The sequence below is a fragment of the Lampetra planeri genome, chromosome 50 (assembly GCF_965212315.1).
Source record: "Lampetra planeri chromosome 50, kcLamPlan1.2.h2, whole genome shotgun sequence".
Taxonomy (NCBI): Eukaryota; Metazoa; Chordata; class Hyperoartia; order Petromyzontiformes; family Petromyzontidae; genus Lampetra; species Lampetra planeri.
In genome coordinates, this window is record NC_136156.1 from 6,315,141 (window position 1) to 6,582,618 (window position 267,478).

At 47.0% G+C, this 267,478-nt stretch overlaps 6 protein-coding genes and 1 long non-coding RNA gene across 14 annotated transcripts; 3 read left to right on the top strand and 4 right to left on the bottom strand.

Annotated features, from left to right (window-relative positions):
• Positions 1 to 3,056: 3,056 nt before the first annotated feature.
• LOC144734111 (SH3 domain-binding glutamic acid-rich-like protein 3) lies at positions 3,057 to 24,417 on the top strand. Its single transcript, XM_078616173.1, has 3 exons — positions 3,057 to 3,226; positions 21,349 to 21,516; positions 23,673 to 24,417. The coding sequence occupies exons 1-3, from the start codon at positions 3,182 to 3,184 to the stop codon at positions 23,736 to 23,738; spliced, it is 279 nt and encodes a 92-aa protein (XP_078472299.1). The 5' UTR covers positions 3,057 to 3,181; the 3' UTR covers positions 23,739 to 24,417.
• A 657-nt stretch (positions 24,418 to 25,074) lies between these two features.
• Positions 25,075 to 70,863, bottom strand: LOC144734110 (adapter SH3BGRL-like). 2 transcript variants are annotated; one of them, XM_078616172.1, is made up of 7 exons: positions 70,470 to 70,863; positions 58,010 to 58,195; positions 56,515 to 56,595; positions 54,932 to 54,994; positions 38,847 to 38,891; positions 26,741 to 26,776; positions 25,075 to 25,896 (listed from the first exon to the last, which is right to left on the bottom strand). In XM_078616172.1, exons 1-6 carry the CDS (start codon positions 70,512 to 70,514, stop codon positions 26,762 to 26,764), a joined length of 435 nt encoding a protein of 144 aa, XP_078472298.1. In that variant the 5' UTR covers positions 70,515 to 70,863; the 3' UTR covers positions 25,075 to 25,896; positions 26,741 to 26,761. The 2 variants fall into 2 exon arrangements, with proteins under 2 accessions (XP_078472298.1, XP_078472297.1); XM_078616171.1 differs by having other exon boundaries at positions 25,208 to 25,896; positions 38,691 to 38,891.
• Positions 70,864 to 80,113: 9,250 nt separating this feature from the next.
• Positions 80,114 to 97,927, bottom strand: LOC144734112 (opsin-5-like). Its single transcript, XM_078616174.1, has 5 exons — positions 97,376 to 97,927; positions 93,438 to 93,728; positions 87,660 to 87,756; positions 84,167 to 84,401; positions 80,114 to 80,725 (listed from the first exon to the last, which is right to left on the bottom strand). Exons 1-5 carry the CDS (start codon positions 97,461 to 97,463, stop codon positions 80,114 to 80,116), a joined length of 1,323 nt encoding a protein of 440 aa, XP_078472300.1. The 5' UTR covers positions 97,464 to 97,927.
• Positions 97,928 to 103,256: 5,329 nt separating this feature from the next.
• On the bottom strand, positions 103,257 to 125,128 carry SCCPDH (saccharopine dehydrogenase (putative)). Its single transcript, XM_078616450.1, has 12 exons — positions 124,645 to 125,128; positions 121,188 to 121,300; positions 118,277 to 118,357; positions 117,604 to 117,733; positions 115,039 to 115,088; positions 114,315 to 114,445; positions 109,426 to 109,543; positions 108,590 to 108,709; positions 107,549 to 107,605; positions 106,739 to 106,850; positions 105,896 to 105,977; positions 103,257 to 105,082 (listed from the first exon to the last, which is right to left on the bottom strand). The coding sequence occupies exons 1-12, from the start codon at positions 124,832 to 124,834 to the stop codon at positions 104,965 to 104,967; spliced, it is 1,302 nt and encodes a 433-aa protein (XP_078472576.1). The 5' UTR covers positions 124,835 to 125,128; the 3' UTR covers positions 103,257 to 104,964.
• A 6,938-nt stretch (positions 125,129 to 132,066) lies between these two features.
• On the top strand, positions 132,067 to 214,116 carry LOC144734113 (chloride intracellular channel protein 5-like). 3 transcript variants are annotated; one of them, XM_078616175.1, is made up of 6 exons: positions 132,067 to 132,591; positions 191,012 to 191,121; positions 202,444 to 202,569; positions 207,530 to 207,636; positions 209,616 to 209,797; positions 211,103 to 214,116. In XM_078616175.1, the coding sequence occupies exons 1-6, from the start codon at positions 132,082 to 132,084 to the stop codon at positions 211,262 to 211,264; spliced, it is 1,197 nt and encodes a 398-aa protein (XP_078472301.1). In that variant the 5' UTR covers positions 132,067 to 132,081; the 3' UTR covers positions 211,265 to 214,116. The 3 variants fall into 3 exon arrangements, with proteins under 3 accessions (XP_078472301.1, XP_078472302.1, XP_078472303.1); XM_078616176.1 differs by lacking the exon at positions 132,067 to 132,591 and adding an exon at positions 173,520 to 174,124; XM_078616177.1 differs by lacking the exon at positions 132,067 to 132,591 and adding an exon at positions 176,879 to 176,960.
• LOC144734116 (uncharacterized) lies at positions 166,731 to 176,662 on the bottom strand. The gene is made up of 2 exons (XR_013588477.1): positions 175,630 to 176,662; positions 166,731 to 170,441 (listed from the first exon to the last, which is right to left on the bottom strand). It is a non-coding gene; the product is annotated as an uncharacterized LOC144734116 (long non-coding RNA).
• An 11,774-nt stretch (positions 214,117 to 225,890) lies between the features above and the next one.
• On the top strand, positions 225,891 to 263,540 carry LOC144734115 (interferon lambda receptor 1-like). 5 transcript variants are annotated; one of them, XM_078616181.1, is made up of 9 exons: positions 225,891 to 226,385; positions 241,108 to 241,204; positions 245,544 to 245,681; positions 252,853 to 252,973; positions 253,868 to 254,052; positions 254,491 to 254,636; positions 256,355 to 256,529; positions 260,098 to 260,264; positions 261,130 to 263,540. In XM_078616181.1, the coding sequence occupies exons 3-9, from the start codon at positions 245,570 to 245,572 to the stop codon at positions 261,256 to 261,258; spliced, it is 1,035 nt and encodes a 344-aa protein (XP_078472307.1). In that variant the 5' UTR covers positions 225,891 to 226,385; positions 241,108 to 241,204; positions 245,544 to 245,569; the 3' UTR covers positions 261,259 to 263,540. The 5 variants fall into 5 exon arrangements, with proteins under 5 accessions (XP_078472307.1, XP_078472305.1, XP_078472304.1 ...); XM_078616180.1 differs by lacking the exon at positions 225,891 to 226,385 and adding an exon at positions 235,476 to 235,866; XM_078616179.1 differs by lacking the exon at positions 241,108 to 241,204.
• The last annotated feature ends 3,938 nt before the right edge of the window (positions 263,541 to 267,478 follow it).

The following is a 267,478-nucleotide window of genomic DNA, read 5'->3' on the forward strand; positions in this document are numbered from 1 at the left end:
GACCCGAACACGATCTTGGATTATCGTGAACATAATCTAAAGTGCCAACAAACATAAACAAAAATAACAGAAAACCCCGCGTGTTACCGCTCACGGTGGCTGTCAGCTGATCTAAACGTCTCAGTTACAATGAGAAATGAGATGTGTAAGTTTAGAAAATAATATATCGCGACGTTTCGATCGCAACACAAGCGGTCGTCCTCAGGCGGAAAAAATAATCCAGCAGTGAAACTGCTGAACCAGGAAGAACACAGCGAAAGAGCAGTTACAACAAGAGGTTATATATGTGGCGAAGGGCAAGCAAGCGGGGTCTGAGCTGGAAAGGAGTCCCATCCCCGCACGCAAGCACGTCAGTTGTGTTAATGGAGGAGATGAGGGAGAGAGACATTAGGGAGAGAGATTAGCATGAAATGAGTTTCCGTCGCCGCACAAGAGTATCGTCCCCGCATATGCGCACAACAGCAGTGCTAATGGGAGATTAGCACCATGTTGATGGGAGAGATTAGCTTGACAAACACACAGACATATGCTGAAAAATGTCTCACTGAAACTGTTTTTGGATGCTCTCCGGTATATTCTTCATGCCTTGACGAGTACAGTACTTTTTCTTTTTTAAATGTGTCAATTAATTTGAAGTCCTCCACACAAGGCACGTTGTCCAGCTCTTCCCTGGACCGCTGTTCTCCGTCCTCCCGTGATGACATTGTATTTTTGTCATTATTAGCTGTTGTAACGGTCTGACCCGCCCCTTCCTGGACATCTGTGGGGGGGGGGGGGGGGGGGAAGAGCTTCATAGCTCATCGGATTCCTCCAGTATGAATAAATATCGATTTAAAGCTTTCGTAACTGCAGGGATTCATCTTCTTGGTTCTTTCGGTAAAGTCACGTAGAAGGGAAATAATAAAATAATACATATAAAACATAATAAAATAATTCTCACGACGTTTCGGCCACAACGCAAGCAGCCGTCCTCAGGTGAAGAATGAAACACCACCAAGCTTGGAGCGTATATTTAAGCTGGGTTGGAGGGAGAAGAAGAGCGCCTTGACAAAATAATTTGCATATCAAGAGGAATTTAACATATTTATGGTAAATGAGTAGGAGGTGGGCGGGGGGTTTAAAAGTCATATTATGCCCGTGCATTATGCAGGATTAGCAGCATCAAAGGGAGGGGATGGGGGTAGCAATAGCAAAGGAAAGGAATGTTAATAGTATGTATGCATTAATAGTATGTATATATAAATAAATATTTAGATTTTGTCGCATGGCTCCACGAAGCGTGCGGAGGGAGTGTAACCACAACGCTTGTGCCATCCACCAACCCTCGTGTCGTCCACAGCGCAGGATCACATTCCACGTGCACAGGTCACCACCAAGCGACTACTGGATTGTTGTGCATACGTTGCGAGAACATTTACAGCCCTTTTCAAGTTCAAATTTCAAGTTCATTTTTTAGGTGTAGCCCTGTGAGCCATTCGGCTCTTGAATCGGGTGCAACCGCAACAAACAAAAAAACTAAAACATGGACAAGAAAACATCTTTAAGTGAATATGTGACTAAGTGCAAACAGAAAATCCAAGAAAAGACGGCAAAATATTGCAGAAAAAAACACCGCACACCAACGCTGTGTGCAAAAATCCCAGTGGGATGCAAGTCAAAAGCCACTCCACCACAGCAGGAGCATCAACCGTAAATCCACTGCTGGATGATGACCGACTTGCTACTCCGCCCGGGTCGTGGGCGTTAATCGTCCATTCTTTCGCCACGCTGGTTCAGAGCGTGTTGGTGAAGACGGGAAGCATAGGAGTATAGGGGCCGTCCATAAATGACGTCACGCGATTTTTGACGATTTTTTACCCCCCCCCCCTCGTCAATAGGGCGTCACAAAATGTCAGACCCCTCCTCAAATATGACGTCACAAAGCTCTGCCCCCCCCCCCCCCAAAATAAAACATGCTTCAAATCGCTTTAAACTATTGTCATTGTAGTGCGTATTTAATGTGGCTCTGCACTCTGATGTTGCAGGAGAAACATTTATTAAAAAGTATATTTAATTAAGTAAAACGTGTTGTCTATATTTATTTAAAGTTGCGCATTGTGATGTGACGTCACATTTCTCACCCCCCCCCCCTCGTCACACATCGTCACAAATGTCTGACCTCCCCCCCCCTAGGTGCGTGACGTCATTTATGGACGGCCCCTAATGCGTGCGTGCGATGGGGATGAGTTTGTGCACGCCTCTCCAGCTGCCCACAAACGTAACCCTGCTGCAGCCTATAACACCTGTTATGGGGCCGTCCATAAATGACGTCACGCACCTGGTGGGGGGGGGGGGGTCAGACAAGGAAGAGCGTTCCAGACGGACGCACGCTCGGCGCTGTCGACGAATGCGTGGAGTTTATTGTTAAGTGTGCTTGTGCACCACTGCGACGTAGCAATAACCGTATAACCAACGAGAAAAATATATAATACAGTAATTATAAAACGCTGCCTCAAAACTGACGCGTATCGTAGTTTCCCCACGTCATTTAATTCAAGTGCCGGCAGTGTCGATTTACCGCGGTCCCTAAGCCCACCCCGCCCTTTTTCGCCCCACCCCTCTGACCTCGCCCATTCATTGGAAGGTGGGGTGGTTGGTGAGGGAGGGAGGGGGTTGGTGCGGGGGGTTGGTGCGGGTTGGGGGGGTGATGTGCGGGAGGGGGATGCGGGTGGGGGGGAGGGGGAGGTTGGTGCGGGGGGGTTGGTGCGGGGGGGTTGGTGTGGGAGGGGGTTGGTGCGAAGGGGGGGGGGGTTGATGCGGGGGGAGGGGTTGGTGCGGGGGGGGGGTTGGTGCGGGGAGGGGTTGGTGCGGGGGGGGGTTGGTGCGGGGGGGGGTTGGTGCGGGGGGGGTTTGGTGAGGGGGGGGGTTGGTGCGGGGGGAGGGGTTGGTGCGGGGGGAGGGGTTGGTGCGGGGGGGGGGTTTGGTGCGGGTGGGGGTTTGGTGCGGGGGGGGGGTTCGGTGCGGGGGGGGGCGAGGTGGGTGGGGGTGGTGCGGGGTGCGTTGGTGTGTGGGTGCGGGGGGTCCGCGTCAAACTGCAGCTTGACTGCCGAGGAGTGAGAGAGAGGGAGAGACACGAGAGAGAGAGAGATCTCGCCACTTGTGTCGAGACCTCGTCTCCGCCCAGTCTTCCCCCGGGGTCGCCATGGTGGTGAAGATCTACTACACCAGCGTGGCGGGCTCCCGGCAGGTTAGCACGAGGGTTGGGGACGATGTTGGTGAGCATGGCTGCAGTGGGGGATGGGGGGGGTACGCGTTGCTTGCTACAGGTGAGTGAAGTTAGCATGGGTACAGGTGACTGATGTTAGTGTGCATGGGTGCAGAGACTTGTATAAGCATCACGACGTTTGTGCTGTGGGTGGTGGACGATTGCACCCAGCTTCACGTGAGAGGCGTTAGTAAGGACATCCACGTGGGGAGATAAGTAAGAGTGCACCTCCGATCAGAGACATTGGTAAGCCCGGCTACAGGTGGGAGGTTGACACACGTGTTGTTTGCGACGCGTGTTTTTGTAAGCCATACGTGGAGATGGAGGGTTGGTTATTGGTAGGAATGATAGTAACTAAGACATTCCATTTGAGAAGCAATTCTACCTCTTAGAAGGCGTCGCGGTGGTGAGATGTTAACTACCTCGCCTGGTCTACAGGAGGTCGTGTGTTCGATCCCTACCCTGACGATGCCTGCTGTATATATGGCGTTTGCGTGTCTCTCTCATCATCATCATGGTGGCTATGAGATGTTAACTACCTCGCCTGGTATACAGGAGGTCGTGGGTTCGATCCCTACCCTGACGATGCCTGCTGCTGTTTATTTGGAGTTTGCGTGTCTCCCTCTCCCTCATTATCACGGTGGCTATGAGATGTTAACTACCTCTATTGGTCTACAGGAGGTCGTGGGTTCGATCCCTACCCTGACGATGCCTGCTGTATATATGGCGTTTGCGTGTCTCTCTCATCATCATCATGGTGGCTATGAGATGTTAACTACCTCGCCTGGTATACAGGAGGTCGTGGGTTCGATCCCTACCCTGACGATGCCTGCTGCTGTTTATTTGGAGTTTGCGTGTCTCCCTCTCCCTCATTATCACGGTGGCTATGAGATGTTAACTACCTCTATTGGTCTACAGGAGGTCGTGGGTTCGATCCCTACCCTGACGATGCCTGCTGTATATATGGCGTTTGCGTGTCTCTCTCATCATCATCATGGTGGCTATGAGATGTTAACTACCTCGCCTGGTATACAGGAGGTCGTGGGTTCGATCCCTACCCTGACGATGCCTGCTGCTGTTTATTTGGAGTTTGCGTGTCTCCCTCTCCCTCATTATCACGGTGGCTATGAGATGTTAACTACCTCTATTGGTCTACAGGAGGTCGTGGGTTCGATCCCTACCCTGACGATGCCTGCTGCTGTATATTTTGGAGTTTGCGTGTCGCTCTCTTTCTGTTCGTGGTCGCGTGGATTTTTCTCCACGTTTAGTATCAACATCACGTGTTTTGGAGTATTTGCCTGCTATAACTGACCTGTGTGACCAGATCGCTTGGGAAAAAAATAGTTATATATAACTTAGTGGGGCCGTACCTGGTTAAATTAAACAAATACTGTAGTTTTAAGATATTGGAATCGGTGCAAGTTTGGTAAACTCGCAAAAAGCAACGCTATTTTATACCTACGTGACTTTACCGAAAGAACCAGAGTATGGATCCCTGCAGTCACGAAAACTTCAAATCTAGATTATTAACGCGATTACAGTTCAACTTACAGGCACTTTTCAAAGTGCCGTGGCAACTCTGCCGTGTCTAGAATCCACCGCAGATTTTTCAGGGTTAGGCCCACGCAATTATCTAGCCAAAATTCCTCTCCACTTTCGATCCACCCACCACCACCACCAACCCCCACCAATCCCCACCACCACCACTACCACCACCATCACCCACACCACCACCATCACCCACCCCACACCACCACCACCCACCCCACACCACCACCCCACACCACCACCACCACCCACCCCACACCACCACCAACCCCCACCACCACTCATAGCCAAACAATTTAAAGGCGCGTGTGTGTGTGTCCGCACGCGCGGTTTAACACCGGGGAGCGGTGGTGCAGCGGTCAGCGCCACGCTGCGCAACGAACCCGGTGAAGCCGAGTTCGACTCCCGCTCACGGCCCCAACACCGGTGACGATTAAACTGAACCGGTCCCGGGCCTCCCCTAGGTCGGCTCAGCCTCAAATGCGCACCCGGTGCGGTGTGTAAACGTTGCCACTCGGGGAGACAAAGGCGGCCGGGCGTGGTGTTGGCCCGCCCCCCTCGTTGTGTCGTGCCGATCTTCAAAGGTGCTCGCTAACAGCACTTGCCCCTACAGTCTGTTAAGGCTACACGGGGGACCTTTGTCTTGTTAACACCACTACGGTTATTTATTGTTTCAGTTCACAAGTTGAAGAAGTATTTCTGGTATAGATTTACTACATTCTGTTGTGTGCATGAGAATTAAATTTTGTTTGACTTTGCCTGGCGGGTGGCCAGATCATTACCAGGCCTGAACCCATTAAATCGGTTATGAATAATATTGGCTGTGCAGACCTAATACGTGAAATTATCCCGCGTTAAGCTATGCAACTTGGTCGCTTCCGTTCTTAGCAGCACACAACTTTAACTAGAGGAAAAATGCTCTGGTTTATTGCAACTGATTTGGCTGCACCATGCGAAATTAATTCACGCCGATTTTCAGCATGTTGCAAACTACTATTACAACCTTTCGCAAGGAGGTCGTTAACGTTTTTTTGTTGGGAATGTATTGGTCACAATGCCTTCACAATACGCCGATTTAATCGCTCATGTAAACAAGGAAGAACAAATCATCCATAGGCGTGAACTCTTTAAATGTTTTCCCCAATCTGCATTTGCCCTCGATTTTTGTCTGGGCAATAATAGCGATGCGTTCCAAGTCGTATGTCACACGTCATGTTGTAGATGATGACACACAGTACACATGAGAACGTAATCGGCAGGCGAGATTCACCCCATGACATGTGACATAGGAGACGTCACACAACGTAATGACACACACTTGCCCATGCCACCTAAGGTTAATTCTCTTTTAGCAGTGTTTCTTATTAATCCTCAAGTTTTTGACGCAACCGCTTGATCCGTTTTTGGCCAGTTATCACTCACGGCAATTTTTTGCTAAACTTCCATTCATATGGGGCGCTGCAGTGGCGAGATGTTTAGTACATCGCCTGATATACAGGAGGTCGTTGGTTCGATCCCGTTCCTGACGCCTGCTGTATATTTGGAGTGTACGTGTATCTTTCCCCGTTGTCAGGTGCATTTTCTCTGGGTCGTCCGTGTTTTCCCTCCACGGTTAGAAGCATGCGTTTAGAGCAGGGGTGGGGAACGTCCGGCCCGCGGGCCGTATAAGGCCCGCGAAATCATTTGGTGTGGCCCTGCCAAGGCAACCGCAGGCGGGACTCGAAATTCAATAAATCTAGGAGGAAACCTGGAAAAGCAGTTGCGAGTAGCAACATCATCAACACCAGCTAACATCACACGCCTCACCAAAGAGAAGCAGTTCCAGCCATCACATTAGGGGTGAGTTAATTAAATGTTAATTTTTAAGTTGATAATTTTGTATGGCCCGCGAATGATGTTATAAATATCCAAATGGCCCTTGGCAGAACAACGGTTCTGCACCCCTGGTTTAGAGTATTTGTCTGCTGTAAGTTTCCACGTGATAAGCCATTTGATTGGGCTGTCATTTGGGGCCAGATCGCTTCAGAAAAATAGCTGTATAGCTCAGCGGGCCTTACCCGGTAAAATAAAAACAATAGTTTTCGTATGTTGGATCATTTTTTCGGGTGTTATTATGCCCCGCCTCCCCCACTGCGGACAGAGCTAATGAATGCGTTAACGCTTTGGACCTGAATCGGAACGCATTAAAAAGGGCTACGGTTGCACATTGCTGACACCGTTTCAATAAGTCAGGGCCTCGTGTGTCTTTAATGATTAACATCGAAGGTGCTAGAGACTTTTGAGGACTAACCCGCTCTTGCGCTCCAATCTTTCCCACACGGTGCAGCCCAAGGAGAGCCCAGGAAAGGGAAACTACATTGGCAGTGGTGCTTAAGGGCAGTTAACAACAAATCTCGACACATTTGTCAATAACACCGTAGCTTTAAAAAATAAACTAAACATGTTACTTCTTCTTTTTTACCAGGTAAAGCCCACTAAGCTATATAGTTCTTATTCAGAAGAGACATGGCCACAAACGATAGCCCAATGAAGTGGCTTATCGTGTGGAAATGTATAGCAGCCAGATACTCTAAAGGCGTGATGTTGATTATAAATGTGGAGGGGAAAACCGAAGGACCCGGAGAAAAATCCGCGCAACCACGGAGAGAGACACGCAAACTCCAAATATACAGGTGTCAGGGTCGGGATCGAACCCACGACTTCCTGTATACCAAGCGAGGTTGTTAACATCTCGCCACTTGCAGCGAGATATTTATTTATTGTAACTATTTAGATGAGGAAACCTAAGGAATCTAGATATGGAGTAGCACCTGCTTAATGTGTGATTTTAAATCAAAATATTCAATATTCTACAGGGCGGTCCAGATGTCTTGCGACCCCGATTACATTTTCTAAAACTTAATATATATTTTTAAAGTAAGGTTTATTTAAAACATACATTAATATGTAAAGGTCAATTTAATTGGGAGTCATCAAGACATCTGAACCACCCTTCAGAGGAAACCAAAAGCATTTAGAGAACAAACAAAACATATAAGCGATACGCACGTGAAAATAAGTTCGTCTTAATTCTTGACTTGAACGAGGGCAGACTTGAGGCATGTTAGAGAAATATAAATATGGTGGAAGTAAGAAAATATCGATAAAGTGAGGTGAATGCAACACGCTATATACATGTTATAAATTAGGACTCATCCAAGTTTTCTTTATTGAACATCTCGCCTTGCCTTGGCAAGCGTTGAAACATTCAGCCAGGTTGGAACATGACTTCACAGTGCCATGGCGACCACGTGACCCAGCAGAATGGGAGCACTGTCGCATGAGCAGCAACAAATGGTATCATTTTTAATAAATTCGTATGTTGCATAGCCACATCCTGTTTTGTAACGACAGTAAAGTATTGGGGAGATGGGCCATTGGCCAAAACGTCGCATTTTATGGTATTTTTAGGGTCACAGTGTTATTGTTGAATGTGTTGACTTGATTTTAAGGATTATTTGTGCTTGTTCATCGCTACCAATGCATCAGCAGTATCACCGAATAGTTTGTTTCATCATCAACATTGTTTTAGTAACAACACTGCAGGCAAATGTCACCTTGGTTTAACGCGCACTATTAAGATAAGAGGATGGAGGTTTTTGTAAGCCTGCTAATAAAGGCAGTGAGTGCCCACTCGGGTGCTGGTTGCACGAGAGGTGAGTGGTGGTGAAAAACTATAAAACTAAACGTTTATTTATTTTTATAGGTAACGACCACTAAGGTATATAGCTCTTTTTTCAGAAGCGACCTGGCCATAAATAATAGCCCAACGAAGTGGCTTATCATGTGGAAATATATAGCAGCCAAATACTGAAAACGCACGTTTCTAAATTTGGAGGGGAAAACTGGAGGACCCGCAAAAAAAATCTACGTGACCATGGGGGGAGAGAGACACGCAAACTCCAAATATACAGCGAGCATCGTCAGGGTCTGGCTCAAACCCACGATCTCTTGTATACCAGGCAAGGTAGTTAACATCTCAGCACCGAGGCACCACAAGCTCAAATTTGGTCCATGTTAGAGCTTGGTGAAGCTCTAACCTGGTGCAGTTGACATAGGCAATCGAAGCGAGCTCACTGGAGATGACCTTTTGGCCTGGCTCCAGGCGAGACGAAGTAATCACAGCCGGTGCAGGTGAGAGGTGTGACAACACGCGACTGAGAAGCACGTGCTCACGGGAAACTGAGCACCGCGATGGTAAGAAGAAACGCGATCACTACCCCTCGGGTCTCGCTGTTGAATGGCTCGGCAGGGACATTGAGTTGACGCACGCTACCGTGTGACGCGATGGAATAACGGACGTTATCAACGATAGCTGGGACGAAGAGTCGACAAATTGACTCAGGTTTGTAATCGACTACTTCTCTTGCGGTCGGTTACACAGGCCCCTTCAATTAAAGCGTCACCCAGAGAATCCTGCATCCCGAAGGCTGGAAACCCTTTATGGGCCGTGCCTGACGTGACGAGGACGACGATGCTGTTGACTTTATCAAGGCCCGTCCATCACTTCCAATCCGGTGGCACATGTGGCAACAGAGGAAATACGTTTTTCTGTTACTGTTTTTCCACGTTATCAGATTCGTCGAATTAATGGAATCAATAATCAGTGCGATATAATACTTAATTAGTTGGATAGCCTCACTCAACCATGGCTGATTTCTATCGCCACTGAGAAATTGTGAGACTGGTGGTGGGATTGTGCTGGGATTGTGCTGGGTGTCAAGGGTAGATCGATTGCAGAGGCCGTGAGATTTTACGTGTAAAAAATTTGAAAGGCTACTAAATAATGTTTTTTTCCCAACGAAGCCAAACTTTTACTTGGTTTGTAAAGCAAACCAGAAATAATTTTTCGCAGTGCAGTGAGAGACTGGACAGGTGAGAGCCTGGACAGGATAAATCCTGGACATGTGAAGGCTTGGCCAGGTGATGGCCTGAACGGGTGAGGACCTGGACGGGTGAGGGCCTGAACGGGTGAGGACCTGAACGGGTGAGGCCTGCATAAGTGAGAACTTTGAGCTGCTGCTTGAAGGTAGATAATGGTGCTTTAACGGGACTTGCATGCTGCGAATGTGCAGCATTGGGAGAGAGTTTCAGACAGCTGCCGCTGCAGCTACGGTGACACCGCTCAGCCGCGCACGGTCCCGCTTCTGGGTACGATGAGCGAATTATCGGACGTGCCTCCGTAGGACGCGGCGGTTTTGCCGTGGTCATTGGAGTGAGGAGGGTGGAGGTGTCTGGGGCCCGGGAGACCTTGAAAGAGAGAGAGAGCTCGGTGGCACGACGTAGTGGTTTTGTACCGTGTCCTTGGTTTTATGGTGGAGCGAGTTCCAGCTTTTTCTGCGTAGCCATGGAAGCCATGTGGCCACGCCTGGTGCCCATGCTGTTTTTGCGGCTGCTGTGGTTTTGCGAGGGGTGCGTGGTTTCTTTTTTTTTTGCAATGTCCACAGAACGCGAACACGTGTATTGTTGCCGAGATGGGCCACGTTTTTGCTTGGTATTCATTCCACGGTGCGGTAATTGAGCCACCAAACAAGTCTTCTCATGCACATTTTTGTTGTGTTCACTTTGCAGTGGGGCATTTATTTGGGTGCAAGTGAGCACTTTTTTTTTCTCATTGTGACCCAATGCTTTGGTACCATGGAATTTATATTGACTCGCACCATATAGTATATTATAAATACAAATAACGTAGTTATCACCTGCTATACTTTTTAGTTAATTGAACACAAAATGGTCTTGGTCATCTTTAATACGATAATGATGATCATTCTTTGTTATAGAGACTTGTATGCTTCAGTTGTCTCTAAGCGCAAAATATCTATTTGGTAAACAAATATATCCTCTTAACTTTGTTTTAGCATCTTCATAAAATAACGACAGCTGATGGACACAGGTTTAATGTAAGTCCACACGGAGGGTCGTTGTGATCCCGTCTGTTTATTGGAGTACAACACAGAGCTGTTACGTGACTTTACACACAGTGAACAACTTTTATTGGCATTCCAGTAAATCAGACAAACACCATCATAATCACCACGACTCTCCCACAAAGCGGTCCTCATTTTTAAATACTTTATATTAAGTTCACTTGCTTGCTTGCGTGCTTACGACCGTGCAAATCTTTCTGTCGTTTTTTAACCCACGTCCCGTGACCCAATCGAGCTGACATTTTGCACACAGACTCGTTGTGCGTGACAATTTATTTTCGCGAAAAAAAATTTCCAAAATGTTTCACTTTTTAGGAAAAAAAAAAATTCATATTTAATTTAAAATACCAACGTGATAAAAATGAAACTCTTACTCAAGAAAAACAGAAATGAATAATAAAATAAAACCAATGCCACGTATATAAAGGATTTATAGTGAAAAACTTAGTTTTTACGGGTTAATTTTTTGTCGACTGTGACGGGAGAATGGGCTGAGATGACCTCCAACCAATGTTTGACCTCTAGCCGCCTGGCCGGTTAACATCACTGGCGAGTGATATTTAGATTGATAATTGCTCACCCCTTTCCACAACCCTTACTCACTAGTATAGTAAAGTATGGGGCGCCACGGTGGAGAGATGTTAACTACCTCGCCTGGTATGCAGGAGGTCGTGGTATCGATCCCGACCTTGACGCCTGCTGTATATTTGGAGTTTGCATGTTCTCCCTGTGGTTGCATGGATTTTTATCCGCGTCGTCCAGGTTTTCCCTCCACATGGCTGCTATAAATTTCCACATTATGATAAGCCACTTCGTTGAGCTGTCATTTGTGGCCAGTTCGCTTCTCAAAAAGAGCTACGTAGCTCAGTGGGCCTTACCTGGTAAAATAAAAAATATTTGTAAATAATTGTTTGATGGTAAAACAACTCCCATGAACTAATGGCATGGGGGCGCCCTTATAGTATCATTATTAATGTACGAGGCATTGGCTTATTCAGAGCGGTGGTAGCAACAAACACTTGCCAAGTTGGCGTGATAAACACGTACAACTTGCGCAACATTGTGAGTCCAGCTAAAACCGCTTTTCAACGAAAAAAAATGCAGTGTTCAGACTAGATACCATACATAGGCGACTTGTATGTACGTACGTATGTTGAACTTCTTTTGCACCATACGTAGCCAACCGTGCTAATCTTTGGTGCGGGGCGGGGGTGAATTACAACAAACAAAAAAACAAAAGCAGTTGTAAAGACTTGTAACATTTACAAGCTGGCTAATTACTAAGAACAAATAAATTTTAGGGTTTTACTGCAGCAGTGTTCAGGGTGCGCTGGTGGCTGCACGGATCGATGAGATGATGCTGCAGGTCTGGTCGAGTGAGTTGTGTTCTGGCTTGCAGCAACCATGAACAGCAGCAGCGTGTCTCGACCTGCGGGAGTGAACGTTGAGGTTTCGAGGACAAACACGGGGGAACTGCTGCTGCTGCTGCTCCACCTCCCTCTGTAAAAGAGCTGCTAAAAAAAACATGCGCCTCCTAGCAAACTGCAGCCACCAAAAGGACAGTGTTAGCCCGAGGCATTGCGCTGCCGCCGCTGCTGCTCCTCTGCGCAGCGTCTTTGTGACTGCCGTACTGACCCAGCCATGATGACCCGGCGCACTTCGCAGGTTTAGAAAGAAAACTTTCTGGGCTTGTTAACTTACAACATTTGCAGGCACGCTGTGCGCTGCGAGCAGTCGTTTTTTTTGTTACAAATGCGCATCCCCGCTGAGTGCACCTCCGGCGGTAGAGTGCAGTGACCTTGTCATCGCGCCATGGACGTGAAATGCGTTTCATGTCATGCCTCCGTTCTATTCCTGCGCATCATGGCAGCAATATGTTCACGAGCCGAATGCCATCGGTGTACGTACATGTGTACGTTGAAGTTCTTTCGCACCGTACGTAGCCAACCGTGCTAATCGGAGGTGCGGGGAAGGACCGCAAACTAAACACAAAAATTTGTTGTAATGAAATGAGTTTTCAATCTAGATGATTTAAAAGTGCATAGCTCCAGTGGCTTCCTAATATCGGAAGGAAAAGCGCTCCAGACAGCTGCAAAAGAGCATCTGAAAGTGAGCGACACAGTGACCGTCTTTGTTCGATGGCTAGCCAAAAGCCGCTGCAAGGATGACCGGAGTTTGCGTGAGGATGTCACGACAAGAGACACGGCTTCAGGAGAGCGTTCATGCAGTTTTGCCATTCCTCCTGCATTGAAGACGGCAGTTACCATATTCTCCGAATTGTAAGATGCCCCGGAAAGTAAAACCTCACCCCAAACTTGTGGCCATTGTCAATGAAGTTATGCACATCTAATCACAAACGCACACTCACACCTACTGGATTATCGTACTGTACTGTATTCCTATGCTCCCACATCTATGCAACCTGTCGCCTTCACCATCAGGCACTGACCAGCGTGGTGAAGAATGGTCATCCCACAGCGGATTGACGAAAGGGCTGTGACGTGTCTAGCACACGGTGCATAACACAGACATGTCCATGCAGAACGCGTACAGATGACGACGACGACGTTATCCCTGTCATCATGCCACGCCAATCACAGAGGGTGGTTCCACGGTCTAACAAGCAGGAGCTGCAATTTCCTGAAAGCAGAGGCTACTCCCTCTATGCCCGCACATTTTGGCAACACGTGCTTTGTCAAGTCTGAACGACGAGATGGAAATCAGCCACAACAGAATAATAGCACAGGCCTGAAAACCGTATCGGTGCAGATCGTGTGAAAAGCACTCCTCCGCCTTTGTGCATGACACACAAAACAAAACCCATCGGCGGTTCCTGAAGAACTGCATTGTGGTCTTCTTGTCTTTGGTCACCATCAAAATAAATTTGAGCAACAATGACCGACTGACAGGCAGCAGTGAGACAGATATAAACCGCAGACCGGTTTTCGTTAATATTGGGACTCATCATTGCAGTAGTTGCCAACAGATGGTGAGCAGTCTTTACCTGTGTGGGGCAAACTAAACCCAATAATCAGTCCATTCACTGAGCACAGCCCCAAGGGCCGAAAACGTCTGGGAGCCAGCAACATACGACACGATAATACGTAGCCAACCTTGCGTTGAGCAAGGTTATACGAGCGTGGGAAAGGCGATAATGGTAGGGAATTTAAAAGTGGAGCAGTGTGTGGGAAGTAGCATAAAGAGAGATGTTGTGACCTTGCATATGTGGTGAGTGGGTGGGTGAGTGGGTGAATGGGCGGGTGAGCGATTGCGTTTGTATTGGAGGGCAGAGGAGCGACGCTCACAACAACGAGCAGAGCGCCGGGCGGCTAAAACACAGCAAGTTGGCACAGTAGGGGGCACAGGTCGTGCATCGGCCAGTCATCTCAGTCAACCCATGGCACCTGGGTCTGTCCCGCGACACTTCACGTGGCATTAAAGTGCACATAGCCTGGCACAAGTGCTGTAGTGACGTCACCGCCACTTAATGGCAGTTGTTGTTGTGTTGTATTGACCTGCAGTGTGGTGGTTGAACACAATATGAATGAGACAAAACGGTGGTTCTGTCAGCACCAAGTACTAAACATGGGTAGAGAAGTCAACGAGCAGTGCACGAAAACACTAACCAAGCGATAGAAGAGTGATAAGGATGTGACTAAGCGCCAGTGAGAAAGTTGCCGGAATGAATGAGTAAATGCTGGCTCATCAATCAGCTGCTTAAACAACAAAACAACTTCATCTGACCGCCTACAAAATCCACGATTCCATTATCTTGTGAGTTTTCTGAGGCCGTGCACTCCTTCAATTCCCCGCAGCTTGCTGAATCCATTGTGGGCTTTTTAAAAATCTCCATGAATCTTGCTGTGTAGCCTTTGCCAGGTCTCCACGGGGCCTTGTTCACCACTGCAAGGCATCTGAAGAGCTTTTCTGTGGCTGTTCTGAATTTTTAAGATCACGCTATTAACCTGTATGGCTTTGAAAGGGCTCACCACACACTACTTGCAGGAACTAACACGTTTATATATTCCATCAAGGTCCTTAGGATCTTCTCAAACTTCTCAGCACTCCCAGGTCTACAGGTTGCGCTCTTTTGGTGATCGGGCTTTTGTGTGTGTGGCACCCAAACTATGGAATGCCTCGCCACTTGAAATCAGGGCAATCGGAGTCGGTAGATAGATTTAAGTCTGCTTTGAAAACCCATCTCTTTAAAGTGGCCTTCCCTCTTTAGTTTGGTCGGTTGTCCTGGTTCTGTTTTTGTTTCCTGATTTTCATGCATTGTGCATTGGGATCCTAGGATGGAAAGCGCATTATACATTTTAATTATTATTGTTACAGGCACTCCTTCGCACTAGAGCTACAACTACCAGACTCTTGAAATGATTCATTTATTCATTATTGCATCTATGAATCTAATTCAAAATAAACATGCAATTTACATACCATTTGCACACACAACTAGGAGACGCTTGGACCCAAGGTCACAGTTTTCAGGGTTGACCACGTCATCATCAGACGTGGGATGGAAGCGTATTTTGCACGCTCGTTGTTGCCTTGAGCATTGAGCGTAGCTGAATGAAGAGTAACGCACCCATGTTGTGACACGATGTGCACTCTGCTGTTGTGCTCGCCTTCCGGCTCGAAGTGGAACGATTTTTCACCCTGGCAATTTTGACGAATTGTCACGATTTAGATTACAAAAATGTATTCCTCAATCTATTTTTTTTACTAAGACTCGTAGATTACTTGTGGCTCTGCAATGGAAAATTCTAGCTGTCATTTTCATACTCTTTTCATAATGTGGGAGCATGAAGAATAATCAGTTGTTTTACATAATAATATGCCAAGAATATACATATTGTGAAGGTTTTCATTCTCTATGATTTAAATAATATTCTGGCAAAATAAGTGCATTATTAGAAGCACGAAGTACAAAAGTTAGAGCAATTTAAAACTAACATCTCACTCTGCATTAATTACTCCCACCTTGTTGGTATCGCTATCTCTTATGTCTTCTGAACTTCCGTTTGAATAATGCATTGCCTGCCACATAGAACATCCCTTTTAGCCAGTTACCCAGCTAGTTTAATTAGCAACAGCAGACAGCAGCCACTGACAACAGAGTTCCTGTTGGGGTTTGACAGGAGCCCAGCCAAGATACTCGAGGCATAGATATTTTTTTCATATTACTGTAGTATGATTGCGGTGAATAGTAGCACGGCTAGTGCCTGCGGGGTGTGGTTACACGGTTCAAAACATGGATTCTTGGATATGTGCATGCATGTATATATAGTCAGCTTAGAGAAGTGAACTTCATTAATAATTCATGATGTAAAATTGTTTGTACTGAACTGGGAACGACATTTAGCTGCTTTTTGTGTTTAGTTTGTTGTCCTTCCGCCCCCCCCCCCCCGCACGTACGGTGCGCGGAAGAAGTTCAGCATGCGCACGTAACTCCCGCTTTGTCGTTTCTATTCGTCGCTCGTGTGATATTTCACATTTATGTCTCGGGGGGGAAATTTGTAAGAATGTTGACGATCGGTCACGGATGCGCAGGCTTCCTCACGAACCCAACAGAAGAGCAGTGCAATCCTGGGGGTGGAGTGGCCCCGCAGAGGGTTCACGCTGCGCACGACGAGTCGGGTCCGCCCCCTACGGCTCGCATCAGCGGCGAGTAATATCTCATCCAGTTCCGTGCCACCGCCTCCATCCCCGCCACCACCACCATCATCATTTCACCTGCCTGTTCAGGAAGCTAAATGGCAGTGTCGAGGTCTGCTCGCCATGTATGTATGTACTCTTAGTTTTTTCGGTAAAGTCACGTAGGTAAAAAAATGAAATTAAAATTAATAAAAATAAAATAATAAAAATCACGACGTTTCGGAGGCAACACAAGTCTCCGTCATGAGGTGGTGATTTTTATTATTTTATTTTTTATTAATTTTAATTTCATTTTTTTTACCTACGTGACTTTACCGAAAAAACTAAGAGTATGAATCCTTGCAGTCACGAAAGCTTCAAATCTAGAATGTATGTATGTGTGTACGTTGAACTTCTTTCGCACCGTACCTAGCCAACCATGCCATGACGAGAGGGCTTCGGGAGAGAGTTCTTGTAATACTTTCAGTAAAGTCACGTAGGTATAAAATAAAACAAATCACGACGTTTCGGGCGCAGCACAAGCGTCCGTCATCAGGTGGGAAAGCTTGTGTTGCGCCCGAGACGTCGTGATTCATTTTATTTTCTACCTACGTGACTTTACCGAAAGAAGCAGAGAGTATGGATTCCTGCAGTCACGAAAACTTCAAATCAAGTTCTTGTAATGTTGCTTTCCCTCCGTCGAAGGAGCGCGCAGACTACGGTGATTTACTTCACGGTTCATAGTTTGGGTCGTTCCTGCACATTTCTTAAGCTGGGTGATGCGTGAGTTGGTGTTTTCACAGGTCCGTTTCATGCGGGCCCTGAAGGTCAGGCTTGTGTATTTGGGAGTGGGCTCACAAAGAAGGACACATCGAGAGTGGCATCTGTTGCACGATTATTAAGGTGGAAAGTGCTCGCGGTGGTTTTTGAGGGATTTGGTCAGAGTCTCCAGCAAGATAAATACGCCTCCAATAAAGTTAGATCAGCTGTTAAGAGTATTGGCATTGTCCTCGAGGTGAGTGCCCTGTGCGGCCAGGGCTACGTCGCCCGCATATGCGAACCTGCGAGGTGATGTACATGGCAGGTCACGCACGCGTGCGTATGTTAAACAGTGGCGGCGTTAGTAGGGAGCCTTGAGGGAGGCCATCGTTCATCAATTCTCTTGCAGCTGCGTTCTCCTGCGAGGCGTTCACCGTCAAAGTTACGGTTCCTGCGCATCGCGTCCAATCGGTGAGCAGTAGAACGGCGGCATCATCATCATCAGCAGCATCAGCAGGGGCCATGATGCCACACGGCGTAGTCGTAGGCGGTAGAGAGGTCAATAATTGCCGTGCCGCTTTTCACCTGTCGGCGCTGGAGCCGGCTTCTTACGCAGGTTTTGAAGGCACCGACCGCTTTTTCCGCAGCAGCAGCAGCTATGGCCGGTTCGACATCCAGCTTCTTCAGGGGGTAGTTGGTGATGGATATAATGGGGGGGGGAAAGTCTGGCAAGCGAGTAACCTGCATTGACCAGCGTGATGGAGTATGAACACACAACCAGCAGGCGTGGTGAGGCCTTCTTAGAGCAGTGCTTTGGCTTGGGGTTCGAAATTAGTTATTGTTATTTGATTATTTGAGGTGTGTGGGCTGTGGTTTTAAGATTTGGCTACGTGCTATCAGCGAACATGTTGACAGGTTGATCTTATCAGGTCATGTGTTTGCACGAGTCCTTTGTGGCCAAAGGCTCACAGAGTCGATACTGGTATTTGTTTCTGCATTCTTTGAAGATTACAGATGACAACCTGTCGACACACGCGTGGCTGCAACGGCATGTAACCATAGCACTGCAGTACAGTGCTTTCTGTCGTCAAGAAAACTCAAGGGTGGCACAGTCGGGTTTTCTACAATCGGGTTTAATTGTCTTTTTATATTAAACCCGATCATCTGAGATTGGGAGAAATCCGGTTTAATTGGTTCCAATTGCAGAACCGCACTTCGCCAACTTCTCAACGATGGGCTTCATCCATTCCAAGCGAAGGAACTCACTGGCGCCCACGATTGTGGAAAAGCTCGTGTTCATCAACACCAACCTGCCCGCCGCATTCTACGACTACCCCGTGCCCGACGGCCGCCCCGAGTACGATAGCAGCACCGACGAGGAAGCAGCCTAAGCCTATCAGTTTCATATTCATTAAACCAGGTTTTAATTCCCCGAAATCGGGTTTAATTGTATTAAAGAAAAAACCCGATGCCGGCCGCTGGAAAAATCGGGTTTTTTCCACCCATGACAAAACTGAACACATTCGTCAATGACACTGTGACCCTAAAATAAAAAATATATAATTAGCGACGTTTTGGATAATGGCCCTTCTTCATAGCACACAAATGAAGGGGCATTGCCCATAACGTCACCTATTATATGTATGTTTTGTTTTTAGGCAGTGTTATTAACGGACATATGTTGAGTTTTCTTCATGTTTATTGTGCTTGTGCACCACTGCCAATGCAGCAGCAGCATCGCCAAATAACTCGTGGCCAAGAAGACTTGTTAGTTTCAAAGTTTTCACGACGGATCATAGTTCAGGGAAGCGGGAGAGATGCCGGAGTTAAGAGGGTTTATATAAGTCAGAGAGGGGGAGCGTTGCATGTGTGATTGAGACTGAGCAGGGGGGGGAAGTGGGCGGGGCTGTAAGTTTTTTAAAAATATATATTTTTTAAAAATTCACCTACGTAACTTTACCGAAATCATCAAAGAGTATGGATCCTTGCAGTCACAAAAACTTCAAATCTAGAATGAAAAAAATATCATCATCATTATTATTACTGGGGTTTGTGAAGCTAGCATTGCATGCCACTTGGTATTTGGGATCCATTGTTGAGTGATATATTTGTGGTCATTCGTGCACTTATCTCCATGGTAAATATCTTGATTGAATTCACTGTTGGGGAATTTTACTTCCTCCCTAACGCATGAGAATGCTGCAATGGTGTAGTAGCTCACTGGGTATGCAATCCAGAGGTCTGCGGCAGTTGAACCAATGATGCAAATTTCTAAAATCATCCACTGCACCTGTCCACCCAACAGTATAAATTATAAACAACATTAAACTACAGTGTTTTTTTATTTTACCAGGTAAGGCCCACTGAGCTAAATAGCTCTTTTTTTCAGAAGCGACCTGGCCACAAATGATAGCCCAACGAGGTGTAAATGTACAGCAGCCAAATACTCTAATGCACGTTTCTAATTGTGGAGGGAAAAACCGGAGGACCGAGAAAATAAATCCACGCGACCACAGGGAGAACATGCAAACTGCAAATATAACGGCGTGAGGGTCGGGATCGAACCCACGCCCTCCCATATACCAGGCATGGGGTAGTTAACATCTCGCCATCGTGAGGAAAATGGTTGCAGCAGTCGATCGGCACGTCGCGTGTGGTGGGGTAAAGTGTGGGTACTCCTCCCTCTTCCACGCCATCTCGCCCGCATAGCGCAGTAGGCCAAACACCCTCGAGGCTTTCATCTCGTGCAGGCCCTTCTGCCGAGAGTGGCGTGAGCGACATTGCCAAGGCTCTACCTTCACGTGTGGTTGGGATCGATGCTTGACAAAATACCGGTGGCGTTTGTGTGGAAGTAAACCGGCAGAAACCCATGCAGAGCAGGGGGACAACGCACGAACTCCGCGCAGAAAGGCGCCCGAGCCGGGGAATCGAACCCAGGGCGTGTTGCCACTGTGCCACCTCCGATTGGGCAGCAGGCTGAGGCAATCGGCTTGCTACGCTTGGGAACCCAGTTTAGTTTTGGGTGGCTGCAAACCCATGTTTGACTACGAGTGCACGGTTGTAAAGAGATGCTCGTCCTCAGGTATGTGCGCTGGTTTTCACGTCACTCTTTTTAGAAGTCACGGGTGGCCGGTCGTGTTTCCATGAAAACTTGCAGAGCGAGTGCACGAGGGGACCAGACGCGCGCGTGTTTACAGATCTGTCTTTCAGCGCATATCGGTTGGCAAGATCACGTTAAGATGTTGCAATAACTGGTGACAGTTTTGGAGTGGTGGTGCAACGGTTAGTGCACTGTGCCGTGAACTCAACGACCTTCAGGACTTCGATTTCCAACTACGGCTATCATCGGTGGCATCGCACGAGATATCTCCTGGCCACTTCGCCAACTCTACACTGACCAACGTGGTGAAGCACGGTCAAACAACCCCCTCCATCTACCACTGGATTGGGCGCCATGGTAAAATAAAAAATAGTTTAGTTGAGTTTATAGTTTAACTTCGGGTTATAAAATATGAAAGAAAATTGCACGTATGCAATGGTGCACCTCGGCTGCCCACCTGCACGCGGTTAGCGCTGCTGCGCTACGAACACAACGACGCCAGTTCCTCTCCCGCTCACGATCAAAAACAGTGGCGAATATTCGAACCGGTCCTGGGCCTCCCCTAGGTCGACTTGGTCTTAAATGAGTACCTGGTGTGGAGTGTGAATATTGCCACTGGGGAGACAATGGCCGGGCGTGGTGTTGGCCACCCATACCCTCCTGTGCCATGCCGGCCTTCATAGGTGCTACTTGCAAACAGCATTTTCCCCAACAGTCTGTTAAGTCTACACGGGGGACCTTTGTCTTTTTGTCTGTGCGTGTGCCCAGGCATGGTGTGCGTGTGCACAACACGTGGGGAGCGTTAGTGTCGTGTTTAGCGCGTTGCACTACGAACCTGGCTACCTGAGATTGATTCCCACTTATGGCCGACACCAGTGACAATTATCGGAATCAGTCCTGGGCATCGCCTATATTGGTTTGGCCTCAAATGAGTACCTGGTGCGATGTGTAAACATTGCCACTGTAGAGAAAAAGGCGGCTGGGCGTGGTGTTGGCCACCCACCCCCTCGTGTGCCATGCCGGCCTTCATAGGTGCTCGCTAACCCGGGACCACCTTTGTCTTTTTTGCGCGTGCGCCTGTGTCGATCGTCCAGATCAAGTCGAATCAGAGCGATGTGTGGCGCGTGCTGGAGGGGAAAGCCGTGAGGTTCGAGCTGGTGGACATCGCCTCCAACGATGAGCTCCGCCAGAACATGAGGCACCTGAGTGGAAACCCCACAGCCGTGCCGCCACAGATCTTCAACGACAACACCTACTGCGGGGTGAGCCCTCCCTCCGCGTCTCCCCCCCGCCCCCCTCCCGTTCGGATTTTAATCTGTAATAAAACAATAAAACGACGAGCAGACACGTGGCAAACAGAAAACCTGACGCAGGCTGGGAGCAGATTTTAACCCTTTCCCCGTTCCGAGACGTCTGTAAGTTGCAAGGGGTTTGGGTGTTCCTATTCTTAGGTTTTTTCGGTAAAGTCACGTAGGTAAAAAATTTCGTCACAGCACGATAGCTGTATCATACAGCTATCGTGCTGTGACGGTCCCACCAGAAGACGGAAGCTTGTGTTGCCTCCGAAACGTCGTGATTTAAATTTTTTATTTTATTTTTATTTTACTTTTATTCATTTAAATTTTTTACCTACGGGACTTTACCGAAATAACCTAAGAATATGAATCCTTGCAGTCACGAAAGCTTCAAATCTAGAATTTGGGTGTTCCGTTCGCCGGCGAATCTCAAAACGCGCTAGCTGGCTCGGCGTTAATTTCATTTAGAGAGGCGTGTAGCACCGCTATTTATAAAGACGTTACTCACCGCAAAGAACTGTAGCGACACGACCGCGTTCTACGATAGCTGGTGCCAATCTGTGGCACACGCCCTCTTGCACTGCCTTTTGCTTCCGATTTCGTTCCGATTAGGTACACGTACGTCATCGGAACGGAATCGGAAGAAAAACTGATGAAGTACACGTACGTCATGGGGATGGGAAAGAGTTAACAGCATGCAAAGATCCCCCGTGTAGCCTTAACAGACTGTCGGGGCAAGTGCTGTTAGCGAGCACCTATGAAGGCCAGAACGGTACACGAGGGAGTGGGTGGCCAGCACCACGCCCGACCGCCTTTGTCTCCCCAGTGGTGGTGTTTACACACCGCACCAGGTACTCATTTCAGGCTGAGTCGACCTAGGGGAGGCCCAGGACCGGTACAGATAATCGTTACTGGTGTTGGCCGTGAGCGGGAATCGAACCCGGGTCGCCAGGTTCATAGCACAGCGCACTAACTGCTACACTACCGCTCCCCAGCATGCACGCACACACACACAGATGTACAGCTCTCATTTGGCCCCACCCTTACGTTGTGATTCGTTTTCTCGTAATTTACAGATGTGGACTAGTAGTGTCCCCATAGTACACAGCCACAAGTCCTCTTCATAGATTAGGCTGCCACGGAAAGATGGCAACAGCAAACATGGCTGTACTGTACAGATGAGTCCTAATCTGAACGAAACCGGTCCACGGTTGTCTTTGGTTCACCTGTTCTCTCAAATTCTCTGAGTTGGTGGTCCAAATGACAACATTGCCACACATTCAGTCGTTGGGAGAATTTACAGTTCTCACACAGTAGCCGGTGGTGCTGCAGTGTACCGTAGTCCAGCACCGTGAAGGCAAGGGTTGGTGAATCACACACACATATTCGTCAGACTCCCGAAACCGCTACGCGAAAATCAGGTTTGTCTCGACTAAAGCCCACCGTGGAATTTCACGCGCATTTCCTATCTTATCAACGGACACCTTATTGCATCACATTTACAGCCATAACGGTTTGAAGTATTCGTGCCAGGTAAAAACAAAGCAACCTTCACGATGATACTCCTTTCGTATGGCATGTAAGCAACAGTTTGTGTAGATGTCATAGTTTAATGTTTAAGGTCCTTTGACCAATCAAAGGCGGCAGTAGATGTGGTACGGATTATATGGACGATGTCAGAGTTGAATGTTAAGGTCCTTTAACCCCAATCCAAGGCGGCAGTAGATGCTGCATGGATCTCAGAGATGCTGCCAGGGTGTGCATGGATGGCGCGCTCGCCGGTGATGTGTCTGATGGTTTGATCTTTACCACAGTCGCAGATTGGTGAATCTTTGATTTTCCATTTATGGATCAACGTGGTAGTTCACACATCTCCCGTGCTGCGTCCGAGCGCGGCTCAGTGTGGTCCACAGCCGTCGTGAGAGAGAGAGAATCCCGGCACTTTCACGGTCGGGTCCTCAATAATGTACTTGTTTACCACGTTCGTAACCGCCGATTTTACGAATGGTCACCCGCATCTGTGACATGCGTGAAGTGTACTTGGCGTTATCGTGAAGTTGCCCTGTTGCTATCACACCCTTCCGTGAACCCCCCCCCCCCCCCCGTCTCTCTCGACCCTGCAGGACTACGAGCAGTTTGCAGAAGCCGTGGAGCTGGACAGCCTGGAATCTTTCCTGAAGCTCAAATGAAACGTTGCCATTCCACGCGGCGGTCCACGCACACCGCTCCGTGCGCGCCCCCTACCAATCGTTTTTTTCGCTCGCGATAGTCCGCCGCCAGAACGCACTGCTTCTTGTTACGTTCTTATTTGTAACAAGCCGATTCTATGGACACCACTGCACGGTTTGGCAAACTTTCCACGGACCGACTTTCGTCGCCCGAGCGTTTCATGCCCGGGACCCAATTCCCCCCCCCTTGTCCATTCCGCACAAGAGCACGGTCACGCAACGCATTCCTCCGGGCCAGTTCTGTGGACATGCCTTGAATTCTTGCCATTTAGCGTTAGTTGTTTTTCTTGCTGCGCCCTGGCTTGTGGATTAAATGCAATCGTCGTCCCTTTGCTCACCCGCGCTGTCGAACCATCCACACCGAGCTTAAAGCCACGAAAACCACAGTTGCCATAAGGTCACCGCGGGTGCCTGGTGGCACTTCTTCAGCCAATCTGCGAGCGGGATGCCACTTTCCGCGATGAGTGTTTCTGAACGTTTTGCCTCTCCCCCCCCCCCCCCCGTGCCACGAACTTCGTGTTGTCTGGATTTAGCGGGGTTGTGGAAAATAACGGAAAATCAAGACGGGTCTGTTGTGGTTTTTTAAATAAAAAAATCCGTTCAATGAAGAAAGCAATAAATTGTGGCTCTTGAGAAAAAAGTTTTATTTGCGTGCACGTTTCCTATCTGGTTTGATTCAAAACTAATTTCTCGTGGATTTTCTACTTTCGAATTTTTTTTTTACTTCAGCCGTCGCCATTACTATCGCATCACTTCCGGTTTGTTTTGTCCATGCTGCGTTGTCTGTTTACTGCAGTTGCCATGACGGTTGCATAGTCCTGATGAGTCTTAACACGGATGAAACCAATGTACACTTGTCAAATTAACCTGCTCCTCTCTAAAATCACAAGGCCAAGATTTTGACTTTTACATTTTTTTAGTTCCTGCGTTGTTTGTGCAATCATTGGTGTTCAGGCTGAGACCATCAACTAGCTACACTTCAGGGGCCAGAAAATCGGAGGCAGCTGCCTGGATTCTAACCCAGAATCTCAGCAGTGTCAGCTGAGAGTGCTCTAACTTGAGCAACCTTGAATCTCGTGACGAGGTGAAATCCAGTCGATTGTGAACAGGTTCAGTTAATGTTTTTTGTTGTTTGTAACAATCGTGGCTCTGGACAGGACCAGGTGTGATCTTGTATCTGTAAGTCGATTCATTAGCATGTAGCAGTCGCTGTCCAAACTTGATCTATTTCAGGCGATTTGTTTAAAACTGGCCCAGGAGATTGTGAACATCAAATCAACACTACTGAGAGTGATGATTGCTAGGAAGTGTAACAGTCGCATCTTTAATTTTAAAACAATGTTCGATACATCGACATGGCAATGCGCGAGAGTCAAAGTCATGACAACTCCCAGCCGGAACTTCCATAAACCACACGACGACATCGTATATTTAGAACGCTTAAGTCATTGTGAATGTGTTTATTTTTACAAGTAGCTAATTTTTTTTGCTCACAGTTTCGACAACGCGGCTCGATTGCACCCTCAACCCTCTCCCATTCCGATGACGTGCATGTACGTCATCAGTTTTTCTTCCGATTCCGTTCCGAAACTGGAAGAAAAACTAAAATAACTTTATCGGTACCGAGGCTCCCACAAGGCCATGCGGGAGGGTGTGTAGCACAGTTTGGTGCCAGCTATGATAGAGTGCAGTCGTGTCGCTACGGTTCTCTGCGGCGAGGACAATATCTTTAAAAACAATGGCGCTACGCCTCTCGAAATAAAATTAACGCTGAACCGCTTGCGCGGCATTCCATGATTCGGCGGTGAACGGAAACGGGGAAAGGATTCAGTGGCACGAGCGAATTTGCAAAAGCGTCGTCCGCTTCCGCGTGCCAGTGGGCAGGCAAACATCGACGCGCCGGTGGCAGGTTGCGCGAGGGTTCCGGTAACACACGGACATGCATTTTAAACACGAACGCGGTGGAGCGGCCTGTGGGACGCGGGGAGACGGCGCTGCGCTTCGTGATGCGGCCTCCCTCCGGCGGCGAGCGACGGTGACTGCCCACCGGCGGTGGCAGCAGCTGCCACCACGGCCGTGAAGCCTCCCGCCGTGTTCCAAGGCCTAAACGCGGAAACTCCTGCGGGAGCACACACGGCGGACGGGAACGTGACATTCGAGGCGAACGGGACTCGTCCGTTTTGCGTAAAATGTGGGTGTCTGCGTTTTCTCAGACTTTGGGTGGAAAAGCGGCTGAGCCGCTGGTATTTTTTCCTATTTGGCTGTTTTCCACAAAGTGTTGGTGCACAAGTGGTGTCTGCCAACGTGATGATTAAAGCTGGTGGGCGTTCGGCAAATACAGCGAGTTGATCGTCACGTCAGCCACCTTGTTTTACTTTTCCCAATTGTTTCTCCGATTGCGTGACGTCACTAGTAGAAGTATCCATTCGGATCTCTGGCAGAGCAGTGCCACCTTTCTTGTTAAGAGAACGGCCCACAGAAGCGGATACCATGGAGCTACCCTCTGAGACCGTTTCATGCGCCCTCTGGGCCACAGTGGAGGGTAGCACCTTCCTACCCGCCTCTGCATATGAGAGTAGCATTCATCGCACGAGAGTGAAGCCAATTATCACAATTGATATTTTAGCCAAATTTAATATTTTTTAATTAATATTTTATTTTCAAATTTTATTTTATAATTTTTCTTTTATATTTTATTTTAGATACTTTATTTTAGAACTGATAGTTTATTTTTTATTGATATTTTATTTTAGAATTGATATTTTATATTCGAATTTAACTTTATATTTTAGTTTAGATATTTTATTTTAGAATTCATATTTTCTTTCAGAATTCATATTTTCGCCAAATTTGGTGCAGAAACAACGTGAATGCAGTCATTGGTGACCAGGGCTAAGACCATCAACTAGCCCCACTCTCTACTTTAATAAAGTAACACGAACATAATAGCTGCCAATAATTACCATGTTGGCCTTCGTGCCGCTTTACTCCGCCGCATCCTGCTCGGCCAGGGGAGGGAAACGAGAGAAGTGAATCGTTATCATCGTGGTGGCAGAGAGCGGGTGGCGCAGTTGGCAACGCACGTGCCTCGCAGCGAGAATCTTCTGGGTACGACTCCCCGACTCGAGACGCCTTTCTGTTTGGAGTTTGTTCACCCGCTGTGCCGCGTGGGTTGCCGCCGGGCGCTCCGGGTTTGTTCCCGCAGCTAAACGAAACCCCACAATGTAACTTTGTATCGGCCAACACATCGCAATTTTCACGCGCTTTCAGATGCGCTTCTGTGGCCGGCTGGAACGCTCTTCCTTCCGATATTAGGAAGCCAATGGAGCCATGCACTTATCAATCGTAATAGATTGACGAACTAATTTCTTTACAACTGATTTGTGTTTAGTTGGCTGTCCTTCCCCCGCACCTCCCATTGCCATGGTCGGATACGTACGGCGCAAAAGAAGTCCAGCATACACACGTGCAATGCTGAAAGATTACACCACTTCTGCGAAAACGTGACAGGACCCTCCTGAAAAAGAGCCTTGAGACTCGGCGAGGCCTTCCTGCGTTAAGTAAAGCGTCGTAATGAAAATACAAACGTAATTTCACGCCTCACTTCTGAGAGACGAGGACAACATTGTAGCAGCGATATAGCTCAGTGGGCCTTACCTGTTCAAATAAAAGATAGTTTTTAGTTTGAATGATTGCTATGTTCAATCCCAACTGAGTAATTTGCCAATTAAATTTAGAAAATCTGGGCCTTCGGGTCTGTCCTGGTCAGTGACCTGGAAAATAATTGCATCGCCAGGCCAGGCCGGGTCACATCGAATGGGCAACATCAAACCGACGTATTTTAAATATGTAATATCATTTCATTTGTAATCTAATTGGCAACTAAATTACACACCGCAAAGTAATTGGTCATTTGTATCTGCGTTACACAAGACGTGGCTAATACATAAATTGTATCAACACACTGCATTACCATACTCCATTAATATTTCAACTCTATTACTCCATCGCTGCCTGACACAACCCACCACATCCAGTATGGCTCTCACAACGCACGCATGTTTAACTTCTTTCGCACCGTACGTAGGCCACCGCGCCAATCGGAGGTGTGAGAATGACTGCGGCTACTGGTCACGCGCTTGCCAGCGACGTGGAGAACATTGGCTGAGATATGATCCCCACGAGAACGTGAATTTCCATAGATGGGCTGTCGGTGGCAGCTTTCCCCAAGCCTGTACACGGACTAGCACTGAGACGTCACGACATCACTGTCATTGCCACTGCCCCGTCAGTTGTCGTACGGCAGCGTCAATGAATTTCCACAACACTGCCGCGTCGGCCTGTGCCCTACCACGGCCGCTGTGATGGCACGACCGTCAGCGGGCCCGCTTGTGTGAGATCGCAAACGCGTGGAGTAGCAAACCACTCTGGGTTGTTGACGGGACGCGGTGCAGAGGAACACTCCACGCACACGCGAGCGCGGTTGGGGATCGGGGTTTTTTGGGGGGTGCAATCGAGCCGCGTCGTCAATAAACTGAGCGAAAAAAAGAAATATTAGCTAGAATTGGAATTAGCTAAACAAAATACACCACACACATTCGCAATGACTTGAAGGGTGCTAAATATTAATTGTCGTCGTTTGGTTTCATGGAATCGCCGGCTGGGAGTTTGTGGTGACTTTGACTCGAGCGCATTGTCATATCGATGCATCGAGACAAAATTTTAATTAAAATCAAAGATACGACTGTCACACTGCCTCGCGGTCCTCGTTGAGCAGTGTTGATTCGCGATTTACAATCGCCTGTGCCTGTTTCAACAAATCGCCGAATGTACGGTGCGAAAGAAGTTCAACGTAAAGGCGGAGCCCTGCAAAAGTGCACTCATTCTCGCCACTGCCGACGCCAGTGACCTTCTCCAACACAGGCAGCTCCCAGAGAGCCCCCCCCCCCACCTGCATTGGTCGACACCTGCCGCAACGGGACAGAACGTCTCGGAAGAGTTGGAGAGGTACCCACACTTTATCCCACCGGACGCGACCCGCCGATTGACTTAATTGTGGCGAATGCACTTCGACTGCCGGTGAGAGGCGGCGGTGGCGAGGGGGGAGGGGGAGGGGGGTGATGAACGAATCTAAACTCGAACCTGCGAGCGCCGGATCGCGAGTCGCGCTGCTGCGAACCATCGCTCCACGGCTTCTTCCGAAAATACGCCCGTCAAGCACAGGCAAAGAACAACATTCATACACACAGACAAAGATCCCCCGTATAGCCTGAACAGACTGTTGGGGCAAGTGCTGTTAGCGGGCACCTATGAAGGCCGGAACGGCACACGAGGGGGTGGGTAGCCAGAACCACGCCCGGCCGCCTTTTTCTCCCCAGTGGCGATGATTTTACACGCCGAAACATGAACCTAGTTGAGGCTGAGTCGACCTAGGGGAGGACCGGTTCAGATAATCGTCACCGGTGTTGGCTTGTGATCGGGAATCGAACTCTGGTCGCCGGGTTCGTAGCGCAGCGCCTTCACCACTACACCACCGCTCCCCACACACGCACGCACACGTACACACACACACAAGCACAGGGTAAAATAAGCAAGGGGTGACGTTGACTAAGCCGGCCACGCAACACTGCACATTGTGCCATTTGCCAACAGCTGTTATGTGCAAGAGCTGACTTTGCTATATGACAGCACGTTTTGCAGCATTGGCCGTAATCACAAAGAAAATTTTAACCCGTAAAAACAAAGTTTTTCACTATAAATCCTTTATATGCGTGGCGGCTAGAGTCCTCTCGTCCTCTGGCTTGAGATGGCTGCCACCTATGGGTCAGATGATTGCCTGCCACCATTAAGCAATTGGTAATTAAATATAATTTATTTTTTCCTAAAAAGTGTAAAATTTTGGTAAAATTTTTTGATGAAAATAAATTGTCACGCACAACGAGTCTGTGTGCAAAATGTCAGCTCGATTGGATCACGGGAAGTGGGTTAAAAAACGACCGAAAGATTTGCACGGTCGTAAGCGCGCAAGCAAGCAAGTGAACTTAATATAAAGGATTTAAAAATGCATCTACACGCAGACCAACAGTCACCCACAGCCCTTTTGTCGACCCACTGCTGGATCAAGGCTTTCAGATCACGGCGGTCAACGCAGGTTGGTGAACAGAGGCACCAGAACCAACCAGTTCAGCCACTAATGTTAGCCGTGGCAGGGAATCTAACTCATTGTCACCGAGTTCAAAACACTGGGGCACGCTCAATTCCCAACACAATTTCAATTCCCATTGAAAACCAACGTGGGCATATCTCTGAAAAGAGTGCAGCTAAACTTTGGGGAAATGTAGAGAAGATCTGTCCCTCTCAATACGAAACGTGCACTCATGAACACGGCACGGGCACGGACGTGAAGTTGCAACAATGAATCAGGATACGTGACCAGGACACACGCTCAAAATACTAGTTTACTTTAACACGGTAGTAGTCGCTGCGTTCCTGAAGAACACCGCATGATGGAAACATCGCGTTATAATAAATAATGTATTGGTAAAGCACAGTCCGTGATAACACGTGAGCTGCGTACGCAGACTGAACAAAGACTTGAGGTGTGTGGGTAGCTTCAAGAAGCATCCAGCAGCATCCAGCCATGCGTGATGCTACGCCGAGGCAAGCGTACAACCGCGTATTCCTGACACGTGCGATGTAGTTCCATTCACTCAATCGCGTTATATCTAATTCGCATCCGCGGTATATATATAAAAAAAAGTCTTCCCTAATACATAAAAATTCGCGTTATATCCAATGCGCCCCATGAAAACGAGACCATACTAACTTCCTCCGCAGTCACCTTTGAACAAACACCGCGAATTAACGCGCGCTGCTTAATGTCCCACAGAGGCGTTGTTTCTCTGTGTGCGTATGTGTGTGTCTCTCTGTGTGTCTCTGTGTTATCTCTCTCTCTGCTTGTATGTCTGTGTGTGTGTCTCTCTCCGTGTCTATGTTGTGTGTCTCTCTCTGTGTCTCCGTGTTATCTCTCTCTGCTTGTATGTCTGTCTGTGTGTGTCTCTCTCCGTGTGTCTATGTTGTATGTCTCTCTCTCTGTGTCTCCGTGTTATCTCTCTCTCTGCTTGTATGTCTGTGTGTCTATCTCCGTGTGTCTATGTTGTGTGTCTCTGTGTTGTCTCTCTCTGCTTATGTGTCTGTCTGTGTGTCTCAGTGTGTCTATGTTGTGTCTCTCTCTGTGTCTCTGTGTTGTCTCTCTCTGCTTGTGTGTCTGTCTGTGTGTCTCTGTGTGTCTATGTTGTGTGTCTCTCTCTGTGTCTCTGAGTTATCTCTCTCTGCTTATGTGTCTGTCTGTGTGTCTCCGTGTCTGTGTTTTGTGTCTCTCTCTCAAATGTAGCAATCTTTGGAAGAACGTAATCAACCAGGTAGGGTGATGACTGTTGTTATCCGACTCTCTGTGTTGTATTGCATTATATTTCTAAATTTACTAGGTTTGTTTTCTCTTTCATTTGTACCTGATGATTGCTTGTGTTGCAATCGAAACGTCGTATGCTAGTATTTCTTTCTACGTGACTTTGCCGAAAGAACCAACGAGTATGTCCCATGGTTCTGTTCTGGGGGACCGCATCATCACCATCATCAGCATCTGCTGCCATGGTTTGTGCGCTGGATGTGGATTAGTGTTGTCTCGTCAGCTTCCCGGCTGACGATCGGAGCCAGCGATCATTTGCGTCGGGTCTTTCACGAGGCGTTTGTTCGTGACTTCTCCCCCCCCCCTCCCCCCGAACAAGTGTCGTTTGTAGAGCAATCTGGGATGCAGTCAGGTGGCTACGATAGCTAATAGCGGGTCAGAGCAGGGCCGCCCACAGAGGTGGAGAAACGGGGAAACTTTTTTCTCCAGGCCTCAAAAAAAAGATGGCCTCATAACGGAGCCGTGGTTTTTTCTGTCACCAAATCACTCTCGTCCCTATCGCGTACGAAATTAGAAACAACTACAACTTCATGTCTAGGTTGTAAATCCAAGTTCACGATGCGCTCCACCGTTTGTTTGACTTCGTGGACCACGGTTCAGAGCAAGTATGGAGTTGGCCAAAGATCCCAATATAGGGCGACAGAACTTGGGCAATTGTCAGCATCAGTTTTGGCTTCCTTCCCACTTCTTGCTGTGGTATCTCGCTCCTCTGAATCTTTCTCTCTCTCTCTCTCACCGAGAGTGAACGAAAATAACGTGGCGCGTTACAAGCTGTAACCTTAATTACGGGACCGGCCGTCGAATTACCGGACAGGCACGGCCAAGATCCTAGATTAGAAATTACATTTGAGCCACTTGTGACCACCTACCGCTTTGTTATCAAGCGTCGCGGGCTGTCGGTCAAGAACCCCGGGGGGTCATCGATAACCGCACAAAAAATGTCGTTTGTGACCTAGCGTAGCATATCTCGTCGCTAAACCAGTTTCTTTCCGTCCAAGTGCAAAGGGGAGCTCGCGACTATTCTGCAGAACCTGTGCCGTGAGCTCTCGCACCACCGCATTCCTTGCAGGAGATGCAAATCTCTTGTCGGGCGTGCGCACTCAGGCAGGCAGGCAGGCACACACACACAGGCACATACAGGCACATAGACACACACACAGACACACACAGACACGCACACACAGACACACACACAGACACATTTCGCACGACGTGCAGGCCGGTCTTGTAGGCCCGCCGAGTAAAATGACCCCAGGGTCACGGCTGCGTGGGGTCACGCTCTGCGACAACAATACAACAACAACAATGGTCCCCCGGCTCTCGGCTGGGTGGCCGCTTTGATGTCGCCAAAGTAATCTCTTCTTCTTGGTTCTTTCGGTAAAGTCACGTAGAAGGTAAATAATAAAATAATAAAAATAAAACATAAAATAATTCTGTTTTATTTTTATTATTGTATTATTTCCCTTCTACGTGACTTTACCGAAAGAACCAAGAAGATGAATCCCTGCAGTCACGAAAGCTTTAAATCGAAATTTTAAGTAATCTCTGTTGCTAAAAGCCGGCGTCAGAGCAGAGTCTCTCTACCGCTTCGTGCGACACTCTCTGTCGCTCTCTCTCTCTCTCTGACACCAAAACAGGGGTCGGCAGCCAAAATAACAATACGAGCCATTTTCCTCGAATTGGGTAAAAAAACCCTCAATATTTCAGAAGCCGCAATACGTTTGGGTCCTTGATAAATAATGCCGCGAAGCAGCAATGTTGTGGGTTTACTCTCCAACACACAACCGGCGTGTGCTGTATTAGTAACAAATTGCCATGTTTTGTTAACACGACAAACCGTACTAATTGGCTGCGTCGGGTGGTGGCGGGTTTAACGACACATTTATATTTACACCCTCTATTATGTATAGATGTACACGCACGCAAACACACACCGTGGCCGAATTAGAATATTAGAAGCCTCGGGATGAAAACCCATTCGTCCTGCAGCCCACGTTCACTGCCGTTGTACCCAAACAAATACAAAGTTCTTACTTCAGGTTTAACCGTTTCGAAACCCGCCGACGACATACTCCTTGCTGTTTTAAGAAGTGCCGATGGGACATTTCCCATCGTGCACCGGCACATTTCTACCACTGCATAGACAACGAAGACAAATACAAAGCTTCTCCCGTGTAGCCTGCAAAAGTTCATGTTTTTTGTTTGTTGCGGTTGCACCCGATTCAAGAGCCGAATGGCTCACAGGGCTATACCTAATAAATGAAACTGAAAACAGACTTTGTTGGGGGCAATTGCTGTAAGCGAGTAGCATCTACGAAGGCCAGTTCGGCACACGAGGGGATGGGGTGGCCAGCACCACGCCCGACCGCCTTTGTCTCCCCTGTGGCAATGCTTACACACCCCACCAGGTACTCATTTGAGGCTGAGTCGACCTAGGGGGAGACCCATGACTGCTTCAGATCGTCACTGGTGTTGGTGGCCATGAGCGGGAATCGAACTCGTGTCGCAGGCTTCGTAACGCAGGGCGCTAAACACTACACACACACAAATTAGCACGTGTATATTTACATTACACATCATCACGTACACACGTGTTCCGCGCGCGCGCACACACACACAGAGACACATCGTCATGTGTGCGCTCGGTGAACATGCAACCGACGTTGTTGGCACCGTGACACCAACGTGTCCCCGTGTTTACTGCGGGGCGCGTGCATCATGGGAGATCTCGAGCCAGTGTTGCATTTCCGAGTTCACGCGCGCGCGCGAGGCGCCCCCACACCTGTCAACCCCTTGTCAGTGCCCGACCTTATTACAGACCAATGCAGACCTTGTTGGTCACCCCGTGCCCCCCTTATAAAAAGTGCCATCACAAGGGAGCAACACAAGTTAAAGAAACAGACATTTTAGTTTGCCCGTATTCAATGGGCTGTACGCCGTATGGACCTGTGAACTCAATTTGCCTGCAGATGAAGAGCACGTGGTAAACCCGATGGGTTGACAGGTGGCCGCTCCGGGTTTCCGGACGACGCCACGCGCGTCACAAAGAGCGATCGAGGCCAATGGCGGAGCCGGGATTTTCAGGGAGGGGGGGGCAACCCCTCCAGCAATGAATTTTTTTCGGTGTTGTTAGTAAGGAGTTGTTAGTAAGTAACAGAGGTGTGGACTCGAGTCATGTGACTTGGACTCGAGTCAGACTCGAGTCATGAATTTGATGACTTGCGACTCGACTTGGACTTGCATAACAATGACTTTGTCCCACCTATGAGATGTGGACTCGAGTCATGTGACTTGGACTCGAGTCAGACTCGAGTCATGAATTTGATGACTTGCGACTCGACTTGGACTTGCATAACAATGACTTTGTCCCACCTCTGGACTAAGTAAGGATTTGTCCCTTGCTTTTTATTCGAAGCGTGTGCGGCGATGGTGCAGCCATCGACCGAGGGTCGAATTCGAACCGCGTTGTGTGATCGGCATCGCGCTCGCTGAAGGTGAATGCCTTCAGGGAAGTCGTGTACTGTGTACGCAACTGCGCACAATTCTGAGTCACTTAGAACTGCTTTGCCGTTACTTATTGCCAATTATGGACTCAGACTATTGTCCTATCATCTCACACAGTCCCTGGCGCATAATTATATGCTATACAGTGGCAGTCGCAAAATGCCGATTTATTACTAATAAACCCCAATGATCCGATCGAAATGAGGGATTTCGATCGGATCATTGGGAAGGCACGTGCCACCCAGCCCCCCCCCCCCCCTCCCCAATGGCTCCGCCAGTGATCGAGGCGCTTGTGCGATCAACTGCTTAATGCTATCGACCGGCGACGGACTCGCAACTGAAGAGGGCCGCGAGCCAGGGCTTCGATTCCAGGGGTGGTGGCACGTGACCAGCCACAGCCCCCGCCGCAGCCAGAGCAAGAGAGTTATACTGGATGTGGTGTGCCGGGGGTGCTGAATTATGTTCCGGATCGTCGAACACCCCGCCCCTCCCCCCACCCCTCGGATAGATTGGACTGAAAGTAGGTCCTGGCTGCGACTAAAATATATAGATTAATATAATGCATTAATTCAAACAATAGCTTGTAATCTGCGTGTCGTTAGCATAAACACAACAACTATTGAATCATAGTCGCCTCAACACGTGAGTGTTTAAGCGCAGGGGTTAAAGGCAACTTGTACTGAGAGCAATGTTATCCGTCAGCATTTTTGTTAGTCGACTATCCTGAAATATTCATTTGAAGGTGGAAATTTGACACGAAAAATCAAGATGTGACGTGGTGCCAGTCTGGAGGTCAAGATGACGAGGGACTAATGGCATCATCGTCATCAGTCATCATCATCATCGTCATAATCTTCATCATCATCGTCATCATCATCGTCGTCATCGTCGTTGTCATCATCGCCATCATTATCATCGTCATCATCGCCATCGTCATAATCTTCATCATCGTCATCGTCATCATCATCGTCCTTGTCATCATTGTCCTTGTCATCATCGTCATCATCGTCGTAGAGGCCACACGCCTGGCATGTGGCGTTTCAAAAGCGGCTGCCAATCAACTCACTGATTAAATTACATCTTGGTCTTTCTTTTGTTATTTAAAAATGCGTTTTCATTAATGTTTTCAACGAATGATCTTCGCTCATCGATTTCTCCGCCCATGTTGAGCCACTGTCTACCGGCTTCTACCGGATCGATCACACTAAACAGTTTTAGGATTAATCAAGCATGTGACGGATCCTCCGTCAGTTTACTGTAATAATCAGGAACTCCAGTGCATAGTAATGGTGTAGATCACAGCACACGGTGCCAGTGGTGGCCTTTAAAGATAAATAATACCATATCTCAAAATGTTTAACACCTCAACTCATGATGGATACGGATTCTCAAGATCAGTGGAGGAATTTTATAGAGATCGCAATGTCAAACGGATGATAATAGCCTCGTAATATGACCGACTCCCGCAGAGGAAAAATTTCTGTAAGTCACGTGTGAATAAATGAAATCTGCCCATCGCAGCATGAAAAGAGGGGACATTGACTGGATCAGATGGGTGACTGTGGAAATTGTGTCAAAGAATCGGACGCTTGTGTTGCATCCGAAACGTCGTGATTTAATTTATTTTAATTTTGTTGCATTTTATTTTATACCTACGTGACTTTACCGAAAGAGCCAGAGAGTATGGTTCATTGCAGTCACGAAAGCTTCGGATCTAGATTCATGTACAACAAGTTCGCTAAACTTTCAAAAAAAAATCGGGAGATGATTCTGCCGGAGGGACGTCGCGAATTGCAACACGTGGCAGGGTTTTGTGTACCGAGGGCAGTAGTTGAAGGCAGTTCGGGATCAAGACGATCAAATGAAGAGGGGGATGAGAGCAGAATGGAGGACTTTTGAACTTGATGGTCAAGAGCAACATGCCGACGTGCCTCAATGTGAAACGTTTCAAGCGGTGCGCGCACTTAACCGCGACGAAATATGGTTCATCAGCATGGCCGTGAACAACAACAACAAGAAACATTTGAACGAAGACTGGAAAGTTCACAAGCAACGAGAGAGGTGCACGCTTGGAATTAAAGTCAGGGACAGAAAGTGGAACACACGAATTGTCACACACGTGCAGGTTAGTTTTTGCGCGTTTAGTTTGTTGCACTCCCCCTGCACCTCCGATTAGCACGGTTGGCTACGTACGGTGCGAACGAAGTTCAACATACACACAGGTTAATTAAATCGTTAAAACTGTTAGGAGACGTGAGTGGGCTAGCGGTAGGCACATTGCTGGAATGAAGGCCCGTGGTCAAGAATGGCGATGGAGTGGCAGCCACGGAATGGAACGTGTCCAAGAAGAGCCGTCAAATCAGCCGATTGTAGCAGGTGGCTCGCAGGAATCTACATCGCAGGTTCGTAAGGGGTGGTGTTGACGGCTTGGGTTAGTATTCTTTGGTTCTTTCGGTAAAGTCACGTAGATAGAAAAATAATAATACAAATTAAGTGAATAAAAATAATAAACAAAAAAACACTAATGTAGACTGTAGCCTGGTTCTAAATCGGAGTGTACTGATGTCTACAATGTAGACTGTCGCCTGGTTATTAAGTTTGGTGAGTGTACGGGCAATCTATAATGTAGACTGTAGCAATGGTTATTAAGTTGGGTGAGTGTACTGGCAGTCTATAATGTAGACTGTAGTCTGGTTCTTAACCTGAATTAAATAAAAACAAAAACCACGACGTTTCGATCACAACACAAGCGATCACCATCAGGAAAAGGGGGGTTAGCCTCTAAAGGCAAACTGTTTATAAAGGTTTAGAGATGGGCGTAGCCCAAGTGTGTCAGCAGCATGGGCGGGGCAGCTGATGTTAATGTAGGAGGAAGCAACGACAACGCAGCGGGTCTACACCAATCAAAGGGCCGCCAGGCAATCATTGCACCGAGCTCCACACACCCACACTGCTGACTGTTGAAGTTGACAAGAAAACACAAATCAAGTCATAACCCAAAGTGGTTGATGACATCTTTCCAATGACTGCTGAGTTTATAAGCATCCTCTCGGTTGAAATTGTGTCTGTATATATGGATGGCTTCATGAACGAATCTTTGTTGATAGCCAGTAGGCTTGCAAAGTACCATCATCTTAGAGAAATCAATTTCGTGTGAGCCAGCCACATTAAAATAATGATCAGCCACGACAGAAGTATTGGTCCTACTGTGTTTCAAATCTGCCTTGTGTTCACGAACACGGTCCGAGACATGTCGCTTAGTTTCCCCAATGTAACTGCTGCCGCAGACACAGCTTAGTTTGTCGACGCCAGGATATTGCATGTCAGTAATATTGTCCTTCACAGATGGGATCAGATCAGGAATGTTATGTACTGTGTTAAATCGGACCTGGATATTGTGTTTGTTCATGACTTTGGAAGTGTTTTTGGTCACCCCTGCTATGTATAGCAAGGTGATGGCTTTGATCGGTTTAGGCCTTCATCCAGCAGCGGAGTGCCGACAGTATCCGCCGCTGACGACGATAACTCAACTCGTGCACGGAGTTAGTCATTTATGAAAAGCAAGTGATACCGCGGGCGGGACAAAAACCCAGAGGTCATCGTGTTCGGATGACCCCCTGCGGTGCAGTGCCCGTCATCGCCAGGGGCGCTGCAAGACGCCACGCACGCGCACGCGCGCACTCTACAAAGAGGAAATGCAACACGGGCTGCTTGCATCATGGCACAGGCAGGCAACGCCACACACGCCGCGCTGCGTGCAGCCCCCCGTCCGTATGGCCCGTGCGTTGCCGTCGGACGAGGGTCGCACGGCGTGCGCGCGAGTGGAGGTCGGGAAATGAGAAATGGGATGGAGGGGGCGGTGGCGGCGGCGCGGATTGCGTGCTTGCGGCGGAATGCATGGAGGTGCATGCGGGCTGTACGTGTGCATGCGGCGTATGTACATGCAGGGGGGCGGCAGGCTGGGACTGGGTCACTTGAGGCAGGGCCTTCAACAAAGCACTCCACATGGCCTTGGAGTCACCCTTGCGTGCACTTCTAGAGGCGCGAGCGGGGGCAGGGTCCACCCTCAACACAGGGCGCGGGGCCTCCGGGGTTACCTCGCCTTGGGAGTCACCCTCTGCCGGCTCCTCCTCGGCCTCCTCCTGCCGGGGGGTGGGGTGGGGGTGGTGCGTGCGTTTTAAGGGAAGACACAAAAGCAAATTCGTTAAATATCGCCGGACAGGTGATGGTGTCTGCAGCCACCATGCGGAAGGAGAACGTACGTACGTCCGTTGAACTTCTTTCGCGCCGTACGTACCCAGCCGTGAGGTGCGGGTGGGGAGGGTAACGACCTAAACGCAACAAAAAAATCGGTTCTAAAGAAATTAGTTTTCATTCGAGAGTGGACGGGCAACTTGTGTGCTGTTAATGGAGAAGATGTTGAAGAGTTAACCCTGCCTATGCAGTACGCCTGACGATGTATTCAGAGATTGCGATCACGTGTTTATTTGCCCATTGAGTCTTGAGAGTTCAACGTTCAAATGCCTGCAACAACAAAACTCCCCATCAGGGAGGTCATCAGGGCCCAATGCGGTTGATGCCACCACAGCGCTCCCATCGATTCCTTCCCTCGTAAAGTTAACATCCCTCCTCCAAGGTCAGGGTAATTAATGGTGACCACCACCTGGCTTTCAGCTCTCTTCGTCTCCTATAATTATCGATGAGTGCAGTGCCACTCAAATGTCACCACCTGCCCCGGTTCCCGTCCTGAAACATGCGTCCCGCTCACATCTACAGCATTTTCCTGCCACTTCCTATTTTTTGGGGAAAATTGTATTTTACCAGGTGAGGCCCACAGAGCTATGGAGTTCTTTTTCAGAAGTGACCTGGCCACAAGCGATAGCTCAACGAAGTGGCTCATTATCGTGTGGGAATTTATAGCGGCCAAATACGCGAAACGTTCGTAAATGTGGAGGGGAAACCGGAGGACCCGGAGAAAAATCCACGCGACAACGGGGAGAGAGAGACACGCAAACTTCAAATATACAGGTGTTAGGATTGGGATCGAACCCGTGATCTCCTGTATACCAGGCGAGGTAGTTAACATCTCGCCATCCATGGAAATCCTAGCATCGTCCCCAATCTCGCAAGGGAACGTGAACCAACCGCTGTCGCTGTGTTCATTTCAGCCAGGCGACGTTTCGAGAAGAGGCCCTTCTTAGTAGCTCACCGTGTGCCGTAACACACCGCCTTATTTTACGCTCAATGAGGCATTGTGTCATCGACAAATGTGCTCAGTTGTTTGTGATTGTGCGCACCGCTGCCAAAGCAATATTACCAAATCCTGCAATTCACTCCAAGTGTGCCCTCTGCTGCCTGAATCTACAAATTCACGCCCCGCTCACGGTCCAAATCGGCTGAACACGTCCACAACAAGGGAGCCCTGTGTGCCCTAGTAACCCGTTGACTGGAACGACGTACGGCCACGGCTTTAATTTGAATATCTCTGCACCCACCCCGCAACACACCACGCACAGCGTGCATCTCCCTATCGCTGCGGCCACGGCGCCTAAACTCCCAAGTCTCCGGGCGAACCTGGAAAATGTTCAGCGAGAAATGAGACCCTGAATACAACTCACTGTGATGTTCGTTATCCCGGCAGCTGGCATTCCTAAACACTCCCGGTTTTGGTGAACGTGAAACATGTCGCTTTTTATTTCACGACTGATATTATTATTGTTGTTGTTGTTCATGATTGTTTCCTTTCTTGGGTTGGATCGTCCTGTGGGTATAACGTCAATTGGAGAAGCAATGCACCGCCCAGCAACGCGAAACACAGCCGAATAAAATAGTAGTCGTCACGTATGCCAAGTGATATTGTTTTTCAGCAAACAAGTTACGTTGAAAAGCGAGCGCAGCTTTTCGGCGGTTTTATACAATTGTCAAAATTGTATGTTTTATATATATATATATAATATACAAAATATATATAAATAATATTATATATGTAAAAATATATAATAGGCGACATCGCGGGAAATGGCTACTCTTTAGAGCACAGGATGCGTTCGCTGTCCACGTGCTATAAAATAGGGCCATTGCCCGGAACGTCACCTATTACGTATTTTTTTTTAAGACCACACGGGTGTTATTGACGAATGTGTTTAGTTTATATATTTTTTTTCGAATGTATTTGTTTAAAAAAATGATATGTACAAGACATTTGAACAAAAAAACACTCAAAACCAAATGAACCATCAACGCCGTCGTAGCGCGGACAACGGACGTTCGTCTGCGTACGTCCGACACCGTGGAATTTCGTGAGCGGTTTCACAACTGCTCAAGAAAGGTAGAAAGAATTGTGCCTGTCACAATCGCTGGGCTCCTAGTTCTTTTGACTCACGCTGCGCCCAAGTAACAAAAACAAGTCTACCGTCTTCTTGGTTCTTTCGGTAAAGTCACGTAGAATGACGCTGTCTTTCCGACAGACCTGTTCTTCACATGAGGATGGCTGCTTGCGTTGTGGCCGAAACGTCGTGAGAATTATTTTATTATGTTTGATTTTTATTATTTTATTATTTCCCTTCTACGTGACTTTACCGAAAGAACCAAGAAGATGAATCCCTGCAGTCACGAAAGCTTTAAATCGAAATTTAAGTCTACCGTCATGATTGCATTGATGATTTCACCCAACAATGAAACTGTCCATGACGCAATTCTGACGAGCAATGAATATTAATCTTGATTTGAGTCTTTTGTGACTGCAGGAATTTATACTCTTTGATTCTTTCGGTAAAGTCACGTAGATAAAAAATAAAAAATTATAAAATAAAAATAATAGATCATGACGTTTCGATCGCAACAACAAGCGGTCGTCTTCAGGTGAAATAAAAAAAAGAAAACCGCACGACCGCTTGTTGTTGCGATCGAAACGTCGTGATCTATTCTTTTTATTTTATACTTTTTTATTTTCTACCTACGTGACTTTACCGAAAGAACCAAAGAAAACAAAAATTAAGTTATGATGCGTATTTTTTTTTCTCGTTATATACGTATTAATTATTTTTATTCGCTAAGTAGTGGGGTTTTGTTTTTGTATTATCTGTACATGACTGACGCTGTCTAAAATTAAATTATTATTATTTCACAATAATAACCTCAAATTTTAACGCGTTGCCGCCACCGCCACAGCGCATTGGCTCTCTCGTAGAGAGCGAATCTTGTGAATGCGGCTCAGAGGCGCGAGGAGGATCCGCAGACGAGCGGGGAGGCAGCAGTCAGACGGGTTAGCCTGAGCTACCAACAATTGCCCGAGCTCTGCGTTCCTCTACAAATCAAGGTGTCGTCGGCCAATAAATTGAGTGTTTCCAATATGTGCATAAAAAATTTTTTATTTGGCTTCTGTAAATTTCCACACGATGATCCACTTTTGTTGAGCTATCATTTGTGGCCAGGTCGCTTCCGAGAAAACATTTATATAGCTCAGTGGGCCCTAGCCTGGTAGCATTTTTTTAAAATAGCGAAGTTCCAAAAAATATATATTAAGTTTACAAACTGGATGCCAACCAAGGAATGGAATCACGGCACCCAATGACGAGTGAACTCCATGCAAACGGACGCAACGGGGGGAACGCCACCACCCAACTGCTGTTACAAAAAACGCACTCGGAGGAGAAGAGCTGGAATGAGAGATTATAAGACGTTAGTACCGTACTTCGGAGAGAGAGAGAGAGGATGGCAGAGCAATGGGGGATGGATTTATCTCTGGAGACATACTACCTCTGACACCGCCTCCGCCTCGTCTTCGTCCTAGAAACGTGCAACAAGACGCGCGTGTCAATGAGCGTTCGTCAACATCAACATCAACGGCACCTTAGACGGCGCAAGAGAAGTTCAACACATGTGCACACACACGCACGTACGTACGTACACGTCACAGAGAACATTAACATAACGCAACATCTTTACAAAAATAACAACAAGGTTCAAGCCCTCCACCGCTGGAAGAGGGCCTTCCCACACCGTGCGGGTCGTCGGGGTTACGTGACCATACTTCAGCGCACTGGTCAGTGCCGGGTTGCTGAACACAGGGAGCGTAGACGTATGTATTGTGTAGAACTTCTTTCGCACCGTACGTAGCCAACCAGGCGCGGGGGAAGGACAACAAACTAAGCACAAAAAGCAGTTCTAAAGAAGTAGGTTTTCGCTTTAGAAAGCGTGGGGGCTTAGAAGTTGTGCACGACAATGGGCGCTTTGCTGCGATGCCCTCTGCTGCCTACAGCTCAGCCCAGCAGCAGCAGCGGGAGCTGCCTATAGCACCTGTTAATACTTTCTACACGGCGGGTCGCCCACGCACGGACGCTCCAGGCTCAGCCTGCTTAGCTTCCCAGGTCTGACGAGATGTGGCCCAATGCGGTTGATTTGCCCCATAGGATCAGCACTTTGTGTGTTCTGGTTGGGGGTGCCATGTAAGCTTCATTTGTTTAGTTTTTTTCAAACTGAAAACGTTTCGAGACCTGCGTATCCAGAATCAGATGATGTATTTATACTGGAGAAATCCGATGAGCTATGAAGCTCTTTTTCACAGATGTTCAGTAGTGGCACGGGGTAAGAACGTTACAACAACAAACACTTACACAAACACGATAGGAGTGCAAAGCACAAGAAAGGTAAACAAATCACCCAAACACACACACACAAATAAAACTAAACCATCCCCATCCTATTACTATATTTTGCCACTGGTAAAGGAGGTCTCATAGTGTAAATGCTTACCCCGAGCTCTCAATACTCTGATAGTGCATTGTCTTTGAGTTGTACGCCTTTTGGCGTCATCTGGTCCAACACCAATGGAGACTAGGCTCTAAGAAAAGCTGTCTCGGGTGTGGACCAATCATCTTCAAGGACAGTGCATATCATTATCATCATCAGAGTTGTTTCTTTTTGTTTGCATTTTGACTGCTTGTGCTGTGGTTATTGCAAACATGATGCCTTGTATAAAGGTGTCAGTTTTTGTACCAGTTGAAAGGGTAAAAACCTATTACTACATCCCCATCCTACCAGGCAAAACCCACTGAGGTATTAACTTATTTTTCAGAAGCGACCTGGCCACAAATGATAGCTCAACAAAGTGGCACCATCATTTGGACATTTGTAGCATCAAAATAATCTAAATAATCTTAAGGCATGGAACGTTTAGGCCAACAGTGCCTTCTTTATTGTTTCTACCTCGGAGCTTTCCCGTGTATTCAAGGTGTGCTCATCGCATTGTATCTGCCGGTTCTTCCTTAAGAGCCGAGAATATTTTATTTGCATCATTCGTAAATGATTAACGACGCATGTCCAATGCACGCTTTAAAATGTAACGGTGCGACGATCAATGTCATAGCTCTACACTGGAATGCGATGGCTACTGTTGACGTGGGACATGACCAGCAAGTTACTCCATGTGCCCAGGAGAGGGCATCCAACAGTCACTTGGAAAGCATCATCAGCTGGGGTCGAGGTTGTCAGTGAATCTGTGGGGAGCGGTGGTGTAGTGGTTAGCGCTACGCTGCGCTACGAACCCGGAGGCCCGAGTTCGTCTCCCGCTCACGGTCAACACCAGTGACGATTATCTTAACCGGTCTTGGGCCTCCCCTAGGTCGTCTCAGCCTCAGATGAGTGTCTCGTGCGATGTGTAAACTTTGTCACTAGGGAGACAAAGGCGGCCGTGCGTGGTGCTGGCCAACCAGCCCCTCGTGCGCCATGTCGGCCTTCATAGGTGCGCGCTAACAGCACTTGTGCTGACCGTAGGTGAAGGCTATACGGGGGATCTTTGTCTTTGTTAGTTAATCTGAGCATTGGGCGGGTTATGGACAATTTACGGGGTTCCTGATGAAAGCTCCTTCAAATGGCCAGGAGTACAATCATTAATATATATAAATTGCGCAGGCCAGGGAAAACCATGAGTTTCACACAGACAGTTCCAAAGTCAGAAAAATTGGAATAGGTGTTACCCTTCTGGCACGAAACAGGAGGTGTTATAAGATGTTCAAACACCAAATAGAAACCTTTTGCAAGGAAACGTGTCTGCATTAACCACACGTACTAAAGAAGGCTATCCACCAATCAGTTTCAAAGACAATGCATACAATCAGAACATGTTTTGCTTGCATATCGACCGCAAAGTATGGTGTGTGGTTAATGCAGACATGATTTCTTACAAAAGGTTTCTATTTAGTGTTTGAACGTCTTAACACATTGCCAGAAAGGGTAAAACCTATTCTTATTTTGTCATACACAGCCACGTGTTCAACGCACACAGCCTCGTTGCATTGTACAGCAAAACAACAACAACAACAACCCATCAGCATTGTCCCGTAAAGGTGCATTGTGGTCCTCTCGTCTGTGGTCACAATCAAAGTCAAATTCGGCATCCCGAATCGTAATCCACGCATCGATGGATGGTTACGCGCCTCGTGTCATCGTGATGACTTACGGCTGTAAGAGAGAACGCAACAAAGCACAGCGAGAGAGAAATGGAAATATACTAATCGCCAGTGTCGGGTTCTATTTTTCGTGTGTGTGTGTTTTTAGCATGTTGTCCTTTCACCCCCACGCACCTCCGATTAGCACGGTTGGCTACGCATGGCGCGCAAGTAGTTCAACATGGATACATACAACGAAGGGCACGGCGAGAGAGAAGGGAAATCCAAGAGACACAAAACAATCCTCTGCACGGTCACTCTACCTCTGTGACTGGCTCATCTTCTGGGTCTTCCTCCGTCTACGTGGAGGGGGTGGGGGGGGGGAGATACACACAGGCCCGTCGCGTCGTTCGTTATCTTTCGAGGCGGCAGTCGAGGCTGAAGAAGACAAACGCGTCTCGGATTGACGGGCGCGCCGCTATCTTATGAATGCTGGCTCGCTCGTGGTGGTGATGGCCGTGGTGGCGGTGGTGGTTGCGGCGGTGGTGGTGGTAGCGGTGGTGGCGGTGGTAGTGGTGGTGGTAGTGGCGGCGGTGGTGGTGGTGGCAGCGGTGGTGGTGGTAGCGGTGGTGGTGGTAGCGGTGGTGGTGGCGGTCGCGGTGGTGGTAGCGGTGGTGGCGGTGGTAGTGGTGGTGGTGTTAGCGGTGGTGGCGGCAGCGGTGGTGCCGGTGGTGGTGGTGGTGGCCTAATGCTCTGTGCAACGTCAGTGTTGACACTCACTGGGCCTGATGCGCAGGCTGGCAAATAAACGTTTTGGTTTTCATTTTTGGCACGCATTTTACTCTGCGATCTGAGCCAAAAAAAAAGTTCGTATGTTGAACTTCTTTCGCACCGCACGTATAGCCAACTGTGCCAATGGGAGGTGAGATTTTGAACTTGAGTTGAGTGGAAGATACGAAAACTCGACACCTCGTGGTCGAACCCGAGTCCCGTGAGGCCCCTAAATTTGGTATTCCATTGATAATCTACTTACTGTGCCAGTGAATAAACAACGAATGGGTTTTATTATTATTATTAACTGTTATTAAAGTCGGTCCCCGTTTAATAAAAAACTTTCCAATTTCGGCACTTCCCCACCCTTGTTGGGAATGTTCTCGCTCTGCCGCTGCTGCTGTGGTGGCTCACGGCAGCAGAGGTCGCAACCGGGTACCCGATACCCTTACCCTACCCGATACCCGGCTACCCGTACCCGGCCGGGTACGGGTACCCGTTTGCGATCCTGGTGCGGCCGGGTACGGGTAGGCCGAGTCACTGGTGAGTAACCGTTTGTCACTCATTTCGGGTAGGGTACGGGTAGGGAACGGTTACCCGTACCCGGCCGGGTACGGGTACGGGTACCCATTTGCGACCCTGGTGCGGCCGGGTATGGGTACGGGTAAGGAATCAAAACCCGTTTGCGACCTCTGCGCGGCAGTGCGCGGTGTGGGCCCACGACAGAGCTGCAAACCGAACGCGCAGCAGAGTTAATCCACCAGACAGGGGCGCCCTGCTTGCCTCTGTCACATGCTCCTCCTCCTCCTCCTTCACATCAGCCTCTTCCTCCTCCTCCTCCTCCACCGCCTCCACCACCTCCTCCTCCTCAGCCTCCTCCTCCTCTTCCTATTGGTGGACATGAAGAGCTGTCTGGTCATGTCTCTCACACACGCGCGCAGTGGCTCCGCACGTTGTGAAATCGCTGACGAGTGAAGGAGTGGAAAGGGGCCGTTCATAAATGACGTCACGGGATTTTGGACGATTTTTGATCCCCCCCCACCTCGTCACACGGCGTCACAGAAAGTCAGACCCCCCCCCCCCTCAAATATGACGTCACAAAGCTCTGCCCCCCCCTAAAAAATAAAACATGCTTCAAATCGCTTTAAACTATTGTCATTGTAGTGCGTATTTAATGGCACTGCACTCTGATGTTGTAGGAGAAAACATTTATTAAAAAGTCTATTTAATTAAATAGAACGTGTTGTCTATATTTATTTAAAGTTGTGCATTTTGATGTGACGTCACAATTCTCAACCCCTCCCCCTTCGTCACACATCGTCACAAATGTCTGACCCCCCCCCCCCCCTAGGTGCGTGACGTCATTTATGGACGGCCCCAAAGCAGCGGTCGCTCTGCTCTGAGACAGTGGCCCAATGTCTGGGCGTGACTTAAGAGAATGAGTGGCTGTATTCTCGACTGGGGGGTGGGGGGGGGTGCATTAATATTGCAGTATCCCTCTGTCTCTCTTACAAGCACATCCCTTCAAAGCCAGTGTCGTGTTTTGAATGGAAAGAGCAGCTGGACGAGTGGCTCCACAGGGTTCTCATCCTGTTACCATGACAGGACTGTGACATTCATCGGTCTTTTATGAGAGCCTCACCTCTAAATATCACCTATAAGAATCTCACCTCTAAGAATCTCACCTCTAAGAATCTCACCTCTAAGAATCTCACCTCTGAATATCACCTCTCAATCTCACCTCTGAATCTCACCTCTCAATCTCACCTCTGAGAACCTCACCTCTGAATATCACCTCTGAATATTACCTCTCAATCTCACCTCTGAATCTCACCTCTGAAACCCACCTCTAGGAATCTCACCTTTGAATCTTACCTCTGAGAATCTCACCTCTGAATCTCACCTCTCAATCTCACCTCTGAATCCCACCTCCGAATCTCACCTCTGAGAAACTCACCTCTCAATCTCACCTCTGAATCCCACCGCTGATTCTCACCTCTCAATCTCACCTCTGAATCTCACCTCTCAATCTCACCTCTGAATCCCACCTCTGAATCTCACCTCTCAATCTCACCTCTAAATATCACCTCTGAATCTCACCTCTGAAACTCACCTCTAAGAAGCTCACCTCTGAATCTCACCTCTGAAACTCACCTCTAAGAAGCTCACCTCTGAGAATCTCATCTCCGAACCTCACCTCTGAGATTCTTATTGACTCTTATGTAAACAACCGTGCTGAATGATGCTCTAGTTTGAGATCTACGGAGAGACCTCAGTGGAGCCAGTGCCGGATTATCCCCCTAGTAGCAAAAGTAGCTGCATATGCTACGGGCCCCACACTTTCGAGGGCCCCGCGCTAAATGCTTTCGGCTATCAATTCCGGTTCAGTGATTCTGCACTTGCTCTATTACTATAGTACTATACTGCCTTCAACTTTTATGAACGACTGGGTGTTTAAGGTTAGCAATTTGTCGTATTATCTGTCTGTATAGCAAATAAAAAAATACGATTACTTTATTATGCAAGTAAAAAATTTGCGTGTTAATATTTTAGTTGTTTTTATTTAGGGCCCAATTATAACATACGCTACAAGCCCCGCACTGAACAGCAGCTACATGACTTACCACTGGTTTAAATAACTCAAAACTGAGTCTGCTCGAACTGAGCGTTGAAGTCCTGATGTATGTGGTGTTTTAAAGTTGTCATTTGTAGTTCCGTCGTCAAGTTTTGTACTTTTCTTACGAACATTTTCCTCCACTTAGTGGAGATGGCCAATGTCGGCGCTTGACACGAGCCCCAATCGACGATGACACCCAACTATGTCCCCTTTCGTGGCGCGCCGAATAATCCCACGGCTTTTTAAATCAACTATTTAGAGGTGCACAGTTATACACACACGAACGGCTGAAGCTATGAGGAAAATGTTCGTAAGAAAAGTACAAAGCTTGACCACGGAACTACAAATGACAACTTTAAAACACCACATACATCAGGACTTCAACGCTCAGTTCGAGCAGACTCAGTTTTGAGTTATTTAAACCAGTGGTAAGTCATGTAGCTACAGTTATGGTTAAAGCTTAGACTACATATACACTAAAACAATTTACAGCCCTTTGTCAATACATTGCCGTATGGAGGCTTCCCCCAAATTGTCAGTCATTACGTTTGTTTAACCATACTTCACCATGCTGGTCAGAGCAGGTTGGTGAAGGGCGGGGTAGAGAAGTGGGACTCAGGACCGGTTCAGATGTCCCTCGCCACTGATGTACGCCATGGCTGGGAATCAAACTCGGGTTGGCAGCTTCGCAGTGCAGTGCGCTAACCGCTGCGCCACCGCTCACCTCACCCCCCACTGTGCCGTACGAAATAAGGTCAATTTAAAACGTACAGGCGTGAAAATGGAAGTTGTCTGCGGACGAAATTATTTAAATGCGCGTTAGTGTTTCAAAACCAAATCACCACTGCAATGTGAGCTGAAAGAGAAGCCGTAAACAAAGAGGTTATGGAAGAAAAACCTTGAAACTCTAAATAAATTAATGTATAAAATTCAACAACAACAAACTGTAAATAAAAACTCAGCGACGCATTAAGAGCCGAGCGAACATCGGAACAGGCCGCAGGTCTGGCTTGCCTCAAGCCCAGGATCCACCTCCTCCTCCTCGACCTCCTCCTGGGACCATGTGGAGCCACACACAGTCACGTGACAGGAAATGACGTCACTGAGGAGGCTACATCTTCACGACGGTTGTGCCACAGGTGTGGTAACAATGACCCGGTTCATCCAGGAAAATCCTCGCCAAGTCTGAAGCCATGGGCTATTTGGTATTTTTCCATCAATGGGTGATTTGGCTTCACGTGGGAGAAAACAGGAGCACCCGGAGAAAAAAACCCTAAAATATAAACTATTTTCAATATATTTTTATTTTAACATACAAGGCCCACTGCGCTATATAGCTCTTTTTCAGAAGCAACCTGGTCATAAATGATAGCTGAACGAAGTGGCTTATCATCATGTGGCAATGTATAGCAGCCAAATACTCTATAAACACATGTTGATTATAAACGTGGAGGGAAAAACGGGAGGACCTGGAGAAAACTTCACGCTACCACGGGGAGAACATACAAACTCCAGATAAAATAATAAATTAAATTAAATAATAGAATACGACGTTTCGATTGCAACACAAGCAATCATCATCAGGTATAATGAAATAGCGACATAAAATCTAACCAGAAAACTATAGACAGACATATTAGCAGACAGATATCACCAAGATACATAGCGAGAGCAACACAGGTAACAGAGAGGGGTGATCGTCTCTGTGGGGTGGCCTTAAATAGACAGAGGGGGGGGGCGGAGGCAGAGAGAGGGAGGGGGGTTAGAGAAAATTCTCGTATTCTATTATTTAATTTAATTTATTATTTTATCTTTAGACGTGACTTAACCGAAAGAACCAAATAATAATTCCTGCAGTCACGAAAGTTCTAAAATCAAGATTGAACCACTTCTACGGGGAAGTTTTAAGCTTATCTTTTTTCTCTCTCTCTGGCGACTTGTTTTCTCTGCCTGTGTCCTCTTTAGAATGTTCACACTTAAATTCTAACTTAGCAATCTTTGAAATACGTAATCAACCAGGCTATGCGTTAATTGTGTGTTGACCGACCCTCTGTGTTGTATTACATTACATTTCGATATTTTACTAGGTTATTTAATTTTAGTGTGTCCTGATTTTCAGGCTTGCTTGCCGTGCCATCGTACTTGCAGCACCAAGTGATTTTAACTGACTTCGCTGCGAAAATTCACCACGATCATCATCAGTCACTGACACTCCACTGCTGATGAAGGCTTCCCCACACTTGTGTTGGTTATGGGTATGTTTGACCATACTTCACCACGCTGGTAAGTGTGGGTTGGTGGAACGACGCTGCTCAGGACCGGTATCAGTTATTGCTCTTCACTGATGGAGCCATGACTGGGAATATAACTCGGGTGGCCAGCTTCGTAGTGCAGTGCGCTAACCGCCGTGCCACCGCTCACCTCAACCCCCACTGTGCCGTACGAAATAAGGTTAAATAAAAACTTAGAGAAATGAAAATGGAAATGATCTGTGGACGAAATTATTTAAATCCGCATTAGTGTTTCAAAACCAAATTGACACTGCAATGTGAGCTGAAAGAGAAGCCGTAAACAAAGAGGTTATGGAACAAAAACCTTGAAACTGTAAATAAATAAATTAAAATATCAAACAACCAAAACTGTCAATAAGTAGTCAGCGAAGCATTAAGAGCCGAGCGAACATCGGAACAGGCCGCAGGGCTGGCTTGCCTCAACCCCAGCAACCTCCTCCACTTCCTCAGCCTCCTCCTCCTCCTTGACCTCCTCCTGGGTCAGTGTGGAGCCACACACGGTCATGTGACAGGAAATGACGTCACTGAGGAGGTTACATTTTCACGATGGTTGCCACGTGTGTCAATGGGCGTCTGTGAACATCAACATTCGCGGCATCTACGCAACGTTACACGACGCGATATGTCACCGAGCAAAGAACGGGCCTCATTAACGCGACATAGCATAAGAAGAAGAAACACGACAAGGAGATTAAAGCCCTCTTTGTCAATCCACCAGGAAAAGCCTCATCGAGTCTCAAGGCTCTTTTTCATGAGGGTCCTTTGACCTCCTCCTGGGATATTTGGTAAATTTCCCCGATAGCTTAACACACACCCGCACAATGCGCCTCCTTCACGTATCTATCCATCCACATAACACAATAAACGACGTTATATTACCCATCCCATCAGCCACACTGCCTTCTGGGAGTGTGTCATTTCAGCAGCACTGTTCAACACAAACTCTGGGGGCCTCTTTTGAAATTCAGTGTCTCATCAGCAAGAGTCATGCTTGCCTGATCCTAAGGGGTGGCCAGTGAGTGGCTCAAATCGATCTTCACTAATCACACACAATGATGATGATCGAATGATGATGATGGCACTAATACTAATGACTGGACTAATTCGATCGTGATATTGATTGCAATGGACGCATTGCTAAGGATGAGGCAAATCTCAAAATGTGGTTGACCACACTACAATCCCTTTACAATACCAACAGCAACATCATCATTATCATCGGCCTGGGTTAATCCACTGCTAGATGAAACCGTCCTGCCCAGCCGCCACACCTCGCGGCCCCGTGACCCCGTAACGATCCACCGAGCAGAGCGGCTGAAATCCATCGTGAACTTTGACCTCGGTTTTCTCATCAACGTCATCCGACCTCGGCACTTGACGCGAAGCACCTTGCGGTGGAAGGATTAAGTGGCGTTTACGAGGCGCGGAAATCGTTGCCGAGGCAGGAATGAATGCAGCAGCACTGCCAGCCTGGATATCACGTGAAGTGACTCCCCGCTCATGCGGGCACTGAGTCGGGACCTCATTCCCCATTGAACATTGAATTCACATTTCACAAACTTTGCGGCATTTCATACGAATATTTAAAAAAATGTCCTATCCAGTACCGGTTGTACTGCACTGTGGCTCTATACCGGTACGGATACAATTGTGTTGTGACAATGTTGGTGATGTCCAAATTTCCGTGTCACCATCAGGCCAGGTGGCTCACAGTTGAGCAGTTAAATTTTGATTTGAAGCTTTCGTGACCGCAGGGATTCATATTCTTGGTTCTTTCGGTAAAGTCACGTAGAAGGGAAATAATAAAATAAAAAATATATAAAACAATAAAATTCTCACGACGTTTCGACTGCAACACAAGCAATCATCATCAGGTGGGACAACCACAGCAATTATGACGGCCGATTGTGTTGCGCCCGAAACGTCGTGATTTAATTTATTTTATTTTATACCTACGTGACTTTACCGAAAGAACCAAAAGTTTGAATTGTGTAACCAAACTGAGTTGTGAATAAAGCACAATTTGGTGAAGCGATGTTCGTGTGCGAATGACATTGTACGGAGAAACTCAAACAAACCCACCATGTCTGTGGAGAAAGGAGTCCTGTACCATAAAATAACACACAATGGGGCAAGCAGGGATGAGCAAGATTAGTCATTACCAAGATGATGAATGAGGGCTGCATCCCAGGTAGCGCGCACGCATTGAACCAACGTTGGCCGGTTCTGAGCAACTATGACCCATCGTCGTCACTTGTCATCAGCCACGATCAATCGACTGCTGGATGAAGGCCTCCCCCAAGTCATCGCCATGCCACACGCTGTCTGGATGTAACAATCCGTCCGGCACCTGCCTTTTAACCTGTCCCGAATCCTTACCCGCAGCACCGCTCCTTCTACGTCACGCTGCAAACTCTTTGATCGCCCCTCATACAAGGCGTCTCCCTACCGCCGTGCAGTGCGCTGTCTAACCACCGCCAGTTAATTTGCACACCAACAAAAAAAAACTCGATAAATGTGCAGCGATGCTTCAGCGTCACGGACGTGATCACGAGCCATGCTTTATCCACTGCTGGACGAAGGCCTCGCCCACGCTGTCAACACCTCCGCGCAGTCCGCCACAATCTATCCAACTCCTGCACACGAGCCGATGTCATCGCTCCATCTCCGAAGAGGACGACATTTTTGGGGCCTTCTCTCATTTGGCTGCCGTCATCCTTTCTCGGGACATATCCTGCCCAATTGAGCAACTTCTATACTTTTTATTTTATTTTACCAGGTAAGGCCCCACTGAGCTATGTAGCTCTTTTTTAATAGGCGACCTGGCCACAAATGATAGCTCAACGAAGTGGCTCGTCACGTGGAAATGTATAGCAGCCAAATACTCTAAATGCACGTTGTTTCTAAATGTGGAGGCAAAAACGGAGGACTCTGAGAAAAATCCACGCGACCACAGGGAGAGAAACGCAAACTCCAAATATACAGGTATCAGGGTCGGGATCGAACCTCCGACCTCCTGCACACCAGGCGAGGTAGTTAACATCTCGCCATCTTGGCATCATATTGTAACAGTCCATTGGTTCTCAGTGTAACCCTACGCACCCATTCCTCCATCGCTTCTGGCCCTGAGTGGACTCAATGCGGCGGGCTGCCTGGGATGCGATGGAGCACAGCACGCAAGCGATTGACATTTGACAAAAGCGCGCGCACGGGCCGGCAGTCCTGCTTGCCTCATTCGCAGGCAGCTCCTCCACCTCTTCTTCCACCTGCTCCTCCTCCTCCACCTCCTCCCCCTCCTCCTCCTCCTTTTCATCAGCATGGTACAAAAAACACGGTCACGTGACAGGCGACGGACGCCGCGAGCATCGTCGCTTTCAACAAAACGCGTTGCCAGGTTTCATCGTCCGACGGTGTTCACTTCAGGGGTGTTGCGCCCAGCAGTGAGCGAGCAAGACCGAGCGTCAGTGTAGGGATGGCCCAAGGGGTCCTGGAGTCACGTAAAAAAATCAATTGCGGTGCACCGAATATCAGCTCCTCATTCAGATTCTGCTAAAAGTGAAACCACCCCCACCCCCACCTCCGCTGAAACCTGAGAGCACACGCGCGCTAATTAATATCTATCCGTCGCCTCGATCTTGTTCGCAGCTCTCTTCTCTGACTCGGGAAAAAAAAATTAGCGACAGGGCGAGTTATTTTTCAGGCTGACCACGTGCGTGGACCGTTGACGCCAGCGCACAATGGCCTCCTCTCGCGAACAACGTCCTCAATGAAGCAGCGCGGTGCATTGGTGTTGCCCCCGGTTCACACACAACCGCGGTGTTCTATGTTGTACGTTGAACTTACACGTTGAACTTCTGTCGCACCGTACGTAGCCGACCGTGCCAATCGGAGGTGTGGGGGAAGGACAATAAAAACTGAAGATAAAAAGCGGCTCAATAGGAGTGAGCTATCAAACCCTTTGCGTCAGACTTCCTCCGATGAACTTGAGTCACGATTTATAATTATTAACCGTGGCGGCTGTCAGATTAGAACCGTGAGCTTTTGCTAACAAAGTGCCGAACGCTCTACCGCTACGCCGTGTCACCACCCGAACAAAGTACGCTTAACTCCGGTACCTCGTGGTCTTCTGCCTGCGGTTCCTCCAAAGTCCCCTCCACTGCGGCCTCCTCCACTTCTGCCTGTGGAGGCGACAAGAACATGCATCTTGCTGTTCAACTGAGCCATGACAGAGCCGTGCCAAGGAAACAAATAGGTTTTTTTGCCACAGCAGAACCCGAGCCACGCTGCTGATGAGTCTACCGACTGATGCACGTATGGCAACAATGATTAGCCCCGACCCTGGCCCTGCTTAGCCCCGAGCCTGAATCAGAAGGCCATTGCGTCTCAACTAAATTAAACTATTTTTTATTTTACCAGGTAAGGTCATTTGAGCTATATAGCTCTCTTTGGGAAGCGACCTGGCCACAAATGATAGCTCAAAGAAGTGGCTTATTACGTGGAAATGTTTTGCAGCCAGATACTCAAATAATATAATCAAAACGTGTGTTTATAAATGTGTAAAGGAAACAAACCTGATGACCTGGAGAAAAAGCCACGCGACCACGGGGAAAATGACATGCAAACTCCATATATACAGGCATCAGATCGGGATCGAACCCACGACCGTCCTGTATACCAGGCGAGGTAGTTAACATCTCGCCACCGTGGTGCCACATTCTACTCCTGGCTCGGCTCGACAAATAACCAGAGGAAAGCCACCCGTACTGAGAGAGCCCAGCGCAGGTTCGGCTCGGATGTGTCAGTGGAAATGGGGCCATGTTTAACGGATGTGTCAGTGGAAATGGGGCCATGTTTAACGGATGTGTCAGTGGAAATGTTTTCATGTTTAACGGTCATATATTCCGTGGCGTTAAACGCCGGCTCAAAATTTATAAGAAACGCCACAATCCCACACTGCTCCTGCACACGCGCTCCGATTTCGCCGCTCCATCTCCTCTGTGGTCGTCCGCTCGGGCGCGTTCCCTCCTTTGTTGGCCACCACTGCCTCGTCTGTTTTGGTCATCGGCCACCATCCCCTTTGGGCCGTATGCCCTACCCAAGGCCACTTGCTTGCCTAAACGGTCAATGTGCCGCTCTATAAATAGGGCCGATAGGAAGTATTTACTTTGAATATTTCGTCTCCGCTGGGTCGCGGGAATGGGCAATGCGGTGCCCCAGTAGGGGTTGTGTGTGTGTGCCCCAGCCCCGCTGGAGGCCGGCATAGCCGCATCGAGAATTCGAGTCGCGCGTAGCCCAGATGCCATCTCGGGTTGCCACCTGGTCCTGGAGTTCCCAGAACTTCTGATTGGTAGTTCTCCCACCAAAATTCAAAAGTCCAGTTTTTCTTTTCAATCAGTTGTACAAGTAGGAATTATGCCCACTCAAAACAATAAGTTTACACGTGAAACAATTACCTAGCGGCTGAGCCACGCTCGCGGCCAACACCGGTGATGATGATCTGAACCGGTGCTGGGCCCTCTCCTACGTCGACTCAGCCTTAAATGTGTAAACGGTGCGGTGTGTGTTAACATCAGCAATGGAGAGATAACGGCTTGCCGTGCCGGCACGTTAACCTCCCTTGCCCCAGCAGTCCTTTGAAGGCTATTCGGGGAATCTTTGTCTTTGGTGCGTGTGCTTTTAACACTCGTGGGTGTCAAACCTTTTCTTGGGGCGGTGGGGCTATTCCGAGGAACGTGAGGATGGCTTCATTCTCCTTCGCATTGAAGAAAGCCTCATAATCCTGAATGAGTGAGAGAGGAAGAGAGGACACACGATATCACATCAAGTGGGTAATTGGGATATTTGTTGTTGTTGTATCTCTCCCCTTACCTCCGCCAATCTATTACAAATCCGCTCTAAACATCATCTCACGAGATGAAGAAGCTATTCCAAAACGATAATAATAATAATAATGAATCTCTCCAAGAGCAGAGGAGTGCAGAGATAAGGTTGCCACCTCGATTTAGGTGGCAAAAAAAAGTTACCCGGAACATAACGTCAAGCAGAATATCTCAGTGGATGAACGGGACCGCTGACCCTCCTTCAGTGTAAGTGCAGAGGGCAGAGGAGTGTGGACGAGGACTTTATCATTGCAGCTGGGAAGGCCCCATTGGAGCTGAGCCTAACGTTTCGACGCTGACGACCGCAGCTCAAGAAGATGAGATAAGTTCATGTAAATGCATTGTACTGAGTTATGGTGATTCGTTGTTGTTATGATTATTATGACTGCAGCATACATACATAATTTACATGCATGTACATGCATTATGTATGCTGATTAACTGTGAATAACCCACCAAAAATATACATGTATTGCAATTTATATGAATACACGAGCAGGAAATATCCGGCGTTGCCCGGGTACTTGCGGATATCTGTTGCGAATGTCGAGTGGTGGCTCAATCGCTGTGTTCAGAAGGAGGGGGATCAGTGGCGTTTTAGCGAATGTTATGATTTTGCTATGTTCATGGGGCCTGCGATAAATGTAATATAGCGTGCCCACAACGGGGTATGACATCATACTGGCTCGTTCATCACGAAGCGTGTAAGCTGCAAGTAAGCGGGGTAATTGCAGCAGGCACCGGCGGTCGCTGAAAAAAACATGTCTCATTGACCAAATCGAGGAGGACACATCTTGTTTTGAAGGGCGAATGACGCCGTGCTGTTTGTCTCTCGCACGGGAAGGTGACGGACGTGGTCACGGAGGTTGACCGTCAATTGGAATCCCCAACGACGGCTAATCGGAATGATGCGATCAACGGAAATTGTTAGATTCACTTCATGCGGAGGGGGGTCATCACGTGATGACCCCCCCCTCACCCTCCACCCCCCCTCACCCTCCACCCCCCCTCACCCTCCACCCCCCCCCCCTCACACTCCACCCCCCCTCTAGCCCCCCCCCCCCGTCACCCTCGCTGGCCACACACCTATCCACCCACCCCCTCGTGAACCGTGCCGGCCTTCACAGCTGCTGCTCGCCAACAACAGCACTTGCCCCCAACCGCCTGTTAAGGCTACACAGCGCGGGGAGTTCTTTGTCTTTGTGTGCTCCCTCCTCAGCTAGCGGGCCGTGGTGGCACGGAATCCCCCGTGCCCCCCCACCCCCCCCCTCCCACGGGGTTGATTCCCCCGTGGTGTGGATGGAGGCCTCTGACCCCGCAGTAGGCCTCCTCGTTGAAGATCTGCGGCGGGAGCGGGTTGCCCGCGATGGGCCTCCTCGCGCCCGGCACGTTCTCCCTCATCCATTGGCGGTTGATGTCGTTCATGGCGATGTCGAGCTCCTCGTAGGCGATGCGGTTCGACTCCAGGAAGCCGACCACGTCCTGCTGCTTCTTCTTGATCTGACGGCAACGATAAGGGGTGGGGGGTGGGGGGGGTGTAAGGGGTCGTACATAAATGACGTCACGCGATTTTGGACGATTTTTGACCCCCACCCCCCTCATGACGTCACAAAGCTCTGCCCCCCCCCAAACCATATTTACATTTTTAAAATAAAACATGCTTCAAATCGCTTTAAAATATTGTCATTGTAGTGCGTACTTAATGTGGCGCTGCACTCTGATGTTGTAGGAGAAAACATGTATTAAAAAATCTATTTAATTAAGTAGAACGTGTTGTCTATATTTATTGGAAATTGCGCATTTAGATGTGACGTCACATTTCTCACCCCCCCCCCCCCTCGTCACACATCGTCACAAATGTCTGACCCCCTCCCTAGGTGTTTGACGTCATTTATGGACGGCCCCTAAGACATGGCCGAACGTGCGTGCGGTTAGACACGTTGGGGCACCCCCCCCCCCATCCCGCCTCCTCCAACGTTGTGTCAACGTTTGGGGCCAAACGTTCCATGTTTTTTGTGTGTCACCCAGCCTCGTGAAGGAGAGAGTCGTGGTGGCGAATCGGCGCTGGGCTCTTCCAGGACGGATGGCTTGCCTCCGGTTATTTGTCGAGCCGAGCCAGGAGCAGACTGTGACGACACGGTGGCTAGGAGATGTTAACTACCTCGCCTGATATACAGGAGGTCGTGGGTTCTATCCCAACCCTGACGTCTGCTGTATATTTGGAGTTTGCGTGTCTCTCTCTCATCATCACCACGGTGGCTAGGAGATGTTAACTACCTCGCCTGGTATACAGGAGGTCGTGGGTTCGATTCCAACCCTGACATCTGCTGTATATTTGGAGTTTGCATGTGTCTCTCTCTGTCATCATCACCACGGTGGCTAGGAGATGTTAACTACCTCGCATGGTCTACAGGAGGTCGTTGGTTCTATCCCGACCCGGACGCCTGCTGCAGTATATATTTGGAGCGTGCATTTGTCTCTGCCTGTGGTCGCGTAGATTTGTATCCGGGTCCTCCGGTTTTTCCCTCCACATTTAGAAGAAAACGTCTTTGGCTGCTACTATAAATTTACACTTGATAAGCCACTTCGTTGAGCGATCATTTGTGGCCAGGTCGCTTCTGAACAAGAACTATTACATAGCTCAGTGGGGCCTTACATGGAAAAATATGTTTTCGTGTTCATAAAGAGTGCCCTTCAAGAATGGCTCCTGTTGTCACGTTCTGACCCGCCCAAACTGGACATCGGTGAAAAAGAGCTTTATAGATCATCGGATTCCTCCAGTATTAATACATATTCTGATTCTGAAAACATCGCTGCGAATGCAACCTTAAACTCTTTAGACCAAACCCGGACAGATTAATTTCTCAGTCTATTGCCAACAATGTGCAGTCTACTGTGAAAAAGTTCAACGCAATACTGGCAGCAGACCTCGACACAAATCAATTCCTGCCACCTCTAAACAGAGACGGGGACAGAGAGGCAGGTGCCCGGACTGTAGCTGTCATTGAGACACAATTGCTTGCATAAACACATTTGGCTTCTTAGCAAACACGTGGATAGCTAATGGCTCAAACAAACACTATTTGCTGGCATTCCATTGGCAGTGCACAACACAACACAGAGCTCCACACACTCTTCAGTAGGAAAACTGTGGTCTTAAAAAGAAAAAAAATACATCAGGTAACGTTTTGGGCAATGACCCTTTTTCAGGCCAGGAAGATAGAGTGGATGAGAGTTGGAGTTATTGGTGTGTTCATCTGTACGGGTGTGTGAGCGGTAGTGCAGTCGTGAGCGCACTGCGCTACAAACCCAACTACCCGAGTTCGATTCCCGCTCACGGCCAACACCGGTGACCGGTTATGGGCCTCCCCTAGGTAGACTCAGCCTCAAATAAGTACCTGGCGTGGTGTGTAAACATCGCCACTGGGGAGACAAAGGCGGCCGGACGTGGTCCTAGCCACCCCCTTGTGTGCCATGCCGGCCTTCATAGGCGCTCGCTAAGATCACTTGCCCCGACAGCCTGTGAAAGGCTATACGGGGGATCTTTGTCTTTGTGCCAACTGTCTGCATGCTGTGTGCCCAAGTGTGGTGGTGGTGGTGTGAGCGAGTGTGTGTGTAGCAAGGAGGAGGAGGAGGCTCGTGAATGACACTGCTGGGCAGCTGGGCCCTGAGCTTGACTCCCCAAACACATCAGCAGCCACAGGAATGAGCACAGCACTGGGTCGCACAAAGACAAAGATCACCCGTGTAGCCTTTCACAGGCTGTTGGGGAAAGTGCCTGTTCGCGAACGATCTACGAAGAATCGGACCGACACGGCACACTGGGGGGGGGGGGGTGGCTAGTCCTGTACCACGACCCGGCCGCCTTTGTCTCCCTAGTGGCGTTGGTTGCACAGCACTGGGACACACACACGCACCACACTCGCGCCAATAGGCGGAACGGTGGGAGGCAATTCGATATCGGTGTGACCTTGTTCAAAAAGTATTCACATTTTTTTAGGCGACAGTGGAGCGCAGTGGTAATGCCCGTGACCTTACAGCAAGAAGGGCCTGGGTTTAATTCCCAACTCGTGTGTGGATGTTTATGTTGGCCCCTGCTCTGAATCTTGGTTCCTCCAATTCCCTCCAGGTTCTACAGTTTATCCTCATAGCTACAAAAAAACCCACACACACACACCGCGTAAGGGGCCGTCCATAAATGACGTCACACAACTGGGGGCGATGTGTGACGAGGGGGGGGTTGAGAAATGTGACGTCACATCAAAATGCGCAACTTTCAATAAATATAGACAACACGTTCTACTTAATGAAATTTACTTTTTAATACATCTTTTCTCCTACAACATCAGAGTGCAGCAGCACATTAAATACGCAAATACGCACTACAATGACAATAGTTTAAAGCGATTTGAAGCATATTTTTTTTGGGGGGGGGCAGAGCTTTGCGACGTCATATTTGAGGGGGGGGGTCTGACTTTTTGTGACACCGTGTGACGATGGGAAGGTGGGGGGTCAAAATCGTCCAAAATCGCGTGACGTCATATATGGACGGCCCCTAATGTCACCGGAATTGGCCCAACATCCCAATGCTGACAAACGACATGGAAATCACTCAATTGGGATCAAACAAAGACCCCCCGTGTAGCCTTAACAGACTGTGGGGGCAAGTGCTGTTAGCGAGAACCTACGAAGGCCGACAACGGCACACGAGGGGGTGGGTGGCCAGCACCACGCCCGGCCGCCTTTGTCTCCCCCAGTGATTGATTTGAGGCTGAGTAGACCTATGGGGAGGCCCAGGACTGGTTCAGATTATCGTCGTTGGTGTTGGTGGCCATGAGCGAGAATTGAACTCGCAGCAGCAGCAGCAGCATCGCGGCCTACGGCAAAAAAACTAGGCAGGACCTGAAATAAGTAATATTTAAAAAGAAAATTTAAACACGCTTTAATAAAGTAATGGCACAACTCCACGACTCCAAGAAGTGGCCGCAAAGCTTGCCTTAACGTCAGGGGCCGTGGTGATTTACAGCCAACGTCAGTTGAGCATGGACAATTAGACCCAAGCCGAAACATAACATATAAAAAATCATGTTTAAAAATATTTTTTTTTAATTTAATGATAGAATATGGTATTGTCATCAGTATGACATAAGTATACCAAGTTTGCAGTCGATACCACATTGGGAAGTGGGTTAAAATTGAGTTACAAGATTTGAGGACACAACAACAGACGGAGTGAGTTAATAGAAAGCGTGTAAAATATTCGAGACTCGGTGAGGCTTTCTCGGGTAAGCAAGCGTCTCAATAATAATGATTTGGAAATTCGTTCATCCGATCATGTGAATACTTTTAAGTCTACTCTTAAAACGCCCCTTCTTAAGTCTGTTTAATACGTAGGCTTTCGCGACCAATATTATTTATAATAAAGGTTTTTGGGTTCGTTCGCACAAGTATAAATCTGTGATAAACCCTCCACCACCCGACACAGCCAGTGAGGTTTGTCACGTAAACAAAACGTGGCAACGTACTCATCGGATTCCTCCAGTATTAATAAACATTCGGATTCTGATAACAATTTAAAAAAGGGGGGGGGGGAGTATGAGGGATGCTCATCCCTCCTCCGGCCTTTGTTGGGAGTTTCCTGACAGAAAGTTTCCCGCACCTCCGATTCGCACGGCTGGCTACGTACGGCGCGAAAGAAATTCGACATACACGTACCCACATACAGATGTGGCAGGTGGTGGCCACAGAGCAGTCGATTAGAATTGTCAGTGGATCACCGTGGAGGCAGCAGCGAGAGTTGGTGGATCACCTGCACGGACGTCGTGAAACTCTTGACTCCTGGGATCTTTCGGTAAAGTCACGTAGGTGGAAAAATAAAGTGAAACAAAAAATTGCATTTTGATTTAAAGCTTTCGTGACCGCAGGGATTCATATTCTTGGTTCTTCCGGTAAAGTCACGTCGAAGGGAAACAATTGTTTTATATTTGTATTATTTTATTGTTTCCCTTCTACGTGACTTTACCGAAAAAAACAAGAATAAAATCACGACGTTTCGATCGCTTGTGTTGCGATCTAAACGTCATGATATGTTATTTTTTATTTTATTTTTCTACCTACGTGACTTTACCGAAAGAACCAAAGAGTATGGATTCCTGCAGTCACGAAAGCTTCAAATCAAGTCGTGAAACTCCCTTCCCGTGGACGTCGATGAGGTACCGGCTTCTCCTGGCTCGCTAGGAGAAGCCGGTAGAGCCAGTGGACCAATACCCATCAGTTCCCGTCTACACCGCTATAAAGTGTTCTTCCCTGCCGCAAGGCGTGGATTTTCTCCGGGTGCCCCAGTCTCCTCCCCACTTGTACAACATAAGCACGGCTCGTCATTAATTTGCTGAAAACATCTTAAGATTTTTTTTTAACTCATATGTAGCAGCGGCAGGAACCTCCTGAAAATTATCCCTACAGCTCCGTGTGGCTCTCCTAGATAAATAAGTGAATTATAATAATATAAATAAGCAGACATCACCAATCGCGCCCCCAGCTCTCCTTCTGAGTTTGCTTTGAGGCCTCCAGTCAAGCAATTCTGGTCGTGCCGTGCCCTTTGCCAGAATTATGAATGGACATTTAGTTTTTTATCATGGGACCTTTTTTGCCAGTATCAAGTATTAGAAATAAGAATAACTTTTATCCCTTCTGGCAATAAAACAGGAGATGTTCAGATGTTCAAACACCAAATAGAAACCTTTTGCAAGGAATCAAATCTGCATTAACCGCACGTACTTGTTTTGAACATGCAAACAAACATGCTCTGTTTATTATAATATGCATTGGCTTTGAAACTTAATTAGCCTACAACGCACTTGATTCTTTGCAAAAGGTTTCTATTTGGTGTTTGAACACATTAACACCTGTTTCATTGCCAGAAAGGATACAACCTATTCTTATTTGTCGGACATTTCATTGTCTGTTTATGCGACATCAATAACCGCGGTTGTAACGTAATTTGGAAAGGGGCGAAAATCAAATCCCAGGCGCCAGTGGAAAATGTTGCGACGTGGCGCGCTAGCGAACGACAATTCACAATCTTTGCACACGTATTGCCCACGTGTGCCGGCATGCACTGTGCCTGGCACTTCCTGCCGCGAAGCCGAACAACAGGAAATCTGTGTCGAGTCGTGTTGCTCCCAGCATGTGGCGCGAAACGTCGGACATCAAGCCGAGCAACGTGCGGTTGGACGCGGAGATGCATCGGAGCGCTATAAGGAATTTAATTTTGCACAACTTCGATTTCAGTCACTTTTATTCTTAGGTTTTTTCGATAAAGTCACGTAGGTAAAAAAATTACAATTAAAATGAATAAAAGTAAAATAAAAAATAAAATAAAAATCACGACGTTTCGAAGGAAACACAAGTCACAGGTGGGACCGTCACAGCTAGATTTGCTGTATCTTGATACACCTGATGACGGAGACTTGTGTTGCCTCCGAAACGTTGGGATTTTTATTTTTATTTTATTTTTATTTTACTTTTATTAATTTTAATTTTTTTTTACCTACGTGACTTTACCGAAAAAATCTAAGAATATGAATCCTTGCAGTCACGAAAGCTTCAAATCTAGAATTTCAGTCACTCTTTGGTCACTTGTGCAAGACTGCATTAATTGCTTCGTACTGGATGAGAGGCTTCGAGTGAGATGTGGGCACAAGAAAAACACATCTCTGTGGAGGCAGTTTAACAAATGTAACTTAACTATTTTTATTTTACCAAGTAAGGCCCACTGAGCTATGTAGCTCTTTTTCAGAAGTGACCTGGCCACAAGTGATAGCTCAACGAAACGGGAGAAAAATTCACGGGACCACGGGGAGAGAGACATGCAAATTCCAAATATACAGCAGGCGTTAGGGTCGGGGTTGAACCTATGACCTCCTGTATACCGGGCGAGGTAGTTAACATCTCGCCACCACGGCGTACAGTTAGATTGCAGTTAGATTGCAATCCCAGATTCTATTAACCATCTACATCATTGTGGGCGTGTAAACATCGGTGCAGTTAGATTGCAATCCCAAATTCTATAAACCATCTACATCATTGTGGGCTTTTAAACATCGGTGTAAATAAGCTCAATCTGTTGGAGGCAGCAATGCCATCTTAAAAATGTAAACAAATTATCTGGTGATGCTGCTGCGTTGGCAGTGGTGCACAAGCACAGTTAACAACAACAACTGAACGCATTAGTCAATCACGCTGTGTGCGGCCTTAAAAGTTTTAACAAATATATAAGAGAGGTGACGTTTCGGGAAATGACCCTTACTTTATAGCACACAGCTAGAGAGGCCAGAGAGAAGGAGTGGATAGTAAGAGTTGGAGATTGCACTTTAGAGAATTAGAAACAAAAATTCAGAATAAGAATATTTATTTATGGTGGAGAAATCCGTTGGGGCCTGATGAGAATTTCATTTCAAAAAGAGAGTTTTCTGATGGCATCAAGTTTCTAAATTAGTATACCCAGCTTAAATATACGCTCCAAGCCTGGGGTGTTTCATTCAGACGCTGTCTTCCCGACAGACCTGTTCTTCACCTGAGGACGGCTGCTTGCGTTGTGGCCGAAACGTCGTGAGAATTGTTTGATTATGTTTTATTATTATTTTATTACTTCCCTTCTACGTGACTTTACCGAAAGAACCAAGAAGATAGTATACGACACTCTGGAGTAGCTATTGAGGAACGGACACACCCATCCGACAAATCAAAGAAGCATTGCCAAATAAACCGCGTAGAAAAAAAAAATCACTTGCTACGCAGAAGTGTCACCTCCAAACAAAACAGCACGGAGTTTCATAATTCACGTGGCGCTGTGGTGGGGGGGGGCACGAGCAACAGGGAAGGACGCGTGGCTCCCCGTGGTGCCGTGCCAGCACTAGTGCCCTTCACCGAGCCCGCCCCGGTCTCGCAGATCGCGACCGCCACGCGACGTGGACTCGCCAGCCAGCCAGCCGGCTCGCTCGCCATGCCGCCCGATGGCCGTGTCAGCAGCAGGCGTTCACGCACCTTAACCACCCACCACCACCCCCAACACCCCCCGCCGCCGTGTTAGGCCTCCACATGCGACTTTGGGAGCCAGTGTTGGTTGTAAGCGAGCACCCGTTAAGGTCGACAATGGCGCACGAGGAGGTGGCATAGGCAGAATCATGCCCGGCCACCTTTGCTGACGTTTTTACACTGCCCAGGGGTCGGTTCAGGTATAACTTGATTGTGATGTTAGCCAGTCTCCGATATGGTCTGGAGACAATAGACTGACTGACCAGTCTCTGATGGGGTCTCTAGACAACAGACTGTCAGCCTGGTCTCTGATGGGGTCTCTAAACAATAGACTGACTGAGCAGTCTCTGACGGGGTCTCTAGACAATATACTGACTTGTCTCTGATGGGGTCTCTAGACAATAGACTGGCTGGTCTCTGATGTGGTCTCTAGACAATAGACTGACTGGTCTCTGATGGGGTCTCTAGACAATAGACTAACCGGTCTCTGATGGGGTATCTAGACAATAGACTGACCGGTCTCTGATGGGGTCTCTAGGCAATAGACTGACCGGTCTCTGATGGGGTCTCTAGACAATAGACTGGCTGGTCTCTGATAGGGTCTCTAGACAATAGACTGACCGGTCTGTGATGGGGTCTCTAGACAATAGACTGACTGGTCTGATGGGGTCTCTAGACAATAGACTGACCAGTCTCTGATGAGGTCTCTAGACAATAGACTGACCAGTCTCTGACGGGGTCTCTAGACAATAGACTGACGAGTCTCTGAAAGGGTCTTTAGACAATAGACTGACCAGTCTCTGACGGGGTCTGTAGACAATTGACTGACCGACCAGTCTCTCATGGTGTCTCTAGACAATAGACTGATCAGTCTCTGACGGGGTCTGTAGACAATAGACTGACCGACCAGTCTCTGATAGGGTCTCTAGACAATAGACTGACCAGTCTCTGACGGGGTCTGTAGACAATAGACTGACCGACCAGTCTCTGATGGGGTCTCTAGACAATAGACTGACCAGTCTCTGAAGGGGTCTTTAGACAATAGGCTGTCAGACCGGTCTCTGACGGGGTCTCTAGACAATAGACTGTCAGACCGGTCTCTGACGGGGTCTCTAGACAATAGACTGACTGATCCCTAACGGGGTCTCTAGACAATAGGCAGAGAGACTGGTCACTCCACAGCACTGTTGCACAGAAACATCGCGGGGAGCATGCGATTGTTCCTCTGCAAGCCTGCTTCTTTGGAGGCATCCGACACGACGGCCACGTGCCCAAACGTAGGAACAACACACAGAGGCACGCGTTCGCATCCACACACATTCGGTTCCTTGTAAACATCCTTCCCTCTCCAACCTCTCCACTCCCCCGTGTGTTGACGAATGCTCTCCGTGTGCCTGGGAACTGTTTTTATTTTGTCCATAATGACGAGTAGAAATTGGTACCGAACTGTTAAACGTTCCTGGGATTTGTATATTCATTGGGCTAAGCAATGAAACTTGCCGGATTATGTATGATACGTAATACGGGGTTGGGAGGGTGAGATCGCGTACATATAAATGCGTGGTTAAACCCGCCACCACCCGACACAGCGAATTAGGAAGGTTAGTAATTTTGTGTTGGACAGTGGGTTTACTTTTGTTTACGTGACAAACCTTACTAATTGGCTGTGTCGGGTGGTGGCGGGTTTAACGACACCTTTATATTAACGCGATATAACCCCCAAAAATCGACCTTTATTATGGATAATATTGGTCGCGAAAGCCTACGTGTCAAACTAGATACGCTGACACATGCAATATCAATTATCTCAAAACGCCTGTTTTTGTTGTTATCTTGCGACTCTGCCCGTGCCCCATGAATATCGATCTGCTCCACGTGCGTCTGCCTGGTGTATTGGGATCTTTCGGCCTCACTGGCCAGAATTTTGGCAAGGACATTCCACCACCACCATCACTTTTCACCCAAGCAACTGGTGGGCACAGAATACGATGTTTCTTGAGCTATCACTCAACAACAAACCGTCGCAATACAAATTAACGATTCGCAATTGAACTGACCCAACAATCCGTTCATTTGACACAATGCGCCTGTTTCACGTGTCCGTCCATCCACGTGAACATTTTATTTAACCCATCCCATCGGTCACACTGCCTTCTGGTAGTGCGTCATTGCAGCAGCATCGCTCCAACACAAACTCTGGGGGCCTCTTTACGACATTCAGTGGTATCATCAGCAGAGTCAGGCTTGCTTGAATCTAAGAGATTGCCAGAGTAGTGGCTTTACTCGATCTTCACTAATCACACATGATGATGCTGATGATATAGAGGCAGCGTATAATCTTATTGGGGCCTGAACTCTGGGCCTCACTGCTTGGAGATTGGCAAATCTACCCGGTGCGCTATTACGCAAAGAATACCTTGAACGCTAATGACATCATGAAGACACTGCTGTTGATAACACCTCCTACATACGACATGCGCTAAGGACCAGACACGCTTGAACATTTGCATTGCTGCTACGCGGCGAACTGTGTGACCAGCGGCCGAGATGTGCCCAGAATACGGCGGTATCTTCCATACCGCCAAACAGGTGTGTGTGTGAGAGAGAGAGAGGGTGAGTGATGGATGGTGAGAGGGGTGGTGTGCCAGAGTGTGTATATGTCTGTGTGTCTATGTGGGGAGCGGTCGTGTTAAGCGGTTAGCGCACTGCGCCTAGGAACCCCGAGTTCAATTCGTGGGCTTTTGATGATTATCAAAACCGGTCGAATGAGTGCCTGGTTCGTTGTGTAAACATCGCTACTGGGGAGACAAAGGCGGCCGGGTTTGGCGTTGGCCACCCACCCCCTCGTGTGCCGTGCCGGCCTTCATAGGTGCTCACTAACAGCACTTGCCGCAACGGATGTGTAAAGTGCTACACGGGGGATCTTTGTCTTTGTGTCTGTGCGAGGAGCGGTAGTGTGAGTAGTTAGCGCACTGTGGGGTTGTTGACGATTATCTGAACCGGTCCTGGACCTCCCCATAGGTCGACTCAGCCTCAAATGAGTCCCTGGTGCGGTGTGTAAACATCGCCACTGGGGAGACAAAGGCGGCCGGGCGTAGTGTTGGCCACACCCACCGCCTTGCCGGCCTCAATGTGTGCTCGGGCACTTTCCCCCCAACAGCTTGCCCAAGGCTCTACGGGTGGGGAGTGGGGTCTTTGTCTCTAATGCGTGAGTGGCAGTGGGCACGGGCTGGAAGGGGTGGACAGGTTTCAAACTGCTGAGCCTCTTTGCTTTGACGTCTCCGCCTGCTCGAATATTGACCCCGCCGTGGGAACGGCAATATCCGACGGGGCTTGAAACACCAACGCAATGTCCACCACGACAAGAACTTGCCACCAATCGTCGTTGTTGCGGGTGGGGGGCGGGTGGGATAATAAGTCTCGTACGTGGGGGATGGGGGGGGGTAATTGAAATGCTTCGCGCCCGCAGGGCCACGGTAAAGTTTGTCACGAAAATAAACTCGCTCGAGAAACTTCCCCCCCCACCACCATCACCACCCCCCGGCACCCCCCGGCACGGCGGGGCTGTCGATGCTAAGTTTAGCTTCGGCCACAGCACACCGACACACAAAGGCAAAGATCCCCCGTGTAGCCTCCAACGGGCTGTCGTGGGCAAGTGGTGCTAGCGTAGCAGAACCTTATGAAGGCGCGGAACGGACAGCCCCACGCCCGAACGCCTTTGTCTCCCCAGTGGCGATGTTTACACACCGCACCAGGTACTCATTTGAGGCTGAGTCGACCTAGGGGAGGCCCAAGACCGGTTAAGATAATCGTCACTGGTGTTGGCCGTGAGCTGGAATCGAACTCAGATCGTCAGGTTCGCAGCGCAGCGCGCTAACCACTACACCACCGCTCCCCTCGTGAATGCATTTGCATGATGGATAAAATGCATGACACACACGCACACGCAAATGCCCCCACATCATTCATGATTCACATATGTGCGGTACATGAACACACACAAAGGTATACATTATATGAGCATGGCACACGTATGCATGGCAAACATGCGTGCGTGACATACACGGCATATACACACGTATGACACACGTATGTTCATATCCCACACGTGAAAACAGAAATTATGCACGTGCATGATATGTGACGCACACATGTATTAGAATCAATGCGCACATGCGTGTGACGCACATGACAAATATACGTGAATCACAAGCACATGCAACATACAACCTGCGTGACCTGTTGATATTACACACGTGTAAAACATGTGTTACACACACATACGACGAAACGTATGAATGATATGACACACACGTGTATGTTGCGCACAAACGCGAACTACATGCATGACACACACATGCACACAAACACGCGCATCACGTGCACACGTATGGCGCACGCATGACGCACGCGTGACACACAACATGCGTGACGCACCGACATCGACGCGTGACACAAACGCACGCCATAACACACGCCAAAACACACGCACACGACACGCGCATGGCACTAACACACTCGACACGCACACTCGCGCAACATGACACGAACACACATGACGCACGCGTAATACACACACAGACGCATGGCACGCAAGCACACGACACATCGGCACCCAACACACACGACGCAAGCACACGCGCGTACCCACACAGGTGCAAATCGTCACGCGAGTTAGACGATCGATCGATCGATCGATCCTTGCTTGGCGTTTGGCTTGACCGGTGCGTGAACTCACCACGGCGGAACCCGCCAGGGCAGCTGTGAACACGCGAATCACCATCGTTGTGTTCCTCCTCCTCTCTCTCTCTTCCTTCTCTCCTCGTCCGCACCTCCTGGCCCAGCCACCGTCTCTCTATCTCCCTCTGTCTCTCTGCTGCTGCTGCTGCTGCTGCCTGATTATCTGTCTCGGGGTGGCAGTTGTCCCCAGAGTTGTACGTGTCTCCTCTGGGTTGTCAGTGTCTCTCACTGTGCGTCTGTGTGTCGTGGGTAGATTTGTGGGGGGGGGGGGCTGGCGAGGTTGACGGGCGGGCGGGAGAGAAGGGGTGGGTGGCCGATGGTTTTTGCTGCTCTCTTGGCAAGGACCACTCAGAGGAGGAGGAGAGGTTGGTGGTGCTGGTGGTGCTTGTCCCACGGAAGGCTAAATAAAGGACCTGCACTGAATCGATTCCGGCAGCAACTGGAAGAGGGGTGATTAGATTCCGTCTGCCGCAGCAGTTTATTTTAGAAAGTTCAGCGACAATTGGACATTGGTGGTTCTGTGTTCAGAGATACAGGAGTTTAATACCGTGTGTGTGTGTTATATGTTTACCGGGTGCGATGTGTAAATGTCGCCACTGGGGAGACAAAGGCGGCCGGGCGTGGTGGTGGCCGCCCACCCATTCGTGTGCCGTGTCGGCCTTCGTAGGTGCTGCTCGCTAACAGCACGTGCCCCAACAGTCTGCCAAGAGGCTAAACGGAGGTCACGTGTAAAGAGACCCTCATTAAAGATGCCGTATGGCCCACAGCATCGTTAGTGTACGTCATTCACGCATGAATGCCTGAGTGAATAATTAACTTAAGGACCATACACTTAGAGTATACGGTTATTTGACTTAAATCAGTAAATAATGAGAGAATAATGTGTAAGTAACACCCCCCCACCCCCAGCGTGACATTTTTTTCTTATATGATGGGATTCGTTTCGTCATTTACAGAGTTGAGCGTTGACGGCTTTAATGGGCCCCGTCGTGTAGATGTGGGAACTACAGACAGTTCCCAGAGGCAAAGTTTTCAGCAGCGAGCACTGGTGACTACACCGTGCTGATGAGTCCTAAGTAGAACAACACCATTCCACAGTTGTCTATTGCTGCTGCTGTTGCAGTCAGTCGGTCACATTCTCCACTGTATTTGTGCTGGTGACCTAGATAGAGGGTGTCCATAAAGTCCATATCTATATATACCATTAGTTTACTAAAATAGGGACTTTATGGACACCCTGTACAAGAGGACCACAATGCACTTGTTTAGGAAGTGCTGGGTGCTTGCACAGTTGGCTGTGTGTTTGACACATTTTGGTTGTCTCATTTGAAACCTGAAGTCCATCGGTAACACCGAGACTCATCGTAACCAGGGGGCAGCGGAGGACATGCATTCTTCAGACCAAAGCTTCCAGAGCTGCAGACGTCAGCTCAGACCACAACCAACAACGGAGTTGTTACGGGAGAGCGAAGCGAGGCTGAGTAAGAAAAGCAGAGGGACACGTGGCTGGCAACTTCGCAGAAAGAGCGAAAGATCAGAGGTGGCGCAACAAGTGTCGGTGACAAAAATCCGAGTCGCAATTGCAGCAATCCCGAGATGGGCAGGCATGTACAATTCGGGAAGGCTTGCGGTAATTGCAGTTGAGGCAAAAGCAGAATTTCGAGGTCCCGAATTAAGGAAAAATGGGTATAATTGGATAAGTGCTTAAACTGAAGGGGCCACATGAAGGGTCGCAGAGAGGGTGCCAGGGAAGCGAAGCTGACGCTCCTTGGCGATGGCACGGGGGAAAGAGCTGGGGACAGGATGCAGCGAGACGGAGCTGAAGGTGCTCACAGCAAGGTGATCGCAGTGGAGGAGATGGCAAATGGAAACGGTAAGAGGGACATAGACCACCATACTACATCAGTGTCCATGCCATATTTAACACGCACACAAAAAATGTTTGTGTAAAAAAAAAAATTCGTGTAAACAGTAAGAGGGACGTAGACCACACTACTACATCAGTGCCCGTGCCATAGTTAACACGCACACACACACAAATATGTTCGTGTAATTTCTTCACTTTTATTAGGGTCACTTTTCTTACATAACCGTCAGAAATTATTCATTTCAATCAACTCGGGAAACAAATATTGCCACTCGTTAAAAGTGGCCATACGGGTCACACGCACTTTTGGGAACGAGTGGCAAAATTGCGAGGGTCTGGAGCATTAAACCGGCCACTCGGGGACGAGGACACATGGTGGCTTACAAGCACTTTGTTGCGGAGTAAAATAACTTATTTTAATGTTACAGACGGCACCAGAGGACACGCGTGCCTCGTCGAAGGTTGAATCGTACAATGTGGTGATGGACGTTATAACTAATACCGTACGGGAATAATATGTCATGGTAAACATTTTTTTAATATCCCATATGCTCAGTCAGGCACGGGAACCCAACCCATGTTTCCCATGTTTTGTGTCTATTTTATCTCACCAGGTAAGGCCCACTGAGCTACAGGAGTTCATCGATTAATACTGGTTGGAACCTCCTGGTTACACCAGCCCACAGGGGATTATTGTGTCCGTCCGTCCGTCGTGCAGAGACGGGCTGGGTGGGGAGGGAGGGGCTGGGTGGGGAGGGGAGGGTGGGGAGGGTGGGACTGTGTGGGGAGGGGAGGGTGGGGAGGGGCTGGGTGGGGAGGGTGGGGATGGGCTGGGTGGGGAGGATGGGGAGGGGCTGGGTAGGGAGGGTGGGGCTGGGTGGGGGGTGGGAGGGGTGGGGCTGGGTGGGGTGGGGCTGGGTGGGGAGGCGCTGATCACTCCGTGGTGCCCTTATAAAACGCAACGTTTAATCTACTCACGCCGGTTTGTGCCCGCCCTCACAGTCGGGCATATTTGCGGAAGATACCACGCCGCCGTTGATCCTGGCCATTGACCGAGCAACCCAACGTTCCTACCAGCTCCCTCCGCAGGAATGTGTTTATCTGGCGGCTTTCAGGGGGGAAGGGTAATAATAGTCACTAATGATCATTAGTGATTATTATTAGTGCTCATTTTTGCACATTCTTGCATTACATTACGTTTTTAGGTGTCGTTATGTTTTTGTGTGTGTTTTAAACATGTGTTTACTATGTGAAAATTACGTCAATAAACATACAAATAGACGAAATTTAATATCGTACTTTTAAAAGTTACTGTATTTACTGTGTACCGAAGTTACCACTCCAATCTCGTAGACTCTGTATCACGTGGCGATGTGTACACGTGCAGTATTTTCATTGTTTAAGTTGTATGTAGTGTATAAGGTATTGGATATTAATATGTGACACTGAAATCAAGCGAAGCTACTTGTGTTCATCACGCGACGTGGTGCCGATTGCCGGACTGGTACAGCCTTTGGAGCGATTCTGCCGGTTTCGCCGGATCGGCCCGAGACGCCGGATAATCGATGATAAACCGAAAACTATTATTACACCCTTTTATTTAACTCACTCTGTCTGTTGATGTTGTCGTTGTTGTTGTATACTCAAATCTTGTAACTCAATTTTAACCCACTTCCCAATGTGATATCGACTGCAAACTTGGTATACTTATGTCATACTGATGACAATACTATATTCTATCATAACAAAAAAACATATACAGTATTTTAAAACATTCTTTTTTCTATGTTATGTTTCGGCTTGGGTCTAATTGTCCACGCTCAACTAACGTTAGCTGTAATTGCCCACAGTCCCTTACGTTATGGCAAGCTTCGGGGCCACTTCCTGGAGTCGTGGAGTTTTCCCATTACTAGCACGGTACATTTCATTAGAGCGTGATTTTAAACAAGTTTTTACAAATATTACTTATTCAGAAGCGACCTGGCCACAAATGCTAGCTCAGCAGAGCGGTTCAATATATCCCTCTGGCCCTCCATGAACTTTCCTGCGTTTAGTTCGTTGTCCTTCCCCCGCACCTCCGTTCATTACGGTTGGCTACGTGCGGTTCTAAAGACGTTAAACGTACCTCCGTGCATAAAGCAGGGGTGGGAAACCTTTTTTCTGCCAAGGGCCATTTGGATATTTATAATAACATCATTCGCGGGTCATGCAAAATTATCAACTTAAAAATGAGCCTGTTATATTTGGTCAAACATTTCATTAACTCACCCCCAATGTGATGGCTGGAACTGCTTCTCTTTGTCGAGGCGTGTGATGGTAGCTGGTATTGATGATGTTGCTGCTACTCGCAACTGCTTTTCCAGGTTTGCTCCTAGATTTATTGAATTTCGAGTCCCGCCTGCGGTTGCCTTGGCAGGGCCACACCAAATGATTTCGCGGACCTCATACGGCCCGCGGGCCGGACGTTCCCCACCCCTGATATAAAGGAATGCGGACACCAAAGACCGTGATAAACTAGTTGACAACATCGTTTAATAATTCGCCTGTCTTCTCATTTGAGGACGACGAAAGACGACAGAGTGTTTGCATACAGCAGGTAAAGCGTGACTAGTCCCACAGTACGGAACGTTTGTAACATAAAGGCTCAAACGCAAAACATTGATAGGTGCACAAGAGGTACCGTGCCATACGTCGTTCCATAAACGTGGCCGTGTAAACACAATTTAAAGATTTGCTTGTGATACCACAACCAACTAAATATATATTATTTTACGAGGTAAGGCCCACAAGCTATATCGTAGCTTTTTGTCAGAAGCGACCTGGCCACAATTGATAGCCCAACGCAGATGGCTTATCATCACGTGGGAATGTCCAGCAGCAGCCACCACATACTCGAGACGCGCATTTCTGAATGTGGTTGGGGGGAGGGGAACCAGAGGACCCGGAGAAACATCGACGCGACCACAGGGAGAGAGACACGCAAACTCCAAATAATACAACAGGCGTCAGGGTCGGGATCGAACCCACGACCTCGCGTGTACCGGGCGAGGGAGTTAACATCTCCTAGCCACCATACGACAATGTGTTTTTGCCACACTGCCCCTTTTATGCCTACCACACGCAACCATGAAGCCTGTTTAGCAATCTGCTTGCGCGTGGCAATCACCGATCAAAGTATTATCCAGGCTGAGACCTGCTTAGCTTCTGAGATCTGATGACGTGCCATAGAATATAAAAGATTGGTAATCACGAAATTGGGCCCGGTGTGTGTCATTTGGCACTGCACATTTAACACATTTCTGCGGAGGGAGCTGGTAGTGACGTTGGGTTGCTCGGTCAATGGCCAGGGTCAACGGCGGCGTGGTGTATTCCGCAAATATGCCCGACTGTGAGGGCGGGCACAAGCGGCGTGAGTAGGTTAAACGTTGAGTTTTATAAGGGCACCACGGGGTGACCAGCCCCTCCCCACCCAGCCCCACCCCTCCCCACCCAGCCCCTCCCCACCCTCCCGACCCAGCCCCTCCCCACCCTCCCCTCTCCACCCAGCCCCACCCCTCCCATTTTTGAATGCACGACGGACGGACGGACACAATAATCCCCTGTGGGCTGGTGGAACCAGGAGGTTCCTACCAGTATAATTCCCACAAACAGACTCTGCAGCAGTGAGCATGTGTGACTACCGTGTGCTGATGCATTCGAGGGAGTTAAACATCTCCTCGCCACCGCGGTGCCCACAGACATTTGGCTTCTCCCCTCCTCAATGCATTCGTAACGACAACAAAAACACATTTGTCAATAACACCGAGGCCTTAAAAATAAAAAAGTACGTAATAGGTGACGTTTCAGGCAATGGCACTTATTCAAAGCAAATAGATAGACCAGAGAGGTAGCAGATTCAGTTTCATAACACGGACTGCTCTCTCTGACAGACGTGGGGAGACAACCGAGTCTCTTGTGCCCCCCCCCACCCCCCCGCAGTGTTCTTCTACCCGAAGAACTTCCGTTGGATTTCCAGAGCTTTACCTCGGAGCTGATGAAGGGACAATTGGTTCCCTTCAGTTTTGAGTGCTGAGTTAAAGGTACGGTGAGGAGTTCAGAATCAGACCCAGGTGTTATTGCTATTATTGTTTTTATTATTAGTGTTTTTAGTATTGTTGTTTTTATTGTTATTGTTGTTGTTTTTATTGTTATTTTTATTGTTTTTATTGTTATTGTTGTTATTATTATTATTATTTTAGTTATTGTTGTTATTATTATTTCAGCCGGTAAGGCCCGTTGGGCTCAAGCAGATCCGTTACGAGGACGACCACAGACGCCCAACGCCGTAAACAGTGGCGGTAGTCATGGCGACGGCTGTAGGGTTAGAGGTCAGAGGTGGGGGTCAGAGTTGGGGATTAGAGTTGGGGGTCAGAGTTGGGGGTCAGAGGTGGGGGTCAGAGTTGGGGGTCAGAGGTGGGGGTCAGAGTTGGGGGTCAGAGTTGGGGGTCAGAGTTGGGGGTTAGAGGTGGGGGTCAGAGGTGGGGGTTAGAGTTGGGGGTTAGAGTTGGGGGTCAGAGTTAGGGGTCAGAGTTGGGGGTCAGAGGTGGGGGTCAGAGTTGAGGGTCAGAGTTGGGGGTTAAAGTTGGGGGTTAGAGCTAGGGATTAGAGTTGGGGGTTAGAGTTGGGGGTCAGAGTTGGTGGTTAGAGTTGGGGGTTAAGGTTCGGGTTTCGGGTTAGGGGTTCTGGTCCAACCCATATGAGACTAGGCTCTAAGGAAAGCTGTCTCGGGTGTGGATCAATCAACTTTAAGGACAGTGCACATTATCAGAGTTATGTTCTTTTGTTTGTATTATGACTGCAGGTATTGCGGTCTATGCAAACATGACTCCTTGTAAAAAGGTGTCAGTTTTGTTGCCAGATAGAAGGGTAAAGAACCAATTATCATAGGGGTTAGGAGTTAGGGTTTCAGACGGCAGTTTCTCAATCCGTGGGTCGCATTGCCACGCATGAAAGCCTTTCGGGAGGCACGCAGACTGCAGCATGGATACCGTGCAGGGGGAAATTTCGAATGTGCGTAGGGTGCATCAGTGGACACGTTGTGGTGACAGAACACACCTATGCACAAACCTGAAACACAACACACACTTCAAGCTCCGACTTGGAGCAAATTCCTTACTCACACAAAACATACTCACACACAACGTGAAACTAATGCCTCAGGAACACACTGATACACAACTTTAAAGAAATGCCTTACCAATACACCACGTGAAACGAATGCCTTTCACAAACACAAACACACACCAATACATGATGCCATGAAAAAAAACGTCGCCTTCCTAACACCGCATTGACTGGAGTGGTGGGCACGTGACCTCTCTGTATGATTGCCTGAGTAACCGGCGTTCTCCATTGGGGAGCTACCGTACCAGCGCGCTTGGCAACCACTGGGCGTTTAGCGCCAGCAGTTAGTTAGGAGGGTTGCCATCTTGGAGTTCGGAGTTCGGGGTGAAGGTTTCAGTTTTTAGGTGATGATTGCGATTCGGGGTGAGGGTTCGGGGCTAGTGACAGACAAGATATCAGGGGCTATAGACAGACGACGAGGTGTCTGGGGCTACTCTGTTGCCCTTGCAGCCACGAGTTAGGGAGGCGAAGCTGAACAGACGACATCTACACGTGCAGAATTCAGCATTAGTGTTATTGAGATTATTATCATGAACATTACTTGCGCTCGCATAGCCAAAAAGTCCTCATCGAGTCTCGAGACTTCTTCTCGGTAGGGCCCTGTACGTTGAACTTCTTTCGCACCTTACCTAGTCGCCAACCGTGCTGATAGGAGGTGCCGGGGTGTGTGGTAAGGACAACAAACTAAAAACGGAAAGCACTTCTGAAGTTGTCGCAGCAGGGAGAGAAATCTTGCGAGGCCTAATCCCAAACGAGTAATTCGCAAGATATTTAAATTTGTTGGAGTCGGTGTGTTTTCATTGCCAATGCGGGTTACGTTGGGGGGTTTTTGTTTTACCATGGGAGGAAACCAGAGAACCCGGAGGGAATCCGTGCCCAGCAGGGGGAGAACATACAAACACCTCCACGTGGAAATGCGCACGAGTTGGGAATCGATTTTTGCCATGAGGCAGCGATGATGGCAGAGCCATAGCGACAGCAGCGATGGCGGCGAATGACTACATCACCTATCCGACGTGCATTCGCTTTGCCACGCATGCGGTTCGACGTTTCGCTCCACGCCCTGGCAGCTTCTTCAGGAACTGCGTCGACACTCCCGGCACATGGGGCGAAACGTCGGGCACCGGTGCCGAACAACCGGCAAACAAAAACACACACACATTGTAAAGCTGGATAGCAGAACTGTTAGTTTTTTTCGGTAAAGTCACGTAGGTAAAAAAATAAAACATAATAACTAAGAGTATGAATCCTTGCAGCCACGAAAGCTTTAAATCTCGAATGGATAGCAGAACCTCGGCTACTGCATTTCTTTTCTTTTCAGCCTCCCTGCCGACGCTTTCAGTCATTTCTCAGCCTGGATCATGTTTAACCTTCCCCACAATTCCCACTGCTCTACTTTGACAACTCCATCGGCTCCCCGTCTTCTATCGCTGTGGGCCTCAATGCATCGCTCGTGCCCGCAACTTCCCTCCGTGGTCTTGTCACATTGCAAAATCTCGCTTCTCTCATCTCTCCACTGCTCTGTCCCATTGCCGTCCTTTGGGGTCGTCCATAAATGACGTCACGCGATTTTTGACGATTTTTGACCCCCCCCCCTCGTCACACGGCGTCACAAAAAGTCAGACCCCCCCCCTCAAATATGACGTCACAAAGCTCTGTCCCACCCCCCCCCCCCCAAAAATAAAACATGCTTCAAATCACTTTAAACTATTGTCACTGTAGTGCGTATTTAATGTGGCGTTGCCCTCTGACGTCACATTTCTCCCCCTCCACCTCCGTCACACATTGTCACAAATGTCTGACCCCCCCCCCCCCAGGTGCGTGACGTCATTTATAGACGGCCCCTTTACGCTCCCAGCCTCTGCTGTCCCTCCCTGTGCCTCTCTCGCCCTGCTGCGCCCAGTCTCGCTCTCTCGCTCCTTCTCCCGTCTTGTTTCCCTTTCACTGCAGCCGCCTCTCCCTGCACTTGAACCAACCCCTAGCACTACCACTACCCCTATCACTACCCCCATCACTACCCCAACCCCTATCACTACCCCAACCCCTACCACTACCCCAACCCCTATCACTACCCCCATCACTACCCCAACACCTATCACTACCCCAACCCCTATCACTACCCCCATCACTACCCCAACCCCTATCACTACCCCAACCCCTACCACTACCCCAACCCCTATCACTACCCCTATGACTACCCCTACCCCTATCACTACCCCTACCCCAATCACTACCCCAACCCCTACCACTACCCCAACCCCTATCACTACCCCTATCACTACCCCTATCACTACCCCTACCCCAATCACTACCCCAACCCCTATCACTACCCCAACCCCTATCACTACCCCTACCCCAATCACTACCCCAACCCCTATCACTACCCCTACCCCAATCACTACCCCTATCACTACCCCACCCCTATCACTACCCCTATCACTAACTCCTAACCGCTCCCACCTGTCCTCGCCAAAAGCTACACCACCACTTTTAATAACCCCCCCACCCCCCATCATTATGAACAACTACACATGATCATCTAAACGAACACGTGTTTTAATCGCTACAGAAACCTACGCGAGACGCGGAATCACGCGAGACGCGGCCACGAGCTACGTCCCCCTCTTCTCCGGCTTGCGCCCCGGAGGCGCCGTCTCGAGCAGCACGCGGTGCGTGCCCTCCACGGGAGACGGCGGCGGCAGCAGCAGCAGCCCCTTCGAACTCGCCGCGTAGGAGCTGCCGCCGCCGTCGAAGCTGACGAGCGGGATCATCGCGGCGACGTCTTTCGGCGGGCGCGGGTTGTCATCCGTCGCGCTCTCCGCTTCGTTGGCGGCATCGCGAGCGGCGGCAGCGGCGCGGAGACCCACGCCGCCGCCGCCCGGCGGATGGCACCTGCCCGCGGGCCTGGCCTCGGTGATGCTCCACACGCGCTGGGAGCTCCTCCGCGCGGCGCGCTGGGGCAGAGGGGGCGCGCTCTCGCTGGACGCGCCCGGGCGCCGCGCGTCGAGGCAGGGGCAGGCCATGGAGCGCAGCTCCGCGCGGAAGGAGCGGCTGAACAGGTAGTAGATGAAGGGGTTGTAGACCGTGGAGGATTTGGCGAACAGGCAGGGCAGCAGCGCCACCAGCGGGGAGATGGAGCCCGGGCTGCGGAATAGCGACCAGAGGCTGACGATCGCATACGGAGACCAGCAGCCGATGAAGCCCACAGTCACCAGCACCGCCATCTGGAACACAGCGTGGGCACATTGATACTCAGTGGTGGGGCGTCTGCAATATTCCTGGCCACACAGAGATCAGCTGTCGCAGGTGGCTGCGAGTCACAGGCAGCGGCTGTACCTTCAGGGAGAACACTGGTGCCAAATGGTTGAGACGTACCGTGACAGGCGTCTGATTTATTTTTCATTCAATCATTTCACGGGATAATCTCCTAGAGGTGGGAACGTCTCGCTTTGCTACGGTGTCCCCAGCGTCAAGCGACTCACACGCCCAGCAAACCCACAATCGCACCGATACAAACATGTTTATATCTACAACGTATACATTTTACAGGTATACAATGTAAGATACATAATTGGTGCCTAGCACATCGTACAATGCATAAAGGCTGCCTTGTCTGCATGCATACAATGCATCTGATATTGTGTTTATATAATCCCAGATACATTGTATAAATACTGCCTTGCACATCATACAATCTGTAAGGTCTGCCTTGGCTGCATAAATACAATGCATCTGATATTGTGTTTATATAATCCCAGATGCATTGAATAAATACTGCCTTGCACATCATACAATCTATAAGGTCTGCCTTGGCTGCATGCATACAATGTATGTGATATTGTGTTTATATAATCCCAGATGCATTGTATAAATACTGCCTTGTACATTGCATCAAGGCTTCTCTCTCTCCTTCGACTGCCACTCACAACCACCGCAGCCTCATCAATCGGCCCTCTGCCAGTCTCGCTGTGCCCAGCCCAGGAGCGCCCTTGCTGTCCCAAAGTCGCACAGGGCGACGTCTGATTTTGGGTTTGTTCCCCAGATTCACGCGATCCCCCCCCCCCTCTCTCTCTCGCTGGCTCTCGGTGTAATTCCCAAAACGCCACCGCCGCACGCTGCGACTTCATTGTTCAATTGTCTTTGTCAGTGTTTCCTTATCCGGCACGGTCACCCACGTTTGTCTGGATTAGCCACGGTTGGCTACGTACGGTGCGAAAGAAGTTCAGCTTACACGCGTACATACGTTCGATTTTTTTTAGGCGGAGATCACACGAATCGAAGCACGAACACCTCTCCGCGTGTATTCCTGAGAGGGGGGAAAGGGAATCTGCACTGCCGCGCACTACAAACACCTTCTTCGGGAGGACACGCGTGTTCGTATAAAATTTTGTTCTCAAAGCAAGTCACCGGGCGAGAGAACACTTTGACAGGCGTCACAACGCGAGCATCACGCCGCTTGACGTGGACGTCCGCAGAAACCGACGTCTCTGTTACGTCAGAGAGAGAAAAACCGATCGCGGCCACGCGTCGACGGGCTGGTGACAGTCGCGAGCACGTGGCACGGGAGATGCCCACGGCACCCCCACCCCCTCCTCCACCCCCCCCCCACCGCCTTGCGCCCACCCACCGCCCCCCCCACCACCCCCTTCCCCCTACCCCCCTCCTACACCGCCCCCCCCACCACCCCCTTCCCCCCACCCCCCTCCCCCACCGCCCCCCACCCACCTCCCCCACCGCCCCCCCCCCACCACCATACATACACCCCTTTCCCCAGCCATCATATTCAGCCCTTTTTCAATCCACTGCTGGATGAAAGCCCCCCCCCCCTCCACCCACGCGACGTAAGTCATGGGGGTTGTTTGACCATGCTTCACCACGCCGCTCACCACGCCGCTCACCACGCCGCTCACCACGCCGCTCACGACGCCGCTCACCGTGGGTTGGTGAGGACGCAGAGCCACGCGCGTGGTAGCATTTCCTTAATAAACACATTGTGTTTGTTATTATCTGAAGATAAAATGTATCCTCAGTACTCGCACGCAGATCGATGGCGTCGTTCAAGTAACCGCTTTTTTAAATTGCAATCATTTTCCTCGCGGCGTTGAGTTGGTGGCTCACGGTGATTCAAATTCAACAATAATAGCAGCCTGGTTGGACACTGGAACAAACAGTGTCCCGGATAGAGTTGGAGGACCATTGATGATAATTTTTTAGTTTACATTTAGTTTGATTCTTTTTATAGTATATATATATTATTTGTCTCTTAACTGTGATTTTTAAATATGTTATTATTGTTTTTTTATATTCGTTGAGAAACACTCCGTCCGTGCACTCCAATTGCCTGGGTGAAACGTGGGGATTGGTTTTGCCCAATCCTGTCCAGCAAATTCCACAAACTTCATAATCCGATTTTTTTGTTCTTTCAGAATCAGAATACTTACTTATATTGGAGGAATCCGATGAACTACGAAGCTCCGTATCACAGATGTCTGGTAGTTTTATTTCGATTTAAAGCTTTCGTGACTACAGGGATTCATCTTCTTGGTTCTTTCGGTAAAGTCACGTAGAAGGGAAGTAATAAAATAATAAAAATAAAACATAATAAAATAATTCTCACGACGTTTCGGCCACAACGCAAGCAGCCGTCCTCACTACCCCTGGGATGGATTTCATTCCACTACCCCTGGGATGGATTTCATGAGGACGGATGCTTGCGTTGTGGCCGAAACGTCGTGAGAATTATTTTATTATGTTTTATTTTTATTATTTTATGTCTGGTAGTGTTACAGATTTCCAGTAACTCATTAGACTAAGAGCATAGAAGTGCAGTCCATCACAATGGATTTTGCTGGCCTGGCCCCTTGCTGCTCGTTATGCAGCGCCCGCAAGCGAAGCCCTCTGGCGACCGGTTCCTGCACGGTGGTCGCCCATCCACGCACTACCCAGGCTCAACACCTGCTTCGCTTCCCAGATCTGAAAGGCGTTGCAAAACAAAATGATGCAAATTGTGACGGACGTAACTCCGCACGACTCTTTGTGTCCGGCATAAAAATACGGAAACGTGACAAGAGGGGCCAATGTGGGTCCTCACCATTTCCGTAGGGCCCTACAGTATTTAAATAATTAGACGTTTCGGGATGGTCCCCCTCCAATCCCCCCCCTCCTTTGCTTGTGAACAAATAAGGTAATAATGGCATCAAACAAAACACCGCACACAACAGTGGGGAGGCCAGGAACAGCTCAGATATTCGTCGGTGTTGCTGGCTTGTTCCTTAAAAATTGATTTCATTCCCCTACCCCTGGGATGGATTTCATGCCACTACTCCTGGGATGGATTTCATTTCCCTACCCATGACATGGATTTAATTTCACTACTCCTGACATGGATTTAATTCCACTACCCATGACATGGATTTCATTTCACTACTCCTGACATGGATTTAATTCCACTACCCATGACATGGATTTCATTTCACTACTCCTGACATGGATTTAATTCCACTACCCATGACATGGATTTAATTCCACTACCCATGACATGGATTTCATTCCACTACCCCTGACATGGATTTCATTCCACTACCCATGACATGGATTTCATTCCACTACCCCTGGGATGGATTTAATTCCACGACCCGCGGGGAAGGGGCAGGGGGCGTGCCAACCTTTGTGAGGCGGCTCTCGACGTGCCGAGCGGTGGGCGTGCGCCGCTTGGTGCGCACTTGGTGGTACGCGCGCCGCAGCTTGCACACGATGCCCGCGTAGCACAGGCCGATGGCGATCGCCGGCAACAGCAGGCAGAGCACGAACATGGCGTACAAGAAGGCCGCGCCTCCCGGCGTCAGCTGCAGCTCGGCCCAGGCCAGCGTGCACGACACGCCGAACGGCTCCACGCCGTAGCTGCTCGGCACACGCGCACAGACCACCCCATGCGGGCCCTGAGTGGACGGTTCACGCGTGTACGTGTGTGTGTTGAACTTCTTTCGCACCGTACGTAGCCAACCGTGCTAATCGGAGGCGCGGGGGAATGACGATAGGCTAAACACAAAAATCCAGTTCGAACGAAAAAAGTTAGTTTTTCAATCTAGATGATGATTTAAAAGTGCATAGTTCGAGTGGATTACTACACTGGTCAACACACTTTTTCTGGCACAAGGTATCCCAACGGTATTAAGGTAATTTTGGGGTGCTGATTCCAAATCTGGCATCAGTTTTTGACTATCACATCAGGTTTTTGAGATAGCAAATATTGCATTTTCAATAAAAACTGCAGAAGAAATATATTAAATAAATGTGGATATCTACATAAAATTATATTATAAACACACTATCCAAAAAATACAGCACCATATTTTAACACTAAAGCAGTCACTGACTCGCAACAACTTGCAATCATAAGTGACAGAGTTAATTTCGGGTAAAATCAATGAATATGGGGTATGCCGATAGCATAAAAATGATGTGATAGAGCAAATCTGAGATCAGATTTGGAATCAGCACCCTGAAATTAGTCTAAAACAGCTGCAAAAGTCCAGGCCAGAAAAAAATTGTTTTTTTTTGTTGACCAGTGTGATATTATCGGAAAGGTAGTGCATTGAGGACGGCCGCAGAAGCGCATCTGAAAGTGCGTGCGATGCGGTGACCGCCGCCTTTGTTCAATGGTCAGCCAAAAGCCGCTGCTGCTGCTGCTGCTACGAGGATGACCAGAGTTGCCGTAATGGATCATGCTACTTGACGAGAAAAGTGCTGCTCTCTTCCTGTTCTTCACAGCCACATGTTGGGCTCGGGCTGCTCAGATGCCCCGTCGCTCCTTCTCCTGGCCAAGGCTAAGGGCGGCAGTGAGTGATACTGCACCGTTAAATTTCGATTTAAAGCTTTCGTGACTGCAGGGATTCATCTTCTTGGTTCTTTCGGTAAAGTCACGTAGCAGGGAAGTAATAAAATAATGAAAAATAAAACTTAATAAAATAATTCTCACGACGTTTCGGCCACAACGCAAGCAGCCGTCCTCAGGTGAAGAAACGTCGTGAGAATAATTTTATTATGTTTCATTTTTATTATTTTATTACTTCCCTTCTACGTGACTTTACCGAAAGAACCAAGAAGATACTGCACCGGTTCTGCCCCTCCACCGCTTGGCCAACTTGTCATGGATCAGCGCGGTGAAGTTTGGCTAAACAACCCCCGTGGCTGACGTGACGTGCGGGGAGCCATTGAATCCCGCGGTGAATTGTCAGAGACTGATGATGATGATTGTGATGGTGACGTTTAACAGAGCTCATTTGGTAGTACATGTTGTTTATGCCATTTATTGTGAAAATTCCATCAGTTCCTATGATTGTTTTTTCATTGCTCTCATGGCTTTATTTTGGTGATTTCGAAAAGTGTATTGGTTTAGCCATGTTTGTTTGTTGTAGTACAGAGTTAGACTGATGGCCTTAATCTAAGTTGTCTTGTGGTTGTTGTTGTTGTTGTTTTTGACTTGCATCCCACTGAGATTTTTGCACACAGCGTTGGTGTACGGTGTTTTTTCTGCAATATTTTGCTGTCTTTTCTTGGATTTTCTGTTTGCACTTAGTCACATATTCACTTTAAGATGTTTTTTGTTCATGTTTTAGTTTTTTGTTTGTTGCGGTTGCACCCGATTCAAGAGCCGAATGGCTCACAGGGCTATAGCTAATAAATAAACCTGAACTTGATTTGAATTCAGTTGGAATAAAATGCGTGCGAATTTTTATTTGCAATGCAGTGATGGGAAACCAGGATGTAACTCATGGGGACCTCGATAACCCCCTCTCTCTCTCTCTCTCTCGTTCGTCCATCATAGTTGCTGATGACCATGGCACGTTTGTCATTTTGTCGGGATTTCTCTGTGGCACACTGGACAGGTCAGGGAGGATGTAGAGCTCTGAGGTGCAGCCACACGTCCTTCCTTGGTAGATTTGCGCTGCTGCCTCTTCAAGATAGCACAGGAGCTTCTCCTACTCTCACAGAGGACTAGACCGTCCTGTGCTTTTCTTCTCCAGGCAGATGATGACCATTGCTGATGATGTTGATGATGAAATGCAGATGATGGGAGCAGTTGGCAGTTTCAGTGGTTACTGCACTCCGCTATGAACCCCGTGACCTGAGTAAAGGTTCCTGGCCGTGCCTCACGGCCGTGGATTACGAGCAAAATACCTTCGCCGATCGTGCCACTGCTGCCCCCAAACTTAACCAACTCACTTGGAGAGGTTAAATATGGTTACACGACCCCCAATTGATCGACGCGGCGTGGCGAGGCCTTCACCCATACAGCCGTGGGTTGAAAACGCTCTGGCGCGCATCAATGTCATAAAAAACTAAACTATAAAACTATTTTTTTTATTCTTGGTTCTTTCGGTAAAGTCACGTAGAAGGGAAATAATAAAATAATAAAAATAAAACATAATAGGACGGCTGCTTGCGTTGTGGCCGAAACGTCGTGAGAACTTTATCTTATTATGTTTTATTTTTATTATTTTATTATTTCCCTTCTACGTGACTTTACCGAAAGAACCAAGAATATGAATCCATGCAGTTCACGAAAGCTTTAAATCGACTATTTTTTATTTTACCAGGTAAGGCCCACTGAGCGAAAAGCTCTTTTTCAGAAGCGACCTGGCCACAAATGACAGCTGAACGAAATTTGCTTATTATGTGGAAATCGAGAGCAGATACATTCTCTAAACGCGTGACGTTGATTCTAAATGTGGAGGAAATAACCGGAGGAGCCGGAGAAAAAAAAAATTCACACGACCACGAAGAGAGAGACACGCAAACTCCATATATACAGCAGGCGTCAGGGTCGGGATCGAACCCACGACCCCCTGTATACCGGGCGAGGGAGTTAACATCTCTTCTAGATTTGAAGTTTTCGTGACTGCAAGGATTCATACTCTTAGGTTTTTTCGGTAAAGTCACGTAGGTAAAAAATTTAATTAAAAGTAAATACATTTATTTCCATTATTACTTTTATTAACTTTTAATTGTATTTTCTACCTACGTGGCTTTACCGAAAAAATCTAAGAGTAGTTAACATCTCGCCACCGTGGCACTGTGAATGTGGCCCAAAGGCCTGTTTAGGCTATGGGGGGGGGGGGATCTTTGTCTTTGGAGGAGGTAGGGACGAGAAGGCACCTGCCCCATCCCAGGAGAGGGAGGCAGGACCAGAGCAGCGCGTAGGCCCACACCGCCACGATCACCGCCAGCATCGCTCGCTTGGGGATTTTCTTCACTGCGGACGAGAAACATCGATCGAGGTTAACGACAAACTTCCAGATTTGAAGCTTTCGTGACTGCAAGGATTCATATTCTTAGGGTTTTTTTTTCGGTAAAGTCACGTAGGTAAAAAATTAAAATTAATAAAAATTAAATACAAATCATGATTTGTATTTTTATATTTATTTTATTAAATCCTTTATATTAAGTTCGCTTGCTTGCTTACGACCGTGCAAATCTTTCGGTCGTTTTTTAACCCACTTCCCGTGATCCAATCGAGCTGACATTTTCCACACAGACTCGTTGTGCGTGACAATTAATGTTCGTGAAAATTTTTTTCCAAAATTTTACACTTTTTAGGACAAAAATATTCTATTTAATTACCAATTGCTTAATGGTGCAATGCAATCATCTGACCCATAGGTGGCAGCCATCTCAAGCCAGAGGACGAGAGGACTCTAGCCGCCACGCATATAAAGGATTTATAGTGAAAAACTTTGTTTTTACGGGTTATACTTGTTTTTATTTTACTTTTATTAATTTACATTTTTTTTCCTACGTGACTTTACCGAAAAAACCTAAGAATATTAACGACAAACCTCCGATCGGCACGGTTGGCTACGCACGGTGCGAAATAAGTTCAACGTACACACACACACACAACAATGATTACGTAAACACTTACGGGTGCACACACGCCCCCCCACGCTCCCCGCAACCTTGTCACGAAACAGAGTTGTTAAAAGATAATAATCGGTAAACCTGTAATTGTGTTCAGAAATTACTACCCAAGTTTCGCCTATTCGACGTTTCATTTTAAGACCTCGGTCTTATTGATGAATGCGCTGTGGGGTTATTTTTCCCGGTTCACAGCGCTTTGTGCACCACTGCCAACGCAGCAGTTAGTAGCATTGCCGAATCGTTTCTTTCATTTTAACGTCATCTTAGACGTGTGTATGTCACTGTGTGCGTGTGTCACTGTGTGTGTGTCACTGTGTGTGTGTGTCACTGTGTCACTGTGTGTGTGTCACTGTGTGCGTGTCACTGTGTGTGTGTGTGTGTGTCACTGTGTGTATTGACTTGCGGAGCGGTGGTGTAGCGGTTAGCGCTACGAACCTGGCGACCCGGGTTCGATTCCCGCTCACGCCCAACACCGGTGACGATTATTTGAACCGGTCCTGGGCCTCTCCTAGGTCGACTCAGCCTCGAATGAGTACCTGCTGCGGTGTGTAAACATCGCCATTGTGGAGACAAAGGCGGCCGGGCGTGGTGTTGGCCACCCCCTCGTGTACCGTTCCGGCCTTCATAGGTGCTCGCTAACAGCACTTGCCCCTACAGTCTGTTAAGGCTATACGGGGGATCTTTGCATTGACTTGTGACGGTGTAGCGGTAAGCGCGCTGCACGCTACGATCCCAACAAACCCGAGTTCGATTCCAGCTCACGGCCAACATCAGTGACGAATATCTGAACCGGTCCTGGGGCCTCCCATAGGTCGACTCAGCCTCAAATGAGTACCTGGTTGTCATGTGTAAACATCGCCACTGGGGAGACAAAGGTGGCCGGGGAGGTGCCGGACACCCACCACCTCGTGTGCCGTGCCGGCCTGCGTAGGTGCTCGCGAACAGCACTTGCCCCAACAGTCTGTAAAGGCTACACGGGGGATCTTTGTTTTTGATGTGTGGTTGTCCACCAAAGGTTAATTTGAGCTATTAGAGAGGACAGCACACGGAAATGTGTTGTCATTGTCAGTTTCAAACGTAGGCTTTCGCGACCAATATTATTCATAATTAAGGGTTTTTTGGGTTGTATATATGTATGTTGAACTTCTTTCGCACCGTACATAGCCAATCGTGCTAATCGGAGGTGCGTTATTGTCATGCCACCGCCTCCCTCGCCTGCTAAGGCATTCGACCAACACAGAATGTGTATCCACAATAGAAGTTTCTTTGGGTTAGATCGCGTAGGTATAAACGTGTCGTTAACCCGCCACCACCCGACACATCCAACCATTAAGGTTTGTCACGTAAACAAAACGCGACAATTAGCTACTACTTCAGCCCACCGGTGTGTTGGAGAGTAAACCCACAACATTTTCAATTTGAGCACGACGTTTCGCCGGTAATTACATCCGGCATCATTATGTTATCATTGTCATCGTCTTAAAGCTTTCGTGACTGCAGTGATTCATCTTCTTGGTTCTTTCGGTAAAGTCACGTAGAATGGAAATAATAAAAATAAAACATAATAAAATAATTCTTACGACGTTTCGGCCACAACGCAAGCAGCCGTCCTCGGGTGAAGAACAGGTCTGTCTTCTCGACAGCCGTCCTCAGGTGAAGAACAGGTCTGTCTTCTCGACAGACCTGTTCTTCACCTGAGGACGGCTGCTTGCGTTGTGGCCGAAACGTCGTGAGAATGATTTTATTATGTTTTATTTTTATTATTTTATTATTTCCATTCTACGTGACTTTACCGAAAGAACCAAGAAGATTGTCATCGTCGTTATCATTGTTGCCATCATTTCGATCGCTCTCATCGGGTCCGAGCGAACAGGGGTGAGACGATTGCGTGAGTATGAAATAAAGAGGACGCACGTGGCGAGGATAATTTGAAAGGACACGTGGAGACAACCCTTTCTCAACCGCTTCCATTCCATCCATCGCACGGGTCCGTCAACTCTGGCTGGATTCAATCCGTTCCCCGGCTGCTCTCCAGGCCACGGTTTAACTCCAGCACTCGGCTTAGATCTATAAAGGCTGTTATTGGCCACAATATCCAAATGCTGAAAGAAATGACTCTGCTAATTACTCAATTGGGATCACACACAGTAGTGGCAGCAGCAGCAAGGGCTACATCGTGCCTTACTGCAAAACAACGTATCAGGACCCTCCTGAACGAGAGTCTTGAGACTCGGTGAGACTTTCCTGGGTGAACAGAAGTGACGTAATAAGTAAGAATGTTTTTCCTTCAAATTGCACCAAGTAAACATGTAACGTTTACTGGCTTCAGAGGCAATTGTGTAGTACCACTTGTGAGTATGTGTGCGTGTGCTCTTGCGGAAAATGTTCAAAGGTGAATATCTCTTCGAATCAGTGAACACGTTCTGTCGAATCAGGGGAGCAGCGGTGAAAATCCATAGTGCCGATCCATGTGAAACGACATTCACTTCAAGAAAATTGGTGAACCATTGGACAGCCAATTTTAGTTGGCAGATTGCGGGGCTTTTTATTTGGGACAATTTTTTTTTATTTAATAGATATATAAAATAAATATTCTCGCTTGAGTTTTCGGTCACAACAATAGGTCAGCATATCCTTTCAATATTTTTATTTTCCTAAATATTTTTTCTTCTTCCAATAAACTGTTTGTAAATGTACAGACTGATTGTTCGCATTCATGAATTAAATATTAATACAATCGTATACTAGTGTTTTTAGCAATGTGTTCGATTAGCACGGTTGGCTACGTGCGGTGCAACATACATGCATGCAAAATCAAATTCAACACATTCATAAATACCACTGTGTGACCTTAAACGAACAAAAAAACATCATTGTTAACGTTCTCTCAAGAAGGACTAGTGCCCGAAACGTCACCTCTTGTGTTGTTTTTTTCTTCCGATCAAAGCCAACCAGTGTGCTTTGAGTTGTTTTCGATATTGTCAACCTTACAAACATTCCAAGAATGCCAGTGAACGTCGCTCACATCAAAATCATGGCGCTCGTGATCCGATCTCCGCCCCCCATTTGAGATAAGATCATCCGCAATTAAACTTGTGAGCTTGTAGTCCACCAGCATTATTGTGAAAGTTCATCACTGCCGTCCTGAGACATAGCTGAGCGTTTATTTGTTTTTTCAATCAAATTCAACTTTTGCCGAGCAACCAATCGCCGCATGTGATTGACGTGGGGAGGGGGGGGTGGATGAGATGAATCTTCTAAGGCACAGACACGCGGATTGTGGGGGATGCAGGCTGTGTGGGGTTTCTATTTGTTCACGAGTCAACGAGCGACGGTTATCTCTGGGGGGTCGAGGGGCTACACAGCTCTGAAGTGGAGACGCCGTTTTCGTTGCTCCACTTTCGGCTCCATCAGCTGACTCGTCTACGAGGGGGACAAGCCCGTGCCTGGCTTCCCCAAACACTCTCGACTTTTTGCCCCGCCTCGAAGGGCAGCAAAATCGTCGCCGTCGTTCGCTGCCCTCGATCGAGCTTCGCAAATCTACAGCAGCAGCAGCGGCGGCAGCGGCAGCGGTAGCCCTAATCCCCCGTTGGCCGTCAATTCACCCTTAGAGAGACAGGAGAGAGATTGAGCTCAACGACTGCTCTTTCCTCCCACTCGTCAGCTACCAAATTCTACTCCATCGTGACCCCGAATTTGTGACATCGAGAGGAAGGGAGGGGGGGAGGTGGAAACTAATCACGACAAAATCTTTGTAGCCCCACCCCCTCTCCAACGCGGCGCCCGGACTCTCCGTGCTGTCGCTCACCACGCATTCGGAGAATCGCAGCGTGCGACTTTCCCCGCGTGTTTGCTTCCAAAAAACCCCAAAAAATGTTCATTGGCTCTCCCAAGAACTTACTCGGATGACACCGCGAATTTATTTGTCGCGTTGTCCATTGCAACAGCGACAAGAGGCGGTGGTGCAAGGCGGCGTCACTCCGGGTAGAGGATTTAGAGGGAGATAGTCTACAGCTAAGCCAACGATGGATAATTGACAGCAAAAAAACCCGAAACCACCAGAGATGGGGGGGGGGTTGCAATCCATTTCACTTACCAAGGGCTCAGTCGTAAAGAAAAAGGCACAGCTAAAGAAACTATTGACGTGTAAAAAAACGCATCGAATCTTTCCAATCCATAATTACAAACACCAAAGAGTGAATAAAACAGAAGTGCTCCAAGCTTAATCTAGTGGAGAGCCGTAAGAAAGGGAAAAAAAAACAACGATGGGAATGTATTTATTTATTCATGAAAACCCTGTTCCCGCTGCGTTTCTACGACCGCTGAACAGCGAACCCGGACGGGTTTACGCGCCAGTCGATTAGGGCCAGACGAAAATTCCCATGGCATCCTGACCAGGCACGCACGATCTCCCCAAACACATTCCTGCTGCGGAGGGAGCTGGAACGTTGGGTTGCTCGGTCAATGGCCAGGGTCAAAGGCGGCGTGGTGTATTCCGCAAATATGGCCGACTGTGAGGGCGGGCACAAGCCGGCGTGAGTAGGTTAAACGTTGAGTTTTATAAGGGCACCACGGGGTGACCAGCCCCTCCCTACCTAGCCCCACCCCTCCCACCCCCCACCCAGCCCCACCCTCCCCACCCAGCCCATCCCCACCCTCCCCACCCAGCCCCTCCCCACCCAGCCCCCCCACACCCTCCCTCCCCACCCAGCCCCTCCCCACCCTCCCCTCCGCACCCAGCCCCACTCTCCCCACCCAGCCCCTCCCCACCCCCCCTCCCCACCCAGCCCCTCCCTCCCCACCCAGCCCCTCCCTGCACGACGGACACAATAATCCCCTGTGGGCTGGTGTAACCAGGAGGTTCCTACCAGTACAACCGGTCCTTAGTTTGCTTTGCATGGCCACGGTCACTGTGACCTCGCGTCTTCGATGCTCCATCCACGAAGGAGGCCGTGTTGTTGACAACAACCACAAACAATAACAACAACAACAACAACGAGATGCACCAACTCTCACCGTGGACCTGCGTCGAGGTGCCCTTGTAACGCACCCCGGCCATGGCCGTGAGCGTCCCCATGCTCGCCGTGCCGAAGAAGAATCCCGCGAAGGCGTAGTAGGTGCACACGGACTGCCCCCCGAGCCAGCGGTGGCTCCACGCCGAGGCCACCGCCAGCGGGTAGATGGAGGCGGCGATGCCCAGGTCGGTGAGCGCCAGGTTCACAGACAGCAGCTCGGGGCCATTGAGCCGTGCCCAGCGGCGCGCCGCGACTCCCAGCACGGCGCCGTTGCCCACGAGGGAGAGCACCGCTACGGGGAGGGCGGGAGAGGGGGGAGCGCCACCTCGGCGGAACTCATTCATTCACTCATTCGTTCATTCACTCATTCGTTCACTCATTCGTTCACTCATTCGTTCATTCACTCATTCACTCATTCGTTCGTTCACTCATTTGTTCACTCATTCGTTCACTCATTCATTCACTCATTCGTCCACTCAATCGTTCACTCATTCATTCATTCACTCATTCATTCACTCATTCATTCACTCATTCGTTCATTCACTCATTCACTCATTCGTTCACTCATTCATTCACTCATTCATTCACTCATTCATTCACTCATTCGTCCACTCAAACGTTCACTCATTCATTCACTCATTCATTCACTCATTCATTCACTCATTCGTTCACTCATTATTTCGCTCATTCGTTCACTCATTCATTCACTCATTCGTCCACTCATTCATTCACTCATTAATTCACTCATTCATTCACTCATTCGTTCATTCACTCATTCGTTCGTTCGTCACGCGTGGTCAGCGGTGGAACGCTGCGCCGAACTCGTGACCTCTTGCGACAGCGTTCGCGTAAACTGCCCTTGGCTGCCGTAAAACCGGCGTCTCGAGTGATTTGTTCGATCCACGGATCCTTTGGGGGTCGCAGTCCACCTCGAGCGTCGACCGCCGGCTGAAGTTGCGCAATTTGCTGCTGCAGGGGTTTGCGCATCAGGACGGGGGCGCGACGCGGCGTTCACAAAGTGACACCGCAGCCGTCTCCCTCCAACTGAGCTCTCGATCGCGAGGAGACCCGTCGGTCGCAGATGCTGACGGTGACATTGCTGACCAAGTCCAACCGTCGGATGCCATGAAGGCGCCTTTTGGCATCTCCGCAGGCGGAAACGCGAGAGGTCGCGTATCGACATTCTCCCGCACTGTGAACTCTGCGTTGTGGCCAAGGCCCGGCGAGCCGGCGCGTCTCGGGGCACGTGCCGGCAGTGGAGCTGCTGCAGAGGTCGCAACCGGGTACCCGATACCCGTACCCTACCCGATACCCGGCTACCCATACCCGGCTGGGTACGGGTAGCCGTTTGCGACCCTGGTGCGGCCGGGTACGGGTACGGGTAGGCCGTGAGTCACTGGTGAGTAACCGTTTGTCACTCATTTCGGGTAGGGTACGGGTACGGGTAGGGAACGGGTACCTGTACCCGGCCGGGTACGGGTACCTATTTGCGACCCTGGTGCGGCCGGGTACGGGTAAGGAATCAAAACCCGTTTGCGACCTCTGAGCTGCTGTGTGGAGGGGGCCGCAGGGACAGCAGCTCACCGCGAAGGAGAGTGAGTGGCTTTGCTCTTTGGTTCTTTCGGTAAAGTCACGTAGAAAGAAAATAAATTAAATAATAGAATACGACGTTTCGATTGCAACACAAGCAGTCGTCATCAGGTAGAACTAAATTTGAGAGACAAAACACAGACACGGAGACACACGGACAGACACACACAAGCAGAGAGAGACAACACAGAGACACACAGAGAGAGACACACAACATAGACACACAGAGAGAGACACAGAGAGACACACAGAGAGAGACACACAACACAGACACACAGAGAGAGACACACAGAGAGAGACACACACATAGACACACAGAGAGAGACAACAGAGACACAGAGAGAAACACATAGAGAGAGACACACAGCATAGACACACAGAGAGAACCACACAACATAGACACACAGAGAGAGACACACACATAGACACACACAGACACACAGAGAGACACACAGAGAGAGACACACAGCATAGACACACAGAGAGAGACACACAACATAGACACACAGAGACCCAATGCCTCTGTGTCGTGGCCTTAAATAGAGAGAGGGGGGGGCAGCGAGATAGGTGGGTCTGCTGGAGCAGAGAAATTAGCATGCCAATTAAAGACCTGTGTGGAAATCCACCTCGCGGCGGTCGGGGGAAAGAAAGAGCGAATAGACCTATGAGAGCCTGGTAAATTTTAGAGAGAGAAACAGGCAGTTGTGTGTCTCTCTCTGTGTGTCTCTGTGTTGTCTCTCTCTCTGCTTGTGTGTCTGTCTGTGTGTCTCCGTGTCTGTGTTTTGTCTCTCAAATTTAGTTCTACCTGATGACGACTGCTTGTGTTGCAATCGAAACGTCGTATTCTACAGTACCCTACTCCAGGGTACTGTAAGTCAGGAACGACATCTTTCAGGAACGACATCTGTGAAGGATGTCGTTCCTGACTTACAATACCCTGGAGTCTACAAACTAAGTTGCAGTTGTGGTGATTGCTACATTGGAGAAACGAAACGTCATGTCTCTGATCGAGTCCGCGAGCACAAGTCAGATCTGAAACACGGCAGAACTGATTCTTCGGCCGTTGCCGATCATTGCTACAACTCTGTGGGCTCTCATGAAATTGTCTTTTCCGAGACCAAGGTGCTCTGCAAACCTCCTGGCTACCATCAAAGGTTTGTACACGAAGCCATACAAATATACAAACACAGACATAATTTCAGCCGTGATGATGGGTACAAACTGAGTAATCATTGGAAAGATGGGATTAACTATGCAAAAAAGATTTAACTACATATATTTGGACCATCCTATTTGACAGACAACTCTTCTTGAGTTTCTGTACAGTTTACTGACAGACAACCAGTTTGTTTTACCATGTTTAGCTTCTTTTTCAAACACTAGTTTCCTGCTATAAGTTTTACCCACCAAGCAACATAGCAGGAGGCTGTTTCTTCCTGACCTGCTGTTGTGCTTTTACCATCTACAGGGCAGAGGCTCGGTCTCATTAGCAGCAGTTGCACTTTAACAACTCTGGCACACACCCCCCTCTCAGCCAGTCTACATAACAAAGGCTCAGTCCTTTGTTATGTAGACTAGCCGTAGTCTCAAGCCGCACCAACCTTAGCATAATAATAAAAAGGGGGCTTGTCCTGGCCCATCCCCCCCCCTCAACCAGTATATATACGGGGTAGTAGCTCTTGGAATCTCTCATTTACTTGATACAGCAAGCGTGCTGTGACGGTTCCACCTGAAGACGGAAGCTTGTGTTGCCTCCGAAACGTCGTGATTTTTTATTTTATTTAACTTTTATTAATTTAAATTTTTTACCTACGTGACTTTACCGAAAAAACCGAAGAATACACACAAATTGAGTTTATCGCCAAACCACCAAAGCGCAAAGTTGCTGCATGATGTCCCAACCCCACAGACAACATGCGTGTGTGCGTGTGTGTGTGTGCGTGTGTGTGTGCGTGTGTGTGTGTGTGCGTGTGTGTATGTAGCGGTATGAAGTGGGAGCGGTGGTGCAGCAGTTCGCGTGCTGCGTTACGAACCTGGCGACCCGAGGTCGGTTCCTGCTCACGACCAACACCGGTGACGATTATTTGAGCCGGTGCTGGGCCTCCCCTAGGTCGACTCAGCCTTAAAATGAGTACCTGGCGCGGTGTGTAAACATCGCCACTGGGGAGACAAAGGCGGCCGGGCGTGGTGTTGGTCCACCCACCCCCTCGTGTGCCGTGCCGGCCTTCATAGGTGCTACTCGCTAGCGGCACTTGCCCCTACAGTCTGTTACAGGCTGTACGGAGTGGCTCTGTCTTTTCCTGCGTGAGAGGTGTGCGTGCGAACGTCGCGTGAGCACGAGGGACTTACTTACGGCCAGGAGGAACGTCCCTGCCGCGATGTCCGCCGTCGGAGAGAGCTTGGATCGAAACTGATCGTCCTCACCCTGCTCTGCCATGTCCCAAGAACGCGTTGCAAACCCCAAAAGCCAAAATTTAGCGAGCACGTGTGGTTTTCTTATTTTTATTCAGCCAATAAATTTCTATTTAATACTGCCTCTCAATATATTAGCACGGTTGTCCACGTACCGTGCGAAAGAAATTCAACATACGTACTAATATATATATACACACACACAAATAAACCTCCTGTAATTCCCTATCAACCTAAAATCCCGTCCACGTGACGTGGTTGTGCAAATACAAGCACGTGGATGCGAAGGCCCGTGATGTTGTGCTGTGTGTGTAGGTGTGTGGCTGCCCAGGAGCTCAACTGAGGACGAGTTGTTATACTCCGCGTATGATCTCGAACGGAGAGTGGTGGGCGGGCAGAGAGAGAAGAGAGATCAAAGGGGGTGGGGGAGACAGCTCCACTATTGCCCCCCCTCCTCCTCATCCTCCTGTCATTCCTCCATGCGCACGCCTCTCCCGTCCGGGCCTCTGAGCTCACTGCGGGGCAGAGGGAGACCGCGAGGCGACAAAATTCGAGAGTGGGCGATGTGACGACGCTCAACACCCCCACGGCATTTAGCGGGGTTGACTGTTGTCGTTTCACTTTCGTGCGGTGAGCGGTGACGCGGCCAGCCGAGTTCGACTCCCGCTCACGGCCGCCAACAACGGTGACGGTTATCTGAACCGGTGCTGGGCATCTCCTAGGTCGACTCAGCCTCAAATGAGTACCCGGTGCGGTGAGTAAACATCGCCACTGGGGAGACAAAGGCGGCCGGGCGTGGTGCTGGCCACCCACTCTCTCGTGCATCGTGTGGGTATTCAGAGGTGCTCGCTAACACCACTTGCCCCAAGTCTATTCAGGCTATTGGGGGATCTTTGTCTTATTTTGCCCTGGTGCGCTAATTGCAGCAGCAGCAGTTAAACATTCTGTTAAACATTCTGTTAAACACGTAGGGCTTTCGCGGTTATTTAAGGAACGAAAGAGGATTTCTCCACAAATCTGTCCGCCTGATGATGCTAGTTGTAATTACTGGCGAAACGTCGTGCTCAGATTGTAAATGTTGTGGATTGGCTCTCCAACACACCGGTTAGTGCTGTACTAGTAACGAATTGGCCACGTTCTGTTTACGTGACAAACCTTACTAGTTGGCTGTGTCGGGTGGTGGCGGGTTTAACGACACATTTATATATTTTCGCGATCTAACTAAAAAAAACCTGTTGTGGATACACATTCTCTGTGTTGGTCGACTGCCTTAGCAGGCGAGGGAGGCGGTGGCATAACAACAATAAAGCACCTCCGATTAGCACGATTGGCTACGTACGGTGCGATAGAAGTGCAACATATATACATGGAATAAGTTAGTATTTTATTTAAACACGTACAAGTCATGATGCTCCTGATGTTGAGTTCAAATCTAGGGCTGTCATGCAAAGTTTATTTCGTGTAACCAGAGTGAGAACGCGAGACACCAGCACCGGTTTCATTGTCAGAAAGGGCAAAACATTCTTATTTTTCTTACTTTTGATACTGGCCAAAAAAAGGTCCCACAAATAAAGATTGTTGATTACAAGTTAAAGCCCCTTTTACCAGTCCACCGCGGGACGACTCCCTCCCCATAGCGTGCCGTACGTGGGGGTTATTTCACCATACTTCACCACGCTGGTGAGAGCCGGTTTGTTTTGAAGGTTTATATTGCAACGTTCCTAAAATACCGTGTTAGGATGTGCAATATTCCTTAAGGGACCCTGCACTCGCTCTATTAAACTACCGATGGGGTTTCATTTTAATTGCGATTGTTGTTGATGTGGGTGTGCTCACGCACCACGGCTCTCCCTTGCAGGACAGCCGGGCAAATTGGCTAAACGGGACCATCCGTTGTTGTCGCCTTCCTCTTCTGCGTCTTTCGTACGGTCGATGTGGATGATGAGCAACAGCGACAATATCCCATTCAGGGGGTCAAGGCGGACAACCGAGTCAGGAGCAGCGGAGTGGTGCATCACTGCCATGTCTCCTCCTCCGTGTTTGTGGATCGGGTGCTCTGCGTCGTCGGACGTGTGGATGCGGGCCATCTGCGTAACAAATGAAATGAATTTCGATTTAAAGCTTTCGTGACTGCAGGGATTCATCTTCTTGGTTCTTTCGGTAAAGTCACGTAGAAGGGAATAAAATAATAAAAATAAAACATAAATCATTCTCACGACGTTTCGGCTTGCGTTGTGGCCGAAACGTCGTTAGAATTATTTTATTATGTTTTATTTTAATTATTTTATTACTTCCCTTCTACGTGACTTTACCGAAAGAACCAAGAAAATGAAATGAACTTACCTGGCCCGCAGAATTCGCGCTCCAAACGGGATTTTAGGACATCAACTCTCACTTCTAGAGCGCCCTCCAGTAGAACGTTAGTAACATTTGGGTTTTGAGATTTTCGTCTCTGTGATGTAACAACGATGCTTTGAGGTCAGTGTTAAGACGCAGCGAACGTTCTACACGCCGATGGCAGGGGACAATAGCCGGCAATCGATGCTCATCCGATGCAGGGGCCGGATTAAGGCACGGGGGCTTTAGGGGCCTTCGCCAGCTGAAAGGCCTCCAGAGATTTTCTTTCTGTGGATTTCACACCTGATGATTGCTTGTGTTGCAGTCGAAACGTCGTGAGAATTTAATTGTTTTATATTTTCATTAGTTTATTATTTCCCTTCTACGTGACTTTATCGAAAGAACCAAGAATATGAATGCCTACAGTCACAAAAGCTTTAAATCAAAATTTAAGTTAAAGGTTATTTAATTTGTGAATGCCGAATTTTTTTGTTAGCCTTGTAAAAATACATTTGATTTTTCTTTGAAAATATTACTGGGGGCATCACAGTCCCTGTAGACCAGGGGGCCTACAACATCTTAATCCAGCCCCGATTCGATGGCATTCATCAGTCAATCCCATGGCACGTGTATTGCCATGGCCACTCCAGTGAATTCGGGAGTCTCACCGCTTTAAATAACACCACGCAATCGTTCAGAGCTCCTGCAATCGGATTGGTTGCATCTGCCCCCCCCCCCACTACGTGCGCACTGGAGTCTGCGAGCGAAATTGGAAAGACAGGGGTGGGGAACGTCCGGCCCGCGGGCCGTATGAGGCCCACGAAATCATTTGGTTTGGCCCTGCCAAGGCAACCGCAGGCGGGACTCGAAATTCAATGAATCTAGGAGCAAACCTGGAAAAGCAGTTGCGAGTAGCATCATCATCAATAGCAGCTAACATCACACGCCTCGCCAAAGAGAAGCAGTTCCAGCCATCGCATTAGGGGCGAGTAAATTAAATGTTTGACCAACTATAACAGGCTAATTTTTAAGTTGATCATTTTGTATGGCCCGCGAATGATGTTATAAGTATCTAAATGGCCCTTGGCAGAGAAAAAAAAATATTCCCCACCCCTGGGATAGAGTAATGAAGTAGTCTCAGTCCAGAAATTGTCTGCGTACTCAACCCATGGCAATGGGTTTTACTTCCGCAGTCCACACGTCCTTTGGACGTGACCATCCGTCCTTCCCCTGCAGACGTCAGGTCCTGCCAGCCTGAAATTCTTGTTTCTCTAATCTACTACGTGTACACGATTCGGCCCCAACTCTGCGAGACTAAAATTAATTTTGGGGACCACTTCCTCGCAGACCACGTAGGAGCGCCCTCTATTGTCGAAACAAGTCGGGCGATACTGCAGTTGCGTTGGCAGGCGTGCACAAGCAAACAAGTAAACCCGTAAAAACAACGTTTTTCACTATAAATCCTTTATATGCGTGGCATCGGTTTTATTTTATTAGTCATTTCTGTTTTTCTTGAGTAAGAGTTTCATTTTTATCACATTGGTATTTTAAATTAAATATGAAAAAAACATTTTCCTAAAAAGTGGAAAATTTTGGAATTTTTTTTCACGAAAATAAATTGTTACGCACAACGAGACTGTGTGCAAAATGTCAGCTCGATTGGATCACGGGAAGTGGGTTAAAAACGACCGAAAGATTTGCACGGTGGTAAGCGCGCAAGCAAACAAGTTAACTTAATATAAAGGATTTTAAAAATTAACCCGTAAAAACAAAGTTTTTCACGATAAATCCTTCATATGCGTGGCGGCTAGAGTCCTCTCGTCCTCTGGCTTGAGATGGCTGCCACCTATGGGTCAGATGATTGCCTGGCACCATTAAGCAATTAGTAATTAAATAATATTTTTGTCCTAAAAAGTGTAAAATTTTGGGAAAAAAAATTCACGAATATTAATTGTCACGCACAACGAGTGTGTGTGCAAAATGTCAGCTCGATTGGATCACGGGAAGTGGGTTAAAAAACGACCGAAAGATTTGCACGGTCGTAAGCAAGCAAGCAAACTTAATATAAGGATTTAAAAAGTCTCAAAATGTGCTTTCAAGGGCCCCCCCATTTTCTGAAGTCACCTCTAAACAGTATAATTTAGAAGTGGTTCTTTGCCTTTACTGCAGCCTTGCACCCCTTTGGTTATTAATCGTAAAACGTACGTTAACGTTTGATGAAAGAAAGTAGTTATAATAGGTGTTACCCTTTCTGGCTATTAAACAGGTGTTGCGATGTTAACACTGAATAGAAACATTTTGCAAGGAATCATTTCTGCATTAATCACATATATACACCTTGGTTTGCATGTTCACAAAGGAGTTCCCATAAAGTAGTTGTTACTTCGCCGCTCGTGCATCACGTGTTGAGGATTTACCTTCTAAAAAAAAAATCTGCCCACATCTCACACCCCCAGAAAAGGGCATCGCTCACACCCCCAGGGGGTGCGTGTACCCCAGGTTAAGAACCACCAATGTAGGCAGTGTTACGAGCAAAGAACACCGAGTCGTTCCCATTTAACAAGATTCATGGTTTATTCTAGATTTGAAGCTTTCGTGACTGCAAGGAATCATCTTCTTAGGTTTTTTCGGTAAAGTCACGTAGAAAGTAAAATAAAATAAAAAACAAAAATCACAACGTTTCGGAGGCAACACAAGTCTCCATCATCAGATTAGCTGTATCAATCTTGATACAGCTAATCTGGCTGTGACGGCCCCACCTGATGACGGAGACTTGTGTTGCCTCCGAAACGTCGTGATTTTTGTTTTTTATTTTATCTTACTTTCTACGTGACTTTACCGAAAAAACCTAAGAAGATTCATGGTTTAGTTGATCCTGGAAATGGTGACGTACGTCATCCAGGATCATTGGCCAGCACGCGATGCCTCGTTGAGAAAGTTCCACAAAGATACAGATGGCAGTGAAGCTCGCGGTTATAAAACGCCGTCAAAGAATCCGGGGGCTCATCAACCTTGTCCCTTCATGAAACTGGCAAAGCCATTTCTCACACCATCTAAAAAAAGGGTTGTATTCCTCAACTTTATACTAGTAGGAACCTCCTGGTTACATCAGCCCACAGGAGATTATTGTGTCCGTCCGTCGTGCAGGGAGGGGCTGGTCACCCCGTGGTGCCCTTATAAAACTCAATGTTTAACCTATTCACGCCGGCTTGTGCCCGCCCTTAGGTCAGGCATATTTGCGGAATACACCACGCCGCCGTTGACCCTGGCCATTGACCAAGAAACCCAACGTTCCTACCAGCTCCCTCTGCAGGAATGTGTTTTCATCCGGAGTCGAGTAGCTCCGTTATAAAAGGACGACCACAGCACAAGACCGTCAGTGGCAGAAGGTACAGGGCATCGCAGTGAAGAAATGTGTAAAACAATCATCGTGTCCCATGTATACGTCACATGACAAGTCATACATTTATAGACCGCCAGGTGTGTATTAGGCAGATTTATTAATTTCCAAACCAGTCAGAGCACAACATTTGAGAACAGTAAACGCGTAAGAATGCAGGCTTAGCACTAAAGGCGTAATTATGCTACTCACTCGGCAGATTATGACGCAGCATATAGCCAGATGGACGTGGAACACTTTAAAATGCTTGCAGGGACTCCTTGAGTAAACCTTTAAATGGAAATAGTAAACCAAGTACAAATTCACCCACAACTTGGTTAGGGGGAATGATCCAGGCGATTTGACTATAAAGTGTCTTCTGTCACTGTATTACAGTGCAAGTCATCACGATGCAACATCCCTTGTACTCACGACGCAATCACTTGCGGAAAAACACGCAGAACATCGCAGGCAAAAATCGGGAATTGACCGTGGCAAAACTGGGATATTTAATTTATGGTGGCTTTAAGTGCTTTAGAAAATCTTATACTTTGTTTTTATAGGACAGTGCAAAACACCAGAGACCCCTTAGCTTTCTAGTGCGTCTCATCTTTAAACCTATCAACCTGTACATACATAGCCAAGGTACATCATAAGTAACGTGACAGTATTTCTTGAAGCAGCAGGCGAGATTACTGCATTTCGCGATAGTTAAATATCCCCAGGCAAAAAGGTAGCTTTAGCCTACACAGCATTAGGGGGGAGGCAATTGTAAAGACGGCAACATTACTGCCACAAAACTTCAAGGACAAACTGCAAATGACTGGGAAATTTCAGTTACAAAAATCAGGTAGCTTTGTCCTAGGTCATGCAAACTCTGGGATTGTCTCAGAACATTGTGGGCCCAAACCACGTTCTGCTTGGACGATCAAAAGGTTGAAGGTTCTACCGACTGCACCAAAGCCTTTACAAACCCCGTTTAGAGGCCACACACAAGTTCCTCCGCCATACAAAGTCAACTTGGGTGTAACACAGGCCAAGTTTTTTTTTTTAAGTGCCAAAATGTCACGTGTGCAAAAGCCAAAAAAGAAACGTAACTACATTTATCCTGGGTTCACAACCAGTGCAAGTCCCCTTCAACCGTAGCAATTCCCAAGACAGCGCTAATTATTGGTACGTTTATTGAGTGCAGGAGCGAACCAATCGACCGGAGCATTCATGAACGCGATATAAATCAGGAACTGCAACAATGCGCGGCAAAATTAAAAATCGCAAAACATTTTAAATCGGAGAAATTCAAAAATGGGACGCGCAGAATCAGAAATGTACCGAAAACTCTCACCGATGCGTTTTTCAGGGCTCTACCACTGTGCGTTGTTTTCTCACGTCGTCGCCATGCCTTGCGCCATACATTAGCACGAGCAATGCGCCAGACAAAGGGTAAAAAAACCCAGCCCAAAACCAAAAAACATGGCGAGAGATACACAGCACGACCGCAATAACCTACGGGAGTCTTGGTCAAAATAACAAGGACCTCGAAAACCTGCAGCAATTTTAAGCGAACCGTTTGAAGTGCGAAAAACCACCGCCTGAACAGCAAACAAACAAATCTGTACGCAAATCTCGAAAAGCTAGCGTAGCAACAGAGGGCTTTGCTAGCAGTACATCCTCCATCATCCGGCATGGCGAAGAGGATTAAGCAAACTGGGCCTCCCCCCCCCACCTCCTCCAACGCACCACTGAGTGGGGGGGGGGGGCCCACAAGCCACCCTGGAGAGCCAGGCCAGAGCGAGGACGACCGCCGCTGCCCTCACGCAGACTTCTTGTCGCCCGCTTCCTCGACCACCGAGAAGGCGACGCCGCACTCGCAGAGACGCTCCACCAGGCTGGTGCGGCCAAACGCCGCGGCCGGGGTGTAGACGCCGCCCCTGCACAGCCACACGTTCACCCGCACTTACATTGGACATGAGTCCTTACACGTCGCCATGCTAGTGCTGTTAGCGGAGCACCTATGAAGGCCAGCACAGCACACACGAGTATATGGGTGACCAGCACCAAGTCCGGCCGCGCCTTCATCTCCAAAGCGGCAATGTTGACACAAAATCACACCAGGCATCCGAGAGCACAATTCGAGCTAGGGAAGGCCCGGTTAAGACAATCGTTAATGCTCTTGGCCGCAAGTGGGACACGTTCCTTCAGAGTGGCCAGGTAGGAACTTGGTTGGACAGCGCATTCGTGCGATCCGTGTCACGCGGCACAAGCTTCGTGGGGTGGCACGTCACGTGGCACTGAGCCCTCCCGAAGCACTTTATGAAATACAAATCGAGGGTGTGTCTATGCACGACAGACAGACAAATAATCCCTGGTGGGCAGTGTGGAACTGTTGTTCCTACCTGTATACATTTTGGTTTGCTGGGCTCAGTGGCATGTGTATAACCACTATAAAGATAAACCTCCCCCTGCATAGCCTTAGACTCTTGAAGTGCTGTTCAGGAGCACCTATGAAGACCGGTACAGAAGGCCATGGGTGGCCAGCACCACACCCGGCCGCATTCATCTCCAAAGTATCAATGCTTACACATCGCACCAGGTATTCGAGTCGACCTAGGGAGGCCCAGGACCAGTTTAGAGAATCATTACTGGGCATCTGCCGCGAGCATGAATCGAACTTCAGTTCATAGCAGAGTGTGCCAACCGCTATACTACCATACGCACACACTACTCTGTGCAACGTGTGGCACCTTTTGGGCAGGGCGTTGTGCTCCTTGAGGATGGTGAGCCCAGCCTGGACCAACAGCATCGAGGTGGACACGTAGCCTGGCTCTGCAATAACGAGGAGAGCGCACACGAAAAACAATCTCACCGGGGTCACAACGACCATAGGCACGGCTCGCTCATTAAAGCACCACGTTGACCTGCTTTGCAGGCAGCATGGTACGTCTCTCATCCAAGAGCAGCACTGGAAATCAGAGTTGCGGCCATACAAAGAGACATGACCCCTTACGCAAACATCTGCAATTCTTACAAATTCAGCAAGTAGATCGGATGTTTCATCTGTATCGCGAACATCTTTAGCACCGTACGTATTCAACGTCAGAATAAATAAAAAATCCCACAAGCTATAATATTGTCAACCATGATAGTGGCTGCAAAAAACACGTTAAGGCAATACAATTGCCATGTAGTCTGCATGGATACCCAAAGAAAGCAAAAAAAAAAACTTGACATGCAAGGCTGTGGCTGTCATAGACTTATTCACAACTTCCAGAACATGCTGGGGGGCTTTGAGGCTGCAAAGGTGATGGCAGAACAACCAGGAAAGTGTGTGTACCCATCTGTGCAGACTTGTCTTTAAAAAGTATACAACTTAAAAATTCGCAAACTTTAAAGTTCATTTGAAGTTGGGGAGTGGGAACAGAGCACCAGTTTGCGAGACAGTGCATGGACACCCCCCGCCATGGCTGAAATATCCACCCCTGGGCTCCGTGCCAGCAACGACAAGAGCTCCTCCATTGCTCACGAGAGCGAGAAGACAATTTGACGTCCACTACGTAGCACCACATGCCCCCCGTTGGACAACTCACCCGGGCCACTGACTCGCGTGGTCATGAGGACGTCGGGCTTCTCGCTTTGAGGGTCCCGTCCTTGGCTGTACCCTTGTGCAAACAAGGTCATCTTGAAAGAAGTCCCCTTCATCTGTGAAAGGGACCAGGCACAAAAAAATACTCTGGTGCAGCCGTGGGATACTTTACGCATCTAAAAGCGGCATCCGTCTATGAACTACGAAAATGTTGCGAGACATTTACTCTTCAGGTGTGTGTTGAAGCACATTTATTTTTTCCACAACTCGGCTTCGATTATTTGTCTGCTGTAGAGGTCCACATAAGCCAAAAGGTGAGCTCTCATTTGTGGTCAGGTATCATTTGACAAAGCTAACAGCTGTGAGCTTTACTTGGTAAAATAGAAAGTCTGTATATTGTGATTTGCTTAATTTTACTATATTTCTCACCTCTTATCGTGTTTTTGTATTGATTGTTGTTGTAACATTGTGACCCACCCCTACTGGACATCTATGACGAAGAGCTTTATAGCTAAAACTCATCCAGTGTAAATACACATTCTGATTAGCTGGCTGTGCCTTGTGGAGAAGAGTTTAATATTCACACATCATTTGCGTCAAACCCAAAAAACAAAGCAAAAAACACTAACAAATTGTCAAGCATGACTGTAAGAGTAGGAGGGAGTTGGTGAGTGCACAAGTGGGTGTTCAGGTGGCAAGGGGAGCAGGTTGTCGTAGGTGGTACAAAGATACAATGGAACAAGTTGATAAACATTATTACTCATTTAAAAACCAATTTTTACCTTCGATTTACGAAACAAACGCGCACAAGTACCTGAGCTTCGGTGGGTCCTTCATGAGAAAACACACCGAGGGAAAACAACCTGGGGTACTGCAAATACAAAAGCACAAGAAACTCATTCATAGTGCGTTCACTACCAGAGAAAAAAACAGCCATCAATGTTCAAAAACAACTTTGGGATATATTTTAAGGAGCACCAACAAAAGTTCCTCCCATTATGGCCACAATTACAAAAATCGGAAAGAGGCATCAAGGGCTCTCTTGCCCACTTCACAGAATGAATTAAAAATGGCATTACAAAAAACAGCAGCGTATATGGTACTTTACCACACAAACAACCAGTCTGTAACATTAAGGCCAGAAAAAAACTGAGACCCTGGAAATTCTATGCATCGTATAGGCAAAGGTGCCAGATTTTCTTTTTAGAAAATCAAATTGAGTTCCTTTCCTGAAATTGGCAAATTATATACAAAATGACAATTTATTTTTTCCCAATCCAAGTAAATACAAAAAAAACACATTCCCATTGCATTTGGATGCAAGGACGAATGACCAATATATTACGAGAGTCATCGTTATATCATCCATGGCCTCATTCCCATCTGTGCATGTGGATCAAGGCGATCACAGCCATACGATGTGCCTAGGGATTGTGTGATGTTTTGTTTGTATCTTTTGAAGTGCGTTTCTCCTGTACCCCTTTTAATTTCTCCCTTTTGTTCCAGTCACATACATTTTCTTCACCATTGTAGTCTACTGTATGGATTTGCCTACTCCCTCTCCTTGATTTCATTGGGTCACGAAGTGGATTTTCATCATTGTGTCATTGCAGAATTTAAAAAGGACACCAACTACTGAGCGTCACAAACGTGCAGAAAGGCAGTTGGTATAATTGCGTAATGTTGAACTTCTTTTGCACTGTACATAGCCGAGGTGCGAGAGGGAAACCCATTTTCAACATTTACAAAAGCCGAGAGCAGAAGCATCATTATGGCGATGCATCTGAAAGTCGGACCACACACACACACACACGACCCACGGGGTCAGATCGTCACACCGCCGATAGAGCGGTACCTTTTCCAGCAACGAGCGGCCAAATCGGAACTTTGCCAGGACGCCAAAGAAGAAGCCGGCGACGATCGTGAGCAGGAGGCTGCCGAAGCCGGGCACGGTGGCGTATGCTGCGTACTGAACCTGAACGGAGCACAGGGGCGGCTGCTCAACAGCGGCATAAAAAAGGGCATCGGGTCGTATACATTACCACGGAAAGTGCTTGCCACAAATCAATCTCGCCCATCTTGTCAAGGAACAAAACCGGTCACATGAACTTTGGTCATCCTCGCACTTTTCTCTTTTGCTCGGCATCAAAACAAAAACAGTCGCTGCATCGTTCACTTTCAGATGCGCTTCTGTGGCCGTCTGGAATGCTCTTCCTTCCGATATTAGTAAGCCATGGGAACCACACTTTTAAATCTAAATTGAAATCTCATCTCTAAAACTACTTTGTGTTTAGTTTCTTATCCTTCCCCCACATCTCCGATAAGCATGGTTGGCAACGTACTGTGAAAAAGAAATTCAACATAATACAATTACATGTCTTGGTAATCCATCACTGACAGTTACAATAACACATTATGCAAAAGATGGCAGCAGCTTTGAGAGGCCTTCATACAGTAGCAAATTGACCATGGCTGATGACAATCAGATTTGTACACAATACATTTTTCAAACGGTTGCCACATTTAAAGCTGCATCACCCACACAAACAAGAAATCTTAGCACTAGCAGAGTTTGCCATCACCACACGAAACCAAATATCTGCTTCAGCAGCCGGGGGGCAGGCATGAAAAAACACGAATGTGCGCACGAGCGCTCTGCACGACCGCACTCAACGCATCATCACTGCTCACTGGACTCTCGCCAAGCTCCTCATGCAGGTAGCGCTGGCTGCGTCTGACCACCGACGCGTCGGAGCCCGGAAACGGGAAGGCCCAGCGAGAGGAGTCTTTGCTGTAAAAGACTGCGCCCCTAAAAAGGAGAGGTGTAGGGACAACACGCAAACTGGTGTTAGACAAGCCAGGAGACCCACGTGATTAAAACTAAAAACGCAATTACATTATTTTTATTTTAAAGTAAGGCCAACAAAGCCCTATAGCTCAGTTTCATAAGAGACCTGGCCACAAATGATAGCTCAAAGTGGCTCATCTCGTGAAACTTTATGGAGCAGCTAAATGCATTAAATGCATGTTTTTAAATGTGCAGGGAAAAACTGGAAGACCCGGGAAGAAAATCCACACGACCACGGGGAGAACATGCAAACTCCAAATATACCAGGCATCATGGTCAGGATTGAACCCACAACCTTCTGCATACCAGGCAAGTGAGAGATCGTCACTGATTTGGTTAAGTGGACAAACCACCCATGCTGTAAGGACACTGGACTGGATTTGTTCAAATGTGCCAGTGGAAATGGGGCATTGCGTTTTTGAACTGTAGCTACGACCCTCAGTGTGCAAGTAAAAAAAAAAATCGGCTCCACTTACATTTTTAACAAATGGGCACTTGTTCAGAACGAGCTGCCTGGTGTAGAGGCGGCTTATTAGCCACATCTGGCATGAGCTATTTACAGCTCTTTTTCAGAAGCGGCCTAACCAAAATTGATGCTCAACTAAGTGGCTCACATTCAAATGTATAGCAGCCAAATGCTCTAAACAGAGAAAAATTCACATGGCCACGGCGAGGAAGCTATCATGAACTACAAATAAAAAGCCAGGCGTCTGGGTCGGGATCGAACCCACGACCTCCTGTATACTAGGTGAGGTAGTTAACGTCTCTAGGCAAGACTCGCCAGAAACGAAAACAGGGGAATGTGGTGTTAGCCATCACCACTTCAGCTGACATGACCACAAGTGGGTGGTGTGGCCAACACCATGCCTGACCATATTTGCATCCCAGCAGTGATATTTTGCAAATCATACCAACTATGCATAAAAAGGCAGGGTTGACCTAGAGCAGCCCCAGGACAGTTTCCGGACACGTCGTCATTTATTTTAGCCGTGGCCAGGAATTGAAGTCATAAGAATAATACTAATGAGCACAAATAAATGACCCCAGGAGGCACGAGGAACCAGATAAGCGGGAACGTAGCAACCAGGCAGCGATTCAGCGCCTATAATTACTCAAGCTCTGCGGTACTCTATATATTAAGATGTTTTATGCTATCAAAATGACCGTGTACATGGAAGAGGAAACTGCAGCTCCCGAGAGAAAACCCACGTGCACGAGGGGGCACGCATGTATAGGTCACCTTCAGCCGCGGCTAAGCTTGGGAAATCTGGATCAGTGACATGCACCAACTCACTACACCATTTATGGACTTGAAAATTGGGCACATACCTTCCAGCTGTAAGTATCAGCACTAGCCCGCTCACCAACCCTACCACCTCCAAACCAAAGTCAGCACTAGTTTAACACGTAGACTTTCGCTACCAATATCATCCGTAGAGGGTTTTTTTGGGTTAGATCGCGTAAATATACAAGCGTCGTTAAAACCCGCCACCACACACATGTTCTGTCACGTAAACAGAACGCGTGTATTAAAATAGCTGTACCAACGGTAATCCTATTGAAGCATGCTGCCCTTTATTTAGGCATGCATTCAATTAATGTATTTGATGGATTCGCTTTCATGCAGTAGCTATCAGAACGGTTACAATTATCTTTCTTTCAATTTTGATAGATTATCTAATTAGTCTTGGCCAGTAGTAGATAGTTTTGCACAGAACTTCAACATTATCAAAATCAAATCGAGTGTCCGTGTTGGTACGCATGTTCTGCTACTGCTGATAGTTGTATGTGGGAGAATTTAATATTTCTCCGATGTTCTTTTAGTCTCGTGTTGATCATTCGTTCTGTTTGCCCAACATAACATTTTCCACACGTGCAGTTAATCCTGTACACACCTTCGGTAATATATATTTTGTACCAGATATTAATTTTTGTATTTAATGTACTGTGCCAAATCTGACTGATGTTTTGTTTTTCCAAACATCTGGCTAGTGTACGGTATGTTGATCGTTTTAATTACTTGGGCAGTAATTAAAGGGCAGCATACCTCAATACGGATGACCGTTGGTACAGCTGTTTTAAGACACAAAATAGACAGGAAGGACAAGGTCCAAGGGCTCGCATAATGCACAATGTGCATCGACTCAGTAATCATCCCCCCCCCCCCTGCACTTTGCGCAAGAGTGTAGTCACCACATCTACACCTCTATATAAAGGAACCAAACAGTAAGACTTCTCCACAAATCTGGCTGTCCCTTGATGAAGCTAGGTTGTAATTACTGGCAAAATGTCGTACTCGGATTGTGAATGTTGTGGCTAGACTCTCCAACATACCGGTGTGCTGTACTAGTGACAAATTGGCACAGTTCTATTTACATGACAACCCTTACTAGTTGGCTGTGTCGGGTGGTGGCGGTTTTTAGCGACATATTTATGCGATGGAACCCAAAAAAACCTCTTATGGCAGCCATTTACTAAAATGGCGCTCCACCCAGCCGAAAATTCAACACCAACCCCATCTCCTTCCGGGCTTAGCCTGGGCCCACATTTTCATTTGTGTTCAGCTTCAGTAGGTCAGACTATTTACAGGCAGAGGCGTAGCTAGAATATTTTGCGCCCGGGGACGAACTATAAAATTGGCGCCCTACCCCCCGTTTAATCACATTTTCCTATTACATCGAATAAGGAATAACAATTTTAATGAAACATGGTATTTAAAGGAGCAAATTTATAGAAATTATATTACATGGCTCACTCAGTCACTGTCATAGACTGGTTGACATGGTCTACAAAAGATACATTTTTCTTGATTTCACTGTCGCAAACTGGTCAATCACGTAATCAAAATCTGTTTTTTCCAATGTTTCTCTTTCAACGCTAAGAAGAGCAAGATCACCGAGACGATCTTGTCCCATTGAAGCCGCAAATACGACAAAATAAGTTTCAATTTGCTGAACGACTGCTCACAGCTTGCAATTTAAACTGCTATTGTTAATAAAATTTGCAGTGAAATTTGCAAATTCAGAAATATGTCGTCTCCATAAAACACAATAAAACCAAGAAGATCCAAAGGAGTTTCTGGTAGAACTTCATTCTGGTTACTGAGCAGCATTTTGCAATCTCCAATTTCTGTGAAAAGTTCGTGGCCATTGATGTCGGTGTCATAGAAATTTCCAAAATCTGTGCAATTTCGACGAATTGCATCGACATCTGTGTCGGATAGAAGAGTTTTGACGTCCAGCAGAAATCCAAATTTTGTGTTCAGGTCTTTTAGTCGTAAAAACCGTGTTGACATCTCCTGTTGAAGTCGATAAAATACACTTCATAACGCGCACAATTTCTTCTTCTGCTGAAAGTCCTGCATCTCTTGCCAGTTCTCCTGGCATCTTCAGACGTCGCCTAATTCTTCTGTCCACATCGATCCCCCAGGCTGTGCATCTTGTTTTGGCGTTTTCTACAGCAACTTGGCTCAAATCATCACGAAGCTTGACAAATTCATGCTCCAAAGATGTAAGATCAGTTGCTGCTTCCTTGAAATTCATAGGATCCTGTAAGCGCTTCTGAACACGATCAATTTTTCCAAGAATGACATTCCAGAAATGTAATAAAACTATGAAGTAAAAATTTAATACGGATGCTTGTGTAGTGAGTTACACCTGTAACTGTTCTGCATCACTTCTGGTTTCAGGCGTCATAGTTACGTCCTCCGATAATTTGTCTAGCAGCCCTACTAGTTCATCCAGTCCTTCATAGATAGCTTTACCAGCTTCTGATCGTGCACTCCAGCGTGTTTCACTCCCACTTTACTGTGATGGGCACAGCTTTTTTTTAACTCTTCCCAACGAATTGTTGAACGAGAGAAAAAACATATATATACTTTCAACTGTTCCAAAAAATGTGACGACAAGTGGATCCTGTTAAGCTGAGTGTACTCCTGCTAAGTTTAAGCTGTGGTTGTCACAGTTGACAAACAATGCTCTGTGATTTTTGTCACGTATTCGTTGTTGAAGGCCGGATATATGCCCAGTCATCACAGCAGCATTGTCCTAACATTGTGCCCGACAGTCGGCTAGAGGTATGTTGTCAGATTTCAGTCTCTTGACGATGACTCTTTCTAGGCTTGCTGCATCTTTTGCATGTATCTCGATATAACCTAAAAATTATTCTTTGATAGTTACTTTTTTAGTTTGAAAATCCACATCCACAAATCTTACGACCTGAGAAAGCTGTTCCCGATGGCCTAGATCAGGAGTTGAGTCAAGTAAGATACCGTAGTACTTGTTTTTCCTGATATCACTCAACAATTGGTTCTTTACAGTCGACGCAAGTATGTGGATACATTCATTCTGGATTTCCGGTGACAAATAAGAAACTGATCCCGGATTTTCTCCTGCGTGCTATACGTGTTTTGCTAACAATGGGTCACACTGAGCAACGAGTTTGATCAGCGCGAGAAAGTTTCCAACATTTTTATCCTCATCCATATTCAAATTTTCCGCGTACCAAAATCTAATTACATGTAGGCTGTGTGTGGCGGGATATATAAACTTTTAGGTTGAGGTGTAGATTTGTGCAGTAGTTTCAGGCTGCCGCGCCCGCCGCAATAAGTTATAATGTAAAGTTGCAAGCCTCATTTTGGCGCCCCTTTACCTTGGCGCCCGAGGACATATGTACCCCCCTGCCCCCCCCTAGCTACGCTTCTGTTTACAGGGCAACCCCCCTCCCATTTTACCTCTTTGGCAGTTTCCTGCCGACGACCGGCAGAGGCTTCTGGTTCATCTCCTTGCGGAGCTTGCGGAGCTTGTCTTGGTCGGCAAAGCCGTAGATGGCAGACTGCCACGTGGCATAGTGACCAGCACCACCCTACAAAAACGAAGTGCACACAGTGGAGCAGGTTGTTTCCAAGACCAACCGGGGGGGGGGGGGGGGGCACACATAAGAGCTTCACAATAAATAAAAGTAGGGATTTTTTTTCCATAAATGCATACAAAGGATGCAGACAAACAATTTAAAATAAACAGTGATGGTCAAACGAGCTCATTATTTGGCCGCACCCTGCCCAGCAATTTTAAACTGGTTCTGGGTCCTTGTTAAACAATTTCTGCTGGTAAAAGATGCAAAATGATGGTATATTGAATCTTGATTTGAAGTTTTCGTGACTGTAGGAATCTATACTCTTTGGTTCTTTTCGGTAAAGTCATGTAGGTAAAAAAAAAAGTTTCGATCACAACACAAGCAATTGTCATCAGGGAGAAAGAAATAGGGTGGTGTATTGGTTAATGGGAAGCCTATTTTGTATGGTCTGCTATCAAATATAATTTTTTACTGCAATCATATAGCAAAAGGCTTTGAAATTAATTAAAGCATTGAAAAAGTAATACAAGTTCTCAAATACAACCTTGGATTACTACACAATAAAAAAAAAACTTGGTAATAAAACAAAATGCATTTCTTACCTGCGGACCAGTCTCAATAACAAGGTAACTTTCCACTCCTGACAAAGTGCCTGAAAGCAGACGGTACACGATGTTAGTCTTCCAGGAGAACACCATGCCAAGCACAGCCGCTATAAAAATGGAACTACAAATGAAAGCACGAGTGGCTCTTGCAAGCAGACCGAGCACGATACGATGGCCTAGGGAGCGATAACCTGCCTGCCACCGCAAGGGCGCATGTTTAATGCTAATTTAAACTAAACCAAAACTTCGTTTTATTTTAAAATCAGGTAAGGCCCACGGAGCTATATAGCTCTTTTTCAGAAGCAACCTGGCTATCACAAATGATAGCCCCATGAAGTGGCTTATTGCATGAAAATTGAGCAACCAAATACTCTTAAAATGCATTTTTATTAAGAAATGTGGAGAGAAAAAACTGGAGGACCCGGAGAAAAATCCATACGACCATGGAGAGACACACAACACTCCAAAATCTACCAGGGTCGGGATCAAACCCACAACCTCATGTATGCAAGGTAGTTAACATCTCACCACCGCAGCACCAATGTATATTATGTGCAGCTCTGCAATTTACCTACTCTGTCACTGATGGTGGAAGGGTCTCCACTCGTGGAAGCTCTAGAGCCCTTAAAGGACATTTTAGCAAACTTTTACATGCTGGCTAGGTAGCTTGGAGGCAGCGGGAATATCTACACTTAAGCCCAAACAGAACCTGCCGTTCAAACTCTGGTGTGCCCATCTGTACTGCCCGGTGGAGGAGTGGAGGAGCAGTGTGGGGAGACTGAGAAACGTGCTTCAAACTGGGAGATCCACGGCAGTCGCCCCACTTATCAAAAGCAAACCTCCAAAGTCCCAGGTTCTTTAAATTTAACCATTTTATTTTGCCAGGTAAGGCCCTGAGAGCTACAGCAATTTTTTCTGATGAAGCAACCTGGCCACAAATGATAGCTCAAGTGGCTTGTGGAAATGTATAGCAACCAAACATTATCTAAGAACGCACATTTCTAAAAAGGAGAGAGAAACCAGAGGACCCAGGGGAAAAATCCGCATGACCACGAGGACAACATGCAAACCCTAAATATAAAGCAGGCATCAAGGTCAGAAGCAAACCCACAATATCCTGCATACTAGGAGAGCTAGATAACAGGATTGCCACCGCAGCACCCCAGGTAATTTACGTTATAAAAGTGACAACTTCTAAATAAAGGGGGGGGGGGGGGGGAGGAGGAGGTCGCAATTTGACAGGATCACTACTACACTGCTGTCAAAGCAAAGACCATGATCTTCAGGAAATGCTGATGGTATATTGTACTGTATATGCACAAAGTCGGTGTGCTTTTCATACATTTGGCATCTAGTTTGAAGCTTTATCATTTCAGCCTGCACTATTATTATGGTTTGGATGGGTTGTGCGCATCACTTACAGATTTGATTTATGCTGCACAAAGCAAATTTACAGTGCAATATAATGGCCCTGAATGTATGCGGAAATGAGCCCATCAGTACAAGATGTTCTGCTCTTGCTAACAGGGTTCCTGGGTTTATTTAAATGTTTAAAGCTTGGCATACGTGTTTGCTGGTCAGAATGCCCTTACAAATGAGGGTTGTAAAATGCAAACGTTAGTTTAAAACCATTGAATTTTAAAAATCATGTTCAAAAACATTTGATAATTAGAGTATTAAAAACACGCAGCACGATATCGTGTTCCGAATTATAGATGGGGAATACATGGTTACAGATAGACAAAACTACATTTACGTGACAAAAAACACGTTTTCCAAAATTGATGGCAGCTGTTCGGAGACTCGGCCCAACATTAGAAACCCGTTGTAGAGAATTGCAACAAATCAAAACATGGGGACATTCCCCCCCCCATGCCCCCAAAAGGCCGGGTCCAAACTCAGAGCTGCAGCTAATCCAATACAAAGCACTATTCTTCAGATAAAAAGATACTTTGGAAAGATGCACCCCCATAGCATGTTCCCAGTAACAATAAAGTTAATCAAATCTGGGTCACATGGCATCTCATCTGCTTTGTTTACTACTGCAAAGTTTGCTTTAACAAGAGGGAAAAGAGGTCACATTATAATCCAGAAAATAAAGTTAAGAGCATCATGGAACAGGGAACATTTTTTTTTCAAGACATTGCACCACGATCGGACCATTAATTTTCCAGCAGAAAGCAGTACTTTTCATTATTTAACCATTATACTAGACTTTCAGCAATTTAATACGGGGGTGGAGGAGCAGTGCAGCGGTGAGCTCAATGTGCAATTACCCCCCCCACCCCCGTCTGGCATGGCGTGGCCTTTTTCCAGCCTTATTGTCCATATGGAGCCAAGAAGTAGTAAGTAAGCATTCTCCAGGAGAGCTAGGGTATTGCACCTCCGACACCTGCAGGAGGACGTTTCACGATATTTGTGCGAGCCACAAAGCATTGCCTCCAGTGCTGGATTAAGCACAAGCCACCATCGCCCAGCTAATTATTTAAATGACCATCATTTATAAAGTGGGGTATATACCAAAACGTACAACCCTTGTGTTTGCGTGTGCATCTGCAATACCTGGGAACTGGTGGCGTGTGTATAGCACACCCAGGTCCGCTGGGATGGAGTCGAATCCGCAGCTTCCAACAATGTAAACGGAATTCTCCTCCGCAGCCTTGCTGTACTTAAGCTGCATCTCCTCCAGGAACTGCATGCAAAAAAAACACGAGTGTCAGGCCTTGGCAACACGAGGCCACTTTGCAAGGGCTCAGTGGATTTGAACATCATTCCAAGAGAACAGGAGGCAGGGTTACAGGCCATTTTCACTGGGTCATGAATTTTGATTTTGGGCAACATTGCTAGAGGACGCGTGTACGGTTCAATGACAATTAGTTTCCTTCTCTGGCTGCTGTGGACAATATAAAAAGGGGCAGTGTAGTCCTATTGTAATTTAACATCTTATGTTGCCAGGTACAACTTTAGGAGTAAATTACATCAGGTTACTGGAGTGTAGCGAGTCAAATAACCTCTCGGGACACGGCAACCTTGAAAGAGAACGAAGATCAATATTTGACTGTCACGTTTATTCAATTAACAAGTCAAGAACTCCAGAGACCAGGATTGGTCTCATTTGCGAGTCACCTGGATTAAAAAAGGACAAAGGCAAAAACATCAATTAAGTACAGCCCATGAAGCAAATAGAAAGCAGGGCAAAAACAACTGCACACTCAAGCATTGCATGTGTGCGTACTTGCGGTTCACCACAGAGGTCCACACAACTGCAGCCATTCTCCACGCACGCCTTCACCACTGGCTCGCCATAAAACCTATACTGAAAAGAAAAATCCAAATAGAATTTTATGAAAATTGCAGAACTATTCAGACACTTGGTATACTAGGGTTGTGGAGTTAAGTGGAGACCAGTGCAGCAAAATCTAGTCAACGCTTCCACATCTATGCTCCCTGCTCCAACAACCCAGAATAACTCGCCCGAGGTACGGCCAAATAATTCCCACGATGTGGGATGGCCCTCAAGCATCAGCAGAATTACAAAAAGGACTGCATGTATGTTATACTGAACTACTGGTCCCCACAAAAATGGCAATGTGGAATTTCCTCCACATACGGTGTGGTCAAGTCATGCCCATGACATAACACTGCTTTTTTTAACAACATCATTTCATATTCTCCAAAACAAATTCGAGTAGTTGTCTTCATTTTAAAAATGAAAGTAGTACAAGCATACATGCACAAAAAACAAATACTTATTCTGGATAAACTGCTGCTCTTCAGTGGGTATACAAAGAATCCCTGTCATCAATATTGCTCAAGACAGGCCAGAATGTTCCCACCACAGAATGCAATATAGGGTTCATGCTCTGCCTTCATCAGTGTCCCATTTGCAAAACGAATCCAAAATGTATCTTGGGTCCTGTGCCACCACACGAGAGACGACAGAGCTCTCATTCCCAGCTGTACTTTGCGAATTTTGCAGCATTACATTTTCAGTTGTCAGAACACTGGCCAGTAGTGTCCAAGCATAAAATTGGACAAACCCAGGGCGCAAGCAGTGTAATAAAAGTGCCACCGTTCCCAGCACACAAGATTAGCAAATTACGGCTTCCAAAAATGTTTGTAAACTGTATAGCACTGTGCCTTGGACCAAATCACATGGAATGTGCCAAATAACATCAGATCGAAGGCCAAGCAGGCTTGAGACTGGATAGTGCTTGGAAGGTTGATCACAATGCATAAACAGGCGGCATCACAGGTCGCTGCTTGGACATTGTTAGCAGAGGGCAGTATGGCAAAATCCCTTTTACTGCATTATGCGCGTCTGTTTATGCTGCTTGTTTAACCCACATTTAATAATGTTGTAGTTAATCCTCATGGACACAAAGAATGGACAGATCCATTGAGAAAAGGGCGGTATATGTACATATCGCTTTACATTTAGTATTTGTCCTCTTTGAAATTTAGACTAGCCTCATGAGTGCTACACGCTACATCCAAACCAAGCCTATGCAATACACCCAGGTGCGATTCAGCTTTGCACAAAGGTCACCCACGCTATCGGTGGACACTATATTAGTACCACAATTTATGGCTGCAGATGCTGCACAAATTCTGTGGGAGAGAAATTGAAAACACATACACGACGATTTTGCTCGTTTAACACCGCTCGAAGACTGCACACCGAAGGCAAAACACCATGTGCCAGGTAATTTTCTCCTTTCAAAATGTCCTAACAATGTTTATGCAGGATACTGTACACTGCATGCATGACATTGGTGAGTCTGAATATATACATGGAATGCATAAAATTGTCATTCATGGCGAGAGATTAAACTATATGTTTGGGTCTTTCAGTAAAGTCACGTAGATAGGTTCAAAGGAAATAAAAACTACGACGGTTCGATCGCAACACACAATCGTCATCAGGAGAAAAAAATAGCGGGAAAGCTGCCGAGGCAAGCATGTTTTAAAGGTTTGAAATGGGTGTAGCCCAAGGGTCATAAGCGAAGTGGTGAGAAATTTGCATGTAAATGTAAGATCAGAGCTACCGCTTGTGTTGCGATCGAAACGTCGTAGTTTTTACACGCTTTTATTTAACTCAGTGTTGTTATCGTATCCTCAAATCTTGTAACTAAATTTTAACCCCCTTCCGAATGTGGTATCGACTGAAAACTTCATATACTTATATCTTACTGGTGACAATACTATATTCTATCATTAAAAAAACTAATTTAAACCATCTTTTTTACGTTATGTTTTGCCTTGGGTCTAATTGTCCACACTCAACTCACGGTGGCTGTAAATCACCACGGCCCCTTACGTTATGGCAAGCCTCGGGGCCACTTCTTGGAGTTCTGCCATTATCAGTATGGTACATTTCATTAAAGTGTGTTTTTAAAACAAGCATTTAAAAATCTTACTTATTTGTTATTTTCTTTGAAGCTATGTGACTTTATTGAAAGACCCAAGAATAAGAATTCCTGAATTAAGTCAAGATTTAAGAGATTAAACGGTCCATAATCAGGTTGGAATTATAAAAGGAATATAATTGCACTTTTAAAATTACTATTTATCATTTATTTATATGAGACTATTAAAATATACCACAGATCTTCTTGAAAAAGGGAAAATTGAGTGCTACAACAATAATCATGGGGATGCCATGGTCTTGTAATCCCTGAGGTTGTGATATTGATTCCATCTGATAATGGAATTAAAAATCTATGAGCGTTCGCGACTCGGCATATTATTTCTTGGGTATATTAAAAACGAAGTAAAATGTATTCTATCACTTTCCACCACCTTTCTACATAAACGCCCAAGAATGCACAGTGGCTCTATGGTTCAGTCCTGGCCGACCCAGCTGCACCGTGGCTTGTGTTAGCACTGCCGGTCCTGTTTGATTCGTTCCAGTCCGTACCAGTGTTACCCAACCCCACCCATGTTTTGCCCATCCCGATTACCACCACCCCCCACTGCCCTTCAGCCCCAATCGAGTTTGTCACGTTTGTACAGCACCTTGGAGATTAAGTTGGATCGAGGCGTTAGGCGCATTGAAACATAGCCGTTGCAGGAAGACGGGGTTATCAAATATGCACTTTCACCCATGTTCCTTTGCAGATTAAATGGTTGTGTAAAGTACATACCGGTCCAACGCAGTTAAGGACAACCTTGGCATTCTGGCACATAGTAGCCAGAGACTCTTCATCTCCCACATCGCATATGAGAAGGCCGACACTGTTCTTTGCGTGTGGTTGTCCTGAAAAAGATTAAGTTTACATTAAAATCGTTGACAAACACTGCACAACTAAATTACAAAGTTAAATATCTGATCATGGAAAGGAAAGTTAGTTCATATAAAATACTGCACCTCATCTGAATTTACATAAACTTAATAAGCTAGGTAAGAGTTCAAACGAGACCAACGTGTCTTGTGCAAGAGACTGGAGATAAAAAAGGCTGCATGGTAGAAAGTTAGTGCAACAATGTAAAGAAACAAAATTACAGGAACAATAATTTGGACAAATGCAGTATGCAAACGCGACTTTTGACCAAGTTACCAATTGCATAGCTACAAAAGCTACCACCACATCAAGAACACTACCAACCATACGGCGGCTGTATTCAAATTGCTAAAAAAAAGGTGCAATTTCGTTTTATGCATTTTTTTTAACATTTTAATACCATGGACAAATATTTACAATTAGATGGTATCGGAGACTGCAAAGCCTCCAGGGTTACTGGTATTTCATTAAAAACTAGAATGGTAACTTTACATAATGGAGTCATCAGAATGTTGTAAATTTACTGTTGCAACTTTACCATTTGCCCAAATGAGAGCAGTAAACTCGAAGTTTAACTTCAGGAGTGACACGTCAGTACACCATATTTTATAGCAAAAAAATTACAAACGTATGCAGTTTGTTAAACTTCTTCCGCAATCTACGCAGCCAACCGTGGCTAAAATCGGAGGTGCGGATTATTTGTGCACAGGAGATGCAACCAGGGCCGGATTAAGATGTTGTAGGCCCTTGGGCTACAGGGTACTGTGAGGCCCCCAGTAATATTTTAAAAAGGAAAACAAAGTTAAAAAAAATTTAAATGTATTTTTACAAGGCTAACAAAAAAAAATCAGCATTCACAAGTGAAATAACTTTTCACTGCATCTCTGGAGGCCCTCCAGCTGGCGGAGGCCTGGCCTTCAGCCCCTAAAGCCCCCATGCCTTAATCCAGCCCTGGATGCAACCTTTAATAAATCTCAGTAAAGAGATCACGTTTTAGTAGTACAGAAGCAGCATTGCGAAGTATAATAAAGCAAAAACACGGCCCGCAAAAAAAGCACAGCAAGGCCCCAGGCTAGCAGTGGAGTGACAAAGCCACCGTACATGCATACAAGTCAGAGAACAAACATTGAAAAGGTGCGATCGTTTTGGCATCAGTGTGTAAAGACACAAAAAACCCACAACCTCATCACCACTGCCTCGTAGCGTGCTTTAATTTAGTGCAAAGCTGTTGGCATGCGATTGAGGCTTTTTTACGCTTTTATTTAACTCACCTGTCGTATCCTCAAATATTGTAACTCAATTTTAACCCACTTCCCAATGTGGTATCGACTGCAAACTTGGTATACTTATGCCATACTGACGACAATACTATATTCTATCATTAGAAAATAAAAAAAAATATTTAAAAAAAAATGTTATGTTATGTTTCGGCTTGGGTCTAATTGTCCACGGTCAACCAACGTTGGCTGTAATTGGCCACGCTCCCTTACGTCATGGCAAGCTTCGGGCCACTTCCTGGAGTCGTGGAGTTTTGCCATTACTAGTAAATTTCATAAAAGCGTGCTTTTAAATATTACTTATTTTTGCTATACTAGTGATGAGATCTGGTTGGGACAACTACAAAAATACAGGATGATAGCTGGGGCAAATTATTCACGGTCGACTTGGATGAGAATGATAAATGGGTGGACAAGGAGCAGGTTGCGAGTGGCTTTGAGAAATGAATGGTTGTGCAAACTTAGAAGTCATTTTTACGTCACACGAATTATCAAATGGTTCATGAAGTCAGTGTACTACTGCACGCCATAAAAACGGGGCTTTAAACCCCTACGTGTTAAACGGTAACGAGCGTTTGAGGGAGAGGGGGGGGGAATTCGACTAATCGGATAGCATTAATATTTGGATTAAAAAACCCAAGCTCTGTTCCAACGTGTGACGGGGTGAGGCTTGGAGAAAAATAGCTTTATAGCTCATCGGATTTCCTCCAGTAAAAATAAATATTCGGATTCTGACTTTAGGGGGCATCACGCCCAAGGATGGCTTGCAAGGTGTTGGGGGTGTGGTGGTTCCCGCTTTGGAGGCAACACGTGGTGGCAGTAGCCATTTTTAAAAGGCACACGATAAATTGATTACAATGTAGTCTATCATAATTTGTAGTCTTGCCAACAAATCTAAGCATTATGTGAAAACACAATTAATTAAAAACACATTAAGAAAACGCGCAAGCATAACGGAGCACAAAAACACGCTCGTGTCCCGTTTCATACGTTTAAAGTTGCACCTCCGATTAGCATCGTTGGCTACAAAGTTCAATACACGTCCATAACCATGTGGTCATGTGTGGCATTATAGCAACTCCGGTAACATCACCGCGTCACATGCAATATGTTGATGTCAACTCGGTGGTGTGGATACGTTATACAATTGTCGCCAATGTTGGTGTTATATCTTTTGGGTGGTGGAAAGTTGGCCAGTGTATCATTTGGTAAATAAATTAAGAAATGCATATCGCCGGCAATTCACTGGCGTTGTACATCCCGCGCAAAATGCGTGGGCAGTGTTAGTTCACGACTTCGTTGCAGATGTGTTATGGGATCACAGCACCTTAACTCAAAACAAACAATCTACAAAGACACGAGATATTGCCATTAACCGGGTTGCAGCCTACAAACTTCATCAGCCAGTATTAGCCACTGCTGGATGATGACCTTCATCCCTCACATTAAAAACAAACCATTTTTTTTCTCCCAGGTTAAGCCCACCGAGCGATGCAGCTCTTTCCTTTCAGAAGCGACCTGGCGCACAAATGAATGCTCAATTAAGTAGCGTATCGTATCGTCTTGTGGAAACTTATATAAACCAAAATCATCCAAAAAAAAATGCCGATTACAAATTTGGGATGGGGGGAAAACCGGAGGACCTGGAGAAAAATCCACGCGACCACGAGGAAAGAGCGAGGAGACACGAGAATTTCAGATATGCAGCAGCAGGCGAACCAACGACCTTCTGTATCCCTGGCGAGGTAGTTAACATCTCGACCACCATGATCCATTACCCCGTAAAGAGGCATCTTTCTCAAGCTCATCGTTAACATTCCTCAATTGTGCATTGCACGGTTCCTTCCATACGCTACTATAAAGTGTAAAGAATGCAACAAACAAATAACGTTGGACTGGATACCACTTGCATTACTGCGTGCGACATTGCCGTGCAAGCAAGGCCTCACCCAGCCCTACGGCCTTGCCTGACGACAGCGGCCGGGTTGGGGCAGCACGAACCCCGCACGAGGGAGGCAGCAACAACAACAATGACAACTCACCTATAGAGACGCAGACTCTCTCCAGCAGATCCTGGAGCTTCTCCCCGTTGCGGCCAGCCACGGCCCAAGTGAAATCGCCGTCGCGTTTCGCCGCGACTCGGCCCACCTCCTCCACCACGTACTGCCCCGTGAAGCCCGTGGCACCGAACACCACCAGGTCGTAGCGAGGAGAACGCTGCGTGTCAGCCATGGCTTCTCCAAGAGGAATTCTCGCTTGTCTTTGACTTTGCTTTCAGCTCGCTTTCCCCTTTGTCCTTCTTCCACAGCCCCCTTTGCTTCGAAAGGCCCTGCTCGCTTCTCACCCAGCGACGCACCTTTGGCTCAATTTAACTACCTCCTGCCCCCCACAAGCAGCAGCAACCGCCGGCGTTAATTACTCGGATTGGATGGGCGGGCGCTGGGTGCGTGGGGGGGCACGTGGGGGGAGCGGTGGTGCAGCGGTTAGCGCACTGCGCCACGAACCCCGGCCACCCCGGTTCGATTCCCGCTCACGGGTTTACGAACATCGGTGACGATTATCTGAACCGGGCCTCCCCTAGGTCGACCCAGCCTCAAATTAATATCTGGTGTAGCGGTGTGTAATAAACATCGCCACTGGGGAGACATAGGCGGTCGGGCGTGATGTTGGCCACACACCCCCCTCTCTCGTGTGCCGTGCCGGTCTTCATTAGGTGCTACTCGATAACAGCACTTGCCCCAGCAGTCTGTTAAGGCTACACGGGGGATCTTTGTCTTTGTGGGGGAATGGACATCGTTGTCATCAACAGTGACCGAACGGACGTTTAGAAGTTCGCCAGATGTCGCTAGACCAGTGGTCATAAATGAAGGGGGATTTTGTTGTTGTTTGTGGTTAATTGCGTAAATATAAATGTGTCGTCGTTAAACCCGCCGCCACCCGACACAGCCAATTAGTAAGGTTCGACACGCGAAACAAATCGTGCCAATTAGTTAATCGTTCAGCAACACCGCGTTTCCTCTCCAACACGCCGGTGTGCTGAATTAGTAACTAATTGGCACGTTCTGTTTCCGTGACGAACTTTCCTAATTGGCTGGGTTGTTGGCTGGTGGCGGGTTTAACGACGACACATTTAGATTTACGCGATCTAACACCCCAAAAAAACGTTACCATGGATAATATTGGTCGCGAAAGCCTCCGTGTTAAAGGTCCTTCACTACTTTTCAGAGAATAGCCACACCATTTGAAACAATTGGGTGGGTTTGACAGCAGCACGAGGATGATGATGATGGGGGTGTTTTCACTCTTTGTGTTCCTGTCGGAGGACGCACGTCAAAGGCCAAACTAAAGGCCATCAGGGGCCTTGCAATTAGAAACACTGCGCTAGACAGGCATGAAAGTTTCTCCCCACTACTATGAAACTTTTTTTGTATTAATTTTACCAGGTAAGGCCCACTGAGCGATAATATAGCTCTTTTCAGAAGCGACCTGGCTATCACAAATGATAACTCAACAAAGTGGCTTATCACGTGGAAATGTATAGCAGCCAAATACTTTAAACGCGTGTTGTTTCTAAATGTGGAGGGGAAACCCGGAGGAGCCGGAGGAAAATCCACGCGACCACGGGGAGAACATGCAAGCTCCAAATATACAGCAGCAGGCGTCAGCGTCGGGAACGAACACCACGACCTCCTGTATAACAGGCGAGGTAGTTAACATCACGCCACCGTGGCAAGTTGCAGAGTTGGCCTGATAACTTTAATCTAAATTGTCTTATGGTTGTTATTGTTTGACTTGCATCACACTGGGAATTTTGCACACAGCGTTGTAATACGGTGAGTTTTTTTCTGGAAGATTTGCTGGTTTATCCAGGATGTTTCTGTTGCGCGTCGTCGCTTTAAGATGTTCTCTGCTCATATTTAGTTTGTTGCGGTTGCACCCGACTCAAGAGCCGCATGGCTCACAGGGCTATACCCAATAAATGAAACTTTAAACGTACAGCCACTTGTGTCAACCCACTGCTGCTGGGGGTGAGGGGTGTTCAACCATACTTCATCACGCTAGTCTCTCTAGATTTCTACCATTTCTGACCCCAGCTTTTGGCTGGACACCTGTGAAAACGAAGTCTTCATAGCTCATAGAGTTATTCCATGAGCTATGCGTATTTGTTGTCCATGGTGGGCGATGGTTTGCTGAAGGTGTGGAGCATTAGACGCGTAAGCATAGAAGTACACTACAACAGTTAGTTTTGCTCCACTGTCTTCTACCGCCCACAACGTATCCTCGCAGCGTTTATCGAGTTATATTATAAATGGGCAACTATCATACAGCACACAGTCAACTATTATACACGTACCATGCAGTATGAGATCTAGCTATACTAGTGTATTGCGAAGTTAACAACACGCATCTTCTCGACTTAAAGCTTTCGTGATTGCAGGAATTTATATTCTTTTGGTCTTTCGGTAAAGTCGCGTAGATAGGTTCAAAGACTTTACCGTGACTTTACCGAAAGACCCATAACCATATACCAACTCAACGAATCAACCCCATGGCGTTAATTAATTTAAAAATCAATTCACGCCGTGAGTAGAGGCCACACCTACCTAAAGCAATTTACAATTCGAGGCAAAGCACCTGCTCAACGCCGCTCAAAATCAACTCGTGATGAGCAATAAGACGAAGATTACACCCCCCCCCCCCCCCCACGTGTAGCCCTTAACAGACTGCTGGGGCGAGTGGTGTTAGCGAGCACCTATGAAGTCCGATAGCACCACCGCCCGGCTGCCTTTGTCTCCCCAGTGTTGATGTTTACAAGCCGCCCCAGACACAGTACAGTACTAATTTAAGGCCGAGTCGGAGTCAACGCATTCTAAACAAACGCCACGTTCCCGATGTTTGCATAATTTATTAAGTTGGCAAGTGACATAAATTTAGCAACAGATAATTGGACTACTAATATACATATAAAGTCACGTAGAAGGGAAAATTATTGTTTTATATTTTTATTATTAAAATATAAATATAAAACAATTATTGTTTAATATTTTTATTATTTTATTATTTTCCTTCTATGTGACTTTACCGAAAGAACCAAGAATATGAATCCCTGCAGTCACTAAAACTTTAAATATTTTTTTTACTAATTTACAATTAACCATTTTTATATTCCGATAAGTGTCCTGTTTTATTTGGAAAATGTATGGGATAAATAATACATACGTCGTCCAAAAAAACATTTCCTACATGCGAACACGATTTTTTTTAATAATTGTAGAATTAAAATGTAGCACGCAATGTATTAAGCTACATCTCACGAACTCCATCCAATATACTGTAGTTATGTTCAGGACAATTCTGGGAAACGAACACGTAAATCACAGCACACCACCCCCAACACAAAAGATAATCCATCTCAGTAATAAAAAAAAACATCCCGGTTAAAGATAAAACATAATAATTTGGCACTGAAAAAGATAGTCTACGCATTTGATTACAACAAAGTAGCTATCATTGCAATGAGTTGGGTTTACCACCGGATTTTCAATGAAAAATATATTCTGTTGATTTTCTACCCCTTTCACAAAAAAACTGCTAAATTGACGAATCAGACCCTTGCACTTGAATGCCTTGTGTTTTACAATAATTGCAAGTGTGTCGTTGCAGTGAGATGCACTGGTCAGGTTATTTTGAGCCGCCGGCAATGATGCCCACTCGAAGTGTGCTGATCACAGGAGGGAGTCGAGGGACAAAGACAAACTGAAATGGGTGGCAAATGTTATTCTAAAGGCACTCCAAATCCAAGTTTTACAATTTCTAAAACGGTAGTGTCAAGATTACCACATGCTGAGCCAATCATAGTAAAATAAGTTTACAATTATTGTCTACAATTAGGGCGTTCGCTGAATCAAGTGCCCTAATTTTACTATACTGTCACCTTTTTGATATTGATATCAATGTTCCATACCGTGTAGAGTACAATTGTATGAAGATGTGCGATTTTACGGTGGTGATGACGATGGCGAGATTGGAAATGCGTTAACCCTGACCAGGATTCGAACTTAACGCTCCAACTTCAATGTGCAGCGCTGATTCGCTCGACTGACCCGAGCCCGCTGCCATCACCTCTACATTTGCCACATCGCAGCTTGATATATCAAAAGGACAATGAAACATTGCAGGCTTGTGCGCGCGTGTCTTTTTTTATTGAATGTATGTCAGCCTTTTTTGTTTGTTGTTGGGGTTCGTCTTTGTTTTCGGGAGGAATTCTCCTGGACCTGAGAGTGTAGAGATAAGAGGGCCCCCATTAATTTTTTTTTATTTCCAGCACCCCCACACACACACACACACACCCCCCCAACTCTCGTTCGGTTGCCGCGACAACGTCAAGCACGCGCGTGCGCGTCCGTATCTACGTGTCACGCGCCCCACGGGTCCAGCGTTGGCAGAACAGAGATTTTCACCTCCAGATACAGAGCGATGGGAGTTTGTTGGCACATTGGCTTTTTAAGCCGTGCCACAACTATGAATCTAAGGCAACCTGAGTTCGATTCCCTTGCCACGGCTAACATCGGTAGCAAGTGATGATATGATATGATAGGGTTTTGCCGCCCGTTCGGGGTTGACGAGAATTGGCATCTGCGTGTGTGCGTGTGCAGGAATTGATTTGTACAGAGATCTCGAAACGGTGTTGAGTTAAGTTGTATGACGGTATACTGCACGGTTTTGATAGGCCGAGTTCTGGGTGAGAAATGTCCGGTGTTTGGTCTCACGGTGGGAATAGGTGGCAACCTTGCGTACTGACCAGCGAGGTCAAAAATAATCTTTAATGGACACGGGGCAGGGAGGGCCTTTATCCAGCAGTGGATTGACACATAATTATAAATTATTTTTTATTATTAAACCAGTGTTGTGGGTTTTTTTTAACCTCCAGATCTAGCGTATGGTCAACTCTTGGGAAAATGGGGGAAGGGTGATTGAAATAAAATAAAAACAACACGGATATTACGCAATAAATGCAACCTATGCTATTAAAATGTATAAACACGGCAAAGAAAACTATGTTTGTTTTTGACAATCACAGTTAATCATCAACGCTGGTAAATGCATCTACAGATAACCGAGCGTTGACTCTGCATTACAGGATTGCATTTTTAGCATTACGAAGTTAGCGTGTGTAGATAGCTCACATGTCCATCAGTGAGTGGATTAACAAAATGACCGTGTGTAGTTTTCCGGCGATGAGAGTGAACTTTACTATTCGTTGATATCAGACTTTTCAGGTTTTTGTTTATTTCCATAGAGGCATTCGGCAGTCTATTCCAATGATGCAACGCTGGTGTTGTGTTGGCAGAATGTGGCGTGCTTTGGCATAATGTCTGATCTGTAAAACAACAATAATTTATCATACATTTTCCCGGAATATAAGAGCTTGCTTAGGCTTGTGTATCTTTTCTGACCCCCTGACTTCTTTCATTGCCTTTGCCTTTAGTGGCTTCCATCCGTCGGACATGGCAACAGTTACTGACGCACCCGTTGTGACACTGAGACGTTTTTACTACGAGATGCAAGCCGGTGTGGGCTATGCGAAGTTGACGAATGCTTTCTCAATCTTTCGGTCAGCCGACCTTGTAGAAATACATTTCACAGTCTCCACAGCGTGAGCAGACACGGACGTGTTCTATTTTACCTCGGCGGAATTTGTCCCCATTCTCTTTTTCTCAAAGTGTGACTTGTGGGACAATAGCGTGCAGCTTCCAGCCTGTTCACATCATCTTTTTAGTCGCACCAAAGACAACCCTTACGTCTGTTGTATCGAGTAATTGCCACCTGGAGTTGTGGTGCACAGCAGAGGTCGTATTAAATCGCGGCTCCAAAGGTCTACACACCTTGCCTTCGACCAACCCGCATCAGAATTATTGACAAACAATCTACGCGACCCACACAGGGCTGTACACGCCTACGTACATTTTACATTACATTCAGAACAATGGCCAAGCATCATCTGAGACCCAAGGAACACCTCCCGTCCCATTGCCCACATTGCGCAGCGCGCGAGAGAGAAACATTTGGGACGTTAGCGGATACGAAGAGGTTGCATTGTAGTCAAAGTGAAGGGGGTAGGGAGTGAGACGGTATCTGGGGGGGGCGGAGCTCACCCGAGCCCCCCAACTCTAAGTTCTTATCGTCACGGCGTCGCAGCCTTTCCCCATACACACACGAGGTGTTAGTTAGCAGATCAAGTCGTTACTCGTTCTATTTGGCGTTGAAATTTGCTTCAACATTGACTGTGTCATGACCTCCTCCCCCCCACACCCACTCCCTCCCCCCGGGAGTTTTTTGTGTGATGCCCCCCCCCCCGTCTCTTTAAACAATGGTCACGCTTTAGAGGCCCCCTCCGAGAGGGCTTTGCCACTGGTGGCTTCTGCGGCAGTCGCCGTGGATGGAGAGCGGCCGAGGTGCGGTGTGTGGGGGGAGGGGTGGGGGCAGGGGGGCGGGGGTGGGGGCTGTAGGGGGTGTGGGGGTGGGGGCATCGCTCCGCGTCTTCTTTCGCTCACTCCACCTCGGCGCGCGCGGCGGAGACAGCGCGGCCAAGGGGCTTCCCCTCCATCATCATCCTCATCATCATCATCCTCCTCCATCCTCATCATCTCATTTGCATAGACGACGCCTCATTTTCATAGAACAGGGGTGGGTGGGGGTCTCAATTCCACCTCGCGCCTCATTTACATATAAAAGGAGAGAGGGGGGGGGCTCCGTTATATCTCGCGCTTCGTTTGTGTGTAGACGAGCGGAAGGGATGTGAGGGGTCAGGGGAGGGGTGAGGTGAGTGAGGTGAGGTGAGTGGGGTGAGGGGAGAGGTGAGGTGAGCGGGGTGAGGTGAGGTGAGTGGGGTGAGGTGAGTGAGCTAAGGGGAGGGCGTGCAGTGGCTATAGGGGAGAGTGAGGGAGTGGGGAGGGGTGAGGAGAGACGGTGAGCTGTAAGGAGGGAGCAAGGTGAGGATCGGTGATGGATTAAGGTGTGAGGTGAGGTAGGGGTGAGGTAGGAGTGAGGTGAGGCAGGAGGGAGGGAGAGGTGAGGTAGGAGGGAGGTGAGGAGGGGAGTGAGGTGAGGTAGGAGTTAGGTGAGGGGTGAGGAAGAAGTGAGGTGAGGGAGAGGTGAGGTAGGAGTGAGGTGAGGAGGGGAGTGAGTTTAGTGAAAAGGTGGAGGAGTGAGTTGAGGGAAGGAGTAAGGTAAGGGGGGGAGGTGAGGGAGGGGTGGGGAGAAGGTGAGAGGGGGGGTGAGGGAGAGGGGGTGAGGGAGGGGGGGTGGGGAGAAGGTGAGGGAGGGGGGGTGAGGCGGGGGGGGTGTGGAGAAGGTGAGGGGGTAGAGAGAGGGGGGGGGGGCTAAGAGCGCGAGCCACGGGCTCCTCGCTGGGCTCGCGCTCCCACGCGCCGCACGCTGCTGCTGCTGCTGTCCCACGCGGACACGGGGACGTTCACATGGCCGAGACCGAGTCCGGCGAAGCAGCGGTAGCAGCGACGGCGGCGGCGGGCGAGGCGAGCCAGGAGCCGAGGTGCCCAGGGGACGACCACGAAGACCAGCAGCACGACCAGCAGCAGCAGGAGGTGGTGGCAGAGGGGGAGGTGGAGGACAGTCAGCAACAGCAACAGCAGGAGCAGCAGGAGGAGGAGGACATGCTGCTGCCACCACCACCACCACCGCCTCCTCCGAGTGGAGAGGACGGGCTCTGCGGCGAGGAAGACGGCGAGCAGTTCTGCCTGTCGGACGAGCTGCCTCCCCCGCCGCCCTGTCTGCTGGAGGAGCCGGCCTGCGACGTGGGCAGCCGTGGGGAGCACGGATCAGCGGCCGAGACGGGAGCGGCATCAGGAGCGGGAGGGAGGGGAGCAGCAGTGGGAGCGAGAGGAGCAGGGGGAGAGGTGGAGTCGGGGCTCTCGGCGGTCGCGAATGGCAGCCTGCATCAGGACTTCGAGATCGGCATCTTCGTGAAGGTGAGAGAAGCCAGGGAACGGTGGTCTTCATCGCAAGGCCCGCGGGCCACTGGCGGCCCCTGGTGGCCTTTAGTGCGGCCCCTGACGTGCGGCCCTCCGACAATAACACAAAGAGTGACAACACCGCCTCATCATCATCATCGTGCTGCTGTCAAACCACCACATACGCTGTAGAGAGCCCCTCACACGCTGATGATGTCTTATCGGCGAAAGTGGCTTCCCCACCCTCTCCCTCTCTGGCAATTTAGCGAAGAAACACTGCGCTGGACCCACTGGGTGGTGGTCCCCTAACAAGTGGCACAGAGGTCCGTGGAATTCGTCGGTGCAGTTTTTTGTTTGTTGCGGTTGAACCCGATTCAAGAGCCGAATGGCTCACAGGGCTATACCAATAAATAAAATAGATGAAATGTATTGAAAAGCGTTGTGAGGAGGGTTCACAGTGGTGCGTCCCCCCACGCAGGTCCAGAAATTTCGATTTAAAGCTTTCGTGACTGCAGGGATTCATCTTCTTGGTTATTTCGGTAAAGTCACGTAGAAGGGAAGTAATAAAATAATAAAAATAAAACATAATAAAACAATTCTCACGACGTTTCGGCCACAACGCAAGCAGCCGTCCTCAGGTGAAAACCAGGTCTGTCGAGGCGACAGCGTCTGAATGAAACAGCACACGTGCTTGGAGCATATATAAGCTGGGTTGGAAGGGGGGAAAAGAGCGCCTTATTTTGTCAAGGTCCAAAAATGTTGAGAAAGCAGTGGTCTCGAGAAAGCCATTCGCCAGAGCGGTGTACATCAGTGGTGAGGACGAAGGGCAAGAGATCTCGCCTCTGAATGAGGCCAGCTCCACCGTGTGAGATGTTAGCTCCCTGGCCTGGTATGCAGGAGGTCGTGAGTTAGATCCTGACCCCTGACGCCTGCTGATGTATATTTTAATGTTTGCATCTCTCTCTCCCCGTGCTCATGTGCGTTCACCGGCACCTCCAATACTGAAACTTTATCTTCATGCCGTGATAACCTACCATGCAAGAGGTCGTGGGTCCGATCCTGACCCCTGCTGCTGTATATTTGGAGTTTGCGTGTCTTTCTCCCCGTGGTCGCGTGGAATTTTTCTCCGGGTCTTCTTGGTTTCCCCCCTCCACATTTAGAATCAACATCACGCGTTTACAGTATTTGGCTGCTATAAATCTGCGCGTGATAAGCCACTTCGTTGAGCTATCATTTGTGGCCGGGTCGCTTCTGAAAAATATCTACATAACTCAGTGGGCCTAAAGACGGTCACCCATCGAAGCGGAGTCCAGGCGCAAACCTGCTTAGCTTCGGAGATCTAACGAGATTCTTGCGATGTGATGACCACAGACAGGCCTGAACTTTGGAGGCAGCTTCCCCCACCGCGTCACTCACACCGCTCTCTGTCTCGTCTGTGTATGCCTTGTTCGACCCTGCCATTAGCCCGATGAAGATTGCATAACCAGAGTAGCAAAAGCGATATTATAATATTTAATCGTTGCGTCGATACGTAGCCACGAATGCCTTATGCTGATTGTACTGTATACGAGACATATCACCACCTACGTATTTAATTGTAACCAAATTTTACCCTTGACCAAACCACCACCATGTATGCCGTGTAAATGCGCAACGTTGGAATCTGGTTCGTACCGTTGGATCAACGTTAGCTCAACGTTGCCTTGACGTTTCATGTTTACTGGGTGGTGGGGCGCAGAACTTGTTAGATATCACTCGCCACTAATGTTAGCCGGGGCCGAGCGCAAAACCCAGGTCACGTGGTGCACAGCGCGCAGTGTGCTAATAGCACCAAGGTTCACGCCCCATGTTGTTATCGATCCAGCTCTTCCTTGACGATAGAGGCTTCTTCATCTCGATGGGTTCTCGCCTGGTTCTAACGCAGTCGTGACAAGTCAGGTCCCGTCAGATGCAGACGGTGCATTCTGTCCAAGCCCCATCTCTCACTCCCTTATCTCTGCACCATGTACCAAAGCAGCTGAAACACATCATCATCACCCTGGTGGTTTTTTTTCTCCATTATTTCCCGAGCAAACATCTGCCCCCCCCCTCCTCCTCCCCTCCTGCTGGCAGACCAATGCCCGCTCAGAGGTTAGGTGCAAAGTCACCTTGTGCGCCACCACAAGGGGACAGCTGCTACTGGGGGTGCCCTTTGAAATGTGTTGATATGAGATTCGAGTCGCTCGTCGCATGCAAAGCAGCCACGATGTAATGGGCGTTATTTAAAAACATATTATTGTTATGGATGGTGATTGAGACGTGAACATCTTTAGAAAAACACGTTCTAAAAAGATCTTTCGCCAACAATTAATCCGCCCTTTGTGTATGTGTACAATACTTATTATTATGTATATGTTTAGCTATTCGGTGTATCGGTTTATTTTCTATTCTTGACCAAACACAGCATATAGAGGACTGTATATCGTGATGCTTGGAATACGATTGAGAGGCAAAGGAGAAGGTCTTGTGAGCTGAAGAACATGCTAAAAGAAAAGACATTGGATTTTAAGAAAAGTAATCGGGCCTTTGCAGGACACATCATCATAGTAGGAATGATGGCCAATGGTCAAGACTTATATTGGAGTGACAGCCAAAGTATGGATTGTGCGCAAGAGGGCGTCCACATCATAGATGGAGCGAGGAAATGAGAGTGTGTGCAGGTACTTTATGTATGTATGTTGAACTTCTTTTGCACCGTACATAGCCAACCGTGCTAATCGAAGGTGTGGGGGAAGGACAACAAACTAAACACAAAAGGCAGTTCTAAAGAAAAGCGTTTTTAATCGAGAGTATTTAAAAGCGCATAGCTCCAGTGGATTCCTAATATCGAAAGGAAGAGCGTTCCAGACGGCCGCAGAAGCGCATCTGAAAGTGCGCGATCTAGTGACCATCTTTGTTCCATGGCTAGCCAAAAGCCGCTGGGAGGATAACCGGAGCTCGCTCCTTGACGAGATCAGCGAGGTCTTGTGTTTCATTAGTGGCAAGGACTTTGCGTGTAATAAGTGCGACCTTATAATGTATTCGTTCACCAACCTGAAGCCAGCGAGCACTGGATGGACATGGTCCGATCTGATTGCTGCATCACAGGACTGTGAGAGATGTCGATGCTTTGGGGACACCTTCAACCAGCAGTGAATTGATCGTGACTGATGATGATAGTGTCTGTATACATCTGGTTTTTATTGAATCTTCATTTGTATGCTATATGTGTGCTTCACAAAGCTCCTCAACAAAGCAAACATAATACGGGAGTAGTATCCAAACACATTGCTTATAATAATAGTTTATACACGTACGCCAAATGCACACAACGGGTGCGATATTGATGGAAGAGAGGTTGGATGTTATTGCGTACCGTACTGGGAACACCGCAAGTCAAATGGGGGGGGGGGGTGATTTTGCACTGGAAATCGTCAGAAGAGTAGTTGCCACCAACGCGCACTAGTCTATGATGCCCCTCGTGTTCTGGTGACGCATTCCAAAAAAACCATCAAACCCCGTTTACTTTCCGCAACACCTGTTAACGCGCCATCGTTTCGAAAGGTTAACAGTGTTTCTCAACGAGTCGGTTTTGCTAATGAGCAGATTTAGCGTTGATAATTTCCCGGCAAAAGCGACCGTAATTAACCAGCCAAACGCATGGAAGGTATTGCACGCAGACAGTATTCTCATTGCCTATTCAAGTTGATAATTTGCCTGCTGTACATAAAGGTCTGCAGCTAGATTGAGAAGACAGTACTGCGTCCCCTCTGCTTTATTCATTTGGCCCAATCAACTTTCACTGGCAGTGTGAAAGGTACAGCCCGTTCTCCTATAATGCTGCGTATTTTCATAACGCGAATTGGATATAACGCGATGAATGCATTAGGGAACAATTTTTTTTATAATGCGGATGTGAATTGGATATATCGCAATTGAGTGAACAGAACTACGTCGCGATTGAGTAGGAATAAGCGGTCATATCAATCTTGATTTGAAGCTTTCATGACTGCAGGAATCCATACTCTTTGATTCTTTCGATAAAGTCACGTAGGTAAAAAATTAAATAAATCACGACGTTTCGGGCGCAACACAAGCGTCCGTCACCAGGTGTGAAAGCATGGTCTGCTGCTGAGGCTGACTTTTAAAAGGTTTGAAATGGGTGTAGCCCAAGGGTCATAAAGAAGTGGCCGGGGCTAGTGATGTTAATGTGAGAAATTAGCATGTAACTGTAAGATAGGAGAGCGGCCTCCTCGACGAGGACACGGAAGTGGCTTTGTTAATATGAGAGATTAGCATGATGTTAATGTGAGAGATTAGCACGTTAATGTAAAATCGAAGAGTGGTGCAATCCAAAGGGCATGTGAGTATGAGAGTGCAATCCAAAGGACATGTGAGCATGGTCGTATGGCTGCCTCGGCGTAGCATCACACCAGGCGGGATGCAACTGGATGCTTCAGTCTTTGTTCAGCCTGCATATGCATCTAACGTGTTATCGCGGATTGTGCTTTAACAAAATGTATTTCGTCTCGCTTTGCATACAAATTTGTTGATTTTAATTACAATGAGTGGCAAGGATATGAAGTTAATTAACATTTCATAATTATTTATTTTTGTAAAAAAATTGTTTTTGAAACCTACTACCACCTAACCCCTTAATTCCCATTGAATCAATTGTTATTATAACGCGATTTTTCCATACCGCACCCGGTGTTCTTCAGGAACGCAACTACTGTGTTATAGGAGAACAGACTGCACAAATCCACAATCAGCTTAGCTGTTGGAAGCTCCCACGACTGCATTTGCCACACAAGCTTGGCACAATTGACACATGGTCAGATTTGGAGAACTGCCACCAGCCACTGATGGGTTCTAGGGCCCATATGGGTAGCCGCTAGGGATATTTCTTTCTGCCTACACATTTGCCTGGCCCCGGCACATTTCCACAGCAGAACAGAAAGCTCTCAGGGCTTGACCGATTCTGCCAAGCATATTGCGGCGTGGTGAAACTCTCCGATAAACACACACAATTGAAAGGCTGTTTCAGATCTCACTCAATAGGCTGACACCGATAATGTTCCCAAGACCTCCAGCCTGCTAAGCAAATTGTTCCCCAGAGGACAGCATAGCAAGTGAAACAAAACTTTGGTGATGTTAAATTTCGATTTAAAGCTTTTGTGACTGCAGGGATTCTTCTTGGTTCTTTTGGTAAAGTCACGTAGAAGGGAAATAATAAAATAATAAAAATAAAACATAATAAAATACAATTCTCACGACGTTTCGGCCACAACGCAAGCACCTGAGGACGGCTGCTTGTGTTGTGGCCGAAACGTCGTGAGAATTGTATTTTATTATGTTTTACTTTGGTGATGTTGCTTTGCAGTGGTGCACAAGCACAATCAACAACACAACTCAACATGTTTGTCAATAACACTGGTCTTAAAATGAATAATTTTCCAATAATTTCCGTTTTTGGCAATGTCCCTTTTTCATAGCATTTTGCATACGTATAGTTTTAACTTGAAGGCTGCAATGTTATTGACGAACGTGTTGAGTATAGCAAGCAGAGTCTTGAGCGTTCTCCTCATGTAAGCTTCTCCGGCGACTTTACTATGTAGCCACATGCAAATAATGTTCCAGCATCCCGACTCCCTTGTACGATGGTCTTACGGATTGAGCGAGGGTTTTCTGAGTTAGAATGTAAAAATATCCCCCCCCTCCAACCCAGCTTAAAAAAGACGCTCCAAGCCTGGAGTTGTCATTCAGACTCTGTCTTCTCGACAGACCTGTTCTTCACCTGAGGACGGCTGCTTGCGTTGTGGCCGAAACGTCGTGAGAATTATTTTATTATGTTTATTTTTATTATTTTATTATTTCAATTCTACGTGACTTTACCGAAAGAACCAAGAAGATGAATCCCTGAAGTCACGAAAGCTTTAAATCGAAATTTTATATATTTATAATTGACTTTCATTAATGTTTCAATGCACAACACTGCTGTTCAAACGGCTAACTTGAGACCTGTTAGTTTTCCATCAATAATTTCCTAATTCTGTAATGACCAAATATCGAGTGACATATTATACAACCGAAGTTTATTTATTTAACACAAATTGTCATGCCCATCAATTTGTTCTTGGCATGTTTTATTTCCGAGAGCTTTTAACTGAAAATTCTGGAATACTTTAATGCGCGGCATTTGCAAAACAATAACTTGCATCACTTTTTTTGTATGGAAAAAAAACTGGTGACGATACATAAAACATAACAGGTGTAGTTTTCTTGGTTCTTTCGGTAAAGTCACGTAGAAGGGAAATAATAAAATAATAAAAATCAAACATAATAAAATAAAATTCTCACGACGTTTCGGCCACAACGCAAGCCTCAGGTGAAGAAACAGAGCTGTCGGAAAGACAGCGTCCTAACGAACACTGCTAAGCTTGGCAGCATATTTTAAGCTGGGTGGGAGGAGAGCGCCTTAGAGGTGTCGTTTTTTGTGAGTTGGAAGGGCAGGCATTGCACTCGTTTATAGCTTTCACCCCCAGCTTTACACCGATCGCGGCATGCGCATCTCTCACAGGGAAGTGCAATCTTTAGCGTTAGGGAACAGCCCACAGAAGCGGACATTACGGACCTGCGCCTGAGATCTCTTCCAAGTGACCTCTGGGACACACAGGAGTCGAAGGCAGTAATTCCCCCACTCGTTCTTCCACGAAGAGGAAATATTCATTGCATGACAGTCAAAAAATGTGCAATGTGGGTAATCACCCAGCATGCTCGGAGCATTGTTCACTGTTACGGTAACTATACATAGACTACGATTGTCTTTTCTTAGCATACGCCTTGCGTGGAGCCTCAAAAATCCCACCAAAACCTGCAGACCGTGGAGCTTAATTTAGTGTCCATCGCGAGAGACCAGGCAAGCGTTAAATAGACTTCCCCGCCGTATGATCCAATGATACGTCAAGGACGAATCTTACACATTTACCTTTGGAAAACTTTCAGACTGCAATAAGAATATGCTTGGTCATGAAAAACGAAATCGCTTTTAAAAAAATGTGGGGAGTGGGGAGTTGGGGGCAGAAGAGGTTGGGCATAGGTGATAAACTATTAATCCTGCCTGATCTGTCACGGTTAAGAGGAGTGTATGGACTACTGAGCTGCCCAGCGACACTTATATTTATAATATGAAACATGTTCTGTTAGATAAACGCTGAAACGCTGATTCTTAAGGTTACGTAACTTGAATACGTAACTTGAATCATGGCCTGTTGGTTATTCACACACGGCCCTGGTTAGAGTGTTCTACTTGCACTGTTTAAATTTACTTGCTTTATTTAAAATATAAAAAAACACTGATTTCCAAATATATAACTGTCCCAATATATGGGTACACCCACCTCTTCCAACACGTCTGGTCAACATGGAAGAGTAGACCAAGTATCCTCTAAAGTTCCCTCTAACGGAGGCCCTTCCGCCAGCAGTGGCTTGAACAAGCTATTGCAGGGCGGTACCTTTACTTTGGTGTTCTTTTGCACTATTTCATGTTTTACTATTATTAAACTATGTTTACTTTACCCAGCTAAGGCTCCGCTGAGCGATATAGTTATTTTGCAGAAGCGACCCTGGCTATCACAAATGATAGCTCAACGAAGTGGCTCATCGCGTGGAGATGTATAGCAGTCAAATACTCTAAAAACGTAAGTTTCTAAATGTGAAGGGGAAAACCGGAGCACCCGGAGAAAATCCACGTGACGACGGGGAGATAGACACGCTAACTCCAAATTTACAGGCGTCAGGGTCAGTAACGAACCCACGACCTCCTGCATACCAGACGAGGTAGTTAATATCTCACCACTGTTTAGCGCAAAGCAATAGCCTCAACAACAGCGCTATGGGTGATGAGACGTCGCCGAATATTTCACATTTACCAACGCTGCGTGATCACCAACTTTTCAAAACGTCGGATTACAGGCGTGCGCCGCTACGCTTGGCAGTGGTGAGTGGTGCCGCTCACTGCCAAGGCAGCAGCCAGCTGCTCACCGCTGCATTGTGCCTCAACAGCTGTTGTGAAGAGAACCCTCTCGACAATGTGCCGGTGTGGCCTGAGGACAGGCACACACAAAGCGGCATCCTGCTCTGTACAGTTGGCTCTATGCTGACAGAAAGTTCGTCAAGTGCTCATGATGTTATGGAGAAGAAAGAAAAAATGTCTATAATTGGCTATCTCACGACTTAAAATGTTGATGTTAACCATTATGTTTTTGCCTGTAATTCACTTTTCCCTCTCTCTAGCAAGGCTCAGACTTTAGCACTCAGTCGCTAAGGCCCCATTGAGCTAGGCAGCTCTCTCACAAGGACGTCCACAGACCAAGACCGCCGCCAGTGGTGGCTGTTCCAGGAGTTGACAGATTCATAGAGCTATGTAGAGATCCATGGATTTGCATAGAGACCCATAGACCACAGCCCAAGAGTGGTGACAGTGGTGGAGGTTACAGGAGATCATGGATACATAGAGCTGCATAGAGTTCCATTGAGTTGCATAGAGACACATAGACCACAAACCAAGACCGGTGACATTGGCGTCAGTTGCAGGAGATCACAGGTGCATAGAGCTGCATGGAAATCCATATAAATGCATAGAGACCCATAGACAACAGGCCAAGAATGGTGACAGTTGTGGCAGTTGCAGGAGATCACAGGTGCATAGAGCTGCATGGAAATCCATAGAGTTGCATAGAGACCCATAGACCACAGGCCAAGACTGGTGCCAGTTGTGGCAGTTGCAGGAGATCACAGGTGCATAGAGCTGCATGGAAATCCATAGAGTTGCATAGAGACCCATAGACCACAGGCCAAGACTGGTGACAGTTGTGGCAGTTGCAGGAGATCACAGGTGCATAGAGCTGCATGGAAATCCATAGAGTTGCATAGAGACCCATAGACCACAGGCCAAGACTGGTGCCAGTTGTGGCAGTTGCAGGAGATCACAGGTGCATAGAGCTGCATGGAAATCCATAGAGTTGCATAGAGACCCATAGACCACAGGCCAAGACTGGTGACAGTTGTGGCAGTTGCAGGAGATCACAGGTGCATAGAGCTGCATGGAAATCCATAGAGTTGCATAGAGACCCATAGACCACAGGCCAAGACTGGTGATAGTTGTGGCAGTTGCAGGAGATCACAGGTGCATAGAGCTGCATGGAAATCGATAGAGTTGCATAGAGACCCATAGACCACAGGCCAAGACTGGTGATAGTTGTGGCAGTTGAAGGAGATCACAGGTGCATAGAGCTGCATGGAAATCGATAGAGTTGCATAGAGACCCATAGACAACAGGCCAAGACTGGTGCCAGTTGTGGCAGTTGCAGGAGATCACAGGTGCATAGAGCTGCATGGAAATCCATAGAGTTGCATAGAGACCCATAGACCACAGGCCAAGACTGGTGATAGTTGTGGCAGTTGCAGGAGATCACAGGTGCATAGAGCTGCATGGAAATCCATAGAGTTGCATAGAGACCCATAGACCACAGGCCAAGACTGGTGATAGTTGTGGCAGTTGAAGGAGATCACAGGTGCATAGAGCTGCATGGAAATCCATAGAGTTGCATAGAGACCCATAGACAACAGGCCAAGACTGGTGATAGTTGTGGCAGTTGCAGGAGATCACAGGTGCATAGAGCTGCATGGAAATCCATAGAGTTGCATAAAGACCCATAGGCCACAGCCAAGGACCATCGGCAGTGGCCACAGCTCCAGGACAGTGCAGGGGCGAAGGTAATGTGCAAGCTAACAGGAGCAACCACACGCATTATTTACACTAAACCCACACCAGAACTTCCTTTAAGCAGGATGATAACAATAAAAAGTGCTTATATGCAATTCACAAACAGTGTAAAATAAACTCCTGTCACAGACGTGTAAATAAACGATACGTGTCATTTGCTGTCATTCCTAACCTTTGTGGACTATGACAAAGGCATTTGACTCAATGGAAATTGATGCAGTTATCCACGCTCTAGCAAACGAAGGCCTCTATCATGTTTATTTTTTTATAATTAATAAAATATCTCACGAAAAAGTCTATGCAACATAAAATTCTAAAAGGATTCACATAAGGAGACTAGCCTCTGCCGAAGGTATTCACAGAAAACACATAGAAGTTGTTTTCTGACAATTGGATCGACAATTGAAGGCGTGAAGGTGAATGTACAGAACGTTAACCAACTCAGAATTGCCGATGACGGAGTCGTCAAAACAACCAAACACAGGCTCGAGTTAAAACATGAGCGGAAACAAAATTAACATTCAACAACTAAACCTTATGGCGGTACCCCGGGGTACCAATGTCCGTGATTCAGTCATTTTGAGTGTTGTTGGTCGGCGATGCGGCAATCGACTCATCTCGACGAGCTGTACACGATGCACTATTCAAAGTTGAATTTTTCGATAAAGAATTTTGGAATGCTGAAATGTTTGGCGTCTCGACATCGTGGAGTAGCACCGATTTCGGATTGATTGGTACCCCAGTCACGGAGTGAAGTACACCCCTGGAAAAAATAGTGTCCCAGAAATAAAGTATTTAATTGCCTCGGGGATTTTGTATTATTTGGTACCCCCGGGGTACCGCCATAAGGATCAGCTGTTGCTGAAAAATGCACGACATGAGTGGAGGAGCGGAGGGGCACAACTGGGAAAACGCTTTCAGGGTCTGCGTGACGAGGGCAGTTCTTGAAGGCGGCCTCGGTAATGAAGATATGAGCAAAAACATTGTGGAATACTTTTTGGAAAAATTAACGTCATATAAAAAATATATATATATACTGCCATGCGTAAAAAAAAAAATTCAATCCGTGCATTTTACCCGCTGTAAACTCCGTGACCAAAAAAAAAAATCAATCGTCGCTCGTGAAACATCGAGCAAAAAAAACCTTACGAGTGTGCAAAGAAGCGTGGAGGGAGACACACAAAAATATGGGGTACAAACTGCAATGGAAAGACATCAACACATCAGGCCACCTCTGAGTTCGCTTCAGCAGCGTCGTGCCTGAAATCTCTGCCTGGCATATTGATACGTCTTGCGTGTGGGGAATAGTTCATCCGATCGTGGAAAAAAAAGATTGAAAACTAATATCTTTAGAACTGCTTTTTTGTGGTTATTTTGTTGTCACCCCCCTTATCGCCGATTAGCACGTTTGGCAGCGTACGGCGCGAAAGAAGTTCAACATAAGTACGAGCACGCGCGTGCGTGCAAAAAGAGGGGATCTCGTTTAGTGCTGACGAGAGCTTCCTTGCCCATTGAAGCGTGCTCTCTGTAGAGTGCCACTCGAGGTTGTGTATACACGCCAGGTGCACGCTTGGCTTGTGTAAAACTTTAAAAATGGTCCCATGGTTACAATCGAGGGCCCTAGCGAAGCAAGCACTTGTGGTTGTTCTGTAAATTTATTTTTGAAGACCCTAATTTTTTTCATTTGTACTCGATTCGAAAAGACTAGTTTTTTAAATACTTTTCTTTGAAGTAGTGACAGATTTGTTCACGTTAGTGAGTGCTTATTTGGTTCAACACATAGGCATTCGCGACCAATATCATCCATAATAGAGGTTTTTGGCTTAGATCGCGTAAATATATAAATGTGTCCTTAAACGCACCACCACCCGACACAGCCAACTAGTAAGGGTTGTCACATAAACAGAACGTGGCCAATTCGTCACTAGTACAGCACACCGGTGTGTTGGAGAACCAAGCCACAACATTCACAATTTGAGTACTAAATGTTGTGGCTTGGCTCTCCAACACACCGGTGTAGTGCTGTACTAGTGATGAATTGGCACGTTCTGTTTACGTGACAACCCTTGCTGGTTGGCTGTGTCGGGTGGTGGCGGGTTTTAACGACACATTTATACATTTACGCGATCTAACCCAAAAAAACCCTCTATTATGGACGAGTACTTATTATTTCTTCATATGACACTGGAATGCGTGTACGTGTATGTCCGTGGAATTTCATCGCTTGAGTCCCCACAACAACAAAAAGTGTGAAACGATTCACTCGGGCACCGTTCCCATGGACGGGAGAGAGTGCGTGGAGGAATGCGGACGCCTAAAACAAAACCAGAGACACAGATGCCACGTAATAATCCACCTTATGGCGGGACCCCGGTGGTCCCGAATAAACGGAAGCCAAAATCGTAATTAATCTATTTATTTTTGGCAACTCCGTCCCACCGCGCACATAAATGCCGCGACCCACCTGGCGCGGATCATTCTGTTGTCGTGTCGTTCAGTCGCAGCAGCGAGGACGAATGCGCAGAAGAAACACAACTTTGATTAGCGCATCGTGTTGAGCTCGTCGAGAGGAATAGATTGCCGTGTCGTTCGCTTTCAACAGACATAAAATGACGTCTCAACGCAGTTTGTGCGAGAGCCGGGGGCTTAACGGACCCCGGGCCCTGCCATAAGGTTCATTTCGCCTTTGACAGAATGCTGCGGTAAGTGGTGTTAGCGAGCACCTGTGAAGGTTGACACGACTACACATGAAGACACAGATACTGATACAAACACACACGTAGCCCACAACTTACGTATACCAAGATCCCCCGTGTAGCATTTGACAAGCTGCTGCGGTAAGTGGTGTTAGCGAGCACCTATTAAGGTTAGCATCGTGAAAGAGGGGGTGGGGGGCCTTTGCCTCCCCTATGCTGATGCTTACACCCCCACACCAGGTACTCATTTAAGGCTGAGACGACCTACGGAACCCATTCGGATATTCACCGATGTTGGCTGTGAGCAGGGAATCGAACTTAAGATTTCCTGGTTCACAGTGCATTGTTTTAACCACTCCGCCACCACTCCACATCTGTCGTTGAGGTGATCGATGAAGCATGCATACACACGCAGTTTCATATATATACACAGTCATCGCTGTAGTGTGCAGGCTGTATATATTTTAAATATGCTGCGTTTGCAGGTGTGAATCGGATGGCATTGTAAATTTACTGCACTTGCTGATGCGCGTGTGTGTAGGGAGCGGTGGTGTAGCGGTTAGCGCTACGAAGCCGGCGTCGCGAGTTTGATTCCCGCTCACAGCCAATACCGGTGACGATTATCTGAACCGGTCCTGGGCCTCCCCTAGGTCGACTCAGCCTCAAATGAGTACTTTGTGCGGTGTGTAAACATCGCCTCTGGGGGAGATATAGGCGTGCCGGGCGTAGTGTTGATCACCCACCCCCTCGTGTGCTGTGCCGGCCTTCGTAGGTGCTGCTCGCTCACAGCACTTGCCCCGACAGTCTGCGAAGGCTACGCGGCGGGGGATCTTTGTCTTTTGTGCGCACGCAAAGTGCCGCGGCACATTTTGCGAATCGTTCGGTCGATGCGCAGAGCTTTCAGATATCAACAAACAGGTCCCCTTAATCGAGCAACTTTAATGTCTCGTGTAAAAAAAACAACTCGCAATCGATCCGATGCTGGATGAAGGATCCTGACACCACCGTTCCCACACGAGGAGCCGTCTGACCGTGCGTCACCCCCCGCCTCTTCTACTCTACGTGATGCATGTACGCGTGTTGGACTTCTCTCGCGCCGTACCTAGCCAACCGTGCTAAGCGTGGGTGCGGGGTGAGTAGTGGGGGGTGGGACGGACACTGCTACTTTATTTTAATCACGATAATATAATTCTTGCGGCCGGGTTGCAATTTGTGTTTTTCGCGGTCGGCGTTAGACGCTCAGGTCGTGACGGGTTTCTTTGTTCGCTCCTGTTGTTCCATGCCCGTTCTGTTGTAATGTGCGCGGATTTGGGGCGATATTGCCACGTAAAATATATATTGAGCAATCGATGGGGTTGGTCAGTGCGTTTTGAATAAGTGTTGATGTTTGGACCCGTTTGCTTGGCGCGGTTTTCGAGCCTATGAGTTGTCTAATTCTAGATTTGAAGTTTTCGTGACTGCAATGATTCATACTCTTTGGTGTTTTCGGTAAAGTCACGTAGGCACACCGCTTAAGTGGTGTGCTTTCGCTAAGTTGTCCCCACCTGAAGAAGGACGCTTGTGTTGCGCCCGAAACGTCGTGACTTAATTTATTTTAAAAAAAATTACCTACGTGACTTTACCAAACAAACCAAAGACTTTGAGTTGTCTGTCCTGTAGGTTGGAGTGGTTGGTGGCAACGTGCAGGTCCTCCAGCTGGTCGAACAGTATCGACCGGATGCATGTGGGTTTGGGGCCGTCCATAAATAACGTCACACACCCGGGGGGGGGGGGGTGAGACATTTTTGATGATGTGTGACGAGGGGGGGGGGGGTTGAGAAATGTGACGTCACATCAAAATGCACAACTTTAAATAAATATAGAAAACACGTTCTACTTAATTAAATAGACTTTTTAATAAATGTTTTCTCCTACAACATCAGAGTGCAGCGCCACATTAAATACGCACTACAATGACAATAGTTTAAAGCGATTTGAAGCATGTTTTATTTTGGGGGGGGGGGGCAGAGCTTTGTGACGTCATCTTTGAGGGGGGGTCTGACTTTTTGGGACGCCGTGTGACAAAGGGGGGGGGGGGATAAAAAATCGTCCAAAATCGCGTGACGTCATTTATGGACGGCCCCTTTGTCCGGTATAGCACTCACCTTCGACTGGTTCGGATATCAATCGCCGTTGGTGTTGGCCGTAGCCAAGAATCGAACTCATATTCCTGGGCTCATGGTGCAAATACACTGAGCCGCTACGCTGCTGCTCCACCCCGCAATTGCAACATCCTAGGGTCTGATGCCCCTTCACAAATACACATCGTGTTGTAATTCATTGTGTGTTTGGCTTCATTAATAATGAAAGTTTCATGTTTACGTGTGCGCGTGTTGAAGAGTGGCCATATTCACCAAGGACAGACTTGAAAAAAAAAATGTGTTGGCGTCCATGTCTATCCATCGTTTACGACGAACAATGTCTCCCTGAAAGCAAAAAAAAAATAATCGCTGCAAAGAACAAGCAAATCGATGAACGCACTTCCACATTCACCAGAGCTCCCCCTCTAACCCTCTGGGTGCCATCGCTCCCTCCCTCACATGATCTCAGTCCAGACTTTGCAGGGAACCAGTTGGAGAGTGTTTCCCATGATCACACTGCATTCAAAGTGGGTGTGATCAACACCAGTAACGATTATCTGTACGGGTCCTAGGCCTTCCTAAGTCGACTCAGCCTCAAATGAGTACATGGTTCGGTTTGTAAACATCGCCACTGGGGAGACAAAGACGGCCGGGTGTGGTGCTGGCTACCCACCCCCTGTGTGCGGTGGTGGCCTTCATAGGTGCTCGCTAAGAAGCACTTGCCCCAAAAGTCTGTTTAGGCTATACGGGGGATCTTTGTCTTTGTGGCCTTAAAATGAGAAATATATAACCGGCGACGTTTCGGGCAATGACCCTTCTTCATAGCACATACGCCAATCAAGAAGAGAACGATGGTTGTTCCTGTGATACGTGCTGCGGAAACCTGGAGATTGCCTGCAGAAGATGTTGACTCAAGGCTCAAGTAGAGACAGATGATAATGTATCGTGACCAGGTTGGAATAACTTCATTGGTACCAGGTACAGTCAACAACGTTGCCGTCAAATTTTGATTTAAAGCTTTCTTTAGGTAAAGTCACGTAGAAGGCAAATAATAAAATAAAATAGACATTAAACAATACAAATTCTCACGACGTTTTGACTGCAACACAAGCAATCATCATCAGGTGTGGATTTCACACCTGTGTTGCAGTCGAAACGTCGTGAGAATTTGTATTATTAAATATTTTTATTATTTTATTATTTCCCTTCTACGTGACTTTACCGAAAGAACCAAGAATACAACTTTGCTGTCATCACAGAGCTACTTCTACCATAATTATCACCGTATTTTTCCACGTTAATGTCCACTTCGTTTTCCCACCATCCACTCTATATAGTTCCTTGTCTTTATTTTGGACACCCTTGTTTCCTGCTTTCCCTGAAACGTCGTACTTTCGTGATATTTCGTGATGCTCATTTTGGCAGTGGCAGCCACAGTTGGCGCTCACTGCCGGAGAGCTTTCTCATTTTTACATTTTGTCGGAGAGCTGTACAATTTTTACATTTTGTGCATCCAGTACATTGCATCCGCTCGCTGTTCACGCTTCGTGCAGTGGATGTGGCGTGAGGTGGCTTGTGACCCAAGAAGCTTCACGGAACGAAGATCTAAGCCATAGATATTCCGCATCATCCGGCTCTCTCACGACGAGGGGTTCGTTTTGCGACTTCCTCGTAAACTCCATCCGCAAGCAGGCTCCACACAGAAGTATGCGGGGCACCGTGTATCTGGTAAACGTTATGCCAAGGGTAAATGATGGCATTTCAACCGCCACCAGGGGCCAGTGTTTCATTGCATATCGGTAACTACAATATGCACCGGTCGACGTATTATTATTGGATTACTGATGTACATTGTGTGACTTTTGATTAAAAACAAGTTCTGTCAGCGAGGAGCACCTATGAAGGCCGGCACGACACATGGGAGGGGGTGGGTGGCCAGCACTGCACACCGCGCCAGGTACTCATTTAAGTCTGAGGCGACCTAAGGGAGGCCCAGGACCTGTTCAGATAATCCATCACCGGTGTTGGCCATGAGCAAGAATCGAACTCGGGTCACTAGGTTCGTAGCGCAGCGCCCTAACCACTGTGCAGCCACTCCCCACGTGATTATATATGCAGGAAGCCAGGTACGCGAGGCCAGGTACATCAATTTAGGGTAACTTTGAATACTTGTCAGACTGAAAGGCCTTTCAGGCTTGTGTCTTCCCTTCAGTGGCACATCTGTATAAAGAAAGGCAGCATCTCAGTGGTTTCGGCTTAACGTGCTTTCGAGTATCATCAGCAGGGCTCCAGCCTGTTAAACAAACACCACTAGATAAACGCTGATGGGGACAAGGGCCATCCACAACACTCGGATGCGATGATTACTCACCGTTGACTTCGCATCATGTGGTTCTAATTCATGAAACCACGAGGGACGATGAGAAATGGTCACGTTTACTCATTAGACCTTTCCACAATGCAGACAGGCAGGGGAACACTTCGTGAATGAATGCCACGCTCCATTTGTCACTGCACTTCTTCTTCTTTCCTACGGCTGATGTGGAAGCAGAGCAACAGCTACAATTTCCCATTCAGGTGGTCAAGCCAGACAACCACGTCAGGAGTAGATGAGTAGTTGTATCATCGCTGTGATGTCTCCTTCGTATTTGTGGATCGGGGCATTGCATCGTTACACGTTGTCACGGTCTGTTTTGGATGACCACAGTCACACGCTACTGGAAAGTTTTTTAAAATTTTCCACTTGTGCATCAGCTATCATCCGCATCTACTGCCATGATTTGTGCAGTGGATGCGGTTTAGGGTGGACTGAGCTACGTGGTTATTTTGTCACTGCTCTGAAAGCTAATGACAATAGGGATAATACTGGTAGGAACCTCCTGGTTACACCAGCCCACAGGGGATTATTGTATCCGTCCGTCCGTCGTGCATCCAAAAATGGGAGGGGTGGGGCTGGGTGGAGAGGGGAGGGTGGGGAGGGACTGGGTGGGGAGGGCTTGGGATGGGTGGGTGGGGGGGGGACGGGTGGTGAGAGGCTGGGTGGGGAGGGTGGGGCTGGGTGGGGGTGGGAGGGGTGGGGCTGGGTGGGGAGGGAGGGGCTGGTCACCCCGTGATGCCCTTATAAAACTCAACGTTTAACCTACTCACGCCGGCTTGTGCCCGCCCTCACAGTCGGCATATCTGCGGAATACACCACGCCGCCGTTGACCCAGGCCATTGACCGAGCAACCCAACGTTCCTACCAGCTCCCTCCGCAGGAATGTGTTATTTTGACAATAGGGATCGTCTGAAGGCTTCCTCGCTTGGTTGGGAAGTTAGGATTGTGGCCTCGGATGTACAGTGGACCTCAAGGACTTCTTTCTTCGTCGTCATACCATTTTGTTGCTTGTGCTTTTTTGTTTCAGTGCCATTTACTTAATTTGTTTGCTAATTTTCGATTTTTATTTGATTGGGAGTGGCTGTATATGGGATTTGGTCCTCATATATAATTAATACACAGCGTTATGGGATGCTTTTATCCATAATGTTTTTTTTGGGTTAGATTGTGTAAAAATACTCGCTAACAGCACTTGCCCCAACAGTCTGTTAAGGCTACACGGGGGATCTTTGTCTGTGTGGGGGAATGGACATCGTTGTCATCAACAGTGACCGAACGGACGTTTAGAAGTTCGCCAGATGTCGCTAGACCAGTGGTCATAATGAAGGGGGGATTTGTTGTTGTTTGGGGAAGAATCGCGTAAATATAAATGTGTCGTCGTTAACCCACCACCACCCGACACAGCCAATTTGTAATGTGTGTCACGTCAACAAAACGTGCTAATTAGTTGCTACTTAAGCACACCGGTGTGTTGGAGAGTAAACCCACGACGTTTGAGTACGACGTTTCGCCGATGATTACAACAAGAATCTTCAGGCGATAGCCAGGATTGTGAAAAAGTCCTCCTGTTTCGGTCTTAATGATATCACTGCTCTGAAGGCCAATGGGTAGCTATTAGTATGAATGGCGCCATATAACGTACAATTATTTTTGTTATTATTACTCCAAGGAAGGTAATGAGGGTTAGTCGATGGGGCAGTGTCTCTGCACCCATGGGGCGCTTGGTTCTACGGCAGTGTTACTCCAAACCTCGCCACCCTCCACCCACGGTACGGCTCTGCGTGAATACGGAGCGGTGGGTGCGTGCGGTGTGCAGGTGGCTGGAATTATTCTCAAGCTCACCCTGGCTCACCTTTAATCTCCTCCCTTCATAACCACCGCTACTGTTCCCTCTTCACATTATCATTGCATGGCTGTCACTCATCCCCCCGCCCCCATTCATTCAATCCGTTCATCACCGTTGACTGTCATTAATTTCGCTTTCACAGAATTCACCCCCATTGCTTCCTCTCGTCTATTTTATTCACCGCATCTCTCACCATTACATTCAAATGCAGCGTCCTTAATTCTTTATAAAGCGCCTTGGTCGAGGCGCTTTGTATAAATGACGTTCAGATGAGATGAGATTCATGTAGACGTACAACAGCCCTGTCGCTTGACCATACTTCACCACACTGGTCAGCGAGGCTCAGTAAAGGCGGCGGAGCATGGAACGCAGGAAACTTAAAAAACTATTTTAAAATTTAACAATTTTTTTATTTTACCAGGTAAGGCGCACTAAGCTATATAGCTCTTTTTTAGAAGGAATCTGGACACAAATGATTGCTTAATGAAGTGTCTTATAATAATGTGGAAATGTATAGCAGTAGCCAAATACTCTTGAACGCACGTTTCTAAATGTGGAGGGGAAAACCGGAGAACCCGGAGAAAAATCCACGCGACCACAGGGAGGGAGAGAACATTCAAACTCCAAATATACGGGCGTGAGGGTCGGGATTGAACCCATGACCACCTGCACACCGGGCGATGTACTTAACATCTCGCCACCGCAGCGCATCTTTAATCAGCGAGCGATGCCCGTGACTCGCGTGCTTAGTTCGTTATTTTTTTCACAGACGACACCAGAAAAAAGAATGCCATTTTGACCTCAGCTGCAATGCAAATGAAGCTGAACCATTGCTCGCCGGAGTTATCAAATATGCATTCACCGTTTACACGCGGAACAGATGTGGATCATTACGAGTGCGGCGGCCACTCAATATTTTATGGTGAGCAAAATGACAAGCCGCTGACTGGTTCTCCCCATAGAGAGAGGCTTCGGTCGTTTGTTGTAATGTTATGATTGTTACGTCGTTTGTTGTTGTAGCGCCACGGTGGCGAGATGTTAACTACCTCGTTTGGTATACAGGAGGGCGTGGGTTCGAACCTGACGCCTGAAGTTTGCATGTTCTCCCCGTGGTCGTGTGGATTTTTCTCCGGTTTTTCCCTCCACATTTAGAAACACGCGTTTAGAGTATTTGGTGCTATACATTTCCACACGATAAGCCACTTCGTTGAGCTATCATTTGTGGCCTTGTCGCTTTTGTAAAAGATCTGTGGGCCCTTATCTGGTAAAATAAAAAAAAATAGTTTCATATTGTTTTGTTTACCTACCCTGTACCAATATAAATCTTAGGAGCACAACGAGACTAGAGTAGGCCCCGGCTTTGCCATGTAAAAAAGTTCAAGACACAGACCCCGCAATGCCGTGCTCACACCACTGCTGGATGCAGGGCCAAGATGGCGGGCGTTCCTCTTTAAAAAAAACTATTTATATTGCGCCTTATCTCTAGGTGCTTTACAGCGATTAAAACATAGCAGATTACGAGATAGTGGTGACGTTATTTAAAGCGGTGGTGTAGTTATGGTGACAGGAGAACAAGTGGGAGAGGTTAAGGAAGGATTGGAGTAGGGGTAGTGATAGGGGTTGGGGTAGTGATAGGGGTTGGGGTAGTGATAGGGATTGGGGTAGTGATAGGGGTTGGGGTAGTGATAGGGGTTGGGGTAGTGATTGGGGTTGGGGTAGTGATAGGGGTAGTGATAGGGGTTTGGATAGTGATAGGAGTTGGGGTAGTGATAGGGGTAGTGATAGGGGTTGGGGTAGTAATAGGGGTTGTGGTAGTGATAGGGGTTGGGATCGTGATATGGGTAGGGGTAGTGATTGGGGTTGTGGTAGTGATAGGGGTTGTGGTAGTGATAGGGGTTGTGGTAGTGATAGGGGTTGAGGTAGTGATAGGGGTTGGGGTAGTGATAGGGTTTGGGATAGTGATTGGGGTTGGGGTAGTGATAGGGGTTGGGGTAGTGATCGGGGTTGGGGTAGTGATAGGGGTTGGGGTAGTGATAGGAGTTGGGGTAGTGATCAGGGTTGGGGTAGTGATAAAAGTTGGGGTAGTGATCGGGGTTGGGGTAGTGATAGGGGTAGTGATCGGGGTTGGGGTAGTGATAAGAGTTGGGGTAGTGATCGGGGTTGGGGTAGTGATAGGGGTAGAGATAGGGGTTGGGGTAGTGATAGGGGTTGCGGTAGCGATAGGGGTTTGGGTAGTGATAGGGGTTGTGATAGTGATAGGGGTTGTGGTAGTGATAGTGGTTGTGGTAGTGATAGGGGTTGTGGTAGTGATAGGGGTTGTGGTAGTGATAGGGGTTGTGGTAGTGATAGGGGTTGGGGTAGTGATAGGGGTTGTGGTAGTTATAGGGGTTGGGGTAGTGATAGGGGTTGGGGTAGTTATAGGGGTTGTGGTAGTGATAGGGGTTGGGGTAGTGATAGGGGTTGTGGTAGTGATAGGGGTAGTGATAGGGGTTGTGGTAGTGATAGGGGTTGGGGTAGTGATAGGGGTTTGGGTAGTGATAGGGGTAGTGATAGGGGTTGGGGTAGTTATAGGGGTTGTGGTAGTGATAGGGGCTGTGGTAGTGATAGGGGTTGTGGTAGTGATAGGGGTAGTGATAGGGGTTGTGGTAGTGATAGGGGTTGGGGTAGCGATAGGGGTTTGGGTAGTGATAGGGGTTGGGGTAGTGATAGGGGTTTGGGTAGTGATAGGGGTTGAGGTAGTGATAGGGGTTGGGGTAGTGATAGGGGTTGGGGTAGTGATAGGGGTAGTGATAGGGGTTTGGGTAGTGATAGGGGTTTGGGTAGTGATAGGGGTTGGGGTAGTGATAGGGGTAGTGTTAGTGATAGGGGTTGGGGTAGTGATAGGGGTTGGGGTAGTGATAGGGGTTTGGTTAGTGATAGGGGTAGTGATAGGGGTTGGGGTAGTGATAGGGGTTTGGGTAGTGATAGGGGTTGTGGTAGTGATAGGGGTTGTGGTAGTGATAGGGGTAGTGATAGGGGTAGCGATAGGGGTAGTGTACCTCCGGGTGGTTAAGCCCTACTCCGCGCGCCACGCCATCAATGCTATTGTTGTTGCGCGAACACGCGCGAGCGCTTATGTCTTAATACACGCGTGCGCCTCACACACCCCCTCAAATTACCAACCCCACACCGACGCTGCAGCCCTGCGCTCAGTTTCCCGCGAACACCGTCCCCCCGCGCAGTCGCACCACACACAAATCACAGACACCACACCGATGTTCTACCCACACACACAGAAGTCACACCACACCGATACTCTGTACTAAAGTTTATTAACGGCGGAAATACACACTACCTGGACAGGAAATATCTCGCGAGAAGAGCTTAGCCTGACTCTGCCTACGAACCCAGTCACTCAAGCGTCCTACCACGTACCTCGAAGCTGGACTCACGGCGTCGCACGGACGCTGTGAGAGTCGGAGAGAGAAGGACGAGAGAAAACTTCACCTATCAATGCCTCGTAGCAGCACTCGCTGGCATCACACGGAGGCTGCGAGCGGCTCGAGGAGGCAGGACGGCAGGGAGTGGGTCTGGACGGCCCGGAGGTTGAAGACAACTGACCAAAATGGTCCCCGGGCTACTCTTTATTATTCCCTAACTTCAAAGGCCCAGGGTGCCATTGTATGGCGCGGCAAATCGTGCGCTTACCTGTGGTTACCGCCCGCCCCCCCTGTTACCGGCAGGCGGCGGCCACCCATTGTCCCTTTGTCTGGAAGGGCACTTGCGCCCTTGTTGCTCAATGTTCCGTCCCCCGTTCTCCCCCCCGAGTTGTACCTCATTGCGGTTAGCCCAGGGAACCTTTTCTTTCTGCGCCCATACAATTTGAAACCAATTTTAGGGGCATCGCAATGTAACCTGTCCTGCGAGCATCGGCCAATCTCCTGGCACCAGGAAACCATGGGACTTTCCCTCTAGGGGTCCTTCGGATTAAAACCCGATGTGCCAGGCAATCCCCTCGCCAGGACACTACGTGGGTGCGCTGCGTGCGGGTCACGTGTTTAGTGCAGGGGGCTGGGAGGGAATCGCGGCGCTTGCAGAGTTCCTCCGTGGGCGTGGCACCACAGTTGTGGTAGTGATATGGGTTGGACTAGACCTGGTCATAGTTGAGGTACGGGGGCAGGGAGTACCACTAAGATGGGCTAGGGCAAAGGTCGCCACCCAAAATAACAAGAAGAGACATTTTTTTATCGAATTCGGGGGGGGAAAACCTCTCAATATTTCAAGAGCCGCAATGCACTGTGAATAACCATCACGAGGCAGTCCATAAAGAGCCACCGCACGCGGCTGCGAAGCCGCAGGTTTGCCGACCCCTGGGCTAGAGAGAGGAGATGGGTTTTAAGGGAGGAGCGGAAGCAGTTTGGTGAACCTCTCGAGAGGGTACTTTGTCCTACCCTTCCATGATGGCAGGGCATCTTGGAAATAGCCACACTTTGACCCCCCACCACACGTGACCTGCTGATTGGCTGGCTGCAATGTGGACATGTAGACGGCTGGGTGGACAGAGGAAGTTGGAAGAAGTAAGAAGCCTGCGCCGTTGTTTCAACTGCTGGGCACGGAGATTGAGCCGTGAACCTTGGGATTGTAAGTCCAGTCCACCGCTGACCAGGACACCGACCATAACACCACGCCAGTATCCTTTGTCTGTCGCCTAAACTTTACTAACAAAACGATAAACAGACATGCGCAGGCCGCAAAGCATCCCGCACGGCTACAACCCGCGGATCTCTGCCACCGCGGGTCACGTATGGGGCCATCCACGGCCGGCATCGTGACGTCTGTGCACGCGACACGCTAATCTGCACCGCTCGCCTGCGGCCGCCTCGTCTCCATCCCTACTCGTTCATCTCTACATCTCTCGCTCGCGTGGTTATCTCTCGCTCTCTCCGACTCGGCGAGTCACATCGCTCGGCGGGCCTCCGGTCAGAGTTGCCTCTGCGGAGCGGCCAAATGCCTCGCCTGGCATATACAGAAGCAGGTCGTGGGTTCGATCCCGACCCTGACGCCTGTATATTTGGAGTTTGCGTGTCTCTCTCCCTGTGGTCGTGTGGATTTTTCTCCGGGTCCTCCGGTTTTTGTCCTCCACATTTATAATCAACGTGCGTTTCCAGTATTTTGCTATGAATTTCCACGTGATAAGCCACTTCGTTGAGCTATCATTTTGTGATTGCTCAACGAAGTCGCTTCTAACAAAGAGCTACTATATAACTCGGTGGGACTTACCTGGTTTCGTTCAGAAAAGACCAAGAGGATTGGGAATAAAAGGGCGGTGCTAGAAAATGTTCAACAAGGAAGGAGGTGTGGAGAGATGACGAGCAGTGGAAGGCAGAGGAGGAGCGTGGAGAGAGAGAGCGATTCCTGCTTCGGACCAGTCTGCAGACAGATCTTGGCTCTCCAACACACCGGTGTGCTGTACTAGTGACGAATCGGCCACGTTTTGTTTACGTGACAACCCTTACTTGATGCAGTAATTTTAGCTCTGACGGTCCCACTTGATGACGGAGACTTGTGTTGCCTCCGAAACGTCTTGATTTATTATTTTATTTTATTTCCATTATCACTTTTATTAACTTTTAATTTTATTTTTTACCTACGTGACTTTACCGAAAAAACCTAAGAGTATGAACCCTTACTAGTTGGCTGTGTCGGGTGGTGGCAGGTTTTAACGACACATTCATATATTTACGCATCCTAACCCCAAACAAAAAAACGTTATTATGGAAGACAGAACAACACTCAGTGATGATGATGACACCACTGCGTTTAACAAAATAACACGCGGAGCAGAGACGACGTGGCCGTTCCACGCGAGCGTCTTCGCCGCGTCTCCTCTGGACGTGACCACGTCCCGCAAACCCAAGCCGGGGCCCCGCGTTGGGGGGGGGGGAGCTCTGCTCGGCTGCACGCGGCTGTGTCGCGAGCCCTCATGCCACGCCGCCTGCTTATATAGTCGCTAATTTTAGGCCTGTCCCTTTTAAGGACGCGCGCGCGCTCTATTTGCGCTCGTGCACGTGAGCTCACGACCCACGTGTGTGCGCGTGCGCGCGTCGTCGGTGTGTGTGTAGACATGTAACGCCCACATACTGGCACCGTGTGCCTATGTATGTGTGCTGAATTTCTTTCGCACCGTACGTCGCCAACCGTGCTGCCCGGAGGTGCGGGGGTTGGGAAGGACAACAAATTATGGGTCTCTGTGTGAGTCTATGGGTCTCTGAGTGAGTCTATGGGTCTCTGTGTGAGTCGATGGGTCTCTGTGTGAGTCTATGGGTCTTCGTGTGAGTCTATGGGTCTCTGAGTGAGTCTATGGTTCTCTGTGTGAGTCTATGGGTCTTTGTGTGAGTCTATGGGTCTCTGTGTGAGTCTATGGCTATCTGAGTGAGTCTATGGGTGTCTATGTGAGTCTATGGGTGCCTGTGTGAGTCTATGGGTGTCTGTGTGAGTCTATGGGTGTCTGAGTCTATGGTTTTCTGTGTGAGTCTATGGGTCTCTGTGTGAGTCTATGGGTCTCTGTGTGAGTCGATGTATTTACGTTGAACTTCTTTCCCACCGTACATAGCCAATCGTGTTCATCGGAGGTGTGGGGAAAGGACAACAAACTGAACACTGAAAGTAGTCCTAAAGAAATGCGTTTTCAATCTAGATTTAGGAGCACTGCTGCTATTCTAGGAGCAGCGTTCCCCGTCAGTCCAGCGGTGATCAATCACTTTTGAAGAGCAGACGCTTCACCAAGCTGAGAAGATCAGAATCAGAATCTTTATTTATACTGGAGAAATTCGATGCGCTATAAAGTTATTTTTCACAGATGCTCAGTCGGAGCGGGTCAAACAGTTACACAACAAACAATACAAAAACACGATAGGAGTGGAAAGTATAGGAAATGTAAACAATCACAAAAAAATTTAAACCAACTTTTTTATTTTACCAGGTAAGGCCCATGATGCTACTCGCTTCCTTTTCAGAAGCGACCTGGCCACAAATGATAGCTCAACGAAAGTGGCTTATCACGTGGACATTTATGGCATTCAAAAACTCTAAATAAGATGCCACGTGGCGCAATCTAAAATCCTTCTCCGTACGGCCGCTAATGTTGCTGTCGAGAAAAAACTAGAATCTTACATCACGGCGGTCGAGCCAGAGGACTGTGTCAGGAGTGGCGGGATTGGTGCTCCGTCGCTGATGATGATGATATCTTTAAAGTGGCCTTCCCCCTGTGGTTTGGTCGGTTGCCCTGCTTCTGTTTGTGTTTTATGATATTCGTGCATTACGTATTGGGAATCATAGAATGGAATTCGCATTATACATTAAAAAAATTTTATGAAAAAAAAATATATTTGTGATTATTAATTTTATTCACGTATACAAATGTATCGATTGGTTAGTTCAAATGGGCTCTTCGACTCGCATTGCACGCATCGAATAATGCATTTTTGTAACTGATTCATGCGCAGCGTGTTTATTGTTTAGTTTTACCACTGCTGCCTGTACAGACTCGTACCAACACAATGGGAGAAACACATTCCTGCGGAGGGAGCTGGTAGGAACGTTGGGTTGCTCGGTCAATGGCCAGGGTCAACGGCGGCGTGGTGTATTCCGCAAATATGCCCGACTGTGAGGGCGGGCACAAGCCGGCGTGAGTAGGTTAAACGTTGAGTTTTATAAGGGCACCACGGGGTGAGCAGCCCCTCCCCTCCCCACCCAGCCCCAGCCCCAACTCCTCCCACTCCCCACTTACACCCACCCTCCCCACCTAGCCCCTCCCCACCCAGCCCCTCCCCACCCTCCCTCCCCACCCAGCCCCTCCCCACCCTCCCCTCCCCAACCAGCCCCACACTCCCCACCCAGCCCCTCTCCACCCTCCCCTCCCCACCCAGCCCCTCCCTCCCCACCCAGCCCTCTCCACCCAGCCCCACCCCTCCCATTTTTGGATGCACGACGGACGGGCACAATAATCCCCTGTGGGCTGGTGTAACCAGGAGGTTCCTACCAGTATAACATTGCATTTGAATGTGATCGTGACGCTTGAATCGTAAGGGGGTGAATGATTGCATCGTAATCTATGTTGTCAAGTAATGTTGATCTGAAGTTAATCATACGTTATTGGGTTGTTGCATCGGTCAGTTAATATGTAAAAAAAGCAGGTTAATTATGACCGCAGGTATTGTGGTCTATGTAAACATGACTCCTTGTAAAAAAGGTGTCAGTTTTGTTGCCAGATAGAAGGGTAAAAAAACAATTATCAGGTTAATTAATCTTTTTTTAAATACCCGTACATATAGGAAAATATGATTTAAACATTTTGACTGACAGTAGAATAAATATGACATTTTAAATTAAGGCTATCATTTGTGGCCAGGTCGCTTCTGAAAAAGAGGTATATATATAGCTTAGTGGGCATTACCTGGTAAAAATAAAAATCATTAAATTTTAAATAGTTCAGTTTTGGGCTATTGGCTGTTCCGAGTCAGAGCCAATCAATGTTGACATTTATCACAGCCAAATACTATTAAAACGCAGGTTTCTAAATGTGGAGGGGAAACCCGGTGATAAATCCACGCGACCACGGTGAGAGAGAGAGAGAGACATGCAAACTCCAACTATACAGCAGGCGTCAGGGGTCTTGGATCGAACCCACGACCCCCTGTATACCAGGCGAGGTAGTTAACATCTCGTAGCCACCGCTTTGTCTAATGGGCAGACCACCGGTGCCGTAGGGACCCTGCACTGGCTCCGTTTCGATGAGCCAGTGGGAAAAGGGTATCGTGCCTTTGAACTCGAGCTCTGACCTCTGTGTGCGAGTTAAAAATCGGCTTCACTTACATTTTTAACAAATGGGCGTTTGTTCAAAACGAGCTTGCCTGGTGTAGAGGTGGCTTATTAACCACATCTGGCTTGGGTTTTTTGGTGAATGAGCCGATGGCTGTGACCACCCCCCGGGTTTGGCATGTGCTGCGGCTAATGCTGATGAACGTTGGACCCGAGTCGGCATCGGCGTGGGGCCGACGACTTCAAAGCCGTTTAATCAGCCGGCCGCAAATTCACAGAACAGCGCTCCCTGGGCATGTGGGATAAAACTCAGGTGGGGGGGGGGGGGTCTCACAAAAGGGGGCATTGACTTTGTTGGATTTAGTTTTTCATTTGTGCCCGAGAATTTAAGTAAAACGGCACGGCGCGCAAAAACCTGTGGCTCTTTGCGATACATTTGACGCTCATGGAGACAAATAATCCCCGTTTGATGATAAATTTACAATGTGCACCCCCATGTCTCAAAGGAGTTTGGGTGGTGGCGGGCGGCGGAGGCTGTGGTCACCTCTTGCTGGCGATGCTGACAATTCCTCCTTCCAATGGCAAGGATGGGTCCCTTTCCCGAAGACGTTCAACTGTGCTTGACTTCCCACCGAGGTTTTCTGTGTTTGCAGCCTCGCCATCCCTGGAGGGGGAGTATCGAGGGAGGGCTCTTTGTGAACCGGTGGGCAGGATTTGAACTTTACGAGCTCACAACCGCCGGGGGACCCCCCCCCCCCTGCTCATCTCGCGGCGAGTTATAACCCGACCGTAAATCCGTGATAAATGGAGGTTAATGTGCTTAAGTTATCCTGGAAACCTACAGTTGGAAAAACGTGTTGGAATTGTTCAATAAAAATGAATATGTGTTGACAACACTGCCTAAACTGAAGTTGTTGTTGATCTTTTTGCCTCGGCAAAAACTATCACGCTTTCTATTGTTTGAATTCACGTGCTCGTGTGATGACGTTGCCGCGTCTCACCGGATTTTTGCTGTTGTCGTTGATACGAAGTTTGACTCCGTTGGAACAGCATCGCCGGCTGCATTTGCCAAGTCTTGCCTCGTGGCAGTTTTAATTTGGAAGATGTTCACCGGTTTTTTTGTTGACTTTTTTATTTCATTTTCTTTAGCCTCTGACCAAAGCAGCAGGGGTGTGCCTTACCTCGTCATGTCGAAGAAACAAAAAACTAAGTTGGATTTGAGCCTGAGCATTGCTTGAAAATGGGTGAACACAATTCTTCGTAAGAAGTGTTATGGGCTGTTCTGGTGCTAGGCTTGTCAATGGCAGAAGGCAGTTCAGCAAAATCCATTGTTGTACTGCACCATGCTCTGATGTCTATGCTCTCCACCTTCGCCAACTTGCGCCGACCAGCGTGGTGAAGTATGATCAACAACCCTTACAACTGGCACAGCATGGAGAGGCCCTCATCCAGCAGTGGATTTGACAAAAAGGGCTGCACGTGTTTCTAAATTATTTAACTAGCGTGCACTCACTAGACTTGTTCATTGTATAGACCCGTTCGTTGTACGTCGTTTACGAGGCTCATCAGCTACAGTTCGATTAAAACTCCTTGCTAGGCATTGCTGTGAGGAATAGAGACGCAAACAATGTAAAGACAGAACCCTGCTTAACCTTCTGGACCGTTCGGGCAAGTGCTGTTGGCGAGCACCTATTAAGGCTGGCACAGCGCATAATGGGGTGGTGATGTGGCAAAACGCCACGCCTGCCCACCTTTGTCTCCCCAATGCCACGTGATGTTCATGCGCAGCACTTTGTGTTCAGTATATGTTTAACACATCTCCGATGAGTGTGCCACCCATGCACACCCTGACGTCATCTTTCCAATCTGTACGGCATCTTTCGATTGAAAGCTTTCGTGACTGCAGGGATTCATCTTCTTGGTTCTTTCGGTAAAGTCACGTAGAAGGAAAATAATAAAATAATAATAAATAAAATAAACATAATAAAATAATTTTCACGACGTTTCGGCCACAACGCAAGCAGCCGTCTTCAGGTGGAGAACAGGTCTGTCTTACCGAAAGAACCAAGAAGATGTACGGCATCTATTCTAGATTTGAAGTATGTACGGCATCTACTGCCGCCTCGGATAGGTGGAAGCACCTCAACATTCAACTGTGACATCTATTCAAACCGTTGCTTACATGCCATACGACAGACGTAGAATAGGTTCAAGAGATTCCCAGCTATCCGAGTTCGATTCCTGACGCATGTGGTCACGGTGCAGCTGAGATTGATCTCAGCAATTGCCCAAGATCGCCCTTTTGGGTTGGCTCGACTGATAGGACAAGTGTTGTTAGTGAGCGCCTATTAAGGTCACGATTTCGACTGCCCACACCCATACGCACAGCTGTCGGTGGTGGGGGGAGGGGGGGGGGGTCACCCAAATTGTAAGGATGGCGAAATCGGGTGAAAGGGGGTCACACGGCTCCAAGGTCCGGACAACTGCCGATCTGCAGGATGAGTGCCTCTTGTTGTGTTTTACTGTTGTGTGTGTTTGTGTTGCGGAATGTGGCAGACGCAGTGTCGGTTACAGTGGACCACGATGCTCGTGTGCACACTGTCGTTTAAATGCACTTGAGTGAACCGTATCGTGAATTACTCTTTACGGATGAAATAGCAAAACTACAAGAACTTTCTCTCCCTCTCCCGAAGCCCTCTTGTCATGCCGAGCAGACCTCGACATTGGCATTTAGCCCCGGAACGTATTGCCATCATGCGCGAGAATAGAGTGCACTTGGGTATACCATTATGTAAACTTTAACGACGTTTCAATATATATATAGTTGTTGTTCATCTCATTGCAGCATATTAGTGAAACTGCGTTGATCATTAAGAAGGAAATTGATTGTCAACCGCTTGTCCCCTCCTTGGTATTGCACACAGACTTTTTTTTATCGAAGTCCGATGTTCCAATCTAGCGGCGTATTTGAATAAAAACGCCAAATATATCTGTTTCGCAATCCTATTGTTTTTGTTTTACGATTTCTAACGATGGTTGAAAGGATTAACAAAGCATTGGCGCTGTCCGCCTGTTGTTATGAACATAAGGTGCATGCAAGCATACATACGCACGGATATACCTGCACGTACAACTCATATTACCTCCCTCACCTGCTTTGCAGGTCGTGGTTTCCATCCCAACCCTGACGATGGCTGTATAAACGGAGTTCGCGTGTTCCCTCTCTCTGGTGGTCGTGTGGATTTTCTCCGGGTTCCTCCGGCGTTTGACCTCCACGTTTAGAGTGAACGTGCGTTTAGATTATTTGTGGTGACTCTGTATGATCTCACTTCGTTAACCTATCATGTGTGGCCAGGTCGCCTCTGAGTAAAGAGCTTCTATAGCTCAGTGAGCTTTACCTGGTAAAATAAAACATATTGCAAAGACATACATTGTACAAGCCAGCATGGATTTAGCACACACTGTATGTGTGTTCATGAGTGGTGCTTAAGAGGGGTTGAGAACAGGATATTAGTTGTAGGCATAGACTAAGCAACACTATGCTGTGTTAAGTATGCAAGTTGATAACCATAATATTGTACAGCGATAATAGTTTAAGGCATGCGAGAGCGTGATGAGACTTAACCAAAACAATTCTTGACATTCGTCAACAACACTGCGTGGCCTTAAATGAACAACAAATATTTGTGTATGATAGGTGACACTTTGGACACCCAGAGAGAAAGGCCAGAGAGACGGAGTTCGAGAGTGAGCTCGTTTTGTTTATTGTGCTTTGGCACCACGGCGATCATCACGGTTGGCGACGTGCGGGTGCGAAAGAAGCTCAACGTGCATACGGCAGCATCGCGAAACAATTCGCTTCGCTTCGCAACAACAACAAAAACCGAAGTGACGTCAAAAATACCCCCATCACCCTCCACGGAACCAAAAAGTGGTGCCGCGTGCCCGCCGGGTGACATCGCTACTGTCGGCACGAAGGCACCGCACAGCGCACGGTGCAAATTGTACGCAAGTCCGAAAACTACCCAAAGTTGTCCTTATAATTCGGAAAATCCCAAAGACTCATCCCCATCGCACGCACGCATTAGGGGCCGTCCATAAATGACGTCACGCACCTAGTGGGGGGTCAGAGATTTGTGACAATGGGAGGGGGGGGTTGAGAAATGTGACGTCACATCAAAATGCGCAACTTTAAATAAATATAGACAACACGTTCTACTTAATTCAATATAATTTTTAATAAATGTTTTCTCCTACAACATCAGAGTGCAGCGCCACATTAAATACGCACTACAATGACAGTAGTTTAAAGCGATTTGAAGCATGTTTTATTTTGAAAATGGAAATATGGTTTTGGGAGGGGGGGAGGTCAGAGCTTTGTGACGTCATATTTGAGGGGGGGGGGGGTCTGACTTTTTGTGACGCCGTGTGAAGAGGGGGGGGGGGGTCAAAAATCGTCAAAAATCGCGTGACGTAATTTATGGACGACCCCTTTATAATTCGTAAAATCCCAAAGACTCATCCCCATCGCGTGTACGCATTATGCGCGCGTGCAGTACACGCGGACAAGCGTGTGTGAGGCAAATGCTGGGCTAGCTAGCGGTACACACTTTCTTGACATCCCTAATCAGCACCGCGGTTCCGCGCGGCACGAACCAAAAATAGCATTGCCACGAAGGGAGCTACCGTCAAAGGGCCGTGCACGCAGCGTGACACCGCATGAGTTCTGGACAGTCCCAGCGTATCTCTCTCTCTCATGGAAAACTTAAGCCACCCATGGTAACCTTTAATCGGCGTTTTGTTCAATATAACCGCCGTGAACATAACATTATAGCATTTGTTTTTTCTAGATTTGAAGCTTTCGTGACTGCAATGATCCATACTCTTTGGTTGTTTTTTTCGGTAAAGTCACGTAGGTTAAAAAAGGAAAACGAAAACAAATAAATTAAATCACAGCTGTGACTGTTCCACCTGAAGACGGGGGCTTGTGTTGCCTCCGAAACGTCGTGATTTAATTTATTTGTTTTCGTTTTTCATTTGTTTTTTGTTATTTCTTATGCTGTATATCACATGTGACTCTCAGCCTAATGCCTATTGCAGCATGTCAATTGCACTTTGGTACCCTGTAATTTGGCAGCGAATGTGATGTTATTAATGGTATTAATGCAGGCGGGGGAGCAGTGGTGGAGTAATTGGCACAATTACCCATCGACCTCCGGGAATTATTCACTTCAGTAAAAAGTGATGTCTGCCCCCCCCCCCCCACCACTTCCTACATTAACATGCACTTACCGGCATGGTGAAGTATGGTCAAACAACCCCCGTGACCAACTCGGCCAAGGGGAGATCTTCATTCAGCGGTATATTGACACAAGGCTCCACGTTATTTTGTATTTTGTTGATCAGTGGAACAGCCGAGATGGCTAAAAATATCTGCAGTGGTTGGGGCTTCTGGCTGTCGAGTTTAGCATCAGAATATTTTTTTTGATCCTGGAGGAATTCGATGAGCCATGAAGCTCTTTTTTCACAGACGTCCAGTCGTGCCACAGATTGTCCAGTAGAGTTGTGAGTTCGCATCTCTCGTCGGCTGTGGCTTGTGAGCTCATCATTCCTCCAGAGCCTCCAAATTTAATACCGTACCACCGGGTGGGGAAGCAACGGTAGGTTGGTGTTTTAAGGATTAACAAAAAACTAATTTCGTCCTTGCAATTCAGAATGTCAAATTTCACCACCGACGTAATGCAGTGGTGGAGGGTGAGCTTCACTCAGTAGAACCGTTGTTTCTTCTTCTGGGAATGTGGAGGCTGTGTTGCTTTTTGAGTAGTGAATGTTTGATATGCGGTGTGCGCAGTCCTGAATCTGCCAGTCTTCCCGGAGCACTCCATTAAATGTTTTTTTTACGTAACACGTGAATTATCGCCTGGTGAATATTTCTCGTTAGATAAATAATTTATCAAGTAAGAATCTCCGAAGCTCACACGTGCACCACAGAATACACAAAACTGCTTTCGGGGGAACTCACAAGCCACGCGACCATGCTTTAGCTGACGAGCACAGAGAAAAAAAAATTGGTTCACGAAAAGAAAAACAAAAAGGCGATACTCGCTCAGCGGAAAGTATACGTATAGAGGGTTACGAAGTCGTGTTTTGAATCCTGGCCACTGATAGCTTCAGTGGCGAGTGATATTTGAACGTATTCGCGGTACACCAGTGGTGCACGGTATATTAAAAAAGCAACATTTTCTTCCTTACGATTCGCAACTTCTCTAGGATTTTTGGAACATTCTAGTGAAAGAGTTGCATAAATAGGAGCACAGATTTAAAAGTTAGAGAAATGTTAGATGAACAATGTCAGTCTTCCGTATTTGTTACTCCCATCTCTCCGATATCACTATCCAGTATCTTCTCATTATATGCCAATCGCTCATTTCCCATTCATTCAATCCATTCATCATCATTTACTGTCATCAGTTTCGCGTTCACCAAAGTCACGCATCATGACAGATTTGCCCCCATCGCTTCCTCTCATTTATGTTATCCGCCTCTTCTCCACAGTTACATTCAAATGTAGCGTTTTTAATTCTCTGTTAAGCACCTTAACCAGTGGCTACACATACATTTCGTTAAGGTAAGATGCATCTTGACTTAAAGCTTTCGTGACTGCAAGAATTCATATTCTTTGGTTGTCTCGGTAAAGCCACGTAGCTTTCCCGAAAGACCCAAAGAATATAAGGTAAGATACGTCTGCCAAACTTCTTCCGCATTTCCAGGTCAACGTTACTATGTTACACGGAAATTCCCGTGTAGCCAGTTACCCAGCTAATTTCTGTGACAAGAGCCCACAGCAGCCACTAACAGCAACAACAACAACGGAGTTACTTTTCGATTTAAAGCTTTCGTGACTGCAGGGATTCATCTTCTTGGTTCTTTCGGTAAAGTCACGTGACTTTACCGAAAGAACCAAGAAGATGAACGGAGTTACTCTTGGGGTGGACAAGTACCCAGCCAGCAGCTAGCCAGGAAACGCGAGGCACAGATAATTTTAATTGTCGCATGACATAACATTTTCCGTTCATCACTTTTGAGCTGCTTTCAGAAGTGACCACTGTGGCTTGGAATTGTGTCACGTGGTTACATAGCAAAGCCCTTTACGAATAAACTATTTTAAACTATTTTTAAAATATATTTTTCTTTTTTACCAGGTAAGGCCCACTGAACTTTTTTTCAGAAACGACCTGGCTATCATTAATTGTAGCAGCAGCTAAATACTCTAAATGCAAGTTTTTTCTAAATGTGGATGTAAAAATAACAGAGAAAAATCCACGCGACCACGGTCAGAGAGACACGCAAACTCCAAATATATAGCAGCACGCGTCAGTGTCGGGATCGAAGCCACGATCTCCACCATACCAGGCGACGGAGTTAAGGGTCTCGCCCACCGTGGCGCCAGCGAATGTGATCGTGACTCGACGGGAGGTCATATAGTAGGCTCCTTGTGGCATCGGTCGGCTGCAGCTATGATTTTCACGGCATCATTTCCATGCAGCTGCGCTTAGCCAAGTGCACGGCCACGGGTTTCGCAGCAAAGTTGGCATCGAGCGTTCGCTAATCGGTCTGGGTAACTTTGCCCGCCGGCCCTGGTCTTGGCATCACAGCTGCAAAACAGCTGCCGGTCGTCTCATGTGAAACGAAAGCCGGATCAAAACGGTGGACTGTGATGAATGTCGCGGTTGCAAATATCATTTGCGTACAAATGCGGCATCGTAGTTAAAGATACTTTTAGGGCGCAGCAGGTTACACGTTGCCCGATAAGACCCACGTTTAACCATCGAGATGTGAGCGCGAGAAACGGTGTTTGTTCCCGTGAGACCGTCTTGAAGCTGTTTTACATTGCGTGGGGTTACGGGCGAAATGTCTGGCATGCCGCAGCCAATGCATGAATTGTTTCATTAATTGATGGCATACTTTAAGATATCCTCAATAAATGCGTTAATAATTGCACTTGTACGTACAGTCACTTACGCCGAACACTTACATGCAGCGAACGTTTCCTCGCGAAATAAGAAATAAGTTAATGTTTACGATGTCGCGTTTACGATGTTACGGCATTAGGCGACAACGAAACTTCACCGCTGGACAATTTCATTCGAGTCACTGGCCACCATCACTCTTCTCTTAGACTGACGCACGTGGATTAACAGCAGGGCACCAGAGAGGGCACGGCGAAGCGCGATTAGCGCATGAAGGGTTTTGCCGACGGAGTAATTGAAGCTCTAAAACGTTCCGTCGATTTACTTTCGGCAGGCTTTCCCCGAACTCCGGCGTACTCCTGATCCGGCTTCCAGAGGTGTCACCGTACGTTATTAAATCGCATAATAAAATCGCATTGCGTAATTATATTTCATGATGTTACTATTTTTATCTTCTTGGTTCGTTCGGTAAAGTCACGTAGAAGGGAAATAATAAAATAATAAAAATACAACATAATAAAATAATATAATAAAATAATAAAATAATGATATAATATATGTTTCAACTGAAGGTGATTCTAATATATAACACAACATAATAATTGGGGAGGTTTTAAACTGTGGCGTGCTCCGCAATGGACTCGCTGAGAATGTTCTCCCCGCTGGTGACTGCAACTGTAGAATATTACGCGTCACACTTTAGCGATCGCAGCCTGAGGCCTAGATCAAACATATATATTTATTTTGTAAAAAAATGAAAAATATACGACGATTCATAATTTTTATTTAAAGCTTTCGTGACTGCAGGGATTCATATTCTTGGTTCTTTCGGTAAAGTCACGTAGAAGGGAAATAATAAAATAATATAAATATATTTCGATTTAAAGCTTTCGTGACTGCAGGGATTCATCTTCTTGGTTCTTTCGGTAAAGTCACGTAGAAGGGAAGTAATAAAATAATACGTGACTTTACCGAAAGAACCAAGAAGATGAATATAAATATAAAACAATAAAAATTCTCAGGACGTTTCGACTGCAACACAAGCAATCATCATCAGGTGTGAAATCCACAGCAAGAAAATTTGAAAAAAGTAGCGGTTTTTCCACCACTTTTTATTTTTATTTCCCTTCTATGTGACTTTACCGAAAGAACCAAGAATACGATTCATAATTTGTTTCGTTTTAAATTTAGATCGCGCAGCGTAGCTTTTCAGTTTAACACGTAGGCTTTCGCGACCAATATCATCCATAATATCTGGATGCCGCCTGATGATGCCAGTTGTAATACTGGCAAAACGTCGTACTCAGATTGTAAATGTTGTGGTTTTGCTCTCCAACACACCGGTTAGTGCTGTACTAGTGACGAATTGGCACGTTTTGTTTACGTGACAACAACCCTTACTAGTTGGCTGTGTCGGGTGGTGCTGTGTTTAACAACACATTTATATATTTACGCGATCTAACCCAAATACCTGTATTATGTAGCATATCATGTTTATTTAAAAAAAAAGCTCTACCAGAGATAATCAAAACAAGTTGTATAACGTCACGGGCAAATGTGGCAATTAGTTTGGTTTATCGGCAAAACTGGAGTGTTGAAAAGCAGGCAAAACATGTTGACAATTTTTTTTTAGTGGAGGGTTATCGTTAAAATGTTCCGTTATCATTTGCTACACTTTGATCTGACCCGAGAGACACTGATTGCTGATCATGACGTCGGTCGTGAAAGCCTTTATATAACATTTGGTAAAAAAAAACACAATGCGAGTGGAGTATACGGAAAATATTGACATCTTCACTGAAATTGATTGCAAAAAAAAGTAACCTTCAGCCAAAGTGACTCACAGCGACGTTTTACGTAATTTTTGCAAACAAACTGCATTGAAAGGAAGACGTTAAAGACAAATAGAGGAAACAAAGCTCCGTCTCATTTAGGCTGATGCCATCGTAATTATACCATCAAAGTTATAATCTACTCTTGGTTAATGTCACGTGTTCCAGGAGCTAGATGCCAATGCCGAGGTATGGTAGCCACGACGAGAGGGCTTCAGGAAGTTATAGTTTGTGTACTTTTGCTGTTCGGCCCGCGTTGATGGAGCACAGAGCACAGTTATTTGCTCGATATGTACGGGTCCCTAAGTTTGGGTTGCGCGGCCACAGTCGCACCACCGCGGCTCGCGTCGTTACGTTTCCATCCATGACGGAGATGTGCCCATCGCCCTGTTGGTAAACGTGGAAATTAACTGCAGCAACTGACTGAAAGACATCGTAGAGAAGGCTGAAAAAAGCAGGGCTCAGTAAAAAAAATACGAGCAAAAAAACACATTCACAGTTCACTAAATTAGCACAAGGTACCTGTTGGAGGAAACACACCTGGAAACACACCTGGAAAGCACATCAGAGTTTGTGTATACCTAGGCCCGTTATTGAAGGCGGGCTGGTATCAAATGATGGCATGAGAGTACGGTTGAATGCTTATAAAACGTGATCTTAATAACGAAAAGCAAAATGCCGATGTGTTGCTGGAGAAGAATGTTGTACATTGTCACGCTGTGAAATTTGGATCAGTGACATCGGCATTGACAAGTAACAGAGGCCGATTGGTAGGTGGAAAGAGGCAAACGCGCGGCACCGAAAAACATGTGAAGCTTTGCACAAAAGTTAGAGACATCAACATCGCATTGACGTAAGGGCCCACTCCGATCAGTGGACGTGGGGCAGGACGCGTCGCTCGGAGGGCATCGCAGCCGGTGGTCGAGACGAACAATGGAGTGGCTGCCGAGGGAGGGACACACGCCCAGGAGATTGTCCACCACGGTGATGAAGCAACCGAGTCAGCTCTTGCGCACGACCTGGATAGTGTGTTGCATCGCAAGGCTGCGACAAATGCACGTGTGCACGTTGAACTTCTTTCGCGCCATTCGTAGCCAACCATGCTAATCGGAAGTGCGTAGGAAGGACAACAAACTAAAGACAAAAAGGCTGGGAGAGGTCTTCATCCAGCAGTGGACATATGCTTCAAGTGACAGCTGGAGTCACGACAGTTTTCCTTGCGGACAGTAAAAAAAAACCCAACTCCATCTTCTATAACCCCCACCGATGGTAAAACGTGCAAACAAACCACAAAGCCAGCTCTGCCTTCATCGACCACTTTCTGCGAATGTAGTAGAACCCATCGGTCAGAGATCCATCGCCGGGGCGAAAGCTTTGACGCGAAAACGCGGTGGCAGCGGCATTCCGTTACGCTCCGGTGAGCGCGGTTTCCTACGTAAGACGCCAAATAAGTTCAACGTACACACCAAAAAACAAAGATCCCCCGTATAGCCTTAAGTGACTGTTGGGGCAAGTGCCGTCAGCGAGCACATATGAAGGCCAGAACGGCAGCGAGGGGGTTGGTGGCCAGCACCACGCCGGGCCACCTTTGTCTCCCTAGTGGCGATACTTACACACCGAACAAGGCACTCATTCGACGCTGAGTCGACCTATGGGGAGGCCCAGGACCGGTTCAGATAATCGTCACTGATGTTGGCCGTGAGTGGGAATCGAACCCGGGTCGCCAGTTTAGTAGCGCAGCGCGCTAACCGCTACACTACCGCTCCCCACACACATACAACAACAACCGCCATTCGCCACTAAGTGGCGGTGACGTCACCACGACGTTTGTATCAGGCTATGTGCACGTTGAGGCCACGTGAAGTGTCGAACACCCGCTGGCACGAGGTCACGGGACAGACCCTGGTGCCACGGGTCGACTTACTGAGATGAGTGGCTGATGCACCACCCGTGCCCCCTACTGTGCCAACTTGCTGTGCTTTAGCCACTCGGCGCTCCACTCGTTGTTGTGAGCGTCGCTCCTCCGCCCTCCGTTGTTGTTGTAGAGCGACTGCCTCCAACTGCCCAGCAGCGTCCTTCACGAGCCTCCTCCACAGAGGCCGATCTTGACACCGCTGGTACCAGTCATCGGCAAGTCCACTCAGCTCCACATCCTCCTGTACCACATTACTCCATGCCCATGTCGCGCCCGTTTAGCCCACTCGATCCGGCAAAACAAAAGCTGTTGAGGCATGCGGTGGCTGGGCATGCGGGCTACATGACCCAGCCAACGTAGCCTTGCCTGCCGGAAGAGCTCACCGATGGGACTTTGTCCAGATCTTTCAAGAATTTGTGAGCTCCTCACACAATCCAGCCTGGTTAAACCCAGGATGAATCGTAGGCAAGCCAGCCTAAATGTTTCTAACTGGCGAAGATGTTCCATTAGGGGGGTCCATGTTTCACAAGCATAGAGAAGGGAGGGAATGACCGTGGCCGAGAAGACCTGAAGCTTCGTGCGGAGCAACATACCAGGTAGCTTCCATGCAGCGTTACGCAACCAATGAAAAGATATTGCCGCTCAACTGATTCGGAGTGAGACCTCTGCTGTCAAACCGGAGCCGGTCATGAGCACACTGCCCAGGTATGGGAAACTCTCCACTCTCTCCACAATTGCCCCATCACCAATTGTGAGTTGTGGGGGTGGTGTCCGATGGTACAACATACCCAGGCAGGTGCTTAGTTTTGGTCGGGCTGGTGGTAAGGCCCCACCTCTTAGTGGCAAGTTCCAGGTTCAGCAGCAACGCCTCCAACTACTCCTCTAAGTGGGCAGCAATTACCAGATCATCGGCATACATTACATGGTTGAGCAATAGGGAGCCATCCCTTGACCGCACCCGGGCATCGATCAGCCTCCCATTGTACCTGTACCAGATAAAAATTCCTCCGGTACAGCTATTGAAGGCTTCATGAACTACATGATCGAAATAGATGTTAAATAATTTGGGAGCCAGAGGACATCCCTGTTGCACCCCAAGGTGTACAGAGAATGACTCCCGACTCCCGGCCACGTAGTGTTACCCGGGCCCGCTCACCATCATGAAGGTCCTTAATGATTGTGAGCAGAGGGTCAGGGACTCCGAAAGCACGAAGAACAACCCAGAGCCCAGACCTACTGATGGTATCATAGGCCTTGACCAGGTGAATAAAGCAGAAATGTAGGTCTTGTACACACATACACACACTAACACACACACACACCGTGACACACACACAGCGACACACACACACACGCTGCCGCAATGACACGTCCCCCCCAACGACTGCGCGCTGTTAGCGGCCCGGGGTGTGTAACGCGATCCGGGATGTGTAACGGTGCCCCGCGGCTCCTCAGCCTCGCTGCCCAGTTCTGGCATTTGACAGATGCAGTGACGGCGCGGTCAGCCAGTCCGCGTGCAGAGAGGCGAGGTTGTGACGGTGGTGGTGGTGGTTGTGACGGTGGTGGTGGCGGCGGCGGTGGTGGGGGCGATAGAACCCCCGCGCGCACACGCGCAGCGCACATGGGCTGAATGTTCCAGTAGCTGTTGACCCTCTCCCCTTCTCTCTCTCTCTCTCCCTGTCGCTCTCTCCGAGCCAGTGGCTCTGTAAAGAAGTGGAGAGGTGGTGGCGGCAATTTAAAACCCCGCGCTGAAACTGCACACCGCGCGGCACTGTATCGCGGCGGACAGAAGACCCCAAAGTGTTTAGCGCAGAGGAAGCGGTCCGCGGACACGGGAGGCGGAGTGAGAGAGGAGACGCGTTTCCAAATAGAAATTTTGCGCTTTGGAAAGTCAAAGGGGGGGGAGGGGGTGGTCACTGTTTACCAACCACAACAACAACAAAAACCTCTCCACCCTCACCCAGCCACCCAGCCAACCCACCGCCGCCGTCGCCACCACTGCCCGAACACCCGGAGAGATTGAGAGACAGAGAGAGCTGTGAGCGTGCGGCGACGTGGAAGGTGGCGGCGGCACCGGGAGAAACGCCGGTGACGCTTTGGCGGCAGCGGATCGTCGGAGGCCGCGCTCATGGCCAGCTCGGCCCCTGCGAACGGTCTGCAGGGAGACCCTGAGATAGAGCTCTTTGTCAAGGTGAGTTGACGGCCCAGTGTGGATGTGGGTGAGGGCCCCCCATCCACCGCTGTTGGATCTCCGCAGAGAACCACGTCCGAATTGACAGCCGCGTGCGCCGGTTCGCTCGTTGGACAGGTCGGGCGTAATTTATTTAGGAGCAGGCGATGGGGGTAGGGATGGGTGGGGGGGGATTGAGAGTGTCACGAGATACTTGGGAGTCCGTACGAGGAGGAGGAGGAGGATGATAATGATGATGGTTATTGTTTTATCATCTTTGCGTTTGTCTGAATTGGCTCAAGTGTCACGCTTTCGGGGGGCGGGGGGAGTTGGGCTCTTGCTCAACCCACGTTGGAGGTTGTGTGGCCGTGAGCACATTTCACGCGTGCGCCCCCCCCCCCACCCCCCACGGCATTTTGCTACATCGCAGTAACAACACAATACTAATAATGTCCCGGCAGCGTCGGAGTGCGCTTACGAGAGTTGTAACTTGGGAAAAATCGGTTCAGAAGGCGAAGTGCATGAACCACGAAGCTCCACAGTTGTCTGCAGAGCAACGTCTTAGAGCAGGGGTGGGGAACCTTTTTTCTGCCAAGGGCCATTTGGATATTTATAACATCATTCGCGTGCCGTACAAAATTATCAACTTAAAAATTATCCTGTTATATTTGGTCAAACATTTAATTAACTCACCCCTAATGCGATGGCTGGAACTGCTTCTCTTTGGCGAGGCGTGTGATGTTAGCTGGTATTGATGACGTTGCTGCTACTCGCAACTGCTTTTCCAGGTTTGCTCCTAGATTTATTGAATTTCGAGTCCCGCCTGCGGTTGCTTTGGCAGGGCCACACCAAATGATTTCGGGGCCTTATACGGCCCACGAGCCGGACGTTCCCCACCTCTGTCTTAGAGCATGGGCGGCAGGCCTCATCAATGTATCTCATGAGCTATCTATCTGTCGAGGTCATTTCACTCTGACGATCTACAGCTTACTGTCAATGCACTGATGAATGAAGGCGCCCCCCACCCCGTGTCGCTCACGTGGTTCGTTTGGCCATACTTCACCACGTTGGTCAATGCGAGTGCGACAGAGGACCGATTCTGATGTCACTCATCACTGATTTCGCCGGTGGCCCGGCGTCGAAACTCGGGTGGCCAGGTTCATCGCGCAGCGTGGGAAGCACCGCCGCCCCATCGCTCGCAATGATTCCATTATGCGGCATCCCTTTCTCAACGCACACACCGTTCATTGTTGAGTGCAGGGCAGGCCCAGCTCTAGTAGCTTCCTCTCGGATTTAACTGTTGGGGGGGTGCCGGGGGAGGGGGGGGGGGCAGTAGAACTGTTGTGTGGAGTGGGGGGCACCGTGACAGCGATTCACCACTCAACTTGGTGCCAACGGGACACTCAGTGGTGGTGCAGGGCCCAGCCCAGCAGCGGCCGCCCGAGCGCCAGCCAGCCCCTGGGCACGGGGCAGCGCTCCCATCACCATCGGCGCTGTCGAGTCGGTGAAGGGAGTTTCTTGCCTACCTGTGACGGGAGCCACCAGGTCTTGCTTGCCGCGGCGTCACAACCGAGCGGCGTTGCCCGCAAGTGCTGGAAAATGTTGCACGCCCCGCTGAGATGATGACAGCAGCGATGATGAAGGTGCCGAGACTGACTGCGATGAGCGACCTCTTCTGGCCTACGCCTCATACAGTGCAGCGTATTATGTATGTAAGTTGAACTTCTTTCGCACCTTGTGTCGCCAACCGTAGCCAACCGTAGCCAACCGTGCTAATCGGAGGTGCGGGGGAGGAAGACAACAAACTCAACACTGTTGATTTAAAAGTGAAAAGCTCCAGTGGCTTCCTAATATCGGAAGGAAGAGCGTTCCAGACGGCCGCAGAAGAGCATCTGAAAGCGCCACGCGATGCGGTGACCACCGTTTTTGTTCGATGGCCCAGCAGCCAAAAGCCGCTGCTGTGAGGATGACCGGAGTTCACGTGTTTGGTGGTTTATGCTCCTTGACGAGATCAGCGAGGTGTTGTGGTTCATTTGTGGCGAGCACTTTGTGTGTCTGATGAGCAGAAGCCAACATATCGTGGATTCGTGTCGCATATTCATCTCAACAGAAACGGTGGGCGGATTTATTTATAGAGATAGATAGTCGGTCAAAAGGCAGGACTTGAATAGGGACATCACGGATGAGTGGAGTTCCAGACAACAGGAGCAGCAGAGGAGAATGAGCGACCTCCTACCGAGCAAAACGTTGACTGGAGGCTTCGATGGAAAGCCTTGGTCGCTGGCGCTTACCCCACTGATGTTTATTTTTTTCACGAATACTTATCATCACGATTGGTCCTCTATAATCAACACATCTAATCAGATTCGAAGCAGTTGGTACTGGTCCCACTGTGGTGCAATGCTGTTGTTACTTTCCCAACTCCTCCGGATTACATCTCGCCAACGACGTGTCCGTGTGTTTCACTCTGTGCGTACGTGTCCCCTTCTGGGCCGAGATGCCGCGCTTTAGCTGTTCCTTGCGTAATTTCCCGACCACACGCACACGCGCCCCTGTTTTGATGCGCGGCACGTTGCTCATTTTATTTCGATGGTGACCCAAGACGAAGGGGAACACAGCGGACCCCGATGGTTTTGTTTGCGTCAATCACAGAGGCCGAGTGCCCGTTGTTGTTGTTGTTGTTTGAAACTCCGGCCTGAAACTTAATTTGTCCTATTCCCACGAATTATTCCTCGTCGTTTTTGTTTAACGCAACGCGATTTGTTCTGATGGGCGAGTCGTCTCAAGAAGTCTTTGCGCCGCCGTCACGCGTTCGCGTCTCTGCGTGTTGAGATCTTCACACTTTTGACACGTTCCGGTCAGCGTGTTCTTGCCGGTGCCCTGTTATTTGTTGGGCGAGTTGGAGGGGGGGTAGGTGGGGGGGTGTACGCTGTCAAGCCGATCAGCTGGCACGGATTCACACATTTTTCGCAGAGCCTCCGCTACAAATGACATGTGCGCCAAAACCCCTACAGCTGTTCATTGCGTTACCACGAATCATTGTGTGTACCACTCATCTTTGTGTACCACTAATCTCTGTGTTGCCACTAATCTGTGTTGCCACTAATCTCTGTGTTGCCACTAATCTGTGTTGCCACTAATGTTTGTGTTGCCACTAATATGTGTGCTGCCATTGTCCCTTCACCCCACCTTATGATTGCCTTAGCCCCATACAAACCTGCAGGCTCCATTGCTAGATATTGAGGTGCATTCATTTAAAAACGTGTCACTTTCTTCAATAAGACAAAAAAGCTCTAAATCACGTGCAATGTGGATTTTATTTTTTAACTAAGCCCTACTTTGGTCGATTTGATGTAGTTGAAATAATAATTATTTGTACGTATAAGGTGCCTTTCACAAAAGGTATTAAAGCGCCCTGAATGAAAAGGAGAAATAAAATAATCGAGAACCGGGTGGCGGAATTAGAGGCAAATAGGAACACAACAAATGGTTAAAACCTGTTTTATCTTTTATTTTACAAGGTGAGTTTCTCATCGGCACTCAAATATATCAACACTGTTCGAGAACCTCAACGGGAGAGCGTTCCACAACCTCGAAGGTTTGAGCAGTAGCTGTCTTCAAGGGACGGCTGTTTCCGTTGACTAATATCAGGGGCATATTAGAAAATATCAAGCGTATTAGAGCATACACAAGCCACAGTGTGGCTGTCGCCATGAAATCTAAACTACGGACCATATAGTAAACCACTGTGGTCTACGTTCCTTCAACGGAGGAGGGAGGAGGAACAGCGAAACTAACACAAACTCTCCCCTGAAGCCCCCTTCGTAAAGGCTGGCACATTTTGACATTGGCCTCTAAGCTCCTGAACACGAGAATAACATCAATGTCATCTGAGGTGAAGCAACTGTGTCTCAATTGAGAATTCAATCCTTGTCGCAACCCCATTTCTCGGAAATTGAGTGAGGCTGTCACCCTCTGTTAAATGCGTAATCCTCTTAGTCCCTAAAACAGTCGTGTCACACACATCTAGCATCGTTTGGTTGAAATCTATTGAGTCGATTGGGTATTCCATCTTCACAGTTCAGGCAGGCAAAATAAATGCGCACGTGTGCATGGCGCATGCCATTTAAGTTTGCCCAGGGTTTATTTCATGATTCAAATCTGTCTAGTGAAAACATAAATAATGGACGATCGGGGTAAAGCAACCTGCAAGATTGTTCGGAAGAGTACGCGCCTTGGAGAGCGCTGTACAGTGATCCGTCGTTGCTCACGAACTTGCTATCCGCAAATCGCATCTGGAACTCTACACGGACTGCATCGAGAGAGAGAGAAATAATGTGATGAGATATAAAGTGATGAAAGTGATGAGAGAGAATGCGATGCGACAAAGTAATGAGAAATAAAGTTACGAGAGATAAAGTGATGAGAAAAATAGATGGGAGAGATAGAGAGAGAGAACTTCTCGAAGCATCTGCAGACGTTTGCGCATACGACATTCGTACAGCCAATATCGATATCCGCGAAATTTGCTATTCACGAGGATCTCCGGAAACATTACCCCTCGCGAATAACGAGGGAACACTGGTAGACGTCAGCGGGGAGACGAGGTCGTGATGGGTGACGCCGCTGTGCTTGATGTTGATGGGGGAGGGCAGGTGACTGGCATTGGAGTGGCGCCCACGGGTCCATAACTGAGTGGAAAGAAGTGGACTTCAGGTGGTGGCGATGAGTTGTGAAGAGCAAACCTTTGAGGCCATGGGGGAAGGAAGGATGTGGCTGGCGAGGTGTGTAGCCAGTGCGTATGTGACACACAGCAGCGCAGCGCAAACACAGAACTACCACGCACTCGGACTTGCAACGGAATCACCGATCGTTTCTATAGCAGCCAGTCACAAAAGGCAGGCGGACAATGGTATATCACATGACGCAAAACTAACCCATGGGATTACTCAGATCCGTGATTCGCTTGTCAATGAATCAATGCAGCGATTAACCGGAATCTTAACCTCGATTCTGCGCTTCCAGTCATTGGGTTCATACAACACAACGGTATTAAAAAAAATAGTTTTCCAGCGCCTATCCTTCGTGATGTATGTATGTATGCATGTGGAACTTCTTTCGCACCGTACGTAGCTAGCCAACCGTGCTAACCGGAGGTGCAGGTGGCCCTTGTGGCATTCGGCATGATGACCTATTGACCCCGGTGCTATGGGCCATTTAATTGTACCGCAATGGCTAATAACCGCATTTACAAAAAAGGAACAAAGTAGCATCACAGCTGTGCTAGCTGTGGCAAATGGTCGTGATTTTATTCAATATTCGAATATTTTCGCCTCGGTGATAGCTGGGGCACATTTATATGTATACAGCCCTTTGCTGCCAGTTGTGGAGAAGGGGGCTTTGCTTGACCATACTTCACCACGCTGGCGAGTGCGGATTGGTGAACGGTTCGGGGAGTCCTCGGGACGAGTTCGCGGAAACACTCGCCACCACCACGTGAGCCAGGAATCTCACTCAGGCGGTGACTTTGTCCGTGTGCGCTAACCGCTGCGCCACCACTCCGCCCACGGAATGTACGGCGGTCTTAATGATCCCATGAGCCAGGAGGTTTCTGTTAACCAATAACGTGCAATGTATATGAATAGGAAGTGCAGTAATTGGCCCTCACGTCGACTACGATTTGTTGGAGGTATCGTGAGCAGAGGTGCCTGTGACAACATCACCCGGAGCTATTTTAATGTTTTTTATTTGTTTAAAATGTGCAGGGACTCCTATACTTACGAACGAGGTTGGTTCTCGAGGTTTGTTCGTAAGTCGATTTGTTCAGAAGTCCAACTTTACTCCTGTCGATTTCAAACATGTTGTACGGCATGTGCCCTAAACACGGGGAATAGCTTTAACAGTTGTTTCATCTCCTATAGATGTAAAGGCCACTGGTTCTTCACGTTCTGCAGATGTAGATGCCACTGGTTCTTCATGTTCTGCAGATGTAGATGCCACTGGTTCTTAATGTTCTGCAAATGTAGATGCCACTGGTTCTTCACGTTCTGCAGATGTAGATGCCACTGGTTCTTAATGTTCTGCAGATGTAGATGCCACTGGTTCTTCACGTTCTGCAGATGTAGATGCCACTGGTTCTTCATGTTCTGCAGATGTAGATGCCACTGGTTCTTCACGTTCTGCAGATGTAGATGCCACTGGTTCTTCACGTTCTGCAGATGTAGATACCACTGGTTCTTCACGTTCTGCAGATGTAGATACCACTGGTTCTTCATGTTCTGCAGATGTAGATGCCACTGGTTCTTTATGTTCTGCAGATGTAGATGCCCCTGGTTCTTCACGTTCTGCAGATGTAGATGCCACTGGTTCTTCATGTTCTGCAGATGTAGATGCCACTGGTTCTTCACGTTCAGCAGATGTAGATGCCACTGGTTCTTCACGTTCAGCAGATGTAGATGCCCCTGGTTCTTCACGTGCTGCAGATGTAGATGCCACTGGTTCTTCATGTTCTGCAGATGTAGATGACACTGGTTCTTCACGTTCAGCAGATGTAGATGCCACTGGTTCTTCATGTTCTGCAAATGTAGATGCCACTGGTTCTTCAGATTCTGCAGATGTAGATGCCACCACCGTCATCTTTTGCGCGGCAGTTGAACTTGCAAATCTCGGTCCGAAAAGGCAACCGGACATACGGACCAGGTTTGTTCGTATCTCTGAAAGTCGCAAGTCGAATGTTCATAAGCAGAGGAGTCCCCGTATATATTGCATCTGGAAATATCCTTCGAGATGGAAACACCTCATTTGTACGGGTGTGCACAGGGTGTCAATTGACGGCGCATAGCGAACACGTGACGATACCTGTCGACAAAAATAATCCATTTGAAATCTGTAACTTACATGGCGTATATTTATACAGTGGATCAGAATCTTTATTCATCCTGGAGGAATCTTACGAGCCGCGAAGCGATTTTTCACAGATGTCCAGCTTGGGGAGGGGGGGGGGTCAGCAAGTAACAACACAAAATAAATAAATGATACAAGAGCAAGATAGAGAAAAGTGAAGCAAGTCACAAATAAATAAATATAAAGCATGGAAGTACGGTACAACAAAACGATCACAACCAGTCATAGACAAGCACAATTTTACACACACGCACACAGAGCTGTGCATTGCATTATAAGACAACTCCCAGCCTTGTCCACACCACCATATCCAGAGAACGAAACTGCCCGGTGTTTTTTCGTCGTTTAGAATCACCCGACTCTCGTTGTGCGTGCGATGGACACATAGCGTGCTGTTACATCAAATCGTCGCGCTGTACTTCTACGCTCCCACCCTCAGTGACAAGTGTCGCGAAGTGTGCTCAAATTACCCACAATGACCCGCACGGCATGGGCGGGGGGGGGGTGCCGTCATCCAGCAGTAGATTGAAAAACACGATCAGCGTACGTCACGTGTATAGAAATCAACGCCAATTGGTGTACGCTGTTGTGACGCGGTGTCACTGTTAAAGCGACGAACGATCCGTTGCAAGGTCTCTGACCCGGAGCCCATCAGAGCCACCGTTGGGGGGGGGGGGGGGTTGCGAAAATTCGTGGCGTGTGTGCGTGTGACTGCCCACGCGTGCTTGCGCCATCCCAGCCGTGGCACGGGTTGCACCGTGTGTGTGTGTGTGTCACTGTGCGTGTGTGTGCATCACTGTGTGTGTGTGTCGCTGTGCGTGTGTGTGCATAGTGGGGAGCGGTAGTGTAGCGGTTAGCGCACTGCGCTACGAGCCTGGCGACCCGAGTTAGATTGCCGCTCACGGCCAACACCAGTGACGATTATTTGAACCGGTCCTGGGTTTCCGCTAGGTCGACTCAGCCTCGAATGAGTACCTGGTGTAATGTGTGAGCATCGCCACTAGGGAAACAAAGGCGGCCGGGCGTGGTGTTGGCCACCCCACCCCCTCGTGTGTCGAGCCGGCCTTCATAGGTGCTCGCTAACAGCACTTGCCGCAACAGTCTGTTAAGGCTAGAGGGGGGATCTTTGTCTTTGTGCATCACTGTGTGTGTGTGCATCACTGTGTGTGTGTGCATCACTGTGTGTGTGTGTGTGCATCACTGTGTGTGTGTGCATCACTGTGTGTGTGTGTGCATCACTGTGTGTGTGTGTGCATCACTGTGTGTGTGTGCATCACTGTGTGTGTGTGTGCATCACTGTGTGTGTGTGCATCACTGTGTGTGTGTGTGCATCACTGTGTGTGTGTGCATCACTGTGTGTGTGTGTGCATCACTGTGTGTGTGTGTGCATCACTGTGTGTGTGCATCACTGTGTGTGTGTGCATCACTGTGTGTGTGTGCATCACTGTGTGTGTGTGCATCACTGTGTGTGTGCATCACTGTGTGTGTGTGCATCACTGTGTGTGTGTGCATCACTGTGTGTGTGCATCCCTGTGTGTGTGCATCACTGTGTGTGTGCATCACTGTGTGTGTGTGCATCACTGTGTGTGTGCATCACTGTGTGTGTGTGCATCACTGTGTGTGTGTGCATCACTGTGTGTGTGTGTGCATCACTGTGTGTGTGCGCATCACTGTGTGTGTGCATCACTGTGTGTGTGTGCATCCCTGTGTGTGTGCATCACTGTGTGTGTGCATCACTGTGTGTGTGTGCATCACTGTGTGTGTGTGCATCACTGTGTGTGTGTGCATCACTGTGTGTGTGTGCATCACTGTGTGTGTGCATCCCTGTGTGTGTGCATCACTGTGTGTGTGTGCATCACTGTGTGTGTGTGCATCACTGTGTGTGTGTGCATCCCTGTGTGTGTGCATCACTGTGTGTGTGCATCACTGTGTGTGTGTGCATCACTGTGTGTGTGTGCATCACTGTGTGTGTGTGCATCACTGTGTGTGTGCATCACTGTGTGTGTGTGTGCATCACTGTGTGTGTACCTGTGGTAGTGGGGAGCGGTGGTGCAGAGGTCAGCGTGCCACATTACGAACCCGGCGACCCAAGTTCGATTTCCCGCTCACGTCCACCAACACCAGCGACGATTATTTGAATCGGTCTTGCGCCTCGCCAAGGTAGACTCGGCCTCAAATGAGTACCTGGTGCGGTGTGTAAACATCGCCACTGGGGAGACGCAGGCGTGTGCCGTGCCGGCCTTCACAGGTGCTGCTCGCTAACAGCACTTGCCCCAACAGTGTGTTGAGGCTACACGGGTGGGATCTTTGTCTTTGTTTGCCTGTGCAGTGGATCGCCTGTATAGATAGAGCCCGAAAAACGAAACGCATCGGCAGGATGCGATCGCTCGGCGTGCATCGGTGAAGCGCCCGCGCCTTCCAAACGACAAGTGGAAGCCGTTACCCCTTGTTCGTGTGTTTCCCAGTAAACGTGGAAGCCGTTGCCCCTTGACGATAGGGGCCAATGTTGGACAAACGTTGAGCCAACGTTGGTCCAGCAGTTCCGACCACTTGCCAACGTTGGTTCAATGTCGCGGGTCGACTGGGGTTTGTACTTGATTTGAGGCTTTCGTGACTGCAGGGATCCATACTCTTTGGTTCTTTCGGTAAAGTCACGTAGGTAGAAAATACCTACGTGACTTTGTCAAGGCGCTCTTCCCCCTCCAACCCAGCTTAAATATACGCTGCCAAGCCTGGTGGTGTTCATTCAGACGCTGTCTTTCCGACAGACCTGTTCTTCACCTGAGGACGGCTACTTGCGTTGTGGCCGAAACGTCGTGAGAATTATTTTATTATGTATTTTTTTCCCTTCTACGTGACTTTACCGAAAGAACCAAGAAGATGAATCCCTGCAGTCACGAAAGCTTTAAATCGAAAAATAAAATAAATCACGACGTTTCGGGCGCAACACAAGCGTCCGTCATCAGGTGGGAAAGCGCGGTCTGCTGCTGAGGCAGCAGACTGTTTTAAAACAGAACCAAAGAGTGGGGGCTTTGCACCTTCAGCAGAAAACGGGAAAGCGACTATTTGCAGCACGCAGGCCACGTTCGCTTTACACCGGCGCGTTTATTTTGGTGGAAGAGCGTAGAGGGGTAGCGCTGCTGGCAGAAGAGGCCTCCAACTCGTCCGCGCTGCCCCGACGCTGGCCACACGTCCTGGAAGGAGAAAACGTGTTTTTTTTATTACGAAATCGCCTGCAAGCGGCGGCTTTCTTCCCCAGTCGTCAGCGTCCTTCCAAGAAGGTCTCCGGCACCGCCGTGGCCAGCCTGTGGGTGGTTAGACGTGCACATGTGGGTGCAATATGAGAGCATTCAAACCTTCTTAGAAGGGCTATACGTTGCTCGTGAAGCGTTGGAGTTGTTCGTGTTAAAGGCCATGTAGCGAGTTTGTGTTTAGCGAAACTGCGTTCGTTTTCCGGCCCAATTGGGCTTCTCATTATTTTACAGAGAGGAGTGGATTCGGTTCGAAACGTCGCTCGTGCCATGTGACGAACAGGAACGGGCATTCATGCGAGTGTGGAATAGTGGCGGTTCAGCTCTGCTTTTAATTAACACGCGCACGCTGAAATCTGCAGCCCGACATTTGCGCGTGTGTATGCTTACAAGTGCTCGTATTTTTGTAGGTTTGCAATTCATGCCTGCGTGTGCGTGTGTGTGTGTTTTCTGAACTTATGGGAAGCGGGTAGTGTAGTGGCCAGTGCGTCACGCTAACAAACCCGGCGATCCGGGTTCGATTCCCGCTCACGGCTGACACCAGTGACGATTATTATCTGAACCGGTTCTGGGCCTCCCCTAGGTCGACTCAACATCAAATGTGTATCTGGTGAGGTGTGTAAAAACATCGCCATTGGGGAGACAAAGGCGGCCGGGCGTGGTGCTGGCCACCCACCCCCTCGTGTGCTGTGCCGACCTTCATAGGTGCTCGCGAACAGCACTTGTCCCAACGATCTGTTAAGGCTACACGGGGGATCTTTGTCTTTGTGAACTTATGGGCCCACTTAAAAGCAAATAAATAAAAACTACGACGTTTCGATCGCAACACAAGCGTTCGTCATCAGGAAGAGGGGGTGAGCTTCTTCTTTAGAAGCAAACATCCTCTTGTGTTGCGATCGAAACGTCGTAGTTTTTTGTTATTTTTTGTTATTCTCTTTGAACCTATCTACGTGACTTTACCGAGAGACCCAAAGAATATGAATTCCTGCAGTCACGAAAGCTTTAAGTCGAGATTCAGGTGCTACTTGTTCGGGCTGCGTCTTACTTTCCCGGAGCGTCTTATATCCCGACGTATAATCGTAGAAAGGCGAGTTAGATTGCTTGGACGAGTAGTGAGAAAACAAGAGAGTGAGTGTAAATGTGTTCTGACTGGGAACATTCGAGGTACCAAAGGGAACCCCGGGGAAGACGGCTAAATGAAGTTGCATAAGCAACTCGAACGAATGGATGCAACTGGCAACTGAGAGTAGCATCCAATGCAAAGTTGATGGGTAAATATCACGGACAGAGCTGAGTGGTAGGAAGGCCTTGGTGGTCAACGTCTTTGAGAAAGTGCTTGGCTCACAGAGAGAGATTATTTCATGGCGATGCACAATGGAAGTTGATTGTTTATTCATTCTCGCTGATATTTTATTCATCAAGTTGCTAATGTGGTGTGGTGCAGTTGCATAATGCAGGTGAGGTGTTTTCTGCCACTCTAAACCATAAGTTGAGACGGTCACCGCTTCACACACTTTCAGATGCGCTTCTGCGGTCGTCTGGAACGCTCTTCCTTCCGATGTTAGAAAGCCACTGGGAGCTATGACACTTTTAAATCTAGATTGAAAACTCATTTCTTTTTAACTGCTTTATGTGTTTAGTTTGTTGTCCTTCCCGTGCACCTCCGAATATCACGATTGGCCACGTACGGTGCGAAAGAAGTTAAACGTACGAAGGTCAGCCACGTGGTGCCGTGCGTAGAGCAAACAACGCGGGGAAGTGGCGAGTTCAATGACCTTTTTGGGGGCAACTCATCCACTCAACCATCGGCAGGATCGATCGAACACCAGTGTGGGATGCCGACAGTCGTTTTTGTTTTAGCGACTGGTTCCTGTGATGGGCACCTGGAATGGCCATCGCTTGCGCGGGGGGTGTGTAGAGGAGACGAGCGTGCACCTTTCCGCACACTCGCGTTCGAGTCGGGAGCCGCTCTCCATTCGTGGCTTTGAATCTTTAGGGGACGTCCATAAATGACGTCACGCACCTGGGGGGGGGGGTCAGACATTTGTGATGATGTGTGACGAAGGGGGGGGGGGGGTGAGAAATGTGACGTCACATCAAAATGCGCAACTTTAAATTAATATAGGCAACACGTTCTAGTTAATTAAATTGACTTTTTAATAAATGTTTTCTCCTACAGCATCAGAGTGCAGCGCCACATTGAATACGCACTACAATGACAATAGTTTAAAGCGATTTGAAGCATTTTTTGGGGGGGGGGGCAGAGCTGTGTGACGTCATATTTGAGGGGGGTGTGACTTTTTGTGACGCTGTGTGACGATGGGGGAGGGGGGTCAAAAATCGTCCAAAATCGCGTGACGTCATTTATGGACGGCCCCTTAACGCAAAGCGGCAGTGACGAGTTGACATCGGCGGGATTTAGGATTTTGTTTTAGTTTCGTTTTCACAATTTCAAATCGATATATTATCTGTATTTCAGTTTTAGTAGCAGACTGACTGATCGGTCAGATGAGACTGGGAAAATACAGAGCTAAGAAATGGTTTGGAGTAAGAAAATGTTAAAGGAGAAAAAAAAAATTCTCATTGAGAAACACATTTATGGGAGGGGGGAGGGAGTGGGGGAGGGGGTATTCCTTTCAATAGTAAAAAGTCCATCAGATGCACATGAGAAATGATCGGACGACTCGTAATGTGACAGAGGCACTCTGTGTGAACGATTTGAATCGTGCGTTTTGTGTGGGGGCCTTATAAATGGCATTCATTGTGGTGCAGGGTTTTTACTAAAGGGTAATAACGGTGGTCAGATTGCTTCCGATACTTGAATGCCTTCTGGTAGTTGCCTTATGAGGTCTATCAAGAATGATGAAAAATAATAGGTTTCGTCACAAGCATGTGTGGTTCATGCAGACTAAATGCCTTTAAAAAGGTATATATTTGGTGTTTGAACATCATAACGCCTCTGGTTTTATTGCCAGAATTTGGTCAAACCTATTCTTATTTTCCATCACTTATGAGTTCTGTTTGCCAGTAAAACAAACTCAGTCCGTGGCCCCACTTTATTGTCGAACAATTGAATTCGGAAAATGCTTCCTGCGATGAATGTTACTCTGAGTATGCCCCACCGAAGGGGCAAGAGGTCAGTTGAGCCCCCAGCAATCCTGCTGGTGATGTTAATGAAAATCAAACTCAGGATTGTGGCTTTGATGCTCAGCGGGCTCTTATAGCTCTCGTGTGGAGACCACAGAGCCAGGTTTTAAACATTCCCAGCTCTCACCTCTCAGATGAACGCACGTCCTCGCGCATTCACGCAACGGTTGGCGCCACTGGACTTGAGATCCGAAGGTCGCCGGGTTCCATTCAATCTCCCGGCGCGGCAGGTTCAAACAACGGCGCGACGTTACGTTAAATCCACCCCCCAGGGTAAATGGGGTGCACCGCGTGTGGTGGAGTAAAATATGGGTTCTCCTACCTCCTCCAAGACCTCCGGCCAATGTGGAAGGGTAGGGGAGGCCCTTCTGCCAGTGCTGGAGTGAGCAAGTCATTTGCAGGGATGCACATTCACCTGAATGACTGTGGGGAATATATATAATCCAACTAACAGGAAGGAGGCGCTGGCAAGTTGTGGTGACTTCAACAGCTTTGGCTGCGGTGACCTCTGTACCTTGTCCTTTGAACGCATCGAGCGTAAAAGCCGACCGGTCGCTGTGCTGCCGAAAAAAGTGCAACTGGCTGTGCAAGAGAGCTTCTTGAGGGACATCAAGAAAGGTTCTTGCAATTCTAGATTTGAAGCTTTCGTGACGGTAAAGTCACGTAGGTAAAACAGTTATTTTGCTGTGCCTTTTTACACCTGATGAGGGAGGCTTGTGTTGCCTCCGAAACGTCGTGATTTAATTTAGTTGTTTTCATTTATTTTATTTTATTAATTGTTTTACCTACGTGACTTTACCAAAAAAAACAAAGAGTATAAGCTTCTGCGATGTCACTTTTGCACTTTCGTCGTGCACAGAGAGCCTTGCAATGGAAAATGTCAAAACTCAGTGCCACCCGAAAGCAGCGGTGTCGCTGACGGTGGGTTTAAATTTTGATTTAAAGCTTTCGTGACTGCAGGGATTCATATTCTTGGTTCTTTCGGTAAAGTCACGTAGAAGGGAAATAACAAAATAATAAAAATATAAAAAATAGAAATTCTCACGACGTTTCGACTGCAACACAAGCAATCATCATCAGGTGTGAAATCCACAGCAAGAATTTTTTTTTGAAACGTCGTGAGAATTTTTATTGTTTCATATTTTTATTATTTTATTATTTCCCTTCTACGTGACTTTACCGAAAGAACCAAAAATATGACGGTAGGTTTATCGGCCAGGTTGGAGAATAACCCACAATAGCTAAAAGATGCGTTGACATTTCTATTTAAAGCTTTCGTGACTGCAGGGATTCATCTTCTTGGTTCTTTTGGTAAAGTCACGTAGAAGGGATATAATAAAATAATAAAAATCAAACATAATAAATTATGTTTTATTTTTATTATTTTAGAAGAAGGGAAATAATTAACTAATAAAAATATTACATTTTTTCTTATGTTTTATTTTAAAATAATAAAAATAAAACATAATTTATTATGTTAGATTTTTTATTATTTTATTATTTCCCTTCTATGTGACTTTACCGAAAGAACCAAGAAGATGCGTTGACATTTATGTAGCTAACTAAGCTCAAGCTTCCCAGGTGTGGCCATCCCAACTCTGAATCCCTCCCCTCTCCGAGATGGAGAGAGAATGAATGAGCAGACGTAAGTGAGCTGCACGGAGGAGTGCCTGTTTTCACAGGGACAAGGCTGCCCCTCCCCTTTCATCATCACCCTCTCATCCCAAACATCGTGGACGTGTTGATTCCTTCTCCCCCTTCTTGCCTCGCACTCTTTCCTTTCTTCCTGATACTCTCATTGACTCCCTTTCCCCTCGGGTACCACAGGTAAAAGGTTTTAATCGGTTCAAAATGTGGTAATGAGAGAGAAATATAGAACAATATCTTAAAAGGCGTGCACAGGAAAGCACGTTGTTGAAATGCAGGCTGGGAATTACTCTGAGAGACAGGCAGAGAAATAAACACGTGGATTGGAGAACAGCAGTGGGTTAATAACAATCATCGAACCCTTTAACGGAAGTAAAGTGGGCTTGGGCAGGACGTATCGATCGAACGGAAGATGGCCAACAATAATAGCGAAGTGGCAGCGACGGAATGGGAGACGACGTGGACTGGGGAGATGGAGCGATGAAATTAGACCACGCGCAGGCACTCGCTCTCATGGACTGCGGCATCGCAGGATTGTGAGAGGTGTCGGTGGCTTTTAGAAAGTCTTCATCCAGCAGTGGATTGAGAAGAACTTTAATGTACCCCTCTGACACTGTGTCTGGACCTTTGTGTGGCTATCCTGAGCTAAAACACCACAGGACACAGCACTTGGCATATGTTAACGATGGCAAAAAATAATGGCTGTTCAGTGTCCTCATTGCAATGTTTGTTCTGCTTTTCCGCAGTAATTCTCCACTATATGTTAAGGTTAATATTTCGCACTTCCTTCATGTGCTTGTCATGGTGAAAACCCATTACACGCATGAGTGGTGTATTGCTTCACCTGGTACGCAAGTGTCATGAATTGTCACGACTCAGGGTTGCTGCTCAAGAATTGTTTTTTTTTACATTTTGCTAATAATAGCAGCATTTATTGACTGCAATGGCTCACGTTAAACCCATGACAAACACCTCCCAAAATCAGCGCACCTTTGAAACTTCAATCAAGAATAATCATCTTTATTTATAGAGTGCTGTTTTTTTCCACACGGTTCCAGGCCACTAAAAACATTTACAACGATAAATGTCGTAAAAATACTCACGAAAACAACAACTATAATGATGATTAAATACATAACGAGAAGGAAACATAGCTGTCAACCCCTTATCAGCGCCTTAGCTTATTACAGACCAATTCAGATCTCATTGGTCACCCCGTGCCCTTATATATCTCAACGTTCAACCTACAAAGTCCCATGACAAGGAAGAAAAAAAAAATTTGACAAAAACAAAACGTGTTTTTCCCTGTATTGAAACGGATGTACGCCGTATGGACCTGAAAACTCAATTTCCCTGTACAAGAATACGGAGTAAACCACGTGGGTTGACAGGTATAACGAAACATGAATAAAAGAGCAAAATTATCGTAAGATAGCAGAATAAAATCGTAAGGCTAAATTGCAGAAATGGGCCTTAGGCCTCGATTTAAAAGGGGCTGCTGTGGGCAAAGCCCCTGACGGATCGTGGCACGGATCGTGAGCTTAGACCACAGGGGCCAGCAACTTGCGGCTCCAGGAGCCGACTGCGGCTCTTTAAGGACCGCTTTGTGGCTCACGACATTAGAATTGCAAAGTAAAAAAAAACACAGCTAATTATTTTCGATCAACGGTGAACGTCTAAAAGCCCAACAACGATTTGTAATGCGGCATTAAAAATCATTGTGCGTGTGCTGTTCTTCAAGTGTTGATCACAAAAAATATGGTTTGACATTATTCATAAAGTACTGTCCTCTATTCGCATACATTGCGGCTCTCGAAATATTTCGTGTTTTTTTCACTGAACTTGAAGAAAATGGTTCTTCTAGTTTAAACAATCGCCGCTGTTCGACGAATCTCTGAATTTGTGCATGCCAAAGCATCAACACTGAGACGGGTCACTGTGTGGGTTCTGTGTCTTGCAGGCAGGGAGCGATGGCGAGAGCATTGGAAATTGCCCTTTTTCTCAGCGCCTCTTCATGATCCTCTGGCTGAAGGGCGTCGTCTTCAACGTCACCACAGTTGACATCAAAAGGTACCGACCGTGTCGAGAGGGCCTGCGGACAGCGTGCGCTGGCAGACCAGTTGCTCGTGCTGATCATTCGTCCTGTTTGTCCAACACAACATTTTCCACACGTGCAGTTAATCCTGTACACACCTTCTGTTGATAACTTCGGTAATGCATCTTTTGTACCGGATGTTAATTTCCGTATTGTATGTACCGTGCCAAATCTGACTCGGATGTTTTGTTATTCCAAACATCTGGCTAGTTTATCAGTTACTCCCGCAATATACGGTATTTTGATCGTTTTCATTACTTGGGCCATTTCAATGCTCTTGTCATTTGATTTGGTTTTGGTATTCAATGCCCTGTTGATTTGTACATCATTGTAATCGTTCATTTGCACTGCTTCTTCAAGAAGATTAGTTTCACTTCTCAGACTGTCACCATCTGACACTTCCTTAGCTCGATGAATGCACGTCTTGATAATAGCAGATTTCTGTGCGGGGTGATGGTGTGACTGCATTCAGATAGGCGTCAGTATGCGTTTTCTTTCCGTGAACACCGTGTGTTATTTTACTATTTGGACCCCGTCCGAGCAGAATATCCAGAAATGGTAGAGTTCTGTCAGCTTCCACTTCCATGGGGAACTGGATGGATGGGTTTTGCGAGTTGAGATGATTTAGAAATGCGTTCAGTGTATCTTTGTCGTGTGACCAGACCACCAATGTGTCATCCACATATCTAAACCAAGCAGATGTTTTTTTAGTGTGCTTGAAGCTATTGCTTTTGTTTTTAAATCTTCCATGTACAAATTCGCTATCACAGGAGACAAAGGAGAGCCCATTGCTGCTCATTCCTTTTGTTTATAGATGTCACCTTGCCACAACAAGTCGGTGTTCTTTAGACAGTGTTCAGATAGTCTTGGGATATCTTTGGCTATACCTTTGTTCATTACCAGTGTCGGCAATTTAAATGACTCGTTGACCGGAACCCTCGTGAACAGAGAAGTCGCATCAACATTTATGAGAATATGATTAGGGTTAAGCTTAATATCTTTAATTATATTTACGAGATGTTCAGAGTTTTTGATGAACGAAGAGGTCCTACCGATGTAGGGCTGTATTTTTATTCGTTACGTATTGTGCTAATTAGTATGTGGCAGAGCCTATTTTACTATGGGTCTTAATGGGACATCAGGTTTGTGAATTTTTGGTAGCCCATAAAGTCTTGGTGGTTTTGATGCCCTTGGTTTGATCAGGTATTGCTCTTCCTTGGGAATTGATGACTTGGCAATGATTGCCGTTGTTTTACGTTGCAAGGTGCTGGTTGGGTCTGGTTTAATTTTAAGGTAGGTACCTTCATCGAGTAAATATTTGATTTTATTATCATAATCCTCACGGGGCATCACAACAGTCGATCGGCCCTTATCAGCAGCAAGAATTTGTATATCTTTATTTGCTCTCAATTCTCTTAAGGCTTTTGCTTCACTGAAGTTAATGTTTGTTTTTTGGCAATTTGCTGTTCTCAATAACTTTGGCAACCTCATGCCTAGTCATCTCAGCTTGATTATGGGGGAGATGTCTAACTGCTGATTCCATTTCAGAAATTATCTCATCGACGAGGATTGTACGTGGGGCAACAGCAAAGTTAAGACCTTTAGACGGGCCTGAAACCATCTCGCTGGATAATTCAACGTTAGTCATGTTGATCACCGTTTGGTTAGTCAGTCTAGCAAATGTGTTAATTTGGGAAGTGTTCGTTTTGTTAAATACATTATCAGCTGATTGCTGTGTAATTGTGTCGATTATATTCCAGTTATCTGTAGAGCCACTCTTCCTTAGTTGTAATTACTGGCGAAACGTCGTACTCAGATTGTAAATGTTGTGGCTTGGCTCTCCAACACAGCGGAGTGCTGTACTAGTGACGAATTGGCATGTTCTGTTAACGTGACAACCCTTACCAGTTGGCTGTGTCGGGTGGTGGCGGGTTTTAACGACGCATTTATATATTTATGCGATCTAACCCAAAAAAAACATATTAAGGATATTGGTCGCAAAAGCCTAAGTGTTAAACCAACTCGACACATTTGTCATGAACGCTGCCTTAAAAATGAAAATAAATCAAACAATAAGCTTATTCATTTTCAATTTAAAGCCACAGTGTTACTGAGGAATGTGTGTTGAGTTTCATTGTTAAGTTTTTATTGTGATTGGTGCTTGTACAAACAATGTGCTTAAATAATTGCTTTACTCTACAACACACCGGTGTGCTGAACTAGCAACGAATTGGAATGTGTTGTGCACGTGACAAACCTTAATCATTGGCTTTGTCGGGTGGTGGCGGGTTTAACGACACATTCATATTTACGCGAAAGCCTACGTGTTAAACTAAATAATAGCTAAATTTGTATTTAAAGCTTTCGTGACTGCAGGGATTCATATTCTTGGTTCTTTCGGTAAAGCCACGTAAAAGGGAAATAATAAAATGTATATTTATGAAACAATAAAATTCTCACGACGTTTCGACTGCAACGCAAGCAATCATCATCAGGTGTGAAATGATGATGATTGCTTGTGTTGCAGTCGAAACGTCGTGATAATTTTATTGTTTAATATATATATATTCACTTCTACGTGACTTTACCGAAAGAACCAAGAATATAAATAATAGCTGTTGGAATTTGTATTTTTTATGTGTTGCCTATAATTATCAGAGGACTCTTTACATTGCGGAGCCCTAAAGAGACCTGGTTTTCGGAGAGAGGCACTTGATGCGTGAGCATTGTTACGCGGTGTGCGATAATTCAGCAGTGGGAACTAGGTCATGCGATGATTTATGAATGTGGGCCTACTTGAAAAATTCCTCATTTAATGATCACTGTCAATTATCACAAAGATGGCAAGGGATGGTCTCCAGCGTTTTTGTTTTTGTTTTAGCCAAACAAATTAACCGAGCGAGGTCGGCCATTTGTCGGCCCCCAGTGTGGAATGCATTAATTAGTGCCTCAATCAGCGTGACAATTAGAATAACAAGTTCGTGTAAATTAGTGCATTTCGGCGTCCGTGGTCCCATCGTGCAGTTGCTCGGAGTTCAGCAACGTTCCATAATCCCGCAGCGTGGCACGATCGGCCCCTGACGCCTTTTGAAATTTCGCTGCCTCTGTGCAATTCCACTCCACGGTCCCCCCCCCCACCTCCCCGAGTGACACCACACAAAGGGCAGCTCAATAGCCTCGCGTTCAGCGTGCTCGCCACCGGGCCACTACTGCCGACTCATCGGTCCCATTCTCACAGCAGTCCAGTAGTTTCAGCGCAAAGTTGTTTACTGCGATGTGGACGACCAAGACCCCCGTGATATGCATCACAATCGTGATCTCCGGATTATAAAACGCCACGGGATGTGAGACGCACAACAACGTTTTGGGCGCTTAAAAAAAATACGTTTACGAACCTGGGGAAGACGGCATCGCTACAGACCGCCACCTTCACGCAGCGTCAAGTTCAAGTTCATTTATTAGGTATAGCCCTGTGAGCCATTCGGCTCTTGAATCGGGGTGCAACCGCAACAAACAGAAAACAAAAACATGAACAAGAAAACATCTTAAAGTGAATATGTGACTAAGTGCAAACAGAAAATCCAAGAAAAGACAGCAAAATATTGAAGAAAAAGCACCGTACACCAACACTGTGCAAAAATCCCAGTGGGATGCAAGTCAAACAACAACAAAATCCACAAGACAACTTAAATTAAGGCCATCAGTCTAACTCTGTACTACAATAAACAAACATGGCCAAACCAAAAAACTTTTCGAAAATCACCAAAATAAAGCCATAAAAGCAATGTAACAGTGATCATAGGAACTGTGACCGAATTTTCACAATAAACGACGTAAACAACATGTACTACCACGGGGAAAGAGAGACATATTCAAGAATATTATTCCGAACAATAAGATTAAAACAAATCTTTTGGGAAACAATGTATTGCTATGGTGAGCCATCTTTTGGAAGGTGATTATGAACCCGCAGCGTTGAAATGGGGAAAGAGAGACGTGTTCAGGACCGCTCTTCTTTCCGATATTAGTGTAATGCGGGCGTAAACGGCCTCGCGGATATGACGTCACGGGGGGAGGAGTTAGGTCACGTGAGAGAGAGGGGTGAGGTCTTAAGGGAGAGATACCGGAAGAGACAGGAGAGAGTTGGGGATAGAGACAGAGTGAGGCCACGCAGGGCGGAGGTTGGAGAGTGGCGAGATCGCCACACACAGTAAGACTCGGCACCGTCGGCCAGCGGTGACCGAGCACGGAGGAACGAGGAGCAGCGGTGGAGCTGCTGTGAGAGCAGCCGGAGGACTGCACAAGGGAAACCAGCAGCGGAGCTGCATCGGAGCGAGAAAGGCTACGGGAGCGAAGGCAGCTGTCGAGCTGCCAAGCGGGGAGGCTCTGAGCGAGGGCCGTGTGGGACAAGTGTAAAGAACCCAAATAAAGGACAACGGAGACAGACCCAGTGAACGAGTCCTTTATTACATTAGGAAGCCATTGGAGCTATTCACTTTTAAATCATCATCTAGATTGAACACTCATTTCCTTATATCAGCTTTTTGTGATTAGTTTATTGTCCATCCCCCATACCTCCGATTAGCACGGTAGGCTACATACAGTGTGAAGAAGTTCAACATACATATGTAGTGTATTTAACGGAGACACACACTTAACTTGGAGGCAACACGTTTATAGAACAAACCCAACAGGGTAACTACATAACACACAACGATAGCTAACTAGACCCCAACAGGGGAACTAAATAACACACAACGGTAGTTAACTAGACCCCAACAGGGTAACTACATAACCGGGTAAGGCCAGTAACGTCCTGCCTGACCCACGATGCCGAACGTGACGACCGAAGATCGAGGCGACGTCGCCTGGCGGGTTGATTCCAGCAGACAGCCGCGATTGCTCTCGGGACTTCCCTTTTATACCGCCGAGCGTGGCCTCGCTCCGCCTTTGGCCACGCCCCCTTCTGGCTCTTGCCAGGAGGTTCTCGACCAAGCACCACGTGTCCCTCGAGCCCCCTTTTGGGCCCCCTCGCTACCCTGTCCCGGTCACGTGCCCTTTCGGGTTCAAACAGACTGTCACGTCGTTACTTGCCCTCTCTTAGACCGTCACCAGAACCATGCCCCCTAGGGCCCACTTCCATGCCATACCCACTCTGGTGCCAGAGAGAGACTCAAGACGCACAGTTCCAATCTTGTGACAGCAGCTGGCGCTAAGCGCCATAGTGACTCCATTTACGTCGCTACACATACATTCTGAACATTTAGATTTAAACAAATGTTCTAGACAATGTATGGAGAGCCATCTTTTGGAAGATGGCTATGAACACGCAGCATTAACATGGGGAACACGAATGTCATCACAGGCTTCAACTCGACTGGATAGCGATGGAAAAAACGGCACTGTTCACTCCACTTGAAGTGTTGGAGCAAGCCTACGTCCTTACCAACGGAATAGTGTTTGAGTTTGCGGTCACGTGGATGGTCCCGTTTAGCCAGATGCCCGACTATTTTTTATGTTAGATCCTCGGTGCGTGAGCACAGCGGCAGTGGCAGCAGCAGCAGCAGCAACAAAAACAACAATCACCAATATTACTGAGAACGAGTTACGGGGGTCCTTAAGGAACGTTGCACAACAAACGAAGTCTTTAACGTTGAATCGTAAAAAAAATCCAAACAATGTCGTGCCAGAAAAGGTTAGGTACAGATGCAAGAAAGCTGTGTTTTGGTTGATTAGTGACATAACGAGGGAGAGTGAAGGAAGGGAACCGAGCTCTAAGGAGGGTATGCAATGTAACCGTTTACAGCCTAATATCTCAGTGCCGAGAAATTACCTGCAAAGTTCTCAGTTGGGACCACACAGAGCAAGCGTTACCCCCTGCGACGGAAACTCGGCCGGGCCCTCCAGGCGTGACTGCGGAGCGTGAGACCTGGTGAGGCTTTCCTGAGTAAACTGTAGTGAGTCTAACTGAGTCGCAGACGTTATCTTGGGAGCACTACAAAACAATAAATACATCATAATAATGCCCCTTGCAGGGTGTAACTCTCTTTCCAGGACTCTTGAAGATTACAGTATCGATTTCCTGGCCTTACAGAACCAACCATTGATCATGTGTATGTATGTTGAACTTTCGATTTAAAGCTTTCGTGACTGCAGGGATTCATCTTCTTGGTTCTTTCGGTAAAGTCACGTAGAAGGGAAATAATAAAATAATAAAAATAAAACATAATAAAAAATAATTCTCACGACGTTTCGGCCACAACGCAAGCAGCCGTCCTCAGGTGTCCTCAGGTGAAGAACAGGTCTGTCAGAAAGACAGCGTCTGAATCCATTCAGACCTGAGGACGGCTGCTTGCGTTGTGGCCGAAACGTCGTGAGAATTATTTTATTATGTTTTATTTTTATTATTTTATTATGTTGAACTTCTTTCGCACCGTATGTAGCCAGCCGTGCTCATCGGAGGTGATATAGTGACCCACTGTGAACTCTGGACATGCAATCGAGGCATTGGAGCAATGCCGCCACACACATCAGCTGAAGACGTTTTCTGGATATAAGCTCATCTGGGCATGAATAGCCGCCTTATTGGTTGCTTATTCATCCAGCCGTTTGCAAAAGGAGAGAGAAAAAAATACAATCTCATAATGATATAACGCATGGCAAACCGCTGTAGGAAATGTAAAAAATAATTACGGTCACTAGGCTACCGAGGTATTCAGAGCGGCCTTGCAATAATGATATCGAATCTCCGTGGGGAACGATGAAAGGAAGACGATTGCGCCATCCACACAGCCTCTACTGCCTCCTTGGATTGATCGAATACATCGAGCATTTAACTATCGTGCGTTTCAAAACTGACGGTTCCCTCATGCCATATACGAAAGAAGGGAGACACGATCCAAAAATTAAAGTTAGTTTTAACATATTCTTGGTTCTTTCGGTAAAGTCACGTAGAAGGGAAATAATAAAATAATAAAAATTCTACATTCTAAAATTCTCACGACGTTTCGGCCACGACGCAAGCAGCCATCCTCAGGTGAAGAAACAGAGCTGTCGGAAAGACAGTGTCTTAATGAACACTGCTAAGCTTGGCAGCGTATATTTAAGCTGGGTCGGGGGAGGAGAGCGCCTTGACAAAGTAAATACGCTGCCAAGCTTAGCAGTGTTCATTAAGTCTTTCCGACAGCTCTGTTTCTTCACCTGAGGACGGCTGCTTGCGCTGTGGCCGAAACGTCGTGAGAATTTTATTATATTATGTTTTATTTGTATTATTTTATTATTTCCCTTCTACGTGACTTTACCGAAAGAACCAAGAATATGAATCCCTGCAGTCACGAAAGCTTTAAATCGAAATTTAGTTTTAACACTTCGCCTTTCGCGACCGATTGTACGATTCATTACTTGATTTTTTGCGTCTGATTGCATAAATAATTGCATGTCTTAAACCCCACCCCTTCTCACAATTCATAATTTCTGGCAACGATGCTGGTTGTAACTGCCAGCGAAACATTGTACAAAATTGTTAAATGTGTGGATTGCTCTGCAACATGACACACTGGGGAGTGCTGAAACAGTAACAACTTGGCCACGTTTGTTCAAGTAACAACTTTATACTGGTAGGAACCTCCTGGTTACACCAGCCCACAGGGGATTATTGTGTCCGTCCGTCGTGCATCCAAAAATGGGAGGGGTGGGGCTGGGTGGGGAGGGTGGGGAGGGGCTGGGTGGGGGGTGGGAGGGGTGGGGCTGGGTGGGGAGGGGCTGGTCACCCCGTGGTGCCCTTATAAAACTCAACGTTTAACCTACTCACGCCGGCTTGTGCCCGCCCTCACAGTCGGCCATATTTGCGGAATACACCACGCCGCCGTTGACCCTGGCCATTGACCGAGCAACCCAACGTTCCTACCAGCTCCCTCCGCAGGAATGTGTTTAATTGGGCTGTGTCAGCTGGTGGAGGGTGCATCACACATGTTTTACTTACGCAGTCCGTCTCAAAAAACTGTTATAAATGAGAGAGAGTCCTGTAGAGTGCATAGTAATATAGGTGTGTTTACGATGTTGGTAGATTGTATTGTGAAGCGATACATGTACATTCTGTTCTCCTCTAACGCCGCGTTTTCATAATGCGAATTGGTTTATAACGCGATGGATGTATTAGGGAATACATTTTTGATAACACGGATGTGAATTGGATATATATCGCATGAGTAAGAATAAGCGGTTGTACGGCTGCCTCGGCGAAGCATCACGCAAGGCAGTGGGATGCTGCTGGATGCTTCTAGATGCTACTCACGCGCCTCAGTCTTTGGTCAGCTTGCGTACGCATCGTACGTGTTGTCGCGGGCTCTGCTTTACCCTACATTACATATTATTCATTATCACGCGATTTTTCCATAATGCGGTGTTCTTCAGGAATGCAACTACTGCGTTAAAGGAGAAGAAACTGCATTTTGATTATTTCTCATCTGAAACACACTGAGATTGCCCCCCTTTCCATTACCCCTTGGGTGATGGGGGTAGTGTTTTATGGGCTCATTTCTGCGTGCACAAACGGCTACTTATTATGGATTGACGCAATCGCCATCGTCAACACAGAGAAATCTATTTTGTAGCGGTGGCCCATGCGTCGCGAATGGAAAACAGCAGCAACATAAGAGCCCGTGTTGACAGAAGACTGTGACATTTCATGGAGGCTCACTTTCCATTGGCAGTGTGAACTGCAGCTATCTTCGATGTGTGTGGCAGTGGGGAGCGGTGGAGCAGTGGTTGGTGCACTGCGCTAAGAACCCTGGTTTATACCGCTGGCAGTCGATAACTGTTAGGTCAAATAGCTGCCTACGACAGGTCCCACACCTCCGATGAGCACAGTTGGTTTCGTACGGTGCAAAATAAATTCAACATGCATACGTACGTACATGCAGCGGACTGACAGTGGCCACACATAAGTGTGCGTTTAAACGCTGTATCCGTAAACGCATGTGGAGGGTTTGATGGGTGGACTGTGGTGGGCGTATGGGTTTCCTGGAATCAAAGTAACATCCGTGGAATTTGGTATTAGAGGTGATGTGTGTGCCCCACTGTGCTCGCAGCATATTTGTGGGGGCATTGTGCGCTTTCCTGAGGAAATGCTCGCGTCACCTTTGCTGACCCCTGTGTGGTTAGTTGGCAGGCGTGCCTACGACACCGCTCGATCTGCTCTTGTTGACCACACTGCGCATGAGTTCGCGCGTACGGATGTGCGCACCGCGTGGGGTTGATTTTTCTCCTCGGTATTCCGAGCACTACCCAGTCGCTATGATTTGATTTAATGACTAGCACGGTTGGCTACGTACGGTGCGAAAGAAGTTCAACATACATACATAATGTCGTAGTCGTTTTAAAAACCTGATGTGACATTACAGTAAGAGAACGTGGTGATTTATTTTCAACACGCAGGCTTTCGAAACCAAATTGATCCACGATTGATATTTGGGTTCGATTTCACGGGTAAAACGCGTGTGTGGGCGCACATTGATGACATCACACTACCTAAATTTCGATTTAAAGCTTTCGTGACTGCAGGGATTCATCTTCTTGGTTCTTTCGGTAAAGTCACGTAGAATGGAAATAATAAAATAATAAAAACACAATCAAGTAATTCTCACGACGTTTCGGCCACAACGCAAGCTCTGTCTTCCCGACAGACCTGTTCTTCACCTGAGGACCGCTGCTTGCGTTGTGGCCGAAACGTCGTGAGAATTACTTTATTATGTTTTATTTGTATTATTTTATTATTTCCATTCTACGTGACATTCCCGAAAGAACCAAGAAGATCACACTACCTATTTAAGCCCCCCGACTGGAGGACATTTTCAGTATTCTGAAAACTGCCATGACGATGCTGGCTTGTCACCGCCAGGAAAACGTCTGCACCCCAATTGTTCGACGTTGTCGATCGGTCTCCTACACAACAAACCCGTGGTGCTGAAGCAGTCATAAACTGGCACGTGTGTTCACGTGACACTTTTATTAATTGGCTGTGTCGGGTCGAAGATCTGAACCAAAAATGTATTATGAATCATGGTAATTGATCGATTTTGAAAGCCCAGCGGTCCGTTTGTCCATCGACTAAATTATAAGAGCCTTTCAGAAGGCCTGAATTTTAAAAGTTATAGAAAGTGGACCCCCCTACATACAAAAGTCAACAGTATCTGTAGGCATATATGGCTACACACCCTGCATACAATAGTCAATAATATCTACTATCTACTGACTCTATGCCTACACACCCTGCATACAATAGTCAATAGTATATGTAGGCATACATGCCTAGACCCTCTACATACAAGTCAGTAGTATCTACTATCTAACGACTATATATGCCTACACACCCTACATACACTAGTCAGTAGTATCTACTATCTACTGACTATTATATGGCTACACACCCTACATACACTAGTCAGTAGTATCTACTATCTAACGACTATATATGCCTACACACCCTACATACACTAGTCAGTATTATCTACTATCTACTGACTAGTATATGCCTACACACCCTACATACACTAGTCAGTAGTATCTACTGTCTACTGACTATTATATGGCTACACACCCTACATACACTAGTCAGTAGTATCTGCACACATGGGGGCGGGGGGAAGAGGACATCAGTGGGGGTGATGGGCGAGGTGCGTAGCGCTGAGAAGCCCTCCGCGGGAGCTAGAATAAGGCAGCCATAGGCCTCCGAAATTCTAGTTTGTTTAAGTGAGAGAAGCATTGCTGTATCTATCACAAGGTGTACTTTGCAGGAGATCACTGTATCGGGTGTTTTTATGAAGTCCACTTTCATTCCATCGGTGTACCGGAGGAAATCGGAGTGTCTGGGGAAAACAAACTCACGTACAAGGGACACCACTCAAAGTTTGTGAAGATGGATCATGAAACTTGTTGTTTGTACTACCTCCTAAAAGTACCAGTGTGATCCCACTCACCCTGGTGGGTGTCTTTGGCACATCGATACAGAACTCACATTCCCATCTGATGCATAATTTCGCCTGACCTACTACACTCTGGATTAAGCTGATGAATTACCACTCTCTCTTAAAAAACAACCGGATATGAATGCACATGGCAAGGACTCACAATGTCAGAGTAATCATGGAACATTGGAACAACATTGGGCCAACATTGTTCCAACGGTCCCAGCCACATGCCAACCAACCATTGGCCCAGCGTCGCATGTTTACCGGGGCGTCCTTGCGTTCAATCGTTCGTAAGTCTGACGCACTCTACTTGTGGGAATGTTGTCACAGGAAGCCACCGGAACTGCAGAACCTGGCCCCCGGCACGCACCCTCCGTTCCTGACGTTCAACGGCGAAGTGAAAACCGACGTCAACAAGATTGAGGAGTTCCTGGAGGAGCAGCTCTCACCCCCAAAGTACAGCTTTGTCGCGGCGTTGCGCATGCTGTGCCACAGCATTATACTGTGTACACAACACAATATAATGCTGTGCCACAGCATTATATTGTGTACACAACACAATGCACATTCCATATTGTACATCGCATTATAGTGTCTTCCAACACAGTGTGTATGGTGCTTTGTGTTGCACTGTACATTGCAATGTATTAAGATACAATTATTACAGTGGTCCCTCTGTTAACGATATAAATTGATTCCAGTAAAACCATCGTTAATTGAAATTACCGTTAATCGAATATAGGAAATCCGTGCTAAATGCTTAATTTGTTGCAAAACGATCGGAAGTTTACCTTTTTCACCCTACAAACTGTTTATATTTAAACACGCAACTTTAACAAATGTTACAAGAACATGTTAAAGCATTAATATTGATAGAAACATGGATAAATAATAAATAATTGATAACACAATTGCGCAGCACTTTGTCAAAATGTTCAAAATAAAATTAAAGAGGTTCTCCTTACTGAAGCGTGAAAATATGCACCATTTAACAAGTACATAACCACACAGGTGACAAATACAATGCACACTGTACAGGGTGGTGTTTTGTGACCCCCCGCCCTCCCATTTAGTTCTGTAAAACGTAATTAGAGGCCGACTGAAACCGAAAGTAAAAAATTTACTTTCAGCCGAAATCGAAAGTTTAACTACACTTTCGACCGAGACCCAAACAGAAAGGGAAATAACCGAAGTTACCGAACACAAGATTTATGAAATATGTCATGATGCAATGCTACTTTAATTAAACATAAATCCCGAACTCATCATTCAGAGCCTGCAGTAAGAGTCGCTAAATATGAAATCTTTAGGTGTTACTTACTTAGTAATTATATTCAAACAAACTAATGTTGTAGGTAAAAAAAATCTAAGAGTAAGAAACAACAGTTTTTCCACATTCAGCCAGACAGCCTGCCGGCTGTTGACTGGTCGTATCTACATTAGCAGAGACCGTGGTTGCGGCTGTAACATCGCTCCCAGGCTGCTGCTGCTGACGTGTCTGTGTGTTTGCAGCCTATCACATAGGATTGCCTAGCGCCGACTGACCGGCCGATAGGCAGAGTGATAGACGTAGCACTCGCATTATATTCTCAAAATAGATCTTCGGTTGACGAATGACGACCGAAAGTCAATATCAGTTTCGGCCGAAACCGAAACCAGACCGAAAGTAAAAAATTATTTTGGCCGAAACCGAAAGTAAGCCGAAAGTTAACCAATTCCTCAATCACATCAATTCCATACACCCAGCCATCAAATTCACCATGGAGGTGGAAAAGCATGGCAAGTTACCATTCTTGGATGTTTTAATCGAAAAGAGACCAGATGGCTCAATATGATACTAACTACAGGAAAGCCACCCATATGGATGCCTATCTAAAACCTGACTCCCACCACCATCCATCCCAGAAGAATTCCCTCATCAAAACTCTACACCATAGAGCTCGATCATCATCACCTAGCCAGTGAATTGGAACATGTACACCAAGCTCTCAAGATAAATGGATATTCGGACTACACAATCCGTAAAGCTATCACCCCAACCATTGGGAAAGAACCATCTGAGGACCCAATCAAAACCATCACCTTGCCATACATAGCAGGGGTCACCAAAAAGATTTCCAAAATCAAGCAAACACAAGATCCAGGTTCCATTTAACACAGTACATAACATTCGTGATCTGATCCCATCTGCGAAGGATGTGATCCCTGACATGCAATACCCCGGCGTCTACAAACTAAGCTGTGTCTGCGGCAGTAGTTACATTGGGGAAACTAAGCGACATGTCTCGGACCGTGTTCGTGAGCATAAGGCAGATCTGAAACACGGTAGGACCAATACCTCGGCCGTAACTGATCATTGTTTTAATGCAGTGGGCTCACACGAAATTGATTTCTCTAAGACAAAGGTACTTTGCAAACCCACTGTCTATCAACAAAGATTTGTTCATGAAGCCATGCATATATATAGACACAGACACAATTTCAACCGAGAAGATGGATACATCTTCTTGGTTCTTTCGGCAAAGTCACGTAGAAGGGAAGTAATTAAATAATAAAAATAAAACACAATAAAATAATTCTCACGACGTTTCGGCCACAACGCAAGCAGCCGTCCTCAGGTGAAAACCAGGTCTGTCGAGGCGACAGACCGGCTGCTTGCGTTGTGGCTGAAACGTCGTGAGAATTGTTTTATTATGTTTTATTTTTATTATTTTATTACTTCCCTTCTACGTGACTTTACCGAAAGAACCAAGAAGATGAATCCCTGCAGTCACGAAAGCTTTAAATCGAGAATTATTTTATTATGTTTTATTTTTTTTATTTTATTACTTCCCTTCTACGTGACTTTACCGAAAGAACCAATAAGATGAATCCCTGCAGTCACGAAAGCTTTAAATCGAAATTTAAGATGGGTACAAACTGAGCAATCATTGGAAGGACGTTATTGACCAGTTTAAGTCATAACTGTCTGTGATGTTCCCATCCTACCACCTTCCAATGTTAGTTGTTATTTTCGGCTCTGATTTTTTACATTAACAGATTAAATTGGTCCAACACCATGTGAGACTAGGCTCTAAGGAAAGCTATCTCGGGTGTGGACCAATCAACTTAAAAGACATTGCATACATTATCAGAGTTATGTTTTTTGTTTGCATTATGACTGCAGGTATTGTGGTCTATGCAAATATGACTCCTCGTAAAAAATGTGTCAGTTTTGTTGCCAGATAAAAGGGTAAAAACCAATTATCATATTTTTTACTGGCAAATGAGGTTCCAATGGTGTAAATGCTTCACCCGAGCTCTCATACTCTGATGGTGCATTGTCTTTCAGTTGTGCGCCTTTTGGCGTCATCTGGTCCAACACCATGTGAGACTAGGCTCTAAGGAAAGCTGTCTCGGGTGTGTACCAATCAACTTCAAGGATAGTGCATACATTATCAGAGTTATGTTTGTTGTTTGCATTATGACTGCAGGTATTGTGGTCAATGCAAACATGACTCCTTGTAAAAAAAAGGTGTCAGTTTTGTTGCCAGATAAAAGGGTAAAAAAACAATTATCAGATTAAATTTCTCACACTCACACAGCCACCTCGCGCGCCATCCTCACGGTTGCTGCTCGACGATCTCCAATTAACATGCTAATCACCCACATTAACATGCTAATCACCCACATTAACATGCTAATCACTCACATTAACATGCTAGTTTTTACCTGGCAGCCCTTTGATTGGTGGAAAACCCACCACCGCCGCAGTCACTGCCCACCACCGACATTAACATTGGCTGCTGACATTTGGGCTATGTCCATTTCAAACCCTTATAAACAGTTGTCTTTAGAAGCTAAGCTCCCTTTTCCTGATGACGACCGCTTGTGTTGCGATCAAAACGTCGTAGTTTTTTGTGATTTTCTTTGAACCTACCTACGTGACTTTACCAAAAGATCCCAAAGAATAACATTGTACAATGCTTTGTAATATAATATATTTTATAATCCAATTATACCAATATAACATAAATTAGGCAAGTAATTTAAATTATAATAAATATATAAAGCAACTATTCTTTCTTATATCTGAATCAAAACAATCTTTACCAATGAAGTAATGAAGTCGCCACCCTCCATCCTCGGTCTCCACGTGTGGACCAGGCAGCACGTTGGCTGTCCGGGTCCGGTGATAGAAGAGCCGCAAGTATTAGTGTAGTTAGCCGTGATGGTCACGACCCTATGTTACAATCCTGTTAAAGAGTTACCCGTTGTGTTGCCTCCAAGTACAAGTCTGCGTCTAATTCACGCACTCCACTTTCATTCACATTGCAATGTATTCAGTTATGATACAATACATATTGCAGTGTAGCACAATACAATGTGCATACAATATAATGTATACTCTTTGGTTCTTTCAGTAAAGTCACGTTATACCTACGTGACTTTACCGAAAGAACCAAAGAGTATGGATTCCTGCAGTCACGAAAGCTTCAAATCAAGAATATAATATATATTGTAGCACAATACAATGTGCATACAATATAATTTATATTGTAGCACAATACAATATTACAATACAACATTGTGCTAATTCTAGATTTGAAGTTTTCGTGACTGCAAGGATTCATACTCTTTGGTTTATTCGGTGAAGTCACGTAGGTAAAAAACTTAAAATAAAATAAATCACGACGTTTCGGGCGCAACACAAGCATCCTTCTTCGGGTGGGGACAACTTAGCGAAAGCACACTACAATGATATGATACAATACAATGCGGATTCACAGAGCGTCTAAATGCAACCACATCTCAAGGCACTGCACATAAACGTGAAGCATTCAACGCTGCGTGCAGTGCAGAGTGCGACATTGTTGAGTTATAGTAATAGGTTTTTACCTTTTTATCTGATACAAAAACTGACACCTTTATACAAGGGATCATGTTTGCAATAACCACAACACAAGCAGTCAAAATACAAAGGCGTCATCTGGTCCAACACCAATGGAGACTAGGCTCTAAGAAAAGCTGTCTCGGGTGTGCACCAATCAACTTCAAGGACTGCATATCATTATCATCATTAGAGTTGTTTCTTTTTGTTTGCATTTTGACTGCTTGTGTTGTGGTTATTGCAAACATGATCCCTTGTATAAAGGTGTCAGTTTTTGTACCAGATAAAAGGGTAAAAACCTATTGCTATATTTTGATACTGGTAAAGGAGATGTCTCACAGTGTAAATTGTTGAGTTACGCCACGGTATCATCGGGCGCGCTTTCAATGAGGGTGACCGCGAAATGCCGGTACCACGATGTACCGTACGGTGCAAGGTCCCGCGGTAATTGTATCAGTTGGCTCATGCCATTATCGTTGAAGGGGCACTGCATCACCGATGTCTGCTCGTTGTCTCTCTGCGCGCGGTGGATTGCTACTCTGGCAGTTACGTGCGGCTGGCGGCCAGGCACCGGGAGTCGAACCTGGCGGGAAACGATATCTTTGCCAAGTTCTCGGCCTACATCAAGAACGCCAAGAAGGAGGCCAATGACAGTACGTAACGGAGCATCTAAATCCGCAGATGAGTGAACGCCTGTGCGTGCATTGGCGCCGCAACTCTCGCGAACCTCAGCACACCCATCAAACGACGCTGGCTAAATAGTATTATACTACATGTAGTTTTAGTGATATGTGCATAACGCCTGACACTCCGTACGCTGTGTGTAACGCTGAGTAGGCTACGTGGATTGTAAATGTTTTTTTCCCTGAAGGGCTTATTATTAAAATTGTAACTAATTATTAGTTTGTCACAAGGACATAGTTTATGCCAATGATAGCAAGTACACAGCATTACATCAGAGGTGGGGGGGGGGGGTACCTATATGACCTGCAACATCACTTCATAGAGGCCACGGTCATACGAGGCCGACCGCTTCAATTGCAGTGACATTAATCTGTCACTGCAATTAGCATCTTAGCCGCACTAATCAGGTACCCGGTAACACTGTGTGTCTAAGTTTAGGCCGCTCAATCACTTATATCACTACAAGGTCATCTTGGAGTGGTAGAAGTGACCGAAGTGTGTGGTTAATGTGTGGCTGCTCGCCAAAGGTATTTGACATTGCTATTGGACCCGCAGCAACAAGGAAATGATTCACCACGCCATTAACAAACGAATAGAGAGGGAATATCGGCAAGCGACCTTGCAAGTTCGAGTGTATTTTTACGGCCACTGTTCGTTGCAATCGCCTACTTGCTCGTGGGAAGTCGTGTGTGTGTGTGGGGCAGGCCCGGACTGGCCAGAGGGCAGCAGTCCGGGCAAATGCCTGGTGGGCCGGTCCATTCGGAGGCCTGGCGGGCTGGTCGGTGTGTGGAAATTGCAAATGTGATCGGAGTAATATATATATATTTTTATATGTTATTACGTCTAATGTGTCTGCTTCATTGCTGGTTTACGCTCTCAGTTGGCATTAAGGCCCCATATTCAGCAGTTCAAAAGATCACTTCCTCACCGGCCCCATTTGTTTTTTTGGACCCAGCCCCAAATGGGCCCAATGAGATCGCACGACAATTTGGGCCCTGCTGTGTTTACAAAATGCCAGGGACAATTTTTAGTCCCGGTCCGTCACTGGTGTGGGGTAACATTAGCCTGCTGTTGATAGCTTAGTAAAGCCTCTCGAAGGCCGGGTTAAACGAGGGGGGAGGATCTTTCCCGGTGATGGGAGTGTTCCAGCATCCTACAAATACTTTGTAGACAGTAAATTAACACGCTTAAATACATTCACTTTAATTAACATTTAGTGCTCAATAAATAAGAACCAAATGTTGACTTAAAGCTTTCGTAACTGCAGGAATTCATACTCTTTGGGTCTTTCGGTAAAGTCACGTGGATAGAAAAATTATAAAATAAAATGACGACGTTTCGACCGCAACACAAGCAATCGTCTTCAGGTGAAAACATACAGACTGCCTCAGCAGTCCGCCTGCTGTATTTTTGTTGCGATCAAAACGTCATGATTTTGTATTATTTTATCATTTTTCTATCTACGTGACTTTACCGAAAGACCCAAAGAGTAATAACCAAATGCTAATAACTTTGCCAAATATGTTTTTTAACAAAATGAATAACTCTGCAAACATCACTCAAGTTTAATCTGAGTACATTATTAAATTATTACTGTCAACTAGAGGGAAAAATTTGAGGTTCCAGGTAAAAAGTAAAGTTGGATTTTTTTGGACTAATTAATATCTTAATTTATTGACACAATTATTGCCCATTAACAAGAGAGTGCAAGGCCATCACAAGGAAACCATTCTGTAAACTGATGCAAACTGTGAAGCGATGGCCAGTGGGTGCCTCATGGCCACAGAAAGCCGCATCCTCCGATCCACAGCATAATGAGGGCAAATTGCAGCATTCCGTTGCTACTTTTTTCTGAATTTTCATAAATTTTTCAGGGAGCCTTTGCTTCCGACTTTCGCCGAGTCCGGCTTGCAGGGGTTTTAACCGCATGCTCCGTGTCCGCCGGCAGATCTCGAGAAGGCTCTGCTCAAGGCCTTCAAGAAGCTGGACGACTACCTGCTGTCGCCCCTTCCCGAAGAGATCGATGACTGCAGCATGGGGGATGACGGAATCTCCCCGCGCAAGTTCCTGGACGGCGATGAACTGACCCTCGCCGACTGCAACCTCCTGCCCAAGCTGCACATTGTCAAGGTGACAGTCGCAGTCACTTGGTGAAGGTGGCAGTCCCAGTCACTTTGTGAACGTGGCAGTCCCAGTCACAGCTTTCAACTTCCATCAGGATGTCTTGGGTGGTGGTGGTGGGTTAACGACATATTTATAATTACGCGATCTAACCCCAAAAAAGTCTTCATAACCCGTGTTGTGACACTAGTCCCAAGTGAAATCTGAACTTGGCCTCTTTTAAGTTATTCGTGACCATTAATGATGATGTAGCTGCTCACCACGAGATATAAATGCTCTGATAGTGGCATTGTCTTTGTGCTGTTCGCCTTTTGGTGTTCTCTGGTCTGGCACCGGTGAGACTAGGCCATGAAGAAGGCCATCTCTGGTGTAGGCCAATCCGTTTCAAAGATGATGCATGCATCATCATCAGGGCATGTTTTGTTTGCATGTTTTGCCACAAGTCCGTGTGGTTAATGCAGATTTGATTAATTGCAAAAAGTTTCTATTTGGTGTTTGACCATCTTAACACCCCCTGTTTATTGCCAAAAAGGTAAAGAACAATTTTTTATACCATTAATCCATTGGCGCTCATCCATCTGTCTCCCAGCCTGTATTGGAAAACAGGACAAATTGATCAAAGGGTAGCCCAAAACTTGCCAACAACAAAATAAAGCGATAATGGTTGAGCCTTCTTGATGATGATGCCACACACGCCACACACGCACAACACACGCACCACACACGCACACCACACACACGCACCACACGCATGCACCACACACGCCACAAACGCGAACCCGCGGTGACATCGTCTTGCCTATCTTTTGCCTCGGCTCAACGGCGACGTCGCACGTGACATTAAAAATTCCCATTTAAATGACTTCCAACGACGTGAGTGAATGCGTGCGTTGAGAAGCCATGACGCCAATATTCAATCGCGTTCCCCGTACGTTTTCCTGCATGTTCTATTCTTGCGTAGGGTCATGTGGTCAGATGTCTGGGCAGCCACGGGAGGACTTCAGGAGCGAGTTTGTGCGGATTGGCCATTCCTCTGTTGAAGTGGCGCAGACTACCGTGGTTTACTATCCCGCACGGTCCAAATATTCCCTTGCATGGCCACGATCGCACCGCTGTGGCTTGCGTCAAAATTTTCTATTCATGATGGAGATGGGCGCGTCGGCCTGTTGATGTTCTGACGCGGTTGATGGTTCCGCCGGTGCCTTCGAGGAGGAATGACGGAGCCAGGAGGTGCAAATGGCTTGTTTGCGTCTCAAAAGAGGTGTTCATAACAGAAGAAACTAAAACAAAACCTCGTTTTCTTTTGTGTCGCAGATCGTAGCGAAGAAATACCGGGACTTCGAGATCCCGGCCGAGATGACGGGCGTGTGGAAGTACCTGCGCGGCGCGTACGCGCGCGACGAGTTCACCAACACGTGCCCCGCCGACCGCGAGATCGAGCTGGCCTACGCGGACGTGGCCAAGCGGATGAGCTGAGCCGCCCCGTCGCCCGATCGAAGGCCCACCCGGCAGCCCACGCGTAGCTCCCGGCAGCCTCGCGTCGCACGCACCCACCACCTCGTTTCCCCCAGTGCCCCTCCACGCTCGGCTGCAAGTGGGCGAAGCTGTGCACCTCCCCGCCAATCCCCTGCTCCACCACCATCCACGTGGTGCCCCAGCACGCGCGATTCACCTGCCAGGGACGAATCTGACACCAGGGGGGCGCTGGTGGGGACGGTAGAGTGTGTTGTGTTGTGCGGGTTTCGGTAACATAGGGTGTGAAATCATATCTTTGCCAACTCTTTAATATGTACAGTATACATATATATGATGGGGCGGGGGGGGGGGCTAAAACTAACACATGCATTTGATCTAACTATAGTTCGCCCGATAAGTCAATCTGTTGACCCCTTCAAGGTCACCATCTCGTTGTTTTCCACACGCGCTCGCGGAAGACAGCAGTCCCCATGGACCGCGCTGCTCGTTGCGCTCGGCGCTTTGCCACGGCTCTTTGCAGCAGTTGCGGGAACGCGTGACGTGATGTTTCAGGCAAGGGGCAGCACTGACGGCAGTGCGGGTGGGGGGGGCTCCGCACGGTCTGGTAGTCGTGGGGACGCGTATCATTCACGCAAGTTGCCGTCAATCGAGTAGCGGCGGCGTGTCTGAACTATTCGCTAAACGTGTAGATCTCATCCGCCGACGCAATGATGCATGATCGTTATATTCATCGATAATAATTCGTGGCAAACGGCCAACCCGCGACGCATAAATCACACGGCGGCGCCTCGCGCTCTCGTACATAGCTGTCGTTACGAGGAATGGCCCACGCATGCCCCTTGCTTGCTCGCTCGCTCGCTGGCACGTAACGTCCACCCCGCGGCGGTGGCAGCCGCGTCCACCGTGGTGGACTTTAGCCCGGACCCTGCCGGTGACTGGGTCCGACGAAGAACGTCCATGCGGGAGCTTCCCCTCTCTGTCCCTAGACCGCCCCCCCCCCCCCCACCACTCTCAGCTGCTCACGCAGAACTCCAATCCGCTGACCTCGCTTCTCACTCTCTGCCGCTAACTCATGACAATAACATTTCTTCCCCCAACCCCGGCCGCACCTCCGAGTAGCACGGTTGGCGACGTACGGCGCAAGAGACGTTCAACATACGAACATTTAGGTGTGGACATTGTATTCGCACCATCGTGAAAGTACACCGTGAGGGGTGCGGTGCGGTGGGGGGGGGTCACCAATAAGAGTGGGCAATGCATTTTAATCGCCTTTCCCCGCGTGGCGTTTTGCGCACACGCGTAGCGATGGTGAGCCCCGCGCGCACGATGGCCGATAGTGCGGAGTTCTTTGTGGTGGGGGGGGGGGGGCGCGGATTGAGTTTGGCGGGTGCTTGCAAGTCGATTGCCGTGGTTCGTGTTTGGTGTGTGCATCTCTGCCGTGCGGGCTTCCAAAGCTTTGCCCGAAGGCCTCTGCGTTGGGCTCAGAGAGAGAGAGGCACGCTGGAACCCCGAGAGCAGGCGATACGAAAATTCAACACCGATATTTATTTTTAAAAATAATTATTCTTTAACTTTCCTGAAGATGAGCGTGCAAGCAAAGGAAATAGATATTTCTTCTTCTTAGCATCAGCAGCAGAGTTTAAATAAATAATATTTCCTTAATCTTGTTCATGTGCGGTTGTTCAATCGGCAACATTACACTATTGAAAGTAAAAAAATTAATTGCAAATAAATTGGCATCGGCCGTGGAATGTAAAAAAATGGCTTGCAATTTATCACGACAGTTTTTTTTGTTCATATTGCGAAAGTATTATTACGTTTTAAATACATTAAAAAAAAGTGTTTCTCATTGGCAATTGTACATATGCACCAGCGAACGCAAACGCCCTGTTTCTCAGAGCGGGCGTGAGAGTCGGGGGTCGCATGCACGGCTCCCATGTGCTGGCTTTGCGCTCTCAGTTCATCACTTCATCACTGGCTTGTTACAATATCCACAAACGGTAGCGCTGGGGTGATCATCGGCGAATGTTGATGAGCACCGCCACCCTGGTAACAATCTGCGCACGTGTTCTCTGTCTCTTCTCTACACACACGCATGTAACTTTGGCATAACAATGTAAAGAGTGTGGCGCTGTTGTTTAGGACTATTTATGAATTATCTATTTTTTTTTCCTTTTGGTTTCTCTGCATGGTAAACGAGACGCAGTTCACCATTAGTCGGGCCCTTTCTGCTCTTGTAGCACCAGTACAATATCACGAGTTTGTCACGTCGGCAACGTTACGTCTGTATTTATGCTGAAAGTTTAATGAGCGCATTACCTAATGCGTACGCTTAGATCCTGTATAGAACACACCATTGAGTATTTTAGTTAGAATCCCCTGTTCGCTCGTGGGAAGATGTGTGCGTGTGTGTGGCGGGGGGGGGGGTAACATTGTGGGGAGCGGTGGTGCAGCGGTTAGCGCACTGCGCTAGGAATCCGGCGACCCGAGTTCGATTACCGCTCACGGCCAACACCAGTGACGATTATCTGAACCGGTCTTGGGCCTCCCCTAGGTCTACTTAGCCTCTAATGAGTACCTGGTGCGATGTGTAAGCATCGCTACTTGGGAGACAAAGGCGGTCGGGCTTGGTGCTGGCCACCCAACCCCCTTGTGTGTCGTTCCGGCCTTCATAGGTGCTCGCTAACAGCACTTGCCCCAACAGTCTGTTCAAGGTATACGGGGGGGGGGATCTTTGTCTTTGTCTAGGTCCTGTATGAACCCCACTATTAAGCATTTTCGTGCACAAAGGAATGTATCTCAGTTTGCTCTCCGAGTTTGATTTTTTTTATTTTAATTAAAGCGCAAATCGAGCTTTTGTACGTGGTTCATGGAAGCCGTCGCTTCCGCGTGTGTTTGCGTGTCAAATGGGCAAGTCGTTTTCAGAATAGAAAATACGCTGGAATGCGCCGTTTTTATTTGAATTCGCTTGCCTGTTCATTTCTCAATCCGCTTGTCCCGGTGAGGGTCGCGGCGGCAGCGTGTTGAGTGGGATGGTGCAGATCTTCCTTTCCCTGGCGACGGACTCCAGCACTATTACACTTTACACTACACTATACACTACACTACTACACTACACTATACACTACTATACACTACACTATACACTACACTATACACTACTATACACTACACTATACACTATTACACTTTACACTACACTATACACTACACTACTACACTACTATACACTACTATACTATACACTACTATACACTACACTACTATACACTACACTATACACTACAATACACAACACTATACACTACTACACTATACACTTCTATACACTACGACACTATACACTACTATACGCTACTACACTATTATACACTACTACACTATATACTACTATACGCTACTACACTATACACTTCTATACACTACTACAATATACACTACACTATATACTACACTATACACTACACTATACACTACGCTATACACTACACTATACACTACACTATACACTACTGTACACTTCTATACACTACAACACTATACACTTCTATACACTACAACACTATACACTACTATACACTTCTACACTATTATACACTATACACTACTATACACTACAATATACACTACTACACTACTATACTATACAATACTATACACTACTACACTATACACTTCTATACACTACTACACTATACACTACTATGCACTACTACGCTATACACTACTATACACTACTACACTATACACTACTATACACTACTATACCCTACTACACTATACACTTCTATACACTACAACACTATACACTACTATACACTACTATACACTACTACACTTCTATACACTACAACACTATACACTACTATACACTACAACACTATACACTTCTATACACTACTACAATATACACTACACTATATACTACACTATATACTACACTATACACTACTATACACTTCTATACACTACAACACTATACACTACGCTATACACTACTACACTATACACTACTATACACTACTACACTTATATACACTACAACACTATACACTACAATACACTACTACACTATTATACACTACTACACTATACACTACTATACACTACTATACACTATACACTACACTATACACTACTATACACTACACTATACACCACTATACACTACACTATACACTACACTATACACTACTATACACTACACTATACACTACACTATACACTACTATACACTATACACTACACTATACACTACTATACACTACAACACTATACACTTCTATACACTACTACACTATACACTACTACACTATACACTTCTATACACTACAACACTATACACTACTATACACTACTACACTATACACTACTATACACTACTACACATCTATACACTACAACACTATACACTACTAAACTATGAACAGCCTTTAAGAGGGGCTCCCAAGAGCGCCCTCTGGTGAAGGAGGCCCTGCCACCAACAGGGGCGTGAGCACGATGTTGCAGGGTTGCACCCCAACACCTGAAGCCCCTTTAAGTTTCGGCTCGGGTTGTGGTCGATGGCTACACCGGACCGCCAGCCAAGAGGACAGAAAGTTATATTGGAGGTGGCACTTGAGGAGCCACAAGGTGGGACAGACATTCACAATCACGAGAACAGTGGCAATCTAAACTATACTAAAACTATTTTTTTTATTTTAGTTTGACACGTAGTAGGCATTCGCGACCAATATTGTCCATAATAGAGGTTGTGGGTTAGATCACGTAGATATAAACGCGGCGTTAAACGCCTGATGATGCTAGTTAGAAATATTGGCGAAACGTCGTACTCGAATTGTAAATGTAAGTTTACTCTCCAACGCACAACCGGTGTGCTGAACTAGAAACTAATTGGCACGTTTTGTTATGACAAACCTTACTAACTTGCTGTGTCGGGTGGTGGCGGGTTTAACGACATTCATATTTACGCGCTCTAATTCCAAAAACCTCTGTATATATATTTAATTCCACCAGGTAAACCCCACTGAGCTATGTAGCTCTTGTTCAGAAGCCATCTGGCCACAAATGATAGCTCAACGAAGTGTCTTATTGCATGGAAATTTTATGGCGGCCAAATACTCTAAATGCATGTTTCTAAATGTGGAGGGAAAAACTGAAGGGCACGGAGAAAAAAATCCACGCGACCATTGGAAAAACACGCAAACTCCAAATATACAGCCGGCGTCAGGGTCGGGATCGAACCCGGCCGAGTGGCAGCACAGGATGTGGGCCAGGACGCTTGTGCATTGCGCTTGCAGGCAGAGAGAGGAAGGGAGGTCCTCTCTCAATACTCCATCTTTATGCCAAAAGACCGCGGTGAAGCACCAAGACAAGGCAGGCTCGTAAAGGAGGCTGATCGACTCGTATTGCGGGCAAGACAGTCTGCAGCAGCCAGGCATGTGGCTTGGCCATAATGTGATTGCAATCTGCCTGAACAGAAATGAAAATTGACTGACCGAGAGGAATTCTCACGAAACCGTTGAGTTTTTCGAGCAGATTCGAGCCGGGTTTTCGGAGCGAGCCATAGGAATTGGCCTGGGGATTTTTTCCAGGTATCATGCCAAAGTGGCAGCTGCAGACACACTGAATTGCGACTGGGGGAATTCAAGGTCTGCATTTCCCCTGTAGTCCCTTCGTCTGGACACTCGTGCAGACAGCGGACAAGGAAGGGGTTCCACTCCGATTAGCGCAGTTGGCTACGTAGGGTGTGAAAGAAGTTCATCATACGTATATAGACTGACAGTGGTGGCTCTCAACCGATTCCGACAAACTGGATATTATCCTAGGACAGCCTCGCCTCGTTCAGAGTGTTGGGATCATCCCCACGGGGAAAGTGTAATCTCAGAACCTAGCTTGGGTCTGATAGCGTGGAAGGTGAGCGTGATAGATTTAGAGAGATCTAGGTTTCTCCAAAGTGCCCAAGGGTTCTTAGTAGTTGCCCTAGAGAGCAGTACCCTGGAGGATCTAGAGATGTCATTGGAGATTCATTTGCCAATGTGAGACCAAGGGGTACAACGGGACACATTTTTTGGTTGGCACTATGTCTCACAACATTCTATTGTAATGAAGTTCAACACAATCCAGGTACCAGATCATGGTACAAATCAATTCCGGCCACTCAAACACAAATGCTAATCCCCAGTTTGTCCGGGGTCAAACTTGGACCATGTGGAAAAGCCCCGGGTTGCAAACTGCATGCTATCATCCATGGTGTGATTTGTTATTCAGGAGTTTCACGGGGATATGTCCCTTGCATCAGAGCCAGACTGGCGTCGATATAATTCACCCACGAGGATGTTGGGGCTGCTCAGTGGGGGGGGGGGGGGTCGAGGTTTATATAAAGGTAATTGGCGGCACTGTAGCAGGAAAGGTCTTCAGTTGGGTCAGTGATAGGGGTTGCCGCTGTTTCCACTGGAGACACAACCCAGACATTGTTACTCTTTGGTTCTTTCGGTAAAGTCACGTAGGTGAAAATTAAATACCGAAAGAACCAAAGGGTATGGATCCCTGCAGTCACGAAAACTTCAAACCCAGACATTGTTCTCAGTCAGCACGAGCTCTATGAAGGTCGTGCAGTCTACTGTAATAAAACTCAGAACAACAACGGTATCAGATCGTCGTAGAAATCAACTCCTGCCACCGATACCCAGATGCCCAAAGTCCAGACTCTCCGGGTCAAACCCAGACAGGTGGCAACCCTATCCTGAATCAGAAACTTTATTTATCCTGGAGAAATCCGATGAGCTATGAAGCTCTTTCTCACAGCTGTGAAGCTCTTTTTAACAGTCAGTGGTCGGCCCCATGGAAATGGCCTCTTGCAGAATGCGTTGTGCAAATCTGCCACTGGGGCCGTTGGCAGCTCGTTAAGAACGCTGCACGCTCAGAATGGGTTTTCTGGTAGCATTCAATTCGGGAAGACGTGTGAGTTGAAACTCCAGGCGCTGATGGCATTGCCCACCATAATTATAATCAACAAGGACAAAGTGGCCGATTGGACCTCACCAATGCTTATTCCCAAAGTGCGTTCGGACTTCCAAGTGAATGTGGACATCGTCCTGCTGTCATTTTGCCTTAAGCCCTCCAATTCGAAGGAGCTATCCTTGGCTGTGCAGGCTGGATGTGGTAATGGCAGTAGCCTGTTAACCTTCGGAGGGAAAATATCTGGCATAACACAGAACAGCTCTTAATGCTGTTTAGACACCACAATACGGGAGATCTGGCCTTGAAACGGTCACTTCATGGGCCACAGCAGAATTCAGTACCACCTGAAATAGCAAAAATAAGTCGTACCAGTTTATTTATATGACCAATAAGAGTGAGCTACGTGATAACCCACGCATTTCAAATCGTTATCGCATATATGCACTATAATTGACAACATAGAGAAATTGGAATCACTATAGTTACGTACCCCAGGTGATACCGACACGCTCAATATATGCTCGGGGCCAAGGGACTGATAGATGAGTGTGTGTGTGTGTTGAGGCCTACACGTCTATGAAGGCATTTGAGTGGATTCAGAGCCCATGCAACGAGACCGGTGTTCTTCATCGCAAGACATGCGGGCCGCTGGTGCCCCCTAGTGCCCTTTAGTACCGCCGCTGAGGTGCGGCCTACGACAATACACAACAAGTAAAAACACCCCCCCCCATCATCATCATAGTGCTGTCAAACCCCGAATGGTTTCAAATGTGTGGTGGCTCTCACACACTGATGATGTCTTATCGGCGAAAGTGGCCTCCGCTCTGAAAATTAGTGAAGAAACACTGAAATAGATCAATGGTTACATCTCGCGTGTCTCTCAGGGCTCCTGGATCTTCTCTCTCGGAGGGCTGCATGGTGGAAGAATGATAGATCTTGTCCACAGCTACCCCAGGAAACATGGAACGTTGGGGCCATTGAACCAACAACATTGGCCCAAACTGCTGGGTTGCTGGGTTGTTTTTTCAAACTGCGGAAACTTGGCAGGAACCTCCTGAGAAATAGTAACGAGACCCGGTTATGCTTTCCTTGGTAGACATTCGTAGTAGAAAAAATAATAGTACTCATTTCTTTTTGAAAAAACATTTTCGGACTGATTTTTGTGTTTAGCTCGTTGTCCTTCCCCCGTACCTCTAAATAGCACGGTTTGCAACATACGGTGCGAAAGAAATTCAACAACATAATACGTACTGGAGTCACACAATGATTACACTGATGATGTCCTATCGGCGAAAATGCCCCCCCCACCCCCTCCTCTAAAAATGAGTGAAGAACACCGACTTAGAGCAACGCTTAAAGGCAAACGCCTGAACATTCATAGGGATAAGCAACCAAGGCCCTCTACTGACATCTCCTGGCACGGCCGTACCCAGGCAGAGCGAGAAAGCCACATCGGTCGTGGTGTTCCACTCGGCTGGTTCACCATGTTGCCACAGAATGAATGATTCAGTGAATATGATTGCAATGATCATTCCGATTTATAGCATTCACGCAGCGAGTGGCTGACACCGGCGATGGCCACAAACCCATGCGGTGTTTGTTGAAAATGCACACGAAATGAACATTGAAATAAAACTATAAATAATCATACGTGTGTATGTGTGTGAAAGTTCAAAGGTATTTTCATCTCCTACTAGTAGAGACCTTGCCCTCGGCTGATATTTCCTCACTTACATAATCCCCCTCGCCGGATAAGATGCCGTTCAAAAAAAATTACGATTTTCAAGTATTTCCCTGTAAAGTTTCCAGAACAGACCAATCAATGTATAACGACGCACTGCCCAACCCACAACTACGGAGGAGACGTCACAGCGATACACTCCACTGCATCTAACACGATTATCTGGTTTGAGCCACCTGAATGTGCAATTATATTTCGATTTAAAGCTTTCGTGACTGCAGGGATTCATCTTCTTGGTTCTTTCGGTAAAGTCACGTAGAAGGGAAGTAATAAAATAATAAAAATAAAACATTATTATGTTTTATTTTTATTTTATTATGTTTTATTTTTATTATTCTATTACTTCCCTTCTACGTGACTTTACCGAAAGAACCAAGAAGATGTGCAATTATAGTTGTTGTTCTGCATCTACATCAGCCATACGAAAGAAGATTTGGTTTCCAAGTTATCCCCAGGTAATTGGATGTCTACCAGAGGGCAGCCTACCCCATAGACAGGGTATAGATACCGCTCACCAGATCTTCACCAGACACCACTAACCTGACCATGCATCACTTACCACTCACTCACCACACATCACTCACTACTCAAGTACTCACCAGACACACCGCTCACCAGATACCAGACACACGAGACATCTGTGAAAAAGAGCTGTATAGCTTCATCGGATTCCTCCAGTATGAATAAATATAAAATGCACATTGAAAAACAAAGGTACAATAATAATGGGTTTGCAAAATGCGTTTGCATAATAAAAAAATAAAATTATATAAAAAATAATAACAAATGTAAGTTGATTACCATATAAATAACCCAACCGGGAATGGATACCCATAGTAATGTATTTGTATTCATTAATCCCCTCCCACCACTTCGCGCATGAAGTGGTCACAAGTGATGTGATCACATCTACCCCTCTGTTTAAGGAACGAAACACGAGGATTTCTCCACAAATCTGACTGTCGCCTGCTAAAGCAAGCTATAGTTACTGGCGAAACGTAGTAACTCAGATTGTAAATGTTGTGGCTTGGCTCTCCAACACACCGGTGTTGCTGTACTAGTGACGAATTGGCACGTTCCGTTTACGTGACAAACCTTACCAATTGGCTGTTGGGTGGTGGCGGGTTTAACGACACATTTATATATTTACGCGATCTAACCCAAAAAAAACCTGTATCATGGACTCATCAGACACACCGCTCACCAGATACCAGACACAGTAGACATCACCACGAGTCACACTTACCGTACCAGACTCGGCCAACTCACATTATCACCGTCCATAGCAGAGGTTTCTCTCCACTACTGACCGGGACATCTGTGAAAAAGAGCTGTATAGCTTCATCGGATTCCTCCAGTATCAATCAATGTTCTGATTCTGACTTTGCAGTACGCGGTAGTGCAGTAGTACTTTAAGTCCAGTAGGGGACGCACCACTCACAGGAATTCGCAATCCGCCACGGTCATTTGAACTAAGTAAAAAATTAACCCGTAAAAACAACGTTTTTCACTATAAATCCTTTATATGCGTGGCATCGGTTTTATTTTATTATTCATTTCTGTTTTTCTTGAGTAAGAGTTTCAGTTTTATCACATTGGTATTTTAAATTAAATATAAAAAAGTCGTATATAAGGATTATAAGGTTTTCAGTTTTTGTATGATTGTTTATATTGTACATTTTTGTTGTTTTCTTGAATAATTTTCTGTGTTTAGGAAAAATATATGATTGTGTTAGTGAAAAAAAAATTTCCCTAAAAAGTGGGAGATTTAGGAAAAAAATGTTCACGAAAATAAATTGTCACGCACAACGAGTCTGTGTGCAAAATGTCAGCTCGATTGGATCACGGTAAGTGGGTTAAAAAACGACCGAAAGATTTGCACGGTCGTAAGCGCGCAAGCAAGTGAACCTAATATATAGGATTTAAAAATAAGTAACATTGAAAAATACTTTTTTTTAAACACGCTTTAATGAAATGTACCGTACTGGTAATGGCAGAACTCCACGACTCCAGGAAGTGTCCCCGAAGCTTGCCATACCGTAAGGGGCCGTGATGATTTACAGCTAACGTTAGTTGAACGTGGACAATTAGACCCAAGCCGTTTTAAAATATATTTTTTTTATGATAGAATATAGTATTGTCATCAGTATGACATAAGTATACCAAGTTTGCAGTCGACACCACATTGGGAAGTGGGAAAATTTTGAGTTACAAGATTTGAGGATACAACAACAACAACAACGACTACAACAACGACAACAACAGGCAGAGTGAGTTAATAAAAAGCGTGTAATAATAAAAACACGGTGCGAGCAGGTAAGTGAAGAGAAGGGACTGTCCACCAGACGTCGGCTTGGCAAAACGGAAGCATGTCATCGAGAGGTATGGTGGAAAAATATTTTCAGCAGTTAACAAAAGTAAGTGGGCTTGGGCCGGACACGTGACTCGAAGGGACGATGACCGAGTGGCAGCCGCTGTATGTAATGCGGGCGGTCGTGAGGACGTCCAAATGTGAGATGCAGCGATGGCATCTGCTCATGTGCAGGTGGATAATTGCAGTGACAGAAGTGTGAGAGCTAGCGGCGATTTGCCGAGGGCTTCATCCAGCAGTGGCCGATGGTGGTGGTGGTCGTGGTGGCGGCAGTGGTGGCATGCCTCTGTGCAAGGGAATTGCAGAGTCAGTCGTTCGTGTTCGTGTTCAAGTTCATGTATTAGGTATATAGCCCTGTGAGCCATTCGGCTCTTGAATCGGGTGCAACCGCTACAAACAAAAAACAAAAACATGAACAAGAAAACATCTTAAAGTGACTATGTGACTAAGTGCAAACTGAAAATCCAGAAAAAAAACAGCAAAAATTCCAGAAAAAGGCACCGTACACTAACGGTGTGTGCAAACAACCCAGTGGGATGCAAGTCAAACAACAACAACAGCCACAAGACAACTTAGATTAAGGCCATCAGTCTAACTCCGTACTACAACAAACAAACATGGACAAACCAAAAAACTTTTCGAAATCACCAAAATAAAGCCATAAAAGCAATGTAACAGTCAGTAACCATAGGAACTAGGAGATGTTAACTACCTCGCCTGGTATACAGGAGGGCGTGGGTTCGATCCCGACCCTGACGCCTGCTGCTGTATATTTGGAGTTTGCGTGTCTCTCTCATCATCACGGTGGCTATGAGATGTTAACTACCTCGCCTGGTATACAGGAGGTCGTGGGTTCGATCCCGACCCTGACGCCTGCTGCTGTATATTAGGAGTTTGCCTGTCTCTCAGTGGTCGCGGTTTCCCCCTCCATATTTAGAAACATGCATTTAGGGCATTTGGCTGCTATTAATGTCCACGTGATAGGCCACTTCGTTGAGCTTTCATTTGTGATATCCAGGTCGCTTCTGAAAAAGAGCTACACAGCTCAGTGGGCCTTAGGGGCCGTCCATAAATGACGTCACGCGATTTTGGACGATTTTTGACCCCCCCCCCCTTCGTCACACAAAAAGTCAAACCCCCCCCCCCTCAAATATGACGTCACAAAGCTCTGCCCCCCCCCCCCCCCCACAAAAAAAAACATGCTGAAAATCGCTTTAAACTCTTGTCATTGTCGTGCGTATTTAATGTGGCGCTGCACTCTGATGTTGTAGGAGAAAACATTTATTAAAAGTCTATTTAATTAAGTAGAACGTGTTGTCTATATTTATTTAAAGTTGCGCATTTTGATGTGACGTCACATTTCTCAACCCCCCCCCCCCCCATCGTCACACATCGTCACAAATGTCTGACCCCCCCCCCAGGTGCATGACGTCATTTATGGACGGCCCCTTAACTAGTAAAATAAAATAAGTTTAATTTAGATGGCAAGGAGCCAAGTTGGTTGGCTCATTCTGTGGCAGGCCTTGTTGTGTTCGAATGCCCACAGCAAAATGCCCCCCCCGCCCCTTGTCCTGCCTGTGGGTGTGGGTGAGGAATTGTGCCACCCAACATTCGCCTGGGCAATTTAGGGGGCAGCGCGTCTGCGTGAATTAGGGTAGATTTACTTTAATTCATGCCACCGAAATAATTCCTGAAACTGTCAGAAAAACTAATTGCGCGCATGAATGGGGCCCTTAATTGTCGCTGTCAAACTCAAAGACCCGTCTGGCATTTGCAATAAACATCTATTGTTGTTCTTGGTTCTTTTGGTAAAGTCACGTAGAAGGGAAATAATAAAATAATAAAAATTAAACATAGTAAATAAAATTCTCACGACGTTTCGGCCACAACGCAAGCAGCCGTCCTCAGGCGAAGAACAGCGCTATCGGAAAGACAGCGTCCGAATGAACACCACCAAGCTTGGCAGCGTATATTTAAGCTGGGTTAGAGGGGGAAGGGCGCCTTGACAAAGGAGTTTACATATCAACAGAGGAATTTAGCATATTTATGGGAAATGCAGATATGGGATTAGTCACTACTTGTGGAATGTGTAGGTGGTGGAGGCAGTCTCAAAGTCATATTATGCTCGTGTATTATGTAGGATTAGCAGTAATAAAGGGAGGAAGTAGGATTAGCAGTAATAAAGGGAGGGAATTTTAATAGGAAGGAGCTGCAGCAGCCAAACCACCACGTAAAAAACTAAAATATAAACTACATCAATTGTATTTCGATTTAAAGCTTTCGTGACATCAATTGTTGTACTGTACTCGTGTACGTCCGCCAGCAGTCACCGAAAGCGCATTTAGCAGCGTGATGAAGTCCAGACGAACAAGCCTAGTGGGGGTGACCCTCATCCAGGAGCGGATGTCGAGTGCAGGTAGGATGGACAACAAGAACATTTAAAGTGTGTTGTTATTGTTGTTTGATTGGAGAGAGAGGAAGACCCAACAGAGAATGGCTTTGACGAGATCGGTGTCAGATGTGGCCACTACCTGAGCACATTGGCATCACAAGACAGAGAGGAAAGTGGAAATAAATGACGAAATGTGCAGTGAACACCTACAGCGCTATCTGCCTGCTCATGAATCGTGATGATGATTATGACAGTAGAGGTATGTAAAGCTTAATGTTGTTCATTGGAACATTACAGTTCTGAAATCTACACGCATCTTGTTAAATCTTGGTGAGTTTATGCTATCCCACAAAAACTGACAAAACTCTGGAATTTGACCTCTGGTCTGTAATTATGTTTTGATATCCAATTAGCCAAGCAGGGGGTGGGTGAGTACAATGCACCTGCTACGTTATCCACCCGTTGCTTTCAGAAGCCCTAGCATTTATTATATTCAGTGTACTGTCATACAAAACACGTCATTTTCATATTCTGTGCATGTATCATTGACCATTTCACTCCTTCCAATTCCCAGAAACCAGCAACACATCCCACGCCACCCACTCCCGCAATGAGTCGCGTCTCTCGTGACCAGCCCGGCCCGGCGCTACGTGAGAGCTCAAACACCTTCAGAGCTCAAACACTTGCAGATCTTTCGGTAAAGTCACGTAGGTGAAAAAAATAAAAATTTTAAATAATAAATTTTTATTTAAAATTATATTATTTTTATTTTTTATTTTCACCTACGTGACTTTACCGAAATAACCAAAGAGTATTGATCCTTGCAGGCACGAAAACTTCAAATTGAGAGCTTTCAGAACTCAAACCACTTTCAGAGCTTTCGGTAAAGTCACGCATTTGGTGAAAATAAAAATAAATAACTAATAAATAAATATTATTTTTTATTTTACATTTTATTATTTTACTTTTTTATTTTCACCTACGTGACTTTACCGAAATAACCAAAGAGTATTGATCTTTACAGTCACGAAAACTTCAAATCTACAACTTTCAGAGCTCAAAACACTTTCGAGGAAGTCTCCGTGGGGGGCCATCTCCACCCACGTGGCATCTCGACCCCCAGAGAGATGCCACGTGGGTGAGAGACCCCACCCCCCCATCGTTGTTCTTGGGTCCACAGGGCAGTGGTGAAGAGCCGCCCTCGTGTGTGGTAACACAAACAAACAACAACAACAAGACAACAACAACCAGCAACTCTTGACGGGTTTACGGGAAATTGTTTCTTGAAAAGTCCCGCCCAGTGGGAGGGTCTCGAAGTCGGTGGCAGCGTGAGGGGGTTTCTGAACGCGAAGTCGTCAATTGTCGTGGCGTTCGCTCTGTGTGTGATAGGAAGTGAGAGAGATGAGAGAGATGAGAGATAGAGAGATGATGAGAGAGATGAGAGATAGAGAGAGATAATACGACTTAACACGAACAGACATCGCAGTTGATGTATCTCGTAGTTGGTGGTGGTGAATTGTTGACCGCCTTAACAAGTTCGTGATAGAACTCCACATTCGCTGGGTTGTTGGTGTGTGGGGGGAGTTCGTCTCGAGGGTTTGAAGGGAAGAAGAGGAGGAGGAGGAAGAAGAGGATTAAAGCTTCGCTCGACACGGTGAGGACTCGTTGCGTTTCGTTTGTGATCTGAAAAGACGCCGACGTCTTTCCTGCGAAGCATCGCGAACAACGCCACGGGTCCCATTGACAATCGATGTTGTTGATGATGATGTTGTTGTTGTTGATGATGATGTTGTTGATGATGTTGATGTACAGTGTCAAACTGCGCGTGTGAGTATAATATCTATTTCCTTAAACGCAGTCTACGACTCTAGCGCGTTAGAGTTATCGATCGCGTGTTCGTGTTCACAAATCGATACTCTCCGAGCCGCGGTATCGATCCGCGATCTTACCGCGACGTTACCCTCGATACGGACTGGACACGGCCGCCGTGTGTTAGAATACAAAGACAAAGATCTCCCGTGTAGCCTGTGACTGACTGTAGGGGCAAGTGCTGTCAGCGAGCAGCACCACGCCCGGCCGCCTTTGTCTCCCCAATGGCGATGTTTACACACCGCACCGGGTCGTCATTTGAGGCTGAGTCGACCTAGGCGGAGGACCGGTTCCGATAATCGTTGCTGGGGTTGGTGGTGGTGGTGGCCGTGAGCGGGAATCGAACTCGGGACGCCGGGTTCGTAGCGTAGCGCGCTAACCGCTGCACCACCGCTCCCCACACTATACACACACTGTATACACACTACACACTGTACACACACTGTATACACACTGTATACACTACACACTGTGTGCACACTGTATACACACTATACACTATACAAACTACACACACTTTACACACACTGTATACACACTGTACACATACTGTATACACACTCTACACACACTGTATACAAACTACACACACTTATACACACTTTACACACTGTATACACACACTTTACACACACACACTGTATACACTGTATACACACACTGCATACACACTGTATACACACACTGTATACACACACACTGTATACACACACTTTACACACACACTGTATACACACACACTGTATACACACACTGTACACACACACACACACACTGCATACACACACTGTATATACACACACTTTATATAACACACACACAAGGTCGTGTACATACTTCCACTCGTATATTATTCATTAACGCCGTTAATAAATTGCACTACATGCTGTTGGCACACACGTTGAGCAAAGCCGTGCGTGTGTTTGTGTATAAAGTGCGTGTGTGTGTGTGTATACAGTGCGTGTGTTTGTGTATAAAGTGTGTGTGTGTTTGTGTGTGTATCCAGTGTGTTTGTGTGTGAGTGTATACAGTGTGTTTGTGTGTGTGTACAGTGTGTTTGTGTGTATAAAGTGTGTGTGTATATAGTGTGTTTGTGTGTGTATATACAGTTTGTGTGTGTGTGTATACAGTGTGTGTGTATATACAGTGTGTGTGTGTGTATACAGTGTGTTTGTGTGTGTGTATACAGTGTGTTTGTGTGTATAAAGTGTGTGTGTATATAGTGTGTTTGTGTGTGTATATACAGTTTGTGTGTGTGTGTATACAGTGTGTGTGTGTATATACAGTGTGTTTGTGTATATAAAGTGTGTGTGTATACAGTGTGTTTGTGTGTGTATACAGTGTGTGTGTGTGTGTATACAGTGTGTGTGTGTGTGCGTAGTGAAATTACGCGTGGTACACAGGTGACAGGGACTCACTTTGGTGTGGAACCTTTTGTACAAACTCAGTGTAGTGTACAGTGTAGTGTACTGTGTAGTGTAATGTACAGTGTAGTGTACTGTACTGTGTAGTGTAGAGTAGTGTACTGTGTAGAGTAGTGAGTGTAGTGTACAGTGTAGAGTAGTGTACTGTGTAGAGTAGTGTAGTGTGTAGTGTAGTGTACTGTGTAGTGTACAGTGTAGAGTAGTGTACTGTGTAGAGTATTGTGTTGTGTAGTGTACAGTACTCTGTACTGTACTGTGTAGAGTAGTGTACAATACTGTGTGGTCTTCATTATTGCGGCACAGTACTCTACGTAGTGTGCTGTGAAGTGTACTGTGTTGCAATCGTGTGTTCGTGCATTACAGTATATTGCAGTACAGCACAAATGAGTGTACTCGAGTTAATGGTGTATTGCAGTACAATGCTTCGTCGAAACCCTTATCCATGGCTATATTATCTGTGACTCCTATTATCCGCTGGAGCTGTAGGGTCTGCAAAAACCACAATAGTATTTGTGGTTATCCGCAGGGTTTTCACGTTATTTAAATTTCTTAGCGGCTTTCCTATTATCCGCAATTTTTTCAGATATTAGAGGAGTCGCACGGAAAGTTTCATCCCATCATCCGCCGTGTTATGGTAAGCGCTGTGCCGAACTCAACGGCAACTTAAAGTAATAGCAACCTTGGCCACTGGTCCCCCGAACGGTATTTTAACTCCAAACTCGCAAATTTGTCACGGATAAGAAGAGTTCATTGCGAAATGTTAAAATTTTTCGCGAGACACACTTTTTTTTTTTTACAAATCCGCAATTGGAGCATATTTGAGGATAACATCATGGATAGCAGGGTACGGAATATTATATTCTTGGTTCTTTCGGTAAAGTCACTTAGAAGGGAAATAATAAAAGAATATGAATATAAAACAATAAAAAAAATTATTGTATTAAAAAAGTGTATTGTTTTATATTCATATTATTTTATTATTTCCCTTCTACGTGACTTTACCGAAAAAACCAAGAATATGAATCCCTGCAGTCACGAAAGCTTTAAATCAAAAGGGTACAGAATGTTCATCCTCCATGATCACCGCGGATAAGAAGAGTCCTGTGGTAACGTCAAGGGTAGGCGGCACTGCAGCGCATGGTGTATAGCGGTACACCACAGTCATACCTCGGTATACAACCGCTTTGGAATACGTCGAATTTGGTATACGTCGAGTTTTGACGAGAGAAAAAAATGTCTTGGGATACGACGTCTTGCTTGGGATACGACGCGCTTGCTAGAACTTGTGTGGGTCGGGATGAGTCCCCGCGTAGACCCCGCGTAGACCCCGTTCACGACTGAAACAAAGCGCCGCTCCTCAGTCTGCCTGTACAGTAGATCTCGTTCAGCGCACAACCCTTGCTAGAACTCTTCGTGAAATTTCACGTGTTTTTTGTCATTTTAATTTACGTATGCATTTTAGTAACAAGTAGTGTCTAAGTGATTTTATACAACCCCATAAATGTATAATATGGCATGTAAAATATAATTTCTTATACTCTGGAACGGATTGTTTCCTTTGCCTTTATTTCTTATGGGAAAAATTCGTTTGGTATACGTCATTTTCAGTATAAGTCTTACCTTCTGGAACGAATTAACGACGTATACCGAGGCACCACTGTAGTTTGTAGTCCAATGTTCGGCCACAATTTAGTGGACAAAGTGTGGTTATTTTCATAGGGCACGTATAATAGAATCGACCACGGCTCGTGAGTTGCGTGTGGACTCCGGGAAATTGTACGCAGCTAATTGTTCAACTTTTGGACGCAGCTTTTAAGTTTAACATAAATAATTACGCGGTCGTAGTGGGAGTGGGTCCCGGGTGCTCATCCCTGGAAGCAAGAGACACAGGCGTGTGAGTACACCGGATTTCTAATTTCAAAACCCCACAGCCAACCTGCGTAACACGAGAGTTTTGGTTTTGCGTTCCAAGCAGTTTGAGCACTCCTGCCCGATCAAATTCTCATCGATCTGTGAAAAGTCCTATTATAGTTGATCAGACATTGTCTCCTTCATATATCTGTCAACATAAAATATCTAAGAGTATTTCTTACACAACCTGTCGGCCCAGTGGCCTTGTGGGAGTGCATGATCTCAAGATCGGGTTATGTAAGAAATACTTTGATATGATCTCAGAAATTATGCACTCCCAGAAGGCCATTGGGCACCTGGGTTGTGTCAGAAATACTTCACTGTTATACACGGAGAGAGAGACATATGAAAGAAACATTGTCTGCTTATCTACTTTGTTATATTCTCCACAAAGACGCGTAATTTATTTGTAAAAATAAATCCTGTTGTCAGTGGATGGGCTTTTTCTATTCGTGTATTTTTTACAGATAGGTCACCAGAAAGTTGTCGGTGTTATCCCATCACCCGCATTGCCTTGTGGATAATATTCACATGGGAGTAGTCTCGTCCTATTCGCTGTCCCCCCCCTTCCCACGGGTAAGACGAATGACCCGGAGCTTGCGACAAATTCCTTCCTGTTATTCACGTTTTGGCTTCTCGTAAGGTACCCCAATACGCGAACCCAACCCACGTAACTTTTCTGAAGAAAGTGCCGGAAAGGAAGGGGAACAAAACAATGTGCCGGACCGAAAGCGATGGCAATTCGGTGGGTGTACGTGAATGTGTCGGTGATGACCTTTAAGTGCTACTGCCTCATCAGCGTAGGCTTTTTGACAAGTGCGATGTTCTCATTGGTTTGTTGGGTCTCATTTCTGTTCGCTTGAATTCTGTGTCGTCTTTGTCATTTTGTTGACCCAGGTTACTCATGCAAATAAGGCTTTTCGTGGCCGATTTGAGTTCTCATTTGGTTAAACAAATTAACTTGACCTTGAAGGTGCTTCCGTTTTCTTCCCACATGCAAAACAATCATGAGAGCAGCAATGAATAAACATTCCAGTTCGAGCTAACTGAGTTTAACTTCGTTGAATCTGGTAAATGTGGCATGCGTTGAGGCCTGCCAAGAGGTGTGCCCACGCACTCACACATGCCCACATGCCCACATACCCATACGCCTTCACGTGATGAGGGCATTCCTGTGCAATGTATTATTTAATGTGTAATGGGTTCCGGAGACACTTGTAGAGGTAACTTCTTTATTACAATCCAACACTCCAACAGTCCTGATACTCTGTTACAGCCTAGGTACACAACCTAGATACACTACTCTGGCTACGCTCTGGAACTCGCCCTCACAAGGACGTAGAGCCGGGAGTTCCAGAGTCCCACCACTGGCCCTCACAGCGTCCCAGGGTCCTGAGATGGCTAGTCTTGAGCTACAACTGGTCCTGATCGGCCAGGGAGCTGCCCTTTTATGCCTCGTCCCCAACGAGGGGTGGGGTTGTGTGCGCCCCCAGATATCCCACAGAGCACACACAGCCCCCCCCGTTGGTGGCGCCAAGGGGCTTAACTGGCTGGGGTGCCTGGGATCCTGGCGCCAAGGGGCTTAAGCGTCTGGGTTGTCTGGGATCCTAGCGCCTGGCGCCAACGGCTTATCTGCCTAGGGTCCCAGAGCCCCCAGCAGCCCCTCCCCTCTTACGTCACTACAAATGCATTGCATTGCTACACCCTTCTATCAGCCTCATACACTATCACGCTCCACCCATACCTCCTTCAACCCCCTGCACCATTGCCTCGTTGCCCTGCTGGCATATCTCATTCCTTTTGCAAACCCGATTACTCAGCCATTGGCGGAGCCAGTGCTGGGGGAGGGTGGAATGGCACGTGCCCCCCCAATGATCCGATCGAAATCCCTAATTTCGATCGGATCATTGGGGTTTATTAGTAATAAATCGGCATTTTGCGACCCCCACTGCCACGGTGTAGCATATTATTACGTGCCAGGGACTCTATGAGATGATAGGACAATAGTCTGAGTCCATAATTGGCAATAAGTAACGGCAAAGCGGTTATAAGTGACTCACAGAATTGTGCGCAGTTGCGTGTATACAGCACACGACTTCCCTGAAGGCATCAACACCTTCAGCGAGCGCGATGCCGATCACACAACACGGTTCGAATTCGACCCTCGATCGATGGCTGCGCCATCGCTGCACACGCGTCGAATGAAAAGCAAGGGACAAGTCCTTACTTACTAACAACTCCTTACTTACTAACAACTCCTTACTTACTAACAACTCCTCTATAATTTTTCATTGCTGGAGGGGTTGCCCCCCCCCCCTACCTGAAAATCCTGGCTCTGCCTTTGCTAACAGCCATTTTACCCAATTTATCCTTCCCTTATTTTGCCATAGATAGAATGATGCCGTTATATATTGCATGAATGCTTTACTGCAATATGGTAGGTTCACACAATGGTTATGTGGCATCACTACACAATTCCGCACAGAAGTGTTGCGTATATATTCCATACTGCGATTTCACTCAGGATGGACTGCCATTCGTCATGGGAATGTGGAATTTCAAACCACTTGCTCATGGCCACCGTTGGGGCCACTGTTGGGAGTTCTAGCAGGAACACCTTTTATCAACATTGGCGGTTGTGAGTCATGAGCGACTTGCGAAATGTATTTAAAATTGTACCGTCGGTGTTTCATTCGCAGGAAATGTCCTGCTTGGAATTCTGAGAAAAAAAAACATTTTGTCGGTGCACGTACACTTCTGCGCACTGCTGAGTTGGTGACGGCGGGAAGCTTAGACGTTGGGAATACTAATTATAGTCGAGTGCAGCAATGTATTGTTTTCTGCACTCCCTTTGTTCTTGGTAGATGCTTCACAAACTACAATGGAACACGTGAACAACGCGTTCACTGCTGTGCAGCCCTGTAGCATCTGGGGGGGGAGTAATGGAGGGGTGGGCTGGAGGGGCCTTAGCCCCCCCCCCCCCGGCTGAAAGCTGAGACCCCCTCCCCCCCCACCTTTGTAAATTATTATTGTAAAGTGAATAAAGCCACCTTTGTAAATTATTATTGTAAAGTGAATAAATTCACCTTATGAATGTTGGGATATTGTCAGCAGTGGCAGAGGGCACTGGACAGAATACACTTTTATATCGAGACTGAAAACTCATTTCTGAAGAACTGCTTTTTGTGTGCAGTTTGTTGTCTCTCCCCTACCCCCCCGCACCTCCGATTAGCAGGGTTCACTACGTACGGTGCGAAAGAAGTTCAACACACAGTACTTACAAAACTCAGCGCAAATTCGCGATGGGTGTCGCAGCCTTGTTACACACAGCGGGGTGAGAGCCGGAGCAGAATGCACCGTATCCACAATCAGATTGTGTGGTTTAGCATTTAATATTTGTTCAAAGTTCATTCGACACCGACTGTGTCGAGCCGCCCACCCCTGACTTCGAATAAGATCGGGCATTGGCGGTCGCTGCTGTGAGCGAAGCCGGCGGGCCCCGTGAGGTGTGTGTGGGCTTTTTGTTGAGTACGTGCGAGCTGAATGTAATCAGCCCACAGCTGTTATAGGTGAACAACAAATGCTGGCGGTTACAACAGTGGCATGCGGTTTCTTCTTCTTTGCGCAAGAAACCGAAGGTCCTTGCGTTGGCCCATACCGGTGCGTGAGTCATTGGTGGCTCGCGTCGTGAAATGCCTGCCACTTCGTCCATGGACCTGACAGGTTCGGAGGAGGCTATTTGGAGAGCGGGTTGATATCAACGTTTCCCCAGGCCCAAAATTATCCAGTGGCGTGTCTGCCGGCCCGTCTCGATTTAACCCATTACCAACTGGGGGATGTGTGTGTGTGTGTCCCTTTTACTTCCTTCGCTGGAGAGCTTTATGACACTTGGCACTTCAAACACACTCAGAAGTGCACCTGACTGTGCACGAGCTGGGGGGGGGGGGTCATCACAGAGGTCGCAAACGGGTTTTGATTCCTTACCCGTACCCGTACCCGACCGCACCAGGGTCGCAAACGGGTACCCGTACCCGTACCTGGCCGGCTACGGGTAGCCGGGTATCGGGTAGGGTACGGGTATCGGGTACTCGGTTGCGACCTCTGGGTCATCATCACTTGGTGGCAAGTGACAGCTGTTGATGTTATCGTTGACGCCCACTTTTAATAGAGTATGTACTTCAGCACGGTTCTGTAGTTCATAATAAAGCGGTATACTTCACGTAAATATGATCGACAAAGATCTGGAAGAATGCTAGCGTGCACGATGGAACGACATTCGGAGTAAACGCCTCAATCGGGACCCAAACGTCACACACCTCTTACTCTTTGGTTATTTCGGTAAAGTCACGTAGAAAGAAAAAATAATTTAATAATAGCATACGACGTTTCGATTGCAACACAAGCACACCTCTTGGATATGGCATCCGCTCCTCATCGTAGACACTGGTGTAACCATAATAGAGGCCTTCTTGGGTTAGATTGCACAAATATAAATGTGTCGTTCAACCCGCCACCACCCGACACAGCCGATTAGTAAGGTTTGTCACGTAAACACAACATGCCAATTCGTGACTGGTTCAGTACACCTGGGTGTTGGAGAGTAAACCGAAACCATTTGGCATTCGTAGTACGAAGTTTCCCCTCGTACAAAAACCTCTTGTGGATAATATTGGTCGTGAAGACCTCCTGTGTTAAACTGACTGTTGTAACCATCAACCGGATCCGAACATCAACAGGCCGATGCGCACATCTCCTTCATAAATTGATAATTTTAAGACAAGCCAGAGTAGTATGATTGGGGTCATGCAACCCAAACTTTGGGCCATATCGTAAATCACTGTCGTCTTCTCGCGGCTAGCAGACCTTGACTTTGGTATTTAGCTCCTGAATTCAAGGCCACACGCTAAAATAATAGAATAGATCGAACTATTTCTAAAATGCAGTTTTACCTTCTTTCAAATCTGCTTACTCCTTCGCCGATGGTGACTCAAGGGACATGGTTAATGAGAAAGTTAACTGTGCCTTGAAATGCGCACAGGCTTTCGTGACCAATATTACATTTCACATTCGATTTTTGGGGTCACACGATTTAACCCAAAAATGTATTCCTACTCAAATTGTGCCTCGTTTTTGACGCATGACGGTGCTTTCAGTCACAGTCGGTTCAGATTTATTTGGTGAGGAATCCCAAGTTCCGTAGGGGTACTGAAATTTTGAAGAAGCATGCATCGGTGTCGATTTCACTTTGTCTTTGACAGTATGGGGATGGAACGGTGGCATAGTGGTTAGCGCACTGCACTTTGAACCCAGAGAACCGAGATTGATTCCTGGTCACGGCTCAACACCAGCCTTGGGCCTCCTCCCCCCGTCACCAAATCCGCACTGACCGGCGTGGTGAAGTATGGTCAAGCAACCCCCATGGCTGACATGGCGCAGGCAGTTGCCTCAGCCAACCTTTAATTGACAAGAGGATAAGCATGTCTAGTACATTGAAATACCGCTCGTTTGCACATAAGCAAATTCGCAGAAGACAATAGTTTTCGTCGTGTGCGCATACGTTTTATAAGCAGTGCCACCTTCGCCCTTTCAGGGACAGGCTGGAAAGCGTCAGCGGTGTTGTCACGTGCTTGTAAGCATTATGAAACCCACGCCGGCTAGGGCACGAAGCCATTATCATCCTCCTCCCATTGGCTCTCTTCTTCCTATTTTCGCTGACCAAAACACGCGAGGGGGAGGGGGGGGATTTCCATTCTCGGTCCGCTCTCGCTATGAGCGCGTTCGCGGTGTCCGTGTCTGCGAGCCAATCTGTTTCTGCCCCGAACGTTTTTCCTTGTGCCAGTGCGGGACATCCATGGGCCTCTCTCTGTTGAGTGGGGTTCACTGGATCATCATCACCACATTGGGAAGCAATGGTGCAGCCAGGATTTTCAGGTAGGGGGGGCAACCCCTCCAGCAATGGAAAATGATAGAGGAGTTGTTTGTAAGTGAAGACTTGTCCCTTGATTTTTATTCGACGCGTGTGCGGCGATGGCGCAGCCATCGATCGAGGGTCGAATTCGAGCCGCGTTGTGTGACCGGCATCGCGCTCGCTGAAGCTGAATGCCTTCAGGGAAGTCGTGTACTGTATACGCAACTGCGCACAATTCTGTGAGTCACTTATAACCGCTTTGCCGTTACTTATTGCCAATTATGGACTCGGACTATTGTCCTATCATCTCATAGAGTCCCTGGCACGTAATAATATGCTACACAGTGGCAGTGGGGGTAGCAAAATGCCGATTTATTACTAATAAACCCCAATGATCCGATCGAAATTAGGGATTTAGATCGGATCATTGGGGGGGGGCACGTACCACCCCACCCCCCCACTGGCTCCGCCGGTGTTGGGAAGATGCTACATATTTAGGGCGCCACGGTGACGAGATGTTAACTGCCTCGCTCTGGTCTACAGGTCGTGGGTTAGATTCCAACCCTAACGCCTAAAAAAAAAGATTTACAATTTTTTTTTATTTGGGCGCTCCACAAGACCCTCTCCATGTGGGTAAATTTCTCTACGGTGTCCTTGGTTGCACTTGGCGTCTTTGACTTTGCCTAGGCAGATAAATGTCAGGTGATGAGTATCTGAGACATTTGCATTTGCCGATAAGCTTTCTGCCGCCTTTGAAGCCAAAAGCAACCCATCTTACACCGATGTTTTAAAACATCGGTGTAAGAAGCCAAAAGCGTGTTCGTGAATTTGGGCAGAATTACTTTAATCCAGACCATTGAAAGAATTTCTGAAACTGTCAGAAATTGAATTGTGCATGAAATGGGCTCTTAATTGTTACTGTCAGACTACAGACCCATCTATCTACTATTTGGAAATGTCACTTCTGAAAAAAGAGCTATGTAGCTCAGTGGGCCTTAACCTGGTAAAAAAAGTTTAGTTTATCGTAATAGTTGCGTGGGGAAGGCCTCCACCCTCTCACGCAACTCGTGGCCATTCACGTTTTGCGTGGGTGAATTGCCAATTAAAGACATGTGGTGGAGGGGGGAGCAGTGGGGGGAGCACTAAATAGGAATCTGAAAAAAGAACTGAAATTGTGTAAAGTAAGCGAAGGGTTAGAGGCACAGTGTGAGGGCAGTGGATGATAAACTAAAAGGAAGTGAATGTGTAAGAGCATTGAAGTGAAACAACGAGAAGAATCTGACATGCAGATAGATGTGAACACATCAGAAAGAGACAGAGGATGGAGGTACAGCAGATTTTTTTTTTTATTAAACGAAAAAGAATAAAGGAAAGAAAAAAAACAGAATAGGAATAAAAATGAAGTTTTAAAATAAAGTTGATTTCATAGAAAGAAAAAAAAATACGCAGATTTTTTTTTTATCCACACTTGAAAAAGCAAATAAAAATGCATACATTGAAAAATTACACGATTGACATTAGAATTTGAAAACAAAATAATGCTGCTGCATTGAAGCAAAGTTTATCAAGTGTCAAAAAAACATAATACACACTTAAAACTTGCCAAATGCACTCTTGCAATAACCCTGAGAGGAACACATTGATTGTAGAACATATGCAGTTTTAAAGACATCTTTCAAACTTCTCTGCAAATGTAAGTGCAGGGCACGCCGCTGGAAGGGGTCGACGGCGGATGGCTGAGAATGATGATTGAGTGGCAACCAAGGATTGGAGCGTATCGGAGAGCACGTCCACCGAGGAGGCAGAGCGATGAAATCAATTCGTGTGTGCGGGAGTTTAGGTGGATTATTTACCCTTCTTGGTTCTTTCGGTAAGGTCAGGACAGACCTGTTCTTCACCTGAGGACGGCTGCTTGCGTTGTGGCCGAAACGTCGTGAGAATTGTATTTTATAATGTTTTATTATTTTATTATTTCCCTTCTACGTGACTTTACCAAAAGAACCAAGAAGATGAATCCCTGCAGTCACGAAAGCTTTAAATCGAAATTTTGATTATTTACGTCGCAGAATCGTTAGCAGCCATCAGTTTGGGTAGGCCTTTGCATCAAGCAGTCGGCTGACCCTAGCTGATGATGATGATGAAACTTGCCAAACACTCAAACTCGAAAGCTCTTGGCTGTGTTCTCAAAGCGTATTAGAATTGGTTTTACCTTTCTGGCAATAAAACAGTTGTGATAAGACATTCAAACACCAAACAGACACCTTTTGCAAGGAATCATGTCAGCATTAACCACACGTACTTGTGGTGAACGTGCAAACAAAAAACATGCTTCCGGTGATACATGCATTGTCTTGTCTGGTCTGACACTGGTTGTGACTGGGCCATAAAGAAAGCTGTCTCCGGTGTAGACCAATCGGTGTCAAAGACAAAACTCTGGAATGCTGATGACGTGTGAGGGGTCGGACATGTAGACAATGAAGGTCGCCGCACTGTTATATAATTGTGTTGGTGCCAGACAGCGAGACGCAGCACTTGCGGGCAGCGCTTCTTACGTGGTGGGTAGAAGGGGGCACAACATTGCACTGCACTTCTACACTCCCACGTTCATGCTCCCCCCACCTTCACCGGCACGTACAACCCCAGCGGCACAACCCCAGCCGCGGTGAAATGCGGTCAATCAACGCCCAACGACACAGGCGGACGGGCATGGTGCTGGCCACCCACCCCCTCGTATTCGGCGTGTCTAAGTTTGTGTGGTCAGTTAACCAGTATCACCTGGGTCTGTCCCGTGACCTTGCCAGCAACGGAAACGCAATGAGACCAATGATTATTTCGTGGTGTAATCGGAACGATCAATCGCGTGCACCAACATCTGGTTAATAAGTAAACACAGTAAATATGTAAAGCTCATGAATGCCCTGCAGGTTGATATGTAGGACGTTTTGAAAGAATTTGACTACAGTGTAACTGGGGCGACTGCATGTCACAGGTTCAGGGACCGATGACTAATCCACTTCGTTCCACGGGTCTACTGACCCCTTTAAAGAAGAGAACATTGGGTGTCAAACACTCTTGATTATTCTCACATGTAGGCCATCTTATACAGGAGTTAGTGCTCAAATACAAACTTAAAAGTTGGTTGCAACTACATAAAATAATTACGATTGGTAATAAGAAGTCGCCTATTTGGTGAGTTGTTGCATAGCGAGCTCCTTCTTGAGTACGACTGATGTAGATGCAGAGCAACAACTCCAATTTTCGCATTCAGGTGGTCAAGCCAGATGACTGTCAGGAGCAGCTGAATGTATCGCTGTGATGTCTTCTTCGTATTTCTGGATCGGGGCATTGCGTCATTACACGCTGTGCGGTCTGTCCTGGATGACCACAGTCGCACGTTACTGGAGAGTTTTTAATTTTACATTTGTGCATCAGGTATCCGCATCTACCATTATTTGTGCGGATGCGGTTTAGGGTGGACTTCATAGAAGATCAAACCCAGGGATCTTCTGTGTTGGGTCTGTCACAAGTTGTTTGTAAGTTAATTTGAACACCATTCGGCGTAGCGGTTAGCACAGTGCAGAATGAACCAAGCCACCTCTCTGATTGACTGGTGTAGGCCAATCAGTTTCAAAGACAATGCATACATTATCAGAGCATGCTTGTTGCCATGTTTTTGCCACAAATACCGTGTGGTTAATGCAGACTTGATGCCTTGCAAAAGGTATCTCTATTTGGTGTTTGAACATCATAACACCTCCTGTTTTATTGCCAGGATGGATTATATCAATGGGACAAAAAAGGTCCCATCGATATAAGCCACCTACGTTTGAATCCTGGGCCACGGGTAACAGCGGCAAGCCATATCCGGGACGGCTCCCACCTTCACCAATCGGCACTGACAAGCGTGGTGACGTGTGGTCAAACAACCACCATTGCTGACATGGCATCGTGCCATCCGGGGTTGTTGCCTCCCACGACCATGCTTCTTGGGGAGGGCCTTCGTCCAGCGGTGGATGGGCAAAGGGCTGTAGATGACCGTTCTTATTTTGTTCATTCGGTCCTTCCAAGGTGAATGATGCGCCGTATTCAGCACACACACAAATACAACTTGAGATGCAAGCACGGACGGCACTGAGAAAATTAAACTGAACAGAAGAAAAAATATCTGTTTTTTAGCCCGGTCTTAAAAGTACCAATTGTTATTTCACCTTTTCTGCGTATGGCCAAATGACGTTGTAGATTCAGGCTCAGTCACTTCTGGTACAAGATAGTAAATTAGTACACTACTTTCCAGGAACCTATGCTCTGTTTCCACCTTTGTGGATTGGCGTTCGAGTTCTCTGCTTGTCCGTCGAAGGGCTTGCGCTTTGAACCCTCCCTCCCCGAACAACAACCTCACTTCGAAGCACCGTAATCGCAGATGTGAGCCAAGGATCGCACTGTCTTCCATTGGAGAAGCCGTACAAAAGAAATACAAACATTATACAAAAAAAGGTGTCAGTTTTGTTGCCAGATAGAAGGGTAAAAAAACAATTATCATATTTTTTACTGGCAAATGAGGTTCCAATGGTATTATACAAGAATGCAAGCCAACAAAAGCTGTTCGCTCATCTATATATGTTAAAGGGAAATTTGTGAATGTGTCTGTTCGAAATGTTTAGCATACTTCCCGACATGCAACAAACTTGAAATTTGGCATGTGGGTAGCTTCCAGACTGTACACAATGCAAAAAGTATAAAATTTGACTTTTGCATTTTGGGGGGGGGTTCAATAATGGATGTAATATTTTGCACGGCAAGTGAGCGGTGACGTCACATCTGTGATGTCACCCACATGCGGCAGCGTCACGCAGTGTGCCTGCTGACGTCACGCACCCCCCACCCTCCGCGTAGGCCGTGTATTAATCCAAGACAAGAATCCAAGTCTTGGTAGTAAAGCTAGTCCGTCAAAAAGCGAAAGTGACTGGAATCCAGATGCTGCTTCGATAAGACGTCGAACTAAATACGGCCACGTTTTTCCCCTTCATAAGATGACACTGCTCTGCTTCTATCGCGCATTTCATGTCCATCGACAGAATCTTTATTTTGTTTACCGTCGAGAATACCGATGAGCTATGAAGCAATTTTTTTCACAGATGTCCACAAACTACTGCAATGCCGCACCTTGACAAATGTTCGGAAACACTGTACACAGAGAGGTGTAGAAACAACGTCGAAAACCTTCCTCGTATTTTTTTAATGCTTTTTTCATCGGATGGTTGCAGCGCGATTACGTTAATCGGGCAGCTGGATCTCCGACCAACTGGTCAGCGCACTCTGGCCGCAGAAGCAGTTTGAAGAGGGTGGCCGGTTCAATTCCTGGTATGCTCATGACTCCATGCAGGAGTGTACACATGTTCGAATGTTAATTTGGTAATGCGATAAGGAAGCACGCAGGTCAGGCTGATTTAGCTATAATAATGTATTTATCCAGGAATGCCACACTGAGTCACAGGGCTCGTTTTCAGGAGGGTCCTGCTACATTAGGTTTTTCTTTCAAGATGTTTGTGGCCAATCACTGACGAGTTGTTTGTAATTGTGGGATGAAACCGAAGCACCCGGAGAAAACCCACAAGGGGGCAACGCTCTATCCCTGTACAGATGGAAACAGGTGGCGATCATTCCACTTGCTGTAACCGCCTTCTCCTTGCGAGCCAGCGTTGAGGCACCTCGACGCCCCACGGGAAGGGAGTTTCACAGCATTTGAGCGATCCACAAAGCCTCGCCTACACGGTGCCAGGGTCACTGGCGTGCACGCGGACGTATTTCTCAGTCAGCCCTAGGTAGTTCTGCTGCAATAAAAGATCAGCGCAATACCGGTATAGATGAATTCCTGCCGCCCAAACACAGATGCCATTGCCCCGACTCTCTGGGTCAAACCCGGGGCAGATGGGCTCCTATAGCATAAGGAAACGAAGGGGTCCTTGCCTGTACGATCAGCGGTTAACCAGCATTTATTCAGGCAAGCCTGACTGCTGATACAAGACATGAGTCAAGAGTTTGCGTGTCTCGAACAGTGCTGTTGAAAGTATGTACTCCCAGAAGGACGTAGTATGGCCGATGGGTTGTGTAACAGAAAATACTTTAATTTTTTTTTCACGTGGAGCGATGGAAACGTGAAGGAGACGCATTATCCGATTATTTATTTGGCAAAAATGTGGCCTGTGTTTGTTTTAGTCGCGGGGAATGGCTCTTCGTTTAGGCCCGTACGTGTCTATATACTCCTTGACGAGATCAGCAAGGTTATTGGTGATTCGTTAGTGGCAGTCACTTTGTGTGTGTGGGGCGATGTGGTGCGATCGGACATGTTGGCCCGAGAAGCGGAAAGAGAGATGGCACAGGACAGGGCAGTGTGGAAGGTGGCCATGAGTGGGACAAACGTGTGGGATAAGAAGACTTTGTGTGTGTTGTATGTGTGCAATTATTGCGACATTATAACGTGTTCGTTCGGCAACCGGAAGCCAATGCAGGTCGGGTCTTGCAGCATCTGAAGGGTTACGCTTCCGTGTGAGAGATCCGAACGCGTTCTCCGTCCCGTGACGCCGACAACGCAATGGGGATGGAATTTTCGGGAGAAGCTCTTATGGGTAACATGATTTATTGAGAAGAAGTGACTCAGAGGATGTCTTTTATGAAAAAAAGATTTTAAAAACCTCTTGTCTTGTCATTTTAATACATTACTGATTTAATAGACACGTGTATGCATCATCGTCAAAGAATTTAATAAAATGTCGTCCAGCCTACTGAAACAATGTAATTCCAATCTACGGGCTGTCTGTGTGTGTCGCTATTGTAAACTTTGATCACATTTGTTGGGAAAACTGTTATGTTGTTTATATAGCATTGTTTTAGTAAGTTTTAGAGGGGCTTGGTTTGCCCGATTGTTTGATTTAGTATAGATTTATACTTAAAATGTTGATCTGTATTGTATTATGATTGTTATTGGGATCAAACATCGAAATGGAATTTTTTGCACTTTTTTGTACGCAGCATGGACGGGTTGTGCTTTTTCTGTAGGATTTTATTGTTTACGTTTGTGATGTTTAGATTTGTGTACAATGAATTTTAGGTGTATCTTGTAATTGTATTGTTTGTTGCGGTTGAACCCAAATCAAGAGCCGAATGGCTCACAGGGTAAATCCTAATAAATGAACTGAAATGAACTGAATGTAGGTCCAGCCTATGGGCTATCTGGAACAATGCAGTTCCACCATATGGGGGTGTCTGGAACAATGCAGGCCCAACCTACAGGCTGTAAAGAACAATTTCCCGGTAGCATTTCTTTAAGCAGATAAATCAACATCAGTTGAATTTTATCTGGGTCTTGTTCAGCAGGGTGTGGCTTGTGTAATAAATACTTCTGGCAATAGTCAACAACGCAGGGGATTTTTCAGCACAATAAAGTAAAGCTGTAGAAAAGCACTGCTCTGCCTTGGTAGTAACAATAAACACACTTTATAGTGTGCACATTTCACGAATCAGAACGCATCGTTCGAGATCTCTGAGGCACGGAGCCAGAGTTTAGAGTCCTTCATACGCGAGCCTGAACCAGGTGAGAGCATGAACCCGGTGAGAGTCTGAACCAGGTGAGAGCCTGAACCAGGTGAGAGTCTGAACCAGGTGAGGGACTGAACCAGGTGAGAGAGTCTGAACCAAGTGAGAGTCTGGACAGGTGAGAGTCTGAACCAAGTGAGAGAGTCTGAACCAGGTGAGAGACTGAAGCAGGTGAGAGCTTGAACCAGGTGAGAGCCTGAACCAGATGAGAGCCTGGACCAGGTGAGAGTCTGAACCAGGTGAGAGACTGAACCAGGTGAGAGCCTGAACCAGGTGAGAGAATAAACCAGATGAAAGCCTGAACCAGGTGAGAGCCTGAACCAGGTGAGAGCCTGAACCAGGTGAGAGTCTGGACAGGTGAGAGTCTGAACCAGGTGAGAGAGTCTGAACCAGGTGAGAGTCTGAACCAGGTGAGATACTTGAGTTGCTGCTTGAAGGTGGATCATGGTGCTTGGATGCCGCTGCGTGTGTGCAGCAGTGGGAGAGATCTTGATTTGAAGCTTTCGTGACTGCAGGAATCCATACTCTTTGGTTCTTTGGGTAAAGTCACGTAGGTAGAAAAATAAAATAAATCACGACGTTTCGGGCGCAACACAAGCGTCCGTCATCATACCTACGTGGCTTTACCGAAAGAACCAAAGAGAAGTGGGAGAGAGTTCGGATGACTGCCGGTGCAGCTACGGAGAACCGCCACTCCGCCACGGACGGTCCTGGCTCTGGGTACGATGAGCAGATTGTTGGACTTGCTCGGCGGGTCGCGGCGGTGTGCCGTGGTCCAGTGGAGTGAGAAGGGTAGAGAGGTGTGGGGCGGGGAGACCTTGAGAGAGACACCTCGGTGGCACAGGATAGTGGTTTTGTACCATGTCCTTGATTTGATGGGGGAGCCAGTGCATGGTTGTTAACATAGCCATGGAAGCCACGTGGGCCATGCCTGATGCCCAGAATAGCGCAAGACATGTTGATTTGCAGGCACTTTAATTTGTGGAGGTGTTTGTTGTGACGTCTGAGTAAGGACACGTTGTGGGCAGCCGTTAACTACTCGGTGCTTTTCCTATGTACTGCAAGTCCGAGTCCGTGGATTTCCTTTAATCGTTACTTTTTGTCCAGTTGACCAAAAGCGGTCAGAACACTGAACCCACTCGTAGTTAGAAAACGTTGTTGTGAGGAGTAAGCGATTACCGGTACCCCCCACCCACCTACCCAGTGTCAGCCAATCAGTGATCTCAGTACATGTCTTTATTTACATATATAGCCAATTACCAACTTTGGAAGTCTCTATTAGCGTGACTAATTTATCTCGACCTGCGTCTCCATTTGGAATCGAAATTTATTTTTGCCAAAGGTAGCAATGCTTCGGTTCTTAGCGGGTGGTGGTATTGATAATAATGTACACTGGTATAGCACCTTCCAAAGTTGCTGTACAGAGGTACAAATGGAAATACAATTTTAAACAGACAAAAAAATGCAGTGGAAAACCTATGAAAAGAGTGCAGCCTGGTGATAAGAAAACCCCGAAGGTAATAAAAGAGTAAGATATTCATCATTAGCTTGAGGATGTTCATCCACTCATAACCATCGTTGACATTGAGTGGTTTGGTAATAGGCATTTCTGAAGCCACTATAAAAACTATTAACAATTTTTATTCTACCAGGTAAGGCCCACTGAACTGTGTAGCTCTTTTTCAGAAGCGACCTAGCCACAAAGGATAGCTCAACGAAGTGGGTTATCACGTGGAAATGTATATAAGCCAAATATTCTAAACGCATGTTTGTAAATATGGAGGGAAAAGCCAGAGGACCCGGATAAAAAACCACGCGACCACGGGGAGAGAGACGTCACGCAAACTCCAAATATACAGCAGCAGGCGTCAGGGTCGCGATCAAACCCACGACCTCCTGTATACCAGGCAAGGTAGTTAAAATCTCCTAGCCACCGCGGCGTCACAGTCATTGTGATGGGCAGTGCTGTCGCGGGAAGAGGGGACAGGCCTAGACCCGGCTCCGCTGACACTGTCTGGCAAACCAGAAGCACTTGTAATCAACAATAGGGCATACGTTGTGAGCAGCTGTTGTGGCAATGTTTCTGCGATTGTGTTTATTCGCACAGCTTGTGAAGACGACAGAGACAAGGGGATGGATTTCTCTGCGAAAAACAACCCTCAAAATCTCAATGCGAAGAAGACCTTTTGTGGCTTCACATTGCTGCTGTGTATGCTGCCGTTTGTCCAGCGAGCAACTTCGAGTGGTGAGTTCAGTCCACTTTCACCTATTAGTATTCCCGAAAACTGTGACTCCTGTTATCGCTGCGGTCTGTTATCTTTTATCCGTAAAGATACGCAAGTTATCTCTCGTTTTCCACAGCTCAGATAAGAGGAATTGCAGGCGCCGAATTAATCCTGTTATTCATGATTTGTACGTGTACGTAACGCATACCCATCCATGTCTATTTGTGGGTCACTTGGTGACGTACATAAATGTACATGTAGAGCCCCTTTTGTTGATCCACTGCTGGATGAGGGCTTCTGCAAACCGTGCGGCTCATGGGGGTCACGTTGACATCTACACTTCACGACGCTGGTCATTGTGGTGGGGAGTACCTACGCGAGAGCATAGAAGTACAGCACAACGATAGTTTTTGCTACACTACCTTTCTGCTGCCCATCATGTAGTAGGCGCTACGCGTTCACGTGGGTCGTGTTTAACAATTAATCATCGGGCGTGGGGATGGACGGGAGTCAATCACCGCTCTATGGGGCTGATATGTTTTGATAGGTTTTAACACGTAGGCTTTCGCGACCAATATTAGCCAAAATAGAGGTATTTGGGTTAATCGCATGAATATAAATGTGTCGTTAAACCCACCACCACCCGACACAGCCAATTAGTAAGCTTTGTCACGTAAACAAAACATGCAAATGTGTTACGAGTTCAGCACACCGGTGTGTTGGAGAGTAAACCCACTACAACATTTTCAATTCGAGTACGACGTTTCGCCAGTAATTACAACCAACATCATCATGCGGACAGCCAGCGTTGTGGAGAAATCCTCCTGCCCCGGTCTTAAATAGAGGGATACATGTGATGACGTCACACATGAGCAAATCAGATGGGAAGGCCAGAGGGTGGGGGGGGTTTAATGTATGTGTATAAATTACAATAAGACCTCGTTATTTCGGTATTTGATCATTCGTAATTGGGGATACTTGAACACGACTGCGCTTTCAGCACATATGCAGTATTAGTAATTCGCCATGAGCCGAATTGCCGTACCGGATGGTCCAATTTCGGCATGACCCAAAACAATGAGTCAGTCTCGTGGTGGTGCCTGTGATGATCCTCCGGCGCCTGAACGTTGAAGGACCCTAGCAGCTACAAAAAGGTACAGAAGAGGATCAAGGACATTCTTCCACAGGCACCTCTGTCAACAGTGAAGTGCCACATCAGCTGGTGTCGTCTGACAGCGAGTAATATGGTGTAAAATAATGTCTCAAAGTAAACATGAATTGCTAAGTGAAAAATGTGAAGTTTAAGTGGAGTGTCATTTGATGTTTAAGTGAAAATGTCGTGCTAAAGTGAACATACAGTACTGTAAGTGCATACGAAGTGCATGAAGCCCCCCTCCACAACCTCCACAACCTCCATCACCTCCATCACCTACCACATGGAACCTACCGCATCCTCCTTCTTCGCCTGCAGTGCTGGTTACTTGTTTTTGGAAAATAATGTTTGGAAAACGAATTTTTAAAAAAACTACATTTATTGGGGCAGGATGCACTGGGGATCAACAATGTACATACATCGGAATATTGGATAATTCTGCAAGGCCAGAACATCATGTGTTGAATTATTACAAAGAATATGAATAAGGGTTTACTGTACAATGGATATCCATCACCGGTTGGGTTATTCATAGGGTAATAAACATATGTACATGCATTAATAACACTATGCATGTACATCCTGCCTTTTCTTTGATGCAAGAAATCACAATGCCTGTTATTGTCTGTTCACAGTTAATCACCACTTGTATTTGCAGTCAATTCACTTCCAAGCAGCACGAAGCCTGTAGCTATCAGACATGGTTACAATAATGTTTATAGATTATCTAATTAGTCTTGGTCAGTAGTAGCTAGTTTTGCACAGAACTTCAACATTATCAAAATCGTTTGAGTGTCCTTGTTAGCACGTGTGTCCTGCCACTGCCGACAATTGTATTTGGGAGTATTTATTTAATGTTCCTTTCGTGTTCTTTTCGTCTCGTGCTGATCATTCATCCTGTCGAACCAAAATAGCATTTTCCACAGGAGCAATTAATCCGGTACACACCTTCTGTTGATAGCTTCGGTAATACATCTTTAGTAACAGACATTAGCTTTTGCATTTAATGTACCGTGCCAAATCTCACTCGGATGTGATGTTTTTCCAAAAATCTGGCTAGTTTATCAGTTACTTCCGCAATGTAAGCTATTTTAATAGTTTTAATTGCTTGATCAGTTTCAATGCTTCTGCTATTTTATTTGGTTTTAGCATTCAGTGCCCTGTTGATTTGTGCATCATTGTAACCGTTCACGCTTCTTTAACATGTTTAATCTCACTCCTCAGGCTTTCACCATCTGACACTTTCTTATCCCGATGTATGAGCGTCTTGATGAGAGAGGATTTCTATGCGGGGGGGGGGGGTGATAGGCGTCAGTGTGCGTTTTCTTTCCATTTACAGTACTCGGTGTTATTTTACCGTTTCGGCCACGCCCAAGCAGAATATCGAGACATTGAACCTCCACTGCCAATCGTGAACTGGATGGACGGGTTTTGCGAGCTCAGTAGATTTAGAAATACATGAAGTCTATCTATACCCTGTGGCCAGCCCAATAATGTGTCATCCACATATCCAACCAAACAGAGGGGTTTCGTGTGCTTTAAGCTATTGCTTCAAAGTCTGCTATGTACAAAGGATAGCCCATTGCTGCTCCTTCCTTTTGTTTATATAAATCATCTTTCCACCGTGGATATGTGTTCCTTAGACAGTGCTGAGCTGGTCGTGGGATATCCGTGGTGGTTTTAATATTCGTTGTGGTGCAAAGTATGACGCGGAGACAGATCTTCAGAAGGGCTGACGCCAAGGTTTATTTTGAGGCTTTATGCCTAACTCGTTATTGCTCCGACCGACACTTCTGGCTATTCTATCCCCCCCCCCCCCCAGGGAAGGGTACTGGGAATCCCTAATACCCCCTTAACTATCCAGGCTCTTCTCCTTGACTGGCCGAGGGATGATCCAACTTCGGTCAGTCGGGAACAGAGCCAGTCTTAGTCCCCTTGTTAGATTCCCCTACCCTGGGTTCCACTCCTAGCCTTCACCTTTCCCGGACTCCCACGACGACCCCCTTGGCGTCACGGGTCCCCCCTTATATACCCCAGGGGGACATCCCTTCACCGTACCGGAGGCGAGCGTGACATGACGTCACTCACTACTCCTCAACACATTCACCAAGTGCTTGGAAGTTATTCCACAATAAGTGCCCCTTTCTTTCTCGTTACGTGTTCCTCCGTTGAGAGCCCCCAAGACGATGCACGGCATACTGAAGGGTGATGAAAAAATCGGAGTAGGTTTTACTATTTCTGTGCAATGAAGCCGGTGTTAAGATGTTCGAATACAAAATAGGTACCTTTTGCAAGGCATCAAGTCTGCATGAGCCACACATAGTTGTGGCAAAACATGCACACACGTTCTGATATATGCATCGTCTTTGAAACTGGTCTACACCAGAGACAGCCTTTTTTAAATCCTTTATATTAAGTTCACTTGCTTGCGCGCTTACGACCGTGCAAATTTTTCGGTCGTTTTTTAACCCACTTCCCGTGATCCAATCGAGCTGACATTTTGCACACACACTCGTTGTGCGTGACAATTTATTTTCGTGAAAAATTTTTTCCAAAATTTTCCACTTTTTAGGATTTTTTTTTAAATATTTAATTTAAAATACCAATGTGATAAAAATGAAACTCTTACTCAAGAAAAACAGAAATGAATAATAAAATAAAACCGATGCCACGCATATAAAGGAGTTATAGTGAAAAACTTTGTTTTTACGGGTTAATTTTATTTACACGCTTTTATTTAACTCACTTCGTCTGCTGTATCCTCTAAAAAGAAATCTTGTAAATCAATTTTTACACACTTCCCAATGTGCTATCGACTGCAAACTTGGTATAGGTATCTCACACTGATGACAACACGATATTATATCATACAAAATCCAAAACATATTTTTAAAACTTTTTACACGCTTTTATTTAACTTCCTGTATGTGTTGTATCCAAAAATCTTGTAACTCAATTTCAACCGTATTCCCAATGTATCGACTGCAAACTTCGTATAGCTATGTCATACTGATGACAATACTATATTCCAGAGGTGGGACAAAGTCATTGTTATGCAAGTCCAAGTCGAGTCGCAAGTCATCAAATTCATGACTCGAGTCTGACTCGAGTCCAAGTCACATGACTCGAGTCCACATCTCATAGGTGGGACAAAGTCATTGTTATGCAAGTCCAAGTCGAGTCGCAAGTCATCAAATTCATGACTCGAGTCTGACTCGAGTCCAAGTCACATGACTCGAGTCCACACCTCTGCTATATTCTATCATTAAAAATTAAAAATATATATTTTTAGCAATCTTTTTAACGGCTCTAATTGTCCACGCTCAATTCACGTTGTTGTCTGTAAATCACCACGTGGTCCCTTACGTCACGGCAAGCCTCGGGGAGCCACGTCCAGGGGCGGGGGATGTGGAAGGAGGGGAGGGGCGATGGGGGAAGGGGGCAGGGGGAGGGGCAGCTCGGATAGTACATTTCATTAAAGCGTGTTTTAAAGTATTTTTAAATATTTTATTTTACACGCTTTTATTTAACTCACTCTGTCTGTTGTTGTTGTCGTTGTATCCTCAAATCTTGTAACTCGATTTTAACCCACTTCCCAATGTGGTATCGACTGCAAACTTGGTATACTTATGTCATACTGATGACAATATCATTTTTTTTCTTTTTTAGATGTTATGTTTCGGCTTGGGTCTAATTGTCCACGCTCAACTAACGTTGGCTGTAAATCACCATGGCCCCTTACGTTATGGCAAGCTTGGTGACCACTTCCTGGAGTCGTGGAGTTCTTCCATTACTAGTCGGGTACATTTCATTAAAGCGTGTTTTTTAAAAAGTTTTTTTAAAATATTACTTATTCGTGGCCTTGTCTCATCAGTGTTAGACCAGAGAACGCCAAAAGGCGAAACTTGGATGCTGGCAAAAAAGTCCCGTAGATAATACTCAAGGCTATTGCAGATGAGCCGGACGCTGGCTAAGTTTTGCATGACCTCTGCCTCCTCACATTCGCACCCCTTGCCCCGATTGTACATGCCTATCTGTACATTCCTATCTGTGCACGCCTATCTGACACAAGATTTTAAAGCGAGATTGGTGTCCTGCGCCGTGCCTTTTCAAAACGCCGCAGCTCAATTGAGCCGGAGCTCTCGGCGTGTTTCGCCTCGTCGCCGTACAAATTAAACGTTCGCGAGCTTTCGAAACGACGCCCCGCTCGTTTAAATTGGCGGAGCCGGCCGACTATAGTCGTTTTAGCCGGATGAACACACGTATTGGGCGGCTTATGGTAGGTAGCAGTCACAGGAAGAGGTGTGTAGTTTTTTTTTCTTTCCTGCAGATAATATGAAGACAACGCCATGTATCCAAAGATTGGTTTTTTCACCGTGATGGAGTTGCCCGCTTGCTTAATGCATCATGAGGAATCACACAAAAACCCCTCTAGTCAACGGGAACCTTCCTGCAATGCAGATTTTTTTTTCCCACGTAAGGGTAACAGCTGCTTTTCATGTACTGTGTTCACAGCGGCAAACATTCAAATATAGATTTTAATACAGTATAGGCAAAGCCATACAATACGTGTACACCTTGTTCTTGTACTGCCTTTGACGGAATCCCCCAGAATGCACCCACCCGCGCTGCTTTTGCATCAGCTGGAGCGGCATTACCCTGGACAGCCCACGAATTGGGCAACCATCACGCGCACCAGGTTATCCCAGGTTAACGTAGGTGGTTCGCCGCAGGGTGGCGCCACGTTGTGAGCGGCGCATCGCTGCACAATCGGCTGTTGTACTGTGATCCTATGCTCCCACGTCTGCGCTGCCCGAGCCTTTGCCAACCCGTGCAGGAAAAGCGCGGCGTAGGATTCAGTAGCGCTCTGACCCGCACGGCACAGGGGAGGCTCTCATCCAGCAGTGGACTCAATGTACACGGACATTGCTACAATGTTTCCTACTCAACCACGAAGCCGTGCACTTGCCGTGAAGGGTGCAATACTGAAGCAGTATTTTGTCAAAGTTTTGCATGTTCTATGCAAATCCCCATTCGTGTTGAAGCGATGCATACATGTGGATACATCGCCTCTCACAAAGCTCTCTTGCGACTATATTTCAAATCCATTCTCTCTCCGTGTCAACCTTGAGCAAGCCTTTTAGATTCTCTACTCGGACAGCACAAACTTGTTTTTGTAATGTGTCTTGTATGTCTACTCTCTTATTTTATGGACCTAATTTTTGCACTTTTTTTTGCACCTCTGAAATATAAGTTTGTTATATTAATAGACTCTTAGCCGGTTATAAAGGATGACTGCGAGATGTCCTTTCTGTTGATCATTTTCTTTGCAGTAACGTGAACAAAACAGTACGGCTGCACTGCACTCGAATAAACAACAACCAGGATTCGATTCTTGGCCACGTCTAACGCCAGTAGCGGCCAACACCTGAACCACTTCGGCTCCCCTTAGCTCACCCTTGAGTCCGCTTCACGTTACAAACCAGAATATTGACCATTGTGGTAAAGTACGGTTGAACAACCCCCACGATGGCCGACACACCATCATGGAGAGGCCTTCATTTAGCAGTGGATTAATGATGTGTTGTTTACTGCCTCACGCGTGCTGCCGCCCTCCCCCTGCCCCCACCCTCCCACGTTGTTCATTGTGTCACAATTCAGGGTCGCAATTTAATTCAAGAAGCGATCATATTTTCGTCTCTCTCTTTTTTACGCTCTCATTTATATTGTTTCCCACACGCGCTGAGTCCTGTTCGTACAGCCCAGCCCAAATGTGATGACGAAATTTTCTGGAAGCGTGCTTCTCGCACGCATTCATCGGGGGGGAGGGGGGGGGGTGCATGCGTCGTCGTGCGCGGAATAATGCATTTGAATTGATTAATGGCTCCGCGAATTCTGTTGTGTTTTTACACAACAGGGCTCTGGGATATTTTTTGTTATTTGTTAAACTTTTAAACTTCCTGGAATTGAGTTTCCAGCCTCATGTTCCGTAGCTTAACAAAAATGTTGCCTTTTTGGGGGGGTGGGGTCTGTTTCAGAATGGCCTCTGGCCCGCCCGCGTGACGTTGTGCTGAGGTCGGTAAATTTATTCACATCGGTGAGCTGGAAACCGGGCAATGGGGCGCCAGCTGATCAGCTCTACTTGGTGCATTACAGAGGGTAAGTCAGGACAAGGACACCCCCGATTAACATGGTTGGCTTCGTACGGTGCGAAAGAAGTTCAACATCCGTGCGAAAGTAGATCAACGTGCGTACGTAAAAAGAAAACGAGTGCCAAAGAGAACAACGGCAGTGGTGTGAAACGATTGAGGCAACCAAAGGCATGGGTTCACTGCATTCCGTATAACGGAGAAGAAAATTACACTGAAAATTACTCAAGTGGGATCGCACACCGAGCAACGTCGCCCCCCTTTACTGCGACAAACGTGGCAGGACCCTCCTGGAAAAGTGTCATACGTACATGTGTACGGTTGGTTCAGAACCAGGGGTCATTACAAACGCTCTAAAAATATTTTTTAAACCATGCAAAGAACCGTGAAGAGATGCGTCTTCAGAATTATATCGACAGACAGAAGTTACATTGACAGAGAGCAGACATGGATTTGAGAAATGCACATTGGTTTTATGTGTGCATGTTTAACTTCTTTCGCACCGTACATAGCCAACTTTGCTAATCGGAGGTGCGGGGGAATTACAACAAACTAAACACAAAAAGCAGTTCTAAAGTAATGAGCTTGTGAATCGAGATTGATGACGTCGTTTGAACCATTGAGAGAAGTCTGCATGGGCAGGACACGTCACGGCTAGAAGGCACGATGGCCGATAGTCGAAGATAATGACGGAGTGCTGGCAAAGGAACGGCTTGGTGGGGGAGGCCTTCAGCCGTGGCTTGACCGTGCTGATGATGATGATGATGACAAAGTCCAGACACGGCACACACACGACCTCATACCCGGCTGCCGAGGCTGAAATGTGTAAATACGTACGACAAGATCGTTGTGCGGCTATTGTCATCAACCGATGGACGAAATGTGTGTGCCTTTGTGTGAGCAGAAGTTACGAGAAAGATCATAATGAGACGATGCTCGTCATGGACGGCTGCAACAGGACCAGCAAGTTGAGTTGCAACCTCACAGATGCCCTCTCCATATATGCGCACTACGACATCGAAGTCTGCGCTTGGACCCCGAGCGCCTTGGCGTGTGCCGACTTGGAAGAGATCTCAGTTCTAACTGACAGTAAGTCACTTACCTGGGCGCGAAAGATAGGGGTGCCATGGTGTCGGGATGTTTACCTCCCTCGCCTGGTATACAGGAGGGCGTGGGTTCGACCCCGACCCTTACGCCTGTATATTGGAGTTTGCGTGTTCTCTCCGAGGCCGTGCAGATTTATTTCCGGATCTTCCGGTTTTTCCCCTCCATGTTTAGAAACAAGCTCTCAGAGTATTTCACTGCTTTCAATGTCCACGCGATAAGCCACTTCGTTGTGCTACCATTTGTGGCCAGGTCGCTTCTGAAAAAGAGCTTTACAACTCAGTGGGCCTTACCTGGTAAAATAAAAAATAGGTTTAGTTTTAGTTTGATGACAGATCCTGGTGAAGTATGTTTGCCTTATTGCCGTGTGTGACACTTAAGTGAAATTCTGCTTGAATAACCATGCTGAATTTTATCCAACAGCGCAGATAGAAGCTCCTTACATTGACCTCTACGTCGTCAGAAACTACATCAACATGGCGATGTCGCCCCCAAAGTTACATGGAGAGGACATTACATTATTGTACCAACCTCTCATTTACAACGTTACGTTGTGTGTGGGCATTCAGGTGAGTAAACGGTCCCCTCCCCCTTTGCTATGGGGGTATATGAACGGCATTAGGATGTGAAGATGCATGGTGGCCACGTGTCTGATGAGCCAGAGGAGACTTTGGGCCAGATATAGGGATGCTGTCAGGACAGATCTTGGAGGGTGCGTGTTCTGCAGGGTGATCCACATGTCATGTGACCCCAATTAAATTATCTAAAACCTAATGTTTTTTTGAAGGTTGATTTAAAACAGAAATGAATATGCAAAGGACAAAAATGTTAGGGGTCGATTAATTGGGGGGTCAGAAGACATCTTAACGGAATTTATATAGCGCCCTGACCAAGGCACTTTACAGAGAATTAGGAATGGAACAACGTGTGAACCAGGGGCGGTTTCTTCATTAGGGCGATTGGGCGACGCACCACCAATGTCATTCAACCACAGAGTTACGCTAGCCGTTACCGTGCCTCTGGATATAGTCCAATCAGCGTCATGTCACGTTCTGTGGAGTACCGCCTCTTTTTGGGCGATTTCACTCTGGCTGAGAATCGCCCAGTGTTCCCATAGACTTACATTCAAAGATGTTTTTTTTTTCGAACGGCGGGCGCTCCAATGCATTCTCTATGGCTTCCGGGAGGGCTCGCACTAACGTGCTTACGTCATCATACGTAAGCACGTTTCAGTCAACAATATTATTTGTCGCCACCTAGTGGAATCTTTAATAAAAGAAACTGAGTGGATTGTAATAATAGTGAGTATAGAAACAAACAAGATGTATTGTAAGAATCACTTTATTTTTCATTAATATTAAAGAAGTGAAGTTGCCTTTACATGCTTAAGCTGTTAATTTATCCATTGCATGGGTGGACCTTATCCTTATCAATCATCCAGACATTTGCCCCCCCTGAGAGATTTTGCAGGAGCCGCCACTGGTGTGAACGTAATGGTGATGAGGTGAATAAAAATAGATGAAGCAATTGGGGGCGAATCTGTCATGATGCGAAATCGGTGAAAGCGAAATTGATGACAGTCAATGCTGATTAATGGATTGAATGAATGGGGAGTGAGTGATAGCCATGCAATGCGAACATGGGAAATTGCCCGATGAAGCTGGTTGTAATTACCAGGGAAACGTACTCAGAGTGTGAATATTGTTGTCGGATTACTCTCCCAACACAGCGGTGTGCTGCAGTAGTAACTAATTGGCACGTTTTGTTTACTTGACAAAACCTTACGAATTGGCTGTGGCGGGCGGAGGTCAGTTAACGACACATTGATATTTACGCGATATAACCCCCAAAAAAAAAAAACCTTTATCATGAAATATATTGGTCGCGAAAGCCCTAAAAGCCTCACTTAACTACTGAGCATCGAGAGCTACTCACTACACAAAGAAACGTACCAAACTAGAACGGTTTTGGCTGTTGTTTCTAAATAGCATGCGCGCGTGTGTGTGTGGGGAGTGATAGTGTAACGGTTAGCGTGCTGCGCTACTAACCTAGCGAACCAACACCAGTTGCGATTATCTGAACCGGTCATGGGCCTCCTCTAGGTCAACTCAGCCTCAAATGAGTAGCTGGTGCGGTGTGTGAAGAAATCGCCACTGGGGAGACAAAGGCGGTCCTCAGTGGTGCTGACCACCCACCCTCTCGTGTGCCGTGCCAGCTTTCATAGGTGCTCCTCGCTAACAGCTCTTTGTCTTTGTGTGTCTTGTGATTATTTTTGTGTCACTGTCAGGAGCATCAGCAGCAGTGCGAGTACTACACGCCCGAGACCGCCAGCATGGACTTCAGCAATCTCAAATACAACACTGAGTACTGCTTTACGGGCCAAATTGTAATGAAAGTGTATAATCAGGACAAGCTCAGTGCCGTGTCCCAGCAAGTGTGCCGCACGACCGAAAAGGAGAAAGGTAATAAATATAACCCGTAAAAACTAAGTTTTTCACTATAAATCCTTTATATGCGTGGCGGCTAGAGTCCTCTCGTCCTCTGGCTTGAGATGGCTGCCACCTATGGGTCAGATGATTGCATTGCACCATTAAGAAATTGGTAATTAAATATAATATTTTTGTCCTAAAAAGTGTCAAATTTTGGAAAAAAATTTTCACGAACATTAATTGTCACGCACAACGAGTCTGTGTGGAAAATGTCAGCTCGATTGGATTACGGGAAGTGGGTTTAAAAACGACCGAAAGATTTGCACGGTCCTAAGCAAACAAGCGAACTTAATATAAAGGATTTAAAAAGGTTTGAAAGCGCCAACCGGAATTTCAAGTTTCCACTCAGGAGGGGAATTGGGTGTCGGGGCGGGGGGTGGGTGGGAGGGTAAATGGTGGGGCTGGGTGAAGAATGATGATATCGCTATCACACTCGTACAGTAGTGGGGGGGGGGGACCCACGTGTTTACTCATTCTCCAAAAATAGTTTAGACAGGTACGAACTTAACGGGTATGGGATTTTCTTTGGTGGGATGGGGCTGTATAGGGGTAAAGAAAAGGGGGACTAAGTCACAACAGGAAACCACCATCCTGGTTAATTAAAGCTAATTAATGGCTATGCGTCTGTAACATAGGGGATTGTCTAACCCGATGTGTGTCAGGTAGTGGTCTTCATTCCAAGGCCCGTGGCCCCCTGGTGTCCTTTAGTGCGGCTCCTGACGTGCGGGGCGCCGACAATACACAGAGAGTGACAACACCCCCCCATCATCATCATCATCGTGCTGTCAAACCCCCAATGGTTTCACATGTGTGGCGGCCCTCACACTGATGATGTCTGAAAATTAGTGAAGAGCTTTGGTGTAAAGGGGTGCACCTGTGTGTGTAGTTGCATGCCCAGTGTGCGTGCACTCACATTGCCATATCATCTTTCGCAATACGATATTAGATCTCGCTATATGACGATCGCAATATCTGTATTCCCATAGCTTTAGACTTTAATGAATTGCTCTTCGCTGTACGTCTGGTACAAATAAAGATTGCGTCAAGGTTCTTCCACGGCAGTTCACTCTGCAAAGCCCTGAAAATTGTCCGCCTATAATCACTCCACATTTGCAGTCCGCAATGCGTATAACGCACACGCTGTCAAGTTACACGCAAAATAATCGAATAGTTTTAACGAAAAGCTAAACACATTTGTCACGAACACTGTGCGTCGCCTTAAATAGCGAACTATACATATCTGTCAACCCCTTATCAGCGCCCTACCTTATTACAGACCAATTCAGACCTCATTGGTCACCCGAGCCCTTTATAAATCTCAACGTTCATCCTAGAAAGTCCCATCACAAGGGAGAAACACAAACAAATAGACAAAAACATGTTGCCCGTATTGAAACAGCTATATGCTGTATGGACCTGAGAATAAAATTTCCCTGCACAAAAATACGGGTAAACCGTATGGGTTGACAGGTATGACTATATAACACATTCCTGCAGAGGGAGCTGGTAGGAACGTTGGGTTACTCGGTCAATGGCCAGGGTCAACGGCGGCGTGGTGTATTCCACAAATATGCCCGACTGTGAGGGCGGGCACAAGCCTGCGTGAGTAGGTTAAACATTGAGTTTTATAAGGGCACCACGGGGTGACCAGCCCCTCCCCACCAAGCCCCACCCCTCCCACCCCCCATCCAGCCCCACCCTCCCCACCCAGCCCCTCTCCACCCTCCCCACCCAGCCCCACCCTCCCCACCCAGCCCCTCCCCACCCTCCCCTCCCCACCCAGCCCCTCCCTGCACAACGGACAGATGGACACAATAATCCCCTGTGGGCTGGTGTAACCAGGAGGTTCCTACCAGTAATAGGCAATGCCTTGGGCCATGGCCCTTCTACATGGCACATTCTTCATGTTAGGACTGTTGCCCAAAACATCACCTATTAACATATTTTTCCTTTTAAGGCCACGGTATTGTTGACAAATGTGATTTTTTTTAGCTCTTGCCACGATGGCAAGATGTTAACTCCCTCGCCTGGTATACAGGAGGTCATGGGTTCAATCCCAACCTTGACGCCTGCTGTATATTTGGAGTTTGAATGTCTCTCTCCCCATGGTCGCGTGGATTTAGAGTGTTGGGCTGCCATAATTTTCCACGTGATAAGCCACGTCGTTGAGCTATGATTTGTGATAGCTCATTAGGCCTTACCTGGCAAAATAAAATGAGTGTTAGTGTTGTTATTTGTGCTTGTGCACCACTGGCAACGCAGAAGCATCACAAAATAGTTTACGTAATTTACTGGACTGCCAAAACGATGGCGTATCATTTGCCATCGCACTCCAACAAACATTTAGCAAAATGCAGTGTAATGGATAACAACTCTAATGACAGAGTTTCTTATTTCATAACATTTTCATCAGGTAATGTTACAAATGTAATTTAGAAAGTATTAAATGAGCAACAATTATCACATATGACGATATTTTCAAAAGGTTTGGTACCTTAAAACTAGAGATTTTTTCCCCCTATTTTATTTACCAGGTCAAGTCCGCTGAGCTATAAGCAATTTTTTTAAGAGGTGACCTGATCAACGCATGATAGCTCATTGAAATGACTGACATCATCATATGGGAAGTTATGTTATCAACCAAATAATATTGATGCATACTCTAAATGTGGAGGCTAAAACTCGGAGGAATCCGGAGAAAAATAAACGTGACCCATTGGGAGAGAGAACACGTGAATTCCAGATATACAGGCGTCATGGTCGGGATTGAACACGGGGATAACATTTTTCGCCACGTTATATTGTCATGTTGTGGCGAATCTTAACGCACGTACGCGTATGTCCGGAGTCCTATAGCTAAAAGCACGTGATACGCAGTGGTCGTCGCCTGTGATGTGGCACTTTGGAGCCAGCCTCGTCTGAGGATTTTGTGCAACACTCAAGAGTAGACCGATGAGTCCTAATATGGACGAAACTGGTCTCCTGTTTCCAGTCTCCATCTCACTTCTGCCTGTCAAGTCAGGCCACGTGCTTACATTTATTTTGAGGTTGACCGAAGAACAGAGGACAACCGCGCAGTTCATCAGGATCTGATGATGGGTTTTGCATAATGCACAAATGCTGAGTGCTTTTTACACGCTTTTATTTAACTCACTCTGTTGTTGTTGTCGTATCCTCAACTCAATTTTAACCCACTTCCCAATGTGCTATCGACTGCAAACTTGGTATACTTATGTCATACTGATGACAATACTATATTCTAACATTAAAAATAACAAACATTAAACCATCTTTTTTATATGTTATGTTTCGGCTTGGGTCTAATTGTCCACGCTCAACTAACGTTGGCTGTAAATCACCACGGCCCCTTACGTTATGGCAAGCTTCGGGGCCGCTTCCTGGAGTCGTGGAGCTTTGCCATTACGAGTACGGTACATTTCATGAAAGCGTGTTTTTAAAAAGTTGTTTTAAAAATATTACTTATTGTTCCTGTAGTTCCACGTGATTTGTATTTGTCTCTGAACAAACTTTCTCTTGGCAGCGTCCAAGTGGATGGTTTTCACCACCTTCCTGGTGTCGGTGATCGTTTCATTTGCCGTCGTGTTCACGCTGTTGCTACTGGGACATAAGATCTTTAAAATGGCTCGCTACGTCTTTGTAGTGGATATGCCGCTTCCTAAAACTCTCTGTGGCATACCTTCCAAACAGGTAAGAGTGTTAAATCTTGACTTAAAAGCTTTCGTGACTGCAGCAATTAATTTTCTTGGGTCTTTCGGTAAAGTCACGTAGATAGGTTCAAAGGAAATAACAAAAAAAACTACGACGTTTCGATCGCAACACAAGCGGTCGTCTTCAGGAAAAAAAAAGAAGACGACCGCTTGTGTTGCGATCGAAACGTCGTAGTTTTTTGTTATTTTTTGTTATTTTCTTTGAACCTATCTACGTGACTTTACCGAAAGACCCAAGAATAGGTAAGAGTGTTGTTTGGTTTCATCTACCTGTTAACATTTGCCACATATCACCAAAAATAAGATGGAGTGCAGTAACATCTGTCAACGCCTCAACCTTGGCATTGTTTGCGTGTCTTTTCTCCAGGTGCTCCGGTTTCTTCCCACACGTGAACATTTGTTAATTGTGCTGATAACCCCAAAATATATTTAGAATATTTTTGCCTGCAATAAATGTCCACATGATTAGCCACTTACTTGGTTGAGCTATCAATTGTGGCCAGGTCGCTTCTGACAAAGAGCTATACAGCTCCGTGGGCCTTAGCTGGTAAAATAGAAAAAATGTTTGTTATATAGAGGACTGCAGAGCTTGGAGGGGACTTGTCTGCCCAGCGTTCCTTTTTTCTTCCTGCTGCTCATCTTGAGCTGTGCCCTCTTTGTTTTGGGGTCTATCTTGTCATGGAATCCCTTCCTTTGCCGATTACTTTCTATTTTTTTTCCATATGTTATATCCATTGACTCTACCCCCTTCCCCGTTGTGTGCCACGGGTAAAAGGTTTTTCTGTTACCACCATTAGTGTCTGGCCTCGTTACTCTTGACATCAGCTGTCGTGTGTTGCTTGCAGAATGGAACGTTTCTACTCACCTCTGATAAAGATGTGATTAAAGAAGTGAACATCTGCAGCACTGTTGAAGTCATGTGTGACGACGTGGAAGACGACTACATTGTCAACGGGTTAGGCCTACAATCATAGCTTCTAAATTCCTTTCTGTTGTTTTTTTTAATTCAAAAACATTTTGCCATCACTGACGTGTAATGCATTTAGAGACACTTTTGAACTGACAGACAAGTTTAGGGTTATGTCTCCCACTCTTGTACAAATGCTGCATTATGAGCCTTCGTCACAATGCTGATTTTGTCTCCTTATCTATCAATGATGACTCCACGTCTCGTTGCTGTTTTTAAAACTGGATCAGCAGAAATGTTGGTTAATTCAACTCTTACGGATCATTCAAAATTAATCAAACCGATGAAGAAAGGCCTGTTGGCCCAAACGTCGTACATATTATAATATTGGCCTGCTGAGGTTAACAAGACATGTTTTAAGCATTGGAAACAACCAATTTTGCAGTACCTTTTTAAATTATGTATATATTACACGTACATATATTTTGTTAATATTTCAGAATTTCCTGGTTGTTCACGCGCGGAGTCTCAAAGTACTTGTGTAATTTTTATGATGCGTGTACAGTATTTGTGTTTACACTGGACAAAAGAGTTGTTAATGATTACATGTTCTAAGAAATGAATACAGCAAAATTCCAATTATCCGCCTTGATGCGTGGCGACCGTGTCACCGCGCATCCTGTAATCCATGGCACGCCACCACAGAAGTTATTCTGGGAATCTTAAAAAAAAAATCGGCGCCAATGCGGTGAGCAGTGGATTACAGGAGTAATTAGCCACGTGACTCTGTTAATCCATCACCTGATTAGTTACTCCATGAATCATGAATCCACGATAAATTTGCGGATTTCGATGTCATACTTTTTTTTTCAAGACCCAAATTGAGCCAATTCTGACACATCGGCCAATGCTAAAGGATGTTAGTGCACTTTTGAGACTCGGTATCCAAGTCTTTCTCTGTGCCATGTCCTTTCTCAAAGATATCAGCGATTATGGGCTTCCTCACATTTATCTCTGTTCATGCAATTATTATTCAAGAACTTCGCGTAAGATACTTCCGGTTTTAACCATTTATTAAAATCGTTTTTGTAACATAATTCACCATCTTCCCTACCTTGTCAAACAAAGGCAAATAATGTTCGCCTCCGTTGCTATCTGCAGCTCCGCGATTTTACCTGCAGCTAGGCTATTCAAACACTTCACAGTGCGAATTTGGATGGATTGGATGGAAGCCAGCGGCCCCTTGGCAATGCGAAGCGCTTAACAATGAAGCCCTCATCGGAAGAGATCCAGAAATCCGCGATTCACGGACGATTTCTGGATCAAAGTGTCCCGCAGATGTTGGGAGGAGTCGTGAGCTACGGTTAATTTGCGAAATGATAGAACTTGTTGGCGGTTTATTGGAGCGTGTGGGTTTGAGAGTTGTGCTACAATGCAAAAACGAGGCAACACGAGTGACCGTTTAGAATCGGTGTCGCGCATTTAACATCAACACGTGGAGTGTAATTTAAATTGCTATCCAGCCCGTTTGATCACTCTTTTTGGAAAATGCATGGACATAGCGATCCGCCTGCCTTTATGAGACATAGATTTGTGTTCTGTCCGTGTGGTCCTCTGTCTCTCAGCGTAATTGCAACCATGCACCTCCCCATGCTTCTTATGTGCACTTAACAGTTTTTATCCCAAAAAAACTCTTATGGAGTTTTTGCCCCATTTTTTCGACCGTGTTTCTGGTCCAATTATCGATGCAGGTAATATGTACTTCATGTCGTATCACTGCGTAACCCTCGCTAATGATGTCACATGATCTTAAAAGTCACTTGTCAGAAAGTTGACCTTCACCACTCAATTACATTATAAAGTGGACTTATGTTGACTTGGGTGTTTGACCACCTGAAGACTCTACTGCCTTGGTTTGAAATGCGTTAACCACTATCCTAATGAAATATTAAACAGTAGTGGGGGAACCCCTCTTATTTATTCATGATGAAATGGGGGGGGCGGGTTTCGGTTAAGAGGATGGAATCCGTTTCTTAAAATTCGTTTGTAATATAGATTATTCCAATATCCTGTTTAGCTTTGAATTCCTCCATGCTTTCGTATAAACACTGGATCTCGCATCCGTGAACTTTGAATGTTCAACTTCTTTGCACACAATAAAATACCGTAAATGCGTGTCGCATACTGCACTTGGCCAAGTCCGTTGCGTGACCTGTACATTTTTTTACTTGATTGTTGCAATGAACAATCTAATGTTGTCAATGTGAATCCCTGTCCAGTGTATTGGATGTGAGCAGGTGAAATAAAGTGACTGCATTGGGTTCGGTTTGCGGGCATGCTGGCACACTGCATTTGCTTCGATCTCTCTGCTCGGCAGTTGAAACAACGATGCAAAAAAAATTTTTTATTTCCCCCCCGCCAAACGCTGTCTGGCAACCCAGCGATAGAAATGTTTACACCACAGCCTATCGGCAGATCGCGTGTGGCGAGGGTAGAGCGTTGGTACTCCCATCTCTTGTAAGACGACTCCCAGTGTGGAAGAGTAGGCCAAAGTCCCGCCCCTCCTCGGAGGGGTTCTCAGGCGCTGTCTCCAGTGGAGGCCCCTTCTGCTGGCAGTGGCATAAGCAAGACATTTCAGGGACTGCGCCTTTAATTAATTTTCATCTATTGGGGTAGCAAGAAAATTGATATTTTGCTATTGTAAGCCTACATATGTAGTGAGTTCAAGGAGACGTAGACGACGTAGTCGGAGGCACACTTATTTATTTACACACCGGGGGAATAATACAGCTCTTTAAGGGGTAGCGGCCCCTTCACCCGTCTAACATAGACACCCTTAGCGCAAGCCCGACTAGAGAGTTAGGGGAGGCTAGCTGATCTGGCCCTGGTCAAGCTCGGATCTCGGCACCCTTAGCCAACCAGACCGGCTCTTACAAGGCCGCGCCACTGGCTTGCCCTGGTCGGTCCTTAGAAGGACAGCGAGCCAGGGGAGTCCCAGGGCCTATTCTGCTGGCCTTCGATCTTCGCTGGTTAAGCTGCGACACTCGACCTCGAGCCCACCGGCTCCCTGCCTTATATAGCAATTCCCCCCCGAGGGGTGGGGCTGTGGGAGATCACAGCGCCACCACAGGCCCCCAGGGCTAACCGTTGCGGACGTGGATGTAGGCACTCTTATGTGTGCGGGCGCAACCACCCCTTGTGCGTTTGTTTGCCCACCCGTAACACCCCTACAAATACAGTGTTATACTGGTAGGAACCTCCTGGTTACACCAGCCCACGGGATTAGCAACCCAACGTTCCGACCAGCTCCCTCGGCAGGAATTTGTTGTGAACCCTATGCATGTATCGTTCGTAATAAGGCATTGGTCTATGCATGTCTGCCTGCATGCATGCCTCTAATTACACCGACACAGCATGTGTGGTGTATTATGAACTACCTTGTACAGCATTGTGCACAGTTTATGCCCCCCTCGAAGACTCGGGAGGCGCCAGGAAGCGCAGACAAAGCGAGCTGGTGCCAACAATTGGCCAAACTCTGCGGTCCTCTATATATTAAGATGTTTCCAGCCATTACGGAGTGTTGATGCACGGGGTAGAAAGCTGCAGCACCCGGGAGAAACCCTACGCGCGCACGAGGGGAACACCATCGTACAGAAGAAACACGGATGGGGGATTAGTCCACGTTTATCTGTACCGCCTTCTCATGGCAAGCCAGGGCATTTCAGTTTTCAGTTTCATTTATTTGGTATAGACCTGTGAGCCATTCGGCTCTTGAATCGGGTGCAACCGCAACAAACAAAAAACATGAACAAGAAAACATCTTAAAGTGAATGTGACTGTGCAAACAAAATCCAAGAAAAGACGGCAAAATATTGCAGAAAAAGCACCGTACACCAACGCTGTGCGCAAAAATCCCAGTGGGATGCAAGTCAAACAACAACTTAGATTAAGGCCATCAGTCGAACTCCGTACTCCAACAAACATGGCCAAACCAAAAAAACTTTTCGAAATCACCAAAATGAAGCTATGTCTCCTGGATGCCCACAACATTTGTGGGACCCATCAACCCTCACCTCCGCCGTGCTGGACTATCGGCGTGCATCAGAGGTCGCAAACGGGTTTTGATTCCTTACCCGTACCCGGCCGCACTAGGGTCGCAAACGGGTACCCGTACCCGGCCGGGTACGGGTAGGGTAGGGTACGGCCGGGTACGGGTAGGGTACGGGTATCGGGTACCTGATTGCGACCTCTGGGATGAAGCCATGTTGCAGGCGCGGGTGGGTTGATTCTAGGAACTTGAATTGTGAGAAGAGACGAGACGTTGGGAAATGAGTGACAGTTACTCACCAGTGACTCACGGTCTACGCGTACCCGGCCGCACCATGCACTTGGGGTGGGGGTGGTCAGACATTTGTGACGATGTGTGACGAGGGGGGGGGTGAGAAATGTGACGTCACATCAAAATGCGCAACTTTAAATAAATATAGACAACACGTTCTACTTAATTAAATAGACTATTTAATAAATGTTTTCTCCTACAACATCAGAGTGCAGCGCCACATTAAATACGCACTACAATGACAATAGTTTAAAGCGATTTTAAGCATGTTTTATTTTTTTTGGGGGGGGGGCAGAGATTTGTGACGTCATATTTGAGGGGGGGGTCTGACTTTTTGTGATGCCGTGTGACAATGGGGGGGGGGGGGGTCAAAAATCGTCTAAAGTCGCGTGACGTCATTTATGGACGGCCCCTAATCCCCCAGCCCCCACTGGGAGCCTGGGGTGTCCACCTCCGAGTTGCCTGACCCACGAGGAGGGAGCCGCTATTGCCCCCTGTTGGCCCATGGCTGGAGCTGCCTATAACCAGTCGTGGTGACGGCGTATGACGCCTGACTCACCACATACGTCCCGTATGTGGAACTTCTTTCGCACCGTACGTAGCCAGTCGTGCAAATGGAAACCGCACCCTGCCAGTGCAGCAATGCCACGAGGCGAGCAGTATGATGTTTGCCGATTGTTGCAGAGGGTCACAGGTTCGAATCCAGTGACCGCCCTGGTTAATACTGCGGGAATTTACCTATCGAAATTCATATATCATACGTGGCGTATGCTTCGCATTGGACGTTTAAGGTGCCGTGGCGTCATGGTCCAAATGTTAAAACATTTACCCGCTAATTACTTAACTGGAAAACATAGTAATCTTATATTCATATAGCGCTTTTATCCAAGGCGCTTAACAATGTTTTACGAGTGGCACAATGAGGGTTGCTACTAAAAGTGATGCGGTGAGTAGGGATGGGGTATGGGGAAGGAGGTGAGTGGGTTCGGGAATTACGGTGGGTACCTCGGGATGGAGGGGAAGGATGGGCCAGGGAGGAGAGGTGGGGGTCTTGAGGGAGGAGCGGGAACTAGACAGGGAGGGTGATCACTTAATATGAACCCTTGACAGGTTCTCTCTTGAAACAAGTCTTAAGAATTTTTTGAATTAATTCTAGATTTGAAGCTTTCGTGACTGCAAGTATTCATATTCTTAGGTTTTTTCGGTAAAGTCACGTAGGTAAAAAAATTAAAATAAAAATTAATAAAAGTAAAATAAAAAATAAAAATCACGACGTTTCGGAGGCAACACAAGCTTCCGTCTTCAGGTGGAACCGTCACAGCCACGATAGCTGTATCAAGTACTGACGGTTCCACCTGAAGACGGAAGCTTGTGTTGCCTCCGAAACGTCGTGATTTTTATTTTTTATTTTACTTTTATTAATTTTAATTTTTTTTACCTACGTGACTTTACCGAAAAAACCTAAGAATATGAATTTGTTGTATATTTGACTGCTGTATATTTAAAGTTCGCGTGTGTCTCTCTCTCCGTGGTAGCGTGGATTTTTCTCCTGGTCCTCCGGGTTTTCCCTCCACGTTTATAATCAACATGTGTTGTAGAGTATTTGGCTGTTTTACATTTCCACGTGATAAAGCCAATTTCGTTGAGCCATCATTTGTAGCCAGGCCGCTTCTGTGATGTTGGCCAATACCAGTTACATTGTGTAGCCTTTTTGTTCTGTTATGGGAGGAAACCCACGCCCAACGCTCACACGGAACAGCAGCAAGCAGCCGCTGCCGTTCGTCCCCTATAAGTGGCGTCACCACGGTGATTGTGCCAGGCTCGGTGCACCTTGAGGCCACGTTTCAGTTTTCAGTTTAATTCATGAGGTATAGCGCTGTGAGTCATGCGGCTCTTGACTCGGGTGCAACCGCAACAAACAAAAACACGAACAAAGAACATCTTAAAG

Excerpts from the sequence above, each read along its gene's own strand:
- LOC144734115 (XM_078616178.1), top strand. The coding sequence starts at position 235,845 with ATGGTGCAGCCAGGATTTTCAG. Across the intron at positions 245,682-252,852 it reads CCAGCGAGCAACTTCGAGTG|AATGGCCTCTGGCCCGCCCG; the intron begins GTGAGTTCAGTC and ends GGTCTGTTTCAG. Across the intron at positions 254,637-256,354 it reads CGTTGTGTGTGGGCATTCAG|GAGCATCAGCAGCAGTGCGA; the intron begins GTGAGTAAACGG and ends TGTCACTGTCAG.
- SCCPDH (XM_078616450.1), bottom strand. The coding sequence starts at position 124,834 with ATGGCTGACACGCAGCGTTCTCCTCGCTACGACCTGGTGGTGTTCGGT. Across the intron at positions 121,301-124,644 it reads GAGAGTCTGCGTCTCTATAG|GACAACCACACGCAAAGAAC; the intron begins GTGAGTTGTCAT and ends AATCTTTTTCAG. Across the intron at positions 114,446-115,038 it reads TTATTGAGACTGGTCCGCAG|GGTGGTGCTGGTCACTATGC; the intron begins GTAAGAAATGCA and ends TCGTTTTTGTAG.
- LOC144734112 (XM_078616174.1), bottom strand. The coding sequence starts at position 97,463 with ATGGCAGAGCAGGGTGAGGACGATCAGTTTCGATCCAAGCTCTCTCCG. Across the intron at positions 87,757-93,437 it reads CACCTCGACGCAGGTCCACG|TGAAGAAAATCCCCAAGCGA; the intron begins GTGAGAGTTGGT and ends TCTCGTCCGCAG. Across the intron at positions 80,726-84,166 it reads TCGAGAGCCGCCTCACAAAG|ATGGCGGTGCTGGTGACTGT; the intron begins GTTGGCACGCCC and ends GCTGTGTTCCAG.
- LOC144734110 (XM_078616171.1), bottom strand. The coding sequence starts at position 70,514 with ATGGTGATTCGCGTGTTCACAGCTGCCCTGGCGGGTTCCGCCGTG. Across the intron at positions 54,995-56,514 it reads CCCCACCGCCCCAAGAAAAG|GCAGAAGTGGAGGAGGCCGC; the intron begins GTTTGACACCCA and ends TCGCCTCCACAG. Across the intron at positions 38,892-54,931 it reads CGCAGGCAGAAGACCACGAG|GAGGAGGCCGAGGAGGAGCC; the intron begins GTACCGGAGTTA and ends ACCCCCCGGCAG.
- LOC144734113 (XM_078616175.1), top strand. The coding sequence starts at position 132,082 with ATGGCCGAGACCGAGTCCGGCGAAGCAGCGGTAGCAGCGACGGCGGCG. Across the intron at positions 132,592-191,011 it reads AGATCGGCATCTTCGTGAAG|GCAGGGAGCGATGGCGAGAG; the intron begins GTGAGAGAAGCC and ends TGTGTCTTGCAG. Across the intron at positions 202,570-207,529 it reads GAGCAGCTCTCACCCCCAAA|TTACGTGCGGCTGGCGGCCA; the intron begins GTACAGCTTTGT and ends CTACTCTGGCAG.
- LOC144734111 (XM_078616173.1), top strand. The coding sequence starts at position 3,182 with ATGGTGGTGAAGATCTACTACACCAGCGTGGCGGGCTCCCGGCAG. Across the intron at positions 3,227-21,348 it reads GCGTGGCGGGCTCCCGGCAG|ATCAAGTCGAATCAGAGCGA; the intron begins GTTAGCACGAGG and ends TCGATCGTCCAG. Across the intron at positions 21,517-23,672 it reads ACGACAACACCTACTGCGGG|GACTACGAGCAGTTTGCAGA; the intron begins GTGAGCCCTCCC and ends TCGACCCTGCAG.